The sequence below is a fragment of the Delphinapterus leucas genome, chromosome 20 (genome assembly GCF_059928025.1).
Source record: "Delphinapterus leucas isolate spDelLeu-1000000601 "Yukka" chromosome 20, BTC_Dleu_Yukka2, whole genome shotgun sequence".
In the NCBI taxonomy this organism is placed as follows: Eukaryota; Metazoa; Chordata; class Mammalia; order Artiodactyla; family Monodontidae; genus Delphinapterus; species Delphinapterus leucas.
Genome location: NC_143148.1, coordinates 15,227,313 through 15,471,105, shown reverse-complemented (window position 1 = coordinate 15,471,105; position 243,793 = coordinate 15,227,313). Strand labels below are relative to the sequence as shown.

Genomic DNA, 243,793 nt, shown 5'->3' with positions numbered 1-243,793 from the left:
GACCCGGGCTTCCATCTCAACCTCAACGTCATAGAGAATAATCAGGATTTTTACAGGGGCAGAGCCATCCTGTGTCTCATACATGACTACATGTGACACAGTAACTGACACAGTCTCCCCAAATTCACACATCCAGTGCTGCATAGTCACACACCCACCAGTAGACACAAAGTTAACAGCCTCAGTCTCAGACTCCCCCTTCCTTCCGCACACAGTGCTACACAGTCACAATCCCCACTAGGGCGCAGTCACAGAGGCACAATAACAAAGCTCCCTATGCTTGCCAGAAGAGGAATACACGATCCCACAGAAACAATCCACACACCCACCACAGGGACACACAGTCACAGGTAGCCCACACCAGCACACAGTATTACACACGGTCACATATTAACAATCATACCACGGAGATTCATCCACAGAAAGCTACACACACACGGTATCACACACAGTCAGAATAACACACACATCACTGGGACACATAGCCACACACAATTTCGTAACCGACACTCCCCTCCCCAACCCCGTCCGTTCCGCCTGAACAGACTTAATACTCAGTCTCCACCCCCGCCCCGAGCTCTGGACGTTTCATCTCCAATCTGCCGTGCGCGGCCGTCAGCCAACAGTTCAGAGACTAACACCCGGCTCGCGTACAGCTCTGCTCAGAGCTGCCGGCCGCAGAACGCGGCGGCCTCTGGGAAATGTAGTTCAGAGCCGCACTCGCGAGGGACAAGATGGCGCTGGGCTTGAGCCCTGCCAAAGAGATCCCCACAATCACTCCCTGCCTCACCCCTACTTCACCCCAGCCTCGAATCGCGCCCTGGAGTCTTCTGGCGCTCCTGGCGTAGACTTGCACCGTGGCTCCTAGTTGGAGTCACCCTGGCGTGCTTCAACTGAGCTTATTATAACCCAAGGCACACCACTGCCCTCTTCCAGAGGTAGTTAGCAAAGGTAGAGTGTTACCTAAGTCCTGAGGCTTGGCCTACGTACACTACTCCCCCAACCAGGAAGACAGTCCCACAAACTATGGTGGAGCTGAGAAAGCACGAAAGCTGACTCGAAAAGCCGACTCGAACCACTGAAACTTCTGGGAAATGTAGTCCACAGTCAAAAAAAAATGGACAACTGGCCAACATCAACTGCTTCTGCCCGGTACTGAGCCCAGGCTTGGTGGAACCCAGGAGACCTCTGGGAATGCTCGCCAGCCTGGAGTGCGCAGGCGCAAGCGCAGGCGCAGGCTTTCCGGCTCGCCTTCGTCGTCTTTGTCTGCTGGTGAGTTTGGTTTTGGCTCTGCGAAGCGCAGATCTTGTTGCGGGACCTCGGTTTCTGGGTTTAGAATCCGGTTGGGAGGCTGTAAGGGAGGTTTTGTGGAGCCTACTACCGGGCTGGGGAAACTGAAGGGGAGGAATCGCCTCCTGTGACGTGCAGTGTTCAAAGCTTCTGTGGATGGGGGCAGGGGTACAGAAGGAAACGGGCGGGTTCTCCGGTGGGTGACAAAGGTTGTGAAGGAGTGTGAGAGGGTTGTAGAGTTGCGACCTGTATGGTTCCAGGTTTGTGAGTTTGGGTGGCATTGTGAACTTAGTGGGGTAGTACCATGTAAACCTCACTTTTCTAGTTTCTAAAATAATGATAAGGATGCATCTCTCTGGAGCATCCGTATCTGTGAAAGATGAGAAAGGGAAAAGGCTAAAAGCAGACTCATTGTGGAGTAAAAAACAAAATCAGCATTCTTTTTTTTTTTTTTTAAAGAGGAAAGATTTCCGGGAAACTTGTTATTGGTTGTCTAGACTCCCTGTAGGTATTGAATTTTCTTAATTCTTTGAAGGAATTTTGGTAAGGCTGCTTTGAGAAGCTCTGGACTAAGGAATAGCTTTAAGAGGTAGTTTCCACTAGTGCACACAGCACAGATGGAATTGGGAAGCAAGTTGTCCTGTCTTTGGTGCAGAAATCAAGTTAACGGATTTAAGATTCCCTGGTTTGTCAGTGAGCATGGCAGTCTGACTCCTAATTTGACCAGGTTTTCCCCAAACGAAATGGCCTTTATAAATGTAAAGAAACAAATTTTTCTTTTATCTACAAAGAGAATTTCTTCCAGTATTTTATCACACTTAACATATTTTTCAATAAAACGAAAAAGAAAAGTACCACAGTACAAAAATTCATGTATAGAAATAATAGCTTTGATACATACAGAAAATAATCAGTAATAGTTATAAAGAAGACTACTTTATTTACAATAGCAACAAGTCAGATAAAACACCTAGGGATAAACAGTAAATGTATAAAACCTTTATGAAGATTATTTTTAAATGTTAATGAAAGACCCAAAAGAAGACTTGAGCAAATGGAAATATATACAATATGTTAGATAGATTTTAAAAGTCTGCAATGTATTTTGTTACATGAAGAAAGTAAAGTGTATATCTGGTATAATACACTACTTTTTTTAGTAAGTGGGGATAGGAATGTATATTTGTAGTTACACAGAAAATAAAAATAGCTGTGAGGGGATGCAGCAGCTAGGGCACGGATAAGAATCACATTTTTGCTTGCATGTTTTGTACACTTCCATTTTTAATTGGGATGGAGGAATTAGATTTCTGTGTTCACTCCATTCCTTTTCAGGTGTTTATCACTGCCTCATTCTTGAACGTTTCCTTGATTTCCATAATACTTCTCTCATTTTTATAATTCCGGTCAAAACCAAGGAACAACAACCCCCCCCCGAAAAAAAAAAAAAAAAGAAAAACCCTCCATTAGTGACTTAACGTTTCTGTTTTTCCCTGAAATATTAGTGTTCTTAAGTTTCTGACTTCGATCATTTTTTTTCACCTCTAAGAACTCTATGAGCAACAAAATTCCACTGCTGTGGCTTCACCTGACACAGGACTAACAAATGATCATTCCTCTTTGAGGCTTGTCCTGGGCTCCTCATGCATATATCCAACTGCCTAATAGACAGCACTATCTGGAGGTTGCATAGGAACTTCAAACTCTATATGTCAGGAATGTCATACTTATGTCTTTCCTCCTGCAGTTTGCCTCCATCCTTTCCCACTTCTGTATTACCTGTTTTCATCAATTAATAGCACTGTCCAGGCAGATTCTAAGCATACTACATTGGATCAAGCTTGTGAGGAAGTATGATCCTTTTAGCTATCATACCTCATTACAAATTGGAGACCATGGTCTTTTCAATACACATAATAAGTGAGAAATATATATATGTTTGCTGAACCAATGAATTGAATGACCATATAATTATAGGACCCTTAAAATATTTAATTTCTCCTAGAGTAACATAACCTAGGTAAAATATTAGGCTTCTAAAAATTTTAAGAGCTCTGATTCATGAATTATTTCAGAGTCATTCCCTTTATATTTTATCCATATCACTCAAGGTTGGCGACTTCACACTTATGAGAAAAGTGTCATTATGATACTCAAAAGTGTGACTGTGACTGTTCAATCAGGAGCAAGGCTACAAGTGACACCTGCTCAAAGGTACCCGTACAGGTTGTGATTCTAGAGAACCCTAGCAACTCAGTCTTGTAGTTTCTCTGTATAACCTAAATTCTGAAAATACGATAGCTTCTGTTTCCCATTTTTTGAAATGTATGGAGCCTTTAAATGGCATAATGAGTTTGGCCTGAGATGCAAATTACAAATACTCTTTTTCCATGTGCTCACATGTATGTATGTGCTCCAGTTTTTAAGCCAAAGGGTCAGCGTTACTTTGTTCTTTTTCACAAGCCAGCTTCCTTTTGTATCCCCAGGAGCTGCACTTTCCTTATCCTTCAACTCCTTTGAGGGTCTGAGGGCTCAGCCTGAATTCTGGGATGCTGCTTTGACCTTCAGCAGTAACATCCAAGTCCTATGTTAGTATTTCGAATTTTAAAGTCACCAGTTCAAACAAGAAGAGCAATGGATGATTGAGGAAGAAATGTAAAGGAGGTGTTCTCCAGGTGAGTTAGGAAGAACCCAGCAGGTATGAATGGAATAAAAGCTCATTACAGTTATTCAGTGAGTTTACAACATCTGAAACTTTTTTTTTTCTTTGCGGTACGCGGGCCTCTCACTGTTGTGGCCTCTCCCGTTGCGGAGCACAGGCTCCGGACGCGCAGGCTCAGCGGCCATGGCTCATGGGCCCAGCCGCTCTGCGGCATGTGGGATCTTCCCGAACCGGGGCACGAACTCGTGTCCCATACATCGGCAGGCATACTCTCAGCCACTGTGCCACCAGGGAATTCCCTGAAACTTTTTTTGAGGAGATTTTCTTATCAGCCCCCATCCTTTGGAGTGAAAATTGCTAGGAATTCTTTAGATACCTAGGTAACATTTCCACCTGTTCTTCCGGGATTGGTGCTCTTTTCTCAGATTCTGGAGGACTGGGTGCCTCTCTAACCTCTATTCCGGACGCCAGCCTCTCTACCTCATTTGCAGTCTCAATTTTATGACTTCTACAGCCTAAATTTCGTGCTTCTCCCTCTCACTAACATTCTCCATTTTTTACTTCTCCCTATATGCCTAGACTCCTTTCCTTCATTCAGTCCTTCTTGCCAAGGATTATAGATCTGTAATCTTTCAAAAACTAGCACGTAGATTCTTTTCTTTAAAATTTAACTATCATTTCTCCCTCCTTCTATCGTTATATACCTCAGAGTTGAATTTTACCCCCTTATCCTTATTCCTTATTGTCTTCTTACCTCCAGATATCATAGTATAACTCTTCTCCACCTCCTGCTTTTTACAATAATGCAGGCTTGGAAATAAGTGCTGACTTCCTACTAGTTCAATTCCCTGTTACTTTTAAAGAGAAATAGTACTATTATTTTTAAACTCTAATACATATACTTGATAGAAATTAAAAGAATAGATATGTCTCCTTATTCCTGGCTCTCAGTTCTCCATTTCTGCTCCCTGGAAGCAGCAATTATTAACATTGTATGCTTCTAGATGTTTTATGAGTATACAAGGAGACTTTCAGGCAGAGCAGTGACATGATTTGACTGTGACAAGATTACTGTGATTGCTACGTTGAGAAGAGTTGTAACATATATCAAAATGCTCAAATGTTAAGCAAACTCAATGTATTCTGTTTAAATGGTGACCTGTTAAGAGCAGAGGTTGGCAACTATACCCTGCTATGTGTTTTTGTAAAAAGTTCATTCATTCTCTTAGGGTCTGAGACTACTTTCAAGCTACAATGCCTGAGCTGAGTTGGCATCTGCAGATACGTGATATGTAAAGCAATGAAACTGGACTAAAAATTGTTATCAATCATGGTAAAGCTAAGTGACTATAATAAACCCCAAAATGTGCTGGTTTAAGGAATGTAGGAATTCATTTCTTGGTCACATATCAGTTATGTGGTGAGTAGTCAAAATTTGCGTGGTAGCTTTGGTCTTTGTGGTACTTTAAGATCCAGATTTCTTCCAGGTGTCTCTTTATCATTTAGTTGTAGTTGAAGCTGGATCAGCAATGCATCCTTATTCCAGCCTGGTAGAGGAGAGAGGAATCACCGCTCTAGGGTGTGTGTGTGGGGGGGGGTCAATAACTTATTTTGTAAAGGGCCAGGTAGTAAGTTTTTAGGCTTTGTAAGCCATAGGATCTCTGTTGCAACTACTCAACTCAGGCATTATAGCACAGTTAGTTTGCTTGGCATTAGAGCATTTTGATTTATACTTTGAAAATACTTTTTAAACCACAAGATAAATGCTGTTGAAAGGACCATTTTGCCTGGTATTCAGACAATGTTGCCTAGTTCAGTTCAGGACTGTCATTTCACAGTATAAAAAATTCAGTTTTGGGAGGGTGGGAGGGAGGCTCATGAGGGAGGGGATTGGGGGATATATGTATGCATATGGCTGATTCACTTTGTTGTGCAACAGAAAGTAACACAGCATTGTGAAGCAATTATACTCCATTAAAGATGTATTAAAAAAATTCAGTTTTGATAAGTATGTGTGAAGGATGTTGATATAATCCCTGTAAAAATACAAGGGGCTTTAATTACCAAGGAGATATAATTTCTGTGTTTTCTTTTGGCTTATTAGTAATACAGAACTTAGTCCTGATCTGTTGAGCATCATGCTTTTGCAAATTTAATGAATTTAAGAATTGGAAAATTTTAAATATATAGTATTACTGTACTTTGCTAAAAGTTTAGTAGAATTCACATCTTAAGCCATGTATACTGGGACTTTGGGGTGATAAAATGTCTGAATGATTATCTCTTTTTTTCCTATGTTTATTTTTCTGTTTAGATTTTCTGTCTTTTCTGGTCTCAGTTTTCAGAGGTTATATTTGCTAGGTTTTCAAGTTTATTTGCATAGGGTTGAGCAAAATAATCTCTACAATCCTTATTCCCAAATAATCATTTTTTATTTTTGTAATTTTGCTTTTATTCCCTTTTAGTTTTTCCCTAAGAATCAACTCATGAATCTATTATTACTTCTATTTTTGTTTGTAATAATTAATTTCTTTTCTTAGCTTTACTAATTTTTCTGTTTTTCTTTTATTTACTTTTCCTTATTGTAATTCCTTAGTTGGAATGTTTATTATGATTATTTCTTTTAAAAATAATGTAAACATTTATGCTAAAACTTCTCCACGCATTATTTTCAAATGTGTCCTATGGGTTCTGGGTTCTGATATACACTGTGTTCTGAATAACATTCTGAACATTACACAATTTATTTTAATTTCCTCTTTGACCAAAGAGTTCGTTCAAGCCAGTAGATTTTGGAATTTACACGTGAAAGATTTTCATTTTTCTAATTTATGACTTTTTTTTTTTTAGTCAGAATTTTATCTGTCCTTTTCTACTTTGTGGAATATTTGAGATTTTATAGGCCTACTATGTGGACTGATTTTGAGAATGTTCTCTGAGCATTTTAAAAGATGGTTCACTACCTATTTTCAAGATGCAGAATAAACTAGTTAGCTCTATATTATAAATAAGTGCATATTTTTATTTCATGTTCCCATTTTTTATATGTTTGCATATTTCATGGATTTGATCTCCTAGGTTGAGAGAGGTGGTCTTCTCAGTTGCTAATGTGTTTTTGTATCTTGGATTTCTGTATTTTATATATTCATGATTATCTTCTTTATTTTATCTTTAGTCTTTATTTTCACCATTTCTTATATATTGTTTTACATGCATATCTTGTATATATATAGTTTAGGGGGGTTTTGCTAATATCAGTTGTTAAACTTTAGCATGAATCAAAATCACCTGAAGGGCTTGTGAAATACAGATTGCTGGGCCCTACCCACAGGTTTTTTGATTCTGGAGAGGCCTGAGAATTTTCTGTATGATCCTATCATAGCTCTTTTAATAGTTATTTTTATTCTAGTTGCACTTATTGACAGGAACAATATGGTTGGTATTGATTCTCTGATTTTATTTTATATACTGTTTTAATTTTTTTTTTGGGGGGGTCATGCGGCACAGCTTGTGGGATCTTAGTTCCCTGACCAGGGATTGAACCCATGCCCTTGGCAGTGAAAACACAGAGTCCTAACCGCTGGACCTCCAGGGAATTCCCAACTGTTTTAAATTCTGCCTCATCTTTTATCTTTTGTATCTTTTGCTATAGGATCTTTCTTTGTTTTGAATATATGTCTTTTTTTCCCGAAAATTTGGAAAGTTTATATTTTTTTCTTATGGTTGCCTTTATATTCATAATTTTCTTAGTCTTCATCTTTGATTTGAGATAATATCTATTTACTGTCTGTTACCAGGAGTGATGTATACTTTATGCATTTTACAATAAATATTTTCAGTCTCCCTCTTCCCTTCACTGCACAGTTGGTGATTATGATTATTATTCTAGCTTTAAATAGTAACAGTTGCACTGCTCTCACCTCCCCCTTCATAGTATGAAATTCTTTGCATCTTTGCCGTTGATTGTGCAGTGACCCATCTATCAAAATCCTATCCACTGTTCAACTTTGAACTTCATTTTTATTAAACTGTCTCTCACTTCTAGCCCAATCTCTCTAATCTCTGTATCTCCATCTTATATTGTAGCTTCCAGAGCAACTTGGATCTTAACTATATACTCTGTTAGATTTGTATTTTTTGCTTTGATGTCTGAGACATACATTGAAGCTTATTGGCAGAAAGGCCAGTTTTCTATCCTTCTTGTCTGCATTCTTGAGCACAAATATTTTATTTTGTGAAATGTCTACCCTAGTCTTTCTCCCATTTAAAAAACTAAATTGTTTATATTTTTATTATTGTGTTTCAAGAGTTCTGTATATTCTGGATACAAACCCTTTATTAGTTTCTCCCAGTCTATGGCTTTCCTTTTTGTTTTCTTAACTGTGTTTTTTTTTCTTTTCTTTAATTAATTAATTAATTAAAAATTTTTTGGCTGCATTGGGTCTTCCTTGCTGTATGCAGGCTTTCTTTAGTTCATTCAAGCAGGGGCTACTCTTCATCACGGTGCGCGGGCTTCTCAATGCGATAGCTTCTCGTTGCAGAGAACAGGCTCTAGGTGCGCAGACTTCAGTAGTTGTGGCACGCAGGCTCAGTAGTTGTGGTGCACGGGCTTAGTTGCTCCATGGCATGTGGGAGCTTCCTGGACTAGGGCTCGAACCCGTGTCCCCTGCATTGGCAGGTGGATTCTTAACCACTGTGCCACCAGGGAAGTCCTTAACTGTGTTTTTTGAAGGGCGTTAATTAGTTTTAAATTTTGATGAAGTCTACCACTTTTTCTTTTATATTAATAGTTTTTTATTAATAGTTTTAATGTTTATGCTGAGGTCTATAATTGATTTTGAGTGAATTTTTGCTTATGGTATGCAGTGAGGGTTGAGGTATTTTTTTCTAGTTATGGAAATTATAGCACTGATATGAGTGGCAGCATATTACTTATCAGTTCTTGAAATGATTTATAAGAAAATGAGGATATAATTTTAAGACAGATAGATCAGGATAATGTCCAAGGTTTGCAGTGAGTGGATGGAAAACAGTTATAAGAGAAAGGATTTAGAGAGAGGCCAAGGAAAGGGCTCTTGACAAGAAAAGGGCTTGGGTGCCAGTATATCAGGCATAATGAAAGGAGAAAAATAAATGAAAATTGAATTTGATGGCAATGACAGTTTCTGTATCAAGAAACCATAGTACCAATAATCAAAATAGAAATCAAAATCAGATTTGGAAGTAAAAATGGCTATTTTCTGGCATATTTTCTTTCCCATTAAATATATGTGTACTTTGCTGTTTAGCCCATGTGAAACTCAGTTGTAAGTAGATAAAAAGAGCACTGTCTATAGTTATTATACAATTATAGACTGAGTCAAGTTAAAAGGCTCAAGTCTTCAAGATCTCTGTAAGTATAACAAATAGGGGCTTTTAAAAGTCAAATAGGATTATAACTATGCTTGCTCCATTCTTCCTCACCCACAGTTTTTGTTCCACATAGACAGCCACTTTCAACTCATTTGACTGTGTCTGTTGGTGTTTATTCCCGTATTTTATACAGCTATTTTATCTATTTTAAATGTAATCAATTTAATCATTATCAACATGCTAATATGAAAGATGGGGTTCAGAAAATTTCCTGCATTCATTTTTCTTCATATTTTCTCTGAAACTCCTTTCTCTGGTGCTTCATATTTTCTCTTGAACCTCCTGGATTCCTCCACTAAACTACTAATTTCCCAGTCATTACTCTCTTTCTTTATTCCTTTCTCCCTTCCTTCCCTTTTTTTTTTAAAAATTTTTTTATTCTGGGAGATATTCTGTATTTTTTTCTCCAACCTATTGAATTTTTAAGGTTAGCATCATACTGTTTATTTCCAAAAGCACTTATTTATAGAATCCTGTTAATATTTCATTGCTATATAATCTCTTAGCTTTCTGTGATACTAATTATATATTGTATGTATGCGCTCTTCTGTTCCTTGCCTTGTTTTTTCCTATTTGTTTGATCTTTCACATTATGGCTTTTGTCCAATTTTTGTGATCTTTAACTCTACATTAATACATTGAGGTACCAGAAAGATTATTGTAATCTCTGTGTCCATGGGTGGGTCTTGTAAAATGGTGGGCTTCACTGTGCAGCATTCAGTCAGATATCTAAGTCTTTCTTTTATATGACTCCAAATGTCAGTATCTGTAGGTGTTCTCATGATCTTCTCATTTTTCAAACAAGAACCCCTCCATTATCTAACAACTACCAGCATTCTTAGAGTCTAGCAGAAGAAAGAAGTTGGGAGCCTATACTATATATAAACTTTTACTCATCCACTTCTTTCAGTATGGTACTCTCATCTACTTTCCCTGTCATCACTAAATTTGGAGTTTCGCAGTTGTACTTTGTCTGGATAATAAATTCCTATTTCTTTCCAGTTAGGAGAATTGGGTGTATCAGCTGCTCCTTTCATTTTATAAGCCCCACCTTCCACTCTCATGCAATGTCTCCAGTTATAGTGCCTTTCTGTTGACAGCTGTGTCACAGATTACCTTGCTTCTAAGTAGCATCCTCATCTGCTAGCATTTTATTTAAGTCACTCAGTTCTGCTGTTAATTTACAGTCCTTTATTTGCTTTCCTTTCAAAATTTCTTAATACTTTCATTCACTGTTGTCTCCTCAACCTTTTAGATTTTATGAGTAATGCCCTTCATCCCCTATTGTCATTTTAATGGAGTTTCAGGAAAATGTAGAAATAAATGTCTTATTTAACCACATAGCCCTTATTAATACTCCTATTCATTTTATTTTTTATCCCTTCATCCTAGGCTTTCCAAATGTTACGTGTTTGTCTTTCATCCTGTTTGTCACCTGTTCTTTATGTTTTCCCTTACTTTACTGATATATAAAGTATACATTGTTTCATTTAAAAGCAGTTTAAGCTACATGCACCCATGGATGTTATTTGCATTTGAGCTTTCTTTTATACTGGTAGGTTAGGTTTGAAATAAAGAGTCTATTTTTAAATTGCATATTTTTGAAATTTTATTAAAAATAGTGGGAAAATTTACAAGTGTGATATTGATGATGATGATAGCTACTTTATTGAATGTTTACTACATGCCAGGCATTAAATATTTTACAGTTATTAACTCTTTTCAATGATGATTTTTTTGTACTCCTTTTTAGAAAAGGCCTGGGAAATTTATAAGTAAATAAAGACACAACAGGAAAGACTTGTGGGTTAAGTCTCATCCTTCTCCGTGAAAGCACAGCTAAAGAAAAACTCAGAAAACCTAGGTAGCAGAAAAGTATTTCCTCTGAGCACAGACATTGATTCTTTAAGACAACTCTGTGTATGGGACTCAGTTTAAACGAGTTTGGAACATTTAATTTACACTTAAATATGAGAGAAGCTGTCTAAGCAAGAACCATTAAGAATATAATGAGGATGCTATATTTCATCCCAATTTGTAATCAGCTAATCACAGGATAACCAATGTGAAAAGTTTTTCATCATATATTCAACTTTGTTAGATAGCTGAGAATTACTGTTGGAGAGAAACATATGAATTTACTGAATGTGGAAAAGCTTTCATCCATGTCACATGTCAAGAGATACTAAGGAATTCTTGTTGGAGAAGGTATCTGTGCATGATAAGAATGTTGGAAAGCCTTCAGCCTGAATCAGATCTCCTTCAGCATGATCAGGTTCATGCTGGAGAGAAACCTTATGAATGTAATGACTGTGGAAAAACATTTAACCTGAAGCAAAACCTCATAGAGCATAAGAAAATGCATACTGGAGAGAAATCACATGAATGTAATGAATGTGGTAAAGAATTCTCTCGAGTCTCATCCCTTACTCTACACTTGAGAAGTCATACAGGAAAGAAACCATATAAATGTAATAAACGTGGAAAAGCCTTCAGCCAGAAGGGAAACTTGCTTACTCATCAAAAACATCATACTGGAGAGAAAACTTATGAATGTGGGAAAGCTTCTATTCAGATGCCAAGCCTTATTAAACACCAGAGAAATCATATTGGAAACAAACCCTATGTATGTAAGGAATGTGGCAAAGCCTTCAATGGAAAATCATATCTCTCTGAGCATGAGAAAATTCATACAGGAGAGAAACCATTTGAATGTAATCAATGTGGAAGAGCCTTCAGCCAGAAGCAATACCTCGTTAAACATCAGAATATCCATAGTGGAAAGAAACCCTTTAAATGTAATGAGTGTGGAAAAGCCTTTAGCCAGAAGGAAAACCTCATTATCCATCAAAGAATTCATACTGGCGAGAAACCTTATGAATGTAAAGGGTGTGGGAAAGCTTTCATTCAGAAGTCAAGCCTCATTAGACACCAGAGAAGTCATACAGGAGAGAAACCTTATATATGTAAGGAATGTGGAAAAGCCTTCAGTGGGAAATCAAACCTCACTGAGCATGAGAAAATTCATATTGGAGAGAAACCCTATAAATGTAACGAATGTGGAACAATATTTAGGCAGAAGCAGTACCTCATTAAACATCACAATATTCATACAGGAGAGAAACCCTATGAATGTAATAAATGTGGAAAAGCCTTCTCTCGAATCACATCTCTCATTGTACATGTGAGAATTCATACAGGTGATAAGCCTTATGAATGTAAAATATGTGGGAAAGCCTTCTGTCAAAGCTCATCTCTTACTGTGCATATGAGAAGCCATACAGGTGAGAAGCCCTATGGTTGTAATGAATGTGGGAAAGCCTTCTCTCAGTTCTCAACTCTTGCTCTGCATATGAGAATCCACACTGGAGAAAAACCTTATCAGTGTAATGAATGTGGGAAAGCTTTTAGCCAGAAGTCACATCATATTAGACACCAGAGAATTCATACTCATTAAAACTCTGAATGCCTTGAATTTGGGAACACCTTCAAGAGAATTTGTATTAAACAGTATATCAGAAAATTCATTTTACAGTAAAGTCACATGAATGTGGAAAATCCTTCAGCAACAGCTCAAAATGTAATATACTGAGAATTTAATAACTATCACAGTATCATGAAAACCTACACCCCCAAGACCCCCACAACAAACATTGTTCCTGCTGTACTTTTAGGAGCATTCTCATTAAAGTAAGAATCCAGTCATGGACACTAATCAACATGGTTCTGGAAGGCCTACTTGATGCATTCAGACAAAGATATGCGAGGTATTAAGATGTGAAATTAAGAGACAAAATTGTCTTTTTTTTTTTTTTTTTCCAGTATGTGGGCCTCTCACTGTTGTGGCCTCTCCCGTTGCAGAGCACAGGCTCCGGACGCGCAGGCTCAACGGCCATGGCTCACAGGCCTAGCCGCTGTGCGGCATGTGTGATCTTCCCGGACCAGGGCACGAACCCATGTTCCCTGCCTCAGCAGGCGGACTCTCAACCACTGTGCCACCAGGGAAGCCCAAAATTGTCATTTTTTTGTTACATGTTTTGCTACATGTATAGTCATCAAAATTATGTGCTCTTGATGCAGTAATAGAAAACAAAGATTGTGACAGAATATTATATCCAGAAACATATGCATATCTTTATGGGGAATTAGCAATTGATAGAGGTGGTAATCACAAGTTGGTAGGAAAATCTGGATGATTTAAAAAATGGTCTCAGGGTAATTGACTCTTCATATGGAAAAATATTAGATCTTTGCTGTTGTTATACATTAAAGTATTTATTTAAAAATCCAAAAGTGTTGTGAAGATTAGAATGCAAAGAGCAAAACTTAGTAATATAAGAATTTTATAGGAGAATTTTTTCAAACCTCAGGGTAGGAAAGAATTTCAAAAACAGATTCCAGAATACCCACTCTTGAGTATACACACATATAGTGAAGAAACTGATACATGTACCCAGGGAGTCCTGTACCTTTATGTTCATTGCAGCATGAGTTATATTAGCAAAATATTGGAAACAAATGTCTGTCACTTTTGAAATGGATGAATAAAATGTGATGCAGTCACACTGTATAATATTCTCTAGTAGTTAAGTTTAACAAATTAAATCTATATGTATTAATAGAGAAAGATATGAAAATCATGTAGAGTGAAAACAAATGAAGTGAATATATTATAATTATACCTGTATGAATTTGAATTAAATCAACACTAACCAACACTAGTATTAAAGTATTGGTTATGGGTGAACATTTTTATGTAAAACTATGAAGAATGGATTGGAAGAATACACACTCAATTCCCAAAAGTGGTTGTCTCTAAAAAGAAAGGCAGTAGAAGGGAAATGGGGCCAAACATGGTAGTTAAAGGATACTTCAGTTTTGTATCTAAATATCTATCTCATTAAAAAGAAAAAAAGATTTCAAGTAAATAAAACAAAATATTAGTTAATTCTGAATTGTAATAGTATATGAGTTTATTCTGTTGTTTATGCTATTTCTTTTAAACTTCTGAAAATTAAAAAAGATAGGGATAGGAGTAGGGGAACTATATGGAGTACATGTTATAGTGGATTCACATTCCCAGTTAGATGCAGATATTTTACAGAAGATATTTCTACAATCATATCTTTACTATAAAATATGAATTTTAAAAATTGGAATGGTAACAAATCTAGTTATTTAAATTTACTCTCAAATGTCATATCATTAATCTCTGTGTGGTCTCTGCTGAGACCACAGTAGATTATAGCATGACTTTGCAACAGGTGATTGAATCACATACATCTAAGGATCATATCACTTAGTAATACATGCACAAACTTGTTAGAGATAATTAGTTTTTCAGAAACATTTATCAGAAATTTTAATAGTCCACATAACCAGTATTGGCATTAGAAATTTGACATTTTTTAAATGAGGAAAACATGTCACTCTTACATTTTTTTGTATGCCATTGAGTAAAACATCAACTCTTGCATTTCAGCTTGAGTTTTAAACTCAGACTATTTTTCTTCTCTAACCTGCCACAGTCAATCAATTTCCCCCACCTCTAGTTTGTTTGTTTCCTTCAGGAAAATGGCACTGAAAAGGGAGATCTCAGACCTAAACAGAATTCTTTTATTAAAAGCAAATATTTATGAGGATTTTTGATTCCTTTCCACAATAACTTGACATATAGAAAGCATTTAGTGTTCTTTTTCAATAGTGATAAAAAATGAGTATGTAACACAAACCTTAGGCTGCTTTCAAATATATCAATTTCTTTTAAACCCAGAATAATACTATGCTACTATAACTATAGCACTGCATGGCTTATTAGCATATTTGAAGGTTGGTCTTGAGATAAGATTATAAATGCCATAGGTTGACTTTGTGAGGTAATGTATCCAAATAAGATACATATATATCTATGTGAATCTAAATTATCCTCTCTTTCCTTCCATTTCTCATTAAGCATTCTCTCATATTCCTTAAGTGTTATCCCTTTGTGCTGGTGCAGCTTTGAAATCACCGGAGCAACTAGGAACTCTAATCCAGACCAAATAAGGAGGATTACCTTTTGGTGCCTATAGCTGGTCAGTGCCAAGGCCTAGCAACAATAATGATTATAATGGTCAGATAGAGTAAGATAAGCAGTTGCTGCACAGTATTCAGTGATACTGTGTGCTATAAATTTATTCAGCCATCCCCCTACTAATTCAACTTGTTGCTAGTTATTTGCCATCACAAACAACACTATAGTAAACACCCTTATATTGGCCCTTACCTTTTATTTTTATTTCTGGGGGATATTTTATTTCTGGGGGAATTATTCCTACTAATTCAACTTGTTGCTAGTTATTTGCCATCACAAACAACACTATAGTAAACACCCTTATATTGGCCCTTACCTTTTATTTTTATTTCTGGGGGATAGATTATAGGCAAGAGACTGCTTGATCAAAGGATATGTGCTATTTTAAAATTTTAAGATGCAATCAGTTATTTTCAAAAAGACAAGTTTCCTCCAGCCATGCAATAGGTGGTATTATACTAAAATTCATGTTTGTCTGATGAGTATAAACCTCACCTTTTCCTAGATTTGCTTCTTTGTAAATTTTCATATTAGCCTATTTTCCTATAGGATTATTTATCTTTTTGTCAGTTTTGAAGACTTCTTCATGTATTAGACATTAGGAAGTTTATGGATTGGTTATAGAGATATTTTAATCTCTAGATTATATATGTTATTTCTTAGGTTTTCTTATAAATTGTCTATTTCCTTTTTGCAATATATTAATATTTAATCCATCTAGAATTGAATTTTTAATGTCATATATGAGGGTTCATTTTCTTTTCTTCCAGATGGGTTGCCAGTTATACAAGCACAATTTGTTAAAATAATCCAGCAGCCAGTTTATCAGCAAGTCACACAGCTCTGACACCTGCATGTCCACCAGAAGCAATCACAGATTTGAACTAGCAATCAAAAAAAGAGAGAGGGAGAGCAGAATAAGCTTTAACCTGGCATTAAGTTTATTATTAGATTTGTCCTGACAAAAAAATGTCTTCACAGCATGTTCATCAACAGTCCCGCAACTATCCAAGCAAGCACAGCTTCCACTGCTTCAGCACTGCACAGAGGAGAAAAGATCAAAATGGAAGTGGTTCACCTCAGCACTGGGAAACATTAACGTTCTCATCCAGCACATTTTATAATAACCAACCAGGGCATCTGCACGGTGTGCCACCATCACATGGGGCACACTCACTTGTAACAATGATAATCATTTAAGCACAGAGAAGCCACTGCCTTGGTTTCCCAAGACTTGTGATGCCTTACTTATATAGGCTGTCAATGTCTACATGCCAGTTAACAGTTCACCCCATCCAGATACAGGCTACAGATGAGAGATTTACAGTGGTGTTTTCTTCAAGGAAACTGGTAGAAAGGCAAATCTAAAGTCATTTTTCCAGAGATGAATCAGTGGGAAAGACCTGTTCTTAATCCTTTACTGATACCACACTTTTCCTACTCAACTAAAACTTTGCTATGTAATCCTTTAACCATATGATCTTTTCTTCATTCAACTTAAACTGCCTTATATTTTGATTTATACCAGCACCTATTTCTATATTCTCTTGCTTCATTAATCTGTTTTTCTATTCCTATATTAACACCATATTAATTGATAACATATTAGCCTTATTGTATTTTGATACTGAGTATTACAGCAAGTCCCTCACTCCCTGTTTTTCAGTTTTATTGGCTAATCTAATTTTCTTTCTATATAAATTAAGATAGTTTTCTCAAATTACAAAAACGCTTTGATATTCTAATTGGAATTACACTAAATATATACACCTACTTTGGGAGAAATGACATTTATGATACTGTCTTTCTGTCCCAAAACATAGTATACCTTTGCATTTGTTCAAATTGTGATTCACGTCCATCAGCATGAGGATTCTGAACAAAGTAATTTGAAGCCCATTGCTGCTTAATACCATTATATTAAAGATTCGTTTTTGGTGAATAAGGAAATCCCCCTTCCACCCCAGCCCAGAATTCATGTGTGGAAGCCCTAATCTGCAATGTGATGGTATTTGGAGATGGGGCCTTAGGGAGATTAATTAGTTTTAGATTAGGTGGCACACTTATGATGGGAGTATTGCCCTTATAAGGAATGCCTCGTGTATACACCAAGCACACAGTGAGACAGCAGCTGTCTACAACCCAGGAAATGGACCTTCACCAAATCTGCCAGCACTTTGCTATTGGGACTTCTTAGCCTCTACAACTGTGAGAAATAAATGTCTGTTGTTTAAGCCACTCAGTCTATGGTATTTTGTTATAGTAGCTCAAGCTAAGACAGTCCCCTTCCTGCTTAATTCTACCCCAGCCAGTTAAATATGAGGTAAACATCTTGTCAGATGCTATGAGCTCCCGATATATGGTAAATAAGACAAAACCACTTCTCATTAGAAGAGTATAATCCCAACTCCTTTAACAAACTCTGTAATTTTTGGCAATTTGTAAAACTTCCTAAGTCCCAATTTCTTCATTTTAAAATAAAAATTGTTGGAATGGGAAATATGTGAAAAATACAGTTCCTGCAAATGACGTCACCAAAATGTTGAACTAGGAAGCTCCAAGCTATTGTTTTCCCATAGAAACTGAAAAACAACAACAAAAAAAACCCCAGAAGCTTTCTGAACCAACTTTGTAGTACCTCTGAGAAACAGTCAAAGGTTTTTTGAAACAAGAAAATGCTCAATTAAGAAAAGCCATCTTCAAAATGTTAGTAATGTTTTGTGGCATGTTTACTCTTTCCCCACCCCTCCCCAGCACAACAGTGATCTTGGTCTTGACCTGGTGGCAACCCAGTTTCTCCTCAAACTTGAGGGAGCAGAGCAGACCATGTTTGCAAATTATTGTGTATCTCTGTTCTAACCTATCTTGAGGATACTTGAAGGACTGATGCAAGGCACATTACTGTTTCACATTACTCAGAATGCAGGTGGGGAAATGAGCATGCACTCCTCATAAAACCTTCAAGGTGGAATGCCTGGGGCAAGAGATATTGGTGGGGACACAAGCTATGGCCTGGAGGAAAAGCTAGGGTAAAACTCTGGGAAATTAAGACATTCAAAAGCAGATGTGTATAGGGGGGACTTTACTAAGACATACACATGTCCACACAGGGACTTCCCTGGTGATCCAGTGGTTAAGACTCTGCTTCCACTGCAGGGGGTGCGGGTTTGCTCCCTGTTCAGGGAACTATGTTCCCATATGCCACACGGTGCAGCAAAAAAAAAAAAAAAAGAAAAAGAAAAAAAGATATATACATGTCCACACAAGAAGCATGCCAAGAAGTCTTACTTAATCTTGAGAAGACAAGATTTCACCTTGGGGTGATACCTAGGCTCAGAGCAATTCTAGCTAAATGGTGAAGGAATGCCCCAGCACAGAACCAACCTGCAAAGACTAGGGAAGGTGGCTGTTCTCTTGTGTGTGTGTGTTCGTGTGTTGTTCGTTTCAGCTTCTGGCATTCAAGAAAATCTCTGTCAAAACAGTTAAAAGCAGATATACACAAAATGAACTAAAGAAAAAGGCTTTTAGGGACTTGCCTGGTGGTCTAGTGGTTAAGACTCTACACTCCCAATGCAGGGGGCCTGGGTTTGATCCCTTGTCAGGGAACTAGACCCCGCATGCTGCAACTAAGAGTCTGCATGCCGCAACTTAAAAAAAATGATTCCACATGCCACAACTGAAGATCCCACATGCCACAACAAAGACCCAGCACAGGCAAATAAATAAATAAATATTTTTAAAAAACAGAAAATGACTTTTAAGTTATCATGCATGCAAGAAACAGTCTATGCAAAAATAAATAGAAAAAGTATCAGATTACCACAGCCTTTAACAATCAAAAACATTGAAACTGGGGAAGGGGGAAAAGCTGATTTCCAGAATTAACACTTTTTAATAGTGTCCAATTTACAATACAAAACATAAAGCACATGAAGAAACAGGAAACATGACTCATGAGAAGGAACAAAGCTAATTGACAGGAACTGTCCTTGAGGAAGCCCAGTCATGGACTTACTAGACAAAGATTTTTAAACAATTGTCTTAAATATGGTCAAAGAGCTAAGTGACAATATGGACAAATAACTAAAGGAAACCAGGAAAATCACATGAATAAAATGAGAATATCAACAATCAGAAATTATAAAATGGAACCAAACAAATTCTGGAGCTACAATATACAATAATTGATGTGAAAAATTTACTAGAGGGGTTCAACAGTGGACATGATTAGACAAAAAAAAAAAATCAGCAAACTTGAATATATTAAATAATATATTATTTTATATTCAGTGTAAGAGGCAAATAGAAACCCAAATGAAGAAGAGTGCATAAGGGACTTGTTGGACACCAACAAGCAGATCAAAATATGCATTATGGAGTCCCAGAAACAGAAGAGATAGAGAAGGGGTAGAGAGGTTATTTGAATGAATAGTGGCCCCAGACTTTAAAAATTTGATAAAAGACATGAATCTGGGGCTTCCCTGATGGCATAGTGGTTAAGAATCCACCTGCCAATGAAGGAGACACGGGTTCAAGCCATGGTCCAGGAAGATCCCACATGCCTCAGAGCAATTAAGCCCATGTGCCACAACTACTGAGCCTGCGCTCTAGAGCCCACAAGCCACAGCTACTGAAGCCCATGTGCCAAGAGCCCATGCTCCACAACAAGAGAAGCCACTGCAATGAGAAGCCCGCATACCACAATGAAGAGTAGCCCCCACTTGCCACAACTAGAGAAAGCCCACGCACAGCAACGAAGACACAATGCAGCCATAAATAAATAAATAAATAAATAAATTTTTAAAAAGACATGAATTTACAAGAAGCTCAACAATCCCCAGGTAGGATAAACCCAAAGAGGCCCAGACTGAGACATAATGTAGTCAAATTTTCAAAAGCCAAAGACAGAGACACTTGAAAGCAACAAGAGAAAAGTGACTCATTGAATACAACAGATCCTGAATAAGACTGTTACTCAATTTCTCACCAAAACCTTAGAGGCCAGATGGCCTATGATAAATGCTAAAGGGAGTCCTTCAGGTTGAAGATATACAGTATATGAAGAAACTCTACTCCAGTAGAGTAAAATACATGGGCAAATATTTTCATAATTTTGGTTTGTAACTCCACTTTTTATTTTCTACAGAATTTACAAGACAAATAGATAAAAATATTTACAAATCTATGTTATTGGGCACACATTGTATACAGATGCAACATTTTTTTAAATTAATTAATTAATTTATGGCTGTGTTGGGTCTTTGTTTCTGTGCAAGGGCTTTCTCTAATTGTGGCAATCGGGGGCCACTCTTCATTGCGGTGCACGGGCTTCTCACTATCGCGGCCTCTCTTGTTGCGGAGCACAGGCTCCAGACGCGCAGGCTCAGTAATTGTGGCTCTCGGACCCAGTTGCTCTGCGGCATGTGGGATCTTCCCAGACCAGGGTGCGAGCCCATGTCCTCTGCATTGGCAGGCAGACTCCCAACAACTGCACCACCAGGGAAGCCCCCAGATGCAACATTTTGACATTAATAACAAAGGGAGAACAGAACTGTATAGGAGAAGAATTTTGTTATGTGGCTGTAAATAAGTTGGTATTAATTCAAATTAGATTGTTATAACATTTAGAATGTTATATGTAATACCCATGGTAACCACAAGGATATATCTATAGCATATTAAATCAACAACATATGAAAAGGATTATACACCATGACCAAGTGGGATGTATTCCTGGATGATTCAGCATGTTCAAGGATAGTTCAGCACACATCAATTAATGTAACACACTGCATTTAACAAAATCCAACACCCACTCATGATAAAAAAAAACACTCGACAAATTAATAATAGAAGCCTCCTCAACATGATAAAGCCATATATGAAAAACCCATAGATAACATGATACAATGTTGAAAGACTGAAAACTTTTCCCTTAAGATCAGCAACAAGAGAAGGAAGTCTGCATTCACCATTTCTGTTCAACATAGTATTGGAAGGTCTACCCAGACCACTTAGGCAAGAAAAAGAAAATGCATTTAAATTGGAAAGGAAGAAGTAAGATTATCTCTATTCTCTGACACAATCTTTTATGTAGAAAACCCTAAGGATTCCACAAAAAATATTAGAGCTAATAAATGAATTCAGCAAAGTTGCTGGATACAAAATCAACATGCAAAAAATCAATTTCATTCCTATACATTAACAATGAGAAAACCCCTCCCCATGCAAATTATAAAAACAATTCCATTTACAATAGCATCCATTCCACTTGCAACTATTTTGCATCAAAAAGAATAAACTACTTAGGAATAAATTAACCAAGGAGATCAAAGGTTTGTATGGTGAAAACTACATAATAGTTCTGAAAGAAATTAAAGAAAACATAAACAAATGGAAAGATCTCATATTCATCGATAGAAGATGATAATGTTAAGATGACAGTACCACTCCAAGTGATATACAGATTAAATACAATCCCTATCAAAATCCCAGGGGTGCTTTGGTGGAAATAGAAAAACGTATCCTAAAATTCTTATGAAATTTCAGTGGCCTGAACAGCCAAAGAAATCTTGAAAAAGAGAACAAAGTTAGAGGGTTTGCTGATCTTGATTTCAAAACTTACTACAAAGCTACAGTAATCAAAACAGTGCAGCACTGGACAGACAAATAGCAAACAGAATATAATAGCGACCCCAGAAACAAACCTTTGTGTATATTGTCAACTGATTTTTAACAAAAGTGCCAAGACCACTTAATGGGGAAAAGACAATCTTTTCAACAGATGTTGCTAGGAAAACTGGCTCAAGTTGTAATGAAGTCAAGCCCTTACCAAAAACCATATACAAAAATTAACTCAAAGTGGAAAAAAGACCTAAACTTAAGACCTAAAACCATAAAACTCTTACAAGAAAACATAGGGGGAAAGCTTCGTGACAATAGATTTGGTGATAGGTTATTGGATATGATACCAAAAGCACAGGCAAACAAAAGAAAAAATAGATAAATTGGACTAAATCAAAATTTAAAACTTGTGTATTAAAGGTCACTATCAAGAGGGTGAAAAGAGGGACTTCCTTGGTGGTCCAGTGGTTAAGAATCTGCCTTCCAATGCAGAGGACGCAGGTTTGATCCCTGGTCGAGGAACTAAGATCCCACATGCCGCAGGGCAACTAAGCCCACGCACTCTAGAGCCTGCATGCCACAACTAAAGACAAGCCCGTGCACCGCAACAAAAGATCCCACATGCCACAATGAAGATCCCACATGCCGCAACTAAGAACTGATACAGCCAAAAAAAAAAAAAGAGAGAGAGAGAGAGAGAGAGTGAAAAGAAAAGAATTGGAGAAAATATTTGCAACACACGTTAGTATCCACAATATATAAAGAATTCCTACAACTCAACAACAAAAACAAACACAAAGAAGAATTTATGCCTATCCTCAAACTATTCCAAAAGATTGAAGAGGAGGGAACACTCTTAAGTCATTCTATGAAGCCACCATCAACCTGATACCAAAACCAGATAAAGGCACTATCAAAAAAGAAAATTACAGGCCAATATCTTTGTTGAATATAGTTGCAAAAATCCTCAACAAAATATTAGTAAACCGAATCCAACAATATATAAAAAGGATCATACACCATGATCAAGTTGGATTCACTCCATGGTCACAAGGCTGGTTCAACATATGCAAATCAATCAGTGTGATATACTGCATTAACAAAAGTAAAGACAAAAACCACCTGATCATCTCAGTAGACAAAGAAAAAGCATTTGACAAAATTAAACATCCATTCACAATAAAAACTCTCACTAAAGTGGGTATAGAGGGAACATATCTCAATATAATAAAAGCCATTTACGACAAACCCACAGCAAGTATAATACTCAACAATGAAAACTGAAAGCCTTCCTGCTAAATTCAGGAACAACACAAGGATGCTACAGCAATCAGATAAAAAGAAATAAAAGTTATCCAAATTAGAAAGGAAGAGGTAAAACTGTCACTATTTGCAGATGACATGATACTCTATATAGAGAACCCTAAAGTCTCCACACAAAAACTATTAGAACTAATAAATGAATTCAGCAAGGCAGCAGGACACAAGATTAACATACAGAAATCTGTTGCGTTTATTTACACTAATAGTGAAATATCAGAAAGAGAAAGTTAAAAAAAAAATTCCGTTTAAAATCACATTAAAAAAATACCTAGGAGTAAACATAATCAAGGAAGTGAAAGACCTATACACTGAAAACTATAAAACTTTGATAAAGGAAATCGGAGATGATTCAAAGAAATGGAAATAATATCCCATGCTCTTGGATTGGAAGAATTAATATTGTTAAAGTGGCCATACTATCCAAAGCAATCTACAGATTTAATGTGATCCCTATCAAAATACCCATGACATTTTTCACATATCTAGAGCAAATAATTCTAAAATTTATATGGAACCACAAAAGACCCAGAATTGCCAAAGAAATCCTGAGGTAAAAAGAACTAAGCTGGAGGCATAACCCTTCCAGACTTCAGACAATACTACTCAACTATGGTAATCAAAACAGCATGGTACTGGCACAGAAAGAGACACATAGGTAAATGGAACAGAATAGAGAGCCCAGAAATAAACCCACACACCTACAGTCAATCTATGACAAAGAAGGCAACAATATATAATGGAGAAAAGACAGTCTCTTCAACAAGTGGTGCTGGGAAAGCTGGACAGCTACATGTAAATCAGTGAAATTAGAACACTCCCTCACAGCACATATAAAAATAAACTCAAAATGGTTTAAAGACCTAAACATAAGATGTGATACCATAAAACTCCTAGAAGAAAACATAGGCAAAACATTCTCTGACCTAAATCATAGCAATATTTTCTTAGATCAGTCTTCCAAAGTAAAAGAAATAAAGGCAAAATAAACAAATGGGACCTAATCAAACTTAAAAGCTTTTGCACAGCAAAGGAAACTATCAATAAAATGAAAAGACAACCTATGGACTGGGAGAAAATATTTGCAGACAATGAGACTGATAAGGGGTTAATATGCAAATTATATAAAGAGCTTATACAACCCAATACTGAGAAAACAAACAACCCAAACAAAAAATGGGGAGAAGACTTAAATAGACATTTCCCTAAAGAAGACATAAAGATGGCCTAATTAGAGGCCACATGAAAAGGGACATGGAAAGATGCTCAACATCGCTAATTATTAGAGAAATGTAAATCAAAACCACAATGAGTACCACCTCACACCAGTCAGAATGGCCATCTGTAAATGGCCATCTGTAAGGTCTATAAATAATAAATGCTCGAGAGGGTATGGAGAAAACGGAATCCTCCTACACTGTTGGTGGGAATGTAAATTGGTGAAGCCACTATGGAAAACTGTATGGAGGTTCCTTAAAAAACTAAAAATAGAGCTACCATATGATCCAGCAATTCCACTCCTGGGTGTATATCCAGGAAAAATGAAAACTCTAATTCAAAAAGATGCATGCACCCCAATGTTCATAGCAGCACTGTTTACAATAGCCAAGACATCAAAATATCCCAAGTGCCCATCAACAAGATAAGTGGCCTAAGAAGATGTGGTATATATATATACAATGGAATATTACTCAGCCATAAAAAAGAATGAAATATCGTAATTTGAGGCAACGTGGATGGACCTAGAAAATGTTATAGTTATTGATGTAAGTCAGACAGAGAAAAGACAAATGCTTTATATCACTTATATCTAAAAAATAATACAAATGAGTCTATATACAAAATAGAAAGAGACTCACAGACATAGAAAACAAACTTATGATTACCAAAGGGGAGAGGGAAGGGGGGGTAAAAATTAGGTGTATGGGATTAACAGATACAACCTATTATACACAAAATAGATAAATTACAAAGATTTACTCTACAGTACAGGGAATTATATTCAGTATCTTGTAATAACCTATAATGAAAAATAATCTGAAAAAAAATATATATATAACTGAATCACTTGCTGTACACCTGAAACTAAACAGTATTATAAATCAACTATACTTCAATTTTAAAAATTGTTAAAATGGTAAATGTTGTGTTATGTATACTTTACTACAATAAAAAATCTCTTTCCTGGTAATAAGTATGCAATGAGTAAATGTTAATCATAATTATTATCTAGTATTTAAATGAGTAGTCTCACATCAGTAAGTTAAAAAATAATAAATCTACAATATTGGTCTAAGCTATGATTAAAAGAATAATATTTGTTCAGAGAAGGTAGAGACTAATGCTAATTGAAAGAGTTTTTTCATCTCAGGTAGGAATGCAAAATTAACATCAGAAGAGGTTTTTATATGGACAGAGCGTATAATAAAAGAGGCAGATGTAGGGAAGAATACAATGTGAAAAACTTGAAATGGAGTACAGGAAGAGTAAATCTTGCCAACTCCAGTATAATTGATTTTCCTCTCTAGTACCTCAAGCCCTTGAAGGTTTTGAATCCAGATTCTGTGACCCAAAATGCATTCATTTGGCATAGTCTCCATAGACAACCTGGGTCATGAATGGAAATTATTTGAAGTGATCCCTCAAATGTGAAAAGGAAGGGTATGTCAGTCAGGCAACATTTTTCCCATCTTGCAACCATAGAGACATTTGTTGAACATCTACTATAGCCCAGACCATTGAGGAGCTATGTGTTTCTAGAAAAGCCTCAGTCATATACTTTACCAAATGTCCTAAGTATGAAGTGCAAAAAGTCAAATCTATTTTTCATTCAGTTATTTATTGATCCCATCATTGAATCAGGTCCTGCTGTTGGCTAATGAATATGTAATACACAGTTTGCTCCCTGAGGCTCACATAGTGTAGTACAGGAAACAGATATAGGGTTTTGAAGCTCAGAGAAGGTAACATTTAAACTGAGTCTTGAAGGGTGAGAGTGACATCACTGGGCAGAGAAGGGAGAAAAGATCATTCCTAGGCAAAGGATAACCTACGTACAATTGGTCAAGAGCCGTATTACAGAAATTGTAAATATGCTGTCCCCAAGCTAGAAGCAGCTTCCCACCCACTTTATCTGACTGGTTCTGACTCATCAGCTCAGTGGTTAGTTTCTCAGGCAAGTAGCCTCTGAGATACCTGATTAGGGCAAAACTGCTATTTTTACTGGTCATCAAACAATATAAATCCTTGTTGTAACACTTAAAACTGCTGAGAATTTCCATTTTTTTATGACTGATAGATATCTGTCTCCCTATGTATGCTGCAAGACTCAGGCACAGTCTTAGCACAGTTTCTGGACCACAGAAGGTGCTCAATAAATATCTGAGGAATTAATGAATGAATGAAGTGAATAAACCCCCTCAAGACATGACAAGTGAGTTGCCTATGACTGATAAATAGAAGACAAAGAGAAATCCCCAGGATTCCTGACCTCTGGCCTGGGCTCTTTTCAATTAAAAAAAGCCCTGGGTTAGGGAAAAATATTGTAGATATTTTGAAATTCAGCATTTTCCATCAATATAAAGAAAAAGTTATATTTTTCTTAAACCGCTGTACCTTTCTTTTTTGTGGTCATCTCCAAGGGCTCTCAAATGACCTTGAAAGGTCACAGACTTTGGAAGCAGTGATTTTTCTCTCTCTCTTTTGGGTACTGATATTCAAATTATTCCATCTCTCAGGGAACTGTGAGATGAGATCTCAGATTTGACAAATATTTCCATTATCTGCCCTGGATAAAATGGGAATGACTTCTACTGTGCTTTTTTACTCTCTTCACACAAGTGATTCATGGTGTATTTGTGAATGGAATACTAGGACAAATGGTATCTATATTTCTATATTTATTAAATATTTCCAAATTGCATTAAAATTGTTGTACCAATTTATATTCTCTTATCAATGTATGAGAATCCCCACTGATCCACATCCTCACCAACCCCTGTTTTCACACTAATTTTCCCAAACATATTGATTGTGGAATGGTAGCTCACTGTGGCTATAATTGGCATTTCTTTGGTTATTTGTGAGGATAAGCTTCTTTTCAAATGTTTCTTGTCTATCTAGTTTCCTCTTCTGTGGATTTTCTGTTCATGTATACCCTTCACCTACTTTTTTTTTTGCATTTACAAATAATTATGTATGAATTGTGTATATAATCTGAATACTAATCTTTTGTCGGTTATACATGTTGCAAATATCTACTCTCAGACTACTTCTTTTTTCACTTTATGATATTTTTGGATGCCCAATAGTTTTAAATTTTAATATAATCACCTTACTCTTTTATGTTTGTATTTGGAATCTTGCTTATGAATTATTTCCTACTCCATGGTATCAAAGCTATTGTACTATATTTTCTTTCAAGAGTTTAACAGATTTGCTTTTCATAGTTCTTTCTCTTTTCCCCCTATAATTGATATGTAACATTATATTAATTTCAAGAATGCAACATAATCATTTGAAATTTGTATATAGTGTGAAATGATCATAATAACTCTAACATCCATCACCACACAGTTACAATTTTTCTTTTCTTGTGATGAGAACTTTTAAGATTTACTTTCTTTGAGACTTTCAGAGATACAATACAATATTATTAACTATAGTCACCACGCTGTACATTACATCCCCAGGATTTACTTATTTTATAACTGGAAGTCTGTACCTCTTAATAACGTTCATCCATTTCACCCACCCACCCCCACTCACTCCACACCTCTGGCAACGACCAATCTGTCCTCTGTATCTGTGAGTTTAGTTTTTGGATTTTTTTTTCTTTCCACATATAGGTGAGATCATATGGCATTTGTCTTCTGTCTGACTTATTTCACTTAGCATAATGCCCTCAAGGTCCATTAGTTTTGTCACAAATGAGATTTCCTTCCTTTTTTGTAGCTGAATAATATTCCGTTGTATATAGAAGATATACAGATGGCCAACAGGTATATGAAAAGGTGCTAAACATCATTAATCATCAGGGAAATGAAAATCAAAACCATGAGCTATCCCCTCACACCTGTTAGAATGGCTGTCATCAAAAAGACAAGAGATAACAAATGTTGGTGAAGATGTGGAGAAAAGGGAACCCTTGTGCACCGCTGGTGGGAATGTAAGTTGGTGGAGCCACACTAGAAAACAGTTTGGAGGTTCCTCAAAATATTAAAAATAGAACTACCATATAATCCAGCAATCCCACTTCTGGTATACAGTTGACCCTGAACAACATGGGTTTGAACTGCCTGGGTCCATTTATATATGGATGTTTTCAGTAAATACATACTACAGTACTACACGATCCATAGTTAGTTGAATCCTCAGATGCAGAACCGCAGATCCAGAGGGCTGGCTGTAAAATTATACTCGGTTTTCAACTGCATTGGGAATTTGTGCCCCTAACCCCTGCATTGTTCAAGGGTCAACTGTATATCCAAAGGAAATGAAAACAGGATTTCAAAGAGATATCCGCACTCCCATGTTCATTGCAGAATTATTCACAATAGCCAAGATATGAAAACAACTTAAGTGTCTGTCAATGGATGAATGGAATAAAAAGACGTGGTGTATATACAATGGAATATTTTTCAGCCATAGAGCTTTATTTCAAAGGAGCAACAGGATTAGTTTTCAGATTCAACTCTTTTGAATGTTCACTACTTTGGACTTTAACTTTTGAGTGGTTTTAGTTTTTAGACTTTAAACAGGAAATATGAGTGGAAGGAAAATTTTCTCAAATTTGGTACCTCTTATGTTGGGTATTTCATTATTCCTTATTGCAGAATCTCTGTGATAGGCTTTATTAGACAGTAGAACTAAGCATAATTTGGGATGGAAAAAAATTATAGACTGATGTGAAAAACCAGAGCTGAACAGTAGCTAAGATAGTAAAAATACATTTTATTCAGGACTATATCAATAGGGGAAAAGAGACCTCAGGCTCAATTCTGAATACAGCATGGACAAATGGAAATTTATAGCCAGGGAACAGGATGAGGGTCAGTGGATGAAAAATTCTCAGAGGAAACATCAGGGGTAAGGGTGGTTCTGGCTAAATCAACCTAACAGGATTCTTGTTGAAGGCAGGCCAGCATGATCTGTCATCACTTGGGGGATAGTGGATGATGAGGAACCTGATCAGATGTCAACAGTGATCAGATGCCAAGGGTGGAGGGTTCTAGTTCGACTGACTTAGCAGAGTTCTTGCTACATCTAGATTTCATAATAAGTGCACAGATAGACCTAGGAGATGGTTCAAGAATCTGACTAAAGTTTGGTCAGGCAAAGAATCTTTGTCACAGGATTGTTGGCATTTGGGCAAAGCAAGACCTTGGGGTTAATTAAACTAACGTGCTATGAATGACCCAATTCAGAGACTTCTGGAGGCAAATTATACATTTTCATTAGCAGTCCAAAAGGATGCCCCAAGTAACAAGGGTTGGTAGTGGGGCAGTGGTCTCACGAAGATGCAAGCAAGGCTATACTAATAAATTATTGACTCCAGAGGGTTTTGGCCATATCCGTTGAGTTAACAGAACAAAACCTGGGGAACGTTAGTGAATAATGCTTCTTTCCCACTAATCCATTTTTCAAGAGGAGAGATTTTCCCTAAATATTCTTGGCTTCTTGCCTTACCTCTTATTTCTCTCCTTGAAAGGTGGAGCAAAATAGCTGATTAGAGAATTTATTGCTGCTTAGCTCCAAATTAACCCTTTGTTGCCTGATCTGTGAGAAGAGATCTTTCTTTTTAAACATTTTTTTCTTTCACCAGCTAGCATGATGTTTAGTTTCGTCATTAGAGAGTGCTGGAGAAACAATGCAGCAGGAGGGAGTTCTTGGTTCGAGTGTGGCTCTCTCTCCAAGTTCCTGAAAATAGGCTCTCTTCTCTACTGCTTGGTTCCATAGTTTTCTCCAGTACAAAGTGCCTTTCTGGCACAGCTTTCTCCAGCATTTGGCCACCATGTTTTCTTTAGTTCTTTACTCAGTCACAGACATCATAGCCGAGCTCTTCAAACAAATGTGTCTGTGTCCCAGCCAGGGCTCTACTCCCTATACACTTTCTAAAGCCCTACAAATGCACACTTGGGGGACCTCATGCACCCAGCCATCTAGCAAGCCAGTACCTGGCCTTTATCAGCTGACAGCTACCAGGAGCTGTCCTGGCCCAAGCCCTTCATGGATATATGCTAGGTACCTACAAAGGGAGGCCTCTATAACTCCACATTCCAGTAGTGTCCATAGTGATACCCCAACTCCCTCTACATGTCTATCTATCAGCTTCTGCTCATCTCACTGCCTGGTGTAAATCATATCTGGGGTCTGAGTGACTCAGCAAACTTCTCTGCTATAGTTGGTCTTTCATGAAGTATGAACTCCTCTCCTTCCAAGTTGGTCCTTCCTTAGGTACACTGCCTCAGCCCCAGAGACCCTTGAGTCCCTTTCCATCTCAACAGTATATAAAAAGAGCTCTATATAATTATTATTATTGCTTAATAATTCTTTATATTAAACTTCCCTGTTTCAGTTACTGTGTAGTTTCCTGTCTTCTGATTAAACCTAGACTGCCCTGGCCCTACTTCTTTTCTCTTCTGCTGTGGAATCTGCCTGTCTGCATAGAGCACAAAGCATGCATTCCCTAGGCCACGCCTTGGGACTGGGTATTAAGAGTCTGTTTTTTCCACTGCCATGATTTACTAAGCCAGTCTATTTATTTCTGGAGTCCAGTCGTGAATCTCATTGGACTCCCACATAAACCATCCTCCAATTTGCCTTTATCTACAATAAAGGCAATATTTAGCTTCCATATGTCTTAACACTTTGTCCCAAATCTCAGTTAAATAACAATTCATGGGAGGAAATGGGGTGATATATACTTGGCATCTTCAGAAGCCCCAGCACACAATGTCACATGATATAAAAATGTTACAGACTATCCCATGCTTTTATGATCTTGCTTATAGTAATTTCCATAAATAGCCTTTGGGAGGAGAAAAATCCAGACTTGCCACAACATGATCTATAAGAATGAATGAGAAAGCCCCATGCTCACTTTCCAGACCAAGGGGACTTAATACTTGGACCCAAGATAGTTGAAACCATGGAAGAAAAGTTTCTATTAGGCAGCAGTGGGATGGACAGAACTGGAAGTGTTAAGAGAGAGGACTGAAAATGATTAGTGAGCATTTCCTACTATACTCAAGCCTCCAGTCCGGTTGTCACACCCACATTTTGCTCACTCACTCAGCCCCCTCAAAAGGTAGACTCAGATTAAGAAGCCAGTGGAGGTTTGAGTTCAAGATGTTGACATAAGAGGCTCCTTAATATACAACCTCCCACAGACACACCAAATCTACAGCCACCTATGGAATAATTCCCTCTGAAAGAAATCCAGAAACGAGCTGAGTGACTCCTACATATCAGGAAAATGAGAAAAAATCCACAGTGAAACAGGTAGGAAAGTCTGAGACACAAACTCGCCATAAAACCCACTGCTGGCACAGTGACACACAGTCAAGAGAGAACCCAACTCCCAGCTTCTCCCTGAGGGGTAAAAGGTTTGGATCACATATCTGGCACCCTAACTTTTAAGAATTCCACCTGAGAGACAGACCCCCAAAATATCTAGCTCTGTAAGCCAATGAGATGTGTCCACAAGACTCACAAGGCTATAGTGAACTAAGAAACAGTTCTTAACAGTCTTGTGAAGAATCACTGTGGCTATTCTCCCAGGACTTGGCGCAGAAGCAGCAGACTAATTTTGTCTTTTAACCTTCATACTAGATTTATAAGTGATTAACCCACCACCATTACAACACTAGATTATTCTGGACTTAACTAAATAGTTACCTTTACCAGTGAGATTTATACTTTCGTATGTTTTCCTGTTACTAATTAGCACCCTTTCTTTCATCTTAAAGAAGTTGGTCAGACAGCAACTTTTAAAGTATGCAAATATAAACTTCCCTGGTGGTCCACTGGTTAAGACTCTGTGCTTCCATTGCAGGGGGCATGGGTTCAATCCCTGGTCAGGGAACTAAAGACCCCACACGCCCCGTGGTATGGCCAAAAAATTAAAATTTAAAAAAAACGTATGCAGATACATCTCTTCTGGGGAAGACTAGGAGATGGCTGTTTCTGTCTGCTCCCTCTGTATTAGCCCTGGAGGAATAGCCAGTTAAGAACTGCTTAGTTTTGTTTTGGTTTTTTGCTACCATCCCGTTGAACCCATGAACACAAGCACCACTGGCCACCAGAGTCAGGCTATAAGGAATGTGTCCTCTGGACAGCAGCCACCATAACCAGGGGGCCAGACTTGTGCACAAGCTCCTTTCATGAAGACTCCAGCATGCAGGCACAGAGGGAGAGCATAAAGATGGGGCCAACTGGTGTCCTGGTCTCTGGAGAGAATTGCAGTTAGCCCCTATATATGTGTTAAATTAGAAGCATACCCCTCAGGCCGCAGCTTTTAAGATGAGCAAATAGACCTCTTTCACTGAAAGACTGGAGTTTCAAATAAACAACCTAACTTCACACCTCAAGAAACCAGAAGAAGAAGAACAAATTAAGCCCAAAGTTAACAGAAAGAAGGAAATAATAAAGATCAGAGTAAATAAATAAAGACCAGAAAAACAATAGGAAATATCAACAAAACCAATAGCTGATTTTTCAAAACCATAACCAAAATTGACAAACCTTTAGCTATACAAAGAAAAAAAGAGAGAAGACTCAAATAAATAAATAATAATAGAGATGTTACAACTGATACTACAGAAATACATAGGATCATAAGAGACTGCTATGAATATGCCAACAAGTGAGATAATCTAGAAGAAGTGAACAAATTCCTAGAAACACACAACCTACCCAGACTGTACTGGGGGGCTTCCCTAGTTGCGCAGTGGCTAAGAATCCGCCTGCCAATGCAGGGGACACAGGTTCTGGTCCAGGAAGATCCCACATGCCGCAGAGCAACTAAGCCCGTGTGCCACAACTACTGAGCCTGGGCTCTAGAGCCCATGAGCCACAACTACTGAAGCCTGCGTGCCACAACTACTGAAGCCTGCGTGCCTAGACCCTGTACTCTGCAACAAGAGAAGCCACCACAATGAGAAGCCCTCTTACAGCAACGAAGAGTAGCCCCCACTTGCCTCAACTAGAGAAAGCCTGTGCACAGCAACGAAGACAGAATGCAGCCAATAAATAAATAAATAAAATCTATAAAAAGACTATATTAGGAAGCAATAGAAAATCTGAACAGGCCAATAATGAGTAAAAAAAGTGAATCTGTTATTAAAAACCTCCCAACACAGAGAACCCCAGGACCAGATGGTTTCACTGGCAAATTCTACCAAACATTTAAAGAATTAATGTCAATTGTTCTCAAACTCTTCCCAAATACTGAAGAGGAGGAATATTTCCAAACTCATTTTACCACATCAGCATTAACCTGATACCAAAGCCAGAAAAGGACAAAAAAGAAAACTATAGATCAATATCCCTGATGAATGTAAATGCAAAACTTCTCAACAAAATATTAGTAAACTAAATTCAAGAACACATTAAAGGATTAAACATCATGACCAAGTGGAATTTACCCCTGGAATGGAAGGATGGTTCAACATTCAGTAGTCAATAAATATGATACTCCACAATAATAGAATAAAAGGTTAAAATCACATGATCATCTCAATAGATGTAGAAAAATCATCTGACAAAATACAATGTCCTTTCATGATAAAAACTCTCAAGAGGGGGCTTCCCTGGTGGTGAAGTGGTTAAGAATCTGCCTGCCAATGTGGGAGACACGGGTTTAAGCCTTGGTCCAGGAAGATCCCACATGCCGTGGAGCAACTTATCCTGTGTGCCACAGCTACTGAGCCTGTGTTCTACCACCCATGAGCCACAACTACTGAGCCTGCAGGCCACAACTACTGAAGCCTGTGCTCCTGGAGCCCATGCTCTGCAACAAGAGAAGCCACCACAATGAGCAGCTTGTGCACCGCAATGAAGAGTAGCCACCGCTCACCACAACTAGAGAACGCCCACGGGCAGCAATGAAGACCCAACGCAGCCAAAAATAAATAAATTAATAAATAAAAATTTAAAAATATGTTAAAACCCTCAAGAGATTGGGTATAGAGGGACTATACCTCAACATAATAAAGGACATATATGACAAAACCACAGCTAACATCATACTCCACAGTGAAAAATTCAAAGTTTTCCCCTATGATCAGGAACAAGACAAGGATGCCCACTCTCACGACTTCTATTCAATACAGTACTGGAAGTCCTAGCTAGAGCAATTAGGTAAGACAAAGAAATAAAAGGCATACAAGTCAGAAAAAAAGTAGTAAAAGGGTTTATTTGTAGATTATATGATTTCTACATATAGAAAATCCCAGACTCAACCAAAAAAACTGTTGGTACTAATCAACAAATTCAATAAAGTTGCAGGGTATAAAATCAACAAACAGAAATCAGTTGCATTTCTATACAATATCCATGAAATATTTGAAAAAGAAATATCCCATTCACAATAGTATCAAAACCAATAAATACCTAGAAGTAAATTTAACCAAGGAAGTGAAAGATCTCTACAATAAAAACTATAAGACTTTGTTGAAAGAAATTGAAGAAGACACAAACAAATGGAAAGACATCTTGTGTTCATAGATTTGAAAAATTAATATTGTTAAAATGTCCATACTACCCAAAGCCATATATAGATTCAATGCAATCCATATCAAAATTCCAGTGGCATCTTTCACAGAAATAGAAAAAACAATCCTAAATTTTGTACGGAATCACAAAAGACCCCAAATTGTCAACACAATACAAGAAAGAAGAACAAATCCAGAGACATCATACCCCCTGATTTCAAACTATATTACAAAGCTATAGTATAAAACAGTTATGCTAGTGGCATAAAGAGAGATACATAGTCCAGTGGAACAGAATAGAGAGCACAGAATTAAACCCCAACATATATGGTCAACTAATATTCAACAAGGGAGCCAAGCACCCTTGGTTTGGAATGGGGAAAAGGATAGTGTCTTCAACAGATGGTATCGGGAAAACTAGATAACCACATGTGGAAAAATGAAATTGGATCTCTGTCATACATTACTAACAAAAATTAACTAGAAATGAATGGAAGACTTAAACATAAGACTTGATACAATAAAGTGCCTAGAAGAAAACATGTAGAAGAGGCTCCTCAACACTGGTCTTGGTAATCAGTTTTTTGGATAGGACACCAAAAGCAAAGGCAACAAGCAAAAACCAACAAGTGGGACCACATCAAACTTAAAAGCTTCTGCATAGCAAAAGAAACAAACAAAATGAACAGCAACCTAAAGAATGGGAGAAAATATCTGCAAATCATATATCTGATAAGGGGTTAATATCCAAAATATATAAGGAATTCATACTACTCAATAGCAAATAAAACAAACCATCTGATTAAAGAAATGGGCAGAGGAACTACATAGACATTTTTCTAAAGAAGGAATCCAAATGGTTAACAGGTCCCTGAAAAGATGCTCAACACCACTAAACATCAGGAAAATGCAAATGAAAACCACATTGACACATCACCTCACACTTGTTACAATGGCTATCATAAAGAAGACAAGAGATAACAAGTGTTGACAAGGATGTGGAGAAAGGAACCTCTTACACACTGTTGGTAGGAATATAAATTTGTTCAGCCACTAAGGAAAACAATATGGAAGTTCCTCAAAAAGTTAAAAATAGGGCTTCCCTTGTGGCGCAGGGGTTGAGAGTCCGCCTGCCGATGCAGGGGACGCGGGTTCGTGCCCCGGTCCGGGAAGATCCCACATGCCGCGGAGCGGCTGGGCCCGTGAGCCATGGCCGCTGAGCCTGCGCATCCGGAGCCTGTGCTCCGCAACGGGAGAGGCCACAACAGTGAGAGGCCCACGAACCGCAAAAAAAAAAAAAAAAAGTTAAAAATAGAACTACTATATGATCCAACAATCCCACTTCTGGGTATATACCCAAAGATAATGGAAACAGGATACTGAAGAGATATATACACTCCCATGTTTATTGCATCGTTATTCACAATAGCCAAGGGGTACGGAAACAACCTAATTTCTCTTCAACAGTGAATGGATAAAAAAGATGTGATATATGTATATATATATATATATATATATATATATATATATATACACATAAACACACACACACACACACACACACACACAGTGGAATATTATTCAGCCATGAGAAAGAAGGAAATCCTACCATTTTCACAACATGGATGGACCTTGAGGACTTTGTGCTAAGCGAGAAAAATCAGAGAGAAAAAGACAAATACTGTATGTTATCACTTATATATGGAATCTAAAAAAAGCCAAATTCATAAGAACAAAGAGTAAAATGGTGGTTACCAGGGGCTGGGGGCATAGGAGAGACATTAAGGTTACAAACTTGCAACTAGTAGATGAATAAGTCCTGGTGATCACTGGATCACCATTAGCACAGTACATAGCACAGTACAGTGATTATATGCAACAAATTTGTATTATAAACATCACACCAGCTAACAGACTAGCTCTTAATAATTCCCACCACAAAAATGAAATGATAATTATGTGACATGATAGAGGTGCTATCTAATGCAACAATGGCAATCATATTGCAATATATGAATGTATCAAATCATCATGTTGTATACCTTAAACTTACACAATGTTATATATCAAATATAATTCAATGTAAAAAAGAAATTAAATTCATAGTTTAAAAATTCCAAAAAGAGAAAATTCCAACCCAGATGGTTTTGCTATTGAAGTCCACCAAATAGTTAAAGAATACATAATGGGAATTCTGCATAATCTCTTCCAAAAAAACAGAAGGGAAAATGTCCCAACTCATTTTATGAGGCTAGCATTACTCTGATACCAAAACCAGACAAAGACAGCACCAAAAAAAAAAAATTAAAGTACAGACCAATACCCTTGTTAACATAGACACAAATCTGCTCAACAAAAAGTTAGCAAATCACAACTAGCAATACAGTATGTATCACAAGCAAGTTGGGTTTATCCCAGGAATGCAAAGCTGGTTTAATATTCAGAAATCAATTAATGTAATCCACCATATTAAACTAAAAAAAAGAAAAACCATATGATCATATAAACTTATGCAGAAAAAGCATTTGACAAAATTTAAGGTCTATTCATAATAGAAACTCTCAGCAACCTAGGAGTAGAAATGACTTTTCTTAACCTAATAGAGGACCTAACACTAGTGGTTAAAGATTGAATGCCTTCTCTCCCAGATCAGGGATAAGACAATGATGTCCACTCTCATTGCTCCTATTCAACATCATACTGGATGTCCTAGCCAGTGAAATAATAATAATACCCCAATGTTCACTGCAGCACTATTTACAATAGCCAGGACATGGAAACAACCTAGATGTCCATTAACAGAGGAATGGATAAAGATGATGTGATACATATATACAATGGAATATTACTCAGCCACAAAAAGGAACAAAATTGGGTCATTTGTAGAGATGTGGGTGGACCGAGAGTCTGTCATACAGAGTGAAGTAAGTCAGAAAGAGAAAAACAAACATTGTATATTAACACATATATGTGGAATCTAGAAACATGGTACAGATGAACCTACTTTCAGGGCAGGAATAGAGACGCAGAAGTAGAGAATGGACATGTGGACACAGGGGGGAAAGGGAAGGTGGGACGAATTGGGAGATTAGGATTGACATATATACACTACCATGTGTAAATAGATAGCTAGTGGGAACCTGCTATAAAGCACAGGAAGCTCAATTCGGTGCTCTGTGATGACCTAGATGGGTGGGATGGGGGGGTTGGAGAGAGGTCCAAGAGGGAGGGGATATATACATATATATAGCTGATTCACTTCATTGTACAACAGAAACTAACACAACATTGTCAAGCAATTATACTCCAATAATAATAATAATGATAATAATAACAATGATAACAATATGAAGAAGGAGAAGAAGAAGCAGCAGAAACAGAAGCAGCATACTGTGGAACACAGTATGGTGGTTCATCAAAAAACTTAAACATTTAATTACCATATGATCCAGTAATTCCACTTCTAGGTATACCCACCAATTAATTGAAAGCAGGGTTTCAAAGAGATGTTTGTATACCATGTTCACAGCAGTATTACTCACAACAACCAGAAGATGGAAACAACCCACATGTCCTTCAAGAGATAAATGGATAAACAAAATATGGTATAAACATACAATGAAATATTATTCAGCCTTCAAAAGGAATGAAATTCTGATACAGGCTACAACATAGGTGAACCATGAAAGCATTATATACTAAGTTAAATAAGCCAGGCACAAAAGAACAAATATTGTATGGTTCTACTTACATGAGGTACCTAGAATAGTCAGATTCATAAAGACAGAAAGTAGTATAGTGGTTACCAGAAGGGAGGGGTGATCACTAATTATTGTTTCATGTGTACAGAGTTTCAGGTTAGGATGATGAAAAAGTTCTGGAGATGGATAGTGGTGGTGGCTGGACAACAATGTGAATGTACTAATGCTACTAAACTATACATTTAAAAATGATTAAAATGGTAAATTTTATCTTATGCATAATTTATCACATACACAAAAAAGATAGGCCTAGCATGGAAACAAATCTGTTGGTCATGAGTCAGTAAATGTTGCTGAAGCCATCGTAGTGGGATATAGTTGCTCAAAAAGAAAAAAATTACAGATTAAGAGAAGATGGTCAATAACAGAATCCTGACTTTAAGAAGGCAAGTGGAAAACAATTCACTAATGTTTTTGTTGCTGTTATTATTTGTTTTAGTGATCAGAGGATTAGAATTAGAAAAATGAAAGACAAGTTTGAAGGAAGTCAAGGAAATTGTCAAGAATGGGGTTGTGATACCTTTCTGAAAAGAAATGTGATGAACACAAAGATCTTGGATATGCATCATCATAACTAGATCTGTAGGATAAAATCCCAGAGGTGGGATTGCTCAGTCAAAGGATAAATGCAATTGGAATTTTGAAAGATGCTGCCAAATTGCCTTCCAAATAGTTTGTACCAATCGGCAGTCCCTCTAACAAGGTAAGTTTTCAAATTTTGGGAATATTTGCCATTCAAGTCTATAAGAAACAGTATCTCTACATAGTTTTAATGGCATTTATCTTCTTATGAATGAGGTTGAGTGTATTTTTGCATACTTGAGAACAATATGTAGACTCTGTTCTGAGTATTTTTTGTTAATCTCGTTCTGTTTTTATTGGGTTGTTAGTCTTTTTTGTTTAATCAATTTTTTGAGTGCTCCTTATATACTAGGGAGATTAGCTATTTGTAACAAAAAATGCAAATTTTTTCCAGCTTGTCACTTTAACTTTTTTTTTTTTTCATGTAGTAGCAATGATCAATCTTTTACATCTTGGTTTTGGGATTTTGAAGTTGGGAAGGCCTTCCTCATTCCATGGTTATAAATTAATTTAAGTTTTCAGTCTTTGTAATTTATTTATTTTTTTGTTTAAGTTTTAAGTTTTGACCCATTTGGAGTTAACTCTGGATTCAGTACATGGCATAATCTATTTTCTTTTTTCCAGAAAGGCTACCAAATTTTTCCTATTACCATTATTGAAAAGTTCATTTTTTCCAACTGATTTGAGATGCCCCATTCACCAGACACTACAATTCTTTATTTGGTTCCATTTTTGATACTCTGTTCTGTTCCACTGGTCTGTCCAGTCAGATAACTAGCCCGCATTATTTCAAATCTTGAAGTTTTAGGGTATCTTTTGTGATCTGGTAAGACTAGCCCCAACTACCTCCCACTGCCTTTCTTTCCCCCAGATATACTGTCTATTCCTACCTTTGTCATTCCACTTGAACTTTAGAATAAGCCCTATTTAGAAAAATATATTATTTTCAATGGGATCATATTAAATTCATAAATTAATTTTAAATGACATGCTTATGATGTTAAAGATTTCTATTCAAGAATATGGTATAACTTTTCATTTGTTAATTCTTTGTGTCCTTCATAGTGTTTAAGTTTTTTATGTAGGTTTTATTTATTTATTGCTAAGATAATTCTTAAGCATTTTCCTATTCCAAGGTTTTGTTTGTACATATGAAGTTTATTTACACGAATTTTATACCCAACAACCTTATTTTCTCCTTTTATTTAAAACTACACTAAAAGTAACTGTAGTAAAATTCTTGGAGAAAGTATCTTTGCAATTAGAAGCAATTTATTTCTACACCTAGCAAAATCCACCTGGCCTGGGGGTGGGGGGTAACCAGGAAAAAAAATTTAGTAAATCCATTGATCTGACTAGGCTCCTTGAAGAACTTTAAACTTAAATTCCTTGATCTCTCTAGACCATGGTGTTTTCATCAGAAAATGGGAATAACACTCCCTAATTCATTTCTCTGCTTGTTTCCAATGGCCGATACTGCCCATCAAACTTTAAAGTCATTTCTTAGTCCAAGACTTCACAAATCAGCTCCCTTAGACCTAAACCCCTCCTCCAGGACATTAAAAGAACACGTAAGATTGAATGGCTATGACTCCAGGGTCTGGGCTCTAAGCAAGAGCAAGCACCCCATTAAAAAAAAAAAGAAAATAGAAAAAAAGTTCCTTTCAAACCGACTTTCTTTTTAACGAAAGCGCTGTTTTTATTTCTATTCCATGATTGACGCTTCTGGTTTTACATAAAAGTCAAGCTTTCAATAATTTATTAGCTCAGTTACGTAACCTTTCTCCCACCAAATCTAAAAAAAAAAAAAGAGAGAGAAAGAAAATGCTTCCAGATCTATCCTTCTTGTTATTGTTTTACAATGAGGGTCAGGGATTATTTTCCAATATACAATCCCAGTCATACATACGGTGATACTCATTTAAATTATCAATGACACAGACACACACATACAATTCTGTTCCTGCCCCTCTCTACTACCCCCAACACCCTAAGTCACACACATCCGGGCTTTCGTTACTTTGCCTCCTGCACAACCTGCCTCACCGCCCCCTCATTCTCCTCACTCCCCGACTACCACAGAGAAATCAGTAAGTAGCACAGAACAGCGTCAACCCCCTTCGCAGCATCGGAAACGCATCCCGTTTTGTTTACCCCTCCCTGTTTCACGTTTAGCGATTCCTCCCCCTTCAACCTCCCCAATATCTTTGCACGTTCCTGGTTTCCTCCCCTTTGTCCTCCCTGACTAGATTTGGGTCTCAGAAGCTCAGGTCCCACAAGCCCTCTGCACTGAGGAACCCACAAACCAAACTCATGCCCGAAAAGCCAAAACGGCGACCCAGGATGCCTACGCACTCCTTGGGCGCAGTGACACTCCCAGAAGTCTCCGGGGTGTGACCAAGCGCAGGCTATGAAGAATCAAGACGAATTTCAAACGACCCATCCACCGCTTTTCCTGCTCCCTAACTACATTTCCCAGAAGGCTCGCCTGTGCAAATTATCTCCCTTTGCGGACTAGTTCTTTTCTTCCAGAGCCTGTTCAACTCCAGGGGATAGTAGGGCGGGCCCAGAAAGTCCACTTTCAAACGCTTCAGAGTGAGCTTCTTTGGGAGTCACGGCCCGAGGCTGAGCCAGGCTCCGTGAGGCCTCCGATGCGCGGTTTGATGACGGAATGCAATCCTTTCGGCTGGGTCGCAGCTGAGCTCTGAGAGGAATCCGGGCGGCCGGCGGTCATCTTGCTCACCACTGCGACGTCTCTGACTACACTTCCCAGAGGACTTCTCGGCAAGAACGTTATTCTCGCTTGAATTCAGCCTCAAAGTCACGCGCTGGCGGGACCCTCGGGTCTGCACGGGTGACTGTTCCAGTCCTGTGGAAGGTTGTGCTGTTTTGGAAGCTTGGAAGACCTGAAGGGCGGAACCAGAGGAGAAGGCGGGACCGGAGCCTCGGCTTTGTACCGCTGAGGGGGTGAGTTTGAAATTGTGTGATTGTGTCTGTGTAGTGGTATGTGATGAATGAACGCGTGATTGTGTCTAGCTGTTCCTGTAGTGAGCGTGTGTGTGATTCCAGTGATAATCGTGTGCAGCACAATCTGAGAGCCTGTGACTGTGCTGGTGTGATGGGATGTGACCCAGTGATGTGCGTGTAATCACGTGCGGCATTGTATGTGGGAGTGTGAGGAGCTTGTGACTCGGTGGATGTGATAGCGTTTGTCCCCGTAGAGGGGTGTGACTGTGCGACTGTGGGCTGCAGAGTACACGTGGGGATACCTGTGGATACTGTGTGGTTTTAATCTGTGGTTAGTGTGATTGTGACTGTGCGACCATGTGCAGGTGTGCAGTGCCTGTGACAGTGCCGGTTGTGAATGACTGTCCTCTTGGTAAATGTGTGATTGTGCTTATGTGACCATTTGAGGCCCTGAGTATGCGACCCTCTTGTTGGGTTGTGGGTTATCTCTAGCTGTATGTCACCATGGTGATTTAAGTTTGTGTGTGATTATGTTTGTGTGACTGGCTAAATGTATGAAGTTTTTTCGCTGATGTTTACCTCTTTAAGCATTATACTGTAGTTTCCCCCCATTTTTAAACTTTATATGAATGCTGCCATACTGTCTTTTATCTCTTACTTTGCTTATTTGTACAACTATGTTTTTGAGAATTATGCATATTAGATCTAATAGTGGTTCATTTGTTTTCCTTGCTATATTGTATTCCATCCTTTAAAGTATACTACTATTATTCATCCCTTCTAGTAATGATGGACATTTGAGTTATTTCTAGTTTTTGACTTTATAGGCTATGCTGCCAGGAGCATTCTTTACATAGGGTACAATGCATGAGTTTACCTACCAATCGAGTTGCTAGGTCATATATCTTCCACTTAACCAAATAGTGCCAAAATATTTACAAAAGAGGGTGCCAGATTTATATTTGCACAGCAGTGTTTGAAAAATCTCATTGCTCCATGTCCCTACCAAAACATGGTTCCGATAGTTTTTTAAAACATTTTTGTGACATATAGCACATATACAGTAAAGTACACAAATCTTCAGTATACAGCAATAAAACAGTTTCCTAGATCAACATAAAGAACTTTGCCAGCACCCCAGAAGTTTCCCTCATGCCCCTTCCCAGTTATTCCTCTCCCAGAATCAGTATTCAGAATTCTATAACCATTAATTAATTTTACCCATTCCTGAATTTCATATATAAATGGAATTATATGGCATGTGTTCTTTTATGCCTGGCTTCTTTTGTTCCACATTATGTCTATGAGATTCATCTATGTTGTTGAGTGTAATTGTACTTAGTTCTCATTACATTTCGGGGTATACTGCAATTTATTAATTGATTACACTGTTCAGGGACATTTGATATTTTCTAATTTGGGGCTATTACGAATTGTGTTGCTGCTGTGGTTCTACTGTGGTTTTGGTGAACACGTAAATGCTCTTCTCTTGAGTAAATATTTAGGAGTGGAATTGCTAGATCATTGGGCAGGCATGTTTAATGGATACTACCAATATCTCATGTTGTACCAATTTACATTCCATCCAGTAATGTATGAGAGTTTCAGGTGTTCCCCATCGTCTCCATTATTTGAAATTATCAGTCTTTCAACTATTCTGGTGGATGTGTAGTGGAATTTAATCACAGTTTTAATTTGCATTTCCCTGGTGTGTAATGATGTTCAGCACCTTTTCATATCTTTACTGGCTATTTGAATATCCAATTTTTAAAAGTGTTCTCTTGTCCTTTTAATTTTTTTCATTAAAAAAACTTTTTATTTTCATATTGTAAACATAGTGCAAAGAATTCCAGTATACTCTTCATTCAGGTGTTCACAGTACAATTATGAAAACCGGGAAATTTACCCTGATACAAGACGTTTGCTAATTTACAAACCTTATTTAAATTTTGCTAATTGTCTTATCAGTGCCTTGTTCTGTTCCAGAATCCAATCTAAGTTCCCAGATTGATTTAGTTGTCTTGTTTTGTTAGTCTCCTCCCATCTGACATAGTTCTTTAGTCCTTTTTATCTTTTATGACCTTGACACTTTTGAGGAGCACTGGCCAGTTATTTTGTAGAATGTCTTTCATTTGGCTTTGTCTGCTGTTTCCTCGTGACTAAATTTAGACTATGCATTTTTGGCAAAAAGATCACAGAAATGATGTGTTCTTCTCAATGTGTCATATCAGGAGTTATATCAGTATATCTCATTACTGGTAATGTTAACTTTGATCACTTGGTTAAAGGTGGTGTCTGCCTGGTTCCTCCTTTGTAAAATTACTGTATTCCTCTTTTTAATTAATAAGTATCTTGTGGGGAGGTGCTTTGGGACTATGCAAAAATACTGTTTCTCATTATACTTTCACTCATCAATTTTAATATCCATTGATAATTCTTTTTTTTTCTTGCGGTACTTGGGCCTCTCACCGCTGTGGCCTCCCCCGTTGCGGAGCACAGGCTCCGGACGCGCAGGCTCAGCGGCCATGGCTCACGGGCCCATTCGCTCTGCGGCATGTGGGATCCTCCCGGACCGGGGCACGAACCCGCGTACCCCGCATCGGCAGGCGGACTCTCAACCACTGCGCCACCAGGGAAGCCCCACTTATAATTCTTATCTGTAACAATTATTACTGTGATGTTTGCCTAGTGGTGATTTTCCCTTTCCATCATTCCTTCTACATTTATTAATTTAAATTCTAGTGTAAAGAAGAGTTGTCCCTTATTCCTCATATGTTTGTTCAATTATTTATGAACTCATATATATATATATTATTCTATGCGTTCATAATCTATTATTGCTACATATTTTGTTGCTCAAATTGTCCCATATTTGGCCACTAGGAACTCCTTCAATTTGACTTCTGTGTCCTTTCAACATGCCATTATTTTTTTGAGCACTGTCTTACTTTCTGGCACCAATATGTTCCAGGCTTGTATCTTTCCCTCCACTAGCCCTGGAATCAGCAATTTCTCCAAGGAGCCGTGGTTTCTTTTATTGGAGAGTGGATTTATAAACCAAGCTCTGGGCACTTGGTGTGCTCATTTCTACCTGGGTGTAATTCCTCTAGTTCCTGGCAACGGACAGAGCTAGAAAATAAGCAAATGTATATACACACATCTCTATCTATCTATCTATCTATCTTTATTTGTATATATTTAAAAACCACCAGTTCATACTCATACTTTCAATTCCAGTTCAATACCATGGGATTCTGTCAAGAACTGTGAAGTATCTGAGATTTTACCCTACTTATAAGTTAAAAGTTAGCTTGGGCAGCTTCATGGATGCTGGTAGAAGACATGAGTTTTCGAGTCAGAGATGAAAGTTTGCTGCTCATTGTGGTAGAAGTAGCCAAAGTATCAGTATTTTCCTTGCAGTGGTTCACTTGCACCCATAGGGTGATGCACAATACACAGGTATTTATGTGCTCCCTTGAATTTAGGGAACCTGAATCTTTTATAATGGGTAATAAGCATGCCTGGCTTTTGCTCTAGAGAGAGACTATCTCTGTCCTCCAAGGCTGTTCATTATGTAAACATCTTGCAGAAATTATCCAGAATAATAGCACTTAGTCTCTGATCTGGCAACATGTGCAGAAACATGCAAGACTCATGGAGGATTGTCTTCTTTGAGGTTTGGCCATTTCCTTATTTGTAACTCTTTTCTCCAACAGTGAGAAACCTGCTTCTTAGTATCAATAATTTTTTTACACATATCCTAGAATGTATATAAAGTAGTTGCAGAATTGCTAACCCATACTTGTGTAAAAAATAAATGTACTAAGTACAGTAAAGTATTTGTGTGCAACTTTTTTGTTCTTTAACTTAAACTTATATAGTCAAAACTGTTTCCAAAGTTACTCAATTTAGTTTTCTTCACTACCCTCTTCAGTATAGTTTTGTTACTCATTTTTCCTACATTTAGCTTTGTGTGTTACACTTTGGGTTCCTTCACATCCTGGTTGATTGTAACATGTCATAATATTTTGAGTATGAAAACATTAACATGGTTCCTGCCCACTTCTTGTACATAATCAGTCTCGTTAGTTTCTGTTTTTATCCTTCTGGTATTTCCTTTGCACAAATGAGCAGGTACAGGTACTCTTTTGAATGACCTCTTTTTTTTTTGCATTAAAGATAACATATTCTAGGTACTCTTTTGAACATTGCTTCTTTCACTTAATGACATATCCTGGACATTATTCTACTGCAATTCAAAGAGATACTAATAATTCTTTTTTACAGCTACATAATATTCCAGTATATGGATTTAATCATAGTTTATTCAACCACTCTCCTATTATGGGCATATAGGTCAATATTTTACTACTAGAAATAGCGCTGCAATGAATACTTTGTATGTATGTATTTTTGTATTGCTGGAGGTGTATCTTCAGAGTAGAGTCCTAGAAGTGGGATTGCTGGGTCAAAAGGTAGGTGTGTACGCAGTTTTGTTAGGTATTGCTAAATTCTCCTTTAGAGCTGTTGTACCAGTTTTCATTCCCACTTGCAGTGTGTAAGAGTGCCTCTTTCTCCCCACAGCCTAGGAGCAGAATGTGTCCTCATGCATGCCTTTTATCAATCTAATACATGAAACATAGTATCTCGGTGTTGTTTTCTAATTTCTTTAATTATGAATGTGCTTGAACATTTTAAAATCTTTTTTTGTGATTGCCTATTTATATCTTTCCCCATTTTTCTAGCAGTTTTTTAGCACTTTGTCTTTTAGGGTTAGTTGTATTTTTATATCTTGAAAAGAAATCTTCGATTATTCCCAAGGTCTTGAAGATACACTCCTATGTTTTCTTTTAGAAGCTTTATAAATTTATCATTCACATTTAAGACTGTGATCCATATTGAATTAATTTTTGTGTATGGTGAGAGGTAAGGATAAAGGTTATTTTTTTTTCCATTCAAGTACCCAGTTGTTGCACCACTATTTTATTGAACATATCATCCTTACCCATCTGAATTGAAAGGAGCTTTTATCATAAATCAGGTGGTATTATAAATGTGGCTCTCTTTCTGAACTGTATTCTTTTTTACTTTTTGTCTTTTGGCAGTACCACTGTCTTGAAATCTGTAGTATTAATCCTCTGACTTCTTTTCTTTTTCAAGAAATCAATTTCCTGTAGATGTTAGAATCAACTTGTTAATTCTCACCAAAAAAGAAAAATCGTTGCTGGGATTTTGTTTGTGTATCTATTTGTTAATATGGGAAGAATTGACATCAATATTGCATCTTCCAACTATTAAATATGGCTTATATCTACATTTGTTAAGGTCTTTAATTTCTCTCATCAGTTAGCTATGGTTTTCAGTGCACATCTTTTGTAGATTTATACCTGGGTATTTGCACATTTATTGTTGAAATTGTAAACAGTATTTAAATTTTGAAAAATTTCCAATTGCTGCTAAAAGTACAATTGCTTTTTGTATTTGTCCTTGTATTTAGCATCTACAAAAACACCTATTGTAGATGCTATTTATCAGGTTGAGGGAGTTCTCTTTCTCATTTGCTAAGACTTTTTTACATTAATGAGGACTGAATTTAGTTAAATGCGTTTTCTGTGTCTATGAAAGGATCAAATGTGGTATTGTTTATTATTAATCTGGTAAATTATGTTGATTTTCAAAAGTTGAACCAACCTTTTATTCCTGAAATAAACCCTACTTAGCCATAATTTATTACATTTTCCCCCCAGTGGGTTATATTTGCTAATACTTTTTGTAGAATTTCTGCATGTGTGTTCATGAGAAATATTGGCCTATAATTTTCTTTTCTTCTAATGTCTTCATTAAGTTTTGGTGTCAGGCTTACATTAGCCTCATATGAGTTGGGAAGAATTCCTTATGTTCTCTTTTCAATACATTGTAAGACTACAGTTAATCCTTAACTTTGGAAGAATTCACTGATGAAGCTATCTGGGCCTGAAATTTTCTTGATAGGTAAATTTTAAATTATGGAATCAGTTTAACTTTTCAGCTATTCTGTTGTTTCTGTTTGTTTTGTCAGTTTTGGTATTTTTTCCAGGAATTTGTCCATTTCATCTAAGCTTTCAAACTTAAGAACATAAAGTTATTAGTATTCTCTTATTATCTTTTTAATGTCAATGCTATCTTTAATAATGTTCCCTTTTTCATTTCTGATTTTGTTCATGTTATCCCTTTCTTTTTTATCAGTGCTGTTGGTAATAGATCTTTCATTCCTCTGGGTACTATCAATAATTTTTCCTTTCTCTTTGGTTTTCAGCAGTTTGACTCTGATATACTTGGTTGTGGTTTTGCTTTTGTTTTGTGTGTTTGTTTTGTTTACCTTCTTATCTATTATTCTTCAGGTTTGCTGAGCTTCTTGAAACTCTTGTTGAGACTTTTAATCAATTAATCTATTCAAATTTTTAAAAAATGTTTTTTAAATTAAAAAAATTTTTTTCAGATCAGTCTTCCCCATAGGTTCTTTGGTTGTTGTTTAATTTTTTATTTTAATTTTATTTATATTTTTGTACAGCAGGTTCTTATTAGTCATCAATTTTATACACATCAGTGTATACATCTATTCAAATATTAATTCCTCTCCAATCTCTTCTCCTTCTGAGACTCCACTTAACGTTTGTGGTAGATCTTTTAACTGTGTCTCGTGTGTCTTTTATACTCCTGTTATTTTTTTTCTCCTGCACTTCATGTGGATATTTTTTGTTGGATTGTCTTTGAGTTCAGTGATCCTGTCTTCTGCTTGTCTGATCTCAAAACCATGCAATGACTTCTTTGTTTCTTAATTTGCCGAAATTTTATGGATTTCAATTCTGTTTAGTTTCTTCGTCTTATCATCCATTTGCCTATCTTTTCCTTGGTTGCCTTTAACATTTTAATTATAGCCATTTAAAATTATTTGTTTGCCAACTCCAGTATCTAAATTGTCTTTGGTTCTGCTGCTGTTTTCTGTTTTTATCTCCTTGCATGTCTAGTAATCTTTAATTGTATGATAGATATTGTGTCTAAAACAACCAATGGGGACCAAAGCCAGCTACTACCTACTTCTAGCCTTCTCATTATATAAGAAAAATTAAACTGCTTTTCAGGTCTCTATTACTAACAGACAACTACAGTTCCTAGCATACAGGAAATTTTCAGGGTAATACTGGGAATATTTAATACATTACATTTTTTTAAATTAAAAGAGGTGTGTTATTTAGAAGAGTGCAAAATTCTCAAAAATTTTAAATCACTTATTAGATTGTAAGACTCTCTTCTGTGTAGTGGTATCTTTTGGCAGTGCTCCATGCCCCAGGTGTGGTCACATTGCAAATATATGATGGCCTTGGCCACAGAGATTGTTGGCTTTAAAAGGGAGGAGCAGATCCTCCAGATGCAAGAATTCAGCCTGGGAGGATACCATCTGGAGGATACCAAAGATGAAGAGGGTTGGGAATGTGACAAACATAGTATGGAGTTATTGAAGTGAGATGTTTCCTGCCCATTCTGCTTGGAAGGTACAGCACTTGAGGAAGTCCCTTTAAAGTCAGGGAAAGACCAGGAAGAGAGACCAGAAAGGGGGACTTAAAAGTGAGGTGTATAGCAGAAGGAACTCTTTTCAAGTCTTTCTGGATTACTGTTGATTCTTTAGTATCAACAGTGCCCTCCACAGTCCCCCCTTCTTCTTTTAGCACAATACCTGGCATGTAAGAGGCTATGTGGTTTTTAAAAATACTAAGAACTTAGTAAGTAGTAATAATAGTTATTTAAAGGAATGCCTTCAGGTTTTAAGGAAGAGGCATTTGTGGATTACTTCGGTTTTCATTTCCTGGAATGTGCTTACCTGTGGGGGAATGCAGTGAGTAACTAGGGGTAGAAGTAGCCATTAAATAATTTATAACATGATACCATGGTGTTACTTCCTGAGTGGTTTTACATGAAATTATTGATAAATTGTTTGATGATCAAGGAGCTTGGTATATATAGAGGATGCTCACTGCCCTTTACACTTTTATAATGCTCAGTTTATTACATTCCTATATCCAATAAACAAAAAACCACAAATTTTCTTAAATATTTAAACTTTGATGACAAATTCAGTTACTCCCCTTAAACAGTTTTAGACTTCTATTAGTATAGAAGCACACAGAATATACACAATTATTATGAATTTTATTACTATACTTATAGTCAAAAGCTATTCTAAAGCATCAGTGATGTGGGTTTAGTCCATTTCTATGTTATTTCTGTAGTTTTTAACTCCTTTATATTGTTATGCTAATTTTAATATCTTCCCCAAATTACTGTAAATTCTGTAAAATTACTTTGTTTGCTTTTCTGGATTTCAGTTTTCTTAAATCAAGTCTCATTAACTCCAAAAGTCTTCTCAACTAGGCAAGATTAGAGGATCTGGTTTATCAACTAGATGTTTCTTGGTCAGGACTTGGGACCTGATTGTACAATCCAAGATCATTGAAAATTGGTTTGACCAATGTATATCCAAATTAAAATGCATATGATCAACTTTTAGGAATTAATCATTCAGAATTTATATACAGGTAAAATGATATATGTACAAGAATATATATCACAGCATTGTTTGTTATAGTGAAAGACTGGAAACAACCCAAATGATCATTGGCAGCAAATTGGTTGAATGAATTAATGTGTATTCATTTAGCATAATCCAATGTAGCTAAGAGAATTATGTACCTCTGAATGTACTAGTTGGGATCTGGTCCAAGATATATTAAGTAAAAATAGTAACAGTGTGTATAATATGCTATAATTTGTACTTTTAAAAAGTACATCTTCGTGTGTATATGTGTATATATACAAGCTATGTTTCTAAGCCATGTCAAGTTGTCCAGATCTATCTGGCTCTAGTCAAAGCTTGAGGTTTCTGGAGTAGGGGATAATGAGAGATTTGCCCATTCTTCTCACTGATACCCCTCAACTGTTTGTGTAGAATGAACAGAGGGGAAATGATCATTCTGGGAGCTATGAGGCAAGTGGGGTCTTATATAGCTTCTTTGTGTTTCCTCCAGCTCTGCCTTTTTCCAGAAGAGGAACCCAGAGGAAGACTGCAAATATCAAAGCCATGGCTCAGGTGAGATACGGTTTCTTTTTGCTCAAATAGAGTCATTTTTACCCAATACGTGTAAATATTTGCTTTCCTCATCATGAGCTTTTAGGTGTTTTAAAAAAACAACTTTCAGACAGTTTAGTTATAAGCAATGTCAAAGTTCTCTTACTCTTGCTCTAAAGAACAGGTCTCTAATAAGCCAATTCAAAAATTTGTCTCTTGGTAGAAATATTTATAGAAAAAGTAAGTGGTTAGATAATCATTGTTGGAAAAAAGGAAGGAATGTTTGGTTAAAGATCTTTATACTCTTAAATTACAGATAACTGTTAGAGGGCTGAAGGGTAGCTAACAAGTTCCTCTGAAGGGGTCTTAATCAGATTAAAATCCATTAAAAAATTGCTTATGGAGTTCATCAAGTATCTTTATTTGTTCCCACAAATTGTTAATTACATAATGTAAAAACAGTCTGACTGAGACCTGGTTTGGAAGAAAGTTTTTTTCACTGGTTAACATGGTCCCCCTTCAGGAACCTGACCCCTATTTCCTCCTAAACAACCCAGTGCCCTCCACAGTGCCCCCTTCTTCTTTTAAACAGTGTTTACAAATCCATTTAGTAAGTCCTTCAGCATCTTCTATCAGAGTTGTGTCAGAAATCTTGGTAGAACAGAAATGTGTTTTCCGTTTGTCAATCTAATTTGCTTTGGACAGTGATTTGATAGGATGGAGATGGGTAATTAGGGGCACCTCATAGGGAAAAGCCCTGATCATCTCTGTAGACCTAGGTTTTCCAGTAAGAAAGTATGTGGAATGGTTTTGATTTCATTCTTAACACACAGAAAGATCTCCTATGTATGAGACTCTCAGGTTTGAAGGTATGACTGGTGGTTGGTACAAAGCTCTGACACCCTACGAGATCATCCATGATAGACATCAGTAATGCCATTGTGTGAAACTGGATCACGTTCTGCCAATTTCCTGTAGTTCGGAACAAAGGAAATTTACAGTTGAGCAATGGGCAGTTTTAGATGAGATTGGGCCAATGTTGGGAAGGTCATTAAAGATCACCTTCAGCCTCAACGTCTGAAAGCAAAGGAGAAGTTGTCATTTATGTCCATATTATAGAATATTATTCAGTGAAAAAAATATGCTTATGGAAAGAATTTAACAGGGAATAACTTATTATACAGTAGTGTGACATTAGAATGGATCAGTCTTGAATTATATGCAAATTTAAAATATTTTTTAAAGTCATATTATACATGTTCAGAAGTAAAGTAGTGCTATTTCAATTTGGCTCCACTAGCAGTTCCACTCCCAAAAGGTAGCTGCCCTCAACTCTTGAATATTGATAATCAGTTTTACTCATTATCTCCTGACTTACTGCAGGGTGGAAAGGACATTATACTTACATATTGCACCCTTCATTTCCTCTGATTCTGTTATTATATCACAATTTTTGGTTAAATCAATAGTGTACACATTCTTAGGACTGCAAATATCACTCACTGCTGAGCCAGCTCATGGCTTTTTTCGGTTACAACCTTTCATTTTTCCTGGGGTTAACTGCTTTCTTCCCCCCATTTTCTTAGTTGTCCATGTATTTACATCCAAAATCTCCAGAATCACTGCCACATGCCAATCAATACGTTTTCCATCTGGTCAAACACATCAATTCCTTTTGAACATGCGTCCCTATTCCCTTTTTCACCCTGCTCCCATCTAGTTGCTCTCTAGGTCTGTTTCCCAAAGATTTCCCTTCCCCCCCACCCCGGATTTTCCTTCACTGTTCTCCCATGTTAATTCACTTATTTCTTGAATCCCATGTCTTCCTCTTTTCTAGTTTACTCTCTGATTTTGGTGGAGCACAGCCTCTGGTAGTTTCCTAAGAAATTGTGCTGAGTCGTTCCATATCTAGGGATTTCTTTTTTCAATTGTCACAACAGAATGAAAATTTGGTTAGAGATTTCTAGATCAGAATTTCTTTTCTTCATCAGCATATTGAATTGTTCTTACCAGTTCTTGTTTTCAGAGGTTTTCTTAAGAACCCCATTGCCTCTCTGGTTCTTTTTTTTTTTTTTTTTAATTTATTTTAAATTATTTTTTTGGCTGCTTTGGGTCTTCGTTGCTGTGTGCAGGCGTTCTGTAGTTGCGGCGAGCAGGGGCTACTCTTCATTGCAGTGCGGGGGCTTCTCATTGCAGTGGCTTCTCTGTTGCAGAGCATAGGATCTAGGCGTGCAGGCATCAGTAGTTGTGGCACATGGGCTCAGTAGTTGTGGCTCACAAGCTTAGTTGCTCTGCGGCATGTGGGATCTTCCTGGCCCAGGGCTCAAACCCGTGTCCCCTGCCTTGGCAGGAGGATTCTTAACCACTGCGCCACCAGGGAAGCCCCGCCTCTCTGATTCTTGATGGCTTTTGTCCAACCTGCTTTTAATGTCTTCTTTTTATCCCTTATTCTGAAATTTTACTTATAGCTATTTTGCAAAAGATAGTCACATATATTCATAACATATTACATGACAAGCATTTGCTAGTTGTTTGTGTATACTATTTCATTTAATTAGGAAACTCATCTTGGCTGGATTTTGTACCTTCCCAGACTTACTTGGATAATGGAAGTGTCCCATTATACACAGGCAATTTCCTTGGAGGAAACAGATGACGTGGAAGCTCAGTGATTCAGTCCTGCTTATTTGTTTACAGTCCTCCAGATGCATCCCAGACATTCAGCCCCACTCTGTATGCTTGCTGGTTTTCACTTCTTCTAGCTTTATTTTAATTAATTTATTTATTTTAATAAATAAATTTATTTATTTTTGGCTGTGTTGGGTCTTCGTTGCTGCGCGCGGGCTTTCTTTAGTTGCAGTGAGCGGGGGCTACTCCTCCTTGCAGTGCCCGGGCTTCTCACTGCGGTGGTTTCTCTTGTTGCAGAGCACAGGATCTAGGCACGTGGGCTTCAGTAGTTGTGGCTCGCAGGCTCTAGGGCGCAGGCTCAGTAGTTGTGGTGCACTGGCTTTGTTGCTCCACAGCATGTGGGATCTTCCCGGACCAGGGCTCGAACCTGTGTCCTCTGCATTGGCAGGCAGATTCTTAACCACTGTGCCACCAGGGAATTCCCTCTTCTAGCTTTATTTTTTTCTTCTCTCTTTCCGTCACAACAACACTTATGTTTATTAATCCAATCTAATTTTTAACAATTTAACATGGTTGTTGTTCCAGGAGTCAGTGATGTTCAGTGATGTGTCCATAGACTTCTCTCAGGAGGAGTGGGAGTACCTGAATGATGATCAGAGAGATTTATACAGAGAGGTGATGTTGGAGAATTACAGCAACCTGGTTTCAATGGGTAAGGATGTCCATAATAATTCAGATTCTGCCTTGAGAAGGTCTACTTCTTCTGGTGTTATACTCACCTACTTTTCAAGTAACCATTTGGATTTCTACAGCTTGTTTCCAGAGGAATAATTTTAATACTGTAGAGTTAGAAAGAGGAAGCTGCATTGAGTTATGAGGGAAGTTTCAAGTCCTCTGTTATGTTTCATAAATCTGATGTATCTTTCTTTGACTCTTTCTTAATAATGAAGGGACTGGATTTGTATTCTGGGACATTCTCATCATAAACTTATCTCATTACTTCTTTTGTAAGCAGGACATTCTATTTCTAAACCAGATGTGATCTCCTTCTTGGAGCAAGGGAAGGAACCCTGGTTGGTTGACAGAGAACTAACAAGAGACCAGTGGCCAGGTAAGTGAGGCATGGCAGGTAATGACCCAATTGGTCAGTGGAGAGACTGCACCTTTGAGATGAAATCTGGGAAGCTCCCCTTAAAAACTTTAGGCCTGTTGTGCAAAAGTAAGCCTTTTCAGCATGACCTTTCAAATGATCTTACCTTTTCCCCTTAACACACTCCACCTGCTCTTGTCCTCGTGTACGTCTGTCCCAATTCTAAACAGCTGGTGCCCTCCTCCACATTCTCTAATAATATTCCTTTCTTTCCAAATTTGGATCTACTTCCTTATCAGCTTCTCATCCTCTTTTGTATTTAGTCTTTAAAAAACATCACTGTCTCCTGAAATATTTTTTTTTCTACATTACCAAAGACTTATTTCCTTTAGGATTTTTAAGATACAGTAGCTCATACACTCATTGATTCATTCATTTACTGATTTTCTAATGTGTGTGAGGTACTGTACTAGGTACGGAAGAGATTAAAAAACAAATAAGCAGGAATTCCCTGGTGGTCCAGTGGTTAGGACTCCACGCTTCCACTGAAGGGGGCACGGGTTCGATCCCTGGTCGGGGAACTAAGATCCCTTAAGCCACATGGTGCAGCCAAAACTGAAAAACAAAAAATGAATAAGCAATTTCAGAATTTATAGCTTAATAGGGATATTATATATAACTCCTAAAATGTAGAAGCACCATAAGTGAGGTTAAAATAGGGAGCCCAGCAGAAAGTGAGGGCTAAAGAGGTAGAAGAGGAGTTGATCACATAGATGTCATAGAGGGAGATTTAAGCATGCATGTCATTGACTTCAATGGAAAAAAGGAAAAAAGGCTCTGTGCCTCCATTGAGAGCTTAGTGCTAGCAAAGATAAATTTAAAAAAAAAGGAAAAACCAAGACAGCACATTCCTTAATTCAGTATATGTTTTTTTTAAAAATTTTTTATTTTATATTGAAAAACAGTTGATTAACAATGTTGTGTTAGTTTCAGGTGTACAACAAAGTGATTCATTTGTACATATACATGTGTCTATTCTTTTTCAAATTCTTTTCCCATTTAGGTTATTACAGAATATTGAGCAGAGTTCCCTGTGCTATACAGTAGGTCCTTGTTGGTTACCTGTTTTAAATATAGCAGTGTGTACATGTCATTCCCAAACTCCCAATTTATCCCTTCCCCCCCTTCCCCCTGGTAACCATAAGTTCATTCTTTAAGTCTGTGAGTCTATTTCTGTTTTGTAAATAAGTTCATTTGTATTATTATTTTTTAAAATTCCACATATAAGCGATAGCATACGTTATTTGTCTTTCTCTGTCTGACTTCATTTAGTATGATAATCTTCAGGTCCATCCATGTTGCTGCAAATGGCATTATTTCATTCTTTTTAACGGCTGAGTAATATTCCATTGTATATATGTACCACATCTTCTTTATCCATTCATCTGTCAATAGATCAGTGTATGTTTATTGAATACCTGTTGCATGCCCAGCACTACTGTCAACCTGAGGTTACAGCAGTGAATAGAATGTGCAGACTCTCTATTTCCAGAGTTTACCCTCTGGTGCAGGGAGAGATACACAAATAAATGAATATATAATATATAATCATGAGTGCTGAAAAGACAAACAAGGTGGAGAAAGGGGATGAGGTGGGTGCTATTTTATGTGACATGGTACAAGAAACTTTTTCCAGTAAGATGACATTGGGACAGAGACCTGAAGAAGTATAGCTGTAAATCATTGTATGTGATTACTGGGAGGAAGAACATTCCAGAGAGAGGAAGCCAAACATTCAAGGGCCTGAGGCAGGTATGCATTGGCTGTGTGTGAGGAGCAGCCAGGAGGCCAGTGCTTCATCTATCCCAGTTGTTATTATTAAAGTATTTTCAAATCCAAGACTTCATGTCATTTCACCCTTGTATAACCTCAATATGTAATTCTAAAAAATATGGAAATTTTCTCCCTTATATAACTTTAATGCTTTATCATCCCTAATAACTTTTACACTGATTTCTTGGTACACTGGATTGTTTTAGTGTCATTCTACTGAGTACTAGTGAGAGTGAACATTTTCACCTTAATGGTGCTACTGTTTTTAACTTGTTTGCGCTATATTTTACACTTTTTATCTATTACTGTCCTAATTTTTTCAGTCAATTTTTATGGACTTTATGAAATAAAAACATTATATACCCATTTCCACAGGGTGCTTTTTACTTTTTAAATTTTAATTTGGATTGGCATCTTTAAGTGTATGCTTTAATGTGTCTGTAGTCAGCTCTTCTGTGGTTATTACAGTTTCTAATTTTAGAAAATTAACTGACTTCTACAAACTTCATAGATATTTTGTTCTTTTTAAAACATTTTTCTGCTATTTTCAATAGCATTTAAATCCATTTTAAAGTTCTTTTACAATAAGCTGTAAATTGAGAGTCCAAATCAGTCCCCCCACCCATGCCCCCATACCTTATTTTAGCACCATTTACTGAACAGCTGCTTATATCATCATTGTTTTATCTGCCTGTTCAGTTATAAGTTCTGATTTATGTTAGTTTGTATTTCAGGGCCTCTTTTTCTATTTCTTTTATCCATCTATCCACTTGTACCTGCAGAGATAGACAGGCCCAGGAGACAGTTTAATATATTTTAATTCTTTTTATTGGAAATTATCTCAAGTACAGAAAACTAACAAACTATAGACAGATATTCAAACAGTTATAGAATGAATTCTCATGGAACCATCACCCAGGTCAAGAACTACAACACTATCAGCACAGATCTCTCTTTGTCCATAGTATCTTTGTGTCCCTTTATACTTTTACCACCTAAGAGAGCCACACAATTTTTTATAGTCAGAGTTGATTCATTTGATTATATGAATATACCACAGTTTATTTTTCAGTTCTACTTTTCATAGGCAGTTAGGTTGTTTCCAGTTTTTGACAGTTATAAATCACTACTATGAACATTTTCTATGTTATTTGAAAAGGATAGAAATGAATGGATCATAAGACATCATATCTTTAGCTGTCCATTTTTCAACTTTTCTTTAATGCGTATACTAGTTTACAATCCCATCAGCAGTATATAGGCGCTCCCATTGTTGCACATGCTTCCTAATGTATGGTATTGTCAAACTTAGATTTTTACCAATTGCTGAGCATATAGTGATACTTTAGTGTGGTTTAATTTGCATTTCCCTTTTTACTGATGAGTTTGAACACGTTTTCATATCATTATTCGTCTTTTGAAATTCTTCTTTAGTCAATTGCCTGTTTGTCTTTTTTACCTGTTTTTCTGTTAGATTGCCTGTATTTTTCTTAGTGATGTGTAAGAGTTCTTTATATATTTTGCTTATGAGTATATTCCATGTTCTAAAAATTGCTAATATCTTCTACTCTGAATTGTTTTTTAGCTCTCTTTATGGTTTCTTTTTGTGAACAGAAGTTCTTAATTTTGGTCAAATTTATCAATCTTTCTTTTGTGCTTCACACTAATTAGGACTTATGTAAGAAATTCTTCCTTGGCCTATATTTGAATCTTATATAAACAGATCATGCTATCTGTACTTTTAGTCCTGTTTAAGAAACCTTTGCTTACCATAAGACCATAAAGATATTCTCCAATGTTTTCTTCTCGATGTATGATTGTTGTTCCTTTATAAACTTTTCTTCTAAGGGGCTAAATTTTTACTGTAATATTCAGGTGTGGTTACCTTTATTCTGCCATATTTTGCTTCTGGTTGTATTTTTAAATCTGAGGAGTTATATCTGTTTCTTGTGATAGGAAATCCTTGGCAGTCATCTCTTCAAACATTACCTTGCTACCATTTCCTCTTCTTTCTTAAGCTCCTATTAAACAGACATTAGAACATCTGGATCACCTCCAATGGCTTAAACTCTTCATCTCTTTTTCCATTTATACTGCCTTTACATAGAATTCCTTGCCTCGATTTGTATTGATTCACTAATATATTCAGTTATGTGTGACCTTTTGGCTCTTCAGCTTATCCACTTTTTTTTTATTAGTATAGTTATTTATAAAATATAGTACATGCACAATAGGATATATATAACATTTAACTAACATAAAATTATAAGATAATAACATGTAAATCTCTAGATTTGCATATACAAGAGATTTGCTAGGAAATACACCTAGGAATATAATTGCTGGGTCTTGGCATACATTCTTTTTTTTTTTCCCCCACCTTTAAAGAGTGATTTTTATTAAACTTTTTAAAGTTTGCTTTAAAAAAATCAGTTAACCTGTTGGATCCTGATATCTCTAGATAGTCACTTCAAGTCTCTATTCCACTTAGCTTGTATAGACATATAGCCAAAAAAGAGGGTAAAGTCTTCTGGGGCTTTGTCGGAGAATTTAGTGGACATTAAAACACACCAGACAGGCTGTGTGGCCCAGTTGACTTTAAATAGGCATACTTTCTTATTCAGCTTTACCACTTAATACCAAACTGTTTTCCAAGTGTCTGTATCACCATCTTTCCCTGTAACTGATATTGTAAGATTTTTTTCATTTTTTAACAATTTGATTGGTGAGTATAAAATCTCATTTTGGGGCTTCCCTGGTGGCACGGTGGTTAAGAATCTGCCTGCCGCAGCCGCATAGCACAGGGAGTTCAGCTCGGTGCTCTGTGACCACCTAGAGGGGTGGGATAGGGAGGGTGGAAGGGAGACGCAAGAGGGAGGGGATATGGGGATATGTGTATATGTAGAGCTGATTCGTTTTGTTATACAGCAGAAACTAACACACCATTGTAAAGCAATTATACTCCAATAAAGATGTAAAACAAAAAGTATCCGCCTGCTGGGACTTCCCTGGTAACACAGCGGTAAAGAATCCGCCTGCCAATGCAGGGGACACGGGTTCGATCCCTGGTCCGGGAAGATCCCACACGCCGCGGAGCAACTAAGCCCATGTGCCACAACTACTAAGCCTGTGTGCCACAACTGCTGAAGCCTGCATGCCTAGAGTCCATGCTCCACAACAAGAGAAGGCACTGCAATGAGAAGTCCGTGCACAGCAACAAAGACACAATGCAGCCATAAATAAATAAATAGAATAGAATCTGCCTGCCAATGCAGGGGACATGGGTTCGAGCCCTGGTCCGGGAACATCCCACGTGCCACGGAGCAACTAAGGCCATGTGCCACAACTACTAAGGCCCACGCGCCTAGAGCGCATGCTCCGCAGCAAGAAAAGCCACCGCAGTGAGAAGACCGTGCACTGCAACGAAGAGTAGCCTCTGCTTGCCGTGTGCAGCAATGAAGACCCAACGCAGCCAAAAAAAAAATCTTATTTCATTGTTTTAAATTGAATTCCTGGTTACTGTTGAAGATGATTATTTTTCCACATGTTTGGCCAATAGTGTCTCTTCTGTGTAATGCCGTTTTTTTTTAAACTGCTATCTCTCCCTTCTCTTAATTGCAGTAGCTGACCCTATGCTCCACTTCATCTGATTTGATAATCTGCACTTTTTTTTTTAAGATTTACTTATTATTTATTTTATTTATTTTTGGCTGTGTCGGGTCTTAGGTGCAGCACACCGGATCCTCGTTGAGGCATGCAGCATCCTTCACTGTGGTGCACAGCCTCCTCACTGTGGCACGCATGCCTTTCTCCAGTTGTGGTGTGCAGGCCTTCTCCTCTCTAGTTGTGGCATGCAGGCTCCAGAGCACATGAGCTCTGCAGTTGTGGCACGCGAGCTCATCAGTTGTGGTGCGTGAGCTCAGCAGTTGTGGCGTGCGGGCCCAGCTGCCCCGTGGCATGTGGGGTCCCAGTTCCCCAACCAGGGGTCGAACCCACGTCCCCTGCACTGTAAGATGGATTCTCTACGACTGGACCACTACAGAAGTCCCTATAATGCCATTTTGATCATTTTTTTATTAGACTATTTGTCTTTTTCCTAAAATTTATAGGAATTCCTTATATATTTTCTAGGTACTAATTTTTCATCAGTAGCATGTTTTATAGACATCTTTTCCTATTGTAGCTTATTTATTCATTTTCTTTATGACATCTTTTGATGAACAGTAATCCTTTGTGTTATTATGGTTACATTATATATTTAATAGTTAAATTATATATAATTATATAATTTTATATAATTATACATAATTATAATTATATAAGTTTATTAAAAAATTCTGCTTTTTTTCCTTCACAGGCTTCACACTTTTGGGGTCATAAGAAACCTTTTCCTAGCCCCATTTTCTCCTATTTTTTCTTCCAAGAATGTTTATGTTTTTACTTTCTTATTAAAGCCCTGTTAAGGTACCTGGAATTGATTTTCACAAATGGTATGAGATCAGTTATAATTTTTTCCCCGTAGAGAAAACAAATTATTTTTGCCCCACTGAATGAAGAGTCCATTTGTTTTCCACTGATCCACAGTCACATATTAAAATTCCATGTATACATAGGTCACTCTTATTCTATTGGCCTTTTTATCTGTACCTGTCCTAATTACTCTTGCTTTTATCAAAAGTCCTGATCTCTGATGGGACAGGTCCCTCCACCTTTTTCTTCAGAAGTATTTGGTTATACTTGTCTTTTTGGTCTTCCATATAAATTTTAAAATTACATTAAGTAAAATTTCATTTATGTTGTTTTTTTGTCAACATGCATTCATGATAAAAACTCCGAACAAAGGGGGAACATATCTCAACATACTAAAGTCCATTTGTGACAAGCCCACAGCTAGCATCATACTCAGTGGTAAAAAATTGAAAGTTTTTCCTTTAAGATCAGGAATGAGACACGGATCCCCACTCTCACCACTTTTATTCAACATAGTACCAGAAGTCTAAGCCAGAGCAACTACGGAAGAAAAAGAAATATAAGTCATCCAAATCAGAAAGGAAGAAGTAAAACTGTCACTATTTGCAGATAACATGATATTATATATAGAAAATCCCAAAGCCTCCACTAAAAAAAGTTAGAATTATTTATTTAATTTTATTGAAGTATAGTTGATTTACAATGTGGTGTTAATTTCTGCTGTACAGCAAAGTGGTTCAGTTATACATATATACATTTTTAAAAGCATTATTTCTTCTTAATGTTTTCTTTTTTAAAATATGTTATTTATTTATTTTGTTTGGCTGCATTGGGTCTTCATTGCTGTGCGCGGGCTTTCTATAGTTGTGCCAAGTGGGGGTTACTCTTCGTTGTGGTGTGCAAGCTTCTCATTGCAGTGGCTTCTTGTTGTGGAGCACAGGCTCTAGGCACGTGGGCTTCAGTAGTTGTGGCACGCGGGCTCAGCAGTTGTGGCTCACGGGCTCTAGAGCACAGGCTCAGTAGTTGTGGTACATGGGCTTAGTTGCTCCGTGGCACATGGGATCTTCCTGGACGAGGGCTTGAACCTGTGTCCCCTGCATTGACAGGTAGATTCTTAACCACTGCGCAACCAGGGAGGTCCATTATTTTACTATTCTTTTCCATTATGGTTTATCATAGGATACTGAATATAGTTCTCTGTGCTATACAGCAGGACCTTGTTGTTTATCCATTCCATATATAATAGCTTACATCTGCTAACCCCAACCTCCCACTCCATCCCTTCCCAAATCCCCTCCTCCTTGGCAACCACAAGTCTGTTCTCTATGTCCGTGAGTGTGTTTCTGTTTCATAGATAGGTTTATTTGTGTCATATTTTAGATTCCACATATAAGTGATATCATGTGGTATTTGTCTTTCCTTTTCTGATTTCACGTAGTATGATAATCTCTATAGTTTCACCTATGTTGCTGCAAATGGCATTATTTCATTCTTTTTTATGGCTGAGTAGTATCCCATTGTATATAGTTACCACATCTTCTTTATCCATTCCTCTGTCAATGGAAACTTAGATTGTTTCCATGTCTTGGCTGTTGTGAATAGTGCTGCTGTGAACATAGGGGTGCATGTATCATTTTGGATTAGAGTTTTGTCTAATCCAAATGCCCAGGAGTGGGATTGCTGGATCATATGGTAATTCTGTTTTTAGAAAAACTGTTAGAATTAATAAATGAATTCAGTAAAGTTGCAGGATACAAAATCCACATACAAAAATCAGTTGCATGTCTATACACTAGTAATGAACACTCAGAGAAATTAAGAAAAAAATCTCATTTACAAGTGTATCAAAAAATAAAAAGAATAAAATACCTAGAAATAAATTTAACTAAGGAGGTGAAAAGACCTGTACATTGAAAACTATAAGACACTGATGAAAGAAATTGAAGAATTCACAAATAAATGGAAGGCTACTCCATTTTCATGGATTGGAAGAATTAATATTGTTAAAATGTTCATACAACCCAAAGTAGTCTACAGATTCAGTGCACTCCCTATCAAAATTCCAAGGCATCTTTCAGAGAAATAGAACAAACAATTCTAAAATTTGTATGAAACCTACAAAAGACCCTAAATTGTCAAAGTAATCTTGAGAAAGAAGAATAAAGCTGGAGGCATCATGCCTCTTGATTTCAAACTAGATTACAAAGCTGTAGTAAAAATAGTATGGTATTGGCATAAAAACAAACACATAGATCAATGGAACAAAAGAGAGCCAAGAAATAACTGTGCTTTGCAAATAAGTCCATCTGTACCATTTTTCTAGATTCCACATATAAGTGATATTATATGATATTTGTCTTTCTCTTTCTGACTTACTTTATATGACAATCTCTAGGTCCATCCAGGTCAATGCAAATGGCATTACTTTGTTTCTTTTTATGGCTGAGTAATATTCCATTGTATATATGTACCACATCTCCTTTATCCATTCCTGTCGATGGATATTTAGGTTGCTACCATGTCCTGGCTATTGTACATAGTGCTGCAATGAACACTGGGTGCATGCATCCTTTTGAATTATGGTTTTCTCCAGATATATGCCCAGGAGTGGGATTGCTGGGTCATATGGCAGCTCTATTTTTAGTTTTTTAAGGGACCTCCATACTGTTCTCCATAGTGGCTGTACCAATTTACATCCCCACCAACAGTGTAGGGGTGTTCCTTTTTCTCCACACCCTCTCCAGCATTTACCATTTGTAGATTTTTTGATGATGGCCATTGTGACCAGTGTGAGGTGATACCTCATTATAGTTTTGATTTGCATTTCTCTAGTAATTAGTGATATTGAGTGTCTTTTCATTTGTTTTTTGCCCATCTGTATGTCTTCTTTGGAGAAATGTCTATTTAGATCTTGTACCCAGTTTTTGATTGGGTTGTTTGTTTTTTTGATATTGAGCTGTATGAGCTGTTTGTATATTTTGGAGATTAATCCCTTGTCAGTTGCTTCATTTGCAAATATTTTCTCCTGTTCTGTGGTTTGTTTTTTAACTGAGATATCCCTCCTCTAACCCTCTGTTCTTCCTCCCCAGGTGTGATTGTAACATAGCTTTATTTTAGAATTTTCCTTTATTATCATCCAGTGGATTCCCTTAGGATCATCCCTTTGATTCCCTTAACTCCTCCCCTTTGAATTTGTTTTGATTCTCTTCTGTATTTGCATGCCTTGGATACTTTTGTATACCTAGACTGTTGGATCTCTTGCCTTCCTCTTTCTTGATTTGTTTCCTTATTATTCTGAAGCACATCTTTCAAAAGCAACCAAGGGAAGGATGCAAAAGAAGTAAATAGAAAGTATATTTTGTGAATCCTTTCATGAATAAAAATGTTTTCATTTCACTCTCCTAATTTGATTGATAATTTGACTGGAGATGTCATTTTAGGTGGAAAAACTTACTTCAACTTTTTAAAGGCATTGCTCCGAGGATTTCTAAAATCTTCTGTTATCTAGTGTTGTAGAGAAGTCTAAAACCCATTCAGGTTCTTAATTCTTTTAAGTGACCTGTTTAATCTCTTTGGAAGCTTTTAGCATTTGTTATTTATTTATGATGTTCTAATATTTCATGTTGAGGTATCATGATGTTGATTTTATTCTTTCATGTACCAGGGCACTCACTTATTCCAGAAACTAAAAATCTCTGAAATTTTCTTCTGTAATTTTGTTGATCATTTGTTCCATATTGTTTTCTCTTCTTCTCTGTTCTCTATGTTTCAATGTTTATTGATCATTTTTTATGTCCAGTGCTTGGTACCATGTCTGACACATAGTAAGAGCTCATTAAATTTTTTGAATGATTGAACACTCGTAATTCAGATCTTAAATTTTTTGTGCTACCTCTAGAATTTCTTTTTCTTTTTTTTAAATTGAAGTATAGTTGATTTACAATGTTGTGTTAGTTTCTGGTGTATAGTGAAGTGATTCAGTTATACATGTATATATACATATTATTTTTTCATATAGTTCTCTGTGTTATACAGTAGGACCTTGTTTATCTATTGTTGTTTATCTATTTTATATATAGTAGTTTGTATCTGCTCTTTTTTCTTTTTTCTAGTTTCCATCTCTCTCTCTCTCTCTCTCTCTTTTTTTTTTTTTTTGCGGTCTGCCGGCCTCTCACTGTTGTGGCCTCTCCCGTTGCGGAGCACAGGCTCCGGACGCGCAGGCTCAGCGGCCATGGCTCACGGGTCCAGCCGCTCCGCGGCATGTGGGATCTTGCCGGACCGGGGCCCAAACCTGTGTCCCCTGCATCGGCAGGTGGACTCTCAACCACTGCGCCATCAGGGAAGCCCTCCATCTCTCTTTTTATGTTGTACTTTCTGTGAGGTTTTATTAAGTTCTCATCTTTGTATTTTTATTTAAAAAAACATTTTCAGTATTTCTTTTTCTGACATCATTCTCTATGGAATTGCTATATAACATTGTTTTTAGAAGCATTTTCTTTCCTTTTTTTTTTAGAAACATTCTTCTTTTGAATTTTGGCTTTTTTCCCTCCATTGTCTCTCCTGTTTCTGTTTGTGTATTTTAAGCTCTTATTTTTTGTTTTTGTTTTTAATTAATTTATTTATTTTTGGCTGTGTTGGGTCTTCGTTGCTGCACACTGACTTCTTCTAGTTGCGGCGAGTGGGGGCTACTCTTCGTTGTGGTGCACAGGCTTCTCATTGCGGTGCCTTCTCTTGTTGCTGAGCACGGGCTCTAGGCACACGGGCTCCAGTAGTTGTGGCATGCAGGCTCAGTAGTGTGGCTCACGGGCTCTAGAGCGCAGGCTCAGTAGTTGTGGCACATGGGCTTAGTTGCTCTGTGGCATGTGGGATCTTTCCGGACCAGGGCACGAACCTGTGTCCCCTGCATTGGCAGGCAGATTCTTAACCACTGCACCACCAGGGAAGTTCCTTAAGCTCTTATATTTAATGTTTTCCTGAAATAGCTAGTGACTCAAAGCTATTTGCTCATATAAAACTGTGGCATTAAAAAGCTGATTTGAGCTTGTTTGTGACAGGATTTGTAGATTTATTGGTGGTAGTTACTGTAGAGTGATCTGCCTAGAACAGTTCATTGGCTGACACCACCTATCAGGTCTTTTCTCTTGGACTGATTTTCTCCAGAATGGGATCCTCTACTTTCTTTCTGGAATTAATAAAATAAGCGTGGCTGCCCGATTCTTGAGAATTTACTGGGTATAGTGGACTGTGGAATCAGCCTGCTATATGGAGTAGGTTTGAGAATGTGAAGTCTGTCTATTTCTTACAGACTTTCAAGTATTTATCCTTTTTGCAACCCTTATGCACCCTAGTTTCAAGGGTACCTGGTGTTTGCATTCTTGAAAATATCTGGTATTCTACAGTAAGACTAATCTGTGACTTAGGTTTCAAGGCTCAAGGTTAATACATCATTTATTACTATTCCATCTATTCTCTAGTTTCCAAATTTTTGTTGATGCTTTTTTCCCCACTCTCATTGTCCTTATGGAGTTTCTTCTTTTGTTGAATCTCATTACTATCTTTAGTGGCACTTCATGAAAGAGCAGTAATAAATGCATATATTCAATGTGCCATATTTGCAAAAAGTGTGTCCTTTTTATTTTTAATCAGTTAAGTTTTGGGCCACGTTGGGTCTTTGTTGGTGTGCGCAATCTTTCTCTAGTTGCAGCGAGCGGGGGCTGCTCTTCGTTGTGGTGTGTGGGCTTCTCATTGCAGTGGCTTCTGTTGTTGCAGAGCACAGGGTCTAGATGTGTGGGCTTCAGTAGTTGTGGCACCTGAGCTCAGTAGTTGTGGCTCAACGGGCTCTAGAGCACAGGCTCAGTAGTTGTGGCACATGGGCTTAGTTGCCCTGTGGCATGTGGGATCTTCCCGGACCAGGGATTGAACCTGTGTCCCCTGCATTGGCAGGTGGATTCTTAACCATTGCGCCACCAGGGAAGTCCCTGTCCTTTTTCCCTAGAGGAAATTTTTAGACATTTTTCATTAAGGAGTATATATTTAAATACTTTCTTATTGAGTCAGTCAGTAAATACTTGATCTTCCAATATGTACCATGTACCATGCTCAGAGTTGGATACACATTGATGAAGACAATAGACATTTTCCTTGACTTCACAGAACTTAAGACCTATTGAAGGAAAAGATAGTAAATGAACCTAAATAAGTATGTAATTACAAATTATGAAAATCGTGTTAAGGAAGAGAACAGAGTGCTAAAAATACAATTACAAGGAGAGTGTAATTTGGTCATAGGATCAGAGAAGACCTCAAAAAGTATGATCTTTATGTAGAGATTTGGAAAATGAGTAATAGTTACCAAGGCCAAGAGTAAAAGAAAATACCTTCTATACATAAGGAAAAGTGCCTAGGAAGGTCTAAACAGGAACTAATAATTAGGAGCATTTGAAGAACTATAAAATAGGACCAACGTGGATGGAGCTTAGAAACCAAAATGGAGCATAGTGTGAGATTTGGTTGAAAGGCAGGCAGGAACCAGATCATTCAGAGTTTTGTAGACCACATTCAGGAGTTCGGCTTTTATTGTAAGAGCAATAAAAGGAAACCACCAACGGATTTTAAGCACAGCATTGGCAGGCTAATGCCATTCTAGTGACATGGATTCAAGACTACAAACCTCAAGTGGAGAAACTAGGTTGGAGGCTATTCCAGTATTCCAAGGGAGAGATATTTCATATTAGGTATTATATTGAATATAAAGGGAAGAGTGTCAGGATATATTTAGGAACAATATTAAACAGTATTTGCTAAATAATTATATGAGAGTAAGATGAATAAGATGGTACTAGAATGATCTTCACTTTTTTGGCTTGAGGTTTTTCCTCTGGGTCCATAGTGTGGTCTTCAAAACACTTCACTTGCCTAACATCCGTATTTTTATATGGAAATTCTTCCATAATATTATCTCCCAAATACTAAATAATTATTTAATACCAAGTATTTTTTCATGTAGTATTCCCAGTCCTCACAATGATTATAAGAGTTAGTTATCATTCCTGTCATATAGACAGACAGTTGGGGGCTCAGAAAGATGAACTAATTTGCCCAAGGAAACAAAGCTTGTAATTAACTGAGTTTGAGTTCAAAACTCATACAACTGAATCTTGTACCTCTGATCTTTCAATAGCAATACACTGCCTCCCATTATATTCTTTTCACTTCTCTTTGAACCTACAAATGCCCTTCTTGTCAGTTGGTCATCACTACTACAGTGCTTGTGCACTTGTTAAGTCCTCTCCTCTTTTTTCCTAAGTTCAGAATTACAGAATTCCAAGGCATAGTATTTTCATCAAACCCCAAGCATATACCACATCGAGCCACAGAAAATCCTCCCTATATAATACTCATGCTAGGTTCATTCAGCACCTGACTTTTCTTAAGGTACTCTCCCATCTGGATTGCCACCTTCTATTTCCCTGTCATTGGTTGAAGAGAACCTAAGCCTCTAGTTACTTAATCTAGAATTTTCAGCAATGATGGAAATGTCTGATATTTGTGATTTCCAGTATGGTAGACACTAGCCATATATGGCTATTTCTAACACTAGAAATGTGGATATTGTCACTGAGGAACTGAATTTGAATTTTTATTTCATCTTAATTATGTTAAATTCAAATAGACATATATGCTAGTAGCTACTGTAATGGACAATACAGATCTAACCAGGGCCTGGCAAACTTTTCAACAGGCCAGATAGTAGGTATTTTAGGCTTGCAGTCAATGTGGTCTCTGTTGCAACTGTAGCTCAAAAACAGCCGTAGACAATACATAAGGGAATAAATGTGGCTGTGTTCCAATAAAACTTTACTTATAAAAATTACTGCAGGGCTGCAGTACATAGTTTGCCAACCCCTGAACATTCTTCCTTAGACATATTCATTTAATCCTGACAACCACCCTATTAAGTGGTATGATCATTCCCCTTATTTTACAGTTCATGCTGTGTGCCGCTTTTATATGTGTGTTTGCATATGATGTGAGATTTTGTGTGTGTGTATGTATGATTAGAGCCATCCTATAACAAGGGAGTCTAAGGCATCTGTATATTTAGCAAGCTCCCATAAGTAATTCTGATATAGCAACGTTTAGAAACCAGTTGCTTACTTACTGTCCTCACCTTACTATGTCATCTCTCTTCACTCTTCTTTTCTTGTCCATTTTTTAAAATTTCAGTTTAATTCTCCCATTTTAATTGAAGTTTTATTTCTCCCAAACAAGAAAAATGTGAGTGATTGCTTTCATATTTTCTTTCAGTCCTGGAGTCAAGATGTGAGACCAAGAAATTATTTCTGAAGAAGGAAATTTATGAAATAGAGTCAGCCCAGTGGGAAATAATGGAAAGACTTACAAGACATGACCTTCAGTGCTCTAGTTTCAGAGATGATTGGGAATGTAATGGCCAGTTTGAGAAACAACATGGCTCTCAGGAGGGACATTTCAGTCAACTGATATTCACCCATGAAGGCATGCCCACTTTTAGTCAACATCCATCCTTTACATTACAGCAAATCATTAGTAATAAAGAGAAATACTGTGCAACTAAGGAATATAGGAAAACCTTTAGACATGACTCACAGCTTACCACCCATCAGATAATTCATACTGTTGAGAAACCCTATGAATGTAAGGAATGTGGAAAGGCCTTTAGACATCCCTCAAGACTCAGTCATCATCAGAAAATTCATACTGGCAAGAAACCCTTTGAATGTAAGGAATGTGGAAAAACCTTTATTTGTGGCTCAGACCTTACTCGACATCACCGAATTCACACTGGTGAGAAACCCTATGAATGTAAGGAATGTGGAAAGGCCTTTAGTAGTGGCTCCAACTTCACTCGGCATCAGAGAATTCACACTGGTGAAAAGCCCTATGAATGTAAAGAATGTGGGAAGGCCTTTAGTAGTGGCTCAAACTTTACTCAACATCAGAGAATTCATACAGGGGAGAAACCCTATGAATGTAAGGAATGTGGCAATGCCTTTAGTCAGAGCTCACAACTTATTAAACATCAGAGAATCCACACAGGTGAGAAACCCTATGAATGTAAGGAATGTGAAAAGGCTTTTCGTTCTGGTTCAGACCTTACTCGACATCAGAGAATTCATACTGGTGAGAAGCCCTATGAATGTAAGATATGTGGGAAAGCCTATTCTCAGAGTTCACAACTTATTAGTCATCATAGAATTCATACTAGTGAGAAACCCTATGAATATAGGGAATGTGGGAAGACCTTTAATTATGACTCACAGCTGATTCAACATCAAAATTTGTACTGGTGATAAAACATAGAATATATGAAATGTGTGCAAATGCTTTTATTTACAGCTCAAAACTATTAACATCAACTATTTAACAAAAGAAAATTTATCTCTATATTAATCCCTCTAAATAGAATAAGGTAGAAACATCTTATTTGCTGACTACAGCTTGTTCAGCCCAAGAAAAATCATGTAGGAGAAACACCCTATGAGTAGAATACGTTTTGGAAGCCATTTAATAAAAGCCCCTATTTCCCTTGCCATCAGGTAATTCAGTCTAGTAAATACTCAAAATGACATCAGCACTTCTGGCACCTTTCTAACCTTATCTTAAACATCAGAGAATACATGCTGAAGTGTAATCCTGTGATTTTCATTTTATTTTCCCCCCAATTTGTCTATAGTTGTAATATTCTTAATCTTTTAATCCATTTAAATGTATATAACTGTAAAGTCCATCTGTGTATATCATGGTTTATAAAATATCTTTATTTTTAAGATAGCTTTAATACCCAAGAGCAGTGACCTCTTTATTTTTGAAGATAGCTTATTCCTTTTGCTCTTTACAAAATTTAGATTTTCTTGTTGTAAAAACGTTCATGTAATGACTTACCACTCAGTAAATAGAGATCCTTCACTATCTTCATGGTGTTTTCCTTGTGTTGCTGTAATATCATTTCATCAAATCCCTATTGATAGACATTGTAGTTTCCTCCAGTGTTTTTGCCATTATACACAGTGCCCTGACAGGCATTCTCCCTAGGTATATCTTTGTGTCATGTCTTTTATTTTAATTGCAGAAATAAAGCCTCAATATATATTTTCCTTATAATAGGTTTAAACATTACAAGTAAGGCCTTTGACCACTATCCTTGTACCCGTATCCCTCCTTGTTTAGTATTTATCCTTCCTGAGCATTTTTCTATGTTTTTATACATATATGTTTTGGTAGAAATTATAAAATGGGGATAATTATAATACCTACCTCATAATTTTGTGTGAGGATCAAATAAAGAGACACAAAGTGCTTAGAATCGTGCCTGTCATATAATAAATAGATACCCACAGAATGTTGGTCATTGTTAATTGTATTCATCGTTGTCATTATTAGTATTATTTGTTGAAAAGCAACTGTTTCTACAGACCTTACTCAACATCAGACAGGATACATAATTGAAGAAAGACCCATTGAAGGTAATGAATTAAGAAATTTTCCATTATCACTTACTTCCTATGGAACATGAAGTAATCCTGGGTGTTGGTGGGGAAAGTAATGTGTGTAATGAGTAGGAAAGGCTGTATTCAGACTGGTATCCTTTTCACTACATCATATAATACCTAATATAAAGACAGATGATAATATAGACAAGACATTGGTGACACTGATGAAAAAGTATGAAAAGACAAACAGCATTATGTTTGAAAATGATTATGCATATGTACATAAAGAGAAACCTTATAGTGACTGATTTTAAATGTTATACTGAATACAGTACTTCCAATACATTTGAAAACCTAAACAAAATTATTTTTTAGGAAAATAAAAATTACACTATTGACTCAAAGAGAATTAAACTCTTGAGAGACTCATAAACAGGGGTAAAAGGGGAAATTTAGCATGAGATATAGTAGCTATTACTAATGAAGCATCAAACCCAATTTCTTTTCAGGCAGAACTCTTTTTAAAAAAAATTGGGGTATAATTGATACCAACATTATATTAGTTTCAGGTGCACAACATAATAATCTGATGTTTGTATACAGTGGAAAATGACCAGCGTAATAAGTCTAGTTAACATCCGCCACCATGCATACTTACAGAATGTTTTTTCTTGTGATGAGAACAGGAAAGACTTTATCAAGTATTCAAGGAACTTTTTGTTATATAGAAGTAGACATCTCATAACATACTCTAACATAAGCCTGATGTTAGATAAGGATTAGGAGAACACAAACAGGAAGCTGTTTTTCAGGGTCATCCATGAAGATATATACAAGCATACTAAAGAAAATAGCAAACTGTAGGTATCTATTAAATGAACAGGAATGAACCTGCATTGGGACAGTAACTGAAGAGGATCCCCAGTGCCCAGTTCCAGCTAATGAGTGCTATGAGAAAATGCAGGCCTTCTTTTGCCAGCTCTTCTGACTTTTGGGAAAATCCAGAAATCTACATTTTTTTCAGTGTGTGATAGCCCTTGATTTTTTAAATGGCAGCTAGGGTTTTGTTTGGTTTTTTTTTAAACGTGGTATGGACCAAAGATATATTGACGCTGCAAGTAGCAAGTGACCCATAGCTTACTTTTGTTCTGGACACTAGAGCAATGAGTGTGCAAAAGGCTCACAGGAGGAGTTTTTAATAGTGCAAATCCCTTAGCCCCAAGGAGACTTAAGGGTGGCAGGGGAATAGTGAAATACAAGATAATTTACCTGGAATTTCTTAGATGTGAAAAGTATTTTCAGAGATAAAGTAGCTAAGCTCCAAATACAGTTTCTTTTTAAGGACTTGATCCAGTCCCATATTTTCTATATGCAGGTTTTTATTTTGGCATCATGTCGTTTAAAAACTAGGGTATATTTTATATGTTGTAATCCCATTCTTGAGCTATATAACTATACACACGCAGCTGAAAATAAGAATAAAGAGTTAACCTATTGAGCAAAATAGGTTAGCCAGACCATCACTCTAGCAGCAAATATGTCACTGGAATTATGCATTCTGTTTTAGACCAGGGGTCAGCAAACTTTCTGTAAAGGGCCGGAAAATAAATATTTTACCCTCTGTATGTCACACTATTTCTGTTGCAACTATTCACCTCTGCCATTATAGTGTGGAAGCCTGCTAAAGTTTCTTAAGAAATCCTGAAGTTTAAAAAAAAAGTCCCACAGCTTAGCTTTGCTTAGGTTTAGGCTAGTGTTTGAGATGGGCATTTACTGCGCCTCAATTTTCATGCTCAGCTAGCAGCTTCCTACATTGAATGGTACCATTCTGTGGAAGGAAAATCCATATATCCAAAGTTACTATAGATCTGTCCTTCTATGCCCCACTCTCTTTTTTCTTAGACCCCATATTAGAGGACTTTAAAAAACAAAACAAAACATTGAGCTACTTTATTTTTTACGAGGTATGAAGGAGTAAAATATTTAATAATCAATTTGAGATAAGTAGAGTGAGCAACATATCTGCAGATGGTAGAATTAGTAAAGAGGCTGTTTTATTCTAATATTCTGCATTACACTAAAATGAGAACTAAGTGAAATTTTATATTCTTTTGTCATTTTAAAGTCATTTATTGAGTTCCTCATCTAAAATTACAGAAGTAATGCATTTGCACTTGAACCAATGAAACAATGCCAGTAAAAAGAAAAAAACAGTATCTCTGCTCCTCTCCATTCCTCACTCCCTTCCCCTTTGTCTGTTTCCTTCTGAGTAAGGTCTAAACCTCGTGTATCTCCCCCATATACTTCTTCAAGCTTAAACAGTAACACAAATAAATTATTTTAGTATTTTTTACCCCCCCAAATGGATGATACTTTATACATTTCTCTGTAATTTGCTTTTTTACATTCAACAGTACACTTTGGATTTTCTTTCAAGTCAGTAAATGATGATTGAACTTAGTTGTTTTAATGCTTACAGTATATTCCACAGTATGCTTATACCAATACCTACTCAACTACAGTATTTCCCCAGTTGTGATATTTCATATTATCTCCTTTGCCATTTAAAATTAGTGCTGCAATAAACATTCATATATTATATTCTTGTCTATTTATTTTATTTCTATAAAATAGGTTTCCCAAAACATTTCCAATGTTTTCCATGTTTCTTAGAAAATTTCAGAGGACAAGAGGATAAAGGAAAAAAGTGCAGGTTTTCATATATGTGTTTATGTGGGTGTGTACACACACAGATTTAACACTTAATCCATCTGGATTGATTATTATATATGGTGTGATATAGTATGTTGGCTTGTTCTCATCCAGAAATAAAGCCAATTATGCCAGGAACAATTATTAAAGTATTGAACTATTAAACTATTCATCTTCTACTGAATTAAAACACTATCTATCATATATTAAATGCTCATATCCTCAGACCTATTTGCCAGCAATCTTTGATTTATACTTTTCAGTAACTTATTACTTGTAAATAAAAATACATATAATTACATAGTTTTTATTTGAAAATAAAGACAAATGTTTCTTCATTAGAATTAAAATTTTTTTTAATCCAGTTCCAGTAAAAATCCTCATTGGGATTATATTTTGAATTATTAAGTTTAAATATAGAGTATCCCAAATGAATGCATCATTGACACTGGCTGGATATTCATTAATATATATGTATGTCTTGAAATTTCTTTGAGAGCTCTTCATCCTCCTTACTCTCTAATATCTTTATAATGTACATATAATATATATAGTCCTTAAGGTATGCTAGTAATAATTGAAAGTTTAACATATTTTATTAGGGTATTGATTATAAAGAGATAGATTCTTTTGATCTTTTATAATGTGCAAATAAAAGATATACCCATCTCACAGTATTACACCTATTTTCTTGTCTTATTTCATGTTGTAGACCTGATGACAGTGGATTTTGAGCAGGACTTCTTTTTTAACAGATTTTCCCCATTTTTACAGACTGAAGAGTTGGATTTTGAGGATAATTTCTGCTTCCTGTTTTCATCCCTACTCTTGTTTGTGTGTCATAAGAGAAATGATTTATTACCTTGGTGAAATGTATTAAAACACATAAATTACCTCCCTTTATTTGACCCTGAATTTCTCATGTTTCCTGGGGCAGGCTATGATTCTCTATGCTGACTCTGCAGACCCTTTCCTCTGCTGGTATACATCCCAATATCTAGAGTTTGAATGAAGTATTAGGTTATGCATTTTAACTCCAGGTTCAAGCTGCCTCTTTCAATAAAGCATTACCAAAAAAATGACTTATTTCTCAATCAGTCCAGAAATCAGGATGAGAGAGTTATAGCTAATTATCACCCACAAAAAATTTTTCTATAGCCATTTTTGTTTTATTTCTAATTTTAATGAAAACACATTAGTTACAGTCAATATGTTTTACATTTTATTAATTTGAGTGGATAAAGAATTCATTCAAATGGTTTTCAGTTGCTCATGGAAAATCTTAATGTGCTGAAGAACAAAGATACAGAACCAGAAACAATGCTCCAAATGATGACATAGAGCTTGTGTGGTGAGATCACCACTGCTGCTGCTGTACACAGAATCCCCAGCTTACACTACTGACACCATGAGTGCTGGGCTCTGGATGTTCCTGCTACTGCCACCTGTGTACCTGGGGTTACCCATCACCCAGATGGAATTTCCACAGTCCTTGTTCCTTTGTACTATCAGCTTGCTGTTTGGAGAGGAGTGTGTTTGAGTGCTGAAGCCTAGGTTCCATCCCTGTGCATTAGCTGCTGGGGAGACAGATACATTTTCAGATTAGTGAGGATCAGCCTCTGCTGCTTTTATATTTATTTATTTATTTTTGGCTGCGTTGGGTCTTTGTTGCTGTGCGTGGGCTTTCTCTAGTTGTGGCAAGTGGCATCTATTCTTTGTTGCGGTGCGCGGGCTTCTCATTGCAGTGGCTTCTCTTGTGGCAGAGCACGGACTCTAGGTGTGCGGGCTTCAGTAGCTGTGGCAGGTGGGCTCCAGTACTTGTGGTTCGCGGGCTCTAGAGCGCAGGCTCAGTAGTTGTGGCGCACGGGCTTAGTTGCTCCTCAGCATGTGGGATCTTCCCGGACCAGGGCTCGAACCAGTGTCCCCTGCATTGGCAGGTGGATTCCTAACCACTGAGCCACCAGGGAAGCCCCCAGCCTCTGCTTCTTAAAGACGGATGTTTCCCATCATAGCAAGTGTACACATGAACTGGGCAGCCAAATGAATGGCCAGCGTTTATAAGATGGCATCCCATTAATCATACATAATTCTTCCCACAGCTGAAAATGAAAACCTCATTTAAAATAATATGGCCATTCCCCCACTCAACTGAAAATGTGCTGGGTAATGTCTATACCTCTTCTCTATCTGTCAGGATCCTTTGTAGACATTCCGTAAACTTTGTCTTAAGTGGTAACAACCTACATAGAAGAAAACGAGTAAAAAGAAATGTAATCATAATATATAGGTATATATAAATTAGATAGATGCTCCAGTCTTCTTCTCTGTAAATGACAGTTGTGACACACTCCCTTTTAATTTAGTAGATTGGGGAGTTTTTATAGGTAAAGTGACCTAAAGCTTTATGAAAAAAGGATCTGAATCCTTGTTGGTTATTATAGTTTTCTATTAACTTTTACTACTGGAAATGATTTAGAAGTAGGAGTTGACCCAGGGGAATCTTTGTGTTCTATCCATGTTCCATTTGGAAATTTCAAACCTATCTTTCCCTTGAGAGCCAGGATCAATCAGCCTGGCACACACCAGCCTACACCCTTCTTCTTCTTCCACCCCAGCCTTTGGTCTGTTGTCCAGGGTCACAAGGAGCTCTAAATAGCCAAGTTATAGGCTCACTTTACATTGTATTGGAATCACTGTTGTGTCCACTGGTGAAAGTATTTCTTCATATATTCTCTACATTATCCTTAGACGATGTTTTTGATATTTAGGTTTGACTTTCAGAATATGCTGAGATTTGATTATAATTTATGGTCTCGATATAAGGGGAGGGGAGCATGAGAAAAGTAACACTATTGCAAGATAACTACATCAGACAAGATCTTCAAACAGGTATCTCTATTAATGCATCTTGGCTTAAAGTTTAGGTTGTCTGCTAGTATAGTTACATGAATTGCTTATTGTTTGTATGATATAATTTAATTTCAATTAATTAAATTTCAATTTTTTTAATTTCAATTTTTTGTATCCTTAAGTTATAGATGTGTTTTCTAAACACAATATAGTTGCATTTTTAAAATTCAATATGACATTCTTTGTCTTTTAAATAGAGTATTAGATCTAATTTATTCAATGTAATTACTGATATATTTAGCTTTAAATCTACCATCTTTAATCTTTTGTTTATTTTGCCAATTCTATATTCTTTTTTCTCTTTGTTCATGATTTTAAAAATTGTCATTTTGTTTTTACCTCTATTATTGGAAATTCTACATACTATTTCTATGCTTTAAGGGTTACTTCAGAAAATATGCATACTAAAACTTATCAAGGTCTAAAACAGTTCATATCTTTATTCACTCCCATGGCAATAGAACATACTTAGAGTACTTTAGCTACATTTATCCACCCATATACCAATGTAGATTATTGTTTTCTTGCATATTTATTATCTTTTTTAACCTCATAGACATAATTTTTTATAGTCAATGTTCATTTACATTTGCCCCCATAATTCCTATATTGCTTTTCATTTATTCTTGTTTCTCAACACTTCCATTGGGGATCATTTTCCCTATGTCTCATTATTATTTTATCTCAGTGGATAGTATTTTATTTCAGCTATCATTCCACTCTCCTAACTTTCATTGCTACTGTGAAAAGTCAGCTGTCAGTCTAATGGCTAATTTGAAGGTAACTTATCCTTTCTTGTTTGCTGTTTTAAGATTTTCTCATTGTCTTTGATTTTATGCAGTTTCTCCATAATGGGTCTAGGTTGAAGGATTTGAGTCAATGGTTTAGAGACTGTCATCATCTTTGGGAATTGTTCATTTATTGTTTCTTCTAATATTGAAGTTTAGTTGCAACTCCAACTCTATCTGGCATATCTTTAAACTCTCTTTTATATATAGCCTCATTTTGTCTCTCTGTGATAGATTCTGTGTATTTTTATCTTCCTTCCAGTTAAGTAATTCTCTTTTCTGTTTTGTCCAATTTTGTGCCCAACCTGTACAATAAGTATCTAATTTCAGTTATTGTACTTTTCCCATACGAAAGTTTTACTTTGTTCTTTTTCAAATCTGTAATTTTTATAGTTCCCTACACGTATTTTAAAGAAATAAAATCAAGGTTTAAACATAAGCAAAGTTCTTTGGTAACTTGTATCTATGATTCAAATGAAAGCCTGCCTATTGTCACTATCTTGTGTTTCTGCTGGTTCTCTTTCATAATACCTTGTTTCACTGAGGGCTTAGTTTCTTTTACCACATGCTTCTCATTGACCTTGAAAATAATTATTTGTGAAGATTCCCTGAGATCAAGAAACAATTAATATTACTTCTGCCAGGAAGATAAGGGTACCTGTTGGAGATTACCTTAAACCATGTTCAGGGCTTGAATTCCTGTCCCATACAGGCTTTGTCTACTCAGACTCTAAATATCCTTGAGGGCTAGTAGGCATGATATCTTATGCTTTTAGAATTCCAGTGTTTGTTCATTCTCTGTGTAACTGGAACAGTTTTCCAGCAAATACAAATGTTTTCAGGCTTGAGTGGCTTTCAACAGCACTGACTTTTCTCCTCCATGTTTACATGCTGTGAAGGAGGAGAAAAGTTATAATTCCTGAGACTCTGTTGTTCATCATTGTTGTTTTTTTTAATCTTTTTTTATTGCAAAAATAAAACACACACAGAAAAACCACAAAAATACACCCAAATGAATTGTTATAAGACAAATACCCCTGTAACCATCACTCAGGTCAAAAAATAGAAATTTACCAGATAAGTCAGAAATTCCTCCATATGTTCTGTCCCAATCATTACCTTGCCCTGTCTCCAAAAGTAACCACTACCACTCTCCTAACTTTTCTTCCGTGTGTTATTTCTTCCTTGTGTTTCTTTATAATTTATCCATTTGTACATCTCTAAACACTATGTTTTACCTTACTGCTTTTTTTAATTTGACACGTCTTTTAAGTTTCTTTTAACCTACAATATTTCTCCATATTCATATGTTAATAACTGTTTTTTAGTTTTGCTGGGTATAAAATATTTGGCTCATATTTTCTTTCATTGAGTATTTAAAATATGCTAATCCATTTTATATTTCTAAATATACTGTATTTACTGTCAAAATGTCTGATGATAATCTGATATTTTTTTTTCCTTTTAAAAGTCACTTATGGACTTCCCTGATGGTGCAGTGGTTAAGACTCCATGCTTCCAATGCAGGGGGCATGGGTTTGATCCCTGGTTGGGGAAGTTCCACATGCCAAGCAGTGCAGCCAAAAAAAAAAAAAAAAAAGGTCACTTATATTTATTTCTCCCTAGGTGCCCAAATAATTTTTTTCTTTTCTTTAAAGTAATTTTACTAATATGACTTGTAGTTTGTTGTTCTGAATTGATATTCTCAGGTACACCATCTACTTTTTCAATATGCAATTGCAAATCTTTTTTATATCAGTATTATTATTATTATTCTAAGTTTTTAGTATTCTGTTCCTTTGCTTTTGTTTTCTTCTTCAGGAACTTCTGTTAATATGTTTGATCTTCTTTGTCTGTCTCCAATATTTTTCTCTGTCTCTCAAGTCTTTTTAAATTTCTTTCTTCATTTCTTTCCAATTTTAGAAATTTTCCTAATTTTTACCTTCTATTTCTCTTAGGCATTTCTTGGTTTAGTCATTGTTGTATTCCTTCTGGTTGAGTCTATATTTCCTTTTTTTAAAAAAATTTTTATTAGAGTATAGTTGATTTACAATGTTGTGTTAGTTTCAGATGTAGAGCAAAGTAAATTAGTTATACATATACATAAATCCACTCTTTTTTTAGATTCTTTTTCCATATAGGCCATTAGAGAGTATTGAGTTCCCTGTGCTATACACTAGGTCCATATTAGTTATCTATTTTATATATAGTAGTGTGATATATCAATCCCAATTTCCCAGTTTATTCCTTGCCCCCCATCCCCTGGTAACCATAAGTTTTGCTTTATACATCTGTGACTCTATTTCTGTTTTGTAAATAAGTTCATTTGTACCCTTTTTTTAGATTCTACATATGTGATATTATATGATATTTGTCTTTCTCTGTCTGACTTACTTCACTCAGTATGGCAATCTCTAGGTCCATCCACATGTTGCTGCAAATGGCATTAGTTTGTTCTTTTTATGGCTGAGTAATATTCCATTGTATATATGTACCACATCTTCTTTACCCATTCTTCTATTGATGGACATTTAGTTTGCTTCCATGTCCTGGCTATTGTAAATAGTAAATAGTGCTGCAATGAACATTGGGGTGCATGTATCTTTTCAAATTATGGTTTTCTCTGGGTATATGCCTAGGAGTGGGATTGCTGGGTCATATGGTAGTTCTATTTTTAGCTTTTTAAGGAGAGTCTTTATTTCTGAAATGACTTTTATTTCTAATTCTTTTCTGAGTTAGTACCCCATTTCTGATTTTTTTTGGTTCTAATTTATATTGTTCTTTCATATTTTGTATCATTTTCTAAATGCAGTATTAGCTCATTTTGAAATAGTCAGTTCCAATTTTGATCTTTCTGATATGCTTTCATTGTCTGTAAGGATGTTATTGCATTCCTTATTCTCTCTCTCTCTCTCTTTTAAAATAGTAACTTTTATGGAGTTGGCCTGATACCTTTCTGTTACTTATTTTTATATAGTAGTTTCCCTGAACCACTTTAGAAGGAGGTTTGATTCAGGGTAATTTTTTATACCTACAGAGCTGTTTCTGTAGGCTTCACACAGTGTTGAAAAAGAAATACACACACACACACACACACACACACACACACATATATGGCCTTTCTGACACTTAATTGCTCTCTTCTTCCCTCCCACTTTTATCTGGACCTTGACTTCGATTCTGTTTTCCCTGTCCAGCTCAATTATGATTCCCCATTCTTTGCATTTTCTCCTCAGGGAGGAACTTTCTCCTGGAAAGAAATTTGGGCTGTCTACTTTGAAAGTTCTCACAGACAAAGCTTCACAAGCCCCTTCAGATCTTCCGTCGTGGACAACTTGCACTCCTCTCCCATTGGTATGTGCAAAACTGCATCCCGTTTCAGCTGTTGTTCTCAACTTGGCCCACTCTGCTTTCCAGTGAGTATGTTTTGGTGTTCTCTTGCTTTCAGGTTACTTCAGATGTCCAATTACTTGGCTTGCCTTCCTTCTTCATAGATGCACAGATTCACCATGCAGGTATTGCATTATGATTTTTCCCTATCTGCTTTTATTTGGGGATTAATGGGTATGTTATCTGTATTAGTTTGCTGGGGCTGTCATAACAAATTACCACAGGCTGGGTGGCTTAAGCAACAGAAATTTATTTTCTCACAGTTCTGGTTGCTATTAGTCCAAGATCAAGATGTCAGGAAGTCTTTTCCTGCCTCTTTCCTTGGCTTGCAGATGGCCACCTCTTCTCACTGTGTCCCCACATAGCCTTTCCACTGGGCCAGCACTTCCCTAGTGTTTCTCAGAGTATCCAAATTTCCTCTTTTTATAAGAAGAGACTGGATTAGGGCCCACACTAATCATCTTAATTTAATCATCTCTTTAAAGCCCCTGTCTTCAAATATGGTCACATTCTGAGGTACTGGGAGTTAGGGTTTCAACATATGAATTTGAGGGGAGGTGCAATTGAGCCCATAAAATTGTTTCATCCAGTTTTACTTAAATGTTGCCAATAGGTTTTTGGTTTTACTGGCTGCTTGCTCTATATTTATGTGGGGATTTGGGACGATTTAAAAACTTTGCTAATGTAACTCCTATTTTTCTAGAATCTTTTTTACTTTTTATTGGCATTGTTTAATCAGCTTTATTGAGGTACAATTTACATGCAGTAAAATTCACCAATTTTAAGTGTACAATTTGATGACTTTTGAAAAATGTATACAATCATGTAATTGTTACCACAAGCTGATTTAGAATGTTTCCTTCACTTCAAAGAGTTCCTTCAGGGACTTCCCTGGTGGTCTAGTTGTTAAGGCCCCATGCTTCCAATGCAGGGGATGCAGGTTCGATCACTGGTTGGGGAACTAAGATCCCACATGCCGTGTGGCACAGCCAAAAAAAAAAAAGTTCCTTCATGCCTTTTTGTCATCAACCCCTTCCCCAATCCCTGGCCCTGGCCTCTGGTAGCCACTAATCTACTTTCTGTCCACAAAAATGTCAACTTTTCTAGAATTTAATATAAATGGAATCATACAGTACATAATTTATTATGTAAGACCTCTTGTATTTAACATAATTCTTTAGAGATTCATTCATGTTGTTCTGTGTATCAGTAGATTATCTAATTCTTTTTTTCTTTCTGAGTAATACAGCATTGTACGGAAATACTCTGATTTGTTTATCCCTTCACTAATTGATGCACATTGGGTGGTTTCCATTTTTTGGCAGTATGAATAAAGCTACTATGAACATTCAAGTGCAACTCTTTGTATAAACAGGTATTCATTTCTCTCGGGTAAATAAAGTCATATCTGAGTCATATGCTGAGTATATCTTTAACTTTATAAGAACATTGATATCAATGTTCGAGAGTTCCAGTTGTTCCATAAACTTGCCAACACTTAACATTTTCAGTTAAAAATTTTAACCATTTTAATGAGTGTGTAGTATCATCTCGTTTTAATTTACATTTTATTTATATTTTAATTTACATCTCACTGTTTTAATCTACTAGTGATGTTGAGCATCTCTTCATGTGGGTTTTTGTTCTATTTTGTTTTGTTATGCCATTCACATATAATTTTTGGTGTAGTATCTGTTAAATCTTTTACCAGTCCTTATTGGGTTATTTGCCTTCTTATTGTGTCATGAATTATTTGTATATTCAAGATACAAGTCCTTTATTAGACATATGGTCAGCAACTATTTTCTGCCAATCTGTAGCTTGATTTTTCATTTACTTAACAGTGGATTTTGTTGAGAAAATGTTTTTAGTTTTGATGAAATCAATTTATCATTTTTTTTCTTTCATGGTTCATGCTTTTTACATCCTATCTAAGAAATATTTCCTAAACCAGGGTAACTAAGATTTATCACTTTTATTTTTAAATGGATTGAAAGAATTCAGGTTTGGGCAGTGAATAAAAAAGAAGCTCAAGTCATAAGTTTAAGTAATATATCAATTATAATGAAAATATGGGAGTCAGGGAAGACTACTCTATAATAATAGTCTATGGTATGAGCATATCAAAATTCATTTGTCCACATTTTTTTGAGACTTCAAACACAATTGTTTAATTACTTGGGGTTGCTTCCCCCATACCTTCCAACACTAGGCAACCACAAATCTATTTTCTGTCTTTATAGATTTGCCTATTCAATATGTTTAATGTAAATGCAATCATATAATATGCTGTCTTTTGTGTCTGCATTCTTTCACAGAGCATGTTTTCAAGGTTCATCCATGTTGTAGCTGTGTCAGTACTTCATTCTTTTTATGGCTGAATAGTATCCTGTTGTATGTATACTACATTTCATTCCTTCATTCATTAGTTGCTGGACATCTAGGTTGTTTTCACTTTTTGGTTATGATTAATAATGCTATGAACATTCATGAAATTTTTCTGTGGACATATAGTTCATTTCTCTTGGGTATATATATCTAAGAGTGGAATTGCTGGATTGTATGGTTATATGGCTTTAACAGTTCGAGGAACTTCCAGACTGTTTTCCAAAGGGCTGCACCATTTTATATTTCCACCAGGAGTGTATGAGTGTACTGATTTCTTCACAGCCTTGTCAACAATTGTTATTATCTGTCTTTTTTATTACAACTATCCTAATACATAAAGTGGTATCTCATAGTTTTGACTTGCAGTTCCCTGGTGACTAGTGATGTTGAGCATATTTTCATGTGCTTATTGGCCTGTATATATCTTCTTTGCAGAAACGTCTATTCAGACATATTGTCCATTTTTAAGTTGGGTTGTCTTTTTACTGTTAAGTTGTAAGAGGTCTTTATATAGTTCTAGATGAAAGTTCCTTATCAGATATATGACTTGTAAAATTTTTTCCCATTCCGTGAGATGTCTTTTCACTTCCTATTTTTTATTTATTTATTTTTATTTTTTTAATTAAAAAAAATTTTTGGCTGCATTGGGTCTTTGTTGCTGCACATGGGCTTTCTCTAGTTGTGGTGAGTGGGGGCTACTCTTCGTTGTGGTGCATGGGCTTCTCGTTGTGGTGGCTTCTCTCATTGCAGAGCATGGGCTCTAGGCATGCGGGCTCAGTAGTTGTGGCACGTGGGCTCTAGGGCACGTGGGCTTCAGTAGTTGTGGCGCACGGGCTTAGTAGTTATGGCTTGCAGGCTCTAGGTCACAGGCTTAGTAGTTGTGGCACGTGGGCTTAGTTACTCTGTGGCATGTGGGATCTTCCCAGACCAGGGATCGAACCCATGTCCCCTGCATTGACAGGCAGATTCTTAACCACTGCACCACCAGGGAAGTCCTCTTTTCACTTTCTTTCACCAGTGTCTTTTGAAGCACAAAATTGTTTTTTAAATTTGATAAAGGACAATTCACATATTTTTTCTTTTATTACTTGTGCTTTTAGTTTCATATCTAAATCATTGCCTAATCTAAAGTTTCACAGATTTACAGCCATGTTTTCTTTTAGATGTTCTATACTTTTTAGCTTTTATATTTAAGTATTCGATCAATTTTGAGTTACTTTATGTTTATGGTGTGATGTAGGGGTCCAACTTCATTCATTTCCATGTGAAAATGTGGTCTCAAGATGATTTGTTGAAAGACTATTACTTCCCCTATGGAATTGTTTTGACACCCTTCTCAAAAATCAGTTGATTGTAGGGCTTCCCTGGTGGAGCAGTGGTTAAGAATCCACCTGCCACTGCAGGGCACATGGGTTTGAGCCCTGGTCCGGGAAGATCCCACATGTCGTGGAACAACTAAGCCCATGTGCCACAACAACTGAGCCTGCGCTCTAGAACCTGTGAGCCACAACTACTGAGCCTGCATGCCACAACTACTGAACCCCGCGTGCCTAGAACACATGCTCTGCAACAAGAGAAGCCACCACAATGAGAACACCGCACACTGCAACAAAGAGCAGCCCCCGCTTGCCGTAGCTAGAGAAAGAACGTGCAGGTACAAAGACCCAGTGCAACCAAAAATAAATAAATTTATTTTTAAAAAATCAATTGATTGCAATCTGAGGGTTTATTTCTGAATTCTCAGTTCTATTCCATTGATCCATTGATCCTTATACCACTATCATACTATCTTGACTACTGTAGTGTACTGTTTTGTATTTAGGAAATGTGAGTCCTCCATCTTTGTTCTTTTTCAAGATTGTTTTGACTATTCTATGTCCCTTGTATTCAAATATGAATGTTCAGATCAGCTTGTCAACTTATCAAGGAAGCCAGGTGGGATTTTTATAGGGATTGCACTGAACCTATAGATCAATTTAGGAAATTTGCCACTTTAACAATATTAAGTGTTCTGACTCATGAACATGAAATGCCTCTCCATTTATTTAGATTTTCTTTAATTTCTTTCATCAATACTTTATAGTTTAAACAGTATAAGTTTTACACTTATTTTGTTGAAGTTATTCCTAGATATTTAATTTTTGATGCTATTACAAATGGAATTTTTTCTTATTTTCAATTCTGATACTCATTGCAAGTCTATAGAAATACAATTAATCTTTGTATATTGATCATGTACCCTGAAAATTCTTTAAACTCATTTATTAGTTCTAACAGTTTTTTAGTGGATTCCTTAAGATTTTCTATACACAAGACCATGTCATCTTCAAACAGATAGTTTTAATTCTTCCCTTTTATTCTTATTTTATTTTCTCTTGCCTAATTGCTGTACCTATAACCTCCAGTACAATGTCAAACAGAAGTGGTGAGAATAGACATCCTTATCTTGTTCTTACTTTTAGGAGGAAAGCATCCAGTCTTTTGGCATTAAATATGATGTTATCTGTGAATTTTTTGTAGAAGAACATTATCAGGTTGAAAAAAAATCCCTTCTATTCCTGGTTTGTTTAGTATTTTTGTCATGAAGGGGAACTGGATTTTGTCAAATGCTTTTTGTGCATCTATTGAGATGATTGGGACTTTTTTGTCCTTTATTTCATTGATATGGTGTACTACATTAATGGATTTTTGAATGTTAAATCAATCTTGCATTCCCAGGATAAATTCCACTTGGTCATGGTGTATATGTATAGCTGGATTTGGTTTGGTAATACTTTGTTGAGGAGTTTTGCATCATATTCATAACAGATACTGATTTGTAGAATTTGTTCCTTGTGATGTCTTTTTCTGGTTTGAAATTAGGCTAATATTGGACTTAAAGCAAAGTTGGGAAGTATAACCTCCCCTTCTATTTTTTGGAAGAGTTTGTGAAGAATTGGTTGTAATTTTCTACAAGTTTGGTAGAATTCACCAGTGAAGGCATCTCAGCCCGGTCTTTTCTCTTTGGGTAGTGGTTAAATTACTAATTCAATCTCTTTATTTTTTATGAAACTATTCAGACTTTCTGTTTCTTCTTCAGTCAGTACTTTATGTCTTTCTAAGTATGTTCCAATTTCACCTCAGTTATTTAATATATTGGTATATAATTGTTCATAGTATTCCTTTATAATTTAAAAAAACTTTTGTATGGTCAATAATGATGTCCTCTTTTTCATTCCTGACTTTGGTAATTTGAGTCTTTCCTTTTTCTTAGTCAATGTAGGTAAGAGTTCGTTAATTTGGTTGATCTTTTCAAAGAACCAACGTTTTATTTTTTATTATTTATTTATTTTTGTGGTACGCAGGCCTCTCACTGTTGTGGCCTCTCCCGTTGCGGAGCACAGGCTCAGGACGCGCAGGCTCAGCGGCCATGGCTCACGGGCCTAACTGCTCCGGGGCATGTGGGATCTTCCCGGACCGCGGCACGAACCCGCGTCCCCTGCATAGGCAGGCTGACTCTCAACCACTGTGCCACCAGGGAAGCCCACCAACATTTTATTTTTGTTGATTTTCACTTTTGTTTTTCTATTCTCTATTTCATTAATTTCCACTCTAATCTTTATTTCCTTTCTTTTGTTTCTTGTACATTTAGTTTGCTCTTCTTTTTCCAGTGCCATAAGGTAGAACTTTAGATTTTTTTTTTTTTTTTTTTTTTAGGCTGTGTTGGGTCTTCATTTCTGCGCACGGGCTTTCTCTAGTTGCGGCGAGCGGGGGCTGCTCTGCGTTGTGGTGCGCAGGCTTCTCATTGCAATGGCTTCTCTTGTTGTGGAGCAGGGGCTCTAGGGGCGTGGGCTTCAGTAGTTGTGGCACACGGGCTAAGGAGTTGTGGCTCACAGGTTCTAGACAGCAGGCTCTAGTAGTTGTGGTGCATGGGCTTAGTTGCTCCATGGCATGTGGGATCTTCATGGACCAGGACTCGAACCCGTGTCCCCTGCATTGGCAGGTGGATTCTTAACCACCAGGGAAGTCCAGAACTTTAGATTACTGATTTCAGATCTTTTCTTTTTAATATATGCATTTTAATGCTATTAGCTTTAGCTGCTTCCTGTAAGTTTGGTAGGCTGTGTCTTCATTTTCATTTATTTCAAAGTACTTGCTAATTTCCTTTGTGAGTTTTTTTCTTTGGTCCATTGATTCTTTAGGAGTGTGTTCTTTAATTTCCACATATTTGTGAATTTCCCAAATTTTCTCCTGTTATTCGTTTTTAATTTCATTCCATTGTAATCAGAGAACATGACGCACATGATTTCAATCCTTTTACATTTATTGAGGCTTATTTTATAACCCAGCATGTGGTCCGCCCTGTAGAAAATTCCATGTATACTTGGGGAGAATATGTATTCCAGAATTGTTGGATGGTGTATTCTATAGATGTCTGTTAGGTTTAGTCAGTGTACAGTGTTGTGCAAGTCCTCCATTTCCTTGCTGATCTTCTACTTAGTTTTTCTATCCATTATTGAAAATGGGGTATTGCATTCTCCAACTGTTATTGTTGAATTGTGTATTTCTCTTTTCATTTTTTCTAATTTTTAAGTCATGTATTTAGGGACTCTATTATTAGGTGCTTATGCGTTTCAAATTGTTATATCTTCCTGATGGATTGACCCTTTTAACATAGATAAAAATTTTTTTAATATTTATTTTATTTATTTTTGGCTGCGTTGGGTCTTTGTTGTTGCACGCGGACTTTCTCTAGTTGCGGTGAGTGGGGGCTACTCTTCGTTGTGGTGCATGGGCTTCTCATTGTGGGGGCTTCTCTTGTTGCAGAGCACCACAAGCTCTAGGCACACAGGCTTCAGTAGTTATGGCTTGCAGGCTCAGTAGTTGTGGCTCGCAGGCTCTAGAGCGCAGGCTCAGTAGTTGTGGTGCACGGGCTTAGTTGCTCTGCGGCACGTGGGATTTTCCCAGACCAGGGCTCAAACCTGTGTCCCCTGCATTGGCAGGCAGATTCTTAACCACTGTGCCATCAGGGAAGCCCCCTTTCATCATAATAAATTGTCCCTCTTTATCTCTAGTAACATTTTTGTTTTACTTTTTTTTTTTTTTCCATGCGTGGGGCCTGTGGGATCTTAGTTCCCTGACCAGGGATCAAACCCTGGGCCCATGGCAGTGAAAGCGCAGAGTCTTAACCAGTGGACCAACAGGGAATTCCCATGTTTTACTCTATCTTTGACTGGTATTAGTATAGCCAATCTAGCTTTGTTATGGTTGGTTTACAACTAACTTTTTTGTATCTTTAAATCGAAAGTGTAGCTCAGGTAGACAGCATATAGTTGGATCTTTAAAAAATAAATACCGTCTGACAATCTCAGCTTTTTGATTGGATTGTTTAATTCATTCACATCTAATGTTATTGATATTGTTGCATTTACTGCTGCCTTGTTTCCTATGTCTTATGCCCTTTTTGTTCCTCTATTATTATTCTTTCTTTTGCATTAAGTGAATATTTTCTAACATAACATTTAAATTCTTTTAATGATTTTTTTTTTTTTTTGCGGTATGCGGGCCTCTCACTGTTGTGGCCTCTGCCTTTGCAGAGCACAGGCTCTGGACGTGCAGGCTCAGCGGCCGTGGCTCGCAGGCCCAGCCGCTCCGTGGCATGTGGGATCTTCCTGGATCGCGGCACAAGCCCATGTTCCCTGCATCGGCAGGCGGACTCTCAACCACTGCGCCACCAAGGAAGCCCTCTTTTAATGATTTTTTTTTTTTTTACCGTATTTTAAAAGTTATTTTCTTGGTGATTGCTCTAGGGCTTACCATACATATCTTACATTATCAGAATCTATTTCATATTTAGAGATATAGTTATGTTACTCCTATATAGCTCTATTCCTTCTCCCTCTTTTTTTGTGTAAATTTATTTATTTTATTTTATTTACTTTTGGCTGCAGTGGATCTTTGTTGCTGCGAGTGGGGACTTCTCTTCGTTCGGTGTATGGGCTTTTCATTGTGGTGGCCTCTCTTGTTGCGGAGCATGGGCTCTAGGGTGTGCAGGCTTCAGTAGTTGTGGCTCACGGGCTCTAGAGCACAGGCTCAGCAGTTGTGGCACACAGGCTTAGTTGCTCCACAGCATGTGGGATCTTCCCGGACAAGGGATCGAACCTGTGTCCCCTGCACTGGCAGGTGGATTCTTAACCCCTGCACCATAAGGGAAGTCCCTCCCTCTCCCGCTTTTTTTGCTATATTGTTATACATATTATACTTATATATGCTACATAACCCACAATACATTATTTTAACTACTGCTTTACATGATTTTATGGTTATTAAAGAAGCTGAGATAAGAAAGGAGAAGTATATATTTATAGAGTTTGCTATAGTAACCTTGTTGACCATTTATGGGTCTCATTTGTTCCTGTGGATTTGAGTTTCCACCCTTTATTGGGTGTTGTTTCCTTAGCCTGGTACATCTTTGCTCCCATTCACCTTCTTTGTGCTGTTACTGGCAAATATATTTCTATATGTTATAGGTCCTAAATACTATTATATACATATTGTTTTATTCAATTGTTTTTTAAATGAGTAAAGAGAAGAATAGAAAAGAAATATGCATTTATATACTTTTGTAATTATGTAATTATCTTTACTGGTACTCTTTGTTTTTTTCATGTGGATTTGAATTACTGTATGAGGTCACTTGCTTTTAACCTGAAAAGCTTCCTGTAGTATTTCTTATCTTTTAAAAAATATTTATTTATTTATGTGGCTGTGCCGAGTCTTAGTTGGTGCATGTGGGATATTCGTTGCAGCATGTGGGGTCTTTTTAGTTGCGGCACGCGGGCAGGATCTTTTAGTTGTGGCATGCGGGCAGGATCTTTTAGTTGCGGCATGTGGGCTCTTAGTTGCAGCATGCGAGATCTAGTTCCCTGACTAGGGATCGAACTCGGGCCCCTTTCATTGGGAGCACGGAGTCCTAACCACTGGATCACCAGGGAAGTCCCCCTGTAGTATTTCTTATAAGGTGTATCTGCTAGTAAATAAATCTCTCAGTTTTTATCTGTTCTCCATTTGTTCTATTGAAAAGTCAGCTATTCATCTTATTGGTGTTCTCTTATACATTACAATTTGGTTTGCTCTGTTGCTTTCAATAGATTTCTTTGTGTTTAGCTTTCAGTGTTTCTATTATGATGTTTCTATGTGTCGATATCTTTGTGATTAACCATCTTGCAGTTCATTAAGTTTCTTGGCTGTGTAAATTCATGTTTTTCATCAAATTTAGGAATTTTTCTTCTGTGATTTCTTTGAATATTTTTCTGCTCTTTTCCTTCTCTCCTTTCCTTCTGTTACTCACATTATGCATATTTTGGTGCTCTTACTGGTGTCCCATATTTCTCTGAGGCGCTGTCTACTTTTCTTCATTTCTCTCTCTGTTCTTTGGATTGTTAGATCTCTCTCAATCTACAAGTTTGCTAATTCCTTCTTCACCAATTCAAATCTATTACTGAGCCACTCTAGTAAATTTTTAATTTTGATTATTGCTATTTTCAACTCCAGAATTTCCATTTGGCTTTCTTATTTCTTTCTCTTTATTTATATTATCTATTTTTAACAACTTTATTGGAGTATAATTGCTTTACAATGATGTGTTAGTTTCTGCTTTATAACAAAGTGAATCAGCTATACATATACATATATCCCCATATCTCCTCCCTCTTGCATCTCCCTCCCACCCTCCCTATCCTACCCCTCTAGGTGGTCACAGAGCACCGAGCTGATCTCCCTGTACTATGCGGCTGCTTCCCAGTAGCTATCTATTTTACATTTGGCAGTATATATAAGTCCATGCCACTCTCTCACTTCGTCCCAGCTTACCCTTCGCCCTCCCCGTGTCCTCAAGTCCATTCTCTACGTCTGCATCTTTATTCCTGTCCTGCCCCTAGGTTCTTCAGAACCTTTTTTTTTTAGATTCCATATATGTGTGTTAGCATATGGTATTTATTTTTCTCTTTCTGACTTACTTCACTCTGTATGACAGACTCTAGGTCCATCCACCTCACTACAAATAACTCAATTTTTTCCTTTTTATGGCTGAGTAATATTCCATTGTATATATGTGCCACATCTTTTTTTTTTTTTTACATCTTTATTGGAGTATAATTGCTTTACAATGGTGTGTTAGTTTCTGCTTTATAACAAAGTGAATCAGTTATACATATACATATGTTCCGATATCTCTTCCCTCTTGCATCTCCCTCCCTCCCACCCTCCCTATCCCACCCCTCTATGTGGTCGCAAGGCACCGAGCTGATCTCCCTGTGTTATGCACTGCTTCCCACTAGCTATCTATTTTACATGAGGTAGTGTATATATGTCCATGCCACTCTCTCACTTTGTCACAGCTTACCCTTCCCCCTCTCCATATCCTCAAGTCCATTCTCTAGTAGGTCTCTGTCTTTATTCCTGTCTTACCCCTAGGTTCTTCATGACATTTTTTTTCCTTCTTAACTTCCATATATATGTGTTAGCATACGGTATTTGTCTTTCTCTTTCTGACTTACTTCACTCTGTATGACAGACTCTAGGTCCATCCACCTCCTTACAAATAGCTCAATTTCGTTTCTTTTTATGGCTGAGTAATATTCCATTGTATATATGTGCCACATCTTCTTTATCCATTCATCTGTCAATGGACACTTAGGTTGCTTCCATCTCCGGGCTATTGTAAATAGAGCTGCAGTGAACATTCTGGTACATGACTCTTTTTGAATTATCGTTTTCTCAGGGTATATGCCCAGCAGTGGGATTGCTGGGTCGTATTGTAGTTCTATTTTTGGTATTTTAAGGAACCTCCATACTGTTCTCCATAGTGGCTGCATCAATTTACATTCCCACCAACAGTGCAAGAGGGTTCCCTTTTCTCCACACCCTCTCTAGCATTTATTGTTTGTCGATTTTTTGATGATGACCATTCTGACTGGTATGAGGTGATACCTCATTGTAGTTTTGATTTGCATTTCTCTAATGATTAGTGATGTTGAGCATTCTTTTCATGTGTTTGTTGGCAATCTGTATATATTCTTTGGAGAAATGTCTATTTAGGTCTTTTGCTCATTTTTGGATTGGGTTGTTTGTTTTTTTGATATTGAGCTGCATGAGCTGCTTGTAAATTTTGGAGATTAATCCTTTGTCGGTTGCTTCATTTGCAAATATTTTCTGCGTTCTGAGGGTTGTCTATTTTTGTAAGACATTTTCATCATAATTTCCTTTACTTCTTTAAGTATGGTTTAACTTAGTTCTTTTGAGATATTTATAATGGCTACTTTGAAGTTTCTGTCTGAACCTTATTAGTGAAATTTTCTGTTTTTTGCTTTTTTCCTGTGTATGGGTCACACTTTCTTGTTTCTCTGCATGTGTCACAATTTTTTCTTGGAAACTGAACATTTTAGAGACTGGGCACATAAGATGGCATCATCGATCATTCCCAACATCAATCCCCCTCACAAGAAGACCAACCAGAAACTATCCATAGACAAGACACTATTTTGAAAATCCCAGAGCCCAGGGTTGAGCTGAAGCACCCCTGCTTGATCACAAAGAATGAGAAGAACCACAATAGAAGGGTAAGAAGAGTGGCTTCCTTTTGACCACATTGCTCCTCCCCCAGGCCAGCACAACACTCTACCAAGAAGGACCCCCCAGACCTACAGTTATTCCATTGGGAAAAAGAGGACCCAAGGTGGACATGTAGCTTTCCCAGCATTGTAGGACACTTTCCAGGAAAACCACTCAGGTCTTACCTCATGGGATTCACTAAGGAAGCCTATAGAGTTCTACCACAAGTGATCAGATAGAGATGAAGAAGGGAGGTGGACAAAGAAGCAACCAGCATTTAGATCTTTACAGACTGTATTCCTGCTTACAGCAGTGCCTGAGCAAAGATCCTAGCTAGTAGCTTTGCCCACCTGTAAAACTGAGCTAGTGGTCCCATGGCCAGGGAGCTCAGTCAGCAGTTCTACCTGATTTGGATCCCCAGCCAATGAGCTGTATTGGCCATGGAGCCCATTCCGTGGCTCCACTCCGGCAGGAGAGGAACTGCTAAGCATAGTTACCAGTCTCACCCCACCAGGAAGCCTGACCACAGACACCTAGGACCCACAGAGCATATCCTTTGGCCTACCTAGGCAGGGTTGCAAACTAACAGTGCCACCAAACAGCTGAGCATAGCATCTAGTTCCATTCCTCTGGGGAGTATAGCCACAGATGCTCAGCAGCTGCAGAGCACATCCTATGGCCCAACCACAGAGCCCAGCCTACACCTCCACCCAGTAGCAGATCCCGGACCACAACCCTGCCCAATTACTGAAAACAGCCTGGGTCCTTGCCTAGGCAGGGAGCTCAGCCAGTGACGCCACCCAATTGCAAAGCATAGGCTGTGGCCCCACCCAGTCACAGAGCCTGAACAATGACCCAGCCTAACCATGGAGCACAGTTTCCAGACCCACCCAACTGTGGGGTACAACAGGAATCCCTGCCTGACCAGAGAGCCTGTCCAGTGACCATGCCCAATAGTGGAGCACAGCCAATAGTGTACCTAGTCACAAAGCCCAGCCTGAAGCCCCACCCAACTTTGGGGCACAATCTGCAGCTCCTGCTGATTGCAGAGTACAGCCTGAGGCCCCAACCTACCATGAAGCCCGGCCTATGGCCCTACCTGAATTTAGACTGCAGCCAGTAGCAGCATCTAGTCAGGAAGCACAACCTGAGGCCCAGCCAACCAAGATCAGTTTAGAGCACAGCCTGTCACCCTGCCCAATCACAGAAGCCAACCAGTGGCACTGCCCTGTCAGGGAACACAGCCTGATACCCCCATGTGACCAGAAGTGATTGCAGAGCCCAGCTAGTGACTCCACCCAACAGCAGAGCCTAGGCAGTGGCAACCCCTGACCTCAGAGCATGGGCAGTGGCCTCACCCATCTAGAGACCCTGATTGCAAGCCCCAGCTGCTCATGGATGCTACCAGCTCACCAATCCAGTATCCCAAGCTGAGTAAACTAGTGAAGTTCTTTCCTTGCTGAAGCAAAGATGTAAAGTCTGGAAGAGAAGACCATTTAATCAAATGTGCAGTTACCAACTCAAGGATACAAGGATCACAAAAAATCAGGTAAACATAACACCACTAAAGGAAACGAATAAAGCTCCAATAACTGACCCTAAAGAAATGGAGATCTATGAACTCTGACAATGAATTCAAAATAATCATCTTAAAGAAGTTCAGCAAACTACAAGAACAGACAGACAACTAAACTAAATTAGGAAAACAATGTATGAACAAAATGAGAAGTTCAACAAAGAAACAGAAATCATAAAAAAAAAAATCCTAGCGCTAAAGCATACAATGTCTGAACTTAAGAATTTAATAGAGATCTTCAATAGCAGAGTAGACCAATAAAAAGAAAGAATCAGTGAACTATTGTAGAAGACACCTCGTTTGAAATTATCCAGTCTGGGACTTAATGGAACACCATCAAAAGAAATCCATAGACACAGAATATACGTTAGTGGTTGCCAGTGGTTGGAGGGAAGTAGCGAATGGGAAGTGACTATGTAATGGGTATATGGGATTGTTTTGTTTGGGGGTGGGGTGGGGGTGATGATGAAATGTCCTGGAGCTAGATGTTGGTGATGGAAGCACAACATTGTGAATGCCACTTAATGGTACACTTTAAAATAGTTAAAATAGGGACTTCCCTGGCGGTCCAGTGGTTAGGATGTGGCTCTTTCACTGTTGAGGGCCGGGGTTCAGTACATGGTCAGGGAGCTAAGATCCCACAAGCTGTGCAGTGTAGCCAAAATAAAATATAATAATAAAATAAAAAAGGGACTTTCCTGGTGACACAGTGGTTAAGAATCCACCTGCCAATGGAGGGGACACGGGTATGATCCCTGGTCTGGGAAGATCCCACATGCCACGGGGCAACTAAGCCCATGTGCTGCAACTACTGAGCCTGCATGCTGCAACTACTGAAGCCCAAGTGCCTAGAGCCAGTGCTCCGCAATGCATAGGAGGGACACTGGAATTTTGGTCATAGATTTGTTTACAAGATAAAAAATGTGGTTTGCTTTTCTAAGTACTAAAATCTAAAGGAAGCAGAGTGGTAACAATTATCTGTACTTGAACACAATGAATGGCCACTTGTCATCCCTCTCCAGCAAATCTCCAAGGATTCTCAAATAGCTATAGATGAACAATATGCTATGTTAGCTCAGAAACCAATTGCTGAAATCTCCCACCATGACCACCAACCTGAAATCCACAGTCCCAAACCGAAGAGCTTTCTCTCTCTCTCTGTGGTATCTCACTGCCTTGGCCTAAACAGCCAATATGCACTCATATTCCTACGTAGTTTGAGATTATGTTTTTGTTTATGAATCACTTGGCCTGAAATGGTATTTAGGCTGAGAAAACTGTTGTATCACAGGAAAAATAATGGTCCAAATTGCAGCAGAGGCATCAAGTCAAGTCACTTTAATTTTTCTTTATATTGGTATACCTCCATTAGAGGAGAAATACAGACAAGAAAGCAGGTGGCTTCCTGAACAGAGAAATGGGAATAATCTCTAATAAGGTAAGTTTGACTCATCTTCTAGGCTCACAAGAGAACACAAGTGTATTTTCTACTTGCAAGAAGCCAAAAATTCTGCCTGTAGCCCAGGTTTATTCTAAAATGCTAGGAAGCTCATCTTCCTGATACCTTAATTATGCTTTGGTAACCTCCTCCTTGGCCCCTTTTCCAGCACATAGGCTAGAGAAAGAATGCACTGAAGGCATCATCTATTTGGAAAATGAAGCTTTGCAGTCATTTTCTGTATGAAATGAATTTCAGGCCAGGATATATAATTCAAAACCTAAAAAAACCAAGCAGAAGATGGAGTCACATTTTCTTTTCCAGGGACTATGAACAATGTCAAATATTTAACTTTTCCTTACATTAGAAAGAATGACACCACTTCCCTATCAAGGGAAAATGTATCAATATGTAGGTATAAAATAAAGAGCCACATCCAGTACAAAAAAATTATTTATCCATTAAATTGCATATTTATTAAGGGTATGCAATAAATTAAATGTTCATTATGTTATTTTAAGTGTGTTATTCATAATATATAAGAAAATTTCAAGTGACATTTAAACACTGATTACATGAATAGATTTTATAATATACCAAATAGATTCATTACTCTTTTCTTTTATTGTGGATATCTAGGAAGTAAATTTTCCCCTGAAAACATAATAAAGGTCATTCTCGTCTAGGTGATTTGCACAATCTAATTTAATCTGGAAATAATATATACTTATACATCATTCATCTCCAGACAAATCTATATATAGTATCTTTTGTCTAGATTAATAGTTTATATTGGGACCCCCAAAGTTAACTACTTCCCTGATCAGGTATTACTTCCAGTATTATAAACAATTCTGTGGTGAACAAGCATTCACACATATTTTTGTTCATTTGTCCCAATTTTCCTTAGGATAACTTCTTAAAAGTTGAATCACTGGCCTTTGAGACATGTTACTAAACAGTGCTCATGAGTATGGCTGTTTTCCACTTCTATGCCTACCTTGGTATTCTACATCTTTTAAAATTTTCTCTTCCTAATTAAAAAAAATTCATTTTAACTATTTCTTTTGAGATATTTCTTCTCACTAACTTGATTAAATTTGTGTGTTTATTAGCAGCATTTTTTCTTTTATTAGTTGCCTATTCATATCCATTTTCCATTGCTATGTTCAACTGTTTGTTATTGCTTTCTTTCATTGCATTAAATAATATGTGAAAATTTGCAGTAAAGATACGAATACATTTGCAATTTCTCTCTTTTTTTTTTTTTGGCTGCGCATTGTGGCTTGAGGGATCTTAGTTCCCCAACCAGGGATCCACCTGCGCCCTCGGCATGGAAGTGCAGAGTCCTAACCACTGGACCGCAATGGGAATTCCCTGCAATTTCTCATAGGCTTTGAAGTCACTAAGAGAATGCCTTGTCCTGCCAGTTCTGAGTAGCACTTCACACTCAGAAACATACCTGCTCACAGCAACAATGATGTTGGAGAGTAAGTGTGATATTGTGATTTATAAGAAACAAATACTTGGTCTTTTTCCTGTTTCTTGCACCAGAGCTCCTAAAACCCTTGGAATATCCTGTGCTGAAAGTGATCAAGATGTCTCTTGGTATGTAAATGAGGTAACTTATGGACCACACCTAAGGCTGCAGACTGGTTGCCAGAAGAACCAACCATGTGATTAGTGGGTCAGAACTTTCAGTCCCACACCCCTGACCTCCAGGGAGGGGAGGAGGGCTGGAGGTTGGATCAATCACCAATGGCCAATGATTTAACCAATCATGCCTATGTAATGAAACTTCCATAAAAACCCAAAAGGATGGGGTTCAGAGAGCTTCTGATTTGGTGAAAACGTGGAGATTCAGGGATAGTGGTGCAAGAACACATGGAGATTCAGAGAGGGCATGGAAGCTATGTGCCCTTTCCCTATGCATCTCCTTCATCTGGCTGTTCCTGAGTTATATTGTTTTATAATAAACCAGTAATCCAGCAAGTAAAATGTTCCTGCGAGTTTTGTTAGCTGATCTAGCAAATTAATCAAACCCAAGGAGGGGGTTGTTCAAATCTCCAATCTATAACCCGTTGGTCAGAGGCACAGGTGATAACCTGGGTGCCAGATGCCTGCAACTGGCATCTGAAGTTGGGGGTGGGGAGGTGTAGGACTGGGTCCTTAACCTCTGGGATCTGACACTATCTCCAGGTACACAGAATCAGAATTGAGTCCAATTGCAGGACACCCAGCTGGTGTCCGAGAATTGCTTGGCGGTGTGGGGAACACACACACACGCGCGTGCGCACACACACACACACACACACACACACTGAAATTGGATGCAGAGCTCTTTAGTAAGCAAATATGAGGTTTAGTCTAGGCAATCTACACCTAAGGAGTGAGCAGTGCAACAGTGCCCTCCCTCCCTGGAGAGTGACCAGTAGAAATACATTTGAGGATGCACAAAAACTACCAGCACATCTTCTGTAATTAGAACTCATTCACCCAGCTATTGCCCAGCTTTGGAAAAGCTATTCTCTGGGCACCTTGTTCTACCAATGCAAGTGGCACTATGAGTGTCAAGGCTCTGTAAAGAAGCAGAAGTGCTGGTCAGCAGCAGGCAAGGCAAACATTAAGCATTGGGAAAAATCAGATAGACACTGACTTCAAAGAAAACTCAGTATTGCCTGATAACTTGTGTTATAATATTATCCTACCAATGGCTAGCCTTCATGCCACGAAGATGTATCCATTTTAACAATGTCACTATCTTACCTAACTGAAGATGATAGGTGACATGAGAGAAGACAATAGAAATGAATGTGAACTTAAAGGAAAACGTCATTCTATACAAAAATCTTCATCAAATCCAAATATTGTAAATGTACTTGAAGCAGAGTTCACAGCCATGTAAAACAAACTTATTAGCTGGCATTCTTCTTTTTCTCTTGTTTATGGATTTCAATTTATTTAATGGGTTATAATTAATTATGGAATTTATTGATGGCACAGGAAAAGAATTATTTCAAGTAGTTTTTAAACACTCTATAATTAAGAAGGATATACTCTAAAACAGGAGACAGCAAGCTTTTTCTGTAAAAGGCCAGATAGTAAATGCAGTCTATCCTTATTATTTGCAGATTCCATATTTGCAAACTAACCTACTCGCTAAAATTCATTTGTAACCCCAGAGTCAATACTCCCAGAACCTTTTTAGTCATTCGTTGGCATGTGAAAATTGATGACCAATGAGTCTTCCGACACACATGTTCTCAGCTGAAGTCAAATAGGGGACCCTCTGCCTTCTTGTTTCGGTTCTTTTTTCTAATTAATTTATTTTATTTTATTTATTTTATTTTTGGCTGCGTTGGGGCTTCGTTGCTGAGCACGGGCTTTTCTCTGGTTGCGGCGAATGGGGGCTGCTCTTCATTGCGGTGTGCGGGCTTCTCATTGAGGTGGCTTCTCTTTTTGTGGAGCATGGGCTCTAGGCACGCGGGCTTCAGTAGTTGTGGCACACGGGCTCAGTAGTTGTGGCTTGCGGGGTCTAGAGCGCAGACTCAGTAGTTGCGGCGCATGGGCTTAGTTGCTCCACGGCATGTGGGATCTTCCCAGACCAGGGCTGGAACCTGTGTCCCCTGCATTGGCAGGTGGATTCTTAACCACTGTGCCACCAGGGAAGCCCTTGTTTCTGTTCTTATACCATAAACAAGTATCCTTTTCTCAGTGTTGTTAGTATTTCTTTATTCCTCTCATTTTTGTGCTTTTAAAAAATTTTATTTATTTATTATTATTATTATTGGCTGTGCTGGGTCTTAGTTGTGGTATGTGGGATCTTTAGTTGTGGCATGCATGCAGGATCTAGTTCCCCGACCAGGGATTGAACCCTGGCCCCCTGCATTGGGAGCACAGAGTCTTACCCCCTGGACTACCAGGGAAGTCCCTCATCTTTGTGCTTTTTGTTGGTGATTTTGCTGTTTAAAATGGTCCCCAAGTTTACGCTGAAGTGCTGTCTAGTGTTCCTGAGGGCAAGAAGGATTACAGAGATGTGCCTTACAGAGACAATACATGTGTTAGATAAACTTCATTCAGGAATGAGTTATGCTGTTGTTGGCCTTGAGTACAGTGTCAATAAATCAATAACATATAAAAAGTGTCTTTAAATAGAAACACATAAAACAATGTTATGTATTGACTGGTTGAGGAAAATGTTGTGACCAGATGTTTATAGGAAACTAACTTTGTTTCTCTGCTAGGAGCAACAGTTCACTAATTCAGTGTTTGCAACAACTTTATAGAATATAACTACCATGAATAATGAGAATCCACAGGCCATTCAGTCTATACTAACTTCTCAATTCTGCCCTTGTAGTTCAAATGTAGCCATAGACAATACATAAAGGAGGATGGCTATGTCCCAATAAAACTTTGTGTAGGACCCAAATTGAAATATATAATTTTCACACCTCATGAAATATTCTTGATTATTATCGTTGATTTTTTAAACCATTAAAAAAACACAGACACCATAGACACTCACTAGCTATACAACAGGTGGCAGGCCAGATTTGGCCTGCAGGCTATAGCTTGCCAACCCCTGCTTTAAAAGAACTACAGTCTAAAATTATATTTACTGGCTTGATTGTTAGTAATAATATTGGTATTACAATTTTCAACTATTTTATAGCAATTCTAGGCTAAGGGAAATAAATAAGTATGTTAATATTACTAGGAACTAGGATTTCTGTTAGAGAAAAGAAGCAGAAATATAAAATAAAAAGTAAGAATAAAACTCTGTAATGTTAAATTTGAATTAGTAATGTCAGTATGGACTCATGCTTTGAGTCTTTCTTGCCCTCCTTGAACATAGGGAAAATAGTGTCTAATCCAGGACTCAAGATATCTGACTTCCTAATCCTGGACTGTCTGCTCTAGCCATACTGCTTCTCTTTTGTGTAAAGATGTTTTTGCATAGACTAGGGCTTCTTAAATCTTCCTAACAAAACCCCCTTTCCCATGAGAGGGAAAGCCCACTCATGGGAATTTGGGGCAGAAGCAAATCAACTACTCTATGCCGAAATTTCCTTTGAAATCTTATTTTTAAAGTAATGCTTATTTGCATTTTTCTCCATAAGAAGCCTGTGATTAAATGTGAAATGATTTCCCAGAAAAATCCGTTTTTTCACTAAATCCTTCAGTAAAGTTGACGCTCCTTGAAGATGCAATATTCCTTTCCCTCTTCAGAGCTGAGGAGAATGAGGCTCCTGGTCACATCCAATCATCCAGATAGCCACCTCCTCAGTCCTGCAGGAACATACCAGAAGCACACACACTCGCCACACAATCAGGCAGGTCGTTTCTAAGACACACACTGAGTGACTCACATCCAGGGTCTGCAGAGAAGGCCCAAGGAAAACAAATCTATCAAAACCGAGCCACAGAAATGCTCAATTACAGACACGTTCACAGAAACGCAACCTCATGCACTCACAGTCAGCTCCACTATCTCACAGGCCCTCACAACATTCTCAGTCCGACACAGCCCGACACAATTCCAGTCATAAAATCTTCATAAACCGTATTCCAATCCCAGCAGTCGCACCATCTCAAACACAACCAGCCACATTCAATGAAAAAAATCGCATCCGGAACCACTCCAAAGACAGATACACAAGCGCTGTCCTTGGTCATGGACCTCTCCGGTTGGCCCCGCGGAGAGTCCTATTTTCGCATACACATCCCTCTTTAATGCGCCTGTAGTCCGTCCCCGCCCCGCTCCGGCCCAGCCGCGACTTCCTGAGGACAAAGAGCCGAGAACCCCGCCCCACTGAGGAGCGACTGGATCTCGGGCTCACTCGACACATCCCACGCAAAGCAGCTCACTCAATGACGCTCCGCCCCCTGGGGCTCGGCCGCGCCTGCGCACTCAGTGCGTGCAGCCTTCGCTCCCAACAAGCCCCGCGCGCGGCCCGTTAGGCTCCGGGGGCTGTGGACTTACTTGAGGTGTCGCGCGCTCTCTTCCACTGGGCATCACCGTGAGACGGGTTCGGTGCCCCAGGTGAGCAGTCCTGGCTCGGAGCATTTGTTCTGGCCATCGGTAGGAAAGGCGTTGCGGCCCGGGGATGAGGGAGAGGGAAGGGAAGCGCTACAGCACCTCAGAGTGTTGGGAGCCCAGCATCTCAGCCCCGAGTGGGCGTGAGAACCGCGGAGGTGTAACGGTGTGGTGTGTCTGTGGGCGTGACTTCACCGGGGTATGGCATCGGGACTGTGTGCGGTTGTGAGGCTGGAACTAGTGGGTGATGGCGTTTGTGTGACTGAATGGGGTGCAGAGCCTCTTGTGTGACCGTCGGTTGCCGTGGACTGGGTGACTCCGACCCTAGCGTCACGGCTGAATCTTCTGCCAGCCGCAGAGAAATGGCCCCCAGTCAGGTAACTGAGAGCCAGAGAAAAGACTCCCAGCAAAAAGACTCAGACCCGTCTTGGGATAAGAATGTTAGAACTGAACATGCCCCCCAGGCTGGCTCCTGGGAGTATTCCCAGCGCACTACATTCTCCGGCGGGCGCACGCGGACACACGCACGGCTGCTCACACAGCTCCGCACTTTCCACCTGCAGGTTTCGGAGCCACGGAATTCCCTCTCCGCACAACCGTGGCCCTGGCTTTTCTCTATTACTGGTAAGAGTCAGTACCCTTCCTCTTCCTTACTCTGGGCGTGAGTGGGTGGTGGGTGGTGGGGACAGATGCGGTCGTGACGTGCCCTAATTTAGCCGGCGTGGGCAGGGCTCCAAGGAAGGCCTATATTGTCTTAAGATTCCCTTCTTCCTCAGTCTTGTCACACTAAGAAAAGGGTTCTGATGAGGAGGAGGAATGAATTCCTACTGCCCACTTAAAAGTCAAGGTCAAGACGAGCGGGTATTTCCACTTGTTCTGTGAAATGCATTTTTATTTTTTAGAACCTGTAAACATTTGCTTCCTTCTGCTTAGTATGACCTGTCCATTAATTTGATATGTAGTTCCCCTCCCTAGTGCCTATATGCATATATCCATGTGGCAGATACTTCCCCTTACTTCTGAGAGCTTTCTTTTTTTTAACTATGTGTAAAGGTCTTATAACAGTGCCTGATACTTCATAAGTACTTAATAAACATTAGCTATTTGTTGTTAAGTGGTGATTTGGAGCAATTCCCCATCGGCCTCCAATAGATCAGGAAAAATGGAAATACCATGCTAATTGTGTTGAACATTTCCTAGTTTAAAAAATTGAGGTGCTCCAGGGAACTCTACTCAATGCTCTGCAGTGACCTAAATGTGGAGGAAATCCAAAAAAGAGGGGCTATATGTATAGGTATAGCTGATTCACTTTGCTGTACAGTAGAAACTAACACAACATTGTAAAGCAACTATACTCCAATAAAAATTTAAAAACAAAATGAGGTACTCAAATGGTTTGAATAGGAATTCTTAACTAGTGGTAATTTAAATCCATTTGGGGCTTTCACTTTACCAGAAACCCTTTGAGATTGTATGTGAAATTATAATAGTTGATAATATGCCATTTTTCTGGGAAGGAAGTGCATAATTTAATGAGATTATCAAACATGACCCAAAAAGATTCAGATCCATTGGCCTAGAATCAAAGGCTAATGTCTGAGAATGTTCTTTGAAATAAGAACTATATAAAATTAGTATCTATGGGAATTCCCTGGGGGTCCAGTGGTTAAGACTCCACGCTTTCACTGCCGTGGGCCACTGGGTTCAATCCCAGGTCAGGGAACTAAGATTCTGTAAGCTGCGTGGTGCAGCCAAAAATAAATAAAATAAGGTAAGATAAGATCAATTAAAATGTGTCTAATTATAGGAAATTATTAAATAAATCACATTCCATCCATATGATGCAATTTTATGCCATTGGTATTGACTCATGAGAAGGAAAAGAAGTAAAATGATCAATTTTAAGCAATAGTTAAAGTTTTGAACAAGATGACTCAAGACATTTTTAGTTATGTATGAATTCCTTTTAATAAACTAGGGGTTTGTGTGACATTTTGCAATGATATATCTAATATGAAAATTTAATAGTTATTCAGTGGAGAAAGGAGGAGGTAAAGCATCCGTTGCATACCAAATACTGTTCTGTCTGCTTTGGTATACTCTTTCTAAATTTGGGAATGCTGTTTACCTTCATTGTGTTCAGTTACAGGAGAAGGATTGTGAAGATAGCTTATCGTTTTGATGAACAGTAAAAGAACAGTTATTTATTTCTGCCATGCTAATTTGTGTGTGCGTGTGTGTGTGTCTGTGTGTGTGTGTGTGTAGAACCCTCTCATGTCACAGGCCTATGACTCACATTTCTCTTAACAACTGGAAGGTACTCCCTCTCCCAACTCTATTTTATTTGTATGGAAATAGTAATTTAATTTTTGTTTCTGATGATAGAATTCATGCAGGTTTATTGTAAAAAGAAAAAAAATGCAGGAACCTAAGGAAGTTTTAAGAAAAAAATTTTAAATGCCCTTAGTCGCATCATCCAGAGTTAATGAATATTACAATTCTGATGTTTGTTTTTCCAAATATTTTTTTGTGCACTTGTGTATATATGTTTGGTTTGCAAAATAGAATCATAAAAATTGGTTATTTAAAAAGATAAAGACTCTCCAACACTATGAAAAAGCAATCCAGTGCAGTCATAAGATTTATTATATTGTTATGCCTATACAGGGTAAAGGGGAGTGCAATGGTTCCCCTCTAATTTGAAAAACTTTTCAAGAATTTACACTTTTTAGTTATGGAGGCATTGATTTTTGTTAATTACTTTCTTAAGCCTAGTTCTAAAATTTATTGATGCTGTTAAGAAAGGCCAGTTGTGAAAATCTCAAAAAATTTACTGTTAAGAAAAAAGAGAAAGGGCATGCTAGTATTAAAATTATTAGAGGGCTTCCCTGGTGGCTCAGTGGTTGAGAATCCACCTGCCAGTGCAAGGGACACGGGTTTGAACCCTGCTCCTGGAGGATCCCACATGCCGTGGAGCAACTAGGCCCGTGCGCCACAGCTACTGAGCCTGCGCTCTAGAGCCCGCGAGCCACAACTACCAAGCCCATGAGCCACAGCTACTGAGGCTGCGTGCCACAACTACTGAAGCCCGCGCGCCTGGAGCCCATGCTCCGCAACATGAGAAGCCACCGCAATGAGAAGCCCGCGCACCGCAACGAAGAGTAGTCCCCACTCACCGCAACTAGAGAAAGCCTGCACGTAGCAATGAAGACCCAATGCGGCCAAAAAATAAATGTTCCTTAAAAAAAAATTATTAGAGATGATTTATCAAAAATTTAAAATTTTTAATTAAAAATTGTTAAAGATAATTTTCTTTAATAAATAGAATGGACATGTCATGTTTTTCATTTTATTCAGTGCTTATAATAAGCTGCTTTAAGTTCTTTATATTAACGGTTCACAACAACCCTATAAGATAGATACTGTATTTTTTTGATGTGGTCCATTTTTAAAGTCTTTATTGAATTTGTTACAGTATTGCTTCTGTTTTTATGTTTTCATTTTTTGGCTTCCAGGCATGTGGGATCTTAGCTCCCTGACCAGGGATCGAACCTGTACCCCCTGCATTGGGAGGCGAAGTCTTAACCACTGGACCACCAGGGACGTCCCCTAGATACTGTTATTATTCTCCAGTTTTTCTATGAGGGAACAGAGGCACTGAAAATTAGTAACGTGTCCAAAGCCTCCTAGTTGATAACTGTCAGAGCTTAGATTCACATACTGGATCCTGACAACAAAGCCTGTGTTTTTCATATGTGAGAGTCAATCACCTCCCAACATTGTGCATATTCTTTTTAGTCTGCCTAGTGTACTTGGCAGTTTATCATGGATATCTTTCTTCATTAATTAATATGAACCAGTATCATCATTATTAATAATTGTATAATATGCCATCATACAGTGGAACATAATTTATTTAGCTTGTTGACTATTGTTAGGTATTCTTTTGGTTATAAATTATTCTTTGAAGAACTTCCTTGCATATACTCCTTTGTGTATACTTTTACAAATATTCCCTAAGGATAAATTCCTAGAATTGGAATTTCTAGGTTAAATTATCAGACATTTAAAAAGAACTCATATCATGCCAGATCCTGTGCTAGTGCTTGGGGAAAATACAGTAACTAAAATCCTTAAGTTGCTTTTTATCTATCAAGGTAGATAAACCTCTACAGGAGTAAGACTAAAATAAAGTCAATGAAGAAGTCTGATGGCATGGCTTGGGAGTTCCTGGAAAGGAGACATCATCTGATTATAGCAAGCACTATCAGGTTGTGACCAAATAGTACCAAACCCATCAGATTTCTGTGGAGGTCATTGGATTTTATGTAATAAGCTTTGTCTCACAGTTTATTTTTTCCTCATGACGTTGATGCAGGGCGAGACCAACAGAAGAAAGACAATTCATTAGCTCTTTGGAGGGCATCGTGACTAAAATGACTAATTCAGAACCAAGATAAGTTCATCAGTCAAAAAGTTATGAGAGGAAAAAAAAAAAAAAAAAAAAAGTTATGAGAGGCAGCAGAAACTTAGAAATCATAGAGTTGGTTCAGATATTGGGAGCTGAAATAAATGAAAAAATAGCAGCTTTTTTCCTCCAGGTTCAAGGGATGACTGCTTTAAAAAATCTCTTTCACCTACTTGAAGAAGAAGTTCCTGTTTATAAAATTTTAAAATATATATATATTTCAAGGGTATATATGGCCATATAAAATTATGAAGTACATGTAAGCAAAAAGAAGAAAATTATGAAGTACATGTAAGCAAAAAAGAAAATTATGAAGTACATGTAAGCAAAAAGAAGAAAATTAGTACATGTAAGCAAAAAGAAGAAAAAATGTAGAAATAGCAATCTTTGCAGATTTTTTTCTGTGTGTTGATGCTTGTTAGTACCTCTTTATGCCAATATATATGTATACTTTACAAATATAATTATAATAACATTTCATTTTATTTTTCTAAAGACTGCATATCTTGAATATTTTGTATGTCTGTGTACTTTCTAAAGCTTAAATTTATATAATATTTTCCATCAACTATGCCTCAATCGAAAAAAATTTTTAATAATAAAGGTTAGCATTTAGTGATTACTTTGCACATACATGAATATATAGATACATATAGGTGTTTTTACCTGCCATGACAGGATCACAGTACTCACAACTGTTGTTACCTGCATTCTTCACTCAGCAACATGTAGTAAACATATTTCCATCTTTCCTATTAAAGATCTACATCATAATTTTAATTTTTGTATTTTTATTTATTAAAATTTTTTAAAAAATTTATTTATTTTATATTGCCTGCATTGGGTCTTCGTTGCTGCGTGTGGGCTTTTCTCTGGTTGTGGCGAGTGGGGGCTATTCTTCATTGTGGTGTGCAGGCTTCTCATTGCGGGGGCTTTTCTTGTGTGGCTCGCGGGCTCTAGGCATGCAGGCTCAGTAGTTGTGGCGCACGGGCTTAGTTGCTCTGGGGCATGTGGGATCTTCCCGGACCAGGGCTTGAACCCGTGTCCCCTGCATTGGCAGGTGGATTCTTAACCACTGCACCACCAGGGAAGCCCTACATCATAATTTTTAAATGGAAAGTTTTTTCACTCTATGGATGCTTTATAATTTATTAAATCTATTTCTACTGAAGGATGCTTCAGTTCTGGAAAGCTTTTTTCCCCTAGGAATAATGTCTGTCAGCACACTTTTACATTTTTGTCCATATATACAATTATTTAATATTTTCTTTAATCCCATAAGTTAGAATTTCTGCATCAAAGGGTTTTCATGGTTTAAATGCTGCTTGTACCTACTTTAAATTTTGTGCAGTCTACAGGTTAGAATGTTCATATCCTTATAGGCTTGCTAATATGGACATCAGTACTCTTAAAATGAGGTTTAATATCTTTAGGTAATTTGATGTGTTATTTCTATGTTTTAGTGAGTCATACCTCCTCATGTTTCTCTCACTGGGACAAGAGATTCTGGGTTTCAGGGGCAAGAGCTAGAGGTGAAAGAGAGCTGACTTTGTGGTTAGAAAAATAAGGATTTCAAATGCAGCTTTGCTACTTATTAACTGAATTTCTGCAAGTGATTTCACTTCTTTTAGTGTGAATTTTCTGATCCATTGCATAGATAGGATAATTACGATACTACATAGCAATCCTGCAGATACAATTAACATATAAAATACCTATCATATAGAAGTCCTTTTTTTCCTCTTCTTTTTTTAATTGATGTATAATTGACATAGAACACTGTTTTAATTTCAAGTGTACAACATAATGATTTGATATTTGCATATATTGCAAAATGATCACAGTAAGTCTAGTTAACATCTGTAGACATGCATGGTTACAATTTTCTTTTTCTTGTGATAAGAACTGCTCTCTTAGAAGCTTTCAAATATGCAATACTATATTATATATATATATATAAACTATATCACCATGCTATACATTACAACCCATGACATTAATTTTAAAACTAGAAGTTTGTCCCTTTGCCCCCCCACTTCAACCATATCATCCTCTCCACCCCTCCCATCCCCCCACCTCTGGAAGCTACTAATCTGTTCTTTGTATCTGTGAGCTTGGTTAGAGTTTGTGTTTTTTTAATTTTACATATAAGCAAGATTATACAGTATTTGTTTTTCTGTGTCTGACTTATTCCGCTTAGCATGATGCACTCAAGGTCCGTCTGTGTTGCTGAAAATGGCAAATTTTTATTCTTTTTTTTTTTTCTTACCATAAATTTTACTGAAAAAGAAGAAAAAACTTAACGGGCCAAAGTAGAAGGGACTTTCCCTTCTTGAAAAAGTTGCAATCTTGAAACCGCTTAGTATTCTTCCGCCTTGAAAAATAAGCCCACCCGTCTCGCCCCAAGGTCGCTCAGTGACCTCTGCAGAGAAGGGTCGAGGAGCACAGCCGGTGACCCAAACTGCTGACCAGGGGAGGGGCGGAGCTGGGACATGGGGGTGAGGCCTGAGGCTGGTGTTGATCCAGCGCGAGGGATAATCCCCTGGAGTCGAGGTGGGCTCCAGCCAGTGCCACTTGTGCCGCCCGGGTAGATGCTGGGGACAGAAGTATCCCTGGTGGATGCCTTCAACTCTGAAAATGGCCAGGGTATTTTGTCAAATTTCCCTTTATTCCCTTATTTCTTGAATAAATAAAATCAAGGGGTGGGGGCAGAAGCGGCAATGCACACACCTCGCCCCCGCCCCTTCCGCCCGGCGGGAGACACGTCCCCGGCCGGCCTTCCTTCGCAGGAGGTCCAAATCCATCCGGCCGGTGGGCCAGGGCGTGCGCCCGCGAAGTCAGCCACCAACCCCAACCACGCCAAACTTTTATACTTTTTATGGCTGAATAATATTCCTGTGTGTGTGTGTTTCACATTTTCTTTATCAATTAATCCATCGATGGACATTTAGGTTGTTTCCATAATTTGGCTGTTGTAAATAATGTTGCAGTGAACATGGGGATGCATAAATCTTTTCAAATTAGTGTTTTCATTTTCTTCAGAAAATACCTAGTAGTGCAATTGCTGGATCATATGGTAGGTCTATTTTTAATTTTTTGAGAAACCTCCATACTGTTTTCCATAATGGCTGTACCAATTTACATTCCTGCCAACAGTGCACAAAGGTTCCCTTTTCTCCACATTCTTGCCAACATTTGTTATTTCTTGTCTTTTTGATAATAGCCATTCTAACAGGTGTATGATGATATCTCATTGTGGTTTTGGTTTGCATTTCCCTGACAATTGTGATGTTGGGCATCTTTTCATGTACCTGCTGGCCATCTGTTATGACTTCTTTGGAAAAATGTCTATTTAGATCTGCCCATTTTTTAATCAAGATTCTTTTTTTTGCTATTGTATGGGTTCTTTATATATTTTGGAATTGATCCCTTATTAGATATATGATTTGCAAATATTTTCTCCTATTCAGTAGGTTGCCTTTTCATTTTGTTGATGATTCCTTTGCTGTGCAGAAGATTTTTAGTTTGATGTAGTCCCACTTGTTTATTTTTGCTTTTGTTGCCTTTACTTTTAGTGTCAAAAAATCATCACCAAGACCTATGTCTAGGCACTTACCTCCTGCGTTTTCTTCTAGGAGTTTTACGGTTTCAGGTCTTAAACATTCAAGTCTTTAATCCATTTTGAGTTCATTTTTGTGCATGGTATGAAATAGTGGTCCAGTTTCATTCTTTTGCATGTGGCTGTCTGGTTTTCCCAACACCATTTATTGAAGAGACTGTCCTTTTCCCACTGTATATTCTTGGCTCCTTTTTGTAAATTAATTGATCATGTACACATGGGTTTTATTTCTGGGCTCTCTATTCTGTTCCATTGACCTATATAGCTGTTTTTTTTTTTTGCAGGGGGGGCAATATCATATTGTTTTGATTACTGTAGCTTTGTAATATAGTTTGAAATCAGGAAGCATGATGCCTCCAGATTTTTTCTTCTTTCTCAAGATTGCTTTGGCTATTTGGGGCCTTTTGTGGTTCCATACAACTTTTAGGGTTGTTTGTTCTAGTTCTGTGGAATATTCCAGTGGAATTTTGATAGAGATTGCATTTAATCTGTAGATTGCTCTGGGCAGTATGGACATTTTAACAATATTAATTCTTCTAATTTATGAACATTGAATATCTTTCTATTTATTTGCATCATCTTCAGTTTCTTTCATCAGTGTCTTATAGTTTTCAGTGTACAGGTCTATTTAACCTCCTTGGTTAAATATATTCCTAGTTATTTTATTCTTTTGATGCAATTATAAATGGGATTGTTTTCTTAATTTCTCTTTCTTATAGTTCATTATTAGTAGATATAAATGCACCTGATTTTTGTAAATTGATTTTGTATCCTGCAACTTTACTGAATTCTTTTATTCTAACAGTTTTCCTGTGGGGTCCTTAGGATTTTCTATATATAATATAGAGATAGTTTTACTTCTTCCTTTCCAGTTTGGATGCCTTTTATTTCATTTTCTTGTGAAAAGTCTTGATAAATAGATATATGTTATTGTCTAACTGCTGACAACATGAATTCACACCTCTTCAGCCTAGGTTGTAAGAAACAGAATGACAGATGAAGTCATCCAGGAAAGCAATGTGGATGATTCTGATTGAAAATAGTTATGAGCCCAGAGGATTCTGGAAGTTATTGTTCTGACTGCAGGCAGGCAGGGCTGCCAGTGCAGTAATTTCTCAGTGGTAACGGCTGCTAGCATTGGTCCTATGGATTTCTCTCTTTGTATCTGTTTAATTTAAGCAGGCTTGTGAGGTTTTGAAAGAGATTCTGGTTTAGATGATGTGGTCCCTTATCAGCCCTGAAATTTATAAGTAGGGATTAGATTTGTCCATACTTCCTCAGATTTCCGTGTGTGTGTGTGTGTGTGTGTGTGTGTGTGTGTGTGGTGGGGAGGTCCAGGGAGGGGAAAGAATATATTAAACTGAGTCATTTTGAGAGTTCTGAGGCCTATCTCATGGCCCCCTTTTTCTCCCCCTAGCTCTGGCCTCTGTGAACTGTGCTTCTCCAGGCAAGTAAACCCCAAGGAGGACTGACCAGTTCTTGAATTTCTAAACCATGGCCCATGTAAGTTGCTGTTTCTTTCACCTTCTGGAAGTTAAGTTCCTATAAACTTTTCTTTATCCTGAAACTTCTTACTTATCAGAGCCCCATCTAAGGACCCATTTCCTCCAAATCCAGTGAGAGATGAGGCCAAATAAATAGTACAATGCCCTCCTTGTGAGTCCTCTTTTTTCCAGTCATTGTTCATGTATTCATTGAACAAATCATTCAGCATCTGTTATATGTGCTCAGTCTTCTGCTAAAAGCTGCAGTGGAGCAGAAATGAAATCCCTTTAGGGAGACATTTCACCATCTCTTTTGAGTAGTTGAGAGAGTATGGGCCCATTTGACTGCTCATGGGAAATCGCTAAATTTTTTCCAAACTTGAGTTTTCCAAGTAGGTAAGATTTGCTGTTGGTTGACCTCAGCCTCAGTACATGGTGAGATCTCATGCTTTATGAGGCTTTTAGGACTAGGTAGGATTATGGTTGGGTCTTGTATGCAGGGAGCTCAAGTATCTTCTCTGGAAATCCCTAAGAGTTGTATACCATTTATATTGGAACTGGATGAGCTAGTCTAGAATGACATCTTTGTGATTCTGGATCACCAGTATCCAGAATCTACATCAATATCCTCTAACTCGGGAATAATGAATGCATACAGTGAGGGATGGAAAATGATAGATAAGATCATGCAGATATCTATTGCATAGACTATTATACAACCAATTTTTTAAATTTCATAAAAGAATTTGTCATAAATGGGGAAATGTTTATGATCTGATTCAATGGTGAACTTGGAAGAAAGTTTTAATTGTATTCAGATCCTTTTCCAACATAGAGATATCATAGGAAAACTTTTTTTAAAAAATCTTGTTCTTTAAGGGGAAAGGGTGGAAGAACACATATTTTGAGAATTTGTGAGGGAGACATACAACAGACAGAAGGCTTATACACAGTATTTCATTTAATTAGAAAACTGAGGGACTTCCCTGGTGGTCCAATGGGTAAGATTCCACGCTCCCAGTGCAAGGGGCCCGGGTTTGTGCCCTGGTCAGGGAACTAGGTCCCGCATGCATGCCGCAACTAAGAGTCCGCATGCTGCAACTAAGAAGTCTGCATACTGCAACTAAAGATCCTGCATGCCACAACTAAGACCTGGCACAGCATAAATAAATACATACATACATAAATACATGCATACATACTGATTATTTATTTCCCAGATGTGTTTGGATAGTTAAGATATGCTAGAGTATACAAGAGGCTGTATCTGTAGCAACAGGATCCTTCAGGAACATATAGGCATCCTGCTTCAAGCACACTCATTTCCTAACTACTGTGTTACGGGCTTCCAGCCCAAGCCTGTTTGCTTGCTTTATGATCCATTTCCTGCAGTATCTCTTCCATTTTTTTCTCCCATCTTAAAACAAATATTCTTTAATTTCAGTTTTATGGTTTGTCATTTCAGGGATCAGTGATGTTCAGTGATGTGTCCATAGATTTCTCTCAGGAGGAGTGGGACTACCTGGACTTGGAACAGAGGGATTTGTATAGAGATGTAATGTTGGAGAACTACAGCAACTTGGTCTCATTGGGTAAGGTTATCTGCCTCTAGAAATTTAGACTCTGTTCTCTGCAAAATTAGCTTTCTTCTCTAGAAATTTCAGGAATATCTTTCAAGAAACTATCTAAATTTCTGCTCCCTGTTCTCAAGGGAATGGTTTGAGCTCTTTTTGTTGGGAAGTGAGCACCTTCACTAAGCGTATTCATCTTGCCCATCCTTATGTGGCCTTCAGGTCTTCCTTAATGATGAAAGGACTGGGTCTGAAATCTGTGTCAAAGAAAGCAGGCTTCACTTTGTATCTGAACTTGGAATTGCTATAGGTGTTTTGTTATTTGTTGGTATACCTATAAGGAAAATAGCTAGACCTTATATCTTGGTTTTTCTCTGACTCTCAGATGAACACATAATTTTTTTAGTGGTAAGTGGTATCAACCGGATTTATTTACAGTTCAAGAGAACTCATGTCTTATGTTAGTAAACAAACATATTCACTCCAACCTACTTTTATGATTAAAAGTTAAAAATCCAAGAACTTTGCATGTAACACTGTATGAATATCCTAAGAAAAAACAGTAAATGTCTCAGGAAACTTCTTATTTTCCTCTCATTAAAATAGCAATTATATGATACAGCCACTATGGAGAACAGTATGGAGGTTCCTTAAAAAACTAAAAATAGAACTACCATATGACCCAGCAATCCCACTACTGGGCATATACCCTGAGAAAACCATAATTCAAAAAGAGTCATGTACCACAATGTTCATTGCAGCACTATTTGCAATAGCCAGGACATGGAAGCAACCTAAGTGTCCATCGCCAGATGAATGGATAAAGAAGATGTGGCACATATATACAATGGAATATTACTCAGCCATAAAATGAAATGAAATTGAGTTATTTGTAGTGAAGTGGATGGACTTAGAGTCTGTCATACAGGGTAAGTCAGAAAGAGAAAAACAAATAACGTATGCTAACACATATATATGGCATCTAAAAAAAAGGTTCTCATGAACCCAGGGGCAGGACAGGGATAAAGATGCAGACATAGAGAATGGACTTGAGGACACAGGGAGGGGGAAGGGTAATCTGGGACGAAGTGAGAGAGTGGCATGGACATATATACACTACCAAATGTAAATTAGATAGCTAGTGGGAAGCAGCTGCATAGCATAGGGAGATCAGCTCGGTGCTTTGTGACCACCTAGAGGGGTGGGATAGGGAGGGTGGGAGGGAGACACAAGAGGGAGGGGATATGGGGATACAAGTATACGTATAGCTGATTCACTTTGTTATACAGCAGAAACTAACACAACAATGTAAAACAATTATACTCCAATAAAGATGTTAAAAAAAGCAATTATAGGGGCTTCCCTGGTGGCGCAGTGGTTGAGAGTCTGCCTGCCAATGCAGGGGACGCGGGTTCGTGCCCCGGTCCGGGAGGATCCCACATGTGGAGCGGCTGGGCCGCTGAGTCTGCGCGTCCAGAACCTGCGCGTATGGAGCCTACGCGTCCGGAGCCTGTGCTCCGCAATGGGAGAGGCCACAACAGTGAGAGGCCCGCATAACGCAAAAAAAAAAAAAAAAAAAAGCAATTATAATAAATAATAGCTAATAAAATATATGTAGCACTTAGTGTATATTCTAGGCAATGTTTAGATATGGATATATATTAATATAACCTGCACAACAATCATGTACGATAGGTACTATAATTATCCCTATTTTATAGGTGAGGAAAATAAAGCAGAGTGGTAACTTGTCCAAGGTCACACTACTGGGTTATGGCAAAGGCAAAATTTGAACCCAGACGTCTGTCAACCACTATTGCTCTCAAGAAAAGGAGTACTTGTGTGAATATAAATGAAAATAAGACCTTTTCCCTCCCTCTGCAATCTCCATTTCTTATGTAATATTAACATGATGTTTTTTAATCACCTCACTTTTCTTTGTTCTAAAGTCTTTATCAATTACCATTTGACCTATAGTTTATTAAAAATTTAACCAAAACTGAATCAAAGTAATTGTGAATTTATTTTTTATTTCCACGTTACCTTACATTTCTTTTCTTCTGTCCAGGATGCTTTGTTTCTAAACCAGATGTGATTTCCTTATTGGAGCAAGGAAAAGAGCCCTGGAAAGTAGTGAGGAAAGGAAGAAGACGATATCCAGGTAAATGAGGGCCAATAGAGTAGGGGAAACCACCGCCAGAGAAAACTTCCCTGTAGTTAAGGAAGAGGCACACCCTTCTGATGTTGTTTTGAAAACCCACTTTGAAAGACCATGGCCTAAGGAGAAAAGGTCTGAGATCCTGGGAGCAAATTAAGGACTTAGCTGAGGTTACTCATAGTACTACTGTATCCTATTTACCACTCTCCTTTTTTCATTGTTGTTGTTCTCTCTAATTTTCCTCCCCTTTGAAGGGGGCATAAGGTATGGAAAGGTGCTCTCTGTTCCCAATATTATTCTATCTATATTTTGATTTCTTCTTTTGCATGTATAGATAGATAGGCAGACAGACAGATAGATCTATCGACCAACTGGGCTCTGAGCCGGGCACTATGCTGGACACCATGAATACAGTGGTAAATAAAACCACTAGAATCCCTGTCCCTATGAGGATTTACCCTGATTTACAGAAACATAGTAAGTAAATAGAAAATATAATGTTAGGTAATAAGGGAGTACTATGAATAAAGGTAAGCATAGTAAGGGAATAGAGAATGGTATGGGATGGGAAAACTGTTTTAGTTATGGTCAGGAAAGCCTTTCTTCCCTAACTTTTCTCATAAAATTAAAAATGGGAAATAGAAGACTATGGAGATGAGTGTTCTTGACGTGGTAATAATATCATACGTTTTATCAGCAACTGAAGTTTCATGTGAATTACTCTAGAAGATAGATCCTTAGTTTACAGAATATCATTTTTATTTACCTTTTTCCATGTATGTATATATCTACCTTCACATCAGGAAGAAACATGAATGTAATAGACTATATGGAAAATGATCCCTTGGTTTAGCTTCTACCTCTGTGCTATTTTCATCTCTCTTTGGACCTTTTGTTAAAGAAAGATCCTTAAAACTCTTGATACAGAGATATATGTTGTCACTTTATATTTTGCTCTGTGTTATATTCAGGTCTGACAGAGGAGACTCATTTTAGGCTAAAAGTTCTTTTGTAACACCAGAGCCATTTCAGTGCCCATACTGTTTATAAGGTTATACATTCTGATTCACTTTCTACCAAAGGAAAGAAAAGTATGCTGTTTTTCCCAACCCTAACTTATTTTCTATCATCTGATTAAATGATATTTACAACTGTTAATACTACAAAAATAATGAAATACAGTGGCTCCAAGTGAATAAGATAATATCAGTTTAGTCAGGAAATATTTAGCCAAAATAACAACTGTTGATTCAAAGTTAGACATCTTAAACAAGGTCATTATTTTTTCCTTTCCTTTTCTTTCTTTGTTTCTTTCTTCTTTTTAGTTAAGTTTTATTGAAGTATAAATGCATATAGAAAAGTGGACAAATGAAGGAAGGTTTTTTTGAGGAGACGGTATTTGAGGAGAGATGTGAAGTAAGGGCTCAAGCCATTTGACTCTAGAGGAAGAGCATTCTGAGCAGATAGAAAAGGCCTAAGGAAGAAGTTAGCTTTGCATGTTTGAAAGCCATTATGGCTAGAACATGGGGGAGAGGAAGGTAAAGTAATAAGAGATGAGGTCAGAGTTAGTCAAGGGCCATATAATATAATCATTAAGAGAAATTGGAAGCTATAGTCTGCTTTCTGTTTTAAAATGATCCCTCTGGTCAAGTGCAAAAGTAGGAAGGACCAGTGTGGAAGCAGTTTCAGTTCAGACTGGAAGTAATGGTGGTTTGGATAAAGCTGGCAGCCGTAGGAGGTAGTAAGAAGCTGTTAGACTCAGGTTATGTATGAAGGGAGTCCCAAAAGAACATGCTGATGGACTTATAAATGCAGTAAGTAAGAAAGACATATCAAAGGAGGAGATAAGGGTGTTAGCTTGAAAAGCTAGGTGAATGGAAGCACAATTTACTGAGGTAGGGAAGATAGGAAGAGCAGGTTGGCAGGTAGACGTTGAGAGTTTCTGTTTTGGATATTTTAAGTTTGAATTGTCTTTTATTTTTCCAGTTTTAGATGCTGAGTAGGCAGCTGAATATGTATATACACATGGAGCTCAGGGAGAGGTTACAGCCTGATGTCCATCTGGGTGTCTTCACTTTATGGTTAAAATTGAAATCCATGGGTCTGAATGTGTTCATCTAAGGAACACATGCAGGTAGAAGAAAGCAGATAAAGAGAAGAGGCCTAAAGACTGATTCATGGGATACTCCCCTATTCAGACGTTAGAAAGAGGGGGCCGCAAAGGACATGCAGAAGGAGCAGCCACTGATAAAAACAAAAGAAAATGTTTCAAAATGGAAGGAGCAGAGAATGAGGATGAGAATTGACCCCAGATTCTGGCAAGATGGAGAATGCTGGTGACCTTGTCAAGAGTGATTTTAGTGGAGTCAGGGTGAAAACCTGATTGGAGTGACTTAATAAGAGTAGGTAGGGCTTCCCTCGTGGCGCAGTGGTTGAGAGTCCGCCTGCCGATGCAGGGGACACGGGTTCGTGCCCCGGTCTGGGAAGATCCCACATGCCGAGGAGCAGCTGGGTCCGTGAGCCATGGCCGCTGAGCCTGCGCATCCGGAGCCTGTGCTCCGCAACGGGAGAGGCCACAACAGTGAGAGGCCCGCGTACCGCAAAAAAAAAGAAAAAAAGAGTAGGTAAGGCAGTGATGAGATGGGTGTAAGACAACTCTGGAAGAAGTATGTATGAAGGGAAGCTGGGAAATGGAGTTGGTAGTTACACTGGGGATTTGGGTTATAAGCAGTGTAGTTTATGGTGTGCAATTATAGACCATGTTTGTGTGCCCATGGGAATGATTCTGTAGGTGGGGGAAATTGATGCAGTAGAGAGAGCATAAATTTGGAAGCAGTGTCCTTGAGGTGGGAGTGGAGGAAGGGGATAGGATCCAGGGAACAAGAGAGAATTAAAGGGAAAACAATGTAGTTATGAATGCAAGTAAGTTGGTCTGGGTAGTGGAGAGAGGACAGCATATTCTTCTATTGTTATTTCCTCAGTGAAATCAGAAAGATGATCATGAATAGAATGAGGATTATTCAATGGTAGCATTCACTATGGCCTTATTCAGGATGTGACTAAAATTGATACTTCAGAAGTACAGTTCCTCGGATGTTAGGTTTTATTATTTTCAGATCTTTGTACTCTGTCCACAGTGTTGAAATGCAAATAGGATTACCTTGGAACCAAATCTTCTATATCCTAGTCTTGTATCAACAAAGCAAGGTGGTTAATAATAAAATGCCTAAACAGACTAAGTACTAAGTTCAGGTAATTTATGTGACATTTTCCATTTAATTAAAGCTGGTTCTCTGAAACGGGGGAATCACATTTGTGATTTTTTATATTTATATATTTTTAACTGGTCAAAGAAAGGGCTTATATTTTTCTATATTCTCATCAGCATTGTGTAGTAGAATAGAAATTCTTTGGTCCAACAGAACTGGGACTGGTATTTGGTTTGTTTATTCATAAAAAAGGGTTAGATATTTTATGTACATACCATAGAAGTAATATTTTTACTCTCAACATTAAAATGTAGCTCTTTGTCAATACTTTTGATGTGTCTAAGGCTTTCTTTCCATTGTGTCTCTTATTTAATTTTTCATCTAAACCACACATACAATTTATAGTCTATTACTATTTCTAGTTAAAAATTTTTTAAGTAGAACAAGAACCAAATTTGCAACAAGTACAGAACACTTCTTGATTATTATGTTTTCCCCATCTTTTACTGTTGTCCCTCCCACACTTAGTTTTTGTTAGCCATGTTTTGTTTTTTGTTTTTCTGGCTGTGCTATGTGGCATGCAGGATCTTAGTTCCCTGACCAGGAATTAAATCTGTACTCCCTGCATTGTGAGCACGGAGTCTTAACCAGTGGACCGCCAGGGATGTCCCTGTTAGCCATGATTTTTAACAATGTATTTACAACCAGTTTTTCTAAAGTATTCAATTTCATTTTCATAGAACCAATCTCTTCTCATAGTTACTTATAAGTTTACATATTGTTTAATTAAATTGGGTACTTTCAGGAAAATGTGAAACTGGCCTAAACTTGTTTGGAACAAACACAGTTAACTCTTGTGAGATACGAGTGCTTTGTCAACTGGGCCTGTGGAGGGGGCCATATCCCCTGGACGTGACCAGCCACTGGCCTGTCTCTCATGCCCTAGCCCGCATATCTGTTGCCTACTCTGCAGGCAGACAGCAGAAGTTGCTATCTGGCCCAGGGGTGATAATCTGCAGGATTCGATATACCTGGCTACTTTGAATACAGAATTTGCCCTGTTGTTTGCCATTGTCTCCATACCTGCTCAGCTTCTCAGCATGAACACCCTTGATAGACCGCTGTCCCCTTGTGCAGGGTAATCTCCCTCTTGTGATTTCGTGTGTGATATCTTTAGAAAATCTAATGCCAGATGCTTCATGAGTGTTTCAGTGTTTTCTTCATAAAGGTTATATATATATTTTAAGTTTGCTCTTGAAACTGTTGTGACTGGAATCTTTTTTTTCTCCATCATATTTTATTATTAAATGTATGTATAAAGGCTATTAGTTTTTGCTTTTTATATCCTCCTACCTTATTAAATTCTGTTGTTTATATTATTTAAACCTCTTAAGTTTTCCAATTATGAATTATCATCTGAAAATACAGTTTTATCTCTTCTTTTAAATTCTTAAGACTACCGCTCATTTTTTTCTGATATTTAAGTGTCTTGACTAATAACTCCAAAGCTGTCTTTTTGTTAAGGTGTTATATATTTTATCATTTTAGGGAGGTAATTCTTCCTCCTTTATTGAGCTTTTTTGAAAAATCAGGTATGTTTCCCTTTTTTAGTTGCCTTTTCAGCGTCTATGGAGTTGATCATGTGAAATAAAAAAAAAATATTGGGACTTCCCTGGTGGTGCAGTGGTTAAGACTCCAAGCTCCCAATGCAGGGGTCCCAGGTTCGATTCCTGGTTTGGGAACTAGATCCCGCATGCATGCCACAACTAAGAGTTCACATGCCTCAAGTAAGGAGCCAGTGAGCCACAACTAAGACCCAGCACAGCCAAATAAATATTTTAAAAAATATATTTATTTGGCTGTGTCAGGTCCTAGTTGCGGCATGCAGGATCTTCGTTGACACGTGCAGGATCTTTAGTTGCAGCATGTGGGATCTAGTTCCTTGACCAGGGATAGAACCTGGACCCCCTGCATAAGAAGCACAGAGTCTTAGCCACTGGACCACCAGGGAAGTCCCCGATCATGTGATTTTTATTTTTCCCTTTCCTCAGCTGTATTAAATGAGTTGAATTATCTTAATAGATTTCCCCATACTGGACCTCTTTAACATTCTTTGAATAAACAACACTGGGTCTTTTGACACACTGTTTTATTAGATGCTTAGAATTTTTACATCAGTTTTCAGAAAACTGGTGTGTAGTTTTCTTTTTATGAACAGGATTTAGTATGATATTATTACATCATGAAAATAGTTTGGAAGTCCTCCTTTTTCCTAGTTCTCAGTCTAAACAGAATTTGTATGGCCTGTTCTTTAAAGCTTTAATAACATTTTTAAGCTTTTTCCTTGAAGAAGGAGATGGTAAGTCTGACTACAATCTCTGTTTGCTTTATGGAAATTAATCTGTTGAAACATTGTATCTCTTTTGTGGTCAGTTTTGGTAAATTATATTTTCTTAGAAAATTATTCATTTTAGCTGTGTTTTAAAACTTATTGGCAAAGTAATCTTTCTTCCAACTATGTTCTGTATTTAATCACGATTATTTTCACTTTGCCATTTTAAAATTTCTACATCTGTGCGTTCTTGCTATTTTTATTTATTTATTTATTTATTGCTATTTTTATTATATTAACTAATGGTTATCTGTTTTGCTGATTCATTTATAAAAAAAGAATCTGGTTTTACTTTGTGTGTTAGTTCTTTTTTTCTGTTTTCTAACTATTCTAATTCTGCTTTTATATAGTTAATTTCTTTTTTCTGCTTTGCTTCAGCTTGCTTTTCTAATATTTTTGAGTGGGATTTTTAGTTAATTTTTTCTTTCTTTTTTTGCTGTATGTATTAAGATATTTTTAAAAATAAATTTATTTATTTATTTATTTTTGACTGCATTGGGTCTTCATTGCTGTGCACAGGCTTTCTCTAGTTGCGCTGAGAGGGGGCTACTCTTAATTGCGGTGCACAGGCTTCTCATTGCAGTGGCTTCTCTTGTTGCAGAGCACGGGCTCTAGGCACGCAGGCTTCAGTAGTTGTGGCTCTCAGGCTCCAGAGTGCAGGCTCAGTAGTTGTGGCGCATGGGCTTATTTGCTCCGTGGCATGTGGGATCTTCCTGGACCAGGGATCGATCCCGTGTCCCCTGCATTGGCACGTGGATTCTTAACCACTGCGCCACCAGGGAAGTCCCATGTATTTAAGTTTTTGAATTTTCTTCTACGCACTGTGGTTATAGTTTTACAGGTAATTTAATGTAGTTTTTTTTTATTGCTACTATTGTTTTTTTTAAACAAATACCATTTGGGATCTTATTTCTCTATTGATCTAAGAGTTATTTAACATAGACTTCTAAAATTCCAAGTGGATTTACTTTTTTGTTGTTATTATTAATTTCCAGTTTTAGTAGAACCTATATGATTTCAGTTTTCTTATACAGACTATATTATAATACTTGAAAACATCATCATTTTTCTCTCTCATACACAGCTTATTCAGCACTTAAATTCCCCTCTGGCTATTTCTCCTCCTGGCTTACCATCCTCTGGTTTACATCTATCATGACCTTTGTTAGCAAGTTCTTCACACTCAAGTTATTGCAAAACCCTTTGACCCTATTAGTGAGTTACTTACAAATTACGTCTTTTTTTTTTTGCTAAGGATTTCATAAACTTCAATAAGGTATAAACATGTTTTCCTGTCTGAAAGTCACATTTCTAGGAAATAAGGAATGGTCTTGCCTCTGAGGGGACAGAAGGGAGGAGACCAGAAAAAGGGGATGAAGGAACAAAGCCCACTGAGCATTTGCAAAATGGATGAGTAGTAGAATAAGCTTAAAGGGAGCTGAAGTACGTAAGTTTCTCAGTGTCTTTGTTGTGATATGGAGACAAAGAAAGAGCAACCCGTAGCTATGTGAAGGAGGGAATGGCAATGTAGAGAATACTGCATAAATAAGGGTATAAACAATGGAAGGATGTACAGGAAAATACAACCACCATTTTTCATTTATATAGTCAGCTGGGCTAGCTTGAATGAATAAAGGAGGTATTTAATCATTGTAGTAAGATGTGAGAGGTTAGAGGCCGAGAAATATATTCAGAATAAATATATAAGTATAGGAATTAAATGAGTGAAATCTATTTTGTGCTCTGGATTTATTATTGAATAGAGAGTAAAGCAGGGATTGTTTCTGCCCTTAATGAGGTTTAGGGGTAAGAAAATAAGCAGAATAACAATTGGAAAAATTAATAAATAGATAATTTCAACATAGCTCTATGTTGTATGTAATATATGTATAATAACTATGCAGATATACAGTTAACCCTTGAACAACACAGGGTTTAGGGTGTTGCCCCCCCAGCATATGCAAAAATCCACATATAACTTTTAAAAATATATTTATTTTATTTATTTATTTTATTTCTATTTTTTTGGCTCCATTGGGTCTTCTTTGTGGCATGCGGGCTTCTCTCTAGCTGTGGCATGGGGGTTTTCTCTCTCTAGTTGTGACGCGTGGGCTCTGTAGTTTGTGGCATGCAGGCTCTCTTTTTGAGGTGTATGAGCTCAGTAGTTGTGGCACACGGGCTTAGATGCTAGTTCCCTGACCAGGGATTGAACCTGTGTCCCCTGCGTTGGAAGGCAGATTCTTTACCACTGGACCACCAAGGAAGTCCCCACATGTAACTTTTGACTCCCCCAACACTTAGCTACTTATTAGCCTATTGTTGACCCGGAAGCCTTACCAATAACATAAATAGTCGATTAACACATATGTTAGATATATTATATACTGTATTCTTATAATAAAGTTAGCTAGAGAAAAGAAAATGTTATTAAGAAAATCACAGGGAAGAGAAAATACATTTACAGTACTGTACTGTATTTATTGATACCATAAGTTTATGTTGTCTGTATATAAGATAAATTTTCTGTCAGTACCTACATCAGTATTGTCCTATATGATAAACACATTACATATTATATGTATTACTAACACTGGACATCAGAAATGAAAAGATAATGTGAAAAAATTTTATATTTATTTACAGATATAATGACTTATGCATTGGTAATGAAGAAGCAGCAATATGATTGCTTTACGGTAACCTAGTGTAATCGATATGAATGCTTCACGGTAGCCTAGCCTATACAGTAATGAGTGAATCAGCATAAAACTTTTATGGCATACAATATTACAGTCACATTTATAAAACAGTATTGGAAACGTTGTTACATGTTTTTAAAAACCACTTACCTGTGATGATAGGCTGATATGCAGTTTATCCAGTCACAAGAGACAGAAGCACACTATATAGTAATGTAATTCTTTGAAAGCAAAGTTGTAAAACAGTAAGAAAGGTAACACATTATTAATTTTATACTAAATATCACTCATCTTATGCCTATGTAAGGATAGGTTATCCACTTCAATACAAGTCTTGCACACGATGTTCTACACATATATGTTTGTATATTTATTGGAAAAAGTCCATGTATAGTGGATCTGCACAGTTCAAACCTGTGTTATTCAAGGGTCAACTGTATAATAAACACATAGCTTTAAGTACTGTCAGTAGATTCAGCTGTAGAGTAAGTAACTTAATCTAAGACCTCAGAGTGAGAAGGAGCCAGCCATGCAAAGAGCCCAAACAGAAGATTTGTGGGGAAATAGAGCAGACTGAAAAGTCCAATGGAAGTAAGTGGGAACATGTTCTAAGATCTGAAAAGAGGCCTCTCCAAGTAGCAGTAAAGAGAACAGTGGTTTGAGATGATGCATTATAGGTAAGCAGAGGTCTTTTAACAAGTTTGATTTTATTCTAAGAATAAAGAGAAATTGTTGAAAGAATTTAAGCATGAATTCCCAACCTTTCATTTCCATCAAAATCATCGTATGGAGAATATTAAATATAGGACTGCCCAGGACTGTAGAATCTGATCCAAGTGGTTTAGGTGGTATCTAAATCATAGTATTTGTAACAAGCTCCCTTGTGATTCTGATTCACGTTTCAGTTTGAGAACCACTGACTTAAAATATTTACTTAGTCACTAATCTCATTTTCCTGCATGAACTCTCATTTTCCTGGGTTGCCTTTTGCTTTTTTTAATTATGTAACTATTTTTAGAATTTCATTGGGTAGTACTTTGGTTGTCTTTTACTTCTGCTGTAGAAATTTTACTTCTTTTAGAAAAAGAGAACTACATGTTTGCTCTCTTGTTTTCTTTCAGATTTGGAGACCAACTATGAGACCAAGAAGTTATCTTCAGAAAATGACATTCATGAAATAAACTTATCCCAGTGGAAGGTAATGGAGAGAATTAAAAACCATGGCCTTAACAGACTCATTTTAAAAAATGATTGGGAGTCCAAAAGAAAATTTGAAGGACAAGAGGAATATTTCAATCAAGTGAAAATTACATCTCAAAAAGTGTCCTCTTACCAAAAACACTCATCTTTTTCTTCACATCAGAGAATTCATTTTGTCGAGAAACCCTATGAATGTAAGGAATGTGGGAAGGCCTTTAGAGTACGCCAACAACTTACCTTTCATCACAGAATTCATACTGGTGAGAAACCTTATGAATGTAAGGAGTGTGGGATGGCCTTTAGACAGACGGCACATCTTACCCGACATCAGAGACTTCATTCTGGTGAAAAACTCTATGAATGTAAGGAATGTGGAGAATCTTTCATATGTGGCCCAGACCTTAGAGTACATCAAAAAATTCACATTGGTGAGAAACCCTATGAATGTAAAGAATGTGGGAAAGCCTTCAGAGTTCGTGGGCAACTTACTCTACATCAGAGGATTCATACTGGTGAGAAACCCTATGTATGTACAGAATGTGGGAAGGCCTTTAGACAGTATGCACACCTTACTCGACATCAGAAGCTTAATATTGCTGACAAACTCTATGAATGTAAAGAATGTGGGAAGGCCTTTTTGTGTGGCTCTGGCCTTAGGGTACATCACAAACTTCATACTGGTGAGAAACCCTATGAATGTAAAGAATGTGGGAAGGCCTTTAGAGTACGACAGCAACTGACACTCCACCAGAGAATTCATACTGGTGAGAAACCCTATGAATGTAAGGAATGTGGAAAGACTTTTAGTCGTGGTTATCATCTTATTCTACATCACAGAATTCATACTGGTGAGAAACCTTATGAATGTAAGGAATGCTGGAAGGCCTTTAGTCGTTACTCACAACTTATTTCACACCAGAGTATTCATATTGGTGTTAAACCCTATGACTGTAAGGAATGCGGGAAGGCCTTTAGACTACTCTCACAACTTACACAACATCAGAGTATTCATATTGGTGAGAAACCGTATAAATGTAAGGAATGCGGGAAGGCCTTTAGATTGCGCCAAAAACTTACTCTACATCAGAGCATTCATACTGGTGAAAAACCCTTTGAATGTAAGGAATGTAGGAAGGCCTTTAGGCTTAATTCATCTCTTATTCAGCATCTGAGAATTCATTCTGGTGAGAAACCCTATGAATGTAAGGAATGTAAAAAGGCCTTTAGACAACATTCACACCTTACCCATCATCTGAAAATTCATAATGTAAAAATATAAGAAAGACTTTTTAGTCTATGAATGTAGTAATTAGTTCCTTTTGCTTCCTCCATGCACCTGACTTGGCATAACGGGGTTTATGTCATTATAAAGAATGTGTTAATTTAATATATTCCACCATCACTCAGACCTGAGAATCTTCACATTCATTCTAGAAACTAATCCTATTAATATAACAAATGTGGGAAAGACACTTATCATCATTTCTAGCCCATCACTTTCCTACCTGTGTTATATTGAACAGGATGTTTAACTGCTTGATGCTATAAGTTCTTGATTTATAAAATTATAATACTGTGGCAGAATAAAGATTACTGCAGATTCTTTGGTACTCCACCCATCAAGATGTGGAATCCACATCCTTTTCCCTTTGAATCTGGGCAGACTGTGACTACTTTGATCAGTAGAATAGCAGAAGTACTGCTGTGCTAGTTTCTGGACCCAGACTTTACTGGTAGATTTTGCCTCATCTCTTGGAATACTCTCTCAAGTTCAGACCTGAACTGTTATGTTAAAAAGTCTGGCTACTCTGCTGAAGAGACCACCTGGAAAGGCCCTGAGACTACCTAGAGAAGGAGAGGCGCTCTGCTGTGCCCAGTCTTCCAGATTGCCCATAAAAACACCAGACATCTGAGTGAAATAGTTTTGGATCCTCCAAACCAGCCATCAACTCAATGCCAGTGAATAACCTCAGTTGATGCCATATAGAACAGAAAAATCCACCAACTGAGCCCCTGCCCAAATTCTTGACCCACAAAATCATGAGATACAATTAAATGGTTGTTGTTTTAAGCTACTAACTATTGTTTTACTATTATCATCATTAATATTGCTCTCTTGAAAATCCATATGAATGACTATGGGCACATTGAATATGGAAATGCCTTCCACCAACACTCATCCATTATTGAATGTCAGATAACTTACTCTTGTTAAAATAGTGAAAGTAAGAAATCCTTTTTCAATTTTTTCATAAAAAAGAATATATTCTACAATCTATACTCTCTGGCCTCTGTATAAATTTGATTTAAAATTAACAGAGGATGGATGGACCTAGAGATTGTCATACTAAGTGAAGTAAGTCAGACAGAGTAAGACAAATATTGTATCACTTGTATGTGGAAACTAAAAATAGTACCAATGAGCTTATATACAAAACAAAAACAGACTCACAGACATAGAAAACAAACATGGTTATCAAAGGGGAAGTGGGGGGGATAAATTAAATTAGGAGTATGATATTAACAGATAACATACTACCATATATAACATAGATAAACAATAAGGATTTACTGTATAGCATTGGGCACTATATTCAATATCTTATAATAACCTATAATGGAAAATAATTTTTTAAAAGAATATATGTATATATATTCACTGTATGTATGAATATATATATGTACGCCATATGTTTGTATATACATATACATGTGTATATGTAACCAAATCACTGTGCTGTACACCTAAAACTAACGCAATATTGTAAATCAACTATACTTCAGTTAAGTAAATAAAATTAACAAAGAATAAGATAAAAAGAAACTATTTGGAAATTAAAAATCACCTATATTATAAGTCCAGAATCAATTTTTAAAAACCCATTGTAGACTTTTTAAAAAATGCTCAAATTGTCCTATATTTGGCCAGTGGGAATCTCCTCAATTTGGATCCTGTGTCCTTTTATCATGATTACTGTAGCCTGTGATAGCTTCTTTTTTTTTCTAACAAGATGCATTGGCCAGCTACAGAGCACATTAGGGCATTTATTAATAAATAAAGGGGGAAAATGGAGCATTTATCCTGCCTTTCCTCTATGAACTATATTTCAAGACAAGCAAAAGTTGGTGAAGGAAAGTTCTTTATTATTAGAGAATTCTAGCTAATAAAGGTCAAAGGAATGATAGAATCCAAAAAGTGACACTTTTTTTTTATGAAATAATGGATCTTGATGATATCAGTGGACGTGAAAACCATTAGGTGAGAGATTATTCGAAGGTTTTAAAGGACAGAGCAGAATGACAACCCGCTAACCTATAGTAACATCTCTAAATTAAATCAGCAAGGCTGTGTGCTTCTTGATGTAATGCAATGGATGTATACTACCTGTGGAGTATTCTTGTCCAAAATATTGATTCAGAAGTGTAATTTAGAGCTTCCCTGGTGGAGCAGTGGTTGAGAGTCCGCCTGCCAATGCAGGGGGCACAGGTTCGTGCCCCGGTCTGGGAGGATCCCACATGCTGTGGACCGCTGGGCCCGTGAGCCATGGCTGCTGAGCCTGCGCGTCCGGAGCCTGTGCTCCACAACGGGAGAGGCCACAACAGTGAGAGGCCCGCGTACCACAAAAAAAAAAAAGTGTAATTTAGTCTCTAAACATACCAGTTTACAGGAAACTTGGGAAATAAATGAAAAAATTCATGACACAAAGAAGCAAACAGCCAAATCCAGAATGTGGGAAATTCCACAAAATAAAAGGCTTAGTTTCTTTTTTTTTTTTTTAAGGCCTAGTTTCTTAACCAATATATGTTAAGTTAATAAAAACAGAATTTTACAAATTAAAAGAGATTTGAGACATATTAATTAAATACAGTGTATGGAATGTATTGAGATGCTTGTGTTAAAATGTACCCAGGATTTGCTTTAATCAGGTATGGTAAGTCTCGAAGACATGGAAATGATTATCATGAAGGAAGACGCTTATACGCGGAGATTTCTGCAAACAGGAGGAACCGAGTATACGTAGGAGAACATGGAAGGAGCACCTAGTCCTGTTAGGAGGCAGAAGGCGGAAGAGGGCAGAACATGACTCAGAACCTTTACTGGAGTTTTCCCAGGAAAGAATGGGTGACGTGATGCCAGGTAGGTACACTGAGCAAGTTTAAGACTGGGTAGATTGAATAATTTTGTGGGCTCTGAGCTCCAGTGGTGGTCCTCAGTTGTCCAGTACCTGGCCCTGGGGTGATTTAGGGCAGGAGAAATAATGGCTTGGTGTATGAGAGTTTGATAAAGGAGATGTTTGATAAAGGGGTGTGGACTTTGGATTGGTTGGTTTGTATATCAACGGCATGCTTGCCAAGAGGGTCATTTGTCAAGGAATTTGCTAGCCCTAGAATCGGTAGTCTCTCCAAGATCAAGTCCCCAAATGCCAGAGCATCAAGAATACAGAAAGTAAGAAAATACAGGCAATACAATCCTGATTTGGACAAATAAAAAAAAGACAACTTTTTACATTACTGTGAAAAAGTAAACCTGGAGTGGGTATTAAATTATATTAAATAATTATTATTCATTTGCTAGGCATGATGATGGCATGGGAGTAGGTGTGTGTATGTGTGTATAAATCCTTATGCATTAGAGAGCCATACTGAAGTATTCAAGGATGAAATTGTATGTATGATTTGCTTTATAATACTAAAGAAAAAATGGGAAGAATAGATGAAACAAGGTCAGAAAAATGCTGTAAATCGTTGAAGCCGGGTAATGGGTACATAGGGTTCACTGTGCTATTCTTACTACTTTGCATATATTTGAAAACTTCCATAATAAAGCTTTTGTCTAAGTGGAAAATCTGAAATTTTAGACTACTTAGTGATAAATGATAATTTGATCCCTACAGATAAAAATTTGTGGGAAGGGCTTCCCTGGTGGCGCAGTGGTTAAGAATCCACCTGCCAATGCAGGGGACTCGGGTTCAAGCCCTGGTCCAGGAAGATCCCACATGTCGCGGAGCAACTAAGCCCATGCACCACAGCTACTGAGCCTGCGCTCCAGAGCCCATGAGCCACAACTCCTGAAGCCTGGGCGCCTAGATCCTGTGCTCTGCAACAAGAGAAACCACCACAATGAGAAGCCCCCGCTCACCACAACTAGAGAAAACCCGTGCATAGCAACAAAGACCCAATGCAGCCAAAAATAAATAAATAAATTTAAAAAAAATTTGTGGGAAGCCACCAAAGCTCTACGTTGTAGGAAATTAACAACCTTAATGCATTTAGAAAACCTGGATTGAGCAGTTAGTTCACGACTCTGTTACCACACATACCGTGCCTGTCACATAGCAGGCAGTTGACAAAAGTGTTGGGGGAAAAAAGCATTAACATAAGCCAGAAAACATGTTTTTTACACGGGCTCTCAGCAGTGAAAGCATGGAGTCCTAACCACTGGACTGCCAGGGAATTCCCAGAAAACATTTATTTATTTATTTATTTTATTTTTGGCTGCGTTTGGTCTTGTTGCTGCGCGCGGGCTTTTTCTAGTTGCGGCGAGTGGGGCCCAGTCTTTGTTGTGGTGTGCGGGTCTCTCATTGCGGTGGCTTCTCTTGTTGTGGAGCATGGGATCTAGGCGTGTGGGCTTCAATAGTTGTGGCTCGATGGCTCTAGAGTGCAGGCTCAGTAGTTGTGGCGCGCGGGCTTCGTTGCTCCCTGGCATGTGGGATCTTCCCGGACCAGGGCTCAAACCCCTGTTCCCTGCATTGCCAGGCGGATTCTTAACCTCTGCGCCACCAGCGAAGCCCCATTTTTTTTTTTTAATTAAGGTAAATAGCAGGAAGTAATTCATACAATAAAAGTAAAAGTACAATTTAAAAAAAGTAGAAGAGGGACTTCCCTGGTGGTGCAGTGGTTAAGAATCCACCTGCCAGTGCAGGAGACACGGCTTCGAGCCCTGGTCTGAGAAGATCCCACATGCTGCGGAGCAACTAAGCCCAACTACTTAGCCACAACTACTGAGCCTGCACTCTAGAGCCCGCAAGCCACAACTACTGAGCCTGTGTGCCGCAACTACTGAAGCCTGCATACACAGAGCCTGTGCTCCGCAACAAGAGAAGCCACTACAATGAGAAGCCCACGCACTGCAACGAAGAGTGGCTCCTGCTCACTGCAACTAGAGAAAGCCCACATGCAGCAACGAAGACCCAATGCAGCCAAAAATAAATTAAAAAATAAATTTTTTTTAAAAAAGTAAAAGAATAGTTAATAAAGTAGTAGATTTTATCCAAGAATATTCTCTTTGAAAAGACCATTAATATAGAATCAGCAGTTATTATTGAAGGATAAAAGTTGATTCAATTACAGCTTTATGTATGGGAATGGTGAAATAGGTACATATATCAAAGAGATTTAAAAGTTTTTAAATTTATGTGTTACTATATACATATATTTCAGTATGTATAAAAATATAGAGAATGAGCTATCTAGAGAAACCAAAATGATCAAAGTTGACTCAAGAGACTATAGAAAGCCTGAACAATCTATAGATTTTATATTTTATTTTATATTTGAAACAATTTATAATTTATAGATTTTATAATTTATAGTTTTATAATGTATGAGATCTGTAAACAAAGGAAATTTAAATGGAGTTATGTTCTTGTTTTTTAAAAACTAGAATCGATAGTTTTTCTGGAAATAAAATTTTAAAGAATAGATAACTTCTAACAAAATTTTGCAGGATCATTCTGCAAATATATGAGGCAGATATCCCAATAATAAAATTTTAGACGAGGGTAATCCCTAAAAAGCAAAATCTAGACCAGTATCATTTAAGATACATGCAGACATGCCAAGTAAAGTTCAGTAAATTGAACTCAGTAGTCTAATAAAAGAGTTATAAAACATAAAATGATTTACCAGGAATACCGAGGGCCTGACCTTTTGTGATTTAGTTAGGCATTTAGGTTTTCTAACTTGAGCGGTGTAACAGTGTTGGGAAAAATGATGTGATCCTGCCCCAATAATTTCTTTCATTTGTTTCTCTTCTTTTTCTCGTTTATTTTAGCTTCATCAATTTTATAAAAGGAATGAAAGATTATTTGAAAAATAGGCATTCAGTACTTAAAAGTTATTACCTTCTACAAAAGAAAAACAAGTATTGCCACAGCACTTTATTTTCAACCAAATGAATGTCACTGTCATACACTGACTTGTACCTCTAAGTCCATTTTGCTCAGAGTGGGCAGATTGGGCAGATGTCGTTGAATAATCAGTCACCATCTAGAATAATAAATCTCTTCCACTCATGATTTCAAATTGCTTTTAATTTGTGGACATTACACAGTGTTTACACAAAAATGTAACATACACAATGAGCATTTTAAGTGCTATTATGTGTTTCTTCACCCTGGTAACATTTTCTTGTTAACTGAAGTCTTTTGGGGACAGTACATTAACTCAAAATTTCTTAAAGTATGTTCCAGAAAACACCAGTACTTAATGGTTCTTGAAGAAAATGATTTTGTGGTCAAACAAGCATGCAAGCTCTATATTTCTTGGGAGAAAAAAATCACATTAAGTGCCTATCAAAAGACTATCAAAAATGTTTCATTTTATCTAAGTCAATGTATCTCATACTTTGCTATAGAGCTCCCATTCCAAATACCTATTGTAGATGTAATTCCACTTTGGCAGATGTTGCCCTAACCAAAAGGAGAGGCTTCAAGGATGGAAATGTCAGCATTGTGGCAGGTGTATGGTTATCTAGCAAGGCAAGCAACTCAGCATGCTGTCCAACCAGCTGCTTGCTTTTTTTTGGATTTAACATGGTTCTTTTCAGTAGAATAGAAAACCCCTAGTCCTTTTCTTTATATAAATATACCATATGTATTGAGGCCTTTTATTGGTCAATATTTAGGTTATATATAATTTCTCACTGAAAAATATCTTGTTGAATATCTGAGTTTCTTGCTATACATAACAAGGCTTTCTCTGAGGTGTTTATCTAAAGGTGAGATTCGTAAGTCAGAGGTTATGTTCATGTTCAACCTCGCTAGATATTGCTGTAGAAGAGGAGAACATCCTTATGGTACCAATTCACAACCCCTTCAACCAGTGAAATATTATTTCCTCATATCCCCACTTCTGGTATGTGCTTTAATATTTTCCTGGTAAATAATGAGTTGAGCATCTTTTCACTTATGTTTATTGCTAAATACTATAGCTTACCAATTCATATGTATTGCCCATGTTCCATTTTTTAAAAAACATTCATATAAAAATAGTGGGATTCTTAAAAATAACATTCTAGATAGTAATCCTTTACCTAGTATTATGATGGACTCACCTTCTCCCAGACTGTGGCTTATTTGTTTTTATTGTTATATTGTCATATTAAAATTTTAAATATGGATACAATCATTGCTTTCATTATTACCCAATAACCTTTAAAATTCATTTTTTACTAGACTTGATTTTTTAGGCAATCAGTTATGTCAACTACAAATAGATATGATTTTTTCCTGAATATTTATAGTGATTATTTTATTATTCTTCCTCTAACAGAAATAACTTCCAGAACAAGATTTAGGATTAGTGGTGATAGAGGGTATCTAGTTGTTTTTCCCAACATAATGGAAATAACTTAGTGTAATATTTGCTCTGTGTTTGAGGTAAACAGACCTTGTGTGGTTCACTTGTTTCCTTCAGTCCCTATTTAACTTTTTTTTTTAATTAAAAATGCCTGCTGAATATTGTCAGATGCCTTTTTGTCACACTGATATATTTTCCTTCTTGAATTTGTTAATGTGATAAGGTGTACTTTGGTCATTAAGGCAACATGATACTGATGCAAAACGAACAAGTAGACCAACAGAATAAAATAAAGAGCCCTGAAACAGACCTACATACATGTGGTCATCTGATTTACGACAAAGGTTCCTCTGCAGTGTGGTTGCAGAGGAAGTGATGCTCTTTTCAATAAGTAGCACTGGATCAATTGCATATCCATATCGATAAAAAATTAACCTTGGCTCTTATCTTACACTTCACACAAACAAATTCCAGATGTGTTAATGATATAATTGTAGAATATACGATAAAAACTTTAGAAGAAAACATAGAATATCTTTCTAGCCTTGGGATAGCAAAGATTTCTTAAACAGAACACAAAAAGCACTAACCATATAGAGAAAAAAAAGTAAATTTTACTATATTAAATTTAAAAATCTATTTTCATCAAAAGACACCATTAAAGTGAAAAGGCAAGCCACAGACTGGGAGACTATATTCACAATACATAAATTTGACCAAGAATATATAAAGAGCCACTACAAATCAATAAGTGACAGACAACCAAATAAGAAATGGGGGTACTTCCCTGGCGGTCCAGTGGTTAAGACTCTGTGCTTCCATTGCAGGCCGTGCAGCATGGCCAAAAATAAAATAAACACTTCCAAAAAATGGATATCCAAATGGCCAATAAAGATATCAGACCATGCTCATGTTCGTTAATTATCAAGAAAATGGAAAAATTAAAACCACAATGTGATATGGCTGTACACCCACCAGAATAGCGAATTAAAAAAATGCGTGCAAATGCTTGTGCATAATGCATACCTGGAGGGTGCCATGGTGTGCTCTGGCTATTTCAATATGCTAGTGGATATTAAAGACAAGATCCCCAATCTCCAGGAAAATCTGGAAAGCAGACAACCAGTGAGTACGTAACTAAGAAAACTTCACATATTGATAAGGATCATGATGAGAAAGATACTGGGAAGGAGAATTACTGGAGGGGGACAATTCAGTTAATCTTTTCACCTGAAGTGTATACAGAATCTATAGTGGTAGCAATACAGGTTTTATGTAAGTATAGCCAGGCTAACACTGAAAAAGAAAAGCTACAAAGTGGTACTAGTCCAACCAGATAATTAAAAATACTAAAAAGTCCCTATAATCGAAACGATGTGGTACTCATGCATGAACAGACTAGTGGAATAGAACAGAATTCCATAAGTAGACCCAAATACATAGGGGATTTTAGTACATAAAGGGACAGGGACGTGACACATTCTATTTTTTATTTTTTGTTTTTTTTATTTTAGGGACCATATTAATGTTTTACAAATTTTAAAAATCAGTAACAGGGACTTCCCTGGTGGTCCAGTGGTTAAGAATCCGTTTCGCAATGCAGAGGATACTGGTTCGATCCCTGGTTGGGGAACTAAGATCCCACATGCTGCGGGGCAGCTGAACCCGCATGCCACAACTAGAGAGAAGACCGTGCACCGCAACAAACAGCCCACGCGCTGAAGCAAAAGATCCAGCGTGCTGCAACTAAGACCTGACGCAGCCAATAAATAAATAAATATTTTTAAAAGTCAATAACAACCAAAGGGGAAAGTGGGGAGGGATAAATTAAGAGTATGGATTAACATACAGCTATATATAAAACACGTAAACAACAAGGATTTACTGTATAGCACACGGAACTATACTCAATATCTTTTTTAAAAATAAATTTATTTTATTTATTTTTGACTGCGTTGGGTCTTCATTGCTGCACGCAGGCTTTCTCTAGTTGCAGCGAGCGGGGTCTACTCTTAGTTGTGGTGTGCGGGCTTCTCATTGTGGTGGCTTCTCTTGCTGCGGAGTACAGGCTCTAGGCACGTGGGCTTCAGTAGTTGTGGCATGCAGGCTCAGTAGTTGTGGCTCGCGGGCTTATTTACTCCACGGCATGTGGGATCTTCCCAGACCGGGGATCAAACCAGTGTCCCCTGCATTGGCAGGCGGATTCTTAACCACTGCACCACCAGGGAAGTCCCTATACTCAATATCTTATAATAACCTCTAACGAAAAATAATCTGAAAAAGAATATATATGTATAACTGAATCCCTTAGCTGTACACTTGAAACTAACACAATATTGTAAATTAACTATAGTTCAATTTTTTTTAAAGTGAATAACAGAGAAGAGAACCTAAGTTGAAATATAAGCAAAAAAAAATAATAATAAAGTTTCCTTCACACTAAAGGGGGAAAAAAGACTTAGGCAAGCAACATTTTTTTTTTTTTTTTTTTTTTTTTGCGGTACGTGGGCCTCTGTTGTGGCCTCTCCCGTCGTGGAGCACAGCCTCCGGACGCGCAGGCTCAGTGGCCATGGCTCACGGGCCTAGCCGCTCTGCGGCATGTGGGATCTTCCCGGACCGGGGCACGAACCTGTGTCCCCTGCATCGGCAGGCGGACTGTCAACCACTGCGCCACCAGGGAAGCCCGGCAAGCAACTTTTGAAGACAATTTGACCATATTCCCTCAGGATAAAAACAGAAGAAGAAAAAAAAAACCCGTAAACAAGTAATTAACTCTTGTTAGTAGGATTGATTTACACAGTGATATAGATTAGTAATTCTGGAACTATTTCATGTATTCTAGAATCAAGCAAAAAAGTAACTGTACTTGGGAGTAAGTAAATATAATGGGAGCCAAGTTTGTTGTTGCTGGAGAAGGGCGTTGCAATAGGGAGAGCAGGAGGCTAGGATGAACCCTGTGGTGTTGGATTGCAATTGGAGGTATCACTACAAAGTCATGCTTTAAAAAAAAAAAAATTAGAAATTCATATAAAGGTGTGTGTATGCATGTCCCCCTAGCAGAGAGGACATAGAAGCAATTACACCACCGTAGCAATGAGAATATCCAGCACCCAGATCCCAGGAACAAGGGCTCCTTGGAGAAATAGCATAAGACACTGAGCAGAGAAAACACAAGGTGAGATTGGAACATTCTGAGGGGGTAGAAAGTAGGGAAGCGCTCAAAAAATGGTTGAAATATGTCAAAAAGTCACAGTATCTCAAGGAGTTCTCACTGGCCAAATCTGGACAATCTGAGCATCAAAACAGGTCATAATAGTAGCAGATTGAGTAAAACCATTGACTAACACAGTGACTAAAAGAAGAATCCATGAAACATGCTTTATAGTAGAATGCCAACTTACAAATGTAGAAGGAATGGCGAAACTAGAAAATCACCATCAATCAACCATCACAGTAATCATTGATTCTGGTAAGAATCATCAATGTATGCCAAAACCAATGGGTGAAAATTTGATGAGAAACAGAATTTGATGCCATTGTAAAGTCTCTCTCCACAAATATTAATTACAAAGGGAAAAGTAGTAACATTACAGTGAAGAAACCTGGCAGACAGGATCTTGACCAGTTATCAAAGTTAACATAACCAGTGTGGCACAAAATGACATCCTGTACCTCCAGAACAGAGCGACTCCAGTGATATTCCTGCCAAAAGGCATAACCAGAATTTAGTCATAAGGAAATCACAGGAAAATGCAAATTGAGCAATGCTCTACAAAATAACTGACCTTTGCTCTTCAAAAATGTCAAGGTCAAGGAGGACAAAGCTTGAGGAATTGTTTCAGGTTAAAGGAGACTAAAGAGACATGACAAGTGTAATATATGACCCTGGAACAGAAATTTTTTTTTCTGTAAAGGCTTTATTGGAACAATTGTGAATTTGAATAAGGTAAATTTAAAATAAAAGTATTATATCCATGTAAATTTCATAATTTTGATCATTGTAATTATGGAGATTACAGGAGAGAATGTCTTTGCTTTTAGGATGTATACACTGAAGCATTTAGGGATAAAGGAGCCTTACGTGGGTAACTGACTTTTCTGAATGAAATTCCAAGTGTTCAGAAAAAAATAGGATCGTAAAGTAAATGCAGTAAATGTCAGCATTTACAGAATCTGTGTGAAGGGTATACAGGAATTCTTTGTGCTATTCTTGCAACTTTTCTGTACATTTGATATTATGTCAAAATAAAAAGTTTCATTAACAAAGAAAGCAGGTTTGCATTATGCCTCCTCCATTAATTGCTCTGTGATGTTGAACAGGTCGTTTCACCTCTCTGTGTTTCTGTGTCTGTTACATGAGGATCGAAATGGTACCCACGTGATGGGATTGTTCTGAAAAATAATTAATGCATGTAACATTCTTAAAACTAGGCCTGGTAAAAGAAAGAGCACTTTAGGGCTTCCCTGGTGGTGCAGTGGTTGAGAATCCGCCTGCCGAGGCAAGGGACACGGGTTCGTGCCCCTGTCCAGGAAGATCCCACATGCCACGGAGCGGCTAGGCCCGTGAGCCATGGCCACTGAGCCTGTGCGTCCGGAGGCTGTGCTCCACAACGGGAGAGGCCACAGCAGTGAGAGGCCCGTGTACTGCAAAAAAAGAAAAGAAAGAGCACTTAAATTTTAGATTTTATAATTTTTACTTGAAAATTTGTCTTTTTTCACCTCCAAAAAGTTTTCTCTGTCTTCCTTTTTTTCTTAAAATTCCCTTTTCTTACTTATTATTGGTTTCTCCTTGTAGAATTCCTATTAGACATTAGAATTTCTGGCACTGCCTTTCACATGTCATTTTCTCTCATGTTTTCCACATTTATCCTTTTGTACAGAATTTTGGGAGAAACTCTGAGCATGATTTTTCTATTCTTATAGTTACTCTTCCACATATCTCCAATTCTACTATTCAGCCAAGCTGTTGAGTTATTTATTTCATGTGTTTAATCTCCAAGAAAGTAGATTGGTTTTAGAAAAGCCTAACCTGGGTTTATGCATACTCTTTCTTTTCTGGTGTTTCAGAAGGTAAGGAGTGAGGTGGAGGGCAGTGGTGAGGGGCAAGGCAGAGGCCTAAGTGAGTTTTTAAAGTTCTGTTCCAAATTCTTGAGGTCCAGCCACTTTTTTGCCATTGGGATCCTTAAAACACTCTAGTATAGTTATATAAATCTCACTTTTCACTGTTACTCCTTAATTTAAAAGGTCTAATGCAAGTTTCCTGCACCCATTGTCTTGTTCTATAGTCTCATACTTTATATTTTATTTTAAAAAATATTTATTTATTTATTTATTTATGGGCTGCGTCAGGTCTTAGTTGTGGCACTCAGGAATCTTTCATTGCTGTGCACAGGCTCCAGAGCACGTGGGCTCAGTACCTGTGGTGCGTGGGCTCTCTAGTTGTGGCTCGCATGCTCAGTAGTTGCAGCGTGCGAGCTTAGTTGCCCTGCAGCATGTGGGATCTTAATTCCCCAAGCAGGGATCGAACCAGAATCCCCTGCATTTGCAAGACAGTTTCTTAACCACTGGACCACCAGGGAAGTCCCTACTTTATTTTAAATAAGATTTTCTTTTAGAATGGTTTTAGATTTACAGAAAAGTTGCAAAAATAGTTCAGAGTTCCCGAATAATGAGCACCCAGTTTCCCCTTTTGTTAACGTCTTATACTACTATGGTACATTTGTATATCCTTATTAACTGAAGCCCATACTCCAGTCAAATTTCCTTAGTTTTTACCTAATGTCCTTCTGTTCCAGAATCCTATCCAGGATACCACATTACATTTATTCCTCTGTGTCCTTATGCTCTTCAAGACTGTGACAGTTTCTCAGAGTTTCCTTGCTTTTGATGTCCTTGACAGTTTTGAGGAGTACTGGTCAGTTGTTTTATAAAATGTCCCTGAAGTTGTGATTGTCTAATGTTTTTTTCCTAGTTAGACTGGGAGTTTGAATTTGGGGGAGGTAGACCACACTAATTGCCACTCTTACAACATCATATTAGAGGTATATGCTATCAACATAACTTATCACTGATGATATTAGCCTTGAATTCCTAGCCAAGGTAGTGTTTGCCAGATTTCTCCACTGTACAGTTATTTTATCCCTCTTCCCAGACTATGCTCTCTGGAAGGAAGTCACTATGCACAGCCCACACTTAAGGGGTGGGAAGTAATGCTTCAACTACTCAAGGAGGGGTAATCCACACAAATTATTTAGAATTCTTCTATATGGGAGATTTGGTCAATCTCCCCCATTTATTTATTCAACTATTTATTTATGTCAGGATGGACTCATTGATATTTATTTTATACTTTGGGTTATAATTCAATATTATGTATTTTTGTTTTTGTTTTTGTTTGTTTTTCTCAAATTGTTCCAGCTTTGGCTATTGTGAGCTCTTTCAGTTAGCTCCTGTGTCCCTTTGACATACCCCATCATTTTGTTTTTTGAAGCACTTCCTTTATTTTCTGGTGCTACAAGACATTGCAGGCTCATCTTGTGTATTTCCTGCCCAGCCTTAGAATCAGCCATTTCTCCAAGGAGTTCTGGTTCCTGTCAACCTAAATAAACCTAAGATGCAATAATCAAGCAAAAAAAACATTTATTTGGGATCGAAGAATTGCAATTTGAGGCACGTAGATTCTGGTAACAACCCAGTGTCCCGCTAGGGAGTAAAACTCAGGGACTTTCAAAGGTGAAGAAAGGAAGTTTGCATTACAGACTCTTAACTGGAGTTGGAGGCAGAAGCTAGTTTTGGCTAAACATGATTGGGTACTAAGGCTACCACTGCAGGGAGGTAAAAGTTCGTTACTGTGACAAGTTGCAGGTGTTCTTGCAGAGTCCTTGGAATATCTGTGGTTTGGCCTCACCTGGCTCCACCTGGTGAGGACATGCATAAGGTCCACCTTCTAATGGCTTCCTGGCTCCATTTTAAAACCCCTTGATATTAGTGACTCCATTTTATTTCATATTTCACACTTCTTTCATTGTTGAATGATATTAGAAACCAAATGCTGGGCATAGGAATTGCTCATTTTTCCTGGGATTGCTTCTAGGCCCTCTCAGCAGACAGAGCTAGAGAACATATTTGTGTATACTAACACAGGTATATATACAAATCTATATTATTTATATATGTGTATGTATTAAGCTAAATATGAATTCATATTGATTTCTCTGACTCTAATCCAGTAACAAATAGTTCATTCTGCCTTCTGTGATATTGTGTTATAATAAGAAATATATATTTGGTCTTATACCCCATTCCTGGCACAGAGCTCCTAAAACCCTTGAAATTTCCTACATGATAAGAGTGATAAAGTTGTCTTTTGTTGTGTTAAGGAAGTGACTTTTGGAAAGCACCTAAGGATGAGATCTGGTAGCCAGTGGAGCCAACCGTGTGATTAGAGGTTGAAACTTTCAGTCCCCCTTTTCCTCTCCTTCACTACCGTCCCACCTCTGGGGAGGGGAGAGGAGCTGGAGATTGAGTTCAATCATGCCTATATAATGAAGCCTCCATAAAAACCCAAAAGGAGGGAGTTCAGAGAGCTTCTAAGTTAGGGAACCAGAATGCTTCCATGTGCCACTGTGCCCGGCCCCAAACTCCATGAGAATAGATGCTCCTTTGGGATGTTCCCCTCCATATTTCTTCACTTGGCTGTTCATTCATATCCTTTAATATCCTTCATAATAAATCGGTAATCTAGTAAGTAAACGGGTTTCCTTAGGTCTATGAGCCATTCTAGCAAATTAATCAAACCTGAAGAAGGGGTTGTGCGACCATAACCAATTGGTCAGAAACAGGTAACAACCTAGCTTCCAATTGGTCAGAAGCACAGGTAACAATCTGGGCTTACAATTGGCATCTGAAGTGGTGAGGAGTGGGCAGTCTTATAAGACTGAGCCCTCAGCCTGTGGAATCTGATGCTATCTCTGGGAAAATGGTGTCAGAATTGGGTTGAATTGTAGGACATCCAGCTGGTGTCCAAAAATTGCTTGGTGGCACACATTGTAATTGGTGACTATAACCCTCCTATCTCCCCGCCTTGGGTGGTCTGGAACTTCCCACTCCAAGACTGAGGAACCTGGCTTTCATTGTCTTTCATCCATTTATTTATTTGTTTACATGTAGTGGTTTCAGAATTGTTTACCCATACACCGTTTATGTACACTTGTCTTTAGACTTACAGTTTCTACTCATTCCCAAAGTTACTTAAGTCAGCTTCCCCCCCCCATATTCTTCAATGAGGTTTATCATACTTTTTTTTTTTTTTTTTTGCGGTACGCGAGCCTCTCAATGTTGTGGCCTCTCCCGTTGCGGAGCACAGGCTCTGGACGCGCAGGCTCAGCGGCCATGGCTCACGGGCCTAGCCGCTCCGCGGCACGTGGGATCTTCCCGGACCGGGGCACGAATCCGTGTCCCCTGCAGCGGTAGGCGGACTCTCAACCACTGCGCCACCAGGGAAGCCCTATCATACATTTTTAATACAACTGGATCAATTGGATTGAATTGGATTTTTTGTCATTGTCTGAATTTCATCCTGGGATCCCTCAGGATCAACTTCCTAATTTATTTTTTTTATGAGTAAACATTAAGGTTCACTATTTGTGCTGTTATGTTCTATGGATTTGGACAAATGCATAGTGTTATATATCCACTACCACAGTAACATACAGAATAGTTTCACCACTCTAAAAAATTCCCTGTGCTTCACATGTTCAACTCTTCCAAATCCCTAAACCTCTGGCAATCAGTGAACTGTTTAATGTCTTAATAGTTTGCCTTTTTCAGAATGTCATATAAAATGTATGTATGTAGCCTTTTCAGACTAGTACCCTTATAAGAAGACAGGAGAGCTTGCTTAAGCTCTTTCTTCTTTCTGCCATGTGAAGATGAAACAAGAAGATAACCATCTGCAAACCAGGAAGCAAGCCCTCACTAGACACTAAATCTGCCTATGCCTTGATCTTGATCTGCTGGCTAGCCTCCAGAACTGTGAGAAATAAGTGTTTGTTGCTTTAGCCACCCAGTCCATCCTAATTTGGTTTTGGTTTTTGTTTATTATTTTATACGGAGCAGCTGTTTTATTTATTTATTTTAAGAATTTTTTAAAAAATTAATTAATTTATTTATTTTTGGATGCATTGAGTCTTCATTGCTGTGCATGGGCTTTCTCCAGTTGCGGCGAGCAGGGGCTACTTTTCGTTGTGGTGCGTGGGCTTCTCATTGCGGTGGCTTCTCTTGTTGCAGAGCACGGGCTCTAGGCACGTGGGCTTCAGTAGTTGTGGCACACAGGCTCAGTAGTTGTGGCTCATGGGCTCTAGAGTGCAGGCTCAGTAGTTGTGGCGCACGGGCTTAGTTGCTCCACGTCATGTGGGATCTTCCCGGACCAGGGCTCGAACCCTGTCCTCTGCATTGGCAGGCGGATTCTTAACCACTGTGCCACCAGGGAAGCCCCTTATTTTAAAAAAATATATTTAATTAATTTATTTATTTGGCTGCACCAGGTCTTAGTTGCGGCATGCGATATCTTCGTTGCCACGTGCGGGATCTTCATTGTGGCATGTGGGATGTTTAGTTGTGGCATGAGAACTCTTAGTTGTGGCATGTGGGATCTAGTTCCCTGACCAGGGATTGAACCCGGGTCCCCTGCATTGTGAGCGTGGAGTCTTAGCCACTGGGCACCAGGGAAGTCCCTATCCTAATTTGTTATAGCAGCCCAAACTAAGATAGTGGTGATATCTCGTTGTTTTAATTTGCAATTCCCTAATGACAAATGATGTTGAGAATATTTTCATATGCTTATTTGCCACCTGTATATCTTCTTTGGTGAGGTATATGCTCAAAACTTTTGCACATTTTTCAAATGGGTTATTTTCTTATTGTTGAGTTTTAAGATTTTAAAAATATATTCTGGATACAAACCTTTTATTAGATATGTATTTGCAAATATTTTCTTTCAGTCTATGGCTTGTCTTTTCATTCTCTTAGTGTCTTTCACACAACAAATGTTTTTGATTTTTAATAAGGTCTAACTTATTGATCTTTTCTTTCATGGCTCATGCTTTTGTTGTTGTACCTAAAAATTCATCAACCATCCCAAGGTCACACAGATTTTCTCTTAGTTTTTTTCTAAAAGCTTTATAGTTTTGTGTTATATATTTAGGGCTATGATCCATTTTGAGTATCAAGGTTTTGTGTTATTTTGCTTTTTTTTCTTTTTGCATATGGGCATCCAGTTGTTTTGCACCATTTGTTGAAAAGATTATCCTTTCTCCATTGAATTTCCTTTGCTCCTTTGTCAAAGATTAGTTGACTATATTTGTGTGGATCTATTGCTGGGCTCTCTCTTTGGTACCACTTGATATTTTATCTATTCTTTTACTGATACCATGCTGTTTTAATTGCTGTTACATTATAGAAAATCTTGAAATCAGTAATATGAGCTCTCCAAACATTATCTTTTTATATAACTCCATACTTTTGGTTGGAACATATATATTTCTTGAAAAAAATCATACTTGTGCTTTAAGATTCAGTTCAAACATAAGGTCTAGAAACCATTTACCCATCATTTGAATTCTCATTGCATCCTGTGAATTCAAATGATGGGTAACTGGTTTCTAGACCTTATGTTTATAATCTCCTTCTATAATTTTTATGCCCAGAATCTACCAGTGTTACCAAGCTCGATAGTCAAGAAATATCTACTGTTCTCAATGGAACAAACTGATATCTGAATTGTGTATGTAAACATTCTCACCCAATAATTGGCTATACTATATACTCAAATCTTAAAAGGAGACTTTTATACCCTAGTGTCTCCATGTGTTCATTTTTCATATGTTTAAGCACTTGATATTTGCCAGGAACTAGGTGAGATGCTGCTGATGAAATGGTGAATAAGAGTCCTGATCAAGCCAGTCTTGTCAGATTAATTTTGTACTTAACATATTGTGTTAAAATGGTCAGTTTTCAGGGACTTCCCTAGTGGTCCAGTGGTTAAGAATCTGCCTTCCAATGCAGGGTATGTGGGTTCGATCCCTGATCAGGGAACTAAGATCCCACATGCTGCAGGGCAACTAAGCCCACGCGCCACAACTACAGAACCCATGCACTCTAGAGCCTGTGTGCCACAACTAGAAAGAAGCCCACACACCACAACGAAGAGCCCTCGTGCCACAATGGAAGATCCTGCATGCCACAACTAAAACCTGATGCAGGCAAAAATAAAAATAAATAAATAAATATAAAATGGTAATTTTTTAGTTCTTGGTTGTGAGCTCATTGAGGGTAGAAACTGGGCTTTTGTGTGTGATTTTACTTATTAATTAATTAATGTATCTGATGCATAATAATGCCTGGTTGGGATCTCCCTGGCAGTCCAGTGGTTAAGACTCTGCTTCCAATGCAAGGGGCATGGGTTCGATCCCTGGTTTAGGAACTAAGATCCCACATGCTGCGCCACACAGCATGGCCAAAAAAAAAAAAGCCTGGTCTATGTGTATGATAAGTATTTGGTGAATAAATTATGAAGGACTTTCTTTCAGTTAAATGTGAGTAAGAGAAAGTATTAACATTTTAAAAATAACACCTAAACACAGGGTGGTATAGACAATGGAATAACATCTTTAAAGTATTAAAGAAAAAAATGTGAATTCAGAATTCTATCCCCAGAGAAAAATATCCTTTTAAAATGAAGATGAAATGAAGATATTTTCAGATAAATGAAGATTTATATCATAACCGGTAGAACTGTAGTATAGAAAACACTAGAGGGAGTTCTTCAGGTTGAAGGGAATTGACATTGGATTATACAGGAAGGAAAGACCAACAGGTAGGAAAGAAGAGTATCAGAAATGGAAAATATGTGGGTAGCTATAAAATTTGTTTTCTTTCCTAAATGTTATTAAAATATATGACTGTTTAAAGCAAAATAATGTAACATGGTATGGTGGATTTTATAAGGTATGTAGTTGAAATGACAACAGTAGGACAAAGAATAAAAAGTTCAGGGACTTCCCTGGTGATCCAGTGGTTGAGACTCCATGCTTCCCCTATGGGGTGTGGGTTCGATCCCTGGTTGGGGAACTAAGATCGTCATGCCCCATAGTGTGGCCAAAAAAAAAAAAAAGAATGAGGAGTGCAAATGAAATGATATTGTTACAGGTTCTTATATTTTACATGAAGTGGTATGATATTAATTCTAGTGTAAACTATATTAAAGATGCATATTTAATCCCTGGAGCAACCTCTAACAAGATGCATAGAGGTATAGCTGAAGAGCCAACAGAATTCAAATATACCAGAAAAAATTAATCAACCCCCCCAAAAAAAGCAGGAAAGGAGAAATAGTTAATTTTTTTAAATGTGGCAAATAGAAATCAACAAAACAGTAAACATAAATCCAAACAAATTAATAATTACATCAATATAAATTGATTACATATTTCAGTGAAAAGCCCCAAGACTGCCACACTGGAGAAAAAATGTGAAACCCAAACTACATGCTATCTGCCAGAAATGTATATTAAATGTAATCACAGATAGGTTCAAGGGAAAAAGGTAGAACAAGATATACTTGTGCACACAGTAAGCACAAGCAAACTAGAGTGACTCTACTAATATTAGATAAAACAGATGTCAAGACAAGAGACAGAGGCACAGGGATATCGGCTCGGTGCTTTGTGACCGCCTGGAGGGGTGGGATAGGGAGGGTGGGAGGGAGGGAGACGCAAGAGGGAAGAGATATGGGAACATATGTATATGTATAACTGATTCACTTTGTTATAAAGCAGAAACTAACACCATTGTAAAGCAATTATACCCCAATAAAGATGTTAAAAAAAAAAAAAAAGACAAGAGACAGAGAAATGTTTCATAATAGAAGGGTCAATTCATTGGGAAGAAACAATCATAAATGTGCGTATGCTATAATAACAGCTTCAAAATACATGATGCAAAAACTGAATGAACTAAAGGTAGAAATAGACAAATCCACAATCGCAGTTTTCGTGTATCTCCTACTTCATACATATTCTGCTGTTCGAAAAATGAGATTTAAGATTAGCCTAGATATTTTCAGATAATTTCTAAAGTTTTTTGAGAGGAGAAAAATCCTTCCATCTATGAACAAATACATAAAATCCAAGTCCGGAGGTCCACCGCCCGCTCCCGCTCCAATCGCTCGCGCCTGCGCTTGCGCATTCCTCTCAGCCCGTTGGGGCGAGGACCAGGCCCTCCCTACCGGGACTACATTTCCCACAAGCCTCTGCACCTAGTTTCCTTCCGGCTTCCTTGCTGGTGTCGGCTCGGAGAGGTGAGTTGGTCTTGTGCATTGAGGAAATGGGCGCGGGGGCGGCGCGGGGGCGGCGCGGGCCTCTGTGTGCACTGGGCTGAAGTGACTGTGTAGTTTGTGACGCTGACTGGACACTGGGCACCCTGGTGCGTCTTCTGTCCTCCTGCTTCAGGGCCGCACAGATGCAGCGGCCCAGAATGGCTCCGAGTTAGATTTATGAACCTCACAGTGAAGGCCCCTAACAAAAAGACGCAGAACAACAGCTCTCAGAACCACAGCTTAACCAGAGCTCCCTCCCAAGGCAGCTTTTGAGAACTCAGAGACGTATTCCAGCCCTGGTCTTTGTACTCTGGCCATTCTCACCCAGAAGGGTCAGCTTCTCCCCAGGCTCCTTCTTAATTCCATCGAGTTATGTGTGTGGTGGATGGCGGGAGCAAATGTGGTAGCGGGGGTGTGTCCTTAATCTGGACAGGCTGAGCTCCGAAAAAGGCGCAATGTGTCCAGATTCCCGTCTCCGTCCCCCAACCTGCTGATCTTTAGGAATGGAGTCAGAAAGGGGAAAATAATTATGTATATACAATTATATATGTGTGTGTGTGTATATATATATGTATATGATTATATATATGTTTATGTTTCCTCTTTGTTCCATGAAATGTAATTTTTATTTTTTTCTAGACGTGGGGACGTTTGCTTCTCCTGTGAAAGAGTGAAAAATCAGGTCGGACTGAAAAAAGATAAAGCGGCCCTGCCATTAATCTGGATGGGAGAGGATAGACAGATAAAGCAAGCTGCAGAGTTAATAGAAAACATTATTTCTGCCCAGGTCATGCAGCAGTTGTAAAATGCCATAAAGACTCCCTTTTTGAGAGCTTATAGCTTTCTTACCAGTGTTGCCCCAGACCTGCCTTGCTGATTTTATTTTGTCACTGGGGATACCCAGTTACTAAATTACCCTCACTTCACTTTCTAGCACTTAATCTCCAGTTAATCCCTGCCGCTCCTATTCTCACCTCAGAAACAGCAGTCACTGAAGTATGGTTCCCCACTTCTTCAGAATCCTTCAGCTGGAATTCAGCTCTTTACAAAAGAGCTTTTCTTATCCCTCTCCTCCATCACATTCCAGCCATTCCTGTAGAATTTCCTCCCTGTCTTGAGTCAATAAATCTTATTTTGTTGGACTGTACAGGATTGTTACAGGTAGTCTTTAGTTGGTTAGGCTTTAACACCGGAATATCCTATCCATTGGCATGGTACTTTGTTCTTCCTTCCCAGTGAATGGTGGAGAGGATGAGGGTAGAGTCCCCCCCACCTCCACCAAGGGTATCCTCTCCTCTCCAGTGGCTATTCAGATGAACATTTGGCAGTCATTTAATTCCACCTGTGAGCTGCTGTTTTCTAATAATTTGAATGGTCTGCAGGTAAACCTCATGCAGGGAGGCTAACTGTAGAGCTTTATTTTAGGCTGTGATTTATTATGATTTATTTATTACAGTTTAGTTGGAATCATACACTAGGTGTTTTGATCTTTTCCACTGCCCTGAGGTCAAAAGCAGGGAAAGATAGGAGATGGTTTGATTGGTGACAGGGTCTTATGCTTTTGAAGCTTTTAGGAGTGGTAAGGTGATAGATTTTTAACAGAGAACTCTGTGTTAACAAGACAAGGGGTTACTAGTGGGAGGGAAGGGAAACATCAGTAGAAATTTGAAAATTGGTTTGAGGTTTTTGACGGCATGAGTTTGTTTCAGGCCACATATTTATGTGGTCTTATGACAGGCAGTTTAGTATAGTTGCAATATGGGTTATGGAGCCAAATTATCAGGGTGCTAATCCTAATCCTTCACCCTTAGAGCTGGGTGAAGTTGGGGCAATTTATTTCATCTCTTTGTGCCACAGTTCCTTCATCTGTAAAAGGAGGATAATAATAGAACCTACTGTGTAGGGTTGCTAAGAATAGGTGAATAATATATGTAAGGTCCTCAGATAATGCTTGATACATAAGTGCTCAGTAGATTTAGTTGATATTATTAAAGTGTGATCCATGTTTTTCCTCATCACCCAGATCCAAAAATTATGAGGATTTTGCCATGTATGCTTCATCCATCCACATACCCTCCCTTTGTAAATTGTTGTTAAACAAGAGGAATTGCCTATCAGTCTGAAGCTCTGAAATTTATTAGCATTCTCAGGAAGAGTGGGGCTGAGAAGCTCAAACTTTTTGTGGAAGAAAAAAGAAAGCTCAGAAGAGAATTTTCTTTAATAACTGTGGGAAGAAGTATGTAGTATTCTTCATCTTCAGTGATATAGCTGATGTTTATTAAATGTTTATTTGCTACTTTAGTGTGTTATTATATGTAGTGTCTTATTTAATACTCATAACAATGCTTTGGGATAGAATCTATAGTTATCACCATTTTATATGGGAGGAATCTAAGGCTGAAAAGTTAGGTAACATATCCAAGGTAACACACTTAATAACTGTCAGAGCTGAGATTTATATCTTGGAAGTTTGACAGAAAAGCCTATGTTAGTAATTACAACAGTATACCAAATCTCATCATCACATCTACTTGAACAAATCCTTCCCACCTTACTCAGTAATCCATCATGAGGGGGGTGATATTAAGCTGATGACAGCAAGCACTGTCAAGTTATGTCCAGATTATAGCTGTGAGGTCTCTGTAAAAGGAGAATTTCATACAGTAAGATTTATGCCTTACAATTTTTATTTTAATGATGTTACATGCAAGGTTAGAAAAATAGGACAAGAAGATCTAATAGCAGTTGGAGGGCTTCATAGGCATCTTAGCCCAAAGGATTAGTTCAGAAGCAAAAGAAACCCATTTGTCAGGACGCTGTGAAAGGAAGCAGCCATGAGACTGCCATCAGTGCCTAAAAGATATCAGAGACTTTGTCATCCTTTTCTAGGTAGTACTCTAACATATGGGTAAATTAAATCATGGAGTTGGTTCATGATTAAATCATGAATTAGACGCTGAAGTAAAGAAGAAAAGCCACTCAGGAAAAACAACAGCTTTTTTTAGAGTATCCTGAACTTTTTTCTTCAACAGAAGACTGGAAGAAAACTTGAATTGGGAAAGTCTTTCCCTTCTTTGGAGTATTTGCATACTTTAGGGTCACACTGTGTTTAATATGGTGGTAGTGTTGTGAGCTACCACTGTAAACATTTTAACTGGTCCTTCTAGGCACATGTGATTTTTTTTTTCTGTCAAAATAGTTTAAGGCCACACATGCTGGGATTTTTTGTATTTAACATATTGGCTTTACCCATTTCATCAAAGTTAGGGCAACATCATCACTTTTTACTCTTTGCATGGTTTTCAGTGGTATAGATGCACTACAGTTTTTTTGTGTTTTTTTTTTTAATTTATTTTTTAATTTTTGCTGTGTTGGCTCTTCGGTTCTGTGCAAGGGCTTTCTCTAGTTGCGGCAAGTGGGGGCCACTCTTCATCGCGGTGAGCGGGCCTCTCACTGTCGTGGCCTCTCCTGTTGCGGAGCACAGGCTCCAGACGCGCAGCCTCAGTAGTTGTGGCTCATGGGCCAGTTGCTCCGCGGCATGTGGGATCCTCCCAGACCAGGGCTCAAACCCGTGTCCCCTGCATTGGCAGGCAGACTCTCAACCACTGCACCACCAGGTTAGCCCCCTGGCAGGAGTTCTTTAGACCCAACCAAGTTGTCATTTACTTGCCACGCAGTCTTAATTTGGATGTTTGGTGGTCGTCTGGGTGGATCTTTTCAAGTCCAAAGAGATAGAGCAATAGGAGAATGAGAAAGACTGAGGGGGAAAGCCTTGGCCTCAGTGTGCTTCTTCACGGCCAGAGAACTGGTCTCTGCCAGATCCTGCAGGCGACGTCAGCTGTCACTTAACGGGCTACTCGAATCTACATGGCTCAGGATAAGTCCCAGCCACCCTTCAGAGGGGAGCCATAGCCCAATAGGTGGATCGAGATTATGGCCTTTGAGGCCCCGCATTGGGTGCCAGAAAAGATGTTGCAGGAAAGAGAGTGGGCTGCGAGAGGATGGTCACATCCCAAGTCATGTCTGAGTCCCTGGGATGGCCGCCAAGTGTGTGTTCTTGGGTTTGTGCAGGCAAGAATTCAAGAGCAAGACATAGTAAAGTGAAAGAAGGTTTATTCAGGGAGATACACACTTCATAGACAGAGTGTGGGCCATCTTGGAAGGCAAGAGGCCGCACTACAGTTTATTTAATCATTCCCCAGTTTAATTTTCAGCTTTTATTCATTATAAACCAAATCTGTTCACATATCTCTGCAAACATCTCTATGTACATGTGCAAATAGTTCCTTTAGTCCCAGAAGTGGAGTTTCTGGTTTACAGCATTATGGGGTTTAAATGCTGTTTCACACAGTTCTAAATTTGGACCAAACTAGTGTGCTGTGACCTTGCTAATATCATCAGTCTTTAGATCTTTTAGATCTCCCAATCCAGTCGCTGTAAAGAGGTATTTTTTGGTTGCTTTAACACATTTCGTTAATTAGTAGTGAGGTCTAGTATCTTTTGAAAGGTTATTTCTATTTTTTAGTGAATTGCCCTTGCTCAGGTTTCTCTCAGTGAAGTAGAAATTCTGCCCTTCAGAGGCAAAAACCAAAGTTGAAAGATGGCTTTTTAGTTAGAGAAATGTGGACTCAAAACAAAGCTCTGCCACTTAATAACTGAATCTGGGCAAATGATCTGACCCCTGAGCATCAGTTTTCTGAACTATGGAAAGGAGAGAGGAACTACTTTGCAGAACAATGCTGAGTGATGTACCTAAAGCAGCCATCACATGAAATTTCTCAATGAATGTTTGTTGTTGACTAACTGCAACAATCATGAATCCTCTACTGAAAGAGGGGGTGGAAAAGGACGTCATGGTATGAGAGGTTCTGATTGGGAAACAGAGTAGTGAGTTGTCCGGGCTGGGGAAAGACCAGTGCAGCTTTATGGTGTCAGGAGCTGCCAGGCCCAATCTGTGTGGTTTTCAGTCTTTGTGTTTAGGAGGTTCAGGCAGGATCCTGGGGCTCATAGGAGGCTCTGTGTGGATGGTGTGGCCCTTTCTCAGCCCTGAAAAAATTGTACTGGAAAGGGGAGATGCTGCTCAGAACAAGTCTGAGGAATCCAGTGTCAGGACCAGATCCACACTGCCAGATGGGGAACTGGATAGAAATCCTCCCGCTAAAGTATCTGGGCTCTGCACAAAGATCATCATTGTTTAGCTGAGTTTTGTCAGGGCTTGGATTTCTTCAGACTCCCTATACTCTCCTCCAGTGGGGTATGAGAGCAATGTGGGTATAGCGGTGAGGAGTAGTTTGGAAGCAGGAATGGAAGAGAAAAAAAGCTCATACTAACATAAGTCATTTTGGGAGCTCTGAGGCACATCTGGTTTCATGGCTGCTTTTTCTTCTTCCAGATCTGGCTTATCTGGACTCTAGTTCTCCAACAGAGAAATCTTGAAAAGGACTGACCGGTTCTTGCAGTTGGAAACAATGGCCCATGTAAGTTGGTGTTTCTTCATTTTTGAAATATTGCCAATTTCTAGGCCATGTTTCAGGATAAGGAATGATTATTCCTTATCCTGAAACTTCCTATTTAACAGAACTCCATCCAAGAACCCACTCTAGTTCCTCTCATTCCTGTGAGAGTTGGGGACAAATAGCCCAGTGTCCCCTATGTGCCCCCTTCCCTTTTTTCCACTAATGTGGACCATCTCCTATCTACAGAATCTTCTGTCAAGAGCCATCAAGGAGCAAAAGTGAAATGCCTTGAGAAGAATGTGGGTATTCTCTGCAGAATGTCCCCCCGTTAACATTTTTGATTTTAGCTTTTGATTTTAATACCTAAACTTCAGAGAAAGCATATTTCTCTGAATTACAGTGATTTTGGGTCTACTTTTATATGGGAAAAATTTACATCCCCAATACACAATTTGACATCTTTTAAAAGTTTTTTTAACTTTGTATTGCTATATAACGTACATAGAGAATAGTACACAAATCAGAAGTGTGCAGCTGAATGAATTTTCATAAATTGAGTATATCTATGCTATCAGCACTCAGGTCAAGAAAGAGAATATTACTAGCATTCACATGTCCCCCTTTCAGTCACTTTCCCAGTCCAAATGTAATTCTGACTTTGAACACCATACAATAATGTTGCCTATTTTTTAGAACTTTATGTAAGTGAAATTGTATAGTTCAATGTAACTTTTTTTTAAACCAAAAACAATGTGTAGGAAGTCTTGTTATATTCCAAATACAATTGCTGGATCATCAGAACCATGTGCAGATGTTTTGAAATGCATGCAGATATCATTAAAGGGGATGTGTATAAGTGGTACTGCTGGTGATAAGGGAGGCCTCAGAGCATCATACAGAGTGTGAGCCAGGCCTGCCATTATGTTCTCCTTGGAAGCGCATTTGCAAAGTGCACTTCACATGTAGCCCCTGTTTTTGTCATTTTGTAAAATGAGTTCCTAAGAAGTTGGAAAAGTATTGAAGAAACACGTAGAGAAAGAAGCAAAGCAAGTGAGAAAAAAAATTTTGGTAAAAGAGAGAGTGAAAGTACTAAAGTCAGAGATATCATGTGTGCACTGACCCATGTGTACTCTAATTCTGTCCTGGGGGAAATGTGAAGCTAGTTGGAGAGTTGGAATTGATATATAATGCAGTATAATTCTTTGCTTTAAAATGATGGGAAAATAGGCACCCACCCAAAATGGTGGGAAAATAATGTTAGAATGTCTTGATTTTCAGGAATGGATTATTAATATTAAATGGGATATCCCTGTTTTGAACACTCCTTGATGACCTTGTGGTTTGATGAAAGAGAGAATTTGGTCTTATTTGACTGCTTATACGGAAAACTCCAAACTTCTCCACAGACCTGAATTTTTTAAGTACATAAGATGAGATTTAGTATTGGCTGGTCTTAGTCCTTGTATGCATTGAGATCTTATGGTATGTAAGGCTTTTAGGATTGGGTGGATTAGGTAGGGATATGATTGCGGCCTTGTATTGTGAGGGCTAAAAGTTCATATGCTGCCTTGATATCTTATCAGACCTAACCAAGATTTCCCTGCTCTCCCCAGATGTGGCCCCCATGCAATGGAAAAGACTCTTAACCTGGCTAGTTTCCCTATCAGCTAGACCAGCTAAACCCCTCTTAGTCCTCAACCTAATAGGTTTCACCTCCTTGCCAGCCCACAGAATTATTCAAACAAACTCATCACATCCTCCTGCATTGGCCAGGGACCCCTCATCCTCTTTTTACTATAAAGCCTGCCTCCCACAGATCCTGCATTTTCACCCTATTCCTGAGTGCAACCCCTGTGTGGCCCTGCATGACGTGTGGTGTCTTCCTCTCCCGGGCTGTGAGTATATGTGACTAATAACCTGCTGTCAGTCTCATCTGTCAGGTGTCGGATATTCAGTCATCTCATACCATTTAGGGTGAGGGATCCCTCCTTCAGCAATGGGGTGAGTAGGAGGTGATTGGAACAGAACTGCAAACAGAGAGGAAGAATGCGTCTCTCCACTGAGAGAAGGATACTAGGAGCAGAGTCCATCGTGTAGTTTTACAGGATGCGCTGGTTTAGAGCAGGGTTTCTCAACCTTGGAACTACACTTGACCTTTGAACAACGCAGGGATTAGGGACGCTGATCCTTTGTGCAGTTGAAAATCTGGCCCTCTGTATATGCCATTCCTCCATATCTGGAATTCCTCATTATATGCAGTTCTGCATCCACAGATTCAACCAACCAAGAATTGCATAATACTGTAGTATTTACTATTGAAAAAAATATACGTATAACTGGTACCACGCAGTTCAAATCTGTGTTGTTCAAGTTTCAACTGTATTAATATTTTGAGCCAGAGAATATTTTATTGTGGGGGATTGTCCTCTGCATTGTAGGATGTTTAACAGTATCCCTGGCCTCTACCAGTTAGACACTTCTAACACTCACACCCCTTCACCCTAGTTGTGCCTATCAAAATTGTCTCCAGACATGGCCAGATGTCTTCTGGGAAGTAAAATCACTCCTCATTGAAAACCACTGGTCCAGGGTGATACCTTTACCATTCGGTATCCTCTAACTCAGGAATGAGGAAAGATGTTCAGTGAGGGATGATGGATGATAAATAGTAAGAAGATCATCCAGATGCATAAGTAATAGATAAAGTAGAATGTGAGAGTTGAGGAAGATTTTTGAGACTGTATTGAATCCAGACATCTAAAGAGAGAGGAAAAAAAGATTGGATTTAATACATTTGAAATGTGGACTGCCATGTAGCAAATTTTTAAAAATTTACTAAAGAATTGGTCATAACAGGGAAGATGCTTATAATAAAATGTGACTTTATGGTGAACTTGAGTCTATTTTCTTAGAGATTTCATAGTACATTTCATTTTTATCAATGTTTTTTCATGATCAGTAAAGGGGAAAGAAGGTAGAAGACCTCATATTTCTTAAGAATTTGTGGTGGAGATACAGTTTGCAGAGGGTTTGTGTGCACAGTTTCATTTAATTGGAACTTCTTTTGGTTATTTTATTCCTTTCCAGGTATTTTTGGGTAAAAATTTAATCTTATCTGCACTCACAGGACTGTTCAAGACATGTAGCACTATGCTTCAGTGATACTAATTTTCTTACTGTCCTTACACATGTCATAAATTTGCTTGCTGTGTGCTCCCTCCCTCTCTGCAATGCAATCATTGATCTCTCTTTCCATTTAAAAAATATTTCATTTATTTTCACAAGTTATCCATGAGTTTTATTTTTTCAGGGTTCAGTGACATTCAGAGATGTGGCCATAGACTTCTCACAGGAAGAATGGGAATTCCTGGACTCAGCTCAGAGAGACTTATATAGAGATGTCATGTGGGAGAATTATAGCAACTTCATCTCACTAGGTAAGGCTATTTATCCCCAATTATACTGGCTTTCTCTTCTGTCAATATTGGGACTATGTTTTGAGAAACTAGATAAAATTTTTCTCTCTGTTCCAAAGGAATGGTCCAAGCTTTGTTAGGTTGGAAGTAGGCCGCTCCTTTTAACACTTCATCACTCTCAGGTTCAGCAGGCTAGGTCCTTCAGACTTTTTTCAGGCTCTGTTGTTTCCATGTTTCCTTAGTATTCAAGGGGCTGGGTTTGAATTCTGGGTTTTTTACGACAGACGCATTCTCCAAGAAACCAGGCTCGGAATTGATGTAGATGCTTAACCCTCCTTTATAATCCACCTGCAAAGAGAATACCTAGACTCAGGGATTCTGAGTCTCTTTAAAAATCAGAGGAGCCTGTAGAACTTACATAGTATGAGGTGGATCCACAAAGTTCATCTAAAACTCAAGTAAGTGCATTCTGTTTCCTATAACAGACATATTCAGTTCTACTTGCTTTGTGGTAGAAAGTTAAAGTCTAAGAACTTTGCATTCAACATTAAATGAATATCTTAGTAAGAATCTGAGGATGTCTGAGGAAGCTTCTTATTCTCTCAGCAAATTGATAACAATAAAAGTTAATAGCTAGTATACACACATATGTGTATATATACATATAACTGCATATACTTACGTACTATTCTGAGCATTGTACGTTATTAATTAATCCTCACAAAAACTCTATGAGAAATATGCTATTATTATCCTTATTTCAGGTGAGAAAATTTAGGCACAAAATGTTAATAATTTGCAGAGGTAACATAGCAACAAAGGCAGGATATGAACCCATGCAGTCTGGATCCATATTCTGTGTTTTCAACTATTACAAAAGACTGCCTCTCAACAGAGCTTGTATGAGGTATGAGTTTAAATTGTTTTAAGGCCTCTTCTTGCCCATCTGGTGTCTATTCCTTGTGGTCCTGAGGTTACCCTAGTATGAGTGTTCTTCAACTCCCTAGCATTTCTTTGCTCTTAGGCTTTATAAAGTACCATTTTGATCTATCGTTTATTATAAATTTAACCAAATCTGAACCTAAGGACTTTGGGGCTTGTAATTTCATGTCACATTATCTTTTAAGCAGGACCTTCCATTTCTAAACCAGATGTGATTACCTTATTGGATGAAGGGAAGGAGCCCTGGATGGTTGTAAGGGAAGGGACAAGAAGACATCACCCTGGTGAGTGAGGGCTTAGCAGGCATGGGGAAGTCATTACTGTAGGTAATAGCCAAGTATGTTAGGGTAGAGACATACCCTCGAGATGTTACACATCTCTCTTCAAAAGCCCATAGCCTGTGGAGAAAAGGCCTGAGACCTAGGAAGCAAATTAAAATCTTTAACCTTTGGGCTAGCAAAGGAACTTCCTACTGGCCTCGATTACAACTCTCTGTTTCTTGTCTCATGTTTCTCTCCCACTTGAAAGAGAGAAACTGTTCTCAGTAGAAGGAAAAAAATGATAATAAATATGAGTTAAAACCAACAAAATAGAAAAAGAAAAAAAGTGAAAATTAATAAAGCTTAGAGTTGATTTCTTGAAAAGATCAACAAAATTGATAAACACCAGCTTGATTAATCAAGAAAGAAAGAGAGACAATATAAATTACTAACACCAGGAATGAAAGAGAGGTTTTCACTTCAAATTTTTACAACCATTAAAAAAATAAGAGAGGCTTCCCTGGTGGCACAGTGGTTGAGAGTCTGCCTGCCAATGCAGGGGACACAGGTTCGTGCCCCGGTCCTGGAAGATCCCACATGCCGCGGAGCTGCTGGGCCTGTGAGCCATGGCCGCTGAGCCTGCGCATCCGGACCCTGTGCTCTGCAATGGGAGAGACCACAACAGTGAGAGGCCCGCGTACCGCAAAAAAAAAAAAAAAAAAAAAGAGAGCATACCATGAATAACTTTATGTCAGTAAATTTGACAACTTCAATGAAATGGAAAAATTCCTTGAAAAATATAGCTTACCAGACCTGACACAAGAGAAAAAAGAAAATATGAATAACTTCATATTTGCTAAAATAATTGAATCCATTATCAGAAGTCTTTCCAGAAAGAAAATGCTAGGCTCAGATGGTTTCACTGGTGAATTCTATTAAATATTTAAGGAAGAAATATTACAGTATTACACAAATTCCTTCAGAAAAAGAAAGAACTCCTTCCAATTCATTTTATGAGACTACTATAACTCTTTTACTAAGTTCATGAAGGATATAAGTCTATAATTTTTTTCCCTTTGGTAATTTCTATCCTTTGTGAATGTAGATGTAAAATACTTAAAAAATATCAGGAAATTAAATCCAGCAATATATAAAAATGATGACCAAGTAGGGTTTATCCCAGGAAAACCCTATCTTGGTTTAACATTAAAAAATTAATCAGTGTAATTTAACATATTAACAGAAATGTGAGAAACCATGTGATCATCTCCATAGATGTAAAAATAGCATATGACAAAATTCAACATCCACTCATAATAAAAATTCTCAGGAAACTAGAAACTGAGGGGAGCTTCCTCAATCTGATAAGGGACATCTGCTGAAAAAATACTACATCATAAACTTCATCATACTTGATTGAAGAGTTTCCCCCAAGATTGTGAGCAAGGCAAGGATGCCCAGTCTCCCGAATTCTACTTAACATTGTATTGAAGGTTCTAGCATTGCAATAAGGCAAGAAAAAGAGATAAGAGATATTGTAAAGATCAGAAAGGAAGAAGTAAAACTATTTGGAGATGGCATAATTATATACTTAGAAAATTGTAAGGAATCAAAATAACAGCTACCCAAAGCAATACTTGAAGATCACAGTAAGATCACAGGATACAAGGTTGAGCTACAAAAATCAATTGTGTTATTATAAACTAAGAGTGAAAAAAATTAGAAAATTAAAGTCAATTAAGAAAAATTAAAGTCAATTAAGTCAATTTACAGTGTCAAAAAAACAAAATACTAAGGAATAAATTTGACAAAATGTGTAAAACCTCTATAATAAAAATGATGGAACATTGCTAAGAGAAATAAAAGAAGACCTAATGAATAGAAAGATACCATTTTTGGGATGGGGACTCGGTATTGTAAAAATGTCCATTGTATAGATTCAACACAATTCCAGTCATAATCCTAGGAACGTTTTTTTTTTTGTAGACATTAACAAGCTGATTCTAAAATTTATATGGAAAAGCAGTGGACTTAGCATGTCTAAAACAATCTTGAAAAAGGAAGAGCATATTATTATAGAACTTAGACTACATGACTTCTAGATACTTCAAGATATATTATAAAACTCTAATAATCAAGACATTATGGTGTTGGCTAAGGATCAACAAACAGAACAGAGACCCTAGATGTAAACCTCACATGTGCTTAAAGGGTCATTTATTTATTGACAAAGGCATCAAAGCATTCTAGTGGAAAAAGGAAAGTCTTTTCAACAACTGCTGCTGGAATAGCTGGAAAAAAATCTTGAACTCTGTCTCATTCCAAAATTAATTTGAGATGTATTTTAAACATAAATATAAAAACTAAACATTAAAAAATCTTAAAAGCCAAATATAAAAGCTAAGTATAAAAAATAAAATGAAAATTTAAGAACTAAGTATACATTTTATATATAAGAAATATAAAGTTTTAGAGGAAAACATAGGGGAATGACTTGGTAGTAGGCAAAGGTTTCTTAGGAGAAAGCAATAACCATAAAAATTAAAAACTGATGTCACAATTTATCCAAATTAAAAACTTTGTCTCATCAAAATATACTAATAAAAAAATGAATAGTTGAGTCAGAGACTGAGAGAAAATGGTAGTAAAACAAAGGACCAGGGCTTCCCTGGTGGCGCAGTGGTTGAGAGTCCGCCTGCCGATGCAGGGGACCCGGGTTCGTGCCCCGGTCTGGGAAGATCCCAACATGCCGCAGAGCGGCTGGGCCCATGAGCCATGGCCGCTGAGCCTGCGCGTCCGGAGCCTGGGCTCCACAATGGGAGAGGCCACAAAAGTGAGAAGCCCGCATACCGCAAAAAACAAACAAACAAAAAAAAAAACAAAGGACCAGTATCCAGCCTCTACACTACAACTCAACAGTATAATGATGAACAACCCAATTAAAAAATGGGTAAAAGGTACATCCATACCATGGAATATAATACTCACCAACAAAAAGGAATACATTATTAATACACACAACGACTTGGATGAACCTCAAGGAAATTATGCTGAGTGAGAAAAACCAATCACAAAAGGTTATATACTGTATGACTCTAATTGTCTAATATTTATGAAATAATAAAATTATAGAGATGGGAAATGGATTAGTGGTTGCCAGGGGTTAGGAACATAGGGAGGGGAGGAGATGGTTGGGCTATAAAGGAATAACACAAGGGAGTCTTGTGGTTATGATATAGTTGAGTATGTTCATTGTGGTAGTGGTTATGTAAGGCTATACATGTGATAAAATTGCATAGAACTATATACATACACATACGTGATGGCATGTATAACTGGTGAAATCTAAGTAAGCCCTATGGATTATACCAAGGGTAATTTCTTGGTTTGAATATTGTACTATAGTTTGTAAGATGTTAACATTGACAGGGGCTGGGTGAAGCCTGCATGAGACTTTCCTGTACATTTCTTTGCAACCTCCTGTGAATCTACAGTTATTTCAAAATAAAAAGTAAATAAAAATGTCCTGTTGGGGGTGATAGGTAAAAGATTTGACAAAGAGAGGAGCTACTCTTTTTTCTTGATCAATGACTACAATTCATCTATATCTAAATCTGTATTAGGCAGCTCAGGCTGCCATAACAAAATACCATGGACTGAGTGACTTAGACAACAGAAATGTATTTTCTCCTAATTCTGGTCGCTAGAAGTCTGAGATTAGCATTTTGGGGCCTGATGAGGGCTCTCTTCCTGGCTTGCAGATGGCCCTGTTCTCACACTGTCCTCACATGGTGAAGAGAGAGAGCACAATCTCTCTCTTCCTCCTGTAAGACCACCAGTCCTATCCTATCCTATTCTACCCACCAGTCCTGTGAATTAGGACTCCACCCTTATTACTTCACTTAACCTTAATTACCTCCTAAAAGCACTTTCTCCAAATACATTCACATTGGGTGTCAGGGCTTAAATGTATAATTTTGGAGGGACACAATTTGGTCCATAGCAATATCTATATGGGATCCAGTTTCTTTCCAGTCTAACTAATATATATATATTTGCTTGCCTAAAAATATGTTCGTTCATTTATTCGGCAAATACTTGTGTGCCCAGTCTGAACCAAGCACTGTCCTAGACACCAGTAGGACATTTGTGAGCAAGAGTGGTAGTTCCCAGCAGTCTTGCTGTTTACATTTTAATAGGAGAAAGGACATTAACTAAACAAGTAAATGAATAAACAATATTATATACTGACAAGTGTTATTAAGAAAAGTGAGAAGAAGAGGAATAGAAATTGGCAGGTGTAAACAGGTTTGTTTTAGGGTGGTTGGGGCTTTTTGAGGAGGTGATATTCGAGTGGAAACATGAAAAAAGAGCTCAAACCATATGAGTATCTAAAGCAAGAAGCAAGAGCAGTCCTAATGGAACAGTAAATGCAGAGGTCTTGGTTCGGAGGAAAAAAGGCTTTGATGTTTGAGGAACAGCAAGAAGACCAGGATGATTACTCAAAAGGTAAGTGAAAAAAGTAGAGTAACAAGATGAAGTCAGAAAGTTAGGCAAGGGCTAAATCTTGTAAACGTTTGTATGTCATAGGGGAAGGCATGTGACTTTATTTTTATTTTTTGCCCTGTTGCACCGCTTGCCAGATCTCAGTTCCCCAACCGGGGATTGAACCCGGGCCACAGCAGTGAAAGCCTGAAATCCTAACCCCTAGCCCACCAGGGAACTCCTGGCATGTGATTTTTAAGTGTGATAGAAAGGCATTGGAGGTTTCTGAGCAGGGGAATGACATGAGCTGATTTATTTTATAATTATCACTCTATGGAGAATAGATCGAATGGGGGCAAGATGGTTAGTAGGAAGACCAATTAGGAGGCTATTTCATTTGTCCCAGTGGAATATGGTATTGGTTTTTAATTAATTAATTAATTTATATTTATGGCTGCATTGGGTCTTTGTTGTTGCATGTGGGCTTTCTCTAGTTGCAGCGAGTGGGAGCTACTCCTTGTTGCGGTGCACAGGCTTCTCATTGCAGTGGCCTCCTGTTGTGGAGCATGGGCTCCAGGCACGGGGGCTTCAGTAGTTGTGGCACGAGGGCTCAGTAGATGTGGCTCGTAGGCTTTAGAGCGCAGGCTCAGTAGTTGTGGCCCATGGGCTTAGTTGCTCCGTGGCATGAGGGATCTTCCCAGACCAGGGCTCGAACCCATGTCCCCTGCATTGGCAGGTGGATTCTTAACCACTGTGCCACCAGGGAAGTCCCTGATAGTGTTTTGGATTTGAATGGTACTGGTGGGATGACAGATATTAGGTTCGTGGTGGGTTTGTCCAGAAGATACTGGGCTGCTCCTCTGTCTGGATCCTCTCCTCTTCTCACTGGAACTCCCGAACAACCTATACAAGGCTGCCCCCACAAGTGGATGTCCTCTTTACCCAGATTGGACTCCCCACACAGCCTCCTCCCCCCTATGTAGATAAGAAGCATCTTTGTCTTTTAATTGGTATATTTTATCCATCTACATTTAAGTAATTTTCTTATATATTTGGGCTTAAATCTACTGTCTTCCTAGTTTTTTCTGTTTGTTCAACATGTCCTTTCTTCCTTTTTTCCATCTCCTGCCTATTTTTGGATTAATCAAGTATTTTTCTTTTTTTTTTTTTTGCGGTATGCTGGCCTCTCACTGTTGTGGCCTCTCCCATTGCGGAGCACAGGCTCCAGACGCGCAGGCTCAGCGGCCATGGCTCACGGGCCCAGCCGCTCCGCGGCATGTGGGATCTTCCCGGACCGGGGCACAAACCCGTGTCCCCTGCATCAGCAGGCGGGCTCTCAACCACTGCGCCACCAGGGAAGCCCTATTAAAGCTATTTGTTAAAATTTTTTTTTTTTTTTAATCTTTAGGCTCTGTGGTCTGGCAAAGGGATTTTTAAAAAAATTTATTATTTTTTTTGGCTGCTCTGTGCGGCTTGCAGGATCTTAGTTCCCCAACCAGGGATTGAATCTGTACCCTTGGCAGTGAAAGCATGGAGTCCTAACCACTGGACTGCCAGGGAATTCCCATAAAGCTATCTGTTAAATTTTTAATTTTACTTATTGTAATTTTAAGTTATAAAAATTCTATTTGGATATTTTTAATGAATTCTACTTCTGGTTAAATTCTCCATCTTATATCTGTTTTCTTGGAATTTTTGAAAAATTTATTTGGTTGTGTGGGGCCTTAGTTGCGGCAGGTGGGCTCCTTAGTTGTGGCTCGTGGGCTCCTTAGTTGCAGCCTGTGGGCTCCTTAGTTGCGGCTCACCAGCTCATTAGTTGTGGCACACGGGCTCCTCAGTTTGGCATGTGAACTCTTAGTTGTGGCATGCATGTGGGATCTAGTTCCCTGGCTGGGGATTGAACCCAGGCCCCCTGCATTGGGAGTGCGGAGTCTTAGCCACTGTGCCACCAGGGAAGCCCCTGTGTTTTTGGAATATTAATCACAGTTTTGTAATAGCCTGGGTCTGTTTCTGTTGTCTGCTTAACCTCTTGGTTTTTTAGTCATTTTTCTCCAGTCTTTTATACCTGATTATTTATAGTCAAATTCTGGACATTGTGTTTGAAAATTTTTAGAGGCTCTGAAAGTTTCTGAACAATATGTTGTCTTTCTTCAGAGATGATTTAATTTGCCTCTGGTAGGCATACAGAGCATGGGCTGATCAACTTCATCCATTTAAGAATAGTCTGTTTACTGCCTGTTTGTAGCTCTTCTGGGGTCTCAGCTGAAAGTCTGGGATGATTATTAGGAAAGTTCCTCTTTAGAGGGATCTGGACTCCAATTTCTGTCTCCCTAGCACTTTGAGACTGCCAAAATCTCTACTTGGACCTTTAGCCTTTTAGAAGTTACTTTCTGCTTAATTTCATGGCCTTGATTGATGCTCAGTTTGAGAGTCAGCAAATACCTCAGGGGAAATTCCATGCAGAGTGTTGGCTGAATTCAACATGTTTGCTTTCTCTCCAGGACGTTGGCTGTCCAGTCCTGGCTGCTTTGGTTGTTCATTAGTATCATCAAACAATTATTTTAATTAACCATTTCAGTTGTCTTGGGTGGGTTAGTCTAAAACTAGCTTCTCTGTCATAGTCAGAAACAGAAGTCTCCTTTCCCACCTCTTCTTATAGTATTTCTATATTTTAGAGTAAATAACATGTAAATTATGTTCTGTAACCCTAATCCTCACATTATTAACACATTTTGTTAAAATTAGTCATAGAGTTAAAAAGTTTCAATACTCATACCAATTGTTATGACATAGTTTTGATTTTCCTTCTTTCCAGATCTCTCTTTCTTTTCTTAATTTATTCTTTACTGAATTCCTCAAGAAAGGCTGATGGGTCCTAATGAAATTTACATATCTTCTAATTTACTTTATTCAAGTACATAATATTGTTATCAACAATGTTTTTTTATCATTTTATTTTGAATTATTGAATTTTATTTTTTTAAAACAGTAGGTTCTCATTAGTCATCCATTTAATACACATCAGTGTATACATGTCAATCCCAATCTCCCAATTCATCACACCACCACCACCACCACCACCCCCCGCCACTTCCCCCCTTGGTGTCCATACGTTTGTTCTCTACATTTGTCTCAATTTCTGCCCTTCAAACCAGTTCATCTGTACCATTTTTCTAGGTTCCACATATATGTGTTAATATGCGGTATTTGATTTTCTGTTTCTGACTTACTTCACTCTATGACAGTCTCTAGATCCATCCGCGTCTCAACAGATGACCCAATTTCGTTCCTTTTTATGGCTGAGTAATATTCCATTGTATATATGTACCACATCTTCTTTATCCATTTGTCTGTCGATGAGCATTTAGGTTGCTTCCATGACATGGCTATTGTAAGTAGTGCTGCAATGAACATTGGGGTGCATATGTCTTTCTGAATTATGGTTTTCTCTGGGTATATGCCCAGTAGTGGGATTGCTGGATCATATGGTAATTCTATTTTTAGTTTTTTAAAGAACCTCCATACTGTTCTCCATAGTGGCTGTATCAATTTACATTCCCACCAACAGTGCAAGAGGGTTCCCTTTTCTCCACACCCTCTCCAACATTTGTTGTTTGTAGATTTTCTGACTATGCCCATTCCAACTGGTGTGAGGTGATACCTCATTGTAGTTTTGATTTGCATTTCTCTAATAATTAGTGATGTTGAGCAGCTTTTCATGTGTCTCTTGGCCATCTGTATGTCTTCTTTGGAGAAATGTCTATTTAGGTCTTCTGCCGAGTTTTGGATTGGGTTGTTTGTTTTTTTATTGTTGAGCTGCATGAGCTGTTTATATATTTTGGAGATTAATCGTTTGTCCATTGATTCATTTGCAAATATCTTCTCCCATGTTGAGGGTTGTCTTTTCGTCTTGTTTATTGTTTCCTTTGATGTGCAAAAGCTTTGAAGTTTCATTAGGTCCCATTTGTTTATTTTTGTATTTATTTCCATTACTCTAGGAGGTGGATCAAAAAAAATCTTGTTGTGAGTGTTCTTCCTGTGTTTTCCTCTAAGAGTTTTATAGTGTCCGATCTTAGATTTAGGTCTATAATCCATTTTGAGTTTATTTTTGTGTATGGTGTTAGGGAGTGTTCTAATTTCATTCTTTTAAATGTACCTGTCCAGTTTTACCAGCACCACTTATTGAAGAGACTGTCTTTTCTCCATTGTATATCCTTGTCTCCTTTGTATATCCTTGCCTCCTTTGTCATAGATTAGTTGACCATAGGTGCGTGGGTTTATCTCTGTGCTTTCTATCGTGTTCCATTGATCTGTATTTCTGTTTTTGTGCTAGTACCATACTGTTTTGATTACTCTAGCTTTGTAGTATTGTCTGAAGTCAGGGAGTCTGATTCCTCCAGCTCCGTTTTTTTCCCTCAAGACTGCTTTTGCTATTCGGGGTCTTTTGTGTCTCCATGCAAATTTAAAGATTTTTTGTTCTAGTTCCGCAAAAATGCCATTGGTAATTTGTTAGGGATTGCTTTGAATCTGTAGATTGCTTTGGGTAGTATAGTCATTTTCACAATGTTCATTCTTCCAATCCAAGAACATGGTATATCTCTCCATCTGTTGGTATCATCTTTAATTTCTTTCATCAGTGTCTTATAGTTTTCTGCATGCAGGTCTTTTGTCTCCCTCAGTAGGTTTATTCCTAGGTGGTAAATGTGACTGTTTCCTTCATTTCTCTTTCAGATTTTTCATCATTAGTGTATAGGAATGCAAGAGATTTCTGTGCATTAATTTTGTATCCTGCAACTTTACCAGATTCATTGATTAGCTCTAGTAGTTTTCTGGTAGCATCTTTAGGATTCTCTATGTATAGTATCATGTCATCTGCAAAGAGTGAGAGTTTTACTTCTTCTTTTCCAATTTGTATTCCTTTTATTTCTTTTTCTTCTCTGATTGCCGTGGCTATATTGAATAATAGTGGTGAGAGTGGACATCCTTGTCTTGTTCCCGATCTTAGAGGAAATGCTTTCAGTTTTTCACCATTGAGAATGATGTTTGCTGTGGGTTTGTCATATATGGCCTTTATTATGTTGAGATAGGTTCCCTTTATGCCCACTTTCTGGACAGTTTTTATCATAAATGAGTGTTGAATTTTGTCGAAAGCTTTTTCTGCATCTATTGAGATGATCATATGGTTTTCGTTCTTCAATTTGTTAATATGGTGTATCACATTGATTGATTTGCATATACTGAAGAATTCTTGCATCCCTGGGATAAATCCCACTTGATCATGGTGCATGATCCTTTTAATGTGTTGTTGGATTCTGTTTGCTAGTATTTTGTTGAGGATTTTTATATCTATATCCATCAGTGATATTGGTCTGTAACTTTCTTTTTTTGTAGTATCTTTGTCTGGTTTTGGTATCAGGGTGATGGTGGCCTCATAGAATGAGTTTGGGAGTGTTCCTTCCACTGCAATTTTCGGAAGAGTTTGAAAAGAATGGGTGTTAGCTCTTTTCTAAATGTTTGAGAGAATTCAGCTGTGAAGCCATCTGGTTCTGGACTTTTGTTTGTTAGAAGATTTTTAATCACAGTTTCAATTTCATTACTTGTGATTGGTCTGTTCATATTTTCTATTTCTTTTGTATTTCTGTTTCCTGGTTCAGTCTTGGAAGGTTTTACCTTTCTAAGAATTTGTCCATTTCTTCCAGGTTGTCCATTTTATTGGCATAGAGTTGCTTGTAGTAGTCTCTTAGGATGCTTTGTATTTCTGTGGTGTCTGTTGTAACTTCTCCTTTTTCATTTCTAATTTTACTGATTTGAGTCCTCTCCCTCTTTTTCTTGATGAGTCTGGCTAATGGTTTATCAATTTTGTTTATCTTCTCAAAGGACCAGCTTTTAGTTTTATTGATCCTTGCTACTGTTTTCTTTGTTTCTATTTCACTTATTTCTGCTCTGATCTTTATGATTTCTTTCCTTCTGCTAACTTTGGGTTGTTTTGTTCTTCTTTCTCTAGTTCCTTTAGGTGTAAGGTTAGATTGTTTATTTGAGATTTTTCTTGTTTCTTGAGGTAGGCTTGTATTGCTATAATCTTCCCTCTTAGAACTGCTTTTGCCACATCCCATAGGTTTTGGATCGTCGTGTTTTCATTGTCATTTGTCTGTAAGTATTTTTTGATTTCCTCTGTGATTTCTTCAGTGATCTCCTGGTTATTTAGTAACGTATTGTTTAGCCTCTATGTGTTTGTGTTTTTTACGTTATTTTCCCTGTAATTGATTTCTAATCGCATAGCGTTGTGGTTAGAAAAGATGCTTGATGTGATTTCAATTTTCTTAAATTTACTGAGGCTTGATTTGTGACCCATGACGTGATCTATCCTGGAGAATGTTCCGTGCACACTTTAGAAGAAAGTGTAATCTGCTGTTTTTCGATGGAATGTCTTATAGATATCAATTAAATCTATCTGGTCTATTGTGTCATTTAAATCTTCTGTTTCCTTATTTATATTCATTTTGGATGATCTGTCCATTGGTGTAAGTGAGGTGTTAAAGTCCCCCACTATTATTGTGTTACTGTCGATTTCCTCTTTTATAGCTGTTAGCAGTTGCCTTATGTATTGAGGTGCTCCTATGTTGGATGCATATATATTAATAATTGTTATATCTTCTTATTGGATTGATCCCTTGATCATTATGTAGTGTCCTTCCTTGTCTCTTGTAACATTCTTTATTTTAAAGTCTATTTTATCTGTTACGAGTATTGTTACCCTAGCTTTCTTTTGATTTCCATTTGTATGGAATATCTTTTTCCATCCCCTCACTTTCAGTCTCTATGTGTCCGTAGGTCTGAAGTGGGTCTCTTGTATACAGCATATATATGAGTCTTGTTTTTGTATCCATTCTGCAAGCCTGTGTCTTTTGGTTGTAGCATTTAATCCATTCACGTTTAAGGTAATTATCAATATGTACCTATGACTATTTTCTTAATTGTTTTGGGTTTGTTTTTGTAGGTCCTTTTCTTCTCTTGTGTTTCCCACGTAGAGAAGTTCCTTTAGCATTTGTTGTAGAGCTGGTTTGGTGGTGCTGAATTCTCTTAGCTTTTGCTTGTCTGTAAAACTTTTGATTTCTCCACTGAATCTGAATGAGATCATTGCTGGGTAGAGTAATCTTGGTTGTAGGTTCCATCACTTTAAGTGTATCATGCCACTCCCTTCTGGCTTGTAGAGTTTCTGCTGAGAAATCAGCTCTTAACCTTATGGGAGTTCCCTTGTATGTTATTTGTCATTTTTCCCTTGCTGCTTTCAATAAGTTTTCTTTGTCTTTAATTTTTGCCAATTTGATTACTATGTGTCTCGGCATATTTCTCCTTGGGTTTATCCTGTATGGGACTCTCTGCACTTCCTGGAATTGGGTGGCTATTTACTTTCCCATGTTAGGGAAGTTTTTGACTATAATCTCTTCAAATATTTTCTTGGGTCCTTTCTCTCTCTCTTCTCCTTCTGGGACCCCTATAATGCGAATGTTGTTGCATTTAATGGTGTCCCCGAGGTCTCTTAGGCTGTCTTCATTTCTTTTCATTCTTTTTTCTTTATTCTGTTCCACAGCAGTGAATTCTTCCATTCTGTCTTCCAGGTCACTTATCCGTTCTTCTGCTTCAGTTATTCTGCTATTGATTCCTTCTAGTGTATCTTTCATTTCAATTATTGTATTGTTCGTCTCTGTTTGTTTGTTCTTTAATTCTTCTAAATCTTTGTTAAACATTTCTTGTATCTTCTTGATCTTTGCCTCCATTCTTTTTCCAAGGTCCTGCATCATCTTCACTATCATTATTCTGAATTCTTTTGCTGGAAGGTTGCCTATCTCCACTTCATTTAGTTGTTTTTCTGGTGTTTTATCTTGTTCCTTCATCTGGTACATAGCCCTCTGCCTTTTCATTTTGTCTTTCTGTGAATGTGGTTTTTGTTCCACAGGCTGCAGGATTGTAGTTCTTCTTGCTTCTCAACAATATGTTTCACCTGAAAAATTTTTAATATTTTAATGCAGCTTTTTGTCATCAATGTCAATATTATTTTTGTTATTTTTTTTAAAAGTATGTATTGTAATTTATTTTGATTGCTTCAGGTGTTAGTTGCAGGCACACAGGATCTTCATTAAGGCTTGCGGGATCTTTTCATTGTGGCACGCAGGCTCTTTTTTGCATCACTTGGGCTTCTCTCTAGTTGTGGTGTACAGGCTCCAGGGCACGTGGGCTCTGTAGTTAGTGACACACAGCCTCTCTAGTTGAGGCGCGTGAGCTCAGTAGTTGTCGTGCACAGGCTTAGTTGCCCCGTGGAATGTGGGATCTTAGTTCTCTGACCAGGGATCAAACCTGCGTCCCCTGCATTGGAAGGTGGATTGTTTACCACTGGACCACCAGGGAAGTCCCTGTATGATTACTGGAGCTTTTTAGTGTACCTCTACTAACCTTTGGAGTATTCCCTTCTTATTAGTCTTCTTTTCCAGTTTTTAAAAAATTCTTGGTTATTTCTCCATATAGATTCTTTTTTTTTGTTTTTTTTTTTGTTTGTTTGTTTGTTTTTGTTTGTTTTTGTGGTACGTGGGCCTCTTACTGTTGTGGCCTCTCCCGTTGCGGAGCACAGGCTCCGGACACTCAGGCTCAGCGGCCATGGCTCACGGGCCCAGCTGCTCCACAGCATGTGGGATCTTCCAGGACCCGGGCACGAACCCGTGTCCCCTGTATCGGCAGGCGGACTCTCAACCACTGCGCCACCAAGGAAGCCCTCCATATAGATTCTTGAATTAACATGTCTAATTCTAGGAAAAATTCATTCGTATTTTTAATTTGGATTGTGTTAATTTTATTCTACCTCTCTGTTTGCATAAAATACATCTGTTGGATCTTACAGCAAGATTGCTTTTCTAAGGAGCATTATAAGAAAGAAAGAAATCATTTGACTGGCATATTATTCTGTTAAAAGACTAACTTTCTAGTTCTAGAAGAGAATAAATTATTTTCTTCTTCTGCTTGTTGAGTAGAATTTTCCACTGGGATTCAGAATCACAGAGTATCAGTTAAAACTGCAAGCCACCTTATGGCCACCCCTCTTATGCTTTTGGGATCTCTCAGGAAGGAGCCACATGGTGCTGATTTCTCTGAAAGCTGCTTTCTCCAAAGCAGAGCAGCACTTCGTCCAGGAGGTCTCAGAGCAGCTCAGGTGGAGTCATATCCTGATCTCTTTGGTTGCCCTGCTGAGACATCCTCCAGACTTTCCATGTTTTGGGGTCTGCTTGTGTTACCCTAAGAAATAGGGACTGCGTAGTGTAATCTCATGGAGGTTTACCTGGATTTAGGGTGTCAGCTACCCCAGTTTTTCAGTGATAGCTATATATTTGTGTAGAAAACCCCAAACAAAAATATTTTGCTAATCCTTTTAAAACATATACTTAAGGGCTTCCCTGATGGCTCAGTGGTTTAGAATTCGTCTGCCAATGCAGTGGACATGGATTCGAGCCCTGGTCTGGGAAGATCCCACATGCCACGGAGCAACTAAGACCGTGTGCCACAACTACTGAGCCCACATGCCACAACTTCTGAAGGCAACATGCCTAGAGACCGTGGTCCACAACAAGAGAAGCCACCGTAATGAGGAGCCCACACAGCACAACAAAGAGTACCCCCCACTTACCGCAACTAGAGAAAGCCAGCTCACAGCAATGAAGACCCAATGCAGGCAAAAATAAATTAATTAAAAATTTTAAAAAAATAATAAAACATATACTTAAAAACCATTTACACAAATGGATTTAAAGTGTAGTGTTGATCCTTAATTCGAATCAGTGTAGCATTATTGCATTGCATTAGGCCACTTATATCTCTGACCTACAGGTTTTTTCCATTCTAGGTGATAATCTGGTGACTAAAGAAAGCCATTACAAATTAATTTTTGGAACAGAGTTTGGGCAAAAAGAAAAATGACTTTTAGAGTTCATAATTACATATTTCAGAATAAAAAGAAGTAGAATATAGGTGAGTTAGAGGGACAAGATACTTTACATTCATTTTTTTAAAAATAGACTTCATTCATAGTCTCCATTCACAGAAAAATTGAATGGAAGGTACAGAAATTTTCCACATACTCCCTGAGGATTGCATTATTTTTATAAGTTAGTGGGAATCTACATCTTTTTTGTGTTTACATTTTTATACTTTAAAAAATTCAGTTTATTGATGAATATATAATTGACATACATTAAAATTCACTCTTTTTAGTATCCAGTTTTAGGCATTTTAATAAACGTATATAGTTATGTAACTACCACCACAATCAATTTTTAGAACAGTTCCTAAGTCTCCTCATGCTCCCAGTGTTTCTTCACTAAGTTAAATCTAGCTTTTGGGCTAAGAAATACATTTTTTATCATGTTAAGGAAGTAACTGTATATTCCTATTATTTTGAGTGCTTTTTTTATAAATAATGAGTGATGAGTTAATGTCAGATGGCTTTCCAGTGTCTTTAGAAATAAGTGTATAATTTTAATCCTTAGAATAATTAATATTATAGGGATTTCCTTGGCAGTCCAGTGGTTAAGACTCCGTGCTTCCAATGCAGGGGGCATGGGTTCAATCCCTGGTCAGGTAACTAAGATTCCACATGCCGTGTGGCCAAAAAAATAAAATAAAATAAAAATAAATTTTAAAAATGAATAACTAATATTATAAATTTTTTAGAAGATTTACTAATGTTGAACTGCCCTTCCATTCTCAGGGTAAGCCACAGTTAGTTATGATATATTTTCTTTTAGTGTGCTATGAGTTTTGGCATGAATTTTTATAAGTGATATTGGCATATAGCTTTCCTTTACTAGGTTTAGATTTCATTTTTACACTCACTTAAAAATAATTTGGGGGGCTTCCCTGGTGGCACAGTGGTTAAGAATCCACTTGCCTATGCAGGGGACATGGATTCGATCCCTGGTCCAGGAAGATCCCACATGCCATGGAGCAACTAAGCCCATGCTCCACAACTACTAAGCCTGCACGCCACAACTACTGAAGCCTAAGCGCCTAGAGCCCATGCTCTGCAACAAGAGCAATGAGAAGCCTGCACACCGCAACCAAGTGTAGCCCCTGCTCGCTGCAGCTAGAGAAAGCCCACGTGCAACAACGAAGACCAAACACAGCCAAAAATAAAATAAACTTTAAAAAATAACTTGGAAAAAAATAACTTGGAATTATTTTCTTATTTTTAACGTGCTGGGCTACTTTAAATATTGGGCTACATGCTTTCTAAAGTTTTGATAATCTTCAAGATAGTTTTTGGAGAAGGTCTTTGACTACTTTCTCTATATTTTCTTAGAAAATTACCCTTTATTGCCATAGTAGTTCCTTACGATTTTCAAAATATTCTGTTTTATTAATAATTTGTTAGTGTCAAGAAGTGTAAAGGGTCTGAAATTTTACCCTACTTGCAAGCTAACAAGTAGCCTACAGCAGTGCCATGGATGCTGGCAGAAGACACAAGGCTCCTAATCCAAAGGCAGAGGATTTTATTGCTCAAAGCACAACAAGCAGCATGAACATCAACATATTTGCCTTGTTCCTCTTTGCCCACAAGTTCCATGGGGGTGATGCGGATGGTCCAGGTAGATACGTGAGCATTCAGTGAGCTGCATTATGGGAGAGGACCCGGAGTTTAGAGAACCCAAATCTTTCATAATGGGTAATACACATGCATGACCTTTGCTTTGAGGGAGATACTACCTTTATTATATTGAACAGTTAGCAAACCTGTAGGTTGATTTAGAGAGAGAGAGTATCTCTACCTTCCAAGGGTATTTGTTATACAAACATTCTCAAAATTATAGTCCAGAACAAAGGTAGTCAGTGTTTTTGCTTGCAAGGAGTGCTCTGATACCTAGTTGCTGTTTTTTATTTTGTTTGAATGCTTTCCTTTTTTTTTCTTAAAAAAAATATATTTTTTAAATTTATTAATTTTGGCTGTGTTGGGTCTTTGTAGCTGTGCACGGGCTTTCTCTAGTTGTGGCGAGTGGGGACTGCTCTTCGTTGCGGTGCATGTGCTTCTCATTGCGGTGGCTTCTCTTGTTGCAGAGCACGAACTCTAGGAACGCAGGCTCAGTAGTTGTGGCTCACGGGCTCCAGGGCGCAGACTCAGTAGTTGTGGTGCACGGGTTTAGTCACTCCATGGCATGTGGGATCTTCCTGGATCAGGAATTGAACCTGTGTCCCCTGCATTGGCAGGCAGATTCTTAACTGCTGTGCCACCAGGGAAGTCCCTCCTGTTTTTTCTTATTATCTTAGCAGATGGTTAATATATTTCATTTAATTTTTTTCAAACAACCTGGGTTTTTCACTTGCATATTAATTTCATTATTTTTCTGTTATCTAATTAATGGAATTCTGCATTTATTTTAATTTATTTTCTCCTGGGTTCCTCAGTATATTTTGTTGTTCTTTTCTTAAGTTTTGAGTGGGATACTCATATACTTTTTTCTTTCATTTCTATTGCTCTATTTAAATGTATTGATGAATTTTCTTCTAAGATCTGTAGCTGTATTTCATAGATTCTTGATAATGTGGTGTTTTCAGTATTCTAGAAATTCTTCAATTTTTTTAAATTTAGTAAATAGTTTTAAATTTTTGAAGTGAAGATGTCTCTTGGTTTTATGATTTTATTTCTCATTTTGTTTCAGTGATCAGGCAATGATTTGAGTCATTTCAACAGTTTTATACATTTATACGGTAGTCGCAGAAAAATACTTTCCTATCTCTCCTATCCCATCTTCTCCCATCTCTTTTCTTACTTCATTTGCATTTAGATATTCTTCACTCAAATCCCGCATCTGGGTCACTGTCTTCAAGCCCACATCTAACATAGCCTTTATTTGTACTCTCTTGTACTCAGGTGATACCAAATCCCATTCCATAGTTGACAGCCATTCTTCTGTACTCAATATCTACACATGCCTTTTTGCTCAGGATGTCATAAGCCTGTCAATATTAGCATGATTGAAAAATATTTGAGGTCCTTCTCTGGGAAGTACGAAAGTTGCTGCGGCTATGTAGGATTGGAGAGGAGCACCTAGGGAAGATATGGAGGAGCAAGTGTTTGAGTAAATGTAGCACTGATGTAGTAATTGTATGAACTCTGGTGGAGATAAGCAAGTCGTTGTAGTACAGTATAAAAGATTAGAGGCAGGGCCTCCCTGGTGGTGCAGTGGTCACAAATCTACCTGCTAGTGCAGGGGACACCGGTTTGAGCCCTGGCCTGGGAAGATCTCACATGCTGCGGAGCAGCTAGACCCGTGTGCCACAACTACTGAGCCTGCACTCTAGAGCCCACAAACCACAACTACTGAGCCCACGTGCCACAACTACTGATGCCTGCATGCCACAACTCCTGAAGCCCGCATGACACAACTACCGAAGCCTGAGCACCTAGAGCCCGTGCTCCACAACAAGAGAAGCCACCTCAATGAGAAGCCTGCGCACTGCAACGAAGAGTAGCCCCTGCTCACTGCAACTAGAGAAAGCCTGCACACAGCAACAAAGACCCAACACAGCCAGAAATAAAATAAATAAAAAAAAAGGTTAGAGACGGATGTATATATTTGTTAGTGATTACATAATTGTGGGAATTAAATGAGTAACATCTATTGCGAATTTGGGGTTGCTTATTCAATAGTAAGTGAACTTAGAATCATTTCTGCCACTGGGAAAACTTAGGGGTAAGAGACTAATGGAATAACAAGTGAGAAAATTAATAAATATGTTATTGCAATGTTATAGAGACGAGCAACATGTTTCTGGGATAGAGCATAAAGTGCTTAGACTTAAATAGGATCAGCAGGAATATCTTTTCTGAAGAAGTGATTTTTGATTTGAGATCTGAGGATGAAGAGAAGTCAACCATGCAAAATCAGAGGATTTCTCAAAGAAGGAGCAACCTGTCAAGAGCCCTATTTAATGGCAACAGTTGCATTAAACATTAAACAGTGCATTTTGTGAGCTGAAAAGAGGCCTTTATGGCATGAACAGAGAAAGTAAATGGGAGAGGAGTTGATAAGCAGAAGCCTTATTATTCATGCTCAGATATTTCTGTTTTATTCTAATTGTAAAGAGAAATCATTGAAAACGTTTAAGTAGAGAGACTCAAACATTGATCAGCAACAGGGTCATTTATTGTCAGATATAAAAAAGAACAAAACAAAAACATGTGCAGGAACTAGTCCTGTAGATCTTGTTTCAGTCAAACATCTCTGTATAGTTTTAACAGACCTTTAGGTGATTCTTACACACACTTAAATCAGGCCTCAACTGATTTACCTTGTTTGCCTAATCACCAACCTCACCTCCATTCCTGAACTTTCTTTATTCTCTGTTTCCTTTGCCTTGTTTTGAAATGTATGAGAATATAGTCTGTTCCATAATACAGTTAATAATCCATAATACAAATTAGCTTAGTAATGATATGAAGTAGGGAATGATATCAGTATAATGTGGAACTTAGTTGTTTCACAGGTAATTTTCCTTGTTGAATAGTGCCAGAATGGTAGAAATAGATTTATAACATTCAGCAGGAAAGGCAAAAGCCTTTAATTTGATACTTTATTGTTAAGAGCCCTTACACCTCCATATTAAGAAAATTAATAATAAATGCCTACATTCAGGCTCCCTCCCCAGACATGGATACCATCAACCTTGCGTGTCTCCTAGCTGATGACAGGTTTCACGTCATCCTATTTCCATCTTAATGGTAGCCTCACTGGCTCAGGGCTTTATTTTCATGTACAGTGTCTCAGCACCTGAAATCCAGTGTTTTCAATTTTTTGTGTGCATTTTAATATCCATGATGCAGCCTTCAGCTGTGTTGAGCTGCCTTTCAGGTTATCTCTTGAGATATCAATGATTATATTTGTTAGTGCTCTGCCAATAAAGTTGCATAGATTTGAGTGTTCTTCTCCAGCCCTGTTTTCCCCATAAACTCTAATTTTTGGTGTGTAATTTTACAGAAGATAGGTTTTTTTAGGTACACATATGTGTTATTGTAGCAAGGATGCCTATCTTCTAGAGATGTCTAATCTATTCACTGGTAATGATGCTGAAAATTCAGCCTTTGTGCACCAGTGCCATATCAAATCTCGGAGACAGAGGTTTGGGTGAAGTAGAAAAGAATAGCTTTATTGCTTTGCCAGGCAAACGGGGACACAGCAGGCTAGTGCCTCAAGAACTGTGTGTCCCAACCCAGGAGGATTTGGTGAGTTTTATAGCAGTGGTTCAAGGGTGGGGTTGCTGATAAGGATCAGGGTGTGTGCAGGGCCTGTATTCCTTTAATCTGGCTTCAGGTGGTCTCCTGATGAGCTTCTCGAGGTTATCAAACTGTGACTTTCTCTCTGGAACATCTTCTGTTTGGTGGGGGTTTTAGTTCTGCAGAAGAACTCAAAGATTCTGTTATGTGTATCCCTTGAGGTAGAACCAGGACACCCCAAGGCTGTACTGTTGTTTCTTGACTACTCCTTCCTTGTTTCTGCATCCCCTCCCTTCCCTGATTAGCAACTGTTCGAATTTGCCCTTTGGAACTCAGGGAAGGTCATGGAGGCTGGAGTCTGTTCCCTGCAAACAAAGAAATGGGGGACACAGAAAGGCTTCCGTGCCCAGGAGCCCCACAGGGTCCTGCTCAGTTTTAGTAATAGGCATTATTTTAGGTGCTTTTTATTTCTGTATAGTTTTCTTTCTTCTGGAACCGGAAAACAGCGTGTGTTTGCTTTCTTGTTTTCTTTCAGATTTGGAGTCCAGATACAGGACCAATACTTTATCTCCAGAAAAGGACATTTATGAAATATATTCATTCCAGTGGGAGATAATGGAAAGAATTAAAAGCTATGGCCTTCAAGACTCCTTTTTTAGAAATGATTGGGAATGCAAAAGCAAGATTGAGGGGCAAAAGGAACCACAAGAGGGATATTTTGGGCAAGTGAAAATTGCTTCTGAAAAAATGTCCACTTACAAAAGGCATAATCTTCTTGCTGAGTATCAGAGAATTCATAATGGAGAAAAGTTATATGAATGTAAGGAATGTAGGAAGACCTTTATTCGTCGCTCAACACTTAGTCAACACCTGAGAATTCATACTGGTGAAAAACCTTACAAATGTAAAGAATGTGGGCAGGCCTTTAGACAGCGTGCACACCTTATTAGACATCACAAACTTCATACTGGTGAGAAACCCTATGAATGTAAGGAATGTGGGAAGGCCTTTACAGTCCTCCAAGAACTTACTCAACATCAGAGACTTCATACTGGTGAAAAGCCCTATGAATGTAAGGAATGTGGGAAGGCCTTTAGAGTACATCAGCAGCTTGCTCGACATCAGAGAATTCACACTGGTGAGAAGCCCTATGAATGTAAGGCATGTGGGAAGACTTTTAGGCAGTGTACACACCTTACTCGACATCAGAGACTTCATACTTCTGAGAAGCTCTATGAATGTAAGGAATGTGGGAAGGCCTTTGTATGTGGTCCAGACCTTAGAATACATCAGAAAATTCATTTTGGGGAGAAACCCTATGAATGTAAGGAATGTGGAAAGGCTTTTAGAATATGCCAACAGCTTACTGTCCATCAGAGTATTCATACTGGTGAGAAACCCTATGAATGTAAAGAGTGTGGGAAGACTTTTAGATTAAGGCAACAACTTGTTCGCCATCAGAGAATTCATACTCGTGAGAAACCCTATGAATGTATGGAATGTTGGAAGACCTTTAGTAGTTACTCACAACTTATTTCCCATCAGAGCATTCATATTGGCGAGAGACCTTATGAATGTGAAGAATGTGGGAAGGCCTTTAGACTACTCTCACAACTTACTCAACATCAGAGTATTCATACTGGAGAGAAACCTTATGAATGTAAGGAATGTAGAAAGCCTTTTAGATTGCTCTCACAACTTACTCAACATCAGAGTATTCATACTGGAGAGAAACCCTATGACTGTAAGGAATGTGGTAAAGCTTTTAGACTTTATTCTTTTCTTACTCAACACCAGAGAATTCATACTGGTGAGAAACCCTACAAATGTAAGGAATGTAAGAAGGCCTTTAGACAACATTCACACCTTACTCAGCATCAGAAAATTCATAATGGAATTTAATACAAGAAGGCTTTCAAATGTACATGTTACAGAACATCAGAAAATTCATTTTTGAGAAAATTTGTTTCATGCTTATAACTAAGCATTAAAAAGTTTATATTTCAGAAAAAATTGTTGCTTTAAAACCTTCCACCACCATTCAGACATTGTATATCTTCAGCAAATTTATATGAGGAAATAATATAATGAATGCAGGAAAATCTTTAGCCTTATCTATCATTATCACCATTTCAACCCTTTATTACCAGTGTGTTATTAGATAAGGTACTTAAATTTCTGTGCCTCATTTTGCTCACTTGTAAAATGGTGATAGTAGTACTTATGTATATTAGTTATTTATTGCTGTGTAATAAATTACCACAAACTTAGTAGCTTAAAATAATACACATTATCTCAGTTTCTGTGGGTCAGGAGTCTAGGCATAACTTAGTTGGGTTCTCTGCTTCAGGGCCTCTCACAAGGCTAAAATCAAGATTTCAACCATGGCTGAGTCTCATCGGAAGGCTCAACTGGGGAAGGGATGCGCTTCCAACCTCATGTGCTTGTTGACCGAATTAATTCACTGAGGGCTGTTGCGCTGAGGTCCTCAGTTTCTAGCTGGCTGTTGGCTAAATGCTGACTTCAATTCCTTGCTACATGGGCCTCTTCAAGGTGGCTGCTTACTTCATCAGAGTGTGCAAGCCAAGGAAGCAAGAGGCTGCTAGCATCAAAGAAGCTATCGTCTTGTGTAATCCAATCATTGAAATGACATTATTTCATCACTTTTTCTATCTTCTTTTGGTTAAAAGCGAGGAACTAGGCCACCCTACACTCAAGGGAAAAGGCTTACACAAGAGTATGAATACCAGGAGGAAGGGACCACTGGGGCCAATTCAGAGTCAGCCTGCTACATCATGTAATAGAATTGTTGTGAGGAGTGAGTAGTTAATACTTGGAAAAATAGCAGCCACATAGCATGTTTTCTGTAAATATTACCTATAGTTGTTATTAACATCATTAGTATTAGTGAATTCATATGAAAGGAATATCCTATAGAAGTAATAAATGTAGAAATGCCTCCTGTCACTGCTCAGCACTTACTAAACTTAAGATAATTTATTCTGGATAAAATCCAGGAGGTTATGTTGAATGTGAGAAGTTCTTCATCACTTGAGCTGCATCCAAAATTTCATGCTGAAAAGAAACCTTATGAATTTTATGAATATGAGGTTAAGAGTACAACTATTGGAAGAATCAAAGAGAAATATGAAATTATTTTCCCATAATAAATTCCAAAGAGTAAATGTTTTATAATCTCTCATCTCTGACCACCATTCAATTAATTAGAAATTATCAAAAAGGTGGCATAAAGGAACTAACCACTTGGAAATTTAATTGTGTGTGTGTGTGTGTGTGTGTGTGTATGATACTCTTGTATAAAAGAAAGAAAACATTCCATTACAGTCAATATACTTTTTGATGCTCAAATTGCCCCATCTTCAGCCAGTGGGAGTTGGGTCTTTTCACATGACCCCAATAGCAGTTTGATAATTTACTCAGTTATGGCTGCTATGGGAAATGCTTGGGTACCAACTCATTATTCTGAAAACCAATAAATAAATGGAAAAATAAATATTTATTTTGCTTTTCCCATGTGAATCAAGTTTCAGAGTCACCCAAAGCTCATCAAATTAATTTTTTTTTAATTTAAGAAATCTCACCAGTAAATACAGAAAAATTGATAGGATTAGAAAAATTTTCTGGTTCCTAATGGAATAATGGGTCCAGAAAATGATCTTCAGTGGATATTAAAACGATTTGGGAAAAAGTTTATAGTGAGAACGTTACATTGGATTTATCAAGCTGACCACCTCTGAGCCTTTTATTCAATTTTAACGTCTATCAAGGTGGGACTATCAGACAATAGGCACCTCCTGATACAATGCAATTAGGAAGTACGTACCACTACCTATGAAGTCTTACTGCCAGAATAATGAACTGAAGGAATCAAACCTTTAAATCAAAAATTTTAAAGCCAAGAATTTGGGGAATAGATGAAAAAGTAAATGGCACCGCAAGTAAGCAGCCAAGCAGATCCAGAATGTGTAAAATTCTACAAAAAAAAGACCTGATTTCTTCAACTAATGAGTGGCATGAAAAAGAAAAGAAGGGCACTGTTAACAGATTAAAAAAGACGAGGCATATCAACTAAATTCAATATGTGGGTATTATTTGGACCCAGATTGAACAAAATGTAAAACAACATTTTGGAGACTGGGGGAAATGTGGACATGTACTGAGTATTAAATGATTTTTAGAAATATTAGTTTTGTTTGTTAGGGATGATAATGTCAATGTGGTTATTAAAAGATAGAACATCCTATGTGTTAGAGATACATATATATGAAATAAGATACCCAGATTTGCATTAAAATAACTCCAGCAAAAGAAAAAGAAAGCAAATTGGCAAACAGCTAGAAAGTAGATTAGCAAAATGTTGATAATTACTGAAGTAGAGTAGCTGTTTATGAAGGGTTCATTGTTCTAATATTTTTACTTTTTTATGTATTTTAAATAATATTTAAAATCAAAGCTGAAATTATACACTACTTAAGAAATGATTGTTAATGAGATGCCTGCATATCTAAATTTGTCAGATGTAACCAAAGTTCTGTTCAGTGAGAAATGTGTGCCCCTGAATGCATTAAGGAAACTTCGTTTGTGGGCCCAGTCTTCATCTTCTTCACTTACCTGCAGCAATCAGTGCTGGGCCTGTCACGTAGATAAATGTATTAAAGGAATGAATAAGCATTTATGTAAAGAAACAAGAAACAGAACAAAGTAAAACCAACACAAGAGAAGCAAAGTACAATTGAAAGTAGAAATTAAGAGATTAGACACTAGTAGACTTCCAATGTTAATGACTGTATCTTGGCAGGTCTAATCAAGGAAAAGAAAATGAAATATAAACATTCAGCATTAATGATGATAAAAGTGATTACAGATTATCAATAAATTTTCCTTTTAATTATAAGGTAACACTGTATGTACTATATGTATTCCAATATATGTAAAAATATAGAGGGATTACATTTTCTTCTCTATAAGTATGTTATCACAATTGACTGTGCTCTAGAACCCACAGACCAACAAATAAATGTGTGTGTGTACGAAGTTCCTGTTTAAGGAAAAAATCTGATAGTTGTGTAGGTAAAAACCTTAAGAATAGATAATCCTTAACAAGATTTTACCAATTAATTTTACACAGGTGAAATAATCTGATACAAAACTAGATGAAGATAAAGAGCAAAATCTAGACCAACTTCACTTACGAAAATTCTATTCTTCATAATTCTAAATAGTTATATTTAGAATTTCTTACAAAATCAGTCTTCACTAATAGGCCAGTGTTTTGCCTTTCCCAAGTACCAAGTAGCTTCAGAAGACCAGTGTTTAACCAACATTCTCCACAAGTTTGCTTCAGGGAATACTAGTCCTTGATGATATTTGAAAAAAGATATCTTGGGAAAAAGTGTAAATGAAACAAAGGATAAAGTATCTACTTCTGGGGGAAATCCAAGTACACGTTATCAGCTTGTCGAAAGATGTATTAAAGAAATTTTCATTTAACATAGTGTATCTCAAATTTACTTCATTGTGCACTTCTCACTCCAAATACCTTTTAACACCTTTAGAATGTGAACCACTTTGGTAGATGCTACCATAACCACAATGAATGTCTTCAAGGATGTCATTTCAGACATGGTGAGTGATTGTGTTGGGAAGGGGTGAGGAAGGGCACTTTTCTTTTGCAGCTCACATTATACTCTGAAAGCAGCTTCCTGCTTGAATGGAAGGCTAGTGATTTTCTATAGAATGGAAAAGATTCCAGCCTGGTGCTTGATAATGTATGTATTAAACATGCTAAAATATTCTATTAAACAGTGATTAGGACAAAATGATTTTTCATTGTAATAAAAATGCTATATTGAATACCATTTTGTGCGGGGTTTTTATTCTTATTTTTATTTTTTGGAATCAAACCAGTTTATTGAGGGGCTTTGGGGGAGGGTCGAAAGGCTGGGAGGACAAAGAGATCCGATGTCCTCCCAGCCTGGACCTCCCCAGCTTCACAGTCGCTGAAAGCCGTTTTCTTATTTCTTTGAAGAGTTGAGACTCAAAGGTGCATATCTAGAAGTGCTGTGTATACTGTGTTTCACATATTGCTAGATTATTGCTCCATCATTGCACCAATATTGAATCCCTTCATTTATTGAATATGAGTGTCTGTACTTCCCTGATTGCAAGTGAATTGAGCACATTTTTTCATATGCGTTTATTGGCCAATGATGTTTCCCTTAGTGCTTTTTTTTTTTTTTTTTTTTTGCGGTACGCGGGCCTCTCACTGTTGTGGCCTCTACCGTTGCGGAGCACAGGCCCCAAACGCGCAGGCTCAGCGGCCATGGCCCACGGGCCCAGCCGCTCCGCGGCATGTGGGATCTTCCCGGACCGGGCACGAACCCGTGTCCCCTGCATCGGCAGGCAGACTCTCAACCACTGCGCCACCAGGGAAGCCCCCTTAGTGCTTTTTTTATTCATGCATTTTCTCTCTTTCTTTTTGGGTTATCTCACTGATTTTTTTTAGGATTTTTAAAATAATCCAGGTATTTATAATTCCAGGTATTACACATTTATAAATGTTGGACTTATTTTCTCTCAAGGTGGCTTGTGTTTTAACTGTGTTATGGTGTTTATTGTTTTGCATACAGTTTTCATTTTAAGCCATACCAAATAATTGTATTCTTTTTTATATTTTATGTTTTCTGCCATGCATCTGCAAATAGAAATAAGTTCCCTCAATATTTTTTATTATTTATTTTATTTCTATTTCTTATTGCAGTAGCCGGAGTTTTCAGAATAAAGTTGAATACTAGTGGGAATAACTTACCTCATTTTTCCAATTTAATGGAAATCACGTATCTATTTAAACATTTAGTATAATGCTTATTGACTTAGCGTAAATAGTCTGTTATATGTAAGTAGTTTCATTCAGTCCCTGTTCTGCTTAATGCCTGTTAGATTTTGTTGGGAGCTATTTTATCATCTGTTGGTATGAACCTGTTTTTTCTCCTTTTATTTTCTGATGTGATGAATTATGCAGATTTCTTGACAAATTCAGGGGTTCCTACAACCATTCTTAGGTTGAGTAGTTCACTACAACAACTGACCCAACTCAGGAATGTAGTGCAGTTATGATTAGTTTTATTACAATGAAAAGATACAAATTAGAATCAGCTAAAGGGAGAGATGGATGCATAGGACAAAGTGTGGGAGGGATCCAAATGTGGAGCTTCTGGTCATCTTCTCCTTGAACACAAGGATGATATTACCTCCTCTTGGCCATGAGTTGTGACAATATACACAAGAAAGCTTGCCCAAGCCTGTGGTCTCCAGATTTTTTGTTGGTGCTCACATTCTGTCCATGAGGTTAGGCTGATCTTTAGCCTTCAACTCCTTCAGAAGGTTCAAGCTCACACCTTTCAAGTATGAGCATCGAAGTTTCAAGTCTCCAGTTCTTCCAGTGGCCAGAACTGATATGGTGTGTCCCAAAACCTCTATCATAAATCACATTGTTAGACTGGTGGCGAGAGCCCCCAAGCAAACAAAGACACTCCTATCAGGCAGGACATTCTATGGGCCTAGAGATTAATTACAAGTCTAAGGACATGCTGCCTGTAAGTAAAATTCTATACGTATATCCCACAAATGCTCGAATGCTTTGTATTTAACTTGATGTCATCACATTAGGCTGACGACGAGAATCTTTGTAATGTGGGCTTAATAAGAGCAGAGCTGCATGTCAAAGTGAATTTCATGTTTACCTATATTCTATTTTACCAATATACCAGAATAACACGATGTCTTAAAGGGTGCAGGTAGTTTAGAAGAAGTATTATTGGAAAAGGAAAGAAGAGTAAAAATACTCTACTATACCAAGGGATGGAGAGAAACATGTTATTGTTTATTTTATATAGGTAACATCTGTTTAATTTGTCCTATTACATTTTCATTCTCTTTTTTAAAAAGGCTTTTTTTTTTTTTTTTTTTTTTTGTGGTACGCGGGCCTCTCACTGTTGTGGCCTCTCCCATTGCGGAGCACAGCCTCCGGATGCGCAGGCTCAGCGGCCATGGCTCACGGGCCCAGCCGCTCTGCGGCATGTGGGATCTTCCTGGACCGGGGCACGAACCCGTGTCCTCTGCATCGGCAGGCTGACTCTCAACCACTGCACCACCAGGGAAGCCCTGATATTTCTATATATTTCAAAATTATTACCACAATAAGTCTAGTTATGATATGTCACCATACAAAGATATTACATAGTTATTGACTGTATTTCCCACAAGGTACATTTCATATCCATGACTCATTTACTGTGCAGCTGGAGGTTTGTACCTCTTAATCTCCCTCACCTATTTCTCTACTTCCCCCAACCCCTCCCCTCTGGCTTGTTTCATCTCTGTATCTATAGATCTGTTTCTGTTTTGTTATGCTTGTTCATCTGTTTTGTTTTTTGGGCTCCACATATAAGTGAAGTCATAGAGTATTTGTCTTTCTCTGTCAGGCTTATTTCACTTAACATAATACCATCTAGGTCCATCCATGTTGCCGCAAATGGCATTATTTCATTCTTTTTCATGGCGGAGTAATATTTCATTATAATAAATACCACATCTTCTTTATCCATTCATCTGTTGAGGGGTATTTAGGTTGCTTCTATGTCTTGGCTATTGTAAATAATGCTGCAATGAACATTGGGGTGTATGTATCTTTTCAAATTAGTGTTTTCATTTTCTTCAGATACATAACAAGGAGTGGAATTGATGGATCATATGGTAGTTCTATTTTTAACTTTTTCAGGAATCTCCATATGGTTTTCCAGAATGGTTGCACCAATTTACATTCCCATCCACAGGGTTCCCTTTTCTCGACATTCTTGCCAACACTTATTGTTTGTCAGCTTTTTGATAATAGCCATTCTGACAGGTGTCAGAATGATCAGGTCATTCAAGATGGCTGTTCTCTTGCTCTTTGTGAATCCCCTACTCGACCAGTTCCTCCTTCACCTGTAACCTACTCACGTGAACGTCTTTGCCTCCTGCCCCAGCTAGTGATGGTTCTAATCCTCCAGCTAGAATGGCCCCACCTGCTACTTTATTAAAGGGAAACATCTGCCCTCATGATGCATGTTAATCTGAGGGGCTGTGAGGGACGTGCCCCAGCTGCTGGTTTCCCTGGTAACTGGAGCCAAGCTGACGTCATTTCCCCCTATAAATTGTAGCCTCCTTCTCCCTTGAGTAGTAAAGACTGCTGCCATGTCCTACTCGCTGTCTGATGCACACTGTGGGGTGTCACTCCAGGACCTTGCTTCAGGTATGTAAGATCCTCTCACCCAATAAACCACTGATATCTCTGTTGCCATCTCTGGGCTCTTTCTTCGGTCTTGAGGCTGGGCAACTACAAGGCTTGCAGTTCTGTGGGGTACAGCGCAATAGTTGGCCAGCCAGGAGGCTGAGGAAACTCCCACAAGTGCCGTGAGGTCAGGATATAAAGATGTCGGACAGAAAGTTATGGGGGTGATCCCGAGGTGGCTGTCCACTAGCATGTGGGGCCCTGTGGCAGCTGACTACCATGAGGTATGTCTTTCTCTTCCATTATATCAATGATATCCTGTTAACCTCAGAGTCTCTTTCCAGTTTAAAAGTAGCAGCCCAGGGGCTTCTCTGGCGGCGTAGTGCTTGAGAGCCCACCTGCCGATGCAGGGGACACGGGGTCGTGCCCCGGTCCGGGAAGATCCCACGTGCCGCGGAGCGGCTGGGCCCGTGAGCCATGGCCGCTGAGCCTGCGCGTCCGGAGCCTGTGCTCCGCAAAGGGAGAGGCCACAACAGTGAGAGGCCCGCGTACCGCAAAATAAATAAATAAGTAACTTTAAAAAAGTAGCAGCCAAATGCTTATGGCTTATCTGACTGCACATGGATGGCTGATGAATAAAACACACAAGGACCTGGATTATCTACAAAAGACTAGCATCACCCTCCGACCCCTCACCCCTAAACAATTACATACACAAGCTTTAGGGATATTACCTCAGGGATAGGCTTGTGAATTGGACGTGGCCAGTTACCCGGAAGGGTTTGGTTGGGGCCTGTGGCAATGGCAAAATAATAGTAACCTTCTGGTCCCAGCTATGGCAGAGGGCAGAGCAACAATCTAGTGTGATGGAACAACAGCTATATGCATCTACGGTGCATTGCAAAGGTGGAAGACATTACCAAAGACCTACCCGAGTCATCTAACAATGCAAGAAAACCCTACTATTTGGGGTCTAGAACACCTGTGTGCAACATATAGGACCCCCATGGACATCAACAGTGAAAAAGGAAACTACTTTACCAGCCATGATGTTCAGGAATGGGCTGATTAAAAATGACATACGCTGACATTTCCACCTGCCCTCCAACCTCTCTGCTCCCGGGCTAATGGAAAGAATAAATGGACTCCTTAACAACTGATGTTGAAAACCCATGCTCTCAATATGCGGACCAGAGGCTAACTCAAGCCCTAAGGACTATAACTGAACATCTCAGGAGCAATTTTCCCAATGACCAAGCCATATTAACCCAGAGACAACTAGTCAACACAATGCGAGTTCAACGGTTGCCCACCGAAGGACGGTTGCCAACTACTGGTCAGGACAATAACTCACTCTGGCCCTTGCCACAGGGTCTACCTCCAGGGGAACACGTTATAAAATGGCCCTGGGACTGGCAGGTAAGTCCCAGGTGTTTGGAGTTTGCTGCCCCATGGGGGACAGGATTAGAAAGGGACTGACCAACTTCACCTGTCTCCTACTCGGCCCACCTGAGACTCCTAAGGTAATTACTCCGGGCCCCTTACTAGAGAAAGGCGCCATCATATTAACCCTGTGGTGGGTTGTTACATCACCTCTCCAGTATTCGGCACAAGCTGTGGGGCTAAGGGTGGACTGGTGGAATGGTACTGCAGGCCAGGGCCACAGGCAGAGGTGGTATTATCTCAGAATGTGATTACTGCTTGTGTTTTGTTTAATGGTCACGACCTTCCCTGTGTTGTGCCTGTTAAACATCTTACATTTTGTCCCTAGTGTGAGGGGAGGGAATTTGTTCGTGGACTGGGCCACAGTGGAGGCCTCACTGTGAAATGAGTCTGAGTGCTGGGTCTACAGTGAGAGGCTGTTGGTGTCCTCCTCTGGATTTCCATGAAAACTTGACCTGATAAGCATCTGGCTACAAAGTTTTTCTACCTCTTGGACTCTCGATATCCTTTAGATGCTGTTGTCCGTATTGCATTTGTGGTATTTGATTGCAGTGCACCTCTACATACCTGACCCCAGGGATATCTCGGAAGAGGGGTGGACCAAAATTGTAAGGGTCGTGCAGGGTATGTAGGGGTGGAGTGTTTGGTCAGGTCACCCAAGGTGGCTGTTCTCTTGCTCTGTGCATCCCCTGCTCGATCAGTCCTTTTTTTTTTCTTTAAATAAATTTATTTATTTTTGGCTGCGTTGGGTCTTCGTTGCTGCGCGCAGGCTTTCTCTAGTTGTGGCGAGCGGGGCTATTTTCCGTTGTGGTGCGCGGACTTCTCAGTGCGGTGGATTCTCTCGTTGCAGTGCACAGGCTCTAGGCACGCAGGCTCAGTAGTTGTGGTGCACGGGCTTAGTTGCTCCGTGGCATGTGGGATCTACCCGGACCAGGGCTCAAACCTGTGTCCCCTGCATTGGCAGGCGGATTCTCAACCACTGCACCACCAGGGAAGCCCTCGATCAGTCCTTTCTTTACCTGCACCCTACTCACGTAAACGTCTTTGCCGCTTGCCCTAGCTATGAATGGCTCTAATCCTCAGGCTGGAATGGCTCCACCTCCTAGTTTACTAAAGGGAAACATCTGCCCTAGTGATGCTTGTTAGTCTGAGGGGCTGTGAGTGATGTGCCCCAGCTGCTGGTTTCCCTGGTAACTGATGAGTCAAGCTGACATCAATCGCCCTATAAATGGTAGCCTCCTTCTCCCCTGAGTAATGAAGACTGCTGCAGTGTCCTGCCCACTGTCTGTAAGATCCCCTGTCCAAAAAACTATTGACGTCTCTTGCTGTCTCCAGGCTTTCTTTGGTCTCTAGGCTGGGCAACTACAAGCCTTGCAGCCCAACAGTGTGCAACTCTGGCCCATTTACCAGGTGACCTGAAAATCTGGTGGTTCTAAGTGGGGCCCAGAACAAGAGAAGGCTCTGCAACAGGTCCAGGCTGCCATGCAAGCTGCTCTGTCACATGGACCATATGATCCAGCAGACCCAGAATGTTTGACAAAATATCTCGGCACCATGGTCCAGCCATATTGACACACAAAATTAACTATCACAAAGATATTAAAAACTATAAACAAGTAAGCTTCATTCAGTAGGTTATTTTAAAAGTCAACAGGGACTTCCCTGGTGGTGCAGTGGTTAAGAATCCGCCTGCCAGTGCAGGGGGACACCAGTTCAATCCCTGGTCTGGGAAGATCCTACATGCTGTGGAGCAACTAAACTCATGTGCCACAGCTACTGATCCTGCATTCTAGAGCCCACGAGCCACAACTACTGAGCCCACGTGCCACAAGTACTGAAGCCTGTGTACCTAGAGCTGATGCTCCACAAGAGAAGCCACCACAATAAGAAGCCTGCGCACCACATCGAAGAGTAGCCCCTGCTCAACACTAGAGAAAGCCCGCATGCAGCAACGAAGACCCAATGCAGCCAAAAATAAATAAATAAAATAAATTTAAAATCTCCAAAATAGGGCTTTCCTGGCGGTGCAGTGGTTGAGAGTCCGCCTGCCAATGCAGGGGACGCGGGTTCGTGCCCCCGTCCAGGAGGATCCCACATGCCGTGGAGCAGCTGGGCCTGTGGGCCGTGGCCGCTGGGCCTGCGCGTCTGGAGCCTGTGCTCCACAACGGGAGAGGCCACAACAGTGAGAGGCCCGCATACAGCAAAAAAAAAAAAAAAAAAAGTCAACAAACTTGGGAGGCCCTTTTCTTTAAAGTGTGATTTTAATGCTTCAGATAAATTAAGGATTCTCTCAACTGCATTTGTTACAATATGCAATATGTTTCTTACAATACTGTGTTAGTTTCATGTGTACAGCAAAGTGATTCAGTTATGTATATTCACATTTTCCATTATAGGTTATTACAAGATACTGAATATAGTTCCCTGTGCTATACAGTAAATCCTTGTTGCTTATCTATTTTATATGTATTGATATATGTATCTGTTAATCCCATACTCCTAATTTATGCCTTTCCCCCCTTCCATTTTCCTCTTTGGTAACCGTAAGTTTGTTTTCTATGTCTGTGAATGTTTTTCTGTTTTGTAGATAAATTCATTTGTATCTTGTAGATTCCACATAAAAGTGATATCATATAATAATCTTTCTCTGACTTAGTGTGATATTCTATACATCCATCCATGTTGCTACAAATGGCAATATTTCTTTTTTTATTTTTATGGCTAAGTAGTAATCTATCATGTATATACACCATATCTTTATATCCATTCATCTGTTGAATGGATATAAAGGTTGCTTCTATGTCTTGGCTATTGTAAATAGTGCTGATATGAATGTGGGGTGCCTGTAACTTTTCGAGTCAGTTTTCATCTTTTCCAGATATATGCCCAGGAGTGGGATGGCTGGAGCATATGGCAACTCTATTTTTAGTCTTTTAAGGAACTCCCATACTGTTCTCCATAGTGGCTGTACCAATTTACATTCCCACAGACAGTGTAGGAGCATTCCCTTTTCTCCACACCCTCTCCAGCATTTATTATTTGTAGACTTTTCATAGCCATTCTGACTGGTGCAATGTGGTACTCGTGGTTTTGATTTGTATTCCTCTAATAATTAGAGATGTTGAGCATCTTTTCTTGTGCCTGTTTGCCAGCTGTATGTCTTCTTTAGAGAAATGTCTCCTTAGGTCTTCTGCCCAGTTTGTTGGTTAGGTTGTTTTGATATGAGCTGTTTGTATATATTGGAAATTAACCCCTTGTCAGTCGCATCGTTTGCAAATATTTTCTCCCTTTCTGTAGGTTGTCTTTTCATTTGGTTTACAGTTTCCTTTGTTGTGCAAAAGCTTTTAAGTTTGAGGTCTGATTTGTTTGTTTCTGGTTTTATTTCATTTGTCAAGAGAGCCAATATGTTTTTGAATGTGAGAACTGTAGAACACTAAATGTCAATAAAACCACAAATTCCTTAATCAGTTCAAACAACATAAATGCTGAAATAAGAACAATTTCATAATTACAAATCTTACTATAATGTTTGTTATAATGGACTTGCTAAAATTAATCACAATACTATACAACACATTTAGATTTTATCACATTTTGCATTCCACCTCGGGATCAACTGACTCCTTAAATATTTAAGAAGTTAAAAAATTAATTAATTAGTTTATTTATTTTTGGCTGCATTGGGTCTTCATTGCTGTGTGTGAGCTTTCTCTAGTTGCAGTGAATGGGGGTTACTCTTCCTTGCAATGCACGGTCTTCTCATTGTGGTGGCTTCTCTTGTTGCAGAGCATGGGCTGTAGGCGTGCGGGCTTCAGTAGTTGTGGCACGTGGGCTCAGTAGTTGTGGCTCACGGGCTCTAGAGCACAGGCTCAGTAGTTGTAGCACATGGACTTAGTTGCTGCATGGCATGTGGGATCTTGCCGGACCAGGGATCGAACCTGTGTCCCCTGCATTGGCAGGCGGAGACTTAACCACCGCACCACCAGGGAAGCCCCTAGAATAAGTCTTAAATATGTAATGTGAGCCATACAAATTTGTTCTTCCTCTTTAGCGTTGTGTTGGTTATTCTGAGGATTTTACTTTTCCTCATAAACTTTAGAATAATTTTGATATCTACAAAATTTCTGGCATTTTGATTGAGAATTGGAGTGAATCTACAGATCAAGTCTGAAACAGTTGACTTCTTCACAATATTGAGTATAAAAATTTTTTTTGAATTTTATTTATTTTTTTATACAGCAGGTTCTTATTAGTTATCCCTTTTATAAATATTACTGTATATATGTCAATCCCAATCTCCCAATTCATCACACCACCACCACCCCCCGCCACTTTCCCCCTTTGAGTATTCAAATTTATGAACTTGATTCTCTCCATTTATTTAGATCTTTGATTTATTTCATCAGAGTTTTATAGTCTTTCACATATAGATCCTATATATAAATAAATACATATATATATATACACACACTTACATTTTGCTATGAGTCTGTCAAATTAATACTTGATAAGTGGAGAACAGGGCCAGATAGCTATGATTCAACAATAGACCACAAGAGAAATTGAAATAGGGAAGTTTACTCACAGGTCCTGGAGAAAGTACCCAGCATGCATCAAGGGGACATTGGGGGAGGTCAAGGCAGAGTGCAGACAGAGAGATAGGACCTGGGGCACATACCTTTATTAGGGTCATGAAGGAAGGCTTCGGGGTTCCTGGGCTAAGGCTGGATTGGCCAATTCAAATCAAAAGAGAGCTTTGACAAGCCCCACAGGGGCTGCAGAAGACTAAGGGGTGCACAAGAAAGTGCTGGGAGGCAGGGGAGATTGTTGATCACAAAGGTATTGAGGAGGTCATATCAGGAACTTACATTTGCTAGTGACTCTGCAGACTGTTATCTAGGGCATGAGCTAGCATGAGGGGGCTAGTGTCAGTTGAAGGTCCCTGCAGACTGCTTGGCCAAACAAAATGGATGCCAAGACAGCAGTACTATGGGTAGCTTACCTAAACTCTCGACAGATTTATACCTAATTATTTATTTTCATGCTAATATAAATGGTGCTGCATCTTTAAATTTCACATTCCTATTGTTCATTACTGGTATATAGGAAAGCAGTTGACTTGGTATCCTGTGACCTTGTTATACTTGCATGTTAGTTCCAGGAATTTTTTCTTGATCCTTTGGGATTACATAGACTATTGTGTCATCTATGACCAAAGAAAGTTTTATTTCCTCCTTCCAATCTGTACACATTTTATTTCATTTTCTTACTGAACTAGTTAGGACTTCCAGTCTAATATTGAATAGGAATAGTGAAAGAGGATATGCTTGCTTTGTTCGTGATCTTAGGAGGAAAGCATCCAGTTTTTCATCATTAAGTATGATGTTAGCTGTAGGTTTTTTGTAGATGCTCTTCATCATGATGAGGAAGTTCTCCTCTTCTCCTAATTATCTGGGAATTATTTTATCATGAATGGATTTTGGATTTTGTCAAAAGCTTTTTGTATCACTGATATAATCACATGCTCTCTCTTTTGTCTGATATGGTGGATTACATTAACTTTTTTTCTTTTTTTTTAATGTTGATAGCCTTGAATAGCTGGAATAAATCCCACTTGATCGTGGTGTATAATTCTTTTAATATATTGTTGAATTTGATTTGCTAATATTTTTGTGAGAATTTTTGCATCTGTATTGATGAGAGAGATTGGTCTGTAGTTTTCTTATAAATTTTATCTGGTTTTGGTATTAAGATAATGCTGGCCTCATAGAATGAATTATTAGTGTTCTCTCTTGCTTCCACTATCTGGAAGAGATTGTGGAAACTGGTTTCATTTCTTCCTTAAATGTTTAATAGCACTCACTGTTGAAACCATCTGTGCCTTGTCTTTCTTCTTGGGGGGTTATTAATTATTGATTCAATTTCTTCAAAATAAAGGGCTACTTGGTTATCTATTTCTCCTTGTGTGAGTTTTGGTAGTTTGTGTCTTCAAGGAATTGGTCCATTTCATCTAAATTATCAAAGTTGTAGAATTGTTTATAATATTCCCATATTATTCATTTTTTTTTTTTTTTTTTTGCGGTACGCAGGCCTCTCACTGCTGTGGCCTCTCCCGTTGCGGAGCACAGGCTCTGGACGCGCAGGCTCAGCGGCCATGGCTCACGGGCCCAGCCGCTCTGCGGCATGTGGGATCTTCCCAGTCTGGGGCACGAATCCGTGTCCCCTGCATCGGCAGGCAGACTCTCGATCACTGTGCCACCAGGGAAACCCCCCATATTATTCTTTTAATGTATATGGGATCAGTACTGATGACCCCTCTTTCATTTCTGATATTGGTGATTGGCATTTTCTTTTTCTTTTACCTTGGCTAGAGATTTATCAATTTTATTAATCTTTTCTAAAATTTTGCTTTCATTGATTTCCTCTATTCTGTTTTAAATTTCAATGATTTCTGCTCTAAACTTCTTTTTTCTCTTACTTGCTTTAGGCTGAAGTTACTCTTCTCTACTTTCCTATGGTAGAAGCTTAGGTTCTTGAGTCTATATCTTACTTCTCTAACATATGCATGTGATGCTATAAATTTCCCTCTAAGCACCGTTTTCACTTATTACCATGCACTCAATGGCTTAAAAAAACAGTAACTTATTCTCTCTCAGTTCTGGAGGCTAGAAGTCTGAAATCAGAATAACTGGGCTGAAATCAAGGATTCATGTGTCATGCTTCCTCCCGGGGTTCTAGGAGAAGATCCATTCCTTGCCTTTTCCAGCTTCTGGTAATTGCTGTAATTCCTTTGGGTGATTTCACTTTAGCCCTCGGAACTGACATCTTCAGATACACCTTGGCTGTGTCTTCACATTACCTTTTCTTCTGTGTGTGTCAAATCTCCCTCTTCCTCCTTTTTAGGGCCCAATCAGGTAAACCAGAATAATCTCTCCATTTCAAGATCTGTAACTTAATTATATCTACAAAGACACTTTTCCCAAATAATGTAACAATCACAGGTTTAGGGATTAGGATGTGGATATTATTGAGGGGAGTACATTTTTCAGCCTATTACAGTTTTATTTATTTCTTTTTAGTTTAAAATATTAAAAATGTCTCGAGACTTCTTTCATCCATCTGTTATAAAGAACTGTGTTAAATTTCCATGTATTTGGAGATTTTTCCAGCTATCTTTCCAATTCCTAGTTTAATTCCATTGAGGTCTGAGAATATATTTGTATGATTTCTACTTTAAATTTGTTAAGGTGTGTCTTATGGCCAGTAATGTAGTCTAACTTGGTGAATGTTCCATGGGAGCACAGGAATGTATATTCTATTGTTGGATGGAGTATACTATAAAGGTACAAACTTCCAATTATAAGATAAATACATTGGGCATGTAATGTACGACATGATTATAGTTAACATTGCTGTCTTGTACATTTGGAAATTGCTAAGAGTAAATCTTAAAAGTGTTCACAAGGAAAAAATTTTTTTGATACCTATACGAGGTGATGAATTTAACTGACCTTATTGGGGTAATCATTGCACAAGATAGTATGTCAAGTCACTACGTTGTACACTTTAAGCTTGTGCTGTATGTCAGCTCAATAAAACAAAAAACTCAAAACTAAAAAAATGAATTCAATCATGCTGAATTGACAGTAATGCTGTTAAGGTCAACCGTATCGTTACTGATTTTCTACCTGTTTGATCTATCAGTTACGGACAGGAGAGAGAATTCTACAACTGTAACTAGTGGATGTGTCTATTTCTCCTTTCAGTTCTATCAGTTTTTGCCTCATGTACTTTGATGTTCTGTTGTCAAGTACATACATTTAGGATTATCTTCTTGGAAATTGCCTCTTTATCATTATGTTGTGCCCCTCTTTAATCCTGATAATGTTTGTTCTGAAGTCTGCTCTGATGCAGGTATAAACGGATCTTGACCGTGTCTGAGTTTGCCCATCTCTCTAGATTTCAGGATAGTGGATTGCCCTGCAACCTGTTTTCTGATGTGCCCAAGAGAAGTTTTGTTTTTTAATTCGTCCAGCTTTTTCTTGTTTTGAGATGGGAGTGATGAAGTCCAAGCACTTTAAATCTCAGCACCAAAACCAGAAGTTCCTGATCTTTTTTCTTCTGTTAAACAGATTAGTTTTGTTAATCAGCTTCACTTAATCTTTCCTCTATCACCTTCATTCTGATATTGAGCCCATATGGTGAACTATGAGTTATATTTTTCAGTTCTAAAATTTTCATTTGGATATTTTTTACCCAGAGACCCCCTCCCTCCTCCCTGTCCTCTGGTAGGTGAGACAACTTGCTTTTCTGTTCTACCATGCATTTCTTGTGAACCTCTAGGGCCACGCAGTAAACAGATATAAAGAAAGCAACAGGATCCCCCACATGTTTTTGGAAACACAGTTCCTCTGGTCAGAGAGAAAGGTTTTCCTCCCTTTAAATTTTTGGCATTGTCCCAACTGCCTCTGCTGTCACCACTATTGCTGCCATGGGACTGCTGGAGGCCTTTCTGGTATTTTGCGGTACAAAATCTCACTTCGAATTTCTCTTCAAGACTTCTTCATTAAGCTCCCAAGCTTGTGGTATCAATTGATATTCTCCCATATGTTTTCTTTTTTTTTTTTAATAAATTTATTTAGTTATTTATTTTTGGCTGCATTGGGTCTTCGTTGTGGTGTGCAGGCTTCTCACTGTGATGGCTTCTCTTGTTGCGGAGCACAGGCTGTAGGCATGCGAGCTTCAGTAGTTGTAGCACGTGGGCTCAGTAGTTGTGGTTCGCAGGCTCTAGAGCACAGGCTCAGTAGTTGTGGCACACAGGCTTAGTTGCTCTGTGGCATGTGGGATCTTCCCAGACAAGGACTCGAACCCGTGTCCCCTGCATTGGCAGGCGGATTCTTAACCACTGTGCCACCAGGGAAGTCCTCATATGCTTTCCATCTTCTAAAAATCTGTCATTTTTTCTGTTAATTCCCCTTCATCCTCTTTTTTTTTTTTTTTGGCTGTGCCACCTGGCTTGCAGGATCTTAGTTCCCTGACCAAGGACTGAACCCAGGCTACCGCAGTGAAAGCGCTGAGTCCTAACTACTGGGCCTCCAGGGAATTCCCTGTTCTTTTGATTTTACACTTGACTGTCATTTTAAGGGAGAAAGCAGAAATAAGCACTGTATGTAATCACAAGTCTGTCTCTTCTCTGGTCATTCTGTTCCTTGTTTAGTTATCCTATGTGGACCCTCCTGGTTTTATGCCACACTTTCACCGTAATTGTCACAATGTTTTCTGTAATGTGCTAAGTTATTTTTAAAAGCAATCAAGGCTATGCATAACTGTTATTGTTGGTTTCTACCCATACTCAAAGGAGCTTCCCTCTCAAATGTTAACCAACAGAACACATTTCCACTTTGGATTTCTCTCCTAGGAGAGCAGGCCTGAAACCAAGACTCAATTCCACAATAAAACACTGCTGAAATTATATGAATTTACTATAAAATAATGGAAAATTTACAACTGTTAAAGTTAGTAATAAATTGCAGCTAATATTTATCTAACAGTATGTGTATTATCTTCATCAACAGTTAACAGGTCAATTCGGATCTGTTCTAAACACCTTGCACATTAATTTGTTGAACTGATGATTCTTGGTACAAACTTTTAGAAGCAGCCTGAGAAGCTCATGAATAGTGATTCGATGGATGGGCATTTTTTAAAGCAAGCACAGAACTTTTATACAAATTGAGAATATTCTGAGCCATAAAACAAATTTCAACAAATCTCAAAAGGATTAGAATCATAGGATATGACCATCATAGTAATGATTCAATGAAGAATCATCAATGGATATTAAACCTTTAATGGAAAACAATTATTTTAATAATGTAAAAGCATCTCCCCACATATTACATATTAACTACAAAGGGAAAGATATTCTTTCCAGTGGAGAAACCTGGAAAACATCACCTTAATCAGGTGATTAAGTTACCATCACCAATAATAAGATAGTCGCATCATGTATTCCTTCACATAATGTCTGAAGAGAGATTAGTGTTTGTCAAAAATTCATAAAAGCAAAGATGCATATTCTGAACTTAATCATGAGGGAACCCTTAACAGACTCAAATTGAGTAATCCATCACATTAACAGCTAAGAAAAAATATTTAGAAAAAGATAAACTTGAGAATACTAAAGTAGACACAAATCAGAAAAGGAATGCAGGACTTCCCTGGGTGTCCAGTGGTTAAGACTCTGCACAGGGGGCACTGGTTCGATCCCTGGTAGGGGAACTAAGATCCTGCATGCCACACGGCACGGCCAAGAAATAAAATAAAGGTGTATTTTTTTTAAAAAAAAGGAATGCAAAAAGAGTATTGAATAGGTCATCAGTTTTATATGCTGAGGGCCTGCAAAGAACTTAAAGCACCCCAGCAGAAAGCCAGCAAGTGCAGGGAGCAGTGTGGCAGGATCACCATTATCATGCAAATAGGAACTTGACTCTCTCTCCAATACTTAAGCTCCATAAAGGAAACAATCAGAAACTAGGACAGCTGGGAGATGAGGAAAAAAACGACATGGATGGCTTCTGCCTTTCCAGTCTCTTTCTCAGCTGCCATCTTACCCACCCTCCAACATGCCTGAGGTAAGGGAAGGGAGAAGCCCACCTGTAAACGATGCTTAAGTAAGTCAGAGAAAGGGTGGGGAGGAGGGATAGATTGGGAGTTTGGGATTAACATGTACACACTGCTATGTTTAAAATAGATAACCAACAAGGACCTACTGTTAAAAAAAAATAATAAATTAATTAAAAACAAAGGTTTTGCTTTCTATACATGGTCTGCCCATGATTTTATCTGGGGCCGGAGAAAGTACTTGTTCTACCAAATTTAAAGAGACAGTGTTAAATAAGAATGAATCTGCCTTGTCATCCCCCAAGTTGTGATTACTCATTACAATTCACAGGCTTCACCTGGACCCCACTGTAGCTGGGAGCTGGCATGCAACTCCCCAGCTTCTAGCAGGCACTAGCTGAACACTGGAGGTGGAAGACATGAGTATAATGAGGTGGTGGCAGCATATCCGGGGGTAGGACCCACAGTGGCAGGAGTGACTGGTTCTCCTGAGGCAGCTATGGAAGTTTCTAGCATCCATTCCATAGAACAATAGGTGATATGCAGTAAGTAGCAGCAGCACTTTTCCTTAAACACAGTGCCATCCAAGTACTGTTCAAGGAACAGTGTATCTGAGCCTTTATCAGCGCATCTGTGCTATATTTGGGCCTCATTCTTACTACTTTTTTCTGGATGGTGCACTCCAAAGGCCCGATTCCTTGGCTTCCTGAAAATTCTTCAAATTACAAAATACCTCTTATTAAATCCATTGCTGCTTAGAATAGAATGGATTTTTATCTGCAATTGTTTTTCTATATTTTATCGGTAAAGAGACTGATAAATGCATAAAAATACAACAGCAAGTAAAAGAATTAGATCAGTATTTTTCAATAGTTTTAGATCCTACTAAAATACTGTCAATAAAGAAAATTACAGATGTATCACTGCTTGTGTTACTTAAGTGGTACCTCATACCATGTGTTTCTATGTGTACACCAAGTGTTGGTTTTCTATTGCTTCTACAGACCCAGGGGGAAAAGCAGGACCAAAGGGAAAAGACTTGACCTATTTCTGAGATGATTTATAAAATTTTAATCAGAAACAATGAGGGAGACTTCCCTGATGGCGCAGTGGTTAAGAACCTGCCTGCCAATGCAGGGGAGAGGGGTTCGAGCCCTGGTCCGGGAAGATCCCACATGCTGCAGAGCAACTAAGCCCGTGTGCCACAACTACTGAGACTGTGCTCTAGAGCCCGCGAGCCACAACAACTGAGCCTGCGTGCCGCAACTACTGAAGCCTGTGAGCCTACAGCCTGTGCTCTGCAACAAGAGAAGCCACTGCAATGAGAAGCCCGTGCACCGCAACAGAGTAGGCCCCACTCGCCTCAACTAGAGAAAGCCTGTGCAGCGAACACCCAAAACAGCCAAAAATAAATAAAAACATTTTTAAAACAAAACAATAAGAGGCCTAATTATTAGGCCGTAGTTGCTATTGTTTTGTATTTTATTTAGTCAAGAAGATTTAAAAGCATAAAATAAAATGGAAGAAAATTTGGAAAAAATGAGATGAAAATTCAGGAACAAAACCAGAAAACGAGATCTCATATAGCAAAAAGAATTTAAAACAGGCGTCAACAAATGACAACCTGTAGGCCAAATGTGGCTTGTTGTTTTTCTGAATACAGTTTTATTGGAACACAGCCATGCCCACTTGCTTACAGGTCAGGATTTCTCAGCTTCAGCACCACTGACTTTCTGGACCAGATAATTCTGTTGGGGGGGGGCGGCGGGGAGGGTGGGTAGAATGTTTAGCACATCCGAGATGCCAGCAGCACTCCCCTTCATAGCAATAACCAAAAAATGTCTAATTGCCAAATGTCTCTGGGGGGTGGGGGTAGGGAAAGCAAAACTACCTCTGATTGAGAACCGCTGGTTTATTACGTGTTTTCATATTACAAAGGCAGTAGAGACTGCATGACCACAAAGCCTAAAATATTTACTGGCTGGCCTTCACAGAAGTTTGACTTTTTGTCACAAAAAGGAAGATACATGCTAGACTAAGAAAACAAACTATAAAATATATGACAAAACAATCTCCTTAACAAAATTTCTACAAATTGCTTTAAAAGCTAGTCTAATTAAAAGGAATAGATTAAAAAAAGCAATTCACAGAAATAAAATTCAAATGACTCAGGCATGGTAGATGCTCAACCTCATTGGCAGTTAAGAAAATGCAAATTGAAGGCACATTATTTTTCTTCATCCAATTTAACAAAAAAAGTTCAGTCCTGGTTGAAATTAGGTTGGAAACAGATATAAATTCCTGTAGAGTTTAATGGCAAGTTTCACCAAAAATAAAAAAAATTAAAAAAAAATAAGGCATTAACTACATTTTAAATATCTATGTTCTCAGGCAAGGAATCCAACTGATAGGAATCTACCCACTTCCAGAAATTAAAAAAGCAACATGAAATAATACATGTGCAGTAAAATTGTACAATCATTTGTAAAAATAACAAACCTGAACTTTCATTGGTAGAATAGGATTTGTCTTTATTATGTAATCATTTAAAACTTTTTTTATTTTATATTGGAGTACAGTTGATTAACAATGTGTCAGTTTCAGGTGTACAGCAAAGTGATTCAGTTATACATATACATATCCATTCTTTTTCATTTTCCCGTAAAGGTTATTACAGAATATTGAGTATAGTTCTTTGTGCTATACAGTAGGTCCTTGCTGTTTATTTTATATAATGTGTATATGTTAATCCCAAACTCCTGATTTATCCCCCCCATTTCCCCTTTGGTAACTATAAGTTTGTTTTTGAAATCTCAGTCTGTTTCTGTTTTGTAAATAAGTTCATTTGTATCATTTTTTTTTAGGTTCCACATATGTGATATCATATATTTATCTTTCTCTGACTTCACTTAGTATGATCTCATCCATGTGGCTGCAAATGGCATAATTTCATTCTTTTTTTTTTTTGCGGTACGCGGGCCTCTCACTGCTGTGACCTCTCCCGTTGCGGAGCACAGGCTCCAAACGCGCAGGCTCAGCGGCCATGGCCCACGGGCCCAGCCGCTCCGCGGCATGTGGGATCTTCCCGGACCGGGCACGAACCCGTGTCCCCTGCATCGGCAGGCAGACTCTCAACCACTGCGCCACCAGGGAAGCCCAATTTCATTCTTTTTTATGGCTGAGTATTATCCCATTGTATAAATATACCACATCTTTTTCCTCCATTGCTCTGTTGATGGACATTTAGGTTGTTTCCATGTCCTGGCTATTATAAGTAGCACTGCAATGAACACTGGGGTGCATGTAATGTTCCAAATTATGGTTTTCTCCAGATACATGCCCAGGAGTGGGCTTGATGGATCATATGGTAGTTCTATTTTTAGGTTTTTTTGTTTGTTAGTTTTTGCGGTACGTGGGGCTCTCACTGCTGTGGCCTCTCCCCTTGCAGAGCACAGGCTCCGGACGCACAGGCCCAGCGGCCATGGCTCACGGGCCCAGCCGCTCCACGGCATGTGGGATCCTCCCGGACTGGGGCATGAACCCATGTCCCCTGCATCGGCAGGTGTACTCTCAACCACTGCGCCACCAGGGAAGCCCCTACTTTTAGTTTTTTAAGGAACCTCCATACTGTTCTCCATCATGTTTGTACCAATTTACATTCCCACCAACAGCGTAGGAGGGTTCCCTTTTCTCCACACCCTCTCCAGCACTGTTTGTAGACTTTCTGATGATGGCCATTCTGAATGGTGTGAGATGGTACTTGTGGTTTTGATTTGCATTTCTCTAATAATTAGTGATGTTGGGCATTTTTTAATGTGCTTTTTCTATGTAATCATTTAAAGCTAACTAGTTACATCTGTAGGTTTTGATTGGAAGGAAGTCCACTGGTATGTTATCAAGTGAGAAAAGGAGGCTATATTTCAATGTGTCAGCACAATCCCATTCAAACTACACTACTCCCAGCCATAACTCCCATTACGAAAATAAAGCTCCAATGTGGGTATGAGAGGGTATGGAGAAAAGGATGAAAAGCTTTTGATGTTGGCACTTCAGAAAATAGGTACAGATAGTTCTTTTTTCTGTTTTGTTTAAACCTTTGCAGTATATCTCATTTTTGGCAAAACATGTTACATAAATTTGGAATAGAACTCTCAAATCTTGAAAATAGAAATATGTATACATGGGCAAAAAATCAGAATCATTTCTTTTTAAAATTTATTGAAGTATAGTTCAATTACAATGTTGTGTTAATTAATGCTGTAAAGTGACTCAGTTATACATATATTTTTTCATATTCTTTTCCATTATGGTTTATCACAGGATATTGAATATAGTTCCCTGTGCTATACGGTAGGACCTTGTTGTTATCCATTCTATATATACCAGTTTGCATCTGCTAATCCCAAACGTCCAATCCACCCCTCTCCCATCCCCCTCCCCCTTGGCAACCTCCAGTCTACAGAGAATCATTTCTTGACATTCATTATAACTATAACATTTATTATAACTCAAAAAATGTTAGAAATTGTAGAGAAAGTATAGATAAAATTTAGTAATCATTTCCCTCTTTAAAAAAAATGCTCAAATTTTTGTTATAAATTGTCCTCCAATGGGTTGATTGATATTTAGCTATGACCGAGTTAATCTGTCACATAATACATGTTTACATTAAACTTAGTACGTAATATTTTTCTGAAGTGTGGGTCAAAGGTGGAATACACCGGATGGTGATTGTTCCAAACGCTGTGACTGACTACACCCCATGAGGTGGGATTAAGAGGGCAATGCAGTGACCTCACAGCAGTTGAATATGCATATGCTGCTAACAGTTTACTACTTTCAGTGGATAAGTTGTTTTAGCGTCTAGTTTTCAACGTGCAAACACTACATTTATACATCACATTTTTTACAGTCTGACAGATCAGGTCATGAACCATTTTATTCTAGACAAAACCACCCCTCTGTTTTCTTTTAATAGGCTGCTAGATTTGACTTGCTATTTTAATTGGAATACTCATATTCCATTGAGTACAATGGATTGTTTTTATAGCTGATTTGAGCTGGATGCTGTCCTTTTCCAAATCTGGTATAGGGGTTGTGTTAGCCTCATAGCTGATACTCTTTATATCTTAAAGACTTAGATTTTATCTACTCTAGTACTAGAGGAATTATATGGTGTAGCTCTTTAATTAGTTTTTTCTTGGTTCTTACTATATTCAGGAAACTACTACTTTTCCTGGATTTCAGACATACTAAAAAAAACTGCATATAAACATATACTGTGAGACACTAAATGCAAACAGACATTTCCTACATCTTAACAAATCAAAGTTGTATATATATACACACACATATACGTTTAAGAAAATAATGCTTTTTCTATAATTTCACATACACTATAAAAAGCTGAATATAAACATTTTCTCATCTTACTAAAGTGGAATAAACGTGTATGTATAGGAAAATATTTTTTTCCAGGACTCGGATATATAAAGTTGAATATAAACTTATAACAGATAGGCACAGAATTTCTTAGTTCACACCCGTTCAGGCACAGGGCAGTTCTGAATTGTTTCATCATCTCAATAATGTCAAAGACACAAGTTATTCCTGTGCCAATCTCAGTTTCTCGCCTCCCATGGTTGTAAAATGGCCATAATTCCAGGTATCACACAGACACAGAGACATGCATCCTGTTTATAGGAAGACCATTTCCTCCTATTTTGTTAGTAAACAATATTTAACTGAAGCTCACCTGCAGACTTTTTGCTTAGATCTTCTATGGCCGGGACTGTTACACACATGCCCAGCTGCAAAGCAATTAGGAGGGCAAGCATCTGGTGTTTAGACTTAGGTGGGCATCAGGCAATCCTGGCAAAGGGAGAATGGTTAATACCAATGGACAGGCAACCAACAGTGTTAGCCAAACAATATTGGCTTATTTCTTCATCATCTCCTTCATTTCTGTAGTTACATATCCTTTCTCACTTATGATGCTTGAGTTTTTTCTTTCTAGGGTGCAATCTTTTTCACTTCAAAAAGTTTAAGGTGTTTTTTTGGGCTTTGCACTTATTTTGTTAGAGCACCTCAACATACTAGAGTTGGATACTTATTCATTCACTCTCTCATTCCTCTGATCAACAGATGTTTACTGGGAACCTACCAGGAATAGGCAGTGCACTAAGTATAAGGAAGTGAGAATGAATCCTCGCTTTGAATTTTCCCTGTTTTCTACATATACTGAAAGAAGTTAAATTCCCTCAGTAAAGCTTTGGTTGCATCCTACAAATTTTAACATGAAGTTGTCTTTGTCATTCATTTGAATGACAATCTGCCTAGTGATAATTTGCCTTGATTTCCTTTTCTAATAAAAAAAATTTATTTATTTTTATTTTTGGCTGCGTTGGGTCTTTGTTGCTGTGTGCAGGCTAAGCGCTGAGTGGGGGCTACTCTTCGTTGCAGTGCCCAGGCTTCTCATTGGGTGGCTTCTCTTGTTGCAGAGCACGGGTTCTAGGCGCACTCGGGCTCAGTAGTTGTGGCTCGCGGGCTCTAGAGCGCAGGCTCAGTAGTTGTGGCTTAGTTGCTCAGTGGTTTGTGGGATCTTCCCAGAGCAGGGCACAAACCCGTGTCCCCTGCATTGGCAGACGGATTCTTAACCACTGAGCCATGAGGGAAGCCCTGCCTTGATTTCCTTTTTAATGTAAAAATTATTTATACAAGTATCTTAAATTTCCTCGTGGAGAAATGGATTTTGGCTGAGGCTTTATTTTCTAATTCACTAAGAGAGAGTCCAGAGATCGTGACATATATCTCTTGTTTTTTGGAAGGTCTTAAAAAAAATTATTTAAGTCTTCCCTCTGACCTCACAGCACCCCACTTTTATTCTACTGGGGTTCTTTACATTATGAACCCCCTAATGGGGAAAAGGGCAACCTATGAAAAGCTTCAGTTTTAAAATTTTTCTCCAGAAGGAAATATCTAACATTCCATGAAGAAAGATGATGTAAGATCTTCATATAGTCACTGCACACAAAAGGCCTTCCTCTCATATGATCTCTAATACACAATTAGGAAAACAAAATTAAGAATAAAGCCCCTCTAGGGCTTCCCTGGTGGCGCAGTGGTTGAGAGTCCACCTGCCGATGCAGGGGACACGGGTTCGTGCCCCGGTCCGGGAATATCCCACATGCCGCGGAGCGGCTACGCCCGTGAGCCATGGCCACTAAGCCTGCGTGTCCGGAGCCTGTTGCTCCGCAACGGGAGAGGCCACAACAGTGAGAGGCCCACGTACCGCAAAAAAAAAAAAAGAATAAAGCCCCTCTTATTTAACACACTTTCAATATGAACCAGACACTATTCTAAGGGATACAATGTACACAATGCTACTAAGAAATATGGTTCTAATATTACTAATTGATAAATGAGAGAATTTGGTTAAGTCATTAGCCCTATAAGAAATGAGTAATAATGGTGAAGCCAAGTAAACACTAAATATTGGTTAAATCCTTTCCCACTCTGATTCGGTTCAGAGCTTGCAAACATTTAACAAGAGTTGAACGGAATGGAAGAATCTGCTGCATTTTTAACAATGTAGCCTTCCTCTAGTATGAATTATCAGATGAAAATTAGTTAGCTAAAGCAAATTGGTGCTCCATATAAATATTTATATTATGACTTCTGATTTCCCATAAGGGCTAATTGACCCTTGATGTTGAGAAAAGTTAGAATGATTAATGTCTAACACTGCTTTCCTAATAAGCCTTTCCACTTTCTTTATATTCATGGAGTTTTTCACTTTTTCACCAATTGATTGATGTCTAATAAATTCTGAAACACAAATACACCCCTCTCAATTCATAACATTTATAAGGTTTTTTATCAGTAACAAATATCAAATTCTGGACTCCCTCACATCCACAGTATGAACTCTGATATTAAGTTGTTATCCTTAAATGCTTTCCCATATTCCTTACAATTACAGGGGGTTTTATGTTTTACTAGTATGAATTTCCACGTGTCAATTAAATTCCAAGCTTCCCACATGTCTTCATTCACTCCTCTGTCCTGTATGAATTCTTTGATGTTGACTAAGGTGTGAGCCACGAATAAAGGCTTTCCCACATTCCTTACATTCATAGGGCTTCTCACCAGTATGAATCTTCTGGTGTCGACTAAGTTCTGAGCCACGACCAAAGGCCTTCCCACATTCCTTACACTCATAGGGTTTTTCACCACTATGACTCCTCTTGTGATGAGTAAGTTCTGACCTTCGAATAAAAGCCTTCCCACATTCCTTACATTTATGGGGTCTCTCACCAGTGTGAACTTTTTGATGTCGGATAAGTTCTGTGCTACAAGTAAAGGCCATTTCACATTCCCGACATTTATAAGGTTTCTCACCCGTGTGAGCTCTCTGATGTCTGGTAAGTTCTGAGCCACGACGAAAAGACTTCCCACATTGCTTACATTTATATGGTTTCTCACCAGTATGAACACTCTGATGTCGGACAAGATGTGAATCAGAGATAAAAGCTTTCCCACATTCCTTACATTTATGAGGTTTCTCACCTGTATGAATTCTTTGATGTAGATTCAGTTGTGAGGCACAACTATAGACCTTCCCACATTCCTTACATTCATAGCGTCTTTCACCAGTATGAATTATCTGATGAAGACTAAGTTGTGTGTCATAACGAAAAGCTTTCCCACATTCCTTACACTTATAGGGTTTCTCACCAGTATGGATTCTCTGATGTCGAATAAGGTGTGAGGGACGGGTAAAGGCTTTCCCACACTCCTTACATTCATAGTATTTCTCATCAGTATGAATTCTCTGATGTAAATTAAGTTGTGAGGTAGATGGAAATGGCTTTCCACACTCTGTGCACTTATAGGGTTTCTCATCTATATGAATCCTTTGATGTTTACTAAGTTGCGAGTTAGAATGAAAGGCTTTCCCACATTCCTTACATTTATGAGGTTTCTCGGCAGTATTAATGCTCTGGGATTTAGTAATCTGAGCATCACGAATAAAGGCACATTTCTTATTTTCATCACTTTTTTTGCTTTCATGAATTCTCTGATGCTTAATCAAGTCTGACCTACTATTAAAGGCTTTCCCACATTCTCCACATTTAGAGTCTTTTTCCTTATTATGACTTCTTTCATGTTGATTATGGTGTGATTGGTACCTGAAAGTCTTACATTCCTTGGATTCACAGGATTTTGCCCCAGTATGAGTTGTCTGAGGTGTTCTACGATCTGTGCGCTGAATGGAAGTGGATCTTTCTTCAGAGGTTATTGTGGCTTGTCTGAAACGTCCTTCCTGTAGCCTCTCCAAGTGGCATCTGATTTCTCTGTTACTTCTGACCCTAGTGTACTCAAGGGTAGAGTTTGTAAGTCTTTTTGTTATCTCTGGTTGCAATGATTGAACTTCATAACTGTCCTCCTTTAGCATCTTGTTTTCTCTTCTAGACTCCCAATCTGTAAGATAACAAAGAAAATAGTGGGTATTTTCATGTTGCAGGAGAAAGGAAAGTTCTAAGGTAGAAATGACAAACTAAAAATAGTGAATAATGTAAACTCTTAACACTGCATTGCAACTTGAAAAAAGGGTTGGGGGGAATAAGAACAGAGAAAATGAGGGGAGCTTGTGAAGGAGGTGATTCTTTGCCTCTGGTAAGAATCAGAATCAACTGGGGAACTGTTAAAAATATAATGTCCAGGACCCAACCAACTAAATGAGAATCTAAAGGAGTAGGACATTATCTAACAGCAAATCCTCTCATCTCTAGCCTCAAATATATCCAGGTTTTGACTACTTCTACTAGTATCTCTAGTGGCGATCACGTTGTCCAAAGCCATCCCTCATCAAGATTAACAAAACACTATCCTGGAGTATCTCCCTACTTCCTCCTTATATTCCACACCCAACACAGTGGCTGTACTGTTCTTCTTAAAATAAGCTAGATCATGTCATTCTTCTGCTCAAAATTCTCCACTGTATTTCCCTCTCATGCAGAGTAAAAGTCAAAATCCTCCTGTGATCTACAGGGCCTCTGAACTTGTCCTGCACTACCTCATTCTAACCTCACTGGCTATCTCCTCCCCTCAGCTGACTCTGTTCCAGCTCCCTGACCAACTGGATGTTCAAACTTGCCAAGCACACCTCTCCTTCAGAACCTCTGCCTGCAAATATCTTCCCTTAGATATCAATATGGCTCATTCAATTACTTCATTCTGACCTCTATGCAAACGCCGACTTAAGAGACCACTATTTGTTTTGGCCATGCCCCACGGCATCTCAGTTCCCCAACCAGGGATTGAACCCGGGCCATGGCAATGAAAGCACCGAGTCCTAACCACTGGGCCACCTGGGGATTCCCCAAGAGACCACACTTTACAAAACAGGACGCTCATCCCTCTACTTACTGCATTTTTCTGCAGTACACATGTCATTTAATCTATTTCTCCAACATTATTATGAAAACTTTCAAACATAAAGAAAAATGAAAAGAATCAGACAGGGAACCCCCATATTCCCAATAGCTAGATTCTACAATAAACATTTGGCTCTACTTGCGTTTTCACACATCTATCTGCCCCTCCATCCATCAATCCATCTTGCAGACATTAGTATACTTCACCTCTAAATTCAACAGATTATATTTTAACTTGTTTATTTCTGTATTGTCTGCTCACCCTTCACTGTACCTATATAGAGTAAATACTCAATGACTGGTGAATGAATGGCCATTCGTATTTTTTTTTTAATCTCCCTCACTGATTGAGGCAACTCAAAGTGTGGCACTCAATGTTTAAATACAGTGCCTTTCCCACTGCACTTCAAAAAAAATACAAAATTCCCTACCAGACCTGCAAAATTCTGTAGTATCTGGTCCCTGCTTCCCTATTCACCTTCATTTTGAGGTGCTCTCACCTTGACTCACCATGAGCTCACTATACTGGCATCCATTTGACTCCCATATCATGCCAATTACTTTCTCATCTTAGACCCTTTCAGGAAATGTTTCATCTTCCATGAATGTTTTGTGTTCCAGGATCTCTCCATGGCCAGTTTCTCTCATTCTAAATATCTTAATTTTCTGTCATGTATCCTGTTCTTTGCCCTCGATCTTTTTCTCAGTTCTGGAATTACATATTTGTTCATCAGTTTATCTACTGGTATAATTTCTCCCTAAGTGGCCTAGAACTGACATAATACTTATTGTATGCTCCATGATATAACCAACCCCAGCATACAGTTCAGTTAATGTTAAATAAACTAATCAGTAGATTAAGCGTATTCAAATGGAAATAAAGAGAAATAAGCTAAAGATAATGAGATTAGGAGAGTGACTTGAGATTCACTTATCACTCCATGCTTCTAATTATTTAACAGGTGATAGAGGTGTCTTCCTGCCTCTGATTCCTGCCCAGCTTCAAAATGCTCTCCCTACATCACTTCTGATGCATATGGCAGTTAACACAGAAGCAAGCCTGTGCCATTAGAGCAAATCTGTTCATGTGCCTACACCAGTGTCCTAGAATATTGACAGTTTTACACAACAATAAAAATCTATGTAATCCTACTCAATAACAGCCTAATCAAAAAATAGGCAGAAGACCTAAATAGATCATACAGATGGCCAACAAGTACATGAAAAGATGTTCAACACTGTTAATTATTAGAGAAATGCAAATCAAAACTACAATGAGGTACCATCCCATCCTGGTCAGAATGGCCATCATCAAAAAGACCATCATCTCCTGGGCATATATCTGGAGAAAACAATACTTTGAAAAGATACATGCACCGCAATGTTCACTGCAGCACTATTTACAATAGCCAAGACATGGAAGCAACCTAAATGTCCATTGACAGAAGAATGGGTAAAGAAGATGTGGTACATATACAATGGACTACTACTCAGCCATAAAAAAAGAATGAAATAATGTCCATCCATGTTGTTGCAGCAACATGGATGGGCCTAGACATTATCATACTCAATGAAGTAAGTCAGAAAGAGAAAGACATGTATCATATGTATCACTTATATGTGGAATCTAAAATATGACACAAATGAACTTATATATGAAAAAGACTCACAGACATAGAGAACAGACTTGTGGCTGCCAAAGTGGGTGGGTGTGGGGAGGGATGGATTGGGAGTTTGGGGTTAGCAGATGCAAACTTATACAGAGAATGGATAAACAACAAGGCCCTGTTGTACAGCACAGGGAACTATATTCAATATCCTGTGATAAACCATAATGGAAAGAATATGAAAAAGAATATGTATATATATGTATAACTGAATCACTTTGCTGTACAGTAGAAATTAACACAACATTGTAAATCAACTATACTTCAATTAAAAAAGTGAGCTTCAATAACTATTATCAGACAAAACAGACTTTAAGACAAAAATTATAACTAGAGACAAAGGAAATTTTATAACTGACCATTTTATAATGACAATTTTATAATTTTATAATTACTATATAATGATAAGAAGGTCAATCCATCAGGAAATTATGTAACAGTTATAAGTATATATGCACCTAATAATAGAGCCCGAAAATAAATGGAAGCAAAAACCTACAGAATTAAAGGGAAAAAGTGGCAATTCAACAAATTGAAGATTTTAATGCTCTATTTTCAATAATAGATAGGTCGACCTGCCAGATCAACAAGGAAACAGAAAACAACATACTCTTAAAAAACCAATGAAACAAGAAATTACAAAAGAAATTAGAAAATACTTTCCAGTATGAATGAAATGAAAACTCAACATACCAAAACTCATGGGATATGGTTAAAACAGGTCTTAAAGGGAAATGTACAGCTTAAATTGCCTATATTAAAACCACAAAAGATCTCAAATCCATAATCTAACTTATACACCTATGGAACTAGAAAAAGAAGACCAAACTAAACCCAAAGATACCAGAAGGAAGAAAATAAAGAGAGAAGATAAATAAAATAGAAAAAAAATAGAGAAAATCAACATAACTATAAGTTGGTTCTTTGAAAACAACAAACTGACAAACTTCAGCTAGAATGACCAAGGAAAAAAGAAGATTCATAATAATACCAGGAATGAAAGTGAGGATATTACTACCAACATTACAGAAATTAAAAGAATTTCTAGGGAATACTATGAACAACTATATGCAACAAATTAGATCACTTAGATGAAATGGACAAATTCCTAGAAAGACAACTACCAAAACTAACTCAAGAGGAAAGAGAACATGTGAATAGGCCTACAAAGAGATTGAACAGTAATTTAAAAATCTTCCCAGCCCATGTGCCTAGAGCCCATGCTCCGCAACGGGAGAGGCCACTGCAGGGAGAAGCCAGCACACCCCAGAGAGGGGTGGCCCCTGCTGGCCACAACTAGAGGGGGCCTGTGCACAGCAACGAAGACCCAACACAGCCAAAAAAATAAATAAATAAAATAAATAATAATAATAAAAAACCTTCCCACAAAGAAAAACCCAGGACCAGATGGCTTCACTGCTGAATTCTACTAAACACTTAAAGAAAACTTAATACAAATCATTCACAAACACTTCAAATACAAATTCCTCACAAACACTTCAAAAAAACAGAAGAGGAGGGAATACTTTCCAATGAATTCTCAGGCCACTACTACCCTGATATCAAAACCAGAAAAAGGCACCACAAGAAAACTATAGATCAATATCCCTTACTTAATATAGACACAAAAATCCTCAACAAATAAAACCAAACTAAATCCATCAACAAATAAAAAGGTAATACATCATGACCAAGTGTGATTTACCTGGGCAATGCAAAGTTGGTTTAATACCCAAAAATGTATCAATGCAATATACCATATTAATAGAACAAAGGATACAGACCACATATCTCAATATATGTAGAAAAAGCAGTTAACAAAAGTATTCTAAAACCCTTTCATGATAAACACATTTGACAAACTAGGAAAAGTGAAGCATTATTCATAGTAGCCTAAAAGTGGAAAACCATCCAAATGCCCATCATTTGATGAATGGATAAACAAAATGTGCTATAGTCACAACATGGAATGCTATTTGGCAATATAAAGAAATGAAGTAGTAGTATATGCTACAGCATGTATGAACCTTGAAAACAAATGTTCTGCTAATTGTAAGAAGCCAGTCACAAAGACTATGTACTGTGCGATTTCATTAATATGAAATGTCTAGAATGGCCAGCTCTATAGCAGAAAGCAGATTAGTCGTTGCATAGGGCTGGGTGTGGGGAGTGACCACTAATGGGTATGGGATTTCATTTTGGGGTAAAGGAAAATGTTTTAAAATTAGATTGTTGTCATGGTTGCAAAACTCTGAATATACTAAAAGCCACTGAACTGTATCTTTAAATGAATGAATTTTATGATATGCCAATTATATCTCAACAGAGCTATTTTTAAGTCAGGACAAAACTGGAACCAAAGTGCAGGGTAAATTGTTGTCTCATGGGAAAGAGGAGGCACTTCCTTCTTGAAATCAGAAGGAATAAGAGCAAGGGTAGCATGAAAGTGGTAAGTGGAATGAAAATTTGGGGGCTCATGCTGAAACATTCTTACTTCAGATCTCAGGCTTTTCAGGGAGCTTTCCTACCAACATCTCATAAGTGCTGCCTGCCTTCTCACAGGCCAGGTGGGTGACCACCTGCCATGGCCTTTCCCATATGAGTAACCATTACTCACCTGGGCACCATTCTTTTGTCTCCTTGCTGTTAACCATCCAAGGTTCCTTCCCCTGCTCCAATAAGGAGATCACATCTGGCTTAGAATCAGAAAATCCTGTTCAAGAAAGAAAAAAAGGACCAAGTTATGTTGTGAGTGTCTCAGAATTAAAATCAGTCCATTATTGTCAGGAAAGAGGAGTAAGTAAATTAAGGGTCAGAGGAAAGGATGAAGAAGATAAAGTCTGATGGAGCAGCCAATTTCTAACTTCACAAGGCACAAAAAGCGTTCTTTGGTAAGCAAGAATCATTAATTCAGTCAAGCACTTGGGAGGCACTCACAAGAAATTTATAACAATAAACATAAAAATTCCAGAAGACCAATTCTGAATTCTGGAGGGCAGGTAAACTTACCCAGTGAGATCAGGGTATTATAATTCTCCAACATCACATCTCGGTACAAATCTTTTTGAGCAGAGTGCAAGCACTCCCACTCCTTTTGAGTGAAGTAAATGGCCACATCTTTGAACTTCAAGTCCTGAAACCACAGATAAAAATACACAGAAATTAACGTGCAAAATCTTTACAATAAAATAAAAGAAATCTTGAAAAAGCAATTCAATAGGGGAACACTGTTGGGAAAACAGAATGTGCTGGACCTTTCAACATGAGTAAGTCAACAGCTCAATATCAAAAACAAACAACCCAATCCAAAAATGGGCAGAAGACCTAAACAGACATTTCTCCAAAGAAGACATACAGCTGGCCAAAAGCTACATGAAAAGATGCTCAACATCGCTAATTATTAGAAAAATGCAAATCAAAACTACAATGAGGGATCACCACACACCGGTCACAATGGCCATCATCAAAAAGTCTACAAAGAGAGCTTCCCTGGTAGAGCAGTGGTTGAGAGTCTGCCTGCCGATGCAGGGGACACAGGTTCGTGGCCCGGTCTGGGAAGATCCCACATGCCATGGAGCGGCTAGGCCCGTGAGCCATGGCCGCTGAGCCTGCATGTCCAGAGCCTGTGTTCCGCAATGGGAGAGGCCACAACAGTGAGAGGCCCACGTACAGGAAAAAAAAAAAAAAAAAAGTCTACAAAGAATAAATCCTGGATAGGGTGTGGAGAAAAGGGAACCCTCCTACACTGTTGGTGGGAATGTAAATTGATACAGCCACTATGGAAAACAGCATGGCGGTTCCTTAAAAAACTAAAAACAGAGCTACCATATGATCCTGCAAGCCCCTCCTGGGCATATATCCAGAGACAACCATAATTCGAAAAGATACATGCACCCCAGTGTTCACTGCAGCACTACTGACAATAGCCAAGACATGGAAGCAACCTAAACGTCCATCTACAGATAAATGGATAAAAATGATGTGGTACATTTATACAATGGAATATTACTCAGCCATAAAAAAGGAATGAAATAATGCCATTTGTAGCAACATGGATGGACCTAGAGATTATCATACTAAGTGAAGTAAGCCAGACAGAGAAAGACAAATATCATATGATACTGCTTATATGTGGAATCTAAAAAATAAGGATACAGGCTTCCCTGGTGGCGCAGTGGTTAAGAATCCACCTGCCAATGCAGGGGACATGGGTTCGAACCCTGGGCTGGGAAGATCCCACATGCCGTGGAGCAACTAAGCCCGTGCACTACAACTACTGAGCCTGCACTCTAGAGCCAGCGAGCCACAACTACTGAGCCCACATGCTGCAACTACTGAAGCCTGCACGCCTAGAACCCATGCTCTGCAACAAGAGAAGCCACCACAATGAGAAGCCCACACACTGCAACAAAGAGTAGCCCCCACTCGCCGCAAGTAGAAAAAGCCCACAAGCAGCAAGAAAGACCCAACACAGCCAAAAATAAAATAAATAAATAGATTTTTAAAAAGCTACAAATGAACTTATATACAAAACAGAAATAGACCCACAGATATAGAATACAAACTTATGGTTACCAAAGGGGAAATGTGGGTGGGGGAGAGATAAATTAGGAGTTTGGGATTAACATATATACACTACGCTTTATAAAATAGATAATCAATAAGTACCTACTGTATAGAACAGAGAACTACACTCAATATTTTATAATAACCTATAAGGGAAAAGAATCTGAAAAAAATATATGTATAATTGAATCACTTTGCTGTACACCTGAAACTAACATAACATTGTATCAATAAACTGATTATACTTCTATTAGGGAAAAAAAAGAAAGAAAACATGGATAGGTCAGTGTGGAAACAAGGATGATCACAGCACACGTTCTTGGTGCACACATCATTCTTTTTTTTTTTTTTTTAATTGAAATACAGTTGATGTACATATTATATGTTTCACGTATATAACAGTGATTCACAATTTTTAAAAGTTATATTCCATTTATAGTTATTATAAAATATTAGTTACATTCCTTGTGTTGTACAAATCATTCTTAAACATGCTTGCTACTACAGATATAACCTCTCGGCATTATCCTCTTCCATTGTTTATTCCCAGGCCTGGGTGGATAGAGTCCAGATAATTGGTGTCTTCCAATTAAATGAAGCTGTACGTACATGTACATAGCACATGCTATGTTCAGCACATAACACTGTGACCATCTCCTTCCATTCTCTCATTTTAAAAATTTGTTTAGAAGTCTGAAGAATTCAGGAATTCCCTGGCGGTCCAGTGGTTAGGACTCAGCACTCTCACTGCCAAGGGCCTGGGTTCAATCTCTAATAGGGGAACTAAGATCCCACAAGCCACGCAAACAGCAAAAAAAAAAAAAAAGTCTGAAGAATTCACAGATATCTTTAAAAATCTCTCTGAACATAGGATTTGGATATAACTTATGTGATTTAATTTCTTAAAAACTCAGGCTCATATGCAATTCTAGCTGTTTTCCATGTCACTATAAATAGACATAATTTTCATTGGCTGTACGATGCCCCATCTTATGTATTCAATGTTCTTATTTTGCAGCACTAGCTTAAACAAGCTCCCTTGCAGTTACAAGAGTCGTTACTTCTCAATAATTTATGCATCTGGTTAAACTGTTCCTGTTACAATAAGTTGTCCCTAACTATACTCTCCTTGGTCCAGAACTACCAGGACTGATGAAGTAAGATCCAGACTCACACTGATGTGACCCAAGATGAGTATACACCACACAAGTTCAAAATGGACCCACGGACTCCTTGGAATATCACATAACTTCATATACTGAATCTATCATATTCCCAGTCAAAAAAAATCTCAAAGCTAAAGACACGGGCAAATACTGAGAATGCAACAAATCAGTGTCAATTACCTTCTTGTTTACCTGGAAAACCCAAGTTTGCAACATGGAATCTCACTTAATGACTCACCTCCACTTCATCAAAGCACAGCTCGAACAAGGGAGGTACAAAATTTTCAGCAAGGGTTGATTTTCCCATTCCATCAGTACTCCTGGTGGAAGGATAAGCACTTATCGAATGCTAAGGGGTTTTCTGAATAAATAAACATTTGTTGGAGAACAGAGAGACACTTATGGGACAGCAGCTTTTGGTAGCATCACTCATTGGAATAGGAAGAAGTGGGGAACAAGTCCCTTGGAAAGGCTCAGGGAGGCAGGCAGTTTCAGGAAAAAGAAATCCACTGTTGAAATCTTCCAGAATAAAAAATGCTTTCAATGAAGGAGAGAAGAAACATCAGTTCATATAAACAATGGCTTTTAGGATTGCAAAACCAGATCATTTATATCCTGGGCTCATCTAAGAGAAAAGCAAGCTTAAAAAGGCAAAGGAAGAAGAAGCTAGAGCAGCCCTGAGTCACCAGACTGACCTCAGAGTTCCCAAAGGACTGAAAATGAATTTTCCTCTCTCCTCCTCTGTTCCTATCTTCCTGCTTTTGGCAACCCAGTGCGTACACACACACGCACAGAGTCTCTTTCTCTTTCTTGACTTGAAGGAGAATAACAAACCTTTGCTTTCCCTGAATCCCAGGGAATCCAACTGTCCATAATGTATTGGTTCTGCACTGCAAAGACCTGGGACCTCTAGGACCAGGCCCTCAGAGTAAGGAAAAAGTAGAAGCAGCACTCCCATTCTCAGGGGCTACAAGGAAAACTGCCTGACTTGAACTCTGGCTGCTGGTGGAAGGAAAATATTCTCCCCTGAGGAACTGTAACCACAAATTAGCCCTCACACAGGTCTCAGCTCACATTCTTATTACTAAAGTGAATCTAAAAACCCTACCATCTATGAATCTACTTTAATGGGGTTCTGGTTTGGCGGTGCTCCTGGAAGAAGCAAGCCCAGATGTGTCCTAGAGGAACAACCTTCATCCAGACCTCAAGAATCCATGCGTAGAATTCCAAGGAAAATGACCAAAGAGTCAAAAATAATAAAACAACACAACACTGTGAATGAACTAAATGCCACTGAACTGTACACTTTAAAATGATTAATTGTATGTTATGTGAATTTCACCTAAATAAAAAATTAAATGAAACATGCAAAGAGGCATAATTCCATGATCCAAGAGGCAGGAAAATCAACTGTTTCAACTTTCATTATATTTGAAAATTTCCATAATAAAATGTTGGAGGGAAAATATCACACCTGCAAAAATTTACATATTATGCAGATAACGCAGGTATATGATTTTAAAAAAGGGGGTAAGGTATTAAGAAACAAAACTCCACGAAAATAACAGGTAGATTTAAAAGAAAAAAATTTAAAACTTCTAGAATAAAAAACACAATACCTAAAATTAAATCATACAATGGCTGGAATAAATATCTCTGAAGAGAAAAATTACTGGGCTGAAATATTTAAAAAGAAATTACGCAGAATGCTATCAAAGACAATGGGGGAAAGTATACGAGGTTAAGAAGATAAAGTAAGAAGGTTTAACAGATATCTAACTAGAGTTCTAGAAGAAAAAAGGAGAAAGGACTGAAAAAGGTAGTAATTGAAGACATAATGGCTAAGAAATTTTCACAACTGGCAAAAGAAAGCATTATTCAGAAGCCAAATGAGTCTCAAACAATAAATAAAAAGAAATCCAGGGCAATTATATCAAAACTGCAGAGCATTAAACAGAGACTATGTTAAAAGTAATTTGATATTAAAGACAGATTGTCTACAAAAGAATAACAGTCTGATTGACAGATGTCTATTCAACAGCAACAATGTAAATCAGAGATGACAGAATAAAAATTCTCTCTCACAAGGGAGGACAAATAAAAACATTTTCAAAAAGCCAAAAGAACAGAAATTCATTAATGTATGTACTTCCAACTAAAGGAAAGTGTTCCCAGATAGAGGGTTTGAGATGTAAGAATGGTGAATGGTGCCGTTCTTTAAAATGGCAAAAATGTGGATAAACTAAGCTAACATTCAATATATAAAATAATAAAAATGTTTTATGGACTAAAAAAAAAACAATGAAAGAAAAATACCTGACTACAATATAAGTTGCTTGATCAGCTGGAATATCTAGTTCCTTATGCTATTCAGCAAGAGCATAAAGATGTTCTTTAGTTTCAGACACTGGTAAGAAAAGTATGTTAAAATGTCTAAGGTAACCAATAAATAAACAAACATAGTTTATAACTTTCAAACTCACAGAAGGGAAAAGGGAACGAGATAATAAAATACAGAAAGCGTAGAATAAAAAGCACAAACTAAGTCAACAAAGATATTTTCAATTATGTCAGTAGTTACAACCACTGTATAGACTAAATGCTCTCATTAAAAGATACAGTTGGTCAAAAACCAAAGCCCAGTTATATGCTGTTTATAAGAGACACATCCAAAACATAAACATCCAGAAAGACTGGAAGTAAAAGGCTAGTAGATAACGTGTACACACCTAACAAATAATAAATATATATAGTACATACACACAAAACAAAAAGGAACAGAATTATGACAGATAAACCCTCATCATTATGGGAGATTTAACATACCTCTCAAAATAACTGATAACACAGATAAAAAGTCAGTAAAAATAGAGAACATTTAAATAATAAAACTAGTGAGCTTGATTTATTGGCCACATACAGAAAAATGCACCCAACTCAAATAATAATCATCTCAATCATATCTGGAAGATTCAGAAAAACTGACCACACTGGACTTTAAGACAAGACAGAAACATTTTTCATGAATACATACTAATAAAAAGACGCACCTTAATAGGATTGCCTATGGGGGTGGTGGTGGGAAATGGAATGGAAGAGAAGTAAATAAATAATCAGAACAAGTGAACAACCTTGCCCAGACCAATAACAATGTGCCATGAAGTGAAGATTATGATTAACACTGCACTCAAATCCTCCCCCCATCCTACCAAGGGAAAAAGAAAAAAGAAGAGAAGGGAACACTATGACATATTTTATGAGGCTAGACCAGAAGTCAGCAAACTTTTTCTATAAATGGACAGAAAGTAAATATTTTATGTTTAAAATTTTACTTATTTATTTATTTATTTTTGCTGCATTGGGTCTTTGTTGCTGCGCGCAGGCTTCTCATTGCGGTGGCTTCTCTTGTTGCGGAGCACGGGCTCTAGGCGTGCGGGCTTCAGTAGTTGTGGCTCGCGGGCTCTAGAGCACAGGATTGTGGTGCACGGGCTTAGTTGCTCCGCAGCGTGTGGGATCTTCCCGGACCAGGGCTCAAACCCATGTCCCCTGCATTGGCAGGCAGATTCTTAACCAGTGCGCCACCAGGGAAGCCCAAGTAAATATTTTAAAGTCTGTGGGCCATTACTGTCTCTTGTAACTACTCTACTCTCACAGGGGCATGGAAGTAGCCGTAGACATTACATGAATGAATGAGTGCGGCTATGTTCCAATAAAGCCTTATTTATGGACACTGAAATCTAAATTATACCATTTTCATATGTCATAAAATATTATTCTTCTTTTAATTTTTTTTCTAACCATTTAAAAATGTAGAAAACATTCTTGGCTTACAGGCCAGGGCCACAGTTTGCTGACTCTTGGACTAGAGTAACCTTGACAACATAACTTGCATAAAGATTTTATGAAAAATGGAAATTATAGGCCAAGCTTACACATGCTACAGATGTAAAAATTCTTTTTTTTTTTTTTTTTTTTTTGTGGTACGCGGGCCTCTCACTGTTGCGGCCTCTCCCGTTGTGGAGCACAGGCTCAGTGGCCATGGCTCACGGGCACAGCTGCTCCACGGCATGTGGGATCGTCCCGGACCAGGGCACGAACCCGTGTCCCCTGCATCGGCAGGCAGACTCTCAACCACTGCACCACCAGGGAAGCCCAGATGTAAAAATTCTAAATAAATTATTAGCAAACTGAATTCAGCGATATGAAAAAGAATCATAATATATCATGGCCAAGTTAGGTTTCTCCTGGTATAACATAGTATAAATGATTTTAGAAATCAATTAAAGTTACTAAGCACATTAGCAAATTAAAAGAGAAAATCCATAAGATCACCTCAAGAGATGTAGAAAGGTGTTTCAAAGAATTCAATATTCATTCGTGATTAAAAATTCAGAGCAAATTAGGAATAAAAAGTAATGTCTCTAACCTGATAAAGGACATCTTGAAAAAAACCAAAAATCCATCATATTTAGAAGTGAAACATCAAAGGAATCCTCTCTAAAACTGGGACTAAGAAAATGTGCCCACATTCTCACCAGTCAATACTGTCCTGGGAGATGGAGCCAGTGTGATAAGACAAGAATTAGCACCAAATAAAGACTGAAAAAAGGAAAACATCAATATTTACAGATAACACAATTATTTACACACAAAAAGTGTCCTTATTCATCAATGATATGATTATCTAAGTTAGATGACCCCAAATCCAAAAGAACCTACAAGATATTACAATAAATGAGAGTTCAGCAAGTTGGATGGATATAAAATCATTATCTAAAAATCAATTTCATGTCTGTATACAAGAAACAATGAGAAAATTAGTCTAAAAATTAATACCATTCACAAAAAACACAAAATATTAAAATACCTAGGAATAAAATTAACAAAAGACGTGTAAGACTCCAATTAAAAAACTTTATTGGAAACCATTATACAAGACTGAAATCAGCAGAGTTATACCACATAGAGAGGAAAACTCAATACTGTAAAAATGTCAACATTCCACAAAACAATCAAAGATTCAATGTTGTATGAATTGATATCCCAACTGGATCTCTACGTAACTTGATCAGCCAACTCGAAAATTTATATGGAGAATCCAAAGGCCAGGAACAGCTAAGTCACTCTTCGAGGACAAGACTATGATGGTAGAGGAACATGACTTACAAAATATCAAATATTATTACCAAGCTGTCTTAATTAAGACAATGTGGTTTTGGTGGAGGGATAGACAAATAGGCCAGCTGGGAAAAACAAACAGACCAGTGGATTAGAAAGGACAGAATAGACCAAAGAGCATATGTTGAGATATATATATATATATATATATATATATATATATATATATATGAACTTAATTTATGACAGAGTTGCCACTGAAGTACAGAGAGGAAAGGATGATTGTGGAGTAAAAAATTTGGCCTCCAAAGAGACATTCTTGCCTTTGTCTAGCTAATAGGACAACCTCTAAACACTTGGAATTCCCCAAGTGACAGGAGTGTCTTTATTATTTATGGTGGGCCCCCAAGACCACATATGTTTATGCTAACGAAACAATGCAGGGTAGGGGCTGGCCATGCCAGAAAGACCAACCATGTAATCAGAACCTTGGGGCTTTGGGTTATGTGATAGCAGCTTGACTTCCAGGCAAGTAGGGAAGGGAGATGCTGGAGATTGCATTTGACCACGTGAAAATGATTCAATCTTGCCTATGCAATGAAGCCTCAATAAAAACTCTAGGCACTGAGCTCAGGTGAGCTTCCCTGCATGTTGTCACATATCAATATTGGGAAGGTAAACTTCAAGTTTGGAACCCTCCCAGAGTCTATCCTACGCATCTTTTCCCTTGGCTAATTTTGTTGCTGTTGTTGTTCTATCTGTCCAGTAAGACTGCAAGTTTTTTTTTAATCGAAGTATAGTTGATGTACAATATTATATGTTACAGGTGTACAATATAGTGATCCCTTGGCTAATTTTAATGTATCCTTTCCCTGTAATAAATGTGACCATGAATTAATAGATTTCAGTGAGTTCTGTGGGTCTTTCTAATAAACTGTTGAACCTGAGGGTGGTTGTGAGAATTTCTAAATTTATAGCCAGCTGGTCTGAAGTGAGGGTGGCCCTGGGGCCTTCAAACTTGCAGCTGGTGTCTGAAGTGAGAGCAGGCAGTCTTACAGGGTTTATTCCCTTAGGCTGTGCAGTTTGCCTAAACCTTTGCAATGGCCTTTTCCATAAATGATGCTGGGATGTTAGTTATCCAAATGGAAGAAGTAAAATTGGACCCTTGCCATACACCATGGTAAAAATCAACCCCAAGTGAATTAAAAGCTTAAACACAAAAGGCAAAACAAAACCATTTATAGAAAACATTATGGGAAAATATCTTTACTCTTAGGAGAAAAGAGATTTCTTAAACAAGACATACATAAATTAGTAAAGGAAAACAGTGTTAAATTTGATGGCATTAAAATTGAGAATTTCTACTATCTAAAGGTTAGAAGTCAAGACAAAAAATGAGAGAAAGCATGTACAGCACATATGACTGACAATCCACAGTATTTAAGGAATGCTTACAAAGTATTAAATGGAACGAAAAACTGGAAATATAAAACTCAATAGAAAAATTAGAAAATGAGATGAAATGGTACTTCAGAGAAGAGAAAGCATGAAAGGGGGCTCAACCTCATTTTAAACCAAGATACGCACATTTAAATTCAGAATAACATAGCAATTCACGCCTACCAAATGGGTAAAAATTGAAGTCTGACAGTACCAAGTATTTGGTGAGGATATGAAGTAACAGGACTTATTACTGGGTATAAACACTAGAACAACTGGGTAATGTCTAGTGAGATTAAAGATGCACATACCCTATGACCCAACAATTCCATTTCCAGTTATATAACTAGAGAAATTCTTGTGCATGATACCAAGAGACAAATTCAAGGATGTTCACAGGAATAATGACTGTAATATGAAAGAAAATAATATATATTTATACAGTGGATGGCTATACAGTAGGATAAATTCACAATGTGAATGAATCTCATGAATATACGTTGAGAGACAAGTAATGAAGTTGCAGAAGATTCCAAACTGTTTGATTTTATTTATATCAAATTTTAAAATGACAATAAACATATATGATTAAAACTGTAAAGAAAAGCAAGGGAAAGAAAAACATAAAATTAAGAATAAGAGTTACCTCTGAAGGGCAGAAAAGGGAACTGGATTGGGATGATTCACAGTTCACATGGGGTTTTTAACAATGCTTAATGCTTTACTTCTTAAATATGGGTGTTCACTCATTCACCACACCATAAACATTTTTTACTATTCAATATTTAATAAAAGCAGTTTTTAAACGAGAGTTGCAATACAGTGTGTTAAGAACAGATGCAACACAGGGGAATGCAGTCACTCAGAGGCAGCAAGCATAATCAGGTAAGTGAAGTAGGCTTCACAGAACCCTGAGAAAGTGGTGGTGAGGGATAAGCGCCCCTCTTGTTCTTCTTGTGCCATGGAGGCCAGAGATAGCACTGGGCATTCTGACAAAGGCTAAAGTCAAGTCAGAGAGGGAGCAGAGCAATGAGACTGAAAACAAGTATCAGCTCACGAGACCTTTAGAGGTTCTCACAGGCCAGAGATTTTTTTTTTTTTTGCCGTGCCACGTGGCTTGCGGGATCTTAGTTCCCCGAGCTGGGATTGAACCCGCGCCCTGGGCAGTGAAAGTGTGGAGTCCTAACCACTGGACCACCAGGGAATTCCCTCACAGGTCAGGGATTTTAAGCAGGATACATGAGCTCCAATTACAAGTAGAAGAAACTTCCTATGGGAAACGAGGTACAGTGACTTACTTAGATTGAGGGGTATGTGGAGAATTTCCTGTAACATGTAGAAGATTAACTGGGGCCCTGAAAAGGAACAGAACTCCAGCAAACAAAAACAGACCAAGCAGCATTCCAAGCAGAGTGAACGTGGTAAGTTGGAGGTAGAGAGGGAGACTAATTGAATCCTGTGTGTCTGAGGAGCAGACAGTTCACTGGGGTAACTGGTGAGGGATTCTGGGCAAGGAGTAGATAGAAGCGGTGCTGAAGAAGTCCAAAGGGATCAGAACAAAAAGGTCTTGGGTGACGGTCACCTCTGCCAGGACTCAACATACCATCTTTACTCACCACTTTACTCCAATACTAGGATTGGTGCTCTAGTAAATATAGAATGTGCTTTTTAGTAAATAAACAATGAATGTGAAAGAGCTAGAGCTTTATCCTGAAAGTAACAGGGATTCACTGAATAAAGGAAGTGACATAACTGGACTATTTTATTTTGGAGGAATAACCTAGAGCCAGGGAGTACGATTAAATCAACGTATCACCCACTCCCACAAAAGTCTCATCTGGCACACAGACAGTGGAGTGAGGTCACAGGGCACGAGACCAAAAAGGAGCAGGAAAGGGACAGATGCAAAGGGATCTGCCGCCACACTGAATGTTGGGGAGATCAGGAAGTAGGAGCTGGGGACCTCCCTGTTGCTGGTGTAAGTGCACATTCAGGTAAATTTCCATTACCACCATATTCCCCAAACCCTGTAGACTACATTATACAGAAGAAGTTATGAGGAAGCCATGGTCTGAGAGCTAATAAATGGTGGATATTGGGTAAGACTCTACGCTTTTATGCAGTGCAGAGCCTCTTATTAATACAGTGAAAGGACAATGATCACTCTGAGGAGAGGAGGAAACAGAGGGAGAAATGGACAGTCGAAGGTTGAAGGGCAAAGGGGAGCTAGACTTTCTTCCTCACCCAAATATGCTGAGAATTGATGGGGAGAATGTGGTCCTCTTCTGAGAATCTTAGGAAGGGTTCGGCCAGAATGGAAATTGGAAGACAAACTCAGTAAGTTCTCACAGGATTCAGAAAAGTCAAAGAGAAAGGAAGAAACAGATTCATCCAGAAAAGAAAGAATATTTCTTTAGTCTTTAGGGTGAAAAGAATCCTTGAAAAGCAAGTGGACAGAATTAATAAAGGAAGACCTACACTCAGACACATCCAGGAAAAAAAACTCCAAATCTCACATACTACAATTACCATGCCATTCTTTAAAATCAACTAGGAATTTTACAGCCAACATTCTCTAGTTATATCTCAAACCAGATACCTTAAGGATTAAATTGTTTAGACAAAAGTACTTTAGAAAAATGAGTGACTTTCTATTTTTGCAGAGAAGACCTTCTGGCATGACATAAAGAGAACATTTTTTGAAAACTCTGAATCTTAAAAACACACAAAAGATACATTAACCATGAAAAAATATTTCTAAAACCACCTGTAAATGACAAAGAGAAAATATGCTTAACGTATAAACTGACAAATGGGCAAAAGAAATCAGTAGGCAATTTAGAAATCCCAACTGTACCATTTATTAACTGTAATTTTGGACCAAGTGACTTAACAGAATCTATTTTCTCATCTGTCAACTTAGAATAATAATATATTTCATAAAATCTGAGATGCCACTGACTGTAAAGCCACCAATACTTTATATACCACGAAAGAAAAAAAATGCAATCAATGAAACTATAACTTAAAGGGAATTGAAAAACCCATCCTGATTTCAGAGAAGTTAAAATGTGGGGGAAAAATGCATCACTGAATTAATGAAAAACAGTCATAACTGATTCATTGGGTTGTTATGTGGATTCAACAAGATAACACATATCAAGAACTTCAAACTAAAAGTGGCTCAAAGTAAACACCCAATAAGTTAGTTGCTTCTATTAGTAATATGATCCCATTCTGTAAACAAAATTACATACCCACACATACGTGCAAACAAAATAATTTAAAAACATTAATAGTGATTAGCCTCTAGGTGGTGGGACCATGGGCCATAAACTTTAATAACTTACTCAAATTTTGAAATTTTTGCAAAAATCCTATATAACTTTAATCGTTAGAAAGAGAGCAATTAGGTTATTTCTATTTGGAGGGGGGGGATATCTAAATCTGAAGGGGGCAGGCAGGCATTCCAGGCTGTTAGAAATCTGGAAGAAAATAGGCTACTGCATGTGACTCTGGAGGGGACAACAAAGAAATTAGTGAGACTTAACTAAACTTATTCTGTTCTTCAACTTCCCTGCCAAATCACGGAGGCACATCCTGTCAAGACTGTTATAGCACTGAACAAAATCCAGGGAAATGGAAAATCCAGATCAGATAAGACAATGTATGCAAGGCAGACAGCCCAGGTTTAGGTTCCTGGCTAGTTTAGGAGGAAACCATCTCTTCCCCTTTCTCCAAATCACTACTGTAAATCTCTTGGCTAGAATCCTGAAATAGAATAGTGTCCTGAAAACAGAGAAGCCCTTCCAAGAAGAAAATTGCAAATACAACTTACCTCCGCCATGACTTTTGATGCCCAGCAGCTCTTTTCTCCTCCTCTTCTGGATTCTTAGAGAAGGAAAAAGGTAGAAAATGGTTAAGAAACTAAGAGACAGCAGTTCCTTCCTGGAGCCCAGAGGAGGCCGAGTCAGAACAAATCCCTACCCCACCCCAGGCACTGAAAGGGAGCCCAAAACCAAAGAAGCCTGCAACCCCACCACCCTCTCTCATCTTCAAAAAGAAGAGCAGGTGACCTTAGGGGCCCAGATGGGAGTCTTGGGAAAGACTCCCGGACTGTGGCCTCTTTCCTCCATAAGAACCTGACTTTGGGTATTTTCAGACTCCAGTATCTTACACTGAGCCCAGATCTGTGGCTCCAAGAAACATCCTAATTGGATTCACCTGTTAAAGAATCCCACATTCCTGTCCTTTAGGCTGGGGGCACCTGCCTGGGCCTTGGTGGCCACACGGTGAAAGAACAGAGAAGTGGAAGTAGAAGGGCGTCCCAGTCCAAAGCTCTAGAAACCCCCCGACACCACCATAAACAGCCCCGGAAGCGCCATTCACTGCGCTGGAGAGCGAGCGGCTGCAGCTGTGCCGGTTCTTGGGCTGGAGAGTGCAATGGGAGCGCAGTCCCGGCCTGAGGTAGACGCCCGGAACACACCCACCCGCGCAACCCACTCAGCGCCCACCAAAAATGCACAAAGAAGGCGCCATTCCCAGCTCCAAAGGGCAGAGTCTGCGACGTGGCCACATTGGGCGCGCGCACACCGAGCCACAGGGAGTCCCGCTTTGGTAGAGTACCCACCACAGCACCGCGAGGCACTGGTTGCCGAGCACCGGACGTCTGGCGCACAAATCAACACCAGGGAGTATCTCACGGACTTTCCCCAGGCAGGAGGCCACACAACTACGGCACCCCTAACCTCCAGACATCCCCAGCCCGCCCCCGCGCCAGCCTTAAGCCACACCCTCCCGTGATGGCGCGCGGCCCATACCTCCCACCCCCGAGTGTGGACAAGCGGCCTGGAGAGCACCACCCTCCCCGTCGTCCTTTATTTTTCAAGCGCGTGCACGCATCTTGGACATGCCCGACAGCCACCCATATTTTAAACTCCCAAAGGACCCCAGCCCTGCCCCGAGCCTCCTCACCGTCCACTTCTCCGAGGTCCTCTCACTCCAGTCTGATTGAATCCGCCCCAAACCAGTGAGCGAGGCAACCTGGAATGCCCCGATCCTTTGCGTCCGAACTCCCGGCAACTCACACCGGCCAGCGAACTTCGGCCGGAATCCGCATACACCGCGGAGCCCTCGGGGAAATGTAGTCCAGAGAGGGAAAAAATCCAAATAGAGCCTGAACCGGCACAACAGTCTTCTCCGCCCCAAGTCGCGTCGTGTTCCAAGCTTCAATGAAGCCCAGTCCTGACCGCCCAGCCGCATGCGAACATCCTCCAAGAACCTGGGCGAATTCACAGGTCGAGGTAGCAATAGGTGGCTGCGGACGGGTAAGAAAGGGCTGTGGCCCGTGGAGGCTTCTGGGAAATGTAGCCCACAGGCGGGGAAAGGGGGTGCTCAAGTTTCCGCTGAGAATTCATTCCCAGGTCCCGGGCGCCGCCGGGAAGTGCAGTCCTCACTCTGGAACGCTGGAACGCTGCAGCCTGCAATCCCGGCTTTTCAGCACGATTTGGGCGGGGCCCCAGGGACGCCCGGTAGGGGCTGGGCCCACCCTGAAGGCGTCTGGGAAATGTAGTACCAGCCTAGCGTGTTGGGGACGTGGCGGGGAGAGTCTGAAGGGGAGCAGTAGAGTTCAGGGTGGGGGAGTCTGAGAAGGGCCCGGGGAGGTTCAGGAAGGACAACCCTGAGTCCGGAATGGAATACCAATACTAAACTCTGTATACTATGTAATACTGTTTTCAAACATTTTATAAGTACATAAATATAGATTAAAAGACACAGGTAATAAGATCGCTGGAAAGTCACACTAACATTTGTTAACAGTAGTTAATTTCTAGGATGTGTGAGTTTTTTTCTTTTTACTTTAAGAGTATCATCTTGGGCTTCCCTGGTGGCGCAGTGGTTGAGAGTCCGCCTGCGGATGCAGGGGACACGGGTTCCCGGTCCGGGAGGATCTCACGTGCCGCGGAGCGGCTGGGCCCGTGAGCCATGGCTGCTGGGCCTGCGCGTCCGGAGCCTGTGCTCCACAACGGGAGAAGCAGCAGCAGTGAGAGGCCCACGTACCACACACACACACACACACACACACACACAAAAAGAGTATCACCGTATATTTTGGCCATTTTCATGTCCTTCTTATAAAACATTACTTATTAAATTTTGTCAAATATAAAATGAATAACTATTGTGGATGCAAATAATCAATAAACCATCTACAATAAGGAATAGAAGAGAGTTTTATTCCAGCTGTGCTGAGGACTATAGTAGGGGACATAGCCTCTCAGTAGTTCTGAGAAACTGCTCCAGAGAAGCATGGCTTTCAGCATAGTTTTATATCTTGTCAGAACAAAGAACATGCATCAAACATGACATGGGTACATTCCTTCAAGCTTTCAAGAGACAGATTAGCACGTACACAGTGAGTCAGTATAGGCTTGGCGTCTGGGAAAGGAACCTTATCTTTAAAGGAGAACTGGTATGGGCTTATAGGAAGGGAGGCATTTATCCTTATCTTCAAAGTGGACATTCTTTACTTTGGGATCATGCATTTTTTTCTTTAATGGTTAAAGCAGGTGTGTAATGTATGATAAACAGGACACAAGGCTGTTCCAGGAACATAAATTTCAGGCCAAATTATGTATAAACCAGAATGATTTCCCCATACCTCAATATATGAAAATTTCTTCTATCAGTATAGATTCTGAAAATGATGAACTAGAAAACAAAAAAGTGGGCTGGACTTTTAAAATTCACAATTTGGTTCTAAAAGATAAATGAAACACAATATCGATAAACAATAACAAAACAAAAAAATTAAATCAAAACAAAAACATTAGAAGTGTGGAAGGTTAAACCATAGACATAATGTTTAAAATAATTTTGAGGCTATGTGCAACTTTATAACCACAGTAGAGGTAACTGTAGATTTTCTAGTAAAATTTAAATTACTAATTTCTACTAAGAAGTAGAAAACCTGAACAGAACATTAGCTATAATGAAATTTAAATATATCTTAAAATATGTACTATTAGAAAGATACCAGATGGTTATAATTGAGTTTTAGCTAATTTTTGAACTAATAACGATTGTTCAGTTTATTCAGATCCTAGGAAAAGAAGGAATACTCTCTAATTAACTTTGTTTAACTAGCATAAAACCTGATAACGACAGGCCAAAAGAAAAGTTATTAATCAGTTTCATTTGTGTTAAAAGATAAACTGAGACACAGAATTTTTAAAGTTTACTTGTGCATACATCAATTTGAATCAGGCAGCATCAAGTCAAAAGTGGTTAGGAGCACTCAACAAATAGGAGCTAGTGGAGAGGTTTTTATAGAGAAGACCCCAAAGCAAAGCAAGGAAGTTATTTGATTGGCTATACCTTAAGCAGTCATTTTATTTGGGAAAGCTGAGTTGGCTGTTTGTGATTGGTTGTCCCTAAGGTTTATTTTCTCTGATTCGAGTGCACTGGCTCTGGGTTAGGTTTTGGTTTGCTTACATAAGCTACCAAGGCATTAGAGTCACCTCAGTCTAATAGCCTCCTTCTTTAATTACTTTAACATTTGTGATTATAGATGCAAAAATTCCAAATAAAAGGCTGATTTCAATAATGTAGTATAAAATTTGTACAATTAATTTTGTCCAAAAATTTGCTAATGTTGAAAGAACAACAAAATGACAAAACGTATTGCATGAACAAATTAAAGGAGAAAAAAGTATATATATATATATATGTATATATATATACATATATATATATCAAATGATGCCAATAAGATAATGTGGTAGACAGAATAATGCCCCTTCTCCCATAATATGTCTAAGTCCTAAGCTTCAGAACCTGTGAATGACTATGTTATATTACATAGCAAAAGGGACTTTGCAGATATGCTTAAATTAAGGATCTTTTGGGGCTTCCCTGGTGGCGCAGTGGTTGAGAGTCCACCTGCCGATGCAGGGGACACGGTTCATCCCCCGGTCCGGGAGGATCCCACATGCCACGTAACGGCTGGGCCCGTGAGCCACGGCTGCTGAGCCTGCGCATCCGGAGCCTGTGCTCCGCAACGGGAGAGGCCACAGCAGTGAGAGGCCCGCATACCGCAAAAAAAAAAAAAAAAAATTAAGGATCTTTTGAAATAAGAAGATTATCCTGGATCATCTGAGTAGCCCCAAAGTAATCATACGGTTCTTTATAAGAGGAAGGCAGGAGGGTCAGAGTCAGAAAGGAGAAGTGAGGAAAGAAGGGGAGGTTAGAATGATGTGCTCTGAAGAGGGAGTAAGGAGCCATGAACCAGGAGTACAGGTGATTCTAGAAGCTGGAAAAGGCAAGAGAAAATATGCTCCCCTTTGGACTTTTCTTGCGGTCCAGTGGTTAAGACTCTGCGCTTCCACTGTAGGGGCCCGCGGGTTTGATTCTGGTTGGGGAACTAAGATCCCGCAAGCTCTGCAGCCAAAAAATAAAATAAAATAAAATAAAATAAATTTTAAAAGCTCCCCTAGAGCTTTTAGGAGGAATGTTGCTCTGCCAACACCTTGATTTTAGCCCATAAGATCAATTTCAGTCTTCTAACCTCTGTCTCGATGAGTAAATCTTCCTTCAGAGCAGGAGGAGGAATGGAATGACCTATCAATTCATCAGAAAGCCAAGTCCTTCTGCCTTACTTCCTGAGATACTTCACCTCCCCCCCACCCCTTGGCCCAACCAGGATATTCTGCAATCCTTCTCCAGAAACTTCTTTTATGGAAACAAATTGGGGAACTGGTTCCCTAGTTCTCCTGTTCCAGTGGGGTCTTTGGGTACATCCTTAAGCATCTCAGTGCCCTCCCACATTTATTTCTCTCATACGGTAGAGCGGAATCACTCAAAAGTCACATTTTCTTCAATTTTTTATTTTGAAAATTTTCAAATCTCCAGAAGCACTCAAAGAATAGTACAAAGTACTCTTATACATGCCTATCCCCTGGATTCATCAGTTGTTAACAACTTGCCACTTTTGATAAACTTTATTTCCCATTTGAAAATAAATTCAAGTATCATGATACTTCACTACTAAATATGTCAGCACGTATCTTAAAAACAAGGACATTTTCTTACCACACACCACTAAACACAGTGTCTCACACATATATCACCACATACCGCAAAAAACACTCAATTGTTTTGGTACCACAAAAAACATACCACAAAAACCACTCACACTCACATCAGTAAACACAGTAGCACATCCCATGTATCTCTAACCACAACACCATGATCAGAGCCAAGGAAATTAATAATTCCACAATTCACTTGCAATTTCCCCCAAATGTTCCCCAAATGTCTTGTACAGGTTTTTCTTTAATCAGGACACAAAGTTTATGCATTATATTTGAGGTTATGTCTCTTTAGTCTCTTTTAATCTAGAACAGTCCCTCCACCTTTTTGTTTTCTTTAAACATTGATTTTTTTTTTTTTTTAAAAAGGGACTTCCCTGGAGGTCCAGTTGTTAAGACTCTGCACTTCCAATGCAAGGGGCGCGGGTTCGATCCCTGGTTGGGGAACTAAGATCCCACATGCTGCACGGCGTCACCAAAAAACTAAAAAAGAAAAAAAGATTCTAGCTTAGTTATTCTACAGAATGTCTTACATTCTAGGTTTATCTGGTTATTTCCTCATGGTAAAATCCAGGTTAAACATATTTGGTAAGGATACTACGTAGACAGTGTTGTGTCCTCTTGTATCACATCAGGAGAAACATGAAGTCAGGTCATGTCACTATTGGTGATGCTAAATTTGATCATTTGGTTAAGGTGGTAATGGCCAGATATCTTAATTGTAAAGTTATATTTTTTCCTAACTAGTGAGTAACCTGAGGGCTGATAACTTAGGACCACATTAATATCCTATTTCTCAACAATCATATGATATTTAATATAAGGTACATGTTACATAAATTAATATATGTGTTAATATTTCATGTAAATATGAACCATGAAATTGTATTATGTATATGGACTTTATATATGTGTATTAATGATGTATTATTAACACATATATATATACATTATTCCTCAGTGTTAGGTAATCAATCCATGTTATATGCCTTGTGAACCATTTAAGATATTTTATAGTATAATTTAGACTATAACCAATTTTTTATTCTGTTCCTGACTTTTGAATTTAACCCCCATAAAAATATAACATCACTGTAAACAAATATTCACTTTCAGGTTGTTGAGCTTCTCCATCATGCTCAGTGTTGTGTTAAGAACACTGATCGGCAGAAACACATATCTTGAAGAGAAAGTTGAGGGTCTTTATTGTGGAGATCATGATCTGTCAAGGAGGCAGATGGCAAAAACTATCCTGCCTTACAAGACTTTTTCTTTTTTTTAAAGAAGATGTTGGGGGTAGGAGTTTTATTAATTAATTAATTTATTTTTGCTGTGTTGAGTCTTCATTTCTGTGTGAGGGCTTTCTCTAGTTGTAGCAAGCGGGGGCCACTCTTCATTGCGGTGCGTGGGCCTCTCACTATCGAGGACTCTCTTGTTGCGGAGCACAGGCTCCAGACGCGCAGGCTCAGTAGTTGTGGCTCATGGGCCTAGTTGCTCCGCGGCATGTGGGATCCTCCCAGACTAGGGCACGAACCTGTGTCCCCTGCATTAGCAGGCAGATTCTCAACCACTGCGCCACCAGGGAAGCCCGAAGACTTTTAATAGTTGTGTATCATAGAGAACTTAAGTGTGAAGGTCTTGGTGAATAATCGTGGGTTTTTGCCAAAAATGAATGAGAAGTTTTTGTACCAGTAGCCAATTCCTATAGTCAGTTTGTATCAGTTTGGGTTCATTCACAAAACAAAAATTGTACCAGAATTTAAACAGAAGTTTAATATAAAGAATTATAAAGCAATTATAGGAGGGTAACTATAAAGACATCAGAGAATTTGAAAGGGTCCTTTATGGCTGAGGAAGGACAAACTTGGAAGGAGAGTCCCTCCCAGAAGCTGGGTTCCAGACCTCATTTGATAAAATGTGGTTGCAGCCCACTGGATGGCAAAGAAATTTGCTGGGATGCCAAGTACTCAGAGAAAGTTAGAATAGCACTACAGGTATGAGGCCTGAGATGCATGGTACCCACGTCAGAAGAGTTCCAGGAAATAGCCCTCCAAGGCACATGCAAGCCAAAGCTGATGGGCAGGCATGCAGAGAGAGTTGGTATGCCACTATGGGCATGAGGTCTGGAGCACACAGTGTCTCATCAGGAGGACCTCAGCAAGGTGGTCACTGGGTCCAGTTCAAGTCTGCGAGACCTCCAAGAGACTGCATGCTCTGGAGCACAGCTGGTGCTGAGCATCACTGAGGGTTCACACGCACACACACACATACAAACACACACCTCATAGACCATGAAGCAAGAGCAAGAAAAAGCAAAATACAGTGACCAGAACCAGGAAGAGATGCCCCCTTCCTCCTCCAGTGCCCTCTACTGACAAAGCTTCATATCATATTCACTGTAAAGATATGCTTAAAGAATCCAGTCCAGGGACTTCCCTGGTGGTCCAGTTGTTAAGAATCTGCTTCCTGAGGGCAGACAGCAGAAGCAAGAACTACAATCCTGCAGCCTGTGGAACAAAAACCACATTCACAGAAATATAGACAAAATGAAAAGGCAGAGGGCTATGTACCAGATGAAGGAACAAGATAAAACCCCAGAAAAACAACTAAATGAAGTGGAGATAGGCAACCTTCCAGAAAAAGAATTTAGAATAATGATAGTGAAGATGATACAGGACTGCAGAAAAAGAATGGAGGCAAAGATCGAGAAGATGCAAAAAATGTTTAACAAAGACCTAGAAGAATTAAAGAACAAACAAACAGAGATGAACAATACAATAATTGAAATGAAAAATACACTGGAAGGAATCAATAGCAGAATAACTGAGGCAGAAGAACAGATAAGTGACCTGGAAGACAGAATAGTGGAATTTACAACTGTGGAACAGAATAAAGAAAAAAGAATTAAAAGAAATGAAGACAGCCTAAGAGACCTCTGGGACAACATTAAACACAAGAAAATTCGCATTATAGGGGTCCCAGAAGGAGAAGAGAGAGAGAAACGACCCGAGAAAATATCTGAAGAGATTATAGTCAAAAACTTCCCTAACATGGGAAAGGAAATACCCATACAAGTACAGGAAGTGCAGAGAGTCCCATAGAGGATAAACCCAAGGAGAAACATGCCAAGACACATAGTAATCAAATTGGCAAAAATTAAAGACAAAGAAAAATTATTGAAAGCAGCAAGGGAAAAATGCCAAATAACATACAGGGGAACTCCCATAAGGTTAACAGCTGATTTCTTAGCAGAAACCCTACAAGCCAGAAGGGAGTGGCATGATATACTTAAAGTGATGAAAGGGAAGAACCTACAACCAAGATTACTCTACCCAGCAAGGATCTCATTCAGATTCGATGGAGAATTCAAAAGCTTTACAGACAAGCAAAAGCTAAGAGAATTCAACACCACCAAACCAGCTCTACAACAAATGCTAAAGGAACTTCTCTAAGTGGGAAACACAAGAGAAGAAAAGGACCTACAAAAACATCCCCAAAACAATTAAGAAAATGGTCATTGGAACATACATATTGATAATTACCTTAAACGTGAATGGATTAAATGCTCCAACCAAAAGACACGACGGCTTGCTGAATGGATACAAATGCAAGACCCATATATATGCTGTATACAAGAGACCCACTTCAGACCTACGGACACATAGAGACTGAAAGTGAGGGGATGGAAAAAGATATTCCATGCAAATGGAAATCAAAAGAAAGCTGGAGTAGCAATACTCATATCAGAAAAAGTAGACTTTAAAATAAAGAATGTTACAAGAGACAAGGAAGGAAACTACATAATGATCAAGGGATCAATCCAAGGAGAAAATATAACAATTATATATATATATGCACCAAACATAGGAGCACCTCAATACATAAGGAAACTGCTGACAGCTATAAAAGAGGAAATCAACAGTAACACTGTAATAGTGGGGGACTTTAACACCTCACTTACACCAATGGACAAATCATCCAAAATGAAAATAAATAAGGAAACAGAAGCTTTAAGTGACACAACAGACCAGATAGATTTAATTGATATTTATAGGACATTCCATCCAAAAACAGCAGATTACACTTTCTTCTAAAGTGTGCACAGAACATTCTCCAGGATAGATCACATCTTGGGTCACAAATCAAGCCTCAGTAAATTTAAGAAAATTGAAATCACATCAAGCATCTTTTCTGACCACAACACTATGAGATTAGAAATCAATTACAGGGAAAAAAACGTAAAAAACACAAACACATAGAGGTTAAACAATACGTTACTAAACAACCAAGAGATCACTGAAGAAATCACAGAGGAAATCAAAAAATACCTAGAGACAAATGACAATGAAAACACGACGATCCAAAACCTATGGGATGCAGCAAAAGCAGTTCTAAGAGGGAAGTTTATAGCTATACAAGCCTACCTCAAGAAACAAGAAAAATCTCAAATAAACAATCTAACCTTACACCTAAAGGAACTAGAGAAAGAAGAACAAATAAAACCCAAAATTAGCAGAAGGAAAGAAGTCATAAAGATCAGAGCAGAAATAAATGAAATAGAAACAAAGAAAACAATAGCAAAGATCAATAAAACTAAAAGCTGGTTCTTTGGTAAGATAAACAAAATTGATAAACCATTAGCCAGACTCATCAAGAAAAAGAGGGAGAGGACTCAAATCCATAAAGTTAGAAATGAAAGAGCAGAAGTTAAAACAGACACCGCAGAAATACAAAGTATCCTAAGAGACTACTACAAGCAACTCTATGCCAATAAAATGGAAAACCTGGAAGAAATGGACAAATTCTTAGAAAGGTATAAGCTTCCAAGACTGAACCAGGAAGAAATAGAAAAAATATGAACAGACCAATCACAAGTAATGAAATTGAAACTGTGATTAAAAATCTTCTAACAAACAAAAGCCCAGGACCAGATGGCTTCACAGGTGAATTCTATCAAACATTTAGAGAAGAGCTAACATCAATACTTTTCAAACTCTTCCAAAAAATTGCAGAGGAAGGAACACTCCCAAACTCATTCTATGAGGCCACCATCACCCTGATACCAAAACCAGACAAAGATACTACAAAAAAAGAAAGTTACAGACGAATATCACTGATGAATATAGATGCAAAAATCCTCAACAAAATACTAGCAAACAGAATCCAACAACACATTAAAAGGATCATACACCATGATCAAGTGGGATTTTTCCCAGGGATGCAAGGATTCTTTAATATACACAAATCAATCAATGTGATACACCATGTTAACAAATTGAAGAATAAAAACCATATGATCATCTCAATAGATGCAGAAAAAGCTTTCGACAAAATTCAACACTCATTTATGATAAAAACTGTCCAGAAAGTGGGCATAAAGGGAACCTATCTCAACATAATAAAGGCCAAATATGACAAACCCACAGCAAACATCATTCTCAATGGTGAAAAACTGAAAGCATTTCCTCTAAGATCAGGAACAAGACAAGGATGTCCACTCTCACCACTATTATTCAATATAGCCACGGCAATCAGAGAAGAAAAAGAAATAAAAGGAATACAAATTGGAAAAGAAGAAGTAAAACTCTCACTCTTTGCAGATGACATGATACTATACATAGAGAATCCTAAAGATGCCACCAGAAAACTATTAGAGCTAATTTGGTAAAGTTGCAGGATACAAAATTAATGCACAGAAATCTCTTGCATTCCTATACACTAATGATGAAAAATCTGAAAGAGAAATTAAGGAAACACTCCCATTTACCACTGCAACAAAAAGAATAAAATACCTAGGAATAAACCTACCAAGTGAGACAAAAGACCTGTATGCAGAAAACTATAAGACACTGATGAAAGAAATTAAAGATGATACCAACAGATGGAGAGATATACCATGTTCTTGGATTGGAGGAATCAACATTGTGAAAATGACTATACTACCCGAAGCAATCTACAGATTCAATGCAATCCCTATCAAATTTCCAATGGCATATTTTATGGAGCTAGAACAAAAAATCTTAAAATTTGTATGGAGACACAAAAGACCCTGAATAGCCAAAGCAGTCTTGAGGGAAAAAAACGGAGCTGGAAGAATCAGACTCCCTGACTTCAGACTATACTGTAAAGCTACAGTAATCAAGACAATATGGTACTGGCACAAAAACAGCAACATAGATCAATGGAACAAGATAGAAAGCCCAGAGATACACCCACGCACCTATGGTCAACTAATCTATGACAAAGGAGGCAAGGATATACAATGGAGAAAAGACAGACTCGCCAATAAGTGGTGCTGGGAAAACTAGACAGCTACATGTAAAAGAATGAAATTAGAACACTCCCTAACACCATATACAAAAATAAACTCAAAATGGATTAGAGATCTAAATATAAGACTGGCCACTATAAAACTGTTAGAGGGAAACATAGGGAGAACACTCTTTGACATAAATCACAGCAAGATCTTTTTTTGATCCACCTCCTAGAGTAATGGAAATAAAAACAAAAATAAACAAATGGGACATAATGAAACTTCAAAGCTTTTGCACAGCAAAGGAAACCATAAACAAGACGAAAAGACAACCCTCAGAATGGGAGAAAATATTTGCAAACGAATCAACGGACAAAGGATTAATCTCCAAAATATATAAACAGCTCATGCAGCTCAATATTAAAAAAACAAACAACCCAATCCAAAAATGGGCAGAAGACCTGAATAGACATTTCTCCAAAGAAGACATACAGATGGCCAAGAAGCAGATGAAAAGCTGCTCAACGTCACTAATTATTAGAGAAATGCAAATCAAAACTACAATGAGGTATCACCTCACACCAGTTAGAATGGGCATCATCAGAAAATCTACAAACAACAAATGCTGGAGAGGGTGTGGAGAAAAGGGAACCCTCTTGCACTGTTGGTGGGAATGTAAATTGATACAGCCACTATGGAGAACAGTATGGAGGCTCCTTAAAAAACTAAAAATAGAATTACCATATGATCCAGCAATCCCACTACTGAGCATATACCCAGAGAAAACCGTAATTCAAAAAGACACATGCACCCCAATGTTCATTGCAGCACTATGTACAATAGCCAGGTCATGGAAGCAACCTAAATGCCCATCGACAGACGAATGGATAAAGAAGATGTGGTACATATATACAGTGGAATACTACTCATCCATAAAAAGGAAGGAAACTGGATCATTTGTTGAGACGTGGATGGATCTAGAGACTGTCATACAGAGTGAAGTCAGAAAGAGAAAAACAAATATCATATATTAACGCATATATGTGGAACTTAGAAAAATGGTACAGATGAACCGGTTTGCATGGCAGAAATTGAGACACAGATGTAGAGAACAAACATATGGCCACCAAGGGGGGAAAGCGGCGGGGTGGTGAGGGTGGTGATGTGCTGAATTAGGCGATTGGGATGGACATGTATACACTGATGTGTATAAAATTGATGACTGATAAGAACCTGATGTATAAAAAAATAAATAAAATAAAATTCAAAAAAAAAAAAAAAAAGAATCTGTTTTCCAATGCAGGGGATGCTGGTTCGATCCCTGGTAGGAACTAAGATCCCACATGCCCTGGGGCAACTAACCCCTGCACTGCAACTACTGAGCCTGTGCACCACAACTAGAGCCCATGCACTCTGGAGCCCACATGCCACAACTAGAGAGAAGCCCTTGCGCCACAACGAAAGATCCCTCATACCGCAACTAAGACCCAATGCAGCCTAAAATAAATAAATAGAGAGTAGGTATTGAAGGGTGTAGGTATTGAAGGATGAATTTGGAGCTGAGAGGCAATAACTGGGCACAGTCAACCCCTTTGGCTACTCAGTTTCTAAATAACTTTCTATGCACATTTGAGCTCCCATACAATAACAAAACAACTCTACATATCTGCCTAGCTAGGTAAAACTATCCAAACAAGAAAATGTACAATCCCAAGAGCTAGCTATATTGATTACTAATTAATTAATTTTTGGCTATATTAATTATTCCTCAAGCCAAAGTGGGATTCAGTAATAGCCCCACTGAATATTCTGTTGCCTAGAGAATAAATTGTAAAGTTAACCTCCAACAACTTCTTGTATATAAAATAAAAATGAGAAGAAGAAAAAGTAGTTAGTACATACAAATAAACTCATACAACAAGCAAAGAGAAAATATGTAAAGCTACTACAGTCCTCATGTCTAACTAGATATGAGGTCATAGTTGATGTCTATGACTTCCTTCTTCAACAATCCATTCTGTATTTCCATTGCCTTGGACAAGAACCTCAGATGTTCTAGATTCTTTACCTGGTAGATTTACCCAAACCTTCATTCCTGAAGATTCAGTGTCCTCAATCATTCTGTATTTTTTTCTTTTCATTACCTACATTTTCCATTAATTTTTACTTTACTTTTACTAGTACATAGAAGTACTAAGAGGAATGCCAGAGATGTCCAGATATGTCCCTCTTTACCTCCATTGTATAACACTAACCTCATTTCTCCTTGGTAATTAGGGTCAATCATTCCAGCCAGCAGATTAACTTTTTTCCCCCGTTGGTACAGTGGTATAAGGAGCCCAAAATGTTCAAGAGGTAAGTCTCATCTTCCAATTCCATAGACCAAGTGCCATTGGTGTGTCTCCAGGTGGAAGAATTGCCCTCTTGGGAACTATTCTCTCCACAGCAGCAAAGCTCAAATTCCATGAGTGGGTTATTAGGTGTCATAGTGAGAGAAGCTACTCCCACTTCACTCCTTCATTTCTGGAGCATGTGTTTTACCTATAGGGGAGGCCATAATGGTCTCCAATTCAAAATATATACTGCATCCTGTAAAACAGAACTCCAACCGTTCAGGGTGATGTCTCCAACTGGTTCTGTAACTGAATCTTCAGTAAGCCATTCCATCTTTCAACGGGGCCAGCTGATTCCAGGTGATACAGCATGTGATAAGACCAGTTAATTCCCTGGGCATTAATGCACTGCTGCACTTCCTTTGCTGTGAAATGAGTTTCTTGTTCAGACAAAAATTTGTGCAGGATGCCATAATGGTAGATAAAGCATTCTATGAGTCTGTGGTTAGTGATGCTGGCAGAAGCATTAAAGGGAGGGAAAGGAAATCTAAGATAATATGTGTCTATACTTGTGAGGATGAATCTCTGCCTCATCCATGATGGAAATGTCTAATGTAACTGACCTTCTACCAGGCTGGTCCTCACAGGGAATGGTGCCTTATCAGGGACTCAAGGTTGGTCTCTGCTGTTGGCAAAAATTAAGGGGAAAGACTTTGCTAGATAACTGTTCCCCTTCTATTAAGAAAGAAAATGCTGGGCTTCCCTGGTGGCGCAGTGGTTGAGAGTCCCCCTGCCGATGCAGGGGACACGGGTTCGTGCCCCAGTCCGGGAAGATCCCACATGCCGCGGAGCGGCTGGGCCCGTGAGCCATGGCCGCTGAGCCTGCGCGTCCGGAGCCTGTGCTCTGCAACGGGAGAGGCCACAACAGTGAGAGGCCCGCGTGCCGCAAAAAAAAAAAAAAAAAAAAAGAAAGAAAATGCTGACCCCCAAATATATCTGCTTATATATCACTGGCCAGATTTATGGCACATGGTTGCCCTTAGTCACAAGGTAGGTTAGAAAACAAAATACTGAATTCCTCCAAAATCTGTAATGTAAATCAGTAAAGTAAAGGTGGGCTGAGACTGTCTATTATGTCTGTCAAACATCAAGCACCCACCAGAAGAGAACTGGTTTCTTGCAGGAAAGATACAAACTTGGGCCCAGAGTGAAGATTCTGGGTAAAGAGACAATGTTTCTGAGCTTAAGACTTGGGCAAAAATCACACTGTTAGAACTAGAGATACGTGCAAATCAGATTCTTTGGAGGGAAATAAGAGGACATGGCCTTAGAAACAGAAATCATCACTCCTGAGAGTAACCCCTGGTAAAACCTGTGAGGAAGGGCCAAGGTGAGACTCTCCTGGAAGTGGCAGACGCTGGTGATGCTTTGGATGGAGCGTTTATTACCAGGGTAGATGAAAAAGTGTACACTCTGAGGCCTGTGGATAGAGGTAATAGTGACAGGCAGATGGCAGTTGGGTAGCACAGAAGAGGTAAGTTCCTACTCAACAATTTAAATAGCTCATTTGTCACAGAAACTGAAAAACGTGTTATGCACAGTGTTCATTCAAAGTGTGTGTATAGACACAGTATGGAGAATTGCTATTTCCTTCATATTTTCTTTGGTTAGGATTATGGAACTACAAAAGCTATGAGTATAACAGTAATTTTGTATCACCCCTATGCACACTTTAATGAACAATGTGAAGTGTTTAATATTATTTTCTTTTTCCCTGTTATGTTTGTTCTGATTATATTTATGAAAATCTAATTTTATGTTTGTTGAATCTAAAAATGAAAAAAATTGGGGCTGTGTTATGTATGTCTTTTTTATTTTTCATTAAATTTATGTTTATTATATTTTCCAAAAGTCTTGGTCCACAACAGTTTGAAATTTTTAAATAAGAAAAGAAAAAAGATTTTGTCTTTCACCACAATTTGAGAAGCACTACTTTAAAAGACAAAGGATGGGATGGGATATTTACTTAGTCTTTTTCGAACAGAGAGCTGATAGTTTTCTGTATTCTAGTCAATATGACCAAAGAAATAAAATCTCATTTATATCCTTAATGAAAATTTCAAGGCCAGCTGTAATCTTCCTCCTGTAACATTTGTATGTCCCCAAATAACTAAAGACCAAACTAGTGTCCTAATTAAGAGAGTGCAAAAGATAAATTCTTTTATTCAGAGGTACCCCTCTTCTACCTCTAACACTGGGGGCATCAGTCAGCCCATGGGACATACCTTATTTGTCTTCTGCTGCAAGCTCAACCACCTCTTATGTCTACCTTCACTTCACTGTTTTTATTTAAAGATCAGATCAGTTTGAGTGCCTCATATTTTAAATAACACTTATGACTTACTCTGTGCCTTCAGTATTTGTCCCTTGAAGGAACTCCCAGACATAGCAGAACCACTCCTGCACGCTAGACACCAGGAGATCTTAGAAAGGTATTGTCCAACATGCAACAAGAAAGTAAAATTTCACGAAGGTTGAGGCCAATTTAAATTCATGTGGCTTGAAACAACTTTGGGATGGGGCAGCAGTCATAGTATAGCTCTCTGCCAAGTTCATTTAACAGAGACTCTATCGGTAGCATTGCATAAAATGGCTGCTCATGTTGCTCTTGGTTGTCAAATTTAGTTAGAGAAGAACTAGCAGCTGGTTATCTGGGAACACTAAAACAGTCATTAATTATGCCCCAGAAACAGCAGCTGAAGCTTTGCCTTGGCTTTTCCACTGGCACTCTGCCCAAAGCCTGGTGCAGCTGATGTTCACCTCTATCTGTTGGTCCAAAATTATCAGTTGAAATTGCCACTCTGGCTAATATTTCCATGGGTTGCCAAGCTAAGAAAATGAAACTACTGAGACTGAATTAACAGTATCAAAAATTAAGAATCTTCATATATATACCTTCTATA

At 38.2% G+C, this 243,793-nt stretch overlaps 4 protein-coding genes across 25 annotated transcripts; 3 read left to right on the top strand and 1 right to left on the bottom strand.

Moving 5' to 3' along the window:
* The first annotated feature begins 750 nt into the window (after positions 1-750).
* Positions 751-33,558, top strand: ZNF260 (zinc finger protein 260). 4 transcript variants are annotated; one of them, XM_089902313.1, is made up of 4 exons: positions 751-1,272; positions 3,777-3,965; positions 11,118-12,648; positions 13,187-27,896. In XM_089902313.1, the coding sequence occupies exons 3-4, from the start codon at positions 11,583-11,585 to the stop codon at positions 13,273-13,275; spliced, it is 1,155 nt and encodes a 384-aa protein (XP_089758439.1). In that variant the 5' UTR covers positions 751-1,272; positions 3,777-3,965; positions 11,118-11,582; the 3' UTR covers positions 13,276-27,896. The 4 variants fall into 4 exon arrangements, 2 of the variants coding, with proteins under 2 accessions (XP_089758439.1, XP_022442040.1); XR_002646392.3 differs by having other exon boundaries at positions 753-1,272; positions 11,118-13,131; positions 16,208-33,558; XR_016390860.1 differs by having other exon boundaries at positions 753-1,272; positions 11,118-15,438; positions 16,208-27,896.
* A 4,381-nt stretch (positions 33,559-37,939) lies between these two features.
* ZFP82 (ZFP82 zinc finger protein) lies at positions 37,940-134,523 on the top strand. Of its 8 annotated transcripts, XR_016390859.1 has the most exons (7): positions 102,622-102,840; positions 103,398-103,458; positions 112,339-112,424; positions 113,871-113,997; positions 116,045-116,137; positions 125,556-129,772; positions 130,530-134,523. XR_016390859.1 is itself a non-coding variant. In XM_089902296.1 (6 exons), the coding sequence occupies exons 1-6, from the start codon at positions 51,521-51,523 to the stop codon at positions 126,911-126,913; spliced, it is 2,358 nt and encodes a 785-aa protein (XP_089758422.1). In that variant the 5' UTR covers positions 42,416-51,520; the 3' UTR covers positions 126,914-134,523. The 8 variants fall into 8 exon arrangements, 7 of the variants coding, with proteins under 7 accessions (XP_089758420.1, XP_030617238.1, XP_089758422.1 ...); XM_089902296.1 differs by lacking the exons at positions 102,622-102,840; positions 103,398-103,458; positions 112,339-112,424; positions 113,871-113,997; positions 116,045-116,137 and adding exons at positions 42,416-51,529; positions 54,722-54,848; positions 55,152-55,247; positions 69,837-70,851; positions 84,954-84,966 and having other exon boundaries at positions 125,816-134,523; XM_030761370.2 differs by having other exon boundaries at positions 125,556-134,523.
* Positions 134,524-146,950: 12,427 nt separating this feature from the next.
* ZFP14 (ZFP14 zinc finger protein) lies at positions 146,951-184,182 on the top strand. 11 transcript variants are annotated; one of them, XM_089902281.1, is made up of 7 exons: positions 146,951-147,571; positions 148,229-148,271; positions 152,982-153,066; positions 154,862-154,940; positions 156,356-156,482; positions 157,589-157,687; positions 177,937-184,182. In XM_089902281.1, exons 4-7 carry the CDS (start codon positions 154,911-154,913, stop codon positions 179,301-179,303), a joined length of 1,623 nt encoding a protein of 540 aa, XP_089758407.1. In that variant the 5' UTR covers positions 146,951-147,571; positions 148,229-148,271; positions 152,982-153,066; positions 154,862-154,910; the 3' UTR covers positions 179,304-184,182. The 11 variants fall into 11 exon arrangements, with proteins under 11 accessions (XP_089758407.1, XP_089758412.1, XP_089758408.1 ...); XM_089902282.1 differs by having other exon boundaries at positions 147,538-147,571; positions 149,613-153,066; XM_089902286.1 differs by lacking the exon at positions 154,862-154,940 and having other exon boundaries at positions 147,511-147,571.
* Positions 184,183-204,840: 20,658 nt separating this feature from the next.
* On the bottom strand, positions 204,841-228,657 carry LOC111181164 (uncharacterized). Of its 2 annotated transcripts, none has more exons than XM_022586325.2 (5): positions 228,130-228,657; positions 226,994-227,046; positions 213,875-213,998; positions 213,483-213,578; positions 204,841-208,242 (listed from the first exon to the last, which is right to left on the bottom strand). In XM_022586325.2, the coding sequence occupies exons 2-5, from the start codon at positions 227,000-227,002 to the stop codon at positions 206,807-206,809; spliced, it is 1,665 nt and encodes a 554-aa protein (XP_022442033.1). In that variant the 5' UTR covers positions 227,003-227,046; positions 228,130-228,657; the 3' UTR covers positions 204,841-206,806. The 2 variants fall into 2 exon arrangements, with proteins under 2 accessions (XP_022442033.1, XP_022442034.1); XM_022586326.3 differs by lacking the exon at positions 228,130-228,657 and adding an exon at positions 227,786-228,094.
* Positions 228,658-243,793: the final 15,136 nt, after the last annotated feature.

Excerpts from the sequence above, each read along its gene's own strand:
- ZNF260 (XM_022586332.3), top strand. The coding sequence starts at position 11,583 with ATGATAAGAATGTTGGAAAGCCTTCAGCCTGAATCAGATCTCCTTCAG.
- ZFP82 (XM_089902296.1), top strand. Across the intron at positions 54,849-55,151 it reads CAGCAACCTGGTTTCAATGG|GACATTCTATTTCTAAACCA; the intron begins GTAAGGATGTCC and ends TTTTGTAAGCAG. Across the intron at positions 55,248-69,836 it reads AACAAGAGACCAGTGGCCAG|TCCTGGAGTCAAGATGTGAG; the intron begins GTAAGTGAGGCA and ends ATTTTCTTTCAG.
- ZFP14 (XM_089902288.1), top strand. The coding sequence starts at position 153,796 with ATGTGTAGGAAGTCTTGTTATATTCCAAATACAATTGCTGGATCATCA. Across the intron at positions 156,483-157,588 it reads TAGCAACTTCATCTCACTAG|CAGGACCTTCCATTTCTAAA; the intron begins GTAAGGCTATTT and ends TTATCTTTTAAG. Across the intron at positions 157,688-177,936 it reads GACAAGAAGACATCACCCTG|ATTTGGAGTCCAGATACAGG; the intron begins GTGAGTGAGGGC and ends GTTTTCTTTCAG.
- LOC111181164 (XM_022586325.2), bottom strand. Across the intron at positions 213,579-213,874 it reads TAATACCCTGATCTCACTGG|GATTTTCTGATTCTAAGCCA; the intron begins GTAAGTTTACCT and ends TTTCTTGAACAG. Across the intron at positions 208,243-213,482 it reads GACAAAAGAATGGTGCCCAG|ATTGGGAGTCTAGAAGAGAA; the intron begins GTGAGTAATGGT and ends GTTATCTTACAG.